General features: G+C 41.3%; 4 protein-coding genes across 13 annotated transcripts in view; 3 read left to right on the top strand and 1 right to left on the bottom strand.

Moving 5' to 3' along the window:
• LOC124716958 overlaps nt 1-5,212 on the top strand; it is a 17,684-nt gene extending 12,472 nt beyond the window's left edge. Inside the window, exons 3-4 of the mRNA XM_047243555.1 lie at nt 2,710-2,774; nt 3,960-5,212. Coding sequence (XP_047099511.1) covers nt 2,710-2,774; nt 3,960-4,927 — 1,033 coding nt within the window. The 3' untranslated portion in view covers nt 4,928-5,212. The remainder of the gene's footprint in view (nt 1-2,709; nt 2,775-3,959) is intronic.
• Nucleotides 5,213-49,953: 44,741 nt separating this feature from the next.
• Nucleotides 49,954-102,770, top strand: LOC124717292. Of its 3 annotated transcripts, none has more exons than XM_047244107.1 (4): nt 49,954-50,062; nt 80,353-80,401; nt 91,574-91,638; nt 101,631-102,770. In XM_047244107.1, the coding sequence occupies exons 2-4, from the start codon at nt 80,376-80,378 to the stop codon at nt 102,659-102,661; spliced, it is 1,122 nt and encodes a 373-aa protein (XP_047100063.1). In that variant the 5' UTR covers nt 49,954-50,062; nt 80,353-80,375; the 3' UTR covers nt 102,662-102,770. The 3 variants fall into 3 exon arrangements, with proteins under 3 accessions (XP_047100063.1, XP_047100061.1, XP_047100062.1); XM_047244105.1 differs by having other exon boundaries at nt 49,968-50,055; XM_047244106.1 differs by having other exon boundaries at nt 49,983-50,140.
• On the top strand, nt 50,405-56,139 carry LOC124717291 (MFS-type transporter clz9-like). The gene is made up of 2 exons (XM_047244104.1): nt 50,405-50,499; nt 53,524-56,139. The coding sequence occupies exon 2, from the start codon at nt 53,529-53,531 to the stop codon at nt 55,191-55,193; it is 1,665 nt and encodes a 554-aa protein (XP_047100060.1). The 5' UTR covers nt 50,405-50,499; nt 53,524-53,528; the 3' UTR covers nt 55,194-56,139.
• A 41,947-nt stretch (nt 102,771-144,717) lies between the features above and the next one.
• On the bottom strand, nt 144,718-274,144 carry LOC124716946 (repetitive proline-rich cell wall protein 2-like). Of its 8 annotated transcripts, none has more exons than XR_007005680.1 (8): nt 274,000-274,144; nt 271,370-271,412; nt 246,528-248,368; nt 208,280-208,369; nt 206,320-206,420; nt 173,916-176,669; nt 145,404-145,514; nt 144,718-145,313 (listed from the first exon to the last, which is right to left on the bottom strand). XR_007005680.1 is itself a non-coding variant. In XM_047243533.1 (5 exons), coding segments are annotated over exons 2-5 (1,953 nt in total). In that variant the 5' UTR covers nt 271,390-271,412; nt 274,000-274,144; the 3' UTR covers nt 206,055-207,457. The 8 variants fall into 8 exon arrangements, 3 of the variants coding, with proteins under 3 accessions (XP_047099489.1, XP_047099487.1, XP_047099488.1); XR_007005683.1 differs by having other exon boundaries at nt 145,410-145,514; XR_007005681.1 differs by having other exon boundaries at nt 173,916-174,029.
• Nucleotides 274,145-288,358: the final 14,214 nt, after the last annotated feature.

The raw sequence follows: 288,358 nt of genomic DNA, 5'->3' as shown, positions 1-288,358 counted from the left end.
GTAAAAATGTTGTGCGAAGGAAACATAAAAAAAAAAACCACATAATGTGGAATCATTGCTATGATTAGCCTACAAAATTAACAAATTGGGAACTTTTAAAGTGCACATTAATAACACACACATATTGTTGCTAACTATTGCAGTGCAGCAGACTCGTGTCACATTGAGTACAGATGTCAGTGACAGAACAATATGTCAAGCAGTATAATGTTCGACTTTCTCATTCTTCTTACTTCTCAGAAGTTGTGACTATAAAATTTCTATACAGTACAATGAACTAAGTTATTCTATAAGTCTGTAAAGTCAGCGACAGTTCTTCTTCCATTAACGTGAAGTTGGAACTTGGGCTTCCATTTGCCAAGCTTCTGCACTTTTCAGATTTAAACACCAGATAATTTTGTTTTTGTGGTCTTCTTTTCAGAAAAGACTCCTTCTCATCTGGAATCACTTTAAAGTTGTGAAGAAATTTGTATGTATATTAATTCTTGAATGAATGACTCTGTGCAACTTGTAACTGAATCGAAGGAAACTTTTGTAGAGAAAAGTTATAATTATGAGACAGAATTGTTTGACAGTACTGTCTCTCTCACCCTGATGTTTGAGTGATATGGCCTTCTTGTTTAACCTTTCCCAATGAATACCTCCATCCTCTCTGGGGATGGAACCATTAGTTATGAAAGCTAAGAAGTGTCTCCTTTCATGTGTGTATGTCAGCAATACTACACATTTGGCCCCCTGAAGGCAAATGGCTAAGTCAAATGAAAATAGCAGCAGTATGCATATAAAGGTAAAGCTGACTCAGCAATCAAACAACACTTCAGTACAAAAGTTGCAATTTTGTCCTGACTTTCGTGCTGTTCAGTGTTGTCATTGACATCTTGTTGCACCTGTCCAGTCTGCTCCATCATGAGCAAATCTGTTTGTCTTTGCATAAGTGTGTTGAGTTTCTTTGCTGTTTGTGTTATGTTTTAATGATCTTGCAGGCAGTAGCAAAGTAACCTCAGAATTTTTGTAAATGATACAGTTATTTGAAATGAAGTATTGTCTGAAAACAAGTGCAGAAATATTCAGTCGTGTCTTGAAGAGATTCCAAAGTTGTGCAAAGATTGACGACTTGCTTTAAATGTTCAGGAAATGGTCAATTCATGCAAGTACCTGTGTGTAACAATATGTAAGGATATAAAACAGCACCATTGAATGTGTGGGACTCTTAGCGAGTGTGACTTATAGGGGATATTGAATGTACACAAAGGAGGGCAGCACGAAAGCCCACAGGTTTGTTTCACCTGTGGAGAGTGCCACAGTGAGGCTGATAAAACTGAACTGGTACTTGAAGATAGATGAGAAATATCATGAGAAAGTCGACTTAACAAAGTTTCAAGCTGATGTTTGTAGCAATATACTGCAGAGTGGCACACAGAAAACCGGCCCGAACCGGAATGTCGACGTGCGTGCGTAGCATTACTAGCTTGTCAGTTCCTTTGCCCCCTTTTAACAGCAGTAGTGTGTGAGCAGTTCATACGAAAAGTAGTCGTAATAAACCGTGTACTTCATTGTCATGCCTTACTCCATTGAAGAACGTGTGTTCGTTGTTGAAGAATATGTGTGGTCTGAATCCATTAAAGATGTTCATGGCACTTTTCCTGCAAGTAATATTCTTGCAAAATCAACGATTCAGGATCTAGTGAGAAAGTGGCGTTAGACAGGCAGTGTTGTTAATTCAAAGAGACATAGTGTAATATAGCAAGACAGTCACACAAATGTTAGCATCCTATAACTGGCACATACAACCGGCATAGAAGTGGCACTTTTCAGGTGCTAGTTATGATGGGTATGGAATGTAGTCCATGTTCCTAAACAAGTGTTTTACTTTGAGTTAATTGTGAGTAGATGCTGGTCTAGGAGATCAGAGGAAATGAGTTAAGGATGCAATTAAGGCTAACATGAAGATGTTGTCAAAGTAATATTAACAACTCAATCCTTGACCCTTCATCCTGGAGATCATTAGCCCACAGCGGGACACATTTTTTGAAAACAGCCAACAGATAATGACTGATAAGAAGCAGTGTAGGAAAGAAAGGAAATGCTGACATGAAATGGAAGGATAGAAGTTGCTCCACCTGTGACTGTTTTATCAGCGTGGCAAGCGGTGTTCCTCTTGCATCAGGTTGTGCAGTCACCACCGCATAGCAAGACAACCTGCTTGACAATGAGTGTTTGATGGGTTGGTGATTTTACAAAAAATGATTCCATTCGTAAATATAACACAAGTAAAAACTAGCTGCAATATCCCTTACTAAGCCTGCCTTCACCACAGGAGGGAGAAAATAGTGGAGCACAATATTTGTACATCTCACCAGTGAATTAAAAGTGCATATACACAATAAAAATAAATGGAAATAGCGTTTCTCGTGACTGGGGAGAATTGATATTCAGTTGGATAGATTGCTACCACATAGAGAAGGCACTGAGTGGCCGACGGGAACATTGAAAGAAGGCCATTAGAGAGTGTAAGCTTTCATCTTGGATCTTCCATTGTTTAATGAGTGGGAAATCAATTGTTCTGTATGTTGATGAATGTAGTTGTCCCGCACATTTGATTTCTGGGTTATAATTTTCATTTGTAACCACCGGTGTTACAAGACCTAATTGTTTTGTGACTCATTTGTGGTCAGTACTTAAACGTGAATTCTTTTTTTTTTTCTACAGAGGACCAGCAGGAAGAGGCAGAGGGGCATATCGACCCTTAGGCTTAAAACCCCGAGGTGCAGGAGGTAAGAGGAGTTGTATTGTAACACATTTCAGAAAAACGTTCAAAAACTGTAATGTTCTCAAAATACTACTAATAAATTTGTAACATTTGTTGCCTGTTCATACTGAAAAGTTTTTGAACTATTTCAACACTAAATGTTGATACAACTACTTTCAGATGTGAAGGACTTCAAGAAATTTTTACAGTTTTGCTTGTAGTGTGTGCATCCTTTGTTATATATGTCACAGTGATTTTTTGGTCTACTGTGTGAAGTTCTGCAAGCAAAGTATCTTGCACAGACAGGAGTTCCTCAATATTTACAGTAATGCATGTTCCTTCCTTATCATTTGCTATAACTTACTCCTGCAAGTGACCCCATATAGTATTGCCTGGTCAAGTCAAATTTCTTCTGAAATGGCAGAATCCGTTGTGGGAAGATCTGTTTAATAATTGAAGTGGCTGTGACATAGGCTTGAAAATGCAGGCCATTCCCATTTCACAAGAAGGATCACCAGGCAGGTGCACATAATTTTGGAAAGTTATTGCTGCTATTGATCTATTGTGGAATTATGAAATATGTTTAATACACGAATTATGGTCTTTTTGAATAATGACAATGTCTATTAAAATCAACACAGCATCTGCATACAGAGGCCACATGCAACTCAGGAAGTCCACAGCACCATAGACAAAGGCATCGATGTTGCTGCTGTATTTTTTACTTTTGTATTGTTGTGTAACAAACAAAATCTGAACTTACAGAGTATCGAACCAGATTTGTGACTGACTTCAGGACTTCGTAGCATACATAACTCAGCAAAATCAACAGCTCTAAATGTAATTTCAGGAGCACGCCAAGGGAGTATTGTAGTTACTGTTACTAACTCTATAAATGGTCCTGTGTATAATGTTGGAAGATCTGTGAGGCTGTCTGCAGATGCTGCTGTTGTCTAGTAGGAAGCTTGGAACACCAGAAAGAAGCCTTAATATTGGTATAAATTGTATTGAAAGGTAGGCTAAGGTTTGGGCTTTTGTGTAATAAGAATTTTGTAAATGCACTTTTTTTTTTTTTAATGAGGACAAGACTTACTTACAAAACACACCTCATAGTTAATGATATGGCTGGGACTATGATTAGCTTTGTCAAGTAATAGAATTTTTTTTATCTGATTATAATCATATGTTTCTTTTGCTTTTCCAATTCTAGGTATTGGGCCCTGGCCTACCAAAGGAAGACGATTTGTTGATGTGCCTTACAATATTAATAAGAAGAACAAACTGAAAGAACAAAAGCAGGTACAGACAGCTGTAAATCCACGGGCTGTTGCAGAAGATTTTGTGGGGTACAGACAGAGGATGTTGATAACACTAGATCCCGATCGAAAATTAGAGGAAAAGGAAATAGCCCAAATCAAAGAAGCACTCCTAGATGCTCTTGAACCTCTAGAGGATGGGTATTTTCCACAGTTTTACGGGACTTCCGTGGCGAAGGGTGCGCTCGTTATGTCTTGTGCCAACGAGCAGACAAAACTCTGGCTAGAGAGAATTGTGCCAGACTTGAAGCCGTGGAAGGGTGCAAAGCTCCTAGTAAAGCCTAAAGGGGAGGTCGCACAAGGAACTAAGGTGCTACTCAAGACGCCAAAGTTGTTTGCCAAGACAGAGCCAAAAAAAATCTTGCAGATGCTTGGCACTCAAAACAAAACCCTCGATACAAGCCTTTGGAAGAATGTCAGTGTGACTTCTGAAGCTACAGGCCAGACTCTAGTCTTCATGGTTGATGACCAGTCTCTCGAAGCCATCCGGGCCTTGGACAATAAAGTTTACCTCGGATTAGGCAATGTGGATTTAGTTATCGTAAATGAGGAGGATGGCAAGCAGACCTCTGCAGATACAGATGAGAAAAATGAGGAAGAGAGTGACAAGCAGACCTCTGGAGATACAGACATGAAAAACAAGGAAGGAGATGCCATGCAGATGTCTGTAGATGCAGACATGAAAAATGAGGAGGAAGTGGCCAAGCAGACACCTTCAGATACAGACATGAAAAATCAGGAGGAAGCTGCCAAGCAGACGTCTGTAGACACAGACATGAAAAATCAAGAGGAAGCTGACAAAGAGACATGTGTAGATACAGACATGAAAAACAAGGCGGAAGCTGACAAGCAGACCACCTAGATACATATGTGACTCTCACAGAACTGAAGTGCATTGAAGTTCATATTGAAGAAGGAGGCCCAAATATTTAGACTAGTGTTGTTCAAATTGAGCAGATTCGTTTTCCTTCTGTAGTGCAATGAGGAGGACAATGTCTGTGCTTAAAATTTCTGTGGCTAGGGCTGGACCTGCTTCCAGCTACAGTACAATCTTGTTAATTTGGACTATGTGGGATCAAAAGTAAGCCTAAAAATACAGGAGAATGTGGTAAAATGAATAATAAAGTTGTAGCCTTCGAGCCAGAAACTCGCTTGATACTGCCCTTTTGTTAGTCTGCCCTGTGCAAATGTCTTTGTAACTACCTGCTTACCATGATCGAGCCTCAGTCTTCCTGCACAACTTCTAACTCTCACACTCCCCTCCAGCATCAAGTTGATGAGTCCTTGATGAATCAGGTTTTGTCTTGTCAATTGATCCCTTCCTTTACTCAAGTTGAGCCATACATTTCCATTTGATACAATACATCCTCAATTATCCATCCTGCCCATTAGATGTTCAACATCCTTCTGTAACATGTGAAAAGTTTTTTTTTTCCCCTACCATTTAATGTCCATGTTTCACATTCATATAAGGTTACTCTCTATACTCCAAACCCTTAAATTTATATTAAATGTTAATATATTTCTCTTTCACAGGAAGCTTTTCTTGATTTGCCAGTCAATTATCAGTTCTTTTATCACCCAAATAGCAAAACTTAGCCAATTTTAACATCTCACTTCCTAGCCCAATTCCCCCAACATCACTCAATTTAAATAGAATATACTCCCTGACCCATATTTTTCTTTTATTTATGTTCATCTTATAACCTGTTTCAAATTAATCATTCACTCCTTTCAAGTAATCTTCCAAGGCTTATGATGAGAAAACATGTGGTTAATTTTGATTTAAAATTATGTAACAAACAAAATTTACAGCTTGTCGAAAAACAAAAACTATTGTCTTTGCGGTACTTTTTCGAAAGACTTGTGGAGCTGCAGTGGAGTGCCGAGGTATGCTGCCTCCTTTGCTCCATATGCAGCTTCTTTGTACTTGTATTTTTCCAGTGGACAGGCACCGACTGATGTTTTCAATACCTACATCAGAGCATCCATTTAATTGTTCATACATTATAAAAAATCGCCTTCAACCTTCTCAGACAAATTCACTGAAAGTTGTAAACACGCCACTGCATTTAAAAGTTGTTTAATCTAAGAAATGAAAGTAAAATGTTCATCAGAAATTAATTGGGATAAATGAAGGCTGGACAAAGGAGGATGTAACATGAGATACTTTAATGTAGTCTTTATATGATAGGTCTTCACAATTTTGAACATTTCTTCCTTATTATAGACTTTTTAAAGTAGTCGTATTTCCTGACAAATAAAGTGAAGTGTTAGTTGTTCTTTGTTTATTATTTGGAAATGCATGATTACTAGTGAACGATGCCTTTTTGTAAGCTATGCACTACTAACATATGTGCTGTTTTCTTTTTGCGATTACTAATGACCTAGTGATATAAAGTGTGACACAAGAGCGAGCATATCAAAAAAAAAAAAAAAAAAAAAAAAAAAAAAAAGGGGATCTAAGATTAATCCTTGTTTGGGAAGATGTCAGCTCTGTGAAAAGAATTTCATGGCATATGAAAATTTGTGCCAGACTGAGACATGAACCAAAATTTCCCTATTTTCACAAGCAGCTGCTTTAACCAATAAGCTGTGTGAGTATGCACCCACTTTCACAGCATTGATGATGATTTTTTTCCTATTTGGGTTCAGCATGTCTGACTGGTTGTCACAGACCTCATTTCATGGCATTGCTTCTTCATTGATTTCGTCCTTATTGCTCCATTTCAGTGAATGTAATTCAATTGATATCCACATGAAACTTAACACACGATAAAGCACGTAGTAGTAAGCCAAATTTCTATGGAGTAAATACAGTTTTAAAGGATTTGCTTTTACTAAATAAACTTTAACATGAAGTTTTAATTGAAAATCCCAAACACTTTATTTTTATTCATAATATTTGTGCCCATTAGTACGCCTTACAAGTTGATCCACAGCAAGGCTGATACCAACATTGTTGAGCTTTTACCCAGTTGTACTTTTTTGTAACTGCTGTCCATAACATATCTGATTGGTGAGGATTCTTGTAAGATATTGACAGTGGAAACTAGTACTGCATCCAGTTCTTGCCGTATTCTGAGAAGGTGAAAAATAAGATTAAAGATCTCAAAACATTTTCTGTTCAGCAATTACTTGCCTGGATAGTTCACCCAAGCCACATTGCTAGAGGTTTTCACTATTCAGCTGCAGCCCCTGTTGAGGTGCTTCCCCCCTCCCCCCTCAGCACATTGAGGCTTTCAACTTTCAAACCTGTAAATATAGTAGAATATTGCAATTTAACAGTGATCATTTTGAGAGTATATCATAGCACCATTAGAATTACTGCATTTAAGTGATGTCAAAGTACTTTTATTTAAAACTGATAGGCAGAAAATAAAGAACACAGATAAATAGCCATGACTGAAGAACACATTTTAGTATTTGTGGCAACAAAAGACATTATAGAGTAAAATATTGGGAAATTCATGTAAGAGTCCCTAGCTACTTACTTACAAACACCTATGTGGAATTTTCTTACTGCTCACTTTTGCTGAATAAATACTTTATTTACTTTAGATGCATTACCCCAGAAGATTATTCCTTAATACAACAGGGAGCCACAAATACGCAAAATAAGCTGGTACCATTCAATAAAGACAACAAGACATACTTCTAAGATCCAAAGATGTTAAACTGGGCTTCTTGGTTATCTTATTCGCATGTTGAATCCATTTCAACTTGTTATCCAACTGGATCCCAAAGAATTTCACATACAGCACTTTACTGTGAATGCCTATCTGTGGTGCCAGAAGATGACTCACTTGTTTTAAATTGTGTAATCTAGATCTTTGTGTTGTCAGTAAGATTTAAACTTTTTTGCAGTGAATCACTTGTAGGCCTGTTTTGCTATCTACATCTACAGATGGCAAATGTCAGTTCTCTAAATTTTCTCAATATTGTCTAGCAGAGTGAATGTCATCTTGTCTTCGGAGACTCAGTTCACAGAGCATTTCCGTAATAAGTGTTGATCAACCTTATTGGTAACAAATAGAGCAGCATACTTATAAATTGCTCCCTTGCCTTCCTTTAATCTGACCTGGCAGCATCTCAAACACTCAAGCAGTACTCAAGAATGGGTCACACAAGTGTTATGTGTGTGGTCTTCTTCATAGATGCACTACACTTCCCTAATATTCTCCTAATAAACCAAAGTTGACCATTCACCCTCCTTACAATAGGCCTTTCACGCTCATTCCATTTCATATATTTTGCAGCTTTATTCCTAGATATTTAATCTAGGTATTTGAAAATTCTGCGACTGTTTTTCCTACTCATCTGTATTAACTTACGTTTTTCTATTTTAAGAGCAATATGCAATTCATCACACCAAAAGATATTTTGTCCAAGTCATCCTCTGTCACTCAACAACAACACTTTCATAAGCTACAATGCCATCAGCATAGTGTCTCAGATTGCTGCTCACCCTATCCCATAGATCATTTACATATATAGAGAAAAAGAGTCGTCCCATCACCGTTTGGGCGGCACTTCTGATGACACCTTTGTCTCTGGTGAACATTCACAATACTGGACAATGTATTGAGTTCTTCTACTTAAAAAGTCTTCAAGGTACTAAAGGTCTTCAAACCACTCTTATTTCTGAGCACCTAAACGTATGCTTGGAATTTCATTAACAGTCTGCAGTGTGGCAGTGTGCAAATACAGGTCATTCCGGCTGTTTTGGAGATGGAACTCGAGACATGTAAGGTGGATGCTATTAATGGCATAACGGTTTAGTCTGATAAGTAGAATTATGTGATTCTACAGTGAACGGCATTGAGGAGGCCACAGAATAAAGCAACTGGATACTTTTTCCTGCTGTGTAGCCTATAGCTTTCATCTCAGTATCTTTGAGGACCAGACATTAAATGGTTTAGCTTACCAGTGGCTAACATTGTGAAAAGTCGCTCTCCATTGGTGTTGGCAGAATGCAGGGTGAATCTGAGTGTGCTAGCCACTCGAGCTGACGTAAAGTCAGAAAAACACTAACCAACCAGCAGCCGAATATCCTGAGATGAGCACCAACAGGCAACACGTCAATGATGTTTTTATAGAAAACATAAATGGATGTCCTTCAAGACCCAGAGCAGTGTCTCACATTAGAAAGACCTAGGAACCTCTCACATTAGAAAGACCTAGGAACCACAATGGGAATCACCGTACACATAATGTCTTACCAGGAGCATTTATATTCAAGCAATGCTGTGCTCCCTGCCGCCGTTGGATAAGCAGCTGCAGCAGCAAGTCGTATATCCCTAGCTTACTTATTTGTTACATAGTTTAATTCTTAATTTCTTTGCGTGTTTTTGGGTACTTGCATTGTTTAATTCATAAATTTCGCGCGTATTATAGTATTTGAGAGTTGTAGCATCGCGCTTTAGTGTTTACTTCGTAGATTCTTACTTAAATTGCGTGTGAGTTTCGTATAGGAGGAGTAATTTCGAGTCTTAGTTACTGTAATCGTAAATTCAGGCAGATTGTAGCGCAGTCGTTAGGCATTTGTACAGGTTAGTTAATACATTCTTTGCGTGTTCCCTTTATCTAGGCACTGACTCGTGTTTCAGTAACTGTTGTTCAACATCGATTAGAATGGACAGGGACTGTGATTGCTGTGTTCGGATGAGGGCTGAGTTGGCATCCCTTCGCTCATAGCTGCAAGCGGCACTGACTTCGGTCGCGCAGCTTGAGGCTGTTGCCAATGGGCACCACTGTGGGGAGCCGGACTTGGGTATCACCGGGATGTCAACCTCGTCCCGTCTGTCCCCAGATCGGTCTGCCGCTGTGGTTGCTCAGGTTGCTGCCCGCAGTGAGGCTGAGCCCTCGCCTTTGGTTGATTGGGAGGTCGTTCCAAGGCGTGGCAGGCAGCGAAAGACGTCCCCGGAGGCTGATCAGAAAGCCTCCCCGGTGCGTCTGACAAACAGGTTTGAGGCACTGTCTCTGACTGAGCCAGATGCAGCTGCCTGCCCTGTTTCAGAGGATGATTCTCAGTCTTCAAGGTCCGGGCAATCACAGAGGGTGGGCTAATTGGTAGTTGGGAGCTCCAATGTTAGGCGCGTAATGGGGCCCCTTAGGGATATGGCGGCTAAGGAAGGGAAGAAATCCAGTGTGCACTCAGTGTGCATTCCGGGTGGAGTCATTCCTGATGTGGAAAGGGTCCTTCTGGATGCCATGAAGAGCATAGGGTGCAGCCAGCTGCAGGTGGTGGCACATGTCGGCACTAATGACATGTGTCGCTTTGGATCTGAGGAAATTCTCTCTGGATTCCAGCGGCTATCTGATTTGGTGAAGGCTGCCGGTCTTGCTTACAAGATGAAGGTAGAGCTCACCATCTGCAGCATCATCGACAGAACTGACTGCGGACCTTTGGTGCAGAGCCGGGTGGAGGGTCTGAATCAGAGGCTCAGACGGTTTTGCGACCGTGTTGGATGCAGATTCCTTGACTTGCACCATAGGGTGGTGGGGTTTCGGGTTCCGCTGAATAGGTCAGGAGTTCACTACACTCAGCTGGCGGCTACACGGGTAGCAGAGGCTGTGTGGCGTGGACGGGGCGGATTTTTAGGTTAGAAGGCCTCGGGAAAGTACGGGGTGGGCTGCAATCTCAAAGGGTGCGTGGCAAATACAGGACGTGCTTGGATCAAGGAACAGTCGGAATTGTAGTTGTAAATTGTTGTAGTTGTGCTGGGAAAGTCCCTGAGCTTCAAGCGCTAATAGGAAGCACAGAAGTTGAAATTGTTATAGGTACAGAAAGCTGGCTAAAGCCTGAAATAAGTTCTGCAGAAATTTTTACGAAGTCTCAGACGGTGTTCAGGAAAGGTAGATTAGGCAGAATTGGTGGTGGAGTGTTTGTGTCTGTCAGTAGTGGTTTATCTTCTAGTGAAGTCGAAGTAGATACTCCGTGCGAATTGGTATAGGTGGAGGCTATACTTAACAGCCGAACTAAGTTAATAATTGGCTCCTTCTACCGACCCCCAGACTCCGATGATATAGTTGCGGAACAGTTCAGAGAAAATTTGAGTCTTGTAACAAATAAATACCCTACTCATATGGTTATAGTTGGTGGGGACTTCAACCTTCCCTCGATATGTTGACAAAAATACTTGTTCAAAACCAGTGGTAGGCAGAAAACATCTTCCGAGATTGTCCTAAATGCTTCCTCCAAAAATTATTTCGAGCAGTTAGTCCACGAACCCATGCGAATTGTAAATGGTTGTGAAAACACACTTGACCTATTAGCCACAAACAATCCAGAGCTGATAGAGAGCATCACGACTGGTACAGGGATTAGTGATCACAAGGTCGTTGTAGCTAGGCTCAATACCGTTTCTTCCAAATCCACCAGAAACAAACGCAAAATAATTTTGTTTAAAAAAGCGGATAAAGTGTCATTAGAAGCCTTCCTAAGAGACAATCTCCATTCCTTCCGAACTGACTATGCAAATGTAGACGAGATGTGGCTCAAATTCAAAGATATAGTAGCAACAGCAATTGAGAGATTCATACCTCATAAACTGGTAAGAGATGGAACCGATCCCCCATGGTACACAAAACAGGTCCGAACTTTGTTGCAGAGGCAACGGAAAAAGCATGCGAAGTTCAGAAGAACGCGAAATCCCGAAGATTGGCTAAAATTTACAGACGCGTGAAATTTGGCACGGACTTCAATGCGAGATGCCTTTAATAGGATCCACAACGAAACATTGTCTCGAAATTTGTTAGAAAATCCGAAGAAATTCTGGTCGTATGTAAAGTACACAAGCGGCAAGACGCAGTCAATACCTTCGCTGCGCAGTGCCGATGGTACCGTTACCGATGACTGTGCCGCAAAAGCGGAATTATCGAACGCAGTTTTCTGAAATTCCTTCACCAGGGAAGATGAATGGAATATTCCAGAATTTGAAACACAAACAGCTGCTAGCATGAGTTTCTTAGAATTAGATACCTTAGGGGTTGCGAAGCAACTCAAATCGCTTGATACGGGCAAGTCTTCAGGTCCAGATTGTATACCGATTAGGTTCCTTTCAGATTACGCTGATACAGTAGCTCCCTACTTAGCACTCGTATACAACCGCTCGCTCACCGATAGATCTGTACCCACAGATTGGAAAATTGCGCAGGTCGCACCAGTGTTTAAGAAGGGTAGTAGGAGTAATCCATCGAACTACAGACCTATATCATTGACGTCGGTTTGCAGTAGGGTTTTGGAGCATATACTGTATTCAAATATTATGAATCACCTCGAAGGGAACGATCTATTGATACGTAATCAGCATGGTTTCAGAAAACATCGTTCTTGTGCAACGCAGCTAGCTCTTTATTCGCACGAAGTAATGGCCGCTATCGACAGGGGATCTCAAGTTGATTCCGTATTTCTAGATTTCCGGAAAGCTTTTGACACCGTTCCTCACAAGCGACTTCTAATCAAGCTGCGGGCCTATGGGGTATCGTCTCAGTTGTGCGACTGGATTCGTGATTTCCTGTCAGGAAGGTCGCAGTTCGTAGTAATAGACGGCAAATGGCAAATCATCGAGTAAAACTGAAGTGATATCAGGTGTTCCCCAGGGAAGCGTCCTGGGACCTCTGCTGCTTCTGATCTATATAAATGAACTGGGTGACAATCTGATCAGTTCTCTTAGGTTGTTCGCAGATGATGCTGTAATTTACCGTCTAGTAAGGTCATCCGAAGACCAGTATCAGTTGCAAAGCGATTTAGAAAAGATTGCTGTATGGTGTGGCAGGTGGCAGTTGATGCTAAATAACGAAAAGTGTGAGGTGATCCACATGAGTTCCAAAAGAAATCCGTTGGAATTCGATTACTCGATAAATAATAAAATTCTCAAGGCTGTCAATTCAACTAAGTACCTGGGTGTTAAAATTACAAACAACTTCAGTTGGAAAGACCACATAGATAATATTGTGGGGAAGGCGAGCCAAAGGTTGCGTTTCATTGGCAGGACACTTACAAGATGCAACAAGTCCACTAAAGAGACAGCTTACACTACACTCGTTCGACCTCTGTTAAAATATTGATGCGCGGTGTGGGATCCTTACCAGGTGTGATTGACGGAGGACATCGAAAGGGTGCAAAAAAGGGCAGCTCGTTTTGTATTATCACGTAGTAGGGGAGAGAGTGTGGCAGATATGATATGCGAATTGGGATGAAAGTCATTACAGCAAAGACATTTTTCGTCGCTGCGAGATCTATTTACGAAATTTCAGTCACCAACTTTCTCTTCCGAATGCGAAAATATTTTGTTGAGCCCAACCTACATAGGTAGGAATGATCATCAAAATAAAATAAGAGAAATCAGAGCTTGAACAGAAAGGTTTAGGTGTTCGTTTTTCCCGTGCGCTGTTCGGGAGTGGAATGGTAGAGAGATAGTATGATTGTGGTTCGACGAACCCTCTGCCAAGCACTTAAATGTGAATTGCAGAGTAGTCATGTAGATGTAGATGTAGATGATGCTACCAGGTAAAATGTGATTCATCTTTAACCTTCCTTTGTGAGCACCCAGCTGATTGATGACGCAGATGGATCTGTCACCATGAAATATTTTTGGCTATGTTTGCATAAGTTCCAGGAACCTCACAGTGCATTTTTTTGCTCCTAGACTTCTTTGGTGCACTGTTGGGCAGGTTCACAAACTCAACGTTTACTGACCACCAGGATGACCAGAAGTTGTTATATCTCTCCCAGTTCCTATTGACCTCCCTCTTGTGATAAGAGACATCCCGATTCAGATTTTATGGATCTGTCTCAGTTGTTGTATTTTGCCATCACCATATTTGTATGCTGACAGAATCATGCAATAGACAGTTGAGTATAGCATCACACCTCACTTCTGTAGACCCCCCTCCACATTTGCAGATGAACTTATAGTCTCTGTCATGTTAAGTCTGCTGAATGGAAATTTTCATTATTGTTGCTGCTATTGTGTGCAGGAGACACACATTCTCACCAACAAATGTTTGGTGCATCCTGTGGGCCACATCAGTTGACTCTTAGCTGTTGTGTGTCTCCTATTACAGTATGTGCAAGGAGAGTGAACTTCATTCTGATGCACCTGAGACAGTTTAAAGTCAGAAGATGCAATGAAGGAGTTGACAGCTACTCTCTTGTGCAGTAGCTGCTCAAAATAAAACCATTACAAGGCCCCATGCTCTCCCCCGCCAAGCTGAACCACCTGTGCTTGAACACGTCAAGTCAAATTGCATGAATCTTTCCAGCTCATTCATTGCTTCCTCACACTTTCTCTCTTTTATAATGTTACCTCGAACTTCTTGATGACACACTCATCATAAGCATTAGTACAAATACAATGCAGTATGGGCCTTACTTATAACTTTTTCAGTGTAATTAATAGTGACAGCGAAGACAGACAGACCTACTGTTCATTATGGAGCAGCTTTTCTGTGGGCAGAAGTTTCATGTCATTTTAGGTGAAATCTCCAACTTCCTCCAATTGAACTAGATGTGCACAAAGGTGAAATAGGTGAGTAGAGATGATTATCGTTGTTTTACATTAGAAGTTTTTGCATACAAAGATGTTCAGAAATTTTTCATGATTTGTGGTTCAGAAGGATTACAAATGCTGACGCAAAGTGCTTAAAAACATTGCTATTATTTGTGTACAGTGTCCAAATTCATAGTTCGGAATTTTGTGTAAAACTGACTAGATGTTAATCAATAATGGAAATGCCTAGGTGGAGCAATGCTCAACAACTGTGTGGTCAAGCTGTTTCTTGATGACAGTTTGTTGACGGGCATTTATGCGGACAGACAGTTTGTTGGTTGTCGTGCCACATAGAATGCAGTACAATGGTTGCAGCTTAGCTTGTAGATCGCATGACTGCTTTAACAGGTAGCCTTGCCTTCGATTGTATAGGTGATGCTTGTGGCTGGACTGGAGTAGGTGGTGGTGGTGGTGGTGGTGGTGGTGGTGGTGGGAGAATGTATGGGAGAGGCTTTGCATCTAGGGCTGTTGCATGGATATGAGCCCTGAGGCAAAGGGTTGGGAGCAGGGTGGAATAGTGATGGACAAGGATATTGTGTAGTTTCAACAGGTGGCGGAATACCACTGTGGGAGGTGGGCAGGATATTCCTCTTTTCAGGGCACAACAAGAGGTAGTCAAAACCCTGATGGAGTACCTGATTCAGTTGTTTTGGTCATAGATGGTACTGAGCCATGAGGGGATTGCTCCTTTGTGGTGACAGTGGAACTTTGGGAGGTGTGAATGACAGGGGAAATAAGGCACGGGAGATCTGTTTCTGTACAATGTTGGGAAGGTAATTTCTGTCTGCAAAGGCCTTGGTGAGATCCTTGCTATATTTGGGGCGGGACTGCTATTTGCTACAGTTGCAACAGCCAGGCGTGCTAGGTTGTACGAAAGTGACTTCATGGTATGGAATAGGTGGCAGTTTTATGTTGTTTTTATGTATTTTACAAGTTTTTTCGTAGGTGTTCTTACATATTTTTATGCTTTTTATCCATCATACCATGGATCACTGCTTCTTCCATCTGCACGAAGACACAGGAAAGTTACCTTATACGTAGCCAGAACCCAGTCCTGCATACTGTTCCTGTGCTGTTGCCTGCCTCATGGAAGCCCACGAAATGGCTTACCATCAAATTACCCATCCCCAGCTGCAACCCCTCTTTCCACAATGACCTCCATCTGTTTGGTTTCTACCAGTCCTTAGTCCTCACCAACCTAGTCCTCCAAAACCATGTAAATCAGGCCCAAACCTCCTTGCAATAATTCCTCTCTATCCATAAAATTCTTCTGCCGTGCAATGCCTACATCCAACACTGAAACTCTTGCCCTCTAGGAACTAGAGCAGCATGCACAACCACTATCCACCACCTCTACAACAGACTTTAAACCTCCCTCACATCCCATCATAGCCGACAAACCCTGCCTTGCAGACGTGTAACATTTACCACATCCTCAGAAGCTCCCTCCCCACACCATAGAGAATCCAGAACTTAAACAGACCCAAACAACAGTCATGAACCTTTCCTCCAAAAGCCTTAGTGCGACAGAAGTACCAATCCTTTCCAAAGATCTTACCTTTTGCCCCACTCCCAAATTCAATCAAGTGGGACTTGTTACAGACTTTTACCCCTTCTCCCAAACCTTATATTGGAAAAATTTTTTATGCCACTAACCTTACCAATCAGACTCAAAACAAACCAATGTTGAACTCTGTCTGAGTCATTTCACTCCTCCATCCAACTGCAATCCACCCCACCTGCTACAAAATCACCCCTGTTAACATTCCAGAATTTCTCAATTTGTCTCAATATCATTTCCCCAATTCCCGCAACATTGAAGAACAGAAAGAACCACAATCCACCATCCCTAAAAACTGATCCTGACCTTATAATCCTACTTGCTGACTAAGGTTCAACCACTGTGGTTTTGAACTGCAGGGATTACCTGGCAGAACGACTCTCCCAGCCGTCAGATTCGTTCACCTACAAACCCCGCCACAGTGACCCTGTTCCAGAAATCCAACAGGGTCTTGAGTCTATCCTCAAATTCTTAGGCCCCTCCCAGAACCTCTCCTATGAGCCTGCCTCTCTCTCTCTCTCTCTCTCTCTCTCTCTCTCTCTCTCTCTCTCTCCACCTCTCCCTCCCTCCCTCCCTCCCTCCCTCCCTCCTACCCCAACCACCACACCCCATACTCCTACCTTGTACATACTTCCTAAATTCCATAAGCGCAACAACCCAGGACACCCCTGTGTGGCTGGTTATTGTGCCCTCACTGAGAGAATCTCTGCTCTCATAGACCAACACCTTTTCCCTATCACCATAACCTAACCTCCTATGTAAAAGATACCAACCATTTCCTCCACTGACTCTCCACAGTTCTTGTTCCTTTAGACACTGTGCTATGCTCATCATAATTGATGGCCCCTCCCTATACACTAACATCCCTAATGCCCATGGTCTTGCCAGTATTGAGTTCTACCTTTCCCAATGCTCAACGGATTCCAAACCTACACTCTCCTTCCTGGTTACCATGACCAACTACACCTTCACCCAAAATTACTTCACCTTTGAAGGCATCTCCTACAAACAACTCCATGGTATGGCAATGGACACCCACATTGCACCATCCTATGCCAACTTATTCATGGGCCACCTTGAGACATCCTTCCGGACCACTCAGAATTGCAAAACTCCTCACCTGGTTCAGATTCACTGATGAAATCTTCATGATGTGGATCAAGAGTGAAGACATCTTATCCTCATTCCTCCAGAATCTCAACACCTTCTCTCTATTCACTTCAACTGGTTTCCCTCAACCCAAGAAGCCACCTTCCTTGATGCTGACCTCCACCTCAAAGACGGCTTCATCGGTATGTCCGTCAATGTCAAACCAGCCAACCACCAACAATATCTCCACTTCAACAGATGCCATCCATTCCACCAGCCTAGTCACCTGTAGCCTTGCATATTGCGTAGTGACGAGCAGTCCTCCTCCAAATATAGCAAGGATCTCACTGAGGTCTTCACAGACTGATATTAGTCTCCCAACCTTGTACATAAACATATCTCCCATGCCTTATCTCTCCAGTCACCTACCACCTCCCCAAGTTCCACTGTCTGGCCACAAAGGAGCATTCTCCTGATGTCTCAGTACCACCCAGGAATGGAACAACTGAATCACATTCTCCACCTCTCATGTGCCCAAATGATGAATGTCCCACCCACAATCCTTCCACCCCTCCCATAGTGGTACTCCACCACCCACCAAAACTACACAATATACTCGTCCATCCGTACTCCACCCCTGCTCTCAACCCCTTGCCTCATGGTTTGTATCCCTGTAATAGACCTATATGAAAAACATGGGTCATACATCCTCCCACCACCTGCCCCAAACTGGTCACAAGGGCTGCCTGTAAAAGCAGTCATGTGATCTACACGCTAAGCTGCTATCACTGTGCTGTATTCTACATGGGCATGACAACGAAAAAGCTGTCTGTCCTCATAAATGGCCACCAACAAATTGTGGCGAAGAGACAGCTGGATCACCCAGTTGCAGAGAATGCTGCCTTCACTTCAATGACTCCTTCACTGCGTATACCATCTGGATTCTTCCTATGAACACCAGCTTACCTGGATTGTGCAGGTGAGAACTCTCCCTGCAATATATCCTACATTCCCATAACCACCCTGGTCTCCACCTTTGCTAGTTCCTGTCCTTCACTCATCTATCCCCTTCCCTGCTCCCACTCCAGCACTACACAGCCATCTGTTCCAACACACACCTGTAGTCATTTTACCCTTCCTCTAGTACTCTCCTTTTCTGCCTCCCCCCCCCCCCCCCCCCAAACATCGTCTTACTCCTGACTGCACCTAGCTGCTGTACCCTGTCGCCACCACATCCCTGTAATGCACCCAGTCATATATGAATGTGTGTGTGTGTGTGTGTGTGTGTGGGGGGGGGGGGGGGGGCTCTACTTTAGAAGTGTGCCTGTCTGCGACTCAACACATCCCCTATATAATGAGTAGCAATCTATACTTTCCATAATACTGCCATTATTCTAGCCTGGATTTAACTGTTTTAAGATATGTAGATTGTGGACAGTGCTATCTGAGGACTTTTAGTGGACATTATCTTTTTGCCTCTTTTGTCCTGTGCTGCCTCCACAGTTTTAGCTCTCAAATGTACCCATCCGTCTTCCATTACACTCTTTTCCCCCATTTCCATCATTGCCCAGTGCTCCATGTGAAACTTATTCAAGACCCCTCTGATCCTAGGAAGATTTTGTAGTTTAATATCGTGCAAACTCCAGCTGGTAGATCACTCTTCCATTCCTTTCACCCATTCCATGCATTACTGTTTGTCCTTTTCTACTACTCCCATCACAATTAAATTTTTCTCCTCTCAGTATAATGAATACATTTTTTAAAATACCTCACCACGTGTGCCGTGTCACATACCACTCCACAGGAGCAATATGTATCCCTATGTCTTGTTGCCGATGAATGAAAACCATGAAATGTTATTGTATAGGAAAGCACAAATATTGTGCAGATTTTATTTTCAGTGGAGATTCACTGTGAGGATCGACGAGTATCTTTGAGATGGGACAGTGATCACGCCAACTTTGTGAGAGGCCCTACTTTGCAGAAGTACCAAAGTCTGCATAATTTTGACAATAGATATGTTGATTTAAGAAATGTCACTTGTTCTATGTGAAGATTTCGAATTGGACATATGATTTGACAGAAGTCTGATGTTATCCAGTTAATGATGGTTACAGGCTGCCTGAAACCATTTGGATCAATCTGCAACAGGTGATATTTGGGTCCACAACTTGTTATATTGAGATAGGGAACCAGTGGTCAGAAATGCATATTTGTTTTATGGACACAGCTCTAGTTATTGTTCAAGGGGGCGACCACCAGTCTCAGTGCATGTATTGCAACAACACCTGCAGTTCTGCCGCACACTCTTAAAGATCCCTGCTGTCTGTTGTACCAGTTGACAGGCAGATTGGACCCTACCGAGAAGGTCTTCATCCTTTTCTACGGAGGTTTCATACAACAAGTCTTGACATAACCCCAGAGGAAAAAGACCAGAGGTGAGAGATTGGCAATCACACTGGCCATGGGATAGGACCTCCCATACCAATCCAACAATGATAAGTGTTGTTCAGGTGCTCTTGGACATCATTAACATTGCAGTGGGTTGGTGCACTGTCATGCTGAAACCCCATCGTTTCATGGTCAACAAGGGATACAGTCTCCAAGAACTGTGGCAGCACATCTTGCAGAAATACCAGGTAACATGGACCAGTCAAATGGGCAGGCAGCAAACCTGGTCCTGTTTGCTGACCCTGGACAAAGCCCACCTATAAATTGACAGAGAATTGTTGCTGGTGGCCACCGATAAGGGTGACACAGGGAGTTTCCTCACTCCAGACATCACTGCTGTGGCTATTGAAAACACCATCATGAATGAATGAGGCCTCATGCGTGAACAATACAAACTGTATGTAGCTCAGCACTGCAGTGGATAACCCACTGGCAGAAGTGAATGCGGCGAGGCTCAAAATCCTTTGGTCCCAGTGCTTGCACATGTTTTTTGTGATAGATGTAATACCTATCTCACCATTACTCTCCACACTGTATCCTTCGGGGTGTGTGTTTCAGAGGCAAGTTGACAGGTGCTTACGGCTGAGTGGTCAGCCACACAATCCAATGCCACCACCTCAAAGTGTGGTGTTGGGACATATCTTTGGCAGGAACCTTGGTCGGTTCTCTGTGACGTGAGTGATCACGTCTCTCGTAAGTTGGTAGCCACAGAGATAAACTTCCTCCAATTAGGATGACGCCCGTTAGGAAAGCATTATCTGTACATTCATGCTGCTTTACAGGCACTACATCCTGACACACCACACGTTAAATGAATGCCTGCCAACTCTCGTGATCTACATCTACATCGATGCTCCACAAGCCACCGTACTGTGCATGGCAGAAGCTACCCTGTACTACTACAGTGAATAATATTCCGTCTTTGACTGCACGTCATTCTCTGTACGCAGTAACACATCTTTTCATAGACACAGGACAACCTGTCTGATGCAACTGACAGTTGACACTAGGGATAGTGATGTGCATGCGGCACAGGTTAATGAGCCGGTGCAATGCGTGTTGTCGTCACATGACACACACACTGTGATCTACATTGTGTGCAGTTTACCTGGTCAGGAGTGTACGCTGTTTATGAACTGCTGCCTGTTCCAGTGTACAGCAGACTCCTGGGATATTTACGGGAGTGTGGCAGAACTGCAGGCACCATTGCAACACATTCATTGAGACTGGTGGTTATCACTTTAAACAATTACTATGAGCCAATTTCTTGTGAAGCAGAGTACGCTGTGCATGTCCATAATGCGACAAATGTGCATTTCCGACCATTGATCCCCTGTCTCAATTTGAGCCAAAAGGTTTGGACACCCTGTATGTTTATGGACAATATATGGGTTATAACTATAAGTAGTCTTTGTATATTATTTGAAAATAGTTACAGTAGTAGTACTGAAGTCATTTTCAGCAATTACTGTGCAGCCAGTGATGAAGTCTGCCATAGCCTTTTGAGAGGCCACAGTTTAATTACAGCAGGCTTATATACGTTATTCCATTTTCTGATGTCAGAACAATTTTATATGTGCATCAGTGATTAAACTATTTGGTTATGTCATCGTAAGTATTAGAGTTATGTATTTAGTCAGTTTTCTTTGTAGTAGTCTTACCTAATTACTTCCTAACTTACTACCTCATATTTTATCTTCATGGACATTGAGTGTAAAAAGCATTCGGACATCCAGATTTTATGGCTTTGAAACTTGTGTAGGAATCAATTTGTTGCGCTAACAATAATGTCCACAAACTGTGGACACTGTAGTCTTCATTTTACTCAAGTTGTTGTGGTCTTGAGTCCTGAGACTGGTTTGATGCAGTTCTCCATGCTACTCTATCCTGTGCAAGCTTCTTCATCTCCCAGTACCTACTGCAGCGTACACCCTTCTGAATCTGCTTAGTGTATTCATTTCTTGGTCTCCCTCTACGATTTTTACCCTCCACACTGCCCTCCGGTACTAAATTGGTGATCCCTTGATACCTCAGAACATGTCCTACCAACCGATCCCTTCTTCTGGTCAAGTTGTGCCACAAATTCCTCTTCTCCCTTCTTCCCAATTCTATTCAATACCCCCTCATTAGTTATGTGATCCACCCATCTAATCTTCAGTATTCTTCTGTAGCACCACATTTTGAAAGCTTCTATTCTCCTCTTGTCTAAACTATTTATTGTCCATGTCTCACTTCCATACATGGCTACACTCCATACAAATACTTTCAGAAACGACTTCCTGAAACCCAAATCTATACTCGATGTTAACAAATTTCTCTTCTTCAGAAACGATTTCCTTGCCATTCCAGTCTACATTTTATATCCTCTCTACTTCGACCATCATCAGTTATTTTGCTTCCGAAATAGCAAAACTCCTTTACTACTTTAAGTGTCTCATTTCCTAATCTAATTCCCTCAGCATCACCCGACTTAATTCGACTACATTCCATTATCCTTGTTTTGCATTTGTTGATGTTCATCTTATACCCTCCTTTCAAGACACTGTCCATTCCGTTCAACTGCTCTTCCAAGTCTTTTGCTGTCTCTGACAGAATTACAATGTCATTGGCGAACCTCAAAGTTTTTATTTCTTCTCCATGGATTTTAATACCTACTCCGAACTTTTCTTTTGTTTCCTTTACTGCTTGCTCAATATACAGATTGAATAGCATTGGGGAGAGGGTACAACCCTGTCTCACTCCCTTCCCAACCACTGCTTCCCTTTCATGTCCCTCTAATCTTATAACTGCCATCTGCTTTCTGTACAAATTGTAAATAGCCTTTCGCTCCCTGTATTTTACCCCTGCCACCTTCAGAATTTGAAAGAGAGTATTCCAGTCAACAAAGCTTTCTCTAACTCTACAAATGCTAGAAACGTAGGTTTGCCTTTTCTTAATCTTTCTTCTAAGATAAGTCGTAGGGTCAGTATTGCCTCACGTGTTCCAACATTTCTACGGAATCCAAACTTGATCTTCCCCGAGGTCGACTTCTACCAGTTTTTCCATTCTTCTGTAAAGAATTTGCGTTATTATTTTGCAGCTGTGACTTATTAAACTGATAGTTCAGTAATTTTCACATCTGTCAACACCTGCTTCCTTTGGGGTTGGAATTATTATTTTCTTCTTGAAGTCTGAGGGAATTTCGCCTGTCTCATACATCTTGCTCACTAGATAGTAGAGTTTTGTCAGAACTGGCTCTCCCAAGGCTATCAGTAGTTCTAATGGAATGTTGTCTACTCCCGGGGCCTTGTTTCCACTTAGGTCTTTCAGTGCTCTGTCAAACTCTTCACGCAGTATCATATCTCCCATTTCATCTTCAGCTACCTCCTCTTCCATTTCCATAATATTGTCCTCAAGAACATCGCCCTTGTATAGACCCTCTATATACTCCTTCCACCTTTCTGTTTTCCCCTCTTTGCTTAGAATTGGGTTTCCATCTGAGTTCTTGATATTCATGCAAGTGGTTCTCTTTTCTCCAAAGGTTTCTTTAATTTTTCTGTACGCAGTATCTATCTTACCCCTAGTGATATACGCCTCCACATCCTTACATTTGTCCTCTAGCGATCCCTGCTTAGCCATTTTTGAGACGTTTGTATTATTTTTTGCCTGCTTCATTTACTGCATTTTTATATTTTCTCCTTTCATCAATTAAATTCAGTATCTCTTCTGTTACCCAAGGATTTCTACTAGCCCTCATCTTTTTACCTACTTGATCCTCTGCTGCCTTCACTATTTCATTCCTCAAATCTACCCACTCTTCGTCTACTGTATTTCTTTCCCCCATTCCTGTCAATTGTTCCCTTATGCTCTCCCTGAAACTCTGTACAACCTCTGGTTCTTTCAGTTTATCCAGGTCCCATCTCCTTAACTTCCCACCTTTTTTGCAGTTTCTTCGGTTTTAATCTACAGTTCATAACCAATAGATTGTGGTCAGAGTCCACATCTGCCCCCGGAAATGTCTTACAATTTAAAATCTGGTTCCTAAATCGCTGTCTTACTATTATATAATCTATCTGAAACCTTCTAGTATCTCCAGGGTTCTTCCAGGTATACAACCTTCTTTCATGATTCTTGAACCAAGTGTTAGCTATGATTAAGTTATGCTCTGTGCAAAATTCGACTAGCCGGCTTCCTCTTGCGTTTCTTAGCCCCAGTCCATATTCACCTTCTACGTTTCCTTCTCTTCCTTTTCCTACTGTCGAATTCCAGTCACCCATGACTATTAAATTTTCGTCTCCCTTCACTACCTGAATAATTTCTTTTATCTCATCATACATTTCATCAATTTCTTCATCATCTGCAGAGCTAGTTGGCATATAAACTTGTACTACTGTAGTAGGCATGGGCTTTGTGTCTATCTTGGCCACAATAATGCGTTCACTATGCTGTTTGTGGTAGCTTACCCGCACTGCTATGAGGCACACGAAATAAGATAAAACTTTATGCAGTTGTCCATTTATATATACAGTAAGTACTTTGAAACATATGGTTTTGTTTCACTAATTCAAGTGATTAAATCATGCAGTAACTTAGATTGAATTTTACATGGGAATGCAGGCTTTCTCAGCAAATTTTGATGATAAAGTCTTCCCGAGTTATTATCTGACTCAAGTTGGTGTTCAGTGGCAATGTTTCATCAAGTTTCCTTCTTGTTATCTTCAGCCGAAGTGTTGGATTTGTGTCCAGTTTGTATCTTTATAGATGCTGGACTGCAGGCTCATCTGCAATAGCTGGGCCAATTGTCCTCTGGAAGGGGTGTCACCAATGGTGGTTTGGGAGGAATTGTAGGAGGAGGGAGGGGTGGGGAGCTAACTCCTGTCATGTTGAAGGGTCTGGGTGTTGCATCCCGGGGATTCGTGTGTATTACATTTGCTGCCTTTGCTGCTTTCACATCAGAGTACTCTTAAAGTATTATTGCTAGTGCTATGTCGCATGCAGAGCTCAGTGGAAACCTGTATCCCACTTGACAATATCATAATGTACCCCAGTCTCCATTGTCTGTCTGATGATCGAGTCCCAGAACCCATTTGTCCAGCACATCTGTCTGCTCAAAACCAAACATACGACCTTCGTTAAGGCTGTGCTCTGCCACTGCAGATTTGTCTGTCTGGCCAGGGTGAATGTCTCTTGTGTACTGAGTGATACTGCAAAATGTGTCTGGCCAATATATTGCTTGCCACACTCACAACTGATGCTGTAGTCCTAGTTTGTCTTTCATTGAGCCAAGCTCCCAGGCATATTTTTGATCTTGACCAATGAGTGGAAAATGCTTTTAATGTAGTTGTTCTCTACTAATCTGGCGACCTCAGCCATGGGAAACCCAGCATATAGAAGGAATGCCAGACACTTTGTCTTCTTCCAGATTGTTGTCTTTCTTCTTCTTGCTCAGCTGGAGAGTGCATCTCATGTGTGTCTCCAAGCATCTGTTCTTGAGAAAGGTTGCCCTCAGATACTGCAACTCCGGGGGTAGACTCCATGTCACGTGTGTATCGTGCTCTGTGCACCAGGGTAATGAGCACAGATTATTGAGCTGGATGGTGGCAGCTACTGGTGTTTAGACATAGGTCCATGTGTGCCTTTTTGTCTATAGACAGATGTCTCAGTGTGCCATTAGTTCCTTCTGTATGCTAGGCCACCCATGGCTAAGATTGCCAGGGTACTGGAGAAGAGCAACATTAAAACCATTTTCTGCTCATTGGCCAAAATCAAAAATTTGCTTGGCTCAATAAAACACAAACTAGAGCTACAGAGATCCAGAGTCTACATCACTAGTTGCAAGTGTGCCTGGTGATATATCAGCCAGGCACAACAGTGTAATTCACAGTGCTCCTCAGAACGTGTGAGAAGCGTTTGCCTTGGCCAGAGGGACAAATCTGCAGTGGCAGAGCACAGCCTCAACGAAGGTCATATGTTTGATTTGGGACAGAAGTGTCGTGCCAGGTGAACGGGTTCTGTGACTCGATAATCGAAGAGGAGTGGAGATAGGAGTCAATGATTTGTCAACTGGGGTAGAGGTTCCCAGCTGAGTTCTGCATAGGATGTAGCACTAGCAATGTGTTAAAGCCACATATCAAATTACTGCCAAGTAATGTGAATATCGTGTTACCGTGCTCCTTGGGAGTAATTGTTACACTTAACAGTAAGTCAACTTTCATAGCAATTCGAGATTGAAGCACTGTTCAACATTCAGTTGCTTTCTGAATTTGTTAGGCGAGGATAAATTCCCATCCCTATACAATATGAATAGTTTAATAACACTGCACAACACAATTTTTTCCCTCTGCATGAAAATAGGTGATAATGACCGTTTTTCGAGTACAGAATTCAAATGTAATTAGAGTTTTCCTCCATCGTGTACAGTTTCTTCTGGTTATCAACTTTTTCTCTGTTACGGAAATATGCTTGAAGTTTCAATTTACATACAACAGGAAAACATTCTTCTCTGTGTTGTGATCTAGTTTTAACAATTGTAAGCAGAATTCACAACCCTGCCTTCTGCGATGAGTATTCATGCAATTTTGAAGCAAGAGTATGGGTGCAACACAGTAAGGGCAATTATTACTGTATTGTGTGTTAAGCTTATGTGAAGTAGAGTATATTCTGTTAGAAACTTCTGTACAGAATGTTGAGGCAATGTTAAAACAACCTCAGTAATCATGCCACTGATTGCTATTTTTGTTTGTCCAAAGTGAAAGAGTATGCTGCCCCTCAGCTAAGCAGCCAATTCCTCATGCTGCTTCTCCACCTCCTAAACCCCCAAGCGATTGGACCATTGATGAACAACGTATAGAGATAGTATCTGACAGCAGTGGCAATGAAACAGCAGCATCAACCAGCACAGCATGTGTTGGTCCAGATCAAGAGTATCTACCACCACAATCACCACTTTATCACATTGCGCAGCAAGAACTTAACCACGTCTGTAGAGCTTTTAATCCCTCACAGGCAAAATCTCAGTTACTGGGTTCACAATTACGAGGATGGAATTTGCTCACTCAGGACGGTATAATGACTCGATGTAGGAGGCTCCAAAGTGAATTGGAAACCTTTCTATCTTCCTTTAACTAGTTTGTGTACTGTAGTCACATCAATGGTTTGAGGTTTAGAGGCAGTCCTCCTTCATAATTGTTATAAATATCCCTCATTTCGCGTGAGATACTTTATTAACAAGAAGATAGTTAAGAAATTAAATTATGATATGTGTGACAGGAAATTGTGTGTAGATCCAAAAGTAATGTGGCTACTGACCGATTTGCAATCAAGTTACTCAAAGTACTGCTGCTTTCTGTGTGAATGGGACAATCGCTACGAGAAGGAACATTATGTACGTTAAGAGTGGCCTAAATGAAACACCTACATTCCAAGCAAATGAGTTGCAAGTAAACTCTGAAGATGTATATCACCCACTCCCACATATTAAAATGGGCTTAATGACAATATTTGTAAAAGTGCTGGACAGAAAAGGTTAAATTACAATGAAATGAACACCCTTAGCTGCTTACAGGCAATGACATACGTCAACGGGGACACGTGAAAATGTGTGCCCCGACCGGGACTCGAACCCGGGATGTCCTGCTTACATGGCAGACGCTCTATCCATCTGAACCACCGAGGACACAGAGGATAGCGCGACTGCAGGGATTTATCTCTGGCACGCCTCCCGCGAAACCCACATTCTCAACGTATTGTCCCGCACTACATTCGTAGTGCCCGCGCCCATTATACTCATTACTCGCGGTGCGTTGCCGATTCGGACATGTCTGAAAGAACAGATACCATCTTAGTATATATATAGTTAAGGCTCACCGGCCACTTGACCATCTTCTTCTTCTGTGCGAATGCACAAACAGTGCCCGAACTCTGACGGGAATGCAACGCACCGCGAGTAATGAATATAATGGGCAGGGGCACTACGAATGTAGTGCAGGACAATACATTGAGAATGAGGTTTCACAGGAGGTATGCCAGAGATAAATCCCTGCAGTCGCGCTATCCTCTGTGTCCTCGGTGGCTCAGATGGATAGAGCGTCTGCCATGTAAGCAGGACATCCCAGGTTCGAGTCCCCGTCGGGGCACATATTTTCATCTGTCCCCATTGACGTATGTCATCACCTGTAAGCAGCTAAAGGTGTTCATTTCATTGTAATTTCATTCTAACGAGCTATATGGTCACCGATGGTATCTGTTCTTTCGGACATGTCCAAAAGAACAGATACCATCTTAGTATATATATAGAAAAGGTTAAACTTTTACACACGTGAAGTCAAAGATTTGCAATATCAGCAGTGCAAAGAATGAAGAGTGAGTATTTATTGGTCCCCAAATATGACAGCTCATGCAAGATACAGATTTCACCAACTCATTAAGTGAGACATGTTGTGTAACATAGGATTCTACGATGTAACCTGTTCCATCTTTAATCTCTTAGGCCAACAGAAGATGTTTGTGGTAACTGAAAATGTAATTTATATAGTATTAAGAGTGGGACATCGCACTGTGAGCACTTTGGTTTAACACATACACAGATAGGATGTGAAAGCCGCCAGCTCCAGAATTCACCTAGGTGTGACAGTGCTCACACGTCCCCACCTACTGTGGAGGTTTGCATATGCTTTGGCATCATGGCTTGGCACTCTCAAAGAGGAGTAGGCAAGGAGATGCTGGCAAGAATGTAAACAACGGAACAGTCGAAGGTCAGACTGGAGAACTGTCACTTCTGATTTAGCAATCAATGTACAAGCATTACAGACACATGTGACTTAGAGCTATAATTACCAAAGATAAGTTCACTGCAAATAGTGTTTACGGTTGTAAAGCATTAAGACTTCATTTTAAATACAGAAGAGTTCTTGCAGAAGTGCATTCATCATTTAGTATGTTGCATAAACTGAAGCTTTCTTTTAGCACCCGCACATTGCAGCAAGCTGGAGAAGTCCAACAGCATGCCTCTATGACATTGCATAGCAGGACATGAAAGTAATCAACTTCAAAACGGTAATTATTTAAGAAGTAAAGCAAACACAACGGTAATTATTTAAGAAGTAAAGCAAACACAACGGTAATTATTTAAGAAGTAAAGTAAACACACACACATCAGGATGACAGGTCCCACCCTGTTACACTCCATTTTGCGACCACGACTGGATGCCAATTAGAGGTACTATAAGAAGAGAGCATTCATGATATATGAAATATGAGGAGAAGATAGGATATAAGCGGGCCTAAATTTAAATCAAATTATCAAGAAGAAGTAAGTTTATTTTGCAAAGGACAAATTGCTACTCACCGTAAACATGACATATTGAGTTGTAAACGGGGCCAACTAAAAGAGTGCTCCATGCTAAGCTTTCGGCCAAACCCTTCTGCAGAAAAGAATATGGTATCTCGGGCCACTCTGAGCAGGCTGCAACTGTTGTGCTGAACGAATGCAGCAATCTCGAGTGGGGCAGGGAAGGGGAAAGGATAGTAGGGTGTGCGTGGGGAGAGAGAAGAGTGCTGTCTGGGTGAGTGGTACTGGGCTACAAGGTGGCAGGGCAAAGTTGCCAGCTAATATGCTTACAACACTTTCTCCACTCTCTAAGTTATATGAACCACAATTTACGATAACCTACTGTCCCCACACTCTCCACCCACTAGTTCCTTCCCTCTCTGTTGTATCGCCTCCTCTCAGTTCATGACCCATGCCAACTCACCCACCAGTTTTCTCCCAAGGATGCTCCTCTCTTTTTTTCTACTCCCCGTTCCCCTGCCTCCTCCTCCACAACCTCCAGACATTACTGCACCTGAGAGCTTTGTCCTGCCACGTTCCAGTCTCTGCACGCTCTGCCAGACAGCCCTCTACTCCACCCCACCCGTACCCTGCTACCCGTCCCCATTCCCTGCCCTACTCAAGATTGCTGCATTCGTTCAACGCAACAGTTGCAGTCTGTCCAGAGTGGCCAAAGAGAGCAGTCGTGTGTGTGTGTGTGTGAAGTGTGCCTGGTTGTGTGAGTGGGTGTGTTTTCCTTTCCTTCCTGAAGCAGGGTTTGGTCAAAAACTCAGTATGTAACAGTCTTTTTGTTGTGCGCATCTGCAACTCGACGTCTCAATCTACGGTGAGTAACAATCTATCGTTTTCACAATTTCTGGTATTCCAATCTGGACTTTCCATCATTTTAAGTATATTTTGTTTTAAAACAGAAGAAGCACTGACTGCTATCAAGAATTGATTAAAGAATAGTTGTTGACAGTATCAACGAGGTCAACAGCAATATATATTCACATACTTAAGTAACCTTTGGCACGTATGTGAAGAAGACTCTCATAGGTGACACAAAAGAAATTTACACTGTGACTTCAAGATTACAGTAGCAACAGCGATCGCGGAGAGCATACCTGTGGCAGCCGACCAGCACGACAGCACAGCTTCACTTCACAGTGCAGTGGTCGATCAGCTGGCTATACAGCAGCTTACGGTAACATCGTGCAGTACATGTGAGACACTTTGGCTAGCAGTGCACCTGATAAAGTGAGCTGTAAACAGCATCAAACTGATTTTTTTTTAATAGTTCAGTTATGAAGATTTTTAGGTATACATTTCTCTACTTTTGTGAGTTGGTGTCAAAATAGAGAAATAGTATTTCAATGCTATGAAGGGAATATATTGCTGTCATTACTATATGCCAGTTGCTACACACAAAATGGAAGAGTTAAGGGCTCTCATGAAAGTCTGAGCGGAGAAATTAAAAAATTATCAAATAGTATTACAGCCACTAAACAAGAGTTGTTAAATTATATTAAAACCTTTAAAGCAGAGTTGTCTAATAGTGTTACAGATTTAAAAACGCAAGGGAAGGAGGTAGCTATTAAAATAGATTTCTATGATAGGCAAATTTAATATTATTGTTTCTAAGAAGTTACAAACTGAACTAAATAAACAGGGTAACCCCTTAAGAAATGTAGTGAAAGAACAGTTTACAGAGGTACACAGTGAAGCTAAGTAGTTAATTAGTCAAATTCAGACATATGAGGCGGAGTACAGGCATTTGAACAAAGTAAATAATTTAATGAAATAATTGGTGCTTCAAACATTTCATTTAGTTTGGAGGGAAGTTGACATGAGTTAGGTGAACAGGAAGTAAAGGAAAAAATTGAATGTACCAGGGCTATATAGCAAACAAAAAAGAATTTCGGTGTCCTAGTGAGTGTACTAAAGTATACAACGAGTGTAAGCCCGATTATGAAAAATATTTGAATGGTAATGAATATTCGGAAAAGAAATTAAGCTCTGAATGCTGTGTGTGTGTGTGTGTGTGTGTGTGTGTGTGTGTGTGTCAGGAAAGTTTGATTACTAATGGAGGTGTTTATTGGGTTTAAGCAATCACTTGAGCTTTGAGCATAATGCATGAGCACTAGGAAGTCTCTGGAGTATATTGATTACGTAGCATTATCATAATGTAAACATAAAAGAAACACACACTTTTTTTTTTTACCCTTCGTTTCTGGCAGATCACAGAATGGATCAAGAAATGTTTGTATAATATTGACGAGTTAATGAAATTGAAACCCTCTGGAGAACCTACCACCTTTGCAGATTAATCGATTGGCAGCTGCCAGGTTCCAAGGCAGCTGCTTCAAACTTTCATTTTTCCTTGAGCAGTTTTTTTCTTCTCTTTCTCTCCTGTGGTCATTAACTTGAATATATGTTTCAGTATCCTACCTTTGTTATCAACAGAATCCATTACTACTTTAGTAAATGATGTAAAGTCATTTATGATTTATTGTATATGTGGACATATTACACACACCACAAAAATAGGGAAGGGGTACAGTGTAAGCAATCATCCCAAGAAATGAATATTAACTATGAATTCATGAAAACAGTAATTAGTGAATGGTGCTTATGGGAAGGTAATGTATAACATTGTATGAAACATAAGTAGAAGTTATAAAAGGTGAAAACAGGAAACATATGTTGGAGTAACGTCGGTATGCTACTGTGAAACCTTGTCACGGGGAGATGTAAAGATAAGCATCAGAGGCTGTGTGTGCTGTTAAATATTTAAGATGGGATGTGGCTGAATTTGTTGCAGGTATTTACAGAGGTGAACATTAGGCAAGTGGTCTATGCCCAGCCCAGGTGAATCCGTAGAAGGAATGATGTGAACCACTTTTCTTAATGTAGAAGGGTGAATAGAGGGACACTTGCATTGTAGAGCTGAAAAGGTATTTACGCAGAATCTGCCCATAGAACAAAGTGTAAGCACAGCTCTTACAGAGATAGGAAGCTGCACAGTGACTGCAGAGTCACGCTATTGGAATGTCCTCCAAAATAGTTAGAAGCAAATAGACTTACCTGGGCATTGATGGCTCTTTGCATCCATGTTATGTTCTTGTAATCTATAAGTTCAAAGTAAAGAGAATGCAGTCACATTGGCGTAACCATAATATAGTCATTCCTCTATTTCTAGTACTCTTCATTACTAAAAGGAAACAATATCCAGAGGAATCCCATACAGAGGGACCAATAAAATACAAAATGAAAAAGTGTATTTATTATAATTTAAAATGAAACAAACAAAGGATTGGTTGAACATTTACGGAAACATTAGAAGAAAGTACATTCAATGTAACCCTATACTTTGCCTGACCAGACTGAATTATTACTTGATGGCGATTCATTTTCAGAGATACGACTGGCTTCTATTTACATGGGAATTTAAAGATGGAAATAATAAGAAACATATTATTTAAAGAATAATTTTTGTTATGCGATATTATGACTAATTAAGTCCCATAACATCTTTCGTCGAAGAGGTAGGATCTGTGACGTCAACATGGGATTGGGCGGAATAATGGTTTCCACCTTTATCTATCCTCTTAGACCAATGAAAGATGTTGGTGGTAACCGAAAACATAATTTATGTAGTTTTAAGTGTGGAACATCCCACTGTACACCCTTTGGTTTGGCATATAAACAGGTAGGACATGACAGACGCCAGCTCTGGACCCTGGCAAGGCACAACGGCAACTGCACATCTCCACATGCTGTGGAGGCTCAATTATGCTTTGGGGTTGCCTTAGAAGTTTCAAAGAAAAGGAGGCATTGGCAAGAATGTAACCGGCAGAACAGTTGATGAGACATGAGAACCATCATTCCTGGTTTAGAAATCTGTGTAGATGCATTACACGCACGTGTTGTGACTTACCGAGAGCTATATACTTTGAAAGACCTGTTCACTGCAAATTAAGACTTGGTTGTAAATAAAGACAAGCTCACACAGAAGCATATTTGTTATTTAATAGCTTAAATAGATCAAAGCTGTATTTTAGCTCCTGCTCATCACAACAAGGTGAAGAAGTCCAACAGCATGATACCGTGGCACTGCATGGCAGAACTGTGAAAGTAATAAACTTGGAGAATGCCGACCATAAATTATTTAAGAAGTAAACTGTGCAAACATGAGCGTGCACGCGCGCGCGCGCCCACACACACACACACACACACACACACACACACACACACACACACACACACACACACACACACGCTTACACTTCAGGGAATGGAGGAAATGGGCAGGAACTGTGCATAGGTGGTGCTCAGTGGGAATGTGGAAAGGTTGTGAGGTGTCCCAAGATAGTAAGCAGGAGATCCAAGGTTCAGATCCCGGTCCAGTACACATTTTCACTCATCGCCACTGATTCCACATAATGTCCCACTGCAACTGACAGCGGTGATCCCCTTCAATTTACACAACAGTTGTAGATCCTGCATGGTGTCTGTTCTTTCGGACATGTCCAAAAGAACAGACACCACACGTTCATATAAAAGATATGAACAGCAAAAACAGGAATGAAGGAGACATATTTCGTATACACAAGGGGGAGGGGGGAAGGGGTTGCAAGTCATTTAATTACACCCTGCCCTGATTCACAAACATTACATACAATAGATGAAAATAAAAAAAAAAAATCTAAAAAGTTGTCCTCCACTCAGCGGTGTGGAGGTGGTATTCCCTTGCCTTCCTCCTGCCTATACATGGACTCCGAAACTTAGTGCAAATTGACTTTCTTCACATTAACCAAACATTGTCCAAGCCAAAGGAAGAGAGATGTGATTGAAAACATCACTTTCATTTACAAGCAATTTGTGTTGTAAATGTAAGGTTCTCTACAGTTTTTGTGTGTACCATTGAAAAATGAGGTGACAAGTATACAGCTTCAGTTGTGAGCTGTTTTTATTTGCTTACTGAGAGAAGTTCTTCACTGATTAAAATAACACTCCTAAAAGAATGTTCATTGTGTGTATGGTCTCCCAACCTGATTGCCAGTAGAGTTCTTCATGACTCGCCATTGCACGCTTCCTGAAGATTGGCTGGTACTCCTACTTATAACTTTAGCTCTGTCCTTGTTATGAATGTCAACATTTGGTATTTCATGTTCCACAACAAATTACTGAAATCCCAGTTAACTTCTTTCTGAATTACTTGCATTACCTTCCATTCTTCCCCACTTATCTTTGATGGATAAGTCCATCCTCTGGACAGAGATGTGCTGCTACAATTTTTTGTTAGTGCCTCACTAATAATGGCAACTTGCAGAGATAAAATAATTTGCATTCAGCCTAGATAATGGCTTCATCAAAAACCTTTGTTCATATTTAAATGGAGGAAAACAATTTCTTTTAATTTAATAATTTTAAATAGTCTGTCAATAATTGCCACAAGATGGACTGGGTGCAAGCAGATGATGTCTGGACAAGAAATTACGTGGTCGCACTTCATTACCTCCCCCCCCCCCCCCCCCCCCCCCCTCTCTCTCTCTCTCTCTCTCTCTCTCTCTCTCTCTCTCTCTCTCTCTCTCTCTCGCGCGCGCTCTCTCTCTGGTATATACACAGAAATGCCACTACAAGGCCCAGGACTTTTGTTGCACGTCCTCTGAGCCTCTATTTATTCATTCTTGGCTGTTATTACTGTGTTGTCCCAATTAATTCAAAAACTATTTTATAATGACACGCTGCTGATCAAACACATTCTGGCCCCCTGCTTAATAGTGTGTCAGTAGACCTTTGAAATACAGTTCTGTGTGACACAAATTTGACAAGTCCTCGGTAGGTTTCTGGAGGTATCTGTCACAACGTGTCTGTGCACAGGTCATGCTGTTCCCATAAAGTACAGGTTGGTGGTTTGTGGTCACTGAGATGCCACTTGATAGCATTCCAGATGTGTTATGTCACGTTCAGATCAAATAAATTTGATGGCCAAAACAACAGGATGCTGCTCAGACCTCTGTAGCACAATTCTGGCCTCACAGCAAGTACAGTTATCCTGATGGAAGATGCCATATCACCCAGTCCACAGGTTTGTGCTGTAGTACCTTCAGTTAACAAGCCCAGGTGAACATCTCTCAGAGCACAATACGGTCACAACTGGACTGTATCCATCACGCATGGCTCATTTTGTGCAGCCCACTGCAATTGTAATCGTCCACAAGGGAATGCGTAGGATTTGTCTGCTGCAGTGATGTGTTCCGTGATGTGCTTCGAAACACTCATGTGTGCACCCGCATTGCCATCTGGTGTCAGATCCAATGTACAGGATGCTAACGACGGTAGCACGTGACAAGCTAACCCATTTCACCACTTATGAGGTGCTCGTTTCCAGGTGCTGTAACAATCTGCCCTATGTTGCTGTCGATTATGTCAGTGGTGTACCCCATTTGTGGCCCATATCGTCTCACGAATGATTCTCCAGTCGTCTCTGCTTGACTCATATAGGTTCCCGTAGTGCAGCAGCATGTGCCCGCAACACCAGCGGGAGACATTTGATCTTGAAGTGGGAGTGTCATAACATTTTGACTGTCAGTGTAAGTGCACTTTATTAGCAAAATTCCATCTGGTAGCTAAATAACATTTGCCAGGAAATACTGGACAAATAACGCAAGATGTAGAGAATGAATAAAATATTTACACACAGTTAACAGCATATAATGGCACAAACACTGGCATATAAATATTTTTTATGAAATATATTCCAAGGGAGAACATAATGTGAGAGCACTGGAATGTGTTACACATATTGGGAAAATGAGTTTGCGCATAATATAAAAGAAGCACGATCTACATAATATGGCTTAAAGACTCACTGTTAAAGACATGTGGGAATTCTTTCCTCCTCCTCTGCCATTATCAGAAATTACGAGCATACAAAGAGTTTAATTTATAACCCACACTGGAATCGTTCTGATGTATCTAGCGTACACCACATGTAGCCCATTCAACACAAACTTCTGTATACCTTGACGTTAACTGACACACACACAAAATAACAACTGCAATGATTATTTACAGGCACTTGACTAAAATAACAGTCAATGTGTACACAACACTATGACATAGCCTTCTCTTAGAATTTAGTTAGTTTTCTGAACACTATTTTGAGTTGATGAATGCTGATTCTGGAATTTTACTCCTCTCCAAGCTTCGTAAAAATTTTTGAGGGCTCCCTTCAAATTATAGTCAGTGTCCTCCAGGCACCTGAGCAAACAAGTAGTATTACTTTCTGAAGTCTTGGAAATCCAAACAAGATGAGTGACATCAAAATCACTGGAGGGTAAAAGTAGAATCAAAATTAAACTTTTACATACCTCTACGCGAGTACTTTGCTATTCACAATAAAGTGCCTGGCAGAGGGTTCTCTGAACCACCTTCAAACTGTCTCTCTACTGTGCCACTCTCGAAAGCGCAGGAAAAATGAGCACTTAAATTTTTCTGTGCGAGCCCTGATTTCTCTTATTTTATTGTGATGATCATTTCTCCCTATGTAGGAGGGTGCCAACAGAATGTTTTCGCAATTGGAAGAGAAAACTGGTGATTGAAATTTCATGAAAAGGTCCCATCGCAACGAAACACGGCTGTGTTTTAATGATTGCCACTCCAATTCTTGTATCACGGCTGTGCACTATCTCCCCTATTTCGCGATAGTACAAAATGAGCCGCCCTTCTTTGAACATTTTTGATGTCATCCGCCGGTCCCACCTTATGCGAATCCCACACCGCACAGCAATACTCCAGAAGAGGGCGGACAAGCATAGTCTAAGCTGTCTCTTTAGAAGATCTGTTGTACCTTCTAAGAGTTCTGCCAATGAATCGCAGTCTTTGGTTTGTCTGGCGACTACAAATTGTGGAGCCGATGAGGTGAACTCGGCTAACTTTGGTTCGACAGACTTCGGGTCTGCAGACGACGAGCTCTCGCCAAAACGTTTTGACTATTTCATCAGTGAAGTGAAGACATGCATTTATTATCTGACCACAAACTCTAAATAGCCGACAGATATCTAAGACCGCTTAACTGTGAAAGTACAAAAATGTAAGCCCACGTCTCCCATGACACACAGCGTAGGGGTAGCGTCTGTGACTTGTGCACCTGAAAGTGACGCTCTGGTTCGAGACCGATCATTTTCAAAACTTTTTTTTAACTCTTTACGTTATACTCCTTATCATATGTTCTATCTACAAAGTTATATCCATAGTTTTTACATTGCATGTCAAAGTATATTTGTCAGGTGTGCCCAAAGTACATTTGATGTGCCTCATTTGCTGTACATGAAGTCATGCATCATTCGTGGCATGTCAGATGTATCTTTAATCTATTTATTTCTTACTTTTAGATAATAAATCATTTCACAAAACATTTGAGTGATTTCATATTTTTTTTTTATTTTTTTCAAGTTTTAATCAGATAGTATGATCTTATTCACACCTCAATTGCCATCCTAGCGTCTGCTTTTCTCGAAATGTCCTAAATTTAAAACCTGATTCGAAGGAAGCCTTTTCGACATTGCTATTTCATAAGCCTGAGGTGAAGTATTTATTAATATGTTGCACTGAACTGAAGAGTCAGAAACAGCTGATAGGCTTTATGAAATAAGGTAATTAGCGTAATGAGCCTATTATTAGAGTAAGATCTATACATTACCTGTTGGTACTCGAAATATTTTAAAAATTGTGCTATCAGTAGTAGTGACATAGGAAATTTACTCGCTAAGGATATTTCAGGTTAAGAAATTGCTAGTTAAGTGCAAACTGTTGTTTACAGGAATTTACAAGTACTTTAGTGTAACAGTGCGAGTTCACAACATTAATTGCCTGTGCGCTCTGATTGACATTTGCGTTTTTTTATGATAAAGAAAAAGCAAATGAAAATCATTGTTCTTAATGATAAAGGCTTTAAAAAAGTAAAGGAAACCATCAAAGCACAATTTTTATGTGTTTAGAACCATGGTGAAGTAGAATATAGTATCTTTCTTTGATAAGATTTGTTATCTTAATTGCTTCAGATATGCAATTTAAATTGCACATAAGACATTCTGTATCAGATTGTTCAAATGTCTATTAAAATTTCATCAGTTACCATTTAGATGAAATTTGGCTTGAACTGCATGACAAGAAGTTTGGTATATGGGTATATCATTGTCAACATGATTCTTTAATGGCAACATTTGATAAATCCACAATTATATTAAAGGAGAATGATCTTGAAATATATCAGAAGTGTGGCAATGCAGATAAAACAAATCTATACTCAGTAGCTTCTCAGCTGATTTTCATTCTTCCATACTTTGCGAACCAGTGAACTGTATGACAGAGGTTATGCCCTCTGTACTGATTATTAGATTATTTCCCCAGTCCATTTACGTATGAAGTGCCTCTTTAAAAACCCTCCAAGAGTGCTGTAAAAATTTGCAGATATGTATCAGTATATATAATAGAACAAAGAATTACTCACCTTTTGATATGTATTTCAGCAATCAGAAATGGAGAGGCTAAGGAGGTGATTGATCTTGCTCCTCATCTCCAAAATATGAGAAAAACTTCAGTATACCAGTCAATTAAAAAATATGTTTTATGTGTTTTTATAAAAAACATAAGAGAAGCCACTGACAGGCTAACATCTTATTTTGATGACAATGACTTAAACACTGGAAAATCTGTAGACACAATATACACACAACACAAACAAAAAATCTGATATCACCCAATCTAGAGCTATATTGACAGACAATTGCCAAAACAGCCTGTACCAAATTTCTTGGACTTCATCTACAATACAACTTGAAATGGAAAGCACGTATTGAGCAAATGTGCAAAAAATTAAGTACTTCTTGTTTTGTGTTACATACGTTAAAAAATTGTACCAGCCACAACACTCTTCAGTGTGTATATTATGCAGTTGTACACCCTCACCTCTGGTACGGGATTATGTTCTGGGGAAATTCTGGAGATGCCATCAAAACATTCAAAATGGCTCAAATGGTTCTGAGCACTATGGGACTTAACATCTGAGGTCATCAGCCCCCTAGAACTTAGAACTACTTAAACCTAACTAACCTAAGGACATCGCACACATCCGTGCCCGAGGCTGGGTTCGAACCTGCAACCGTAGCGCTTGCGCGGTTCCAGACTGAAGTGCCTAGAACCGCTTGGCCACACCGGCCGGCCATCAAAACATTCAAAATAAAAAAAATAAAAATTGTAAGTATAATGGAAGGAGTAGATAATTGCAAATCATGTAGACCATTGTTTCAAAAAAGGACGGCCTTGCCACTTCCTTGCATATATATACTTGAAAATATAATGTATTTAAAGCAAAACTTATATACAAAAAGACCACTCATCACTCAAAATCACACAATACACAGCTATGATACAGGACAAAAATTGGATGTACATGTTCAAAGCACCAACACAAAGTTATTTCAAAATGGTCTTATCCATCCTAGTATCAAACTATACAAAGCCTTACCAGATACCATTAAACACATACAAAACATTGGTCACTTCAAATCTAAATTGAAGTCGTACTTGGTTGATCACTGCTTTTACACAGTAAACGAATACCTACAAATATAAATTTTTCTATGTTAACCCAATGTAGTCTCATTCAGTAGTCTCTCTCTGTATATAGCGTAACAACATTTATTTAAGTACTCATCATTTATTAGTGTGTGTTATTATGTACAAAGGTATATTATATGTAAAACTGTTAATATTAACATAAAAATCCAAATATCTCTTGCACATTGTGCAGCTGTAGATGAAAACAGAACAATAAATCAATTCAAGAATAACAGGGTTCCAACCATTGACTCATGAACTGTGTATAGTCTTCATTCCAAGTCTCAACATCGAAGGCTCCTGCAAAGTGTATAACAGTCACTGCTCAATCCTTATCTTGATGTGTTGGTAATAGTCCAGTGACAATATTTCTTCTTTCCGAGATGTCAGGCTTCATGATTGGCACACACATTGTTTCCCGTTTCCTTTTGGTGGCCGCAAACCTTTTCTGAGGCAAATTGAGAAACTTTGTTTGATGAAAGGGAAGGTAATTTAGTTGATGTAGATTGCATAGCTTGAAGAGTGGGCATCAGAGAGGACGGACATTTGCTGATGACTTCACATGCCTCTTCAGATGTGGCTTCATTCAAACATAGATTAAACTGTTGCAAAAGCTTTTCTCGCTTGTGTTTCTGGCTTTTAAAGTGTCTCGATGTGACAGGGTTTTGCAGCTCCTTTACTATGATGTCCTGATTATTGCCACTACCTGGCTCACAGACAATCAAGTCAGTGTCTGAGGACTCAGGTTTGCTATCAACTTTTTCAGCTGTAAATGTGCAAACTAAATGAATATGTTTGCACATGTTGAACTTGATAGCTGTATCAACACAACTACAGATGTATTCATGAATCCAATCTTTACAGTCAGAGCAACATAGCTCACATTTGCATAGACTGCCTTGCAATTTTTTTTACAATGTATGTCTCCTCATTGTTTGCTGATACCACTTCCCACGCTCTATCTCCACAAATAACATTTTCAGGTTTCAACTGCTCTGATGATAGATGCTGTTGCCTTATGGTTGATAATTTGGTGGTCAGTTTTCCAGTTTTCCTTTATTCAAATGAATCAACCTATCACCTAACTTGTCTCGCAAGTAGTGCATAAGTGTGTGGATGGCCACATCCAGTCACTTGGGCTTCTTTCCCTTCAAATGTGTGTGTTTGATCACACCACGCATTCTTTCTCAGTGCGTGTTGGTGTTTGGGGTGTTGTGCTGTCGGTAACAATATGCCCAATTTGCAGATGTGGTCTTGTGGGTTTTTTCAAAATACATCCCAAATTCCGAAAGGCCTGGTTCTGTTTACATGTAGTGTATAGCCTCTTCCAAAATTCCCTGAAAACTTTCTCGGTTGTTGTGCTCCATTAATGTTCTACTTAGCTTATACACTTGCAATTGATTTTCTTGTCCCTTTACCCTACACAGATAGGGTCAACATGCCATGAACAGAACAATCTGTGCTTGGGTAGAGTCATTATTTTGCACCAGGCATTGAAAAATACATCTGCCATGTAAGACATCAACACATTTGTATGTACTGGGACTTGCAGTGTGTTTCTTATGACACTTAAAAAAACTTCCATAACTGGAAGATCTCCTCTATTAGAAAACATGAACGAACATGGAAATCCCTGCCATAATTTGTCTTACACCAGTAAAGTTGTCAATTCAAACCCATAGTCATTTAAACCATGGGTGCTGTCCATACAAACACAGTTACCTCCAAATTTCACCAACATATCTTTTTGAGCTTCGTTCATTATTATTAAAATGAAATCTTCATTTTGCAGATTGTATTCTTGTGATGCAACACCTTGTGGTTTGTAGTACTGGACAACAGATCCTGTTTCCTGCATCTCCCTCACCCACGATTCCACACTAGTACAATCGTTTTTATGTCTTATAGCTTCAGCCTTCAGGTTGTAACTTTGTGCTACATTGTGGTTATCTTTTCTTGACAGCAAGTTATGACGCTGCAAACCACTATCTTCAGTCGGATATCTAAGGGAGTCGAGAATGTGGTCAAATGGAATTTTCATAGCAATTTTCTTTGCTATTTCCTCTCTTTCAAATTTCGTAAGCCTCAACCGGCCCATCTCCTGCTGATGACCCACATGTGTGCTACAAAAGATAACTTTCATTTGGGCTGATTGATAAAGTGTCACATCCATTCTAGATGGGCAGTGACCACCAGTTTTATTACTGTCCATTAGTTTTAAGTGACACTCATTGCTTCCATGGGGTTTGTAATTTCCACCACGGTGGCACTTAAAATATAACTTACTGCTTCCATCCGCACTTTTATTACATTGTCCTCATCATGTACAAATTCACTCACAGTATATTTTCTAATTCACATTTCCATTCATAAAATTTACTTTGATCACAAAATTCATGATTTTCTTCGCGGATAACTAGACCATGGAGCAATAAATAATGTTGAAGCATTCTGTTTCTATTTGAGCTGCCAAAGTCACATAAAGCACACAGTACTATATTTTTGCATTCTGTTTTATGTACAGCATTCTCATGGCGCTTTAGAGAATCTGCTCTGGGAGTGGAATACTCGCACCAAACACACGTAAATTTTTTTACCAACAGCAACCAGGTGCTTGCAGCGGATGTGGTGATATAAGTTTCTGTTGTTGCTACATGTTGCAATGCACAAATTGCAATTGTATTGCTCCATATTTCTAATGAGAACCAGATCAAACAATAACAACATGGTAACAACAACAAAAACATCGAAGGAACGAACAGTACACACCGAGCGAGGTGGGGCAGTGGTTAGACACTGGACTCGCATTCGGGAGGACGACGGTTCAATCCCGCGTCCGGCCATCCTGATTTAAGTTTTCCGTGATTTCCCTAAATCGCTCCAGGCAAATGCCGGGATGGTTCCTTTCAAAGGGCACGGCCGACTTCCTTCCCCGTCCTTCCCTAATCCGATGAGACCGATGACCTCGCTGTCTGGTCTCCTTCCCCAAACCGAACAGTACACACAAGACTCAGCCGAAAGTAACAGCGACTGCCAAGCGTAAACTGTCAAGCTTTCACCACTGTGCTTTCACCGTCTGCCGCCATAAAGGCTATGGTAAATGCACCAGTGGAGGCGGTGGAGTAATAATCTTTGGCGCAATCTCTGGTGCTGTGACTCAGTGTAGCCACCTTTCAATGTGAAATATTTTTAAAACCATGCAAACTGTTTTATAGTGCATATTCCGTAGTAGTGATCTAGGCAATTTTCTTCTTAAAGGTGTTTCGAATTCAGAAATTGGTAATAAAATGCAAACTGTTTTGCTAGAGTTCAGGATTATTGAGAAAACTACGTTAGCACAATACAACAGGGAGAATTAAGAATAAAAACTGCTGTGCAATCTGATTGTCATTACTGTTTTTGCTGATAAAAAAAACCAAATGAAATTTGTCATTTGTTAATGACAATTAGTCAAAAAATAAAGCAAATTGTCAAAGCACGTTTTTAATGGTGAGAACCATAACCCTGCCATGAACCACAGACCTTGCTGCTGGTGGGCAGGCTTGCGTGCCTCAGCGATACAGATAGCCGTACCATAGGCGCAACCACAACGGAGGGGTATCTGTTGAGAGGCCAGACAAATGTGTGGTTCCTGAAGAGGGGCAGCAGCCTTTTCAGTAGTTGCAGGGGCAACAGTCTGGATGATTGTCTGATCTGGCCTTGTGACACTAATCAAAACGGCCTTGCTGTGCTGGTACTGCGAACGGCTGAAAGCAAGGGGAAACTATGGCCGTAATTTTTCCCGAGGGCATGTAGCTTTACTGTATGGATAAATGATAATGGCGTTCTCTTGGGTAAAATATTCCAGAGGTAAAATAGTCCCACATTCGGGCGGGGACTACTCAAGAGGACGTCGTTATCAGGAGAAGGAAAACTGGTGTTCTACGGATCGGAGCGTGGAATGTCAGATCCCTTAATCGGGCAGGTAGGTTAGAAAATTTAAAAAGGGAAATGGATAGGTTAAAGTTGGATATAGTGGGAATTAGTGAAGTTCGGTGCCAGGAGGAACAAGACTTCTGGTCAGGTGAATACAGGGTTATAAACACAAAATCAAATAGGGGTAATGCAGGAGTAGGTTTAATAATGAATAAAACAATAGGAATGTGGGTAAGCTGCGAAAAACAGCACAGCGAACGCATTGTTGTGGCCAAGATAGACATGAAGCCCACACCTACGACAGTAGTACAAGTCTATATGCCAACTAGCTCTGCAGATGATGAAGAAATTGAAGAAATGTATGATGAAATAAAAGAAATTATTCAGATAGTGAAGGGAGACAAAAATTTAATAGTCATGGGTGACTGGAATTCAGTAGTAGGAAAAGGGAGAGAAGGAAACATAGTAAGTGAATATGGATTGGGGGTAAGAAATGAAAGAGGAAGCCGCCTGGTAGAATTTTGCTCAGAGCATAACTTAATCATAGCTAACACTTGGTTCAAGAACCATCAAAGAAGGTTGTATACGTGGAAGAACCCTGGAGATACTAAAAGGTATCAGATAGATTATATAATGGTAAGACAGAGATTTAGGAACCAGGTTTTAAATTGTAGGACATTTCCAGGGGCAGATGTGGACTCTGACCACAATCTATTGGTTATGAACTGTAGATTAAAACTGAAGAAACTGCAAAAAGGTGGGAATTTAAGGAGATGGGACCTGGATACACTGACTAAACCAGAGGTTGCACAGAGTTTCAGGGAGAGCATAAGGGAACAATTGACAAGAACGGGGAAAGAAATACAGTAGAAGAAGAATGGGTAGCTTTGAGGGATGAGGTAGCGAAGGCAGCAGAGGATCAAGTAAGTAAAAAGACGAGGGCTAATAGAAATCCTTGGGTGACAGAAGAAATATTGAATTTAATTGACGAAAGGAGAAAATATAAAAATGCAGTAAATGAAGCAGGCAAAAAGGAATACAAACGTTTCAAAAATGAGATCAGCAGTAAGTGCAAAATGGCTAAGCAGGCATGGCTAGAGGACAAATGTAAGGATATAGAGGCTTATCTCACTAGAGGTAAGATAGATACTGCCTACAGGAAAATTAAAGAGACCTTTGGAGATAAGAGAACGACTAGTATGAATATCAAGAGCTCAGATGGAAACCCAGTTCTAAGCAAAGAAGGGAAAGCAGAAAGGTGGAAAGAGTATATAGAGGGTCTATACAAGGGCGATGTACTTGAGGACAATATTATGGAAATGGAAGAGGATGTAGATGAAGATGAAATGGGAGATATGATACTGCGTGAAGAGTTTGACAGAGCACTGAAAGACCTGAGTCTAAACAAGGCTCCGGGAGTAGACAACATTCCATTAGAACTACTGACAGCCTTGGGAGAGCCAGTCCTGACAAAACTCTACCATCTGGTAAACAAGATGTATGAGACAGGTGAAATACCCTCAGACTTCAAGAAGAATATAATAATTCCAATCCCAAAGAAAGCAGGCGTTGACAGATGTGAAAATTACCGAACTATCAGTTTAAAAAGTCACGGCTGCATAATACTAATGCGAATTCTTTACAGACAAATGGAAAAACTGGTAGAAGCTGACCTTGGGGAAGATCAGTTTGGATTCCGTAGAAATATGGGGTCACGTGAGGCAATACTGACCCTACGACTTATTTTCGAAGGTAGATTAAGAAAAGGCAAGCCTACGTTTCTAGCATTTGCACACTTAGAGAAAGCTTTTGAGAATGTTGACTGGAATACTCTCTCTCAAATTCTGAAGGTGGCTGGAGTAAAATACAGGGAGCGAAAGGCTATTAACAATTTGTACCGAAACCAGATCGCAGTTATAAGAGTTGAGGGACATGAAACAGAAGCAGTGGTTGGGAAGGAAGTGAGACAGGGTTGTAGCCTCTCCCCGATGTTATTCAATCTGTATAGAGAGCAAGCAGTAAAGGAAACAAAAGAAAAATTTGGAGTAGGTGTTAAAATCCATGGAGAAGAAATAAAAACTTTAAGGTTCGCCGATGACATTGTAATTCTGTCAGAGACAGCAAAGGACTTGGAAGAGCAGTTGAACGGAATGGACAGTGTCTTGAAAGGAGGATATAAGATGAACAGCAACAAAAGCAAAACAATTATAATGGAATGTAGTCGAATTAAGTCGGGTGATGCTGAGGGAATTAGATTAGGAAATGAGACACTTAAAGTAGTAAAGGAGTTTTGCTATTTGGGAAGCAAAATAACTGATGATGGTCGAAGTAGAGAGGATATAAAATGTAGACTGGCAATGGCAAGGAAATCGTTTCTGAAGAAGAGAAATTTGTTAACATCGAGGATAGATTTGGGTTTCAGGAAGCCGTTTCTGAAAGTATTTGTATGAAGTGTAGCCATGTATGGAAGTGAGACATGGACGATAAATAGTTTCGACAAGAGGAGAATAGAAGCTTTCGAAATGTGGTGCTACAGAAAATACTGAAGATTAGATGGGTGGATCACGTAACTAATGAGAAGGTATTGCATAGAATTGGGAAGAAGCGAGAAGAGGAATTTGTGGCACAACTTGACCAGAAGAAGGGTTCGGTTGGTAGGACATGTTCTGAGGCATCAAGGGATCACCAATGTAGTACCGGAGGGCAGTGTGGAGGGTAAAAATCGTTGAGGGAGACCAAGAGAGGAATACACTAGGCAGATTCAGAAGGATGTAGATTGCAGTAGGGACTGTGAGATGAAGAAGCTTGCTCAGGATAGAGTAGCGTGGAGAGCTGCATCAAACCAGTCTCAGGACTGAAGACCACAACAACAAACCATAACAAAGTAATGTCAGTGTGTTTGTTTGATACGATTGGTAAACTTATGAAGGCTACGTCATAGAAATGAGATATTTAAATTGTACATACATCAGACGACACAGTCTATATCGTATTTTTCAAATCAATAAATTTATTATTTCATCAGTTTCGATTTTAATGAAATTTGGTATAAATTTCACATATGTGGAGCCTGATATTTGGTATGAGAGTAGAAGAACGTTATGACAACATCATTCTTTCCATAAAATTCTGTGATGGCAACATCTGAGGCGCTCGCCATTAAAAGTTAGAAAGAATGATGTTGAAATGTAATCTGTAATAATGATCTGAGGGTTAAATAAGAAGATGCATTCCTTAGCTCTTTAGCTGAGTTTCTCTCTCGTAAAATAAAGAAAAAAGGTAACGATCATTTGTAAGTATTGTTGTTAACTTTCCCGCCACAGAGTGGATATCAGGACACATGTCACAAGGCCGTGTCGTATATGACACATAGCTAAAAAAAACTTTTTCCTCGTATAGATGAGCTTGTAGGTTCATATAAGTTACATGCGGTATATAACACAAACTAGTGGTGGGCAGGAAATCGCGTATCTGTTAGAAATCGCAGTGACTGATAAGTCACAGATATCACAGTAGCAACTTTACAGAATCTAACTGCGATTTCAGTCACAGTTAGCAGTCGCAAGTAGTATTTCACATTCAAAGACGTGAGCCATCTATTGGTCGAATTTAGCACTGCTTTCTGCGATTTCAGTGACAAGTCGCAACTAAGAGTCGCAAGTAGCAACTAAAAAGCGCGGTTAAAAGTGGCATCTGTTGGCCGAAGTTCGTACTACGTCCATCTCTGCGGTACGCAATGGAGTCTAACTGCGATTTCCGTGACAAGTCGCAACTAAGAGTCGCAATTAGCAACTAAAAAGCGCGGTTAACAGTAGCATCTGTTGGCCAAAGTTCGTACTACGTCCACCTCTGCGGTACGCTATGGAGTCTAACTGCGATTTCCGTGACAAGTCGCAACTAAGAGTCGCAAGTAGCAACTAGAAAGCGCGGTTAACAGTGCCATCTGTGGGTCAAAGTTCGTACTACGCCCATCTCTGCGGTACGCTATGGAGTATAACTGCGATTTCCGTGACAAGTCGCAACTACGAGTCGCAAGTAGCAACTAAAAAGCGCAGTTAGCACTGCCATCTGTTGAGCAAAGTTCATACTACGCTATTCGCTACCGAGTCCAACTGCGATTTCTGTGACAAATCGCAACTAAGAGTCGCAAGTAGCAACTAAAAAGCGCAGTTAACATACTTTGCCTAGTGTCATCTGTTGACCGACGTACGTACTTCGTTATGAGAGCCTTGTGTCTCACGAGATCGATGCGCTGTGTGTGCATATGAAGGGCTTATTTCAATAGTGGTACAAGTCCATTTTTGTTAATTTTGAGATATAGAGTCGTAAAGTTAAATGAGTGCTGAAAAATCTGCAGTTGAGACACCAGAAATATTCAAGCATATGGCTTCTTGCTAGAGATGAACCTTTATTTACGTTTGTTTGGATCACTAATTTCAGAAGCATTATAGACAGAAAAGTGTAGGTAATGGACTTGTACCACTATTGAAATAAGCCCTTCATATTATATGACGACATGCACATTCAGCATGGTTGGTCAAATACTGCTGTGACTCTGAATGTATTATATTAATAAGAAGCAACATTGCCTTTTTCTCCTGAAAATATCAAGTAACGTAACAAATGTGTTTGATTCTGCTTCCAATATGACAGTTTTGGTTAATACTCCACATGCCTACAGGACTTTGCAATGTTAACACAGCAGAACTCAGACATCTGTATAAGTGTAGAGAAATGAAAACAGTCATATGAATGCCTCACTTTTGTTCCGACACAGTTCAAGACTCGGGAGAAAAGTTTTACACCTGGTGTTCTACATGGCAACTTCACACACAAGAACTTTTTGCCGACACTACTACCACCTACATAAGTAAGCTTTTCCTGTGTGACTTTCAAGTAATGCACTTAAGCTATTCCTGATTTAACTGGAAGATCTGTACTTCCCACTTTCATATCAACAACCTCAAAATGCATATTGTAGACTTCGGGATATGTTACAGGTCAGTGTCACACCAAGATTGTGGAGTAAGGGGGTGGGGGCGGCATGTCACTCTCCAAGTGTTTACCAATAAATAAGTGGCGGAAAATTACGGGTATAGGACGGCTTAACATGTGGAAAATGAGATTTTTATTATTCACTCAATGTATTTAACATTTATTATTCCTTTAAAATCGCACAACAACTTCAATAAAACACTTTAATCAGTCACACACTTATTTCATAATTATTTCACTTTTAAACTGCAAGTCCTCTAAGAGCTGTCTTGAATCTTCACGAGTCTCTCTCAACAGCCTTGATGTGGATAGACATGTACAGCAACCAATAATCAGTCAGAACTGCGTCTGCAAAAACACAAGGATTATTAAACAATTTTTGCTGTCACTAATTACTAGCAATATAATTGACAGAGTAGATTGCTAATATTTGCTATATCACATTCGCAAGAACGATCTCACTGACGTAATTAAGTCAATCAAAACGCTTAGAAACTAACCTCTCGTCTGACGAAAACGGTCTAAAGACTGGCAATTTCTTCAGATCTGTTGACAATGATATTTTTAATTATCACTTTACTGAGTGATTGAAATGTAGTTCAGGTACCTATGAACATAACAATATGTTAGAATTCATTTTCTAAACACGAACTATTACGGTACTGTGCGGCTACTTACATATTAATTACACTATTAATATTTTCACAGTTGTTTCTTTAATACAAAATTAAAGCCACCGGAAGAATAAACGTAAAACATACTTACCAATGACAGGTTTGTTGAGATGCAATTTTCTGTGTGGACAGATGTAACTTTTTCATACGGTGGTACGTCGCAGAAATCGCAGGAGTCACAGAAATCGCAGAAGTAGCAGAAGTCACAGAAATCGCAGAAGTCGCAGAAATCGCGGAAGTAGCAGAGATAGCAGTGGCGGAGGGATACGCGACTTAGGTTCCTTAACTGCGACTCTTAACTGCGACAAATCACAGTTAAGAATAACAGATACTGAAAAGTAGCATTCACAGAAATCACTGATATCGGAAAATCGCAGTTTAGCCCCTCACTAACACAAACTAACGCTGTTTCCTCTACGAATGAATACACACAAGACGTGTCGGATCTCACACCGCCTTGTGATAGGATAGTTAATTTTATGGAAATTTTGATTATGAAGGTTGTAACCTGAGCAATTTGGCGATGTAAGCTTTATTACTGTCAGATGTTGCGGAGCACAAATTGCAACTATATTTTTACATTTTTCCAACGAGAGTTGTACTAACGTAAACTAAAGCATAATAAAAAAAAAGCGAAAGTGCAAAGAAGACTTCCGTAAGCTATCACTATCATGAAGAAGCGCTACGATTGGGAGACTCGAGAGTGTCCGATCAGCACCAAGATTTGCTGTCCCTAGACACAAGTGAGGAATGTCTGGTTACCGGCAAATGAACATCTTTGTTGGTATTGGTTTCAAATGATGTGTAGGGGCGGAAAACAAAAGTTATGGTTTAGTGAGTGGTAATAAATTCATAATATAGTCAATAAGCTAATCTGTAACTCACAAGTGCATGAATTAAGGCACTTGTGAAGAAAAACGTAAGCTCATTCATTTGAAAATAATGTTTATGGTGCTAGAGTTAAGTATTTTGTAATATAATGTAATGTAGAGAAGATTCTTCTTGAAGTCGTTTGCCGTATAATAAATGTAACAGATCAGCGAAGGCCATAAGCACATTAGAGTAGACAAACCCGTACGTAATAATAGAACAGCAGTAGAACAAATGAATGATAGCTCCTTTAGTGTGTTTTGTCAAAATTTTCGAAGACTGCTATTCACACTTCTAAAATTGCGCACGATCCTTTTCATTATACCTTTAAGTTACCCTACGTACTTATATTCACGCAAGTGGTTTTGTAATATTTACGTGTGTTACCACACCTGCCACAAACATCATGTAAGCAATGATAATATTGGAATATAGGCTGGATTAATATTTGTGGCAGACAAATTCGGGTGTGGCGCTCTCGACCCACTGCCTTACACAGACTACCTTTCCTCAAGCTGTAACCTCCGACTAGCTCACCCAACCTAATCCGTTGTTTGATGGAACCCAATTCAACATCCTGTTCCTGGTTTTCTTCAAGATTACTAAATAGTTGCCGGCCGGGTTGGCCGAGCGTTTCTAGGCGCTACAGTCTGGAACCGCGCGACCGCTACGGAGGCACGTTGCTAATAAAGTCTGTTTGGACTATATATGTATTGTATTGTGTTGCGGAAAAGTGCGATACTATACAGTGAAATCATCTGAAGTAAGGTTTGTAAAAAAAAGCTATATTCCAAGGAGACTGGTCTCTGGGATGTGGAAAGAAATTGGAGTGTACATGGAAATTTATGTGCAGTACAGGAAATTACATTACTGTATTCCAGTTGTAATTCTAATTGTACACTACTCTAAATCATTAAATTTAGAATTTCTGTGAAGATCCTCTGAAATCTGATTTGGGAGAAGTGAGTTTCATATTCTGGCTATCCTCACATGAGGTTCTATGATTTTTCCCTTGTTGCTAATATTTCTGCTGTGATGGTTCCATTGATAAGGCCATGGCCGATTTCCTGCACCATCCACACTTAATCCTGTGTGTATGTTACATATGTGTATTTTTTTAACTGCCAGAGGTTGAGGTTGTGTGGGTGTCATAATATTGTACCATTCCATCATGTTTTAATTCATTTCTGTACTGTTCTTAGAAGCCCAGCTCCACAATGATTTCCATCTTCATTTTATTACCAGCATACAATGGCCCCCCATGTACTGGACATCCTGTTACTAGGACATCTGCAATCTGCAAGGCTTATATCCCCTTTGTGTTTTTGTGATAAATTATGAAGCCTGCTACTTCACTGTTTGTGTAAGTTGTTCAAAAAGTTCCATTCAGTAGAATTCACAGCCATAATTATCAAGCAAACTGGAGACTATATAAGAAAATAATGCCAAATTGCAGATAGCCTGTGACTGAAAGAGGTGGTGCAGTGTTTGATACCGAGATTTCATTTAGGAGGATGGAAATTAAAATCTCTGCTTGGAGAAATCTGGATTGAGGTTCTCCACAGTTTTCCCTCAATCATGATAGGTTAAAGCTAGGATAGGTTAAAGCTAGGATGTTTCCACTAAATAGGATGTGACTAATTTCATTTCCCAGCCACTCCTAATCTACTTGTCTCAATTTATAATGAAACATGAAACCTTATTCGTCCTTCCTTATCAGCAAAGAGCGTCGGATAGTTTCAGTTTTGGTGCTCAAAATATAAGCCACATGCCTTGCCTCTCGTTAGTTACACAAAGCTATCCTCTCATTGACTATGCAGAACCCACACATTGCCAATGTATCTATCGTAGGGAAAAAGAGCTGACTGCCACTGCCCTGTTGTAGACTTTGTTCAAAAAGTCTTATGAAAAAATTCAAAGAAATTAATTTCAGAGGGAAAACTACATTGGAACTGCTTGAGGCTCGATAACGGTGAATCACTTAAGTAATTTTACGAGACATGAAGATTAAAATAATTTTGTAAATCAGATGATGGATATGAGAGATACGTTTATTGTGTTTTAACCTACAATAAACATTAAGGTATTTTTGTGACATGAGGAGAACATTTTTACTTAGCTACTGCGTGTAGTGAAAAACAGTATTAAATACAAGGAATACATATAATTTTGTGCCATGTCATGGTACATCACCAAAGTTTCAGCACCAATGTTTAGCTTCACTGAGAACTATTCACATTGCTCTCGGTGTAATCTAAGATATGACCATCAATTAATTCAGGTTCATCTGTCTGCTCTGTGGCTTCATACTGAGTCAGGAGTAAAAAAATATCCATGATGAACTGCAAGTCTGTACGTCTATGGATTAGGCTGTATAGAATAGGACAATGATTTTTTGGTGTTAAGGTTGTAATCGATGATTACTGTGTAGGATGACCACCATTCTTGAAATTAATTTCACGTAATTCTCCACAAACAGCGTGTTTCAGCAAAATTGTATGAGGATTTGAGGCAAAAAATTTGAACACTCTGGTTTCTGAAAAGTTAATAGGTTGTTCATCTGTTAACTATCTTTCTTTCTGTTGTGTTAGGAGCTAACTCTGCCTCCTTACTGGGAAAAAAGAAGAAATACTAATAGCATGAACCTACAAAACTTCACTGAACAGTACAGCAATTTAGCAGCAATGTAATGGCGAGCCTCAGTAAAACATATAGGGTGAAGGCTCTAGTTTTGGCCACTACCCCACTTACGGCCACCTTGATGTCAAAGGTTAATTTTTAAGCTTCTCTGGAATACCAGCCAGTTCTACTATAGATTATTATAAACTTTGTGAAAGGCTCTCTTCATTTGTCTACATAATAATTCTTTTGTCTGTTTTTGTTTGGAGACACCATTTTGTGAAATGATCAGTGTTGCAGAAGCTGGGTTTTGCAGAAGTTTTCTTTAAGCAACACATGATCTGTTTTTTTGTATTTTACATGTTTAAATAAAACATCAGAAGAAAGTTAATCTGTTCAGAGGTAAGATAAGACGTTATATTTTCATTTCTTTTAAGTTTTATATCGCTCAGCCTAAAAACATGTTATCAAAAGTATGTGGCCATTAACAGATCCATATTTAGCCCTGGTTCCGTGTTATGGCCACGCATGTGGCCATAAGTGGAGACATATATGTATCCTGTTTTGGCCACTTCTAAAAACTGATACAAAAACATCAATATTAGTGTTCTGTCCTACATTACACTAGGCTAATTTTATTTAAATAGGCTTATTAAAATATTTTTGGTATTTTTATATCAATATATACCTCATTGTTAGTATTGTCTTGGCATATCATACTAATTTACCTATGCTTGTAAGATACAAAATATGCAATAGGCACTATTCAAATATGCAACATTCTTTAACTAAATCTTTGTGCATTATTTATAGGAAAAATGAGTCAACCAAAGAATAAGAAGTTTCAGTATTCTCCCAGCAAAGTTAAAGATGCTCTAAAGGCTATTGATGAGGGAATGAAGGTTGCTACTGCAAGCAAGTTGTACAAAGTTCCAAGGACAACATTAAGAAACAAAATTTCTGGTGTATCTCCAAAAGAATCTACAGGGCACTGTGGTCCACGTTCTGTCTTAGGAGAACAAATTGAAAAAAAATTGGTGGACTGGGTTTTGGACTGTTCTAGCATGGGATTTCCAGTTACTAAAGAAAATCTCTGTGCATCTGTGCACAAACTTATTGAGAATGCAGATATGGAAAGTTGTAAGGCAACATTTACCAACAATCGACCTGGAAAAAAGTGGTATTATGGATTTCTTAAGAGGCACAAGGTTCTGTCACAAAAACATGCAGAATATGTCAATAGGTCTAGAGGTTCTGTTACAGAAGAGAAAATAAGAAACTGGTTTCATGAAGTATCCATCACTTTAAATGATATGGATGTGTTAAATGACCCAAACAGAATTTTTAATATGGATGAAACTTCTTTTTTTCTGGCTCCTAAAGGGGAATTAATCATAGGTCCTCGTGGCCATCATGTTTATGAAGAGTCATGTAACTCTGACAAAGATAACGTTACTACATTGTTTGCAGTGAATGCTGCTGGAAAATTTGCTCCTCCCTTAACACTGTTCAAATATGCAAGGATTCCAGCATCATTGGTGAAAGCAGCTCCTCCAAACTGGGGCATTGGAAAAACAGAAAATGGGTGGATGACAGGTGAAAGTTTTTTTGAGTATATAACAAATGTATTTGATCCGTTCTTGAAAGAAGCTGAAATTCCCCGGCCTGTAGTAATATTTTTAGATGGGCACTGCTCTCATTTGACACTTCATTTGAGCCGATATTGTAGGGAAAATCAGATCATTCTAGTTGCTCTCCATCTCAATTCTACACACATCTTGCAACCATTAGATGTAGCTGTCTTTGGACCTATGAAAAAAATGTGGAAGAAGATTGTTCAGAAATGGCGTTTTGAAAATAATGGCACTGAAATTTCAAAATCTGATGTACCTTCTGTTCTGTCACAAATTATTACAGAACCTAAAATGGTGGCAAATATTCGTGCTGGTTTCAGGGCCACTGGTCTGTTTCCATTTAATGTGAACAATGTAGATTACAGCAAGATAGTTGTTCGTAGTATACCAGCCTCAACCACAGTTCAGACAAATGAGGAACTTCAGAGACATTTCTCATACATAGAAAAGCAAATTGATCCTGTCCTTCTAGATGAGTTCAGAGCAACCAAGAGAAGCAATCATGAGTGGGAAGGAAATCAAGAAGCATTATTACTTTTCAAGTTCTGGAGAAAAATAGCTGATGAGGTTGAAATGCATGGTGCTAGTGGTAACACTGATGACATTCTGACAGATAGCATAGCGCCTCCCTCTGAAGATAATCAAGCAGAGAATGTTTCACAAAACGCAGACAGACTTAATCAAAATGTTGATAATATTGACATATTTTCAACACGCAATTCAGATATTCCTTCAACACCCACCAACAGTCTTATTCCTGCAGATATATCAACAACCCCTACAGTATTTCACATAATTCAGTTACTCCAATATCCAACCATAGTCCATCTTCAGTGTGTATCCAAGTAACACCACCAAAATCATTAGCAACAGTTTTTGAATGTGTCATCACTTGGCCAGAACCTAAACAACGAGGCACAAAGAGAAAGAAAGAACATACACCCACTGTTGTGACTAGTGACAAGTGGGTGGAATATCATGAACTGAAGGAAAAAGAGAAGCAGGAGAAGGAGCAGGAAAAAAGGAAGAGAAAAGCTATGAAGGAATTAAAGTCCAAAGAGCAGCACTTGGCATTCTCACACGTAAAAATGGGGAAAACAAGAAACAGACAAGAGTTAAGTGATAGGCCAACAAGTTCTTCCGAGGAACGAGAATGGACGGACAATGGAAGCAGTTTCGATGACTGTGTAGAAGGAGATGAAGATGAAATACCAGAAAATGTGAAACTATCTTCGAGTGAGAATTTGAAAGTAGGGGACTTTATTTTGGTAAAATTTAGTTTAGCAGGAAATAGAAGAACAAGACCTGCAATTTTTAAGTATGTATCTGTAATTTTGAAAGTGCTTTCTGACTCTGAGTATGAAATTCAGTGCTTAAAAAGTTCTAATGTTCAGAAAACTTGTTTCGAATACATTGCAAATGATGTTTCGACTATAACGGGTGAAGATATTATAGGGAAACTGCCAGATCCAGTCTTGATGCAAGAAGGACGTTCATTAAAAACAAAGTTCCCTGGTTCCATTGATACTCGTGAGAAATAAACTTGTGTGGAAATTGATTTAAGTAATTACTGGGACAATTCTTTGCCTAACGAATTTTTTTTTCTGTTCATTCAGTTTCTGTACCTTTTACCTATTTGATGTATGTTTGTTGTCTGTTGTCTTATATACTTGTATAAAGCAGAAATTACTTTCTGGCACATGGATTGACAATTATTTTAGCCATAGTTTTATTATAATATGAAGTGGCCATAAGTGGGGAAACAACTGGCCATAGGTGGGGTTAACATGGCCAAAACTGGGGAAATGCGCCATTTATTTTTCAATATTTTTTTCTGCTTTTGTTAAATAACTTAGAATATTTGTTTTTACATGGTTGTAATGTGTAGACTTTGAAGCAATAGATACAATTTTTTTAAGTAATTCGTATACTTTCTTCCTATACTAAAAATGTGGTGTATCTCGAATTGCCCTTAATGTGGCCATAACTGGGGCCTCGACCCTAGTAGACACCTAGTGATGCCATCACAAGAAAAACAATCATTTATGGTTAATGAACTCCAGATAAATATCTAAGAATTTGTCCCATAGTTTATTGTTCCATTAGATAATAGTATTATTTAATGTAAGGCACTGTCATGATAAGCCATAATAGTCTTAAATGCATTTTGTTGTTGCTTTACCTCTGATGATGATGCAATATCGCAAGTGAATTCACTCTCAAAATGATGGGTTCCCATATCAGCTTCACAATGCATATTTTCATATAAATGACTCCTGTGCAAGATGCCATTTTGCATACGAAAGCTCAAAAATGATGTGTTGTTTCTTAGTGCAATACAAAACAACAGTGTGTGTGTGTGTGTTGCGATCATGTAATTTCTTCAAATAATACTCCACCAGTGGCTTGCCATCCTCCATTAGATACGAAAAGTGTATAAATCTCAATATTTCTCAGTGTGTGGCTTACCATTGTGTAGCCATGAGTGCCTCATTTATCCATCGGCACCATAGATTCATGCCGAGATACACAAAGAAGACAAAATGATGCTAAATGCGACTCACACAATCAGAGATGTAGTCATTATTTCAATGCTCCATCTATAAATAGAACGAGAAGAAACTGTAGGCTAACACATTGTATGGCACAGTAAAAAGTCCATTTTACCACACGTGTAATGGCGATCAAGAATGAAACATTAACTGTTTACTCAAACAGCGGGATCTACATGGCTGAATGGGTATGTTTATTAACTCGAAAATCACACTTAAATGCCTGGCAGAGGGTTCATCGAACTACCTTCACAATAATTCTCTATTATTTCACTCTCAGCATGCAGAAAAAATGAACACCAATGTCTCTCTGTGCGAGTTCTGACTTGCCTTATTTTGTCGATTTCTGTTATTTCGTTATGATGATCATTTCTCCCTATGTAGGTCAGGATCAACAAAATATTTTCGCATTTGGAAGAGAAAGTTGGCAGTTGAAATTTTGTGAGAACACCTATCACAATGAGAATCACCTTTGTTTTAATGATGTTCATCCCAAATCCTGCATCATGTCCGTGACACTCTCTCCCCTATTTCTCGATAATACAAAATGTGCTGCTCTTCTTTGAACTTTCTTGATTTACTCCTTTAATTCTGTCTGGTAAAGATCCCACAATGTGCAACAGTACTCTGGAAGAGGATGGAAAAAGCATAGTGTAGGCAGTCTCTCTATTAGAGCTGTTGTGTTTTGCCAATAAATCACAGGCTTTTGTTCGCCTTTGCCACAACATTTTGCAAGTGTTCTTTTCAATTTAAATTGTTTCTAATTGTAATTCCTAGGTATGTAGTTTATGGCCTTTAGCTTTGACTGATTTATCATGTAGGTCCTAACTGAAATTTAACGGATTCCTTTTAGCACTTTTGTGGATGACATCACACTTTTCATTATTTAGAGTTAGTTGCACCTTACAAATATCTTTTCTAAATTGTTTTACAGTTTGATTTGATCTGATTACTTTACAAGATGATAAATGTGAACATCTGCAAATAACCAAAGACGGCTTCTCAGGTTGTCTCCTAAATCATTTATATAGATAAGGAACAGCAGAGGGCCTATAACACTACCTTGGGGAATTCCAGAGATCACTTCTGTTTTACTCAATGACTTTCTTTCAGTTACTATGAACTGTGGCCCATCTGACAGGAAATCGTGAATCCAGTTACATAATGAGACGATATTCCATAAGCACGCAATTTGGTTACAAGCTGCTTGTGAGGAAAAGTGTCAAAAGCCATCCATCTGGAAATCTAGAATCACTTATGGAAAAATTTAGGCAGGGAGTTTGAATTGTACATAGACCTGAAACTTCATTTATCAGCCATGCCAACCCACAAGATACACTGTAACAGTTGTTGTAGATATATTTTCTAACCAAGTAATATTGTGCATTGTATTTTGGGAACATTATAATACCAATCAGGATACATGTCATTGAGCTGACATTGTATCATATGAGGGGTGTTCAGAAATAAGAAGTGATTCTAGAACACCATGCAAATGCTAGATGGCAGTTGTGAACAGTGAGTACAGCGAAAGGACAGCACCAGTTTTTTATTAAGTAGAGAATGGATGAGATACGAGGTGAGTATCTTGGACAAAGAGGGCTGCATGGTTTTTCTGCAAGGAAGTAGTCAGAACAATAGATTCATGAATGTTTAACAGCAGTGTGTGGTCAAGAAGCTCCTGTTTATGGGGCAGATAATTACCATCAGCACTTGAATAATGAGCAAAGTTGACATTACTGGGGCTCATTCTTGTGTCACACCCACCATTATTCACTGGGTCTTGTTCCATCTGGGTGTGCTTGATTCGATAATACAAAGGATGTGCTGTGGGCTAATGAAGAAGTCTTACAGGCAACTGTCTTGAGTGGGTGCTTAGTACTCCCAAACATTGATTCCGTGACACAATAATGAAGTTTCCAGGAAGGTGGCAGTGGTGTACTGACATCAGTTGGGAGTATGTTGAGAGATCCTGTGTTCATTGACTCATGTTCATTAATAAATAATGCACAAATAATTACTATTGTAAACCATTTAGTAGTGCCCCTGTTAGATAAGGTTACTCGACAACATACTGATGATTAAGGTAGCAGAAAATTTTTATTTCACACAAGTTCATTTCAGGAATGGGGTAGCACATATCAGATGGAAGAGAGCCAGTCCACGACTGATTTCACCGGTGGCTTTCTTCCATCGTATACAGGAATTGAACAAAGTACAAGAAAGAATCACAAATTAGGAGTGTCATGATCACCCTGTGGAATTTTCCTGTGATGATTTATTGTAAAGCGTGAAGGAAATGATCCATGAAGATCGTCATATGACAATGATACTGTACCTGCCCTATATTTTTCATGTGGAACCACTTACTGCATCATTCATATGTGGTTGAATTTACAAAAATTTACAAATTTACTTTACAAAAAGTTTCCTGCTTTTCAATCATAGCCCACTCTGTTTCATTTGTGAACTATCTGTGTAGCACATCATGTTGCAGTGAAGGAAATGATTTTATAACACTGATCATTTTAGGGGACGAGTCACGGGTCCACCACTACCAACCTGATTTGTAACACTCCTCTGTGGAATGAAATAAGCCCTCCTTCCCAGCAAAGATAAAATTTGAGACAGTTTCATAGTCTCTTAGGCTGTGTAGTGTGTCATATTGTGAAAAATTCCAGCCTCACGAAGGGTCCCATAATGTCATAAATTCTTGTACCATTCCGTGGGAAGTGCAACAAGCTGTACGCCACAGACGACCTGGACTCCTGATAGCAGGCATTATTCTCGTGGATGACAAAGCCCATTCTCATACAGTGAGGCAGACACTGGTTTTGCTAACGTTCTGTTGGGAACTTTTGGAACAGCGCCAACTTAACCCCCGGAGTTTGGTTCTCTTATCTACTTGTTCCATAGATCATACTCCAATAAATGTTATGATTTTGAATATGTCAACAGAACAAACATAGACCTCATATAAAGAAAGAAAATGGCTACATGCTAGCTGTTTACAGATTTCTTATTTACAAACTAGCTTAGTGCCTGTTGCTTCGCTCATGTAGACTGTATGATCTGCAAAGATTTTTTTTGGTTTCCTTTAATAAAATTTTTATGTTGTTCACAAATTGCAACACCTTCTGAACTTTGCACGCTAATTAAGGCCATAGAAGACTGGTCTGTTCTAAATGTACTTCTAACCAAAAAACTATTCTGGTAGCTGAAGTCAAAGGTTTTTGTTAGTCATGTAATTTTTTTCTCTTCATGATATTTCCATAGAAACGTCCATCCCATAACTTATTACTACATATCTAACACAAATGAAATACCAATTTACACAGATTTAGCTACAAAAATTTTCTAATATAACAAAAATTTTTTAAAAAGTTTTCATCCCCTATTTCACCTCCTTAGGGGTTGAATTTCCAAAAGTGGTGGAACACACATTTTTTTAAATTTCTTACTGAGAAACCAAATACCAATTTTCGTGGTTGTAGCCCCAAAATTGACTTAATAGTGATATGTTTTCAAAAAGCTTTTCATCCACTACTTCACCCCCTTAGGAGTGGAATTTTGAACAACTCTTTCTTAAACAGTGCCTGCAATACAAGATCCGCACCCTCATTAAACTTAAGTTTCTATCCTTAGCAGTTTGCGATGGGCGATGATGAACCAGTGAACCAGTCTCGCTCTGTTTCACCCACATGGGGGTTGAAATTCCAAGAATCTGTGGAACACGTATTTTCTCATTTCCAACTGAGAAGCCAAATACCGATTTTCAGAGATTTAGCTTTAAAATACCTACGTAATGGAATATTTTCACAAAATATTTCATTCTCCGTTTCACCTCCTTGGGAGTAGAAGTTCCAAAAACAGTGGAATGGGTATTTTTTATTTCTAACAGAGAAGCCAAATTCAAATGTTCATAAATTCAATCTCAAAAATGCTTGTATAATGAAATATTTCCATAAAAGCTTTCATCATCTGTTTCACCACAATAGGGGTTGAATTTCCAAAAACAGTGAAATATGTATTTTTTTGTGTCTGACTGAGAAGCCAAATTCAAATTTTCATAGATTTAGCATTGCCCTCGCAGTGAAATATTTTTTAAAACATTTTATCCCCTATTTCAACCCCTCAGGGGTCAGAATTTCTGAAAACACTGAAATACTTTTTTTTTAAATTTGTAACAGAGATGTCATATACCAATTTTCATAGAAGCAGCTTTAAAAAATACATTAGTAGTTCATAAATAATGATTTGCATTTAAAAAAATCTATTATTATTATATTATAGGAGCAAAAAAGGAGAGGAGTGGGGAAAGACAGGCAGGTGCATTGGCAGAGGACTGCAAATAAACTGGGTGGGAGATGAGAATGGATTGGAGATGATATGACAGCAGGGGTGGAAACAGTTGGGTGCACGATGTGGGGACAATATGTTACCGTAGGTTGAGGCCAGGATAATTACAGAAATGGAGAATGTGTTGTGAGGATAACTCCCATCTGCACAGTTCAGAAAAACTGGTGGTGGCGGGAATGGTCCAGATGGCTTGGGTAGAAGCAGCCATTGAAATAAATTATGTCCAGCTGCATGTTGCACCACAGGGTTGTCTACTTTGTTCGTGGCCAAAGTTTGGTGGTGGCCACTCATCCTGGTGGACATCTGGTTGGTAGTCATACCAACATAAAAAGCTGCGCAAAAGCTGTGCAGTGATTGCAGCTGAGCTGGTAAATGACATGCCTGCTTCCACAGGTGTCCCAGCCCCTGATTGGGTAGAATAAACCTGTGACAGGGTGGAATAGGAAATGCTGAATGGTTAGATTGGGCAGGCTTTGCATCTGGGTCTTCCACAGGAATATGATTCTTGCGGCAAGGGGTTGGTATTGGGAGAGGCATAGGGATGACTAGGATGTTGTTGTGGTTGGGTGGCTGATTGCACACCACTGTAGGAGGGGTGGGAAGTCTCAGATAGAATGTCCCTCATTTCAGATCATGATGATAGATAATCAGAGCCCTGGTGAAGGATGTGGTTCTATTGTTCCAGTCCGGGGTGACAAGGGGACACTGCTTTGTGGCTTTTTCTTGGGGGTAACGGGAGGATTGGGGGTGTGAGGAGAAATGGCATGGGAGATCTGTTTGCAGGCTAGGTCTTGGGCATAGTGCCTCTCTGTAAAGGCCTTTTTGCCGAGGCCCACAGCATTCTGAGCAAGGGAGTTTTTGTCTCTGCAGATATGAAATCCCCAGGTGGCTAGGCTGTAGAAAAGGGATTTTTAGAAGTGAAAGAGATGATAGCTGTCAAAGTGCAGGTACTGGTGGTGTTTGGTGGGTTTAATGTGGTCAGAGGTGTGGATGGAGCTATCAGAGAGGAGGAGGTCAACATCTAGGATATGCTGGGTTTAGGAGGACCACGTGAAGCAGATGGGAGAGAAGATGTTGAATTGTGAATTAACGGAGATAGGGTGCCTTGGCCCTGAGTCCAGATCATGAAGACATCATCAATAAACCTGAACCAGACTAGGGGTTGGGTGTTTTGGGAGGCTAGGAAGGTCTCCTCTAGATAGCCCATAAAAAGGTGCAAAGGACGTTGGGGAAGATAGTGTTCAATAGCGATAAGCCCACGGGCATGAGGGATGTTAGTGTATAGGGAAGGAGCGTCAACAGTGATGAGTAGGGATCCAGGAGGTAAAGGAGTGGGGATGGTGGAGAAATGGCATACAAAGCGATTGGCGTCTGACATGGGAGTCTGGATTACGGGCAATTGGTTGGAGGTGTTAGACAACAAGCGCTGAAATTCTTCCAGTGGGGGCACAATAACCAGCCATAATGGGGCGTCCAGGATTGTTGATTTTGTGGATTTTGGGGAGCATGTAGAAGGTAGGTGTGCTGGGTGTCATAGGGATGAGGAGCGAATTGGATTCAGGGGAGATATTGTGGAAAGGGTCTAAGGCTTTAATTAGGGATTGGAGTTTGTATTGGACTTCTGGGTTGGGATCAATCACCCTGGCAGAGTTTATTGGTGTCGGAGTCAGGTAATTGGTGGAGGGCTTCTGCTGGGTAGTCTTTGTGATTCATAACAACAGTTGTGGAACCCTTGTCTGCAGGTATGATGATTAGGTCAGGATTTGTTCTGAGGTTGTGTATGGCTGTTCTTTCTTCTACTGAAAGGTTGATGTTCTGAGGAAGGGACCTGGGGAAGGATGGTGAGGCTAGGTTGAAAGTAATGAATTCCTAGAAGGTGACCAGTGGGTGGTTAGGTGGGGGGGGGGGGGGGGTCATGGTTGGATGGTGGTGTGAAATGGAAGAGGCAAGGTTCAATGTTGGAATTTGGATGTTGCAGGGATTAGAAGAAGGAGAGTAGGTCTTTGATAAGTCCAGCATGGTTAAATTTGGCTGTAGGGCTAAAGGTAAGGTCTTTGGACACGACTGAAACTTCTGTGGAGCTGAAGCTTGTGTGGAAAGGTTAGCGACAATGTTACAGGAATGTTTTGGTTTTGATAGAGAGTTGGTAGGGAGTTTAGGGGGATGGGGCAAGTTGAAAAGGTCAGCTAGGCAGGGTTTAGCTGCAATGAGGGGTGGACAAGGGGGAAGAGTGTGGGTATGATAGGGGTTGGACAGTGGTGCGTGGAGACAGCAGTGGGATGTCAGCAGGTAGGATAACTTATAGAGGTGGTGTCTTGTCTGGAATGCTCCTCCAAGTGCTGGAGAGCAAGAGATTCCATTTCAGAGATGTGATGTATGGAGTAGTGATTGTAGAGTAGTGGTATTCTGCAGAGGGAACAGAGGGGGTTCTGAGATGCCTGTGCCTTGGAGATGTGTTTTTGCAATACCAGGTTTTGAGGGATAGGGATTGGCAGAATCTGAAAAGGTGTATGTCATTGTGAAATTGGGAGGGGGGGGGGGGGGAGAAAAACAGGATGTGGGGCTGGCTTTTAGCCAGGAAAAGGGAAATTTTTCAGAATGGGTGTAGAAAGAGGGAGCAAGGGTCCAATGTGCCAGGAATGGCATAAAGGAAATGGGATGACGCAGAAATGTGGAAAATAGGTGTTGATTTGATGGTTGTGAGAGATGCATAAACATGCATATAAAATATGAAAAGACTTACAGAAACATGCACAAATACACAAAAATACACACAGATATGTAAAAACATGCACAGATACATAAAAAATATGTAAAAATACACACAAATACATTAAAAATGTACAGAAAGGTTGGTGAAAAGGAACAATGAAGTGTGTGTGTGTGTGTGTGTGTGTGTGTGTGTGTGTGTGTGTGTGTGTGTGTGTAGCACTCTGTATTTTCCTGCATTGTTAGAATTAAAATAATAATAGGAAGCATGCTGCATAAGGATTTGCTTTGTTTTTAAAAGTATTAGTAATGGACAGAAAAATGGTATGGTATCAGCTGGGGCATAATTAGTGGCAACCATCTGAAAATTAGTGTGGAAGTACTTGAGAAAACCAGTTGCTTGCAGTTATCAGAACATAACTGAGTGATCTCAGGGTGCTCATATTTGAATGGCATTCCTATTGTTGTATTCATTTTAATGTGTTAGATTTCCTTAGTATAAATAAGTAGACTTCAAGCATTTATGCAAGGAATAGGTGTTTGCTTATGTAATACCTGTGTGCACACTTGCATGCCCACACAAAATTTTGCATAGGTAAGGAAAGTGGAAATTATGCACAACATTAGACTCTATCCTCAGCACACACTTAATAGCCAGATTTAGTTGTGACATTGTGGTATTCTATCTAATTTTAGCTGTCTTGCTCCGGCCAAATTCAGTACCCAAGAACTCCTTGTGTATTTTTGTTGTGTTCCTCCTGCTGTACATGTATTGAATTTTGTTCATGATGTCATTCTACCTACAGTTAAAAATAAGAGAGATGGGGTGGGAGACATGCAAGTAGTAGTTAGGGATTTGGGGGGGGGGGGGGTGAGAGGAAAAATTCTTCGGCTCCCTTCTATGCTCTTGTGTTGAGGAGCGTGTACGCCTTATTGTGAGACACGCAGTGTATTATCGTGTTGCCGGGACAATTGATTACATGCACATGGTCATAGATCTGTATCAAAATTCCTTTTATTTCCTAAATGCTTGGCCATCTGAAGTTCCCACTTTGGGCATTTTCATGTCTCACCATGCCCTACATGTTCCATGAATTTGGACGAATTTGGCTATGACGAGTAGCTTCCTCTCCTTGTAAGATTACTTGCATTTTAGAATGGTTACTTTTCAAACCTAATGTTCTGTGCCCTTTCTGATAAAGGAAGTAGGTCAGTATTTATGTTCTGGATGGCTGTGTGTGGATTTATTGAGCTCATACTTAAGTATAACTGAGTGTTGTCACCTTATAAATGATATTTGCAATGGGGGATGATAGCCAACACATAATTAACATAAAATGAGGAAAGTAATGGGCCCTATACTACATTCCTCCATTGTGACCTCTTTGTTCCTATCATTACACACTGTTGACTTTTGAGTTTAGCGGGTAGAATACCGAAGTAGACAGTGTCGAAAGCTTTGCTGAAATCCAAAAAGTGCACAATAGTCACCTCTTGTTTGTCCATAGCTTGTTTCAGTTTGTCAATCACTTTCATTAGAGGAGCTTTGAAATTTTTCTGGAATAAACCATGGATCCGGTTGTTTCCCATTAAAGAGCATTATACAGCTGTAAGCGGTGTTCTGTTTGCAAGACGTATTACCACAACTGCGGTTGTCGGGAACACAGACTTGTTTGTAAAGCATCTAGTAATTACTACAGGGCAGGAAGGTAGTTTTAAATTATGAAGACAACAATAATATTCGTGAGTGAAGGGCAGAATAGTGACAGAGGGAAAACTGACCATATACGTTAATTTCTGGGGAAACATTAAGAGTGTGATGCATGTGTGGCACGCACGGGGCCCCAAGCTATTGCAGTCTCCTTCCTTTTTCCAGACTGCATTACCATCCCTGTTCCTCTCCTTCCCTGTCCTTGCTCCTTTATACCTGGCCCCTCCTTTCCCCCTTGGTGGACTTCTTTATATGCACCTGGCTATCCTCCCAACTTTGTTTTGGTATGTGCTATTGTTTAGTTTGCTGTTTCCATCTCCTTTTTGGCGTTTTTGGTCCCCTCGGGGTTTGAACTCCATTTCCGACGTTTTCCATTCAGTGTGAGCCATTTGGGGATTAACTCCCAACCTAGTTTCCATGGTGCAGGCTCCTCTCCCCCTCCCCTCCCTTTTCCCCTTGCATCGTGGCCCCCTTCCTGCTAGGTCACCAGCACGGTAGCCAGTCCGTGTGTGGGGGGGGGGGGGGGGGGGGCTGTTAACTACCCACTTGACTGAGCCCCCTGACAACACAGGGATCACACTGCTAGTACCTGAGCTGTTGACGCCTCTTTTATGCCAAGGAGTCGATGCTCGTCACTTGGGGGCATCAGAACTCCTGGCAATGGCCGCCACGCCAGACGGCCCTCGCTGTGGCTGGGTGGTGCCCACGGGGTGAGCTCCTGGTCGGAGTGGGTGGTACTAGGGCAGACGCCTTGCACATGAAGCGAGAAAAGCTTCAACATCCTGGCCATTCTGTGGCTGTCTCTTAAAGTGCTAGAAGACTTGACACTCCTCCTTCTGATCTTTCTGCCTTCCCCTCCCTGGCCCCCTGGGAGGAGGGTCAAGCTCGCCGGCTTGGGTGGAAACCTTTCCCTCGGTACCTGGTTTGTACCAGGACAGATGGCAACAGTTTTGCCATGACCAAGCCTTTTAAATGCTTACGTTTTGGACACGTCTTCCCGCTGCACCAATGATCCACTCTGCTGTTACTGTGGGTACCCCCTCTATGAGGGGAGTGCCTGTGCTCCCCCACCAGTGTGTGTAAATTGTAATGCGCAGCATCCTCTACGCTCGCCAGCATGCCGGGTGTAAGTGAAAGAACAACGGATTCAAGAGTACGAGACCTTGGATCGACATACCTACACCGAGGCATGTCAAAAGTATGACCGGCTCCATCCCGTGTCTATAACTTCTGCCTTTGCTTCAATTATGTCCATTCCCTCTCCTCTTCCCAGCCCCACCCCATTCGCCCCACACCTTTCACCTCACCCTCACTCTCACTCCCCCACTCCCCCACTCCCCCTCCCCATCAGCACTCATACCCAGCCCTTCGGGTGTTGCTCTCCCTCCCCTGCCAGAGAAGTGCTCCCCTTCTTTGGCAGCTGCCGGTACTGGAGCTCCCTCCCGGGACTCCTCTTCCCGGCATCCCCGTGAAAGCAATTTGCAGCTCCACATCAGCCGCGCGATCTGCAGCTGGTGGCCGCCGAGATTGCCAGGTGTAATTCCATGCCCGACTTTGTTGCAGTCTGCCGTTCTCTTCCATCACAAGACAAGAACCAGAAACACAAGAACAGGGTCAAAGCCCCTCCAGTACCTCCTGAGGTACCCCTTCTTTCCTCCTACTCTGCTGCTTGCATTGCTCTTCAGGAGACCCATTTTGTCAATTCTTACTCACCCTCCCTTTGTGGGTTCCATGCTTTCTGTTGGAACCGAATTGGCCTGTTGTGGGCTTCAGGTGGTGTTTGCACCTTCGTCCACAAGGATATTGTTAGTAAATGGGTTTCCCTCCTTACCTCTCCAGAAGCAATTGCTCTAGGGGTCCATCTGGCCACTCCAATCACAGTCTGTAATCTCTACCTCCCGCCTGACAGGCCACCCACATCCCTTGCCCTAACCACCCTTCTTCAACAACACCCTTCTCCCTTTCTGCTTCTAGGGGACTTTAATGCCCACAACCCTTTTTGAGGTAGGATGGTTGAAGCTGTTCTGGCAGGGCTTGACCTCTGTCTACTAAACACCAGCACTCCCACACACTTGAGTGTAGCACATGACCTCTCCATCTGCAGTCCCGGCCTTCTTCCTTCCATTCAGTGGGGTGTCCATGACAACTTACATGACAGCGATCATTGCCTGATTGTTTTGATCTTCCTTCAGTGTATCTCGCTCTGTCACCCTCCCAGGTGGGTCTTCTCTAAAACTGATTGGGGTGCCTTCTCCTCTGCTACCATCCCCCCTATTCTATCACATAGCGGTATTGATGAGTCTACTGCTGCCATCCTTTCCGCAGCTGTTTCAGCCATCTCTTCTTCCTTGGGTTCCCCCCCCCCCGTCAGAAGATGGTCCCTTGGTGGACTCCGGCAATTGCTATGACCATAAAAGACTGCCACCGTGCTCTTCAACACTTCAAGCGGCACCCTTCTACTGCCTCCTTCTGGTCTTTAAACGGTTCTACACCCGGACCAGTTACCTAATCAAATTTCGGCAACGGATTTGCACATAAGATATCAGCTGTTGTTGGCGCAAAACTCGCAGCACTGGAATCCCCACCTGGGATTTGCTGGGAACGATATGTGGCTGCCATAGGACTGCACACCCCTTCTTCACAAGTTTGTGCGAAACTCAGATGAATTTTTGGTCATTGTCCTCCCACCGGCGTTTCAGGAATTTCTGTGCCTGGTGTTGTCCTTACCCATCCGGACTTTGTCGCAGAGCATTTCGCTCAACACTTAGCCCAAGCCTCTGCATCGACTCAGTGTCCGTCCACGTTCCTCCACCTGAAAGAGTGCTCGGAACGACTGCCTTTTGTCTTCCGTTTCTCGCTGCTTGAAGCCTTATAATGCCCCATATAGCGAGTGGGAATTCTCCAGCAACCTCGCCCTTTGTCCCGACACAGGTCCTGGACCGGAGCAGATACATATCCAAATGCTCCAACACTTATCGTTGGCTGGCCACCGTTGTATATTAACCCTTTTCAACTGTCTGTGGAGCGAGGGGGTGTTTCCTACCCAGTGGCGGGAAAGCATTGTATTCCGGTGTTGAAGCCTGGGAAGCCACCTCTTCAGTTGGATAGCTACTGTCCAATTAGCCTTACCAACACCCTCTGCAAGCTCCTTGAACGACTGGTGAGTCAGCGGCTGTTTTGGATTCTTAAATACCGCAACCTTTTGTCATCGACTCGGTGTTTTTCGCTGTGGCCGCTCTATGGTGGATAATTTGGTCCACCTGGAGTGCTGGTTGCTTCTCATTGTTCTTACGTGTCTGTGCAATACCACCTGGTGTGCAGACCGCTCTATTCTACTGCGTTTGTACAAAGTGCTGGTCCAGTCTCGGTTAGACTATGGGAGTCCTGTCTGTGGTTCTGCATCACCTTCGACATTGCAGATACTAGACCCCATCCAGCATCGTGGGGTACGATTTGCGACTCGTGCCTTCCGAACTAGCCGCGTGATTAGCCTTCTCGCAGAGGTGGGGATTCCAGTGCTGCGAGTTTTGCGCCAACACCAGCTGATATCTTATGTGCTCCACATTCGCTGCACCTCAAAGCACCCTAATTATGGTCTCCTTGATCCAGACACGGAGATCAGCCTCCCGTGGCGGCAGCCACTATGTGGACTTACCATGGCTGCCCGCATTCAGTCACTCTTTTCTGAGCTCCAGCACTTCCCTTTACCGCCTCTTTTCTCTACTCTCGCACATACCCCTCTGTGGTGCGTCTCTTGGCCGCAGCTCTGTCTTTATCTCTCCATCAGTTCAAAAGATTCTGTCCCTCTGGAGGCCCTTCACCACCAATTCTACTGCCTCCTCAGTTCATTCCAGGGTTCAGAAGTGATTTATACTGATGGCTCCATGGTTGTTGATTACACTGGTTATGTTTACACCTATGTGAGACACACATAACTTCGTTCCTTGTCAGATGGCTGTAGTATTTTTACTACAGAATTGGTAGCGCTCTTACGCGCACTGGACCGCGTCCACTTCTGCTCAGGACAGTCCTTCACTATCTTTAGTGACTCCTTGAGCAATTTGCAAGCTATCAGCCAGTGCGTCCCTCTCTACCCATTCGGTCATAGCTATCCAGGACTTGATCAATGTGGATGCTCAGTGGTTTTCATTTGGACCCCAGGCCATGTTGGGATCCCTGGCAATGAACTTTCCGATTGACTGACTAAATTGGCTACTAACAGGCCATGTATTGCTATTGGCATTTCAGAAATAGACCTTCGCTCGGCATTACGTCGTCAGGTTTTGGGACTTTGGAATGCAGAACAAGCTTAGGGCTATAAATGATTCTACAGCTATGGTGCGGTCCTCCTTTATGGGCCTCTTGCAAGATCTCTGTCGTCCTTTGCCGGCTCTGCATAGGCCATACTTGGCTGACTCACGGTTATCTCCTCTGTCGTGAGGACCTCCCCCCCCCCCCCACCCCCCTCTGTTGTCGTGGATCAATGTTGACTGTGGTTCACCTCTTACTGGACTGTCCCAACTTAGCCGCCCAGCGACGGACTTTTAGCTTTCGTGACTCGCAACCCCTGGCATTAGCTGCCTCAGCAGCTGATCTAGTTTTACAATTTCTTCATGATGGCAGTTTTTATCGCTTTATTTAACCTTATCGGTGGGTGGAGGGGATGGCAGGCCATCTTGCTCTCCCCTTCACCCCAATTGGACTGGCCTCGACTGGGCTTGGTGGTTCACCCCCACCCTCTGCCTTCCCACTCCTTTCATTATGGTGTCTGTTTTATCTCGAGTGTCTATGTTTCCCTCCTCTCTTCTTCTGCCTTCTTCCTTCCTTCTCTGTCAATAGTTTGTAATTTTTATGGCCATTGTAGCTCCCTCTTATAGTGGGAGGTTTTATCGGTTTTAGTTATTCCCAGGTCGGAGGGACTGATGATTGCGTAGTTTGGTCCCTTCTCCAATCCAACCAGCCAACCAATGAGAGTGATGGAAGTGTTTCAGCTTCATCTTAAAGCAAGCAGCAGAACATTGTATTGTGTGCAAAGTGCAGGGTAGTCTGTTCCAGAGGCAGACAGGAGTGACAGAGTAGTAGTTTGCAAATTTTTTCCTTTTATGGATGGGCAGAGCTAGGGTAATAGGTAAGTGAGACTTTGTTTTTTGATTATGATGAGATGTACATAATCTCTGCTGCAATGTGTGGGCTGTATGTGCTCCGAGGAGCCAGTGAAGTAGGTACCGTGTGTGGTAATCACGTAAACTGTCTAGCCACAATCGACCTGACTAGCCATAGATGTTTGATGTACTGAGATGGTAGACGGATATTGCAGTCATAATACACACAAGCATCTGTAGTTGTAACTGTTTAGAGCTCTTACTACTCATGACACGTTGGATTACATTTCAGTAGAGCCACACAAAATTATCATTACTGTTACATGCAGTAGTGGGGGTCGGGTAGAACGAGTTATTGCATAAGTTTACATTTCACATCACATGCCTCTTTATATGCCCTAATCTCTATCTTGTATAAATGTGAGGTGAAAGTTGGATACAGTAGAATCAGTCTGTAATCTGTCACAAATACTGATTCTCAAAACTTCCTCAGCAGTATTTTGTCAAAAGAAAGACCTCTTCCCTCCAAAGATTTCCAACTTAGCTCATGGTGCATTTCTGTAACACACTCCTACTGATAGAACAATAAAAATCTAAGTACCTCAAAATTGTATTAACTTCTTCTTTAACGATATTGAATAGGGGTACCGAACACTCGAAGTACTCGAGAAAGAATCATCCGGTCATTATGTGCTGTCACATTTTACATGTGCTACAGTTTTCCCGAAATCAACTGATAAATTGTCAGCTGTTTGCATTTGTTACAACTGACTCTATTACGTATTAACTCCATTACTTGCTGCGTCAGAATGTTACACCTAGATGTTTAATTGAAGTAACTAACTCAAGTGAGATGCCGTTAAAAGTCGAACACCACAGGAAAGTTTCTCCTAGCCATCTCTGATGAATTGCATTTTACCAAATTTAAAGTGAGCCTCCATTCGTGGCATCAAATAGAAATTTTGTCCGAGCTATCCAAAATTGCCCTGCAGTCACTCGACAACACTTTCGCCGTACACAACAGCGTCGTCAGCAAACTGTGCCAGATTGCCGGCCACTGTATTCGAGAGAGCTGCAACAAACATAAAAAACAGGAGCAGTCCCATCACACCTCCCTGGGGCACTCCTAACGTTAGCTGTGTCTGTGACAAACAATTGCTAGCCGTGGCAACACACTGTGCCGCACTATACGGAGAGTCTATGATCGGACCACATATCTCAAAACCTATTCAATATACCTGGACATTTAATAGTCTTCTGTGTGGTGTATGATAAACACTTTCCTTTTACCTAGTATCACAGAATCTGCCTTTGTTTTGCGTCCATGGTTCCCAGTATATCTCGAGTGAAATGGGTTTGAAAACTTCTGCTTTGCCATGACTGTCTCCACTTTGCGCAATCCGGTGCAAAATGTACGCTGTACAGGGTTATGTGCCCTTTTAACCAGTGGTTAAAACATGCTGACACCATGCATATCACTCCTCGAACTTGTGTTTGCTTAAGTAATGTGATATTATGAACCACAAGTGGGCAGATGTGCAGTGAGGACAGTGTAAGAACCTACAGGATGTGAATTAGAGGCACGTGTGAATCAGTAGACACCGTGTATGATCCTAGTAACTTACTTTTTTCAACTCTCCACACGAGTCTATTATGTGCGAGTGTCTTTGTCTCCGAATAACTACCACAGCCTACATCCAATTGACGTGGTGTAATGTGCTTGTGTCTTGGTCTCCCTCCACAATTTTCGCCTACCACACTTCCCTCCATTACCAAATTCACTATTCCCTGATTCCCCAGCAGGTGTCTTATAAACCAGTCCCTTCTTTTTACAGTGTTTTACCATATATTTCTTTTCCCGCGTTTGATTCAATACTTCCTTATTAGTTATTTGTTCTACTCATCTAATCTTCAGCCTCACCACATTTCAAAATCTTCCATTCCATTCTCTTCTCGACCGAACTGCATATTATCTATGTTTCAATTCCGTTCGAGGCTACAATCCAGACAAATAGCTTTGAAAAAACTTCTGAACATTTCATATATATTACACATTAACACATTCTGCATTTTATAGTCTGCATTTTATAGTCTGCATTTTATAGTCTTCATTTTATATCCTTGTCCGCTTTAGCCAATTCCAGTTATTTTGATGCCCAAATAGAACAACTCATCTGTTACTTTTACTGGCTCATTTCCTGATCTACTCCTTCAGCATACATGATTTAACAAAACTAGATTGCATTGCCATTGTTTTATCTTTTCAGTGAAGCTGTGCTGTAAACGTCTTTCTCCCCAAATCAGTTCAGTACCTCCTTATTGTTTACATGATCTACCCATCTCATCTTCAGAATTCATCTGTAGTACCACATTGCAAAAGCTTCTATTCTCTTCTTGTCTGTACTTTTTATTGACCACATTTGACATCCTTATAAGGCTGTATTCCATACAGCCACTTCTAGGAAAGCCTTTTTTTTTTAAGTGTTGCCAGTATGCATTTTATACCATCCAAACGAAACCCCTTAATTTGACAAAGTTACAATCTTTTTACTTTTATTTACACTTGTTGAACCCTCTTTATCCATTCTGTTATTTACACTTGTTGAACCCTCTTTATCCATTCTGTTCAACTTCTCAGTCCTTGCCATCTCTGAGAGGATTACTGCAAAGTTTTATTTCTTGGCAGAATGAATTTTTCACTCTGTAGTGGAGTGTGCGCTGGTACGAAATTTCTCGGCAGATTAAACTTCTGTGCTGGACCAAGACTCGAACTCAAGACCTTTGCCTTTCACGGGCAAGTACACTACTGACTGAGTTACCCGAGCGTGACTCACAACCTGTCCTCACAGCTTTACTTCCACGAGTACTTCATCTCGTAAATTCCAAACTTCACAGAAGTTCTCTTGCAAAACTTGCAAGATTGGGACTCCAGGAAGAAAGGTTATTGTGGAGACACAGCTTGGCCACAGTCCAGGGATGTTTCCAGAATAAATTTTACACCTTGCAGCAGTGTGCGTGCCAATTTGAAACTTTCTGGCAGATTAAAACTGTACCAGATGGAGACTCGAACTTGGGACCTGTGCCTTTCGTGGGCAAGTGTTCTTCCGACTGAGCTACCCAGCCCTGCTCGAGAAGCTCAGTTGGTAGATTACTTGCCCACTTAAGCAGAGGCCTCGAGTTTGAGTCTCAGTCCAGCACACATTTTTAATGTGCCAGGAAGTTTCATTTTTATTTCTTGTCTCTGAACTTCAGTTCCCTTTCCAAATTTCTCTTCAGTTTCCTTATCGCTTGCTCAGTGTGCAGACTGAATAGCACTAGGGATAGGCTGCAACTCTGTTTTGCTAACTTCATCATCACTGATTCCCTTTCTTGTCCCGCAACTCTTTCAGCTGCATTCTGGTTTGTTACAAGTTCAAGTTGTAAGTTAATTTTATGCTCTTTGTGTTGTATCTCTGCTACCTTTTGAGTTTATCAATGTACAGTAGTAAATTGTGGACTGTGCGAAAACTGGGAAAGAAGAGAATTGAAGAATTTGGGACCTAGTACTATAAAAGGATGTTGAAAACTGGGTGGACTGAGTCATTCCATGTCAAATCAACACACCTATTTTACCTCACCCTCTTAGATTTTGCTGAAAGTTGGTATACTTACAGTGGGCACTGAGTGGGCACTGAGACTAAGAAAAATACCAAATTTCAATTTTTTATCTCAAACCATTCCTGAAATATGGCTATGTAAACTTTTCAAAAACCAGCCAAAAATGTGTGAACGGACTTTTTTTAAATTGTCCTAGGAGCTGCCCTAATTGAGCTAGAGAACTGGGAAAGGTGTCATTTTGCAGCATTTTGCATGCTCTTTCCAGGGATGTACAACAAAACATAGCTTCTAATTAATAACCTTTTCCAAAGTACTAATTAATATTTTGATTTAATTTTTTTACAAAAAGTACATAATTGAAAATTTGCAAAATATTTCCATAACTACTTCATACTGTTGTAAATCACATGGCAAAATATAAATGTGGGATGATGATGGGTTCATTGTTAAAAAAATTGTTCCAGACTCTTGTTTTTCACTAACAGCCCTAATTTGATCAAATTGACCTTTAACAAACAGGAATTTCTTTAAAATATACTGAAAGGTAAGTAAAAAAAGTATTAGAAATATCAAAACATCACCTTATTAAACCAAAACTAATCAGCATATTTTATAATTAAGTTGATTGCTTATTTTAATTTCATACTTCACTAACAGTATATTAACCGATATAACAAAAACAAGAAATTGAGCATTTAACTACAGACTGAAATAAAGTATGAATAAGTACAAGTATTTACATAATAGTTCTGGTCCATGATGTTTGAAATGGAACTATTAAACAAATTAAATATGTAATGCTTGTTTTTGAGTAACAGGTATCTTTACATAGCTAAATTTAACACAATAGGTACTAACAATAATTTTGAAACAACTTTCTATAAAATATACATTAACACTAACCTGAGACAAAAATTAAGTTTTGAGTTGAAAGCAGTTTCCCAATAAATTGTCTTGGAACTTCACTTATTACATTTTAATAAAGCTGACTGGGTTTGGTTCACATCACTTTCATTAAGAATGTATGTTCTCCCTGTCGGAGTAAATGGATTCACTTTTGTGAGAACATCCACAACTGACACCCACAGGACATCTGCACATGCAGGACAAGAGAATGACTTAGCTCGTCCACATGGATGAAGAAAAGTTATTTTCACTTCACTACGATCTTCGTTTTTTTCTAAAATGTACCCAAGCCACCAGTTTCTGCCATATACAGTGGTGACTGCCATATACAGTGGTGACATAGCCTGATACATCTTGTAACTTCAGTTTGTCTGGTGATGTAGTTACTTCCCTCTCCCAACTCTGCATATCACCTGAGAAGTATTTGACTATTAATTTTGATGTAGTGTTGGGAATGAAAGCGTGAAATTGCTGTGTTCCTTTGATTGTAAATGCCTCTTCAAGTCGGATTTTTAAGAATATTTCTGAAGCAGCGTAGTCTTCTTGAATGGAATATGCAAAATCAAAAATTGTGATATTATCTACTGCACATTCAAATAGATCTCATGCAGTTTGGATCTGATTTTGGTATGGCCTTTGCAAACTTGCACGAGCTGCCAGTCTCTTTACTGAACCCCCTACTCCATCACAAGGCCCTTTCCCATGTGCTGTGGCTGAAAAGTGTCACTCAGCTTTTATGTTGAAGTCTTCCTCATGAAGGCAAAGGTTCAGGAAGTTTTTCTTATTTTTATACTGAGTGGCAGAACCGTCAGAATAATAGCATCTTTTTTTTGGAATCTATTGAAATTTATTTGTTAGATATGAAATTAGCTTCTTTTGAAAGGTGTAAACTGCAGTTGTATTGTGCTCCAGGCAATCAGAAACAATGACAGAGCTCATATGCTCAATTTTGTCTTCCTGTTTGTAATATATAACAGAAGGATGAATGGTAATCTGTTGTCTTGTCCAGTGGAAACTCTGAGCTTCATCCTGTAGAACTATACTATAATTTTCTGAAAAATCAGATATGACAACAAATTCAGATTCCATAAGGTTTTCTCTTGTGGAGTTAAGGAATGTTCGTTGTTGCTTGGCAATGAAGTCATGCCGAATCAGTCGACATCTTACTACAAAATAAATCTATGAATTCTTCAGAAGTTTTCTGAACAATTTCCAGATTACATCGGTCAACTGACATCCAGTGTCAGAACTGAACTTGTTCAATTAAGTTTTCATGAAAAGAGTCTTTTAAAATTTTACATATGGCAGTTTCTCCTGGGCAGTATTCACGGTTTCCCATGTTGCAATCAACTGATGATGGGTTGTAAAGCAGTTTTGCAATGCACTGCTTATAATTGTTTAAGCTGCTGTTTGTTACTGTATTTAGTTTGGCATTTTCTATCATTAATTTTATGTTTTGGTGAGTTGTGCACACACAGGCAGTGTGTGTGCCACTCCGGCCAGCTAATACACAGTGTTTTGGTCTCAACTCAGCAAATTTAGAGAAACTTATTTTTATGTTAGGAAACTTGTCTTTAAAATGCTCGTAAGCTTCTTTAAGGTTACACAAAATAAGTCTTTTTAATATTTTTGTTTTGTTTCTGTAATAATCACACAATGTTTAATACCTGGCATTGCCCTGCTAACTTCATCATTTTCATAAAATGAATTTGCAGTTCTGACCGTTTTTGTTGGTAAACACTTCCATGGTTTTGGGTTTGGACCTTCCATGAATCCTTTCTTTTTCAAAATTTTTTTGGGCTGCCGAACAATGTAATTAGGAGCATTAAATTCCCTCATTATTTTCCTGACACTTCACTTTTCAGGTAAACTTGTAACAATAATTAGTTTTTTTTGCTCTACTTATAGAATTTTTAAAGTTTCTTTTAAGATTTTCAAGAACGGATTCATCAGTATCAGTATCTGACGAAGAAGTTTCAGGAGCAACAAAAAGTTTACGAGTCATTGATGAGATTTTCTTCACTTTTGATTTGGCGTAATGCCTAGATGTTAGTTTTCTCTTGTCAATTGGGGACTCACCTAGTTCTTGAAGTGTTGTGTTAAATGTTTTAACAGCTACTGAAGTTGGAGTGAAGTCAGGGTCTTGGTCTCGGGTGATTATCTCTGATCCAGAAGATTCTTCTTCAACACTTTCATCACTGATGGACTCTGGTGTATTTTTCAATTTGGTTACGTCTTTCCTACATTTATCACAAATCTTGGCACCACTTGGTATTCGAGAAAATAATTTGGGCATCCGTGTTGTGGCATTTCTCAGTTTTTTTCTGTCTCTAATAAAATGATTTGACTTCTTCAGTGGATTACAACACTGCACTCTTACAGCACTGCACTTTTTACTTGGTTCCATGTTTATACAAAAACCACTTATAAACTGCCCTTCAATGTATAGATTTACTTGAAAATGAACTATTAAATATAATAGATACAGACTGGTCAACACAGAGGTAACAATTGATTTGCACTAAAACCACAGTGCACAATAATGCTGTAGGCACACAAAGCCTTAGAAGGTAACAATGCAGACTACATCATCTCAACAATGGCTCCAGTCTCTGAATTATTGTACAGACATCAAGCCCTATGTATACGGTCCTCTACTGACGTACTACCTTAAAGGTCAGTTTGGTCAAACTAGGGCGGTTAGTGAAAAACAAGAGTACAGAATAATTTTTTTTTTAACAATGAACCCATCATCATCCCACATTTATATTTTGCCATGTGATTTACAACAGTATGAAGTAGTTATGGAAATATTTTGAAAATTTTCATCTCTGTACTTTTTGTAAAAAAATTAAATCAAAATATTAATTACCATTTTGAAAAAGGTTATTAATTAGAAGCTATGTTTTTTGTCTATCACCGGAAAGAGCATGAAAAATGCTGCAAAATGACACCTTTCCCAGTTCTCTAGCTCAATTAAGGCAGCTCCTAGGGCAATTTTGTAAAAAAGTCCGTTCACACATTTTTGGCCAGTTTTTGAAAAGTTTACATGACCATATTTCAGGAATGGTTTGAGGTAAAAAATTGAAATTTGGTATTTTTCTTAGTTTCAGCACCCACTATAAGTATACTAACTTTCAGCAAAATCTAAGAGGGTGAGGTAAAATTTTTATTTAAAGTGTGTTGATTTGACATGGAGTGACTCGACTGTGAAGATAAGGAACGATAAGGTTCTCCACATAATCTTCGAGGAAGGGTACACGAGGAAAACACTGACAGCAAGTAGGGAGCTGTAGAGGGTAGAAACTGTGGAGGTAAGACAGAGATTGGCATACATCAATAAATAACTGAAAATGGTGGGTGCAAGTGCTGCTTCGAGAAGAAGAGGTTGGCGCTGATGACTTATTACCTCCAATAACTTTGTAATTGGCAAATACCATTGGCAGGGTAAGGCAGTGTTGCTGGCTAGTACGTGGCATTCCACTTTTCTTGTGCAATCGATACGAATCACCCCAAGTTTGGCTCCCCCTCTACCCGTGTAATCTTGCACCACTCGGTGAGGCTGTACATGTACCTAGTCGACACGGCGAGCCCACGGAGCCTGAGAAACAGCTGTGACTGGCAGACGGTTAGTCTCTACCACTCGACCGACTGAAATGTCAGTTGCAAAGTTATTTTAATCGAACTTTAATAGCTGAGAGTAAAGATGATCCTAAAACTTGCAAATTTTGAAACATGCTGAAATGTACCACATGTAAATTTTAAAAAGTGGAACAAGGGCAATGGCTGCAACAGAAAAAAGGTAAAGAGTGAAATTTTCAGTCAGTAACAAAACAACAGAACATCTCGCAAACCTTATATATTTGGGTAGACATATGATGCATTTTGTAAACCAGACAGACACATAGAGGTGAATTTAACAAATTGTGATAACTTCATTGGAAAATTAAAAAGAAACTGTGATAGACATTCGATGTACGGTAAGAAATACCGAATGAAGTAAGGTAAGAAATACCTCAGATTTGGCAATATGATAGTGAAAACAGTTCTTGTATGTGGCACTGAATATTGGACTCTTCTCTAAAGCCAGAATAAACAGCACACAGATGAGATTTTGACACAATCTACGGGGCATTGTTCTGAGGGATAGATTCAGAACAATGGCATATAGAAAAAGTGATTGATGGCGTACAAACATACCAATCTAAATAGCATGACCACGTAAGTAGAAAGACAGAGAATAAGTTACCATTTAAAGTGCTCCAGTAAAAACACCAGGGAAGTAGGGTGGAATAATCGGTTTGTGAAGTTATAGAATGAGAGATTACTAATATGTGTGAATAATTTTAACGTATTCTATAGTTATATTTTTGCCCGTGCTGAAAACACTTATTTTTGGACAGTAGTTTGATATGTTCAAGCTTTCAGTAACTTTCAAGGAATTAACAAGAACTTCATTGTCCAAAATCCTCATATTCCCTCGAGGATCTTTGCTAGTTTAAAATATACAGAGGTTACATAGTGCCAAAAAATAGTTGTCTTGTCGATTAGCTTCAATGGCCAAAGCTGACGAGTTGTATCATATTCGTCACTACTTCCTGTAACTGTATTAAGCTCCTGCAAAAGATGAAGAATGTATGTACTCTGTGACAGATTACCATTGACTGCCAGTCCCTGAAATCTGGGTTGGTGATGGAATTGAATGTCAGTGTGGGGCGGATTGAACTACTGTGTTTTGTTGTTATTAAGAATTAGCTTATTAATAGTGGACTGGAAAAGTCTACTCTCCAGAATGTGATTTACTACATTATTCACTACGTGACCTTAGTCTGTTACCATTATTCTTGTACCATACAGCAACAAACGAAAAAACTTTAGACGTCGAGTACTGTTGAAGACAAATAATTAATGTGTGTGAGAGCTTGTAGTAGTACTAGTGTGGAACTATGTTACTGTGTCCTGGTCAGATGGCAGCTCGTTTGCTGTTATGTGAAACTGTAAAGCAACCTGTGGTTTGTATTATTACTGTGATATGTAATACTCAGTTTATAATTGCTCTTCACTTATTTCAGGTGCTGTGGTGATTTACACAGTCATGTTTAGAGACAGAAGATTGACGAAGTAAGTATTATGGGATTCTAGATGCTCCCTTTGCTGAAACAATGTAGGTAACTCTATACGTGCTGTGTTTACCACTAAGTGGAGAGCTTTTTTATTCACAGTGCCGTTATTGCCTCTTCATTGACAGAGAAAATGGTAGTGCAGTACTTCATACATTACAACAGTGGGACTGTGTTATTTGTCATCAATTTAGGAGCACAGTTTGTTTAAAGTAGAACATTGATGCACAGGAAAATTTAGTTCTCATTGTAACTGACTGACAGCAATTGATTAAGTTTCGGATGTGCACTATACGGCCGGAGTGACAGTCCTCAGTGTAACAGCAGGGTTATTTTAGTTTGGTGTATAAGTTTGTACCATTTTCTCATAAGTTTAACATACACAATAGATACACATAACAGATACTTAAGTCATCAATAATATATTCTCCTTCACTATTTATAACAGTCTGCCAACAATGGAGTAACTTTCCGATTCCTCGATTGTAGAAATCATGTGATTTTGAGATGAGGAACTCGTCGAGCCATGGTCAAAGAGCATTTTATCTGGTAAGGAAGTTATTTGAAGTTTGTTTGGTAGGGAGCAGAAAAGGTGAAAATCTGAGGGCACAAGATAACGTGAATTATGTGGGTATGGTATGACTTCCCAACACAACTCCCATAGTGTTTTTTGTCACCTCGCATAGTCTTCGTGGGTCACTGTTCTTGGATTGCATCTGCAAAACATCTCAGTTGTTGACAACAGGCCTCAGGGAAGCAGTTTGTGGTGTACTACGCCATCTCTGTTCCACCAGATGCATAACATTATCTTTTGTGGGCGCACACAGGTCTTTGTGTGGGGAGTTGCTGCTTTGCTCAGCCATTCCTTTCTTTTCCTTATGTTGGCATAAAGAGACCATTTGTCATCACAAGTAACAATATACAACAGGAATGTTCAGTGCTTTCATGAACCAACTAATGATGAGCAGGCAGAGACGCACATTTGGCCACCCACTGATTTTTGTGATTTTGGCTTAGAGCATGCGGTACCCGTACACCTGATTTCTGAACCTTCCGCATTGCATGCAGTTTATCACATTTGGCAGTTCTCAAGTACAATGACGTGGACCATTGTGGATTAATGCATTTAAACTAATGTCAAAGTAAGCCTCCTTAAAATGAGAGAACCATTTTCTTGCTGTGCTTGCCAGTAGCATTATACACAAAGTGCAAATGTTTTAGGCTACCTCCGCTGCTGTCACTTCTCTGTTGAACTCGCACAGAAGAATATGTTGGAAATCTGTCTCCAAATGACAAAGTGACAGTATGTAAACTCAAATGGCAACAGTGAACTACAGATAAAAAATGACAATTGATAAATAAACCCATAGCAACTGGAATATCAACATGCAAACCAAAAATGCTATGAACTTATGCACCAACAGTATAAATAAGAACCAAATATAGCACCATGACTGATGTATTTTGAAGGTAACTGAGTTGACAGAGTGTGTCGAGTTCAAATGGTGATACAATTGTAAGAGTACACAAATTTGAGAATTCTGTCAGGTTTTATGCATATTACATGTTCCTGAGTCCACTGTTAAGTGTTGTTTGTTTAGAGGAACTGTCATAAAGGCAGAAAATGTAATCATTGCCACTGTTGGCCTCAGAAATTAGCCAATCCAAAATGTTGAAGGTGGCACCCCTCCCCCTCACACACACACACACACACACACACACACACACACACACACACAGATATTGGTGTTTACTACTCGACTGCTGCAGATGTGCTTGCTTCTCAGACTCAGATGTCAGTAACAGAATGGTTTTTGAGAGGTGATAACATTCAACTTTCTCATTACCCAGGAGCCCCAGTCTAAACATTCCGATACAGTTTGACAAATGATTTTCTTCTATAAGTCATCAAAGTCAGTGGCAGTTCTTCTGTTAATCTTTCCTGTGATATTGAAAATTAGTTTCTTGATCACCGGCTTCCCCAAGCGTCCCTAAGTATTTTGTGCTCTGTTTGGAATGAAACAACCCTCACATTTTTGCATGTGCAATGTCTTGTTGCTCGGGCTGATTTGTAATGAAGATAGCATGCACAAATACATACTAAACAACTGAAGGCACCTGCCGGGTTCTCCTAATTACTATTATTTTTGTGACAAGCAGTATGGACAATATCTTTGAATGCGCCACTGGAATTATGTTACAATCAAACATTAGAGAGGCCGGTATGTTATAATTGATGTATTGCTCTATTGCTACCTGTGCATACAAAATGTTAGAAAACAATTTATTTATTTTAACATTTGAAATTTTTGTTTTTTATTAATATTTTATTTTCTTATGTAGGTAATGGTTTGAAAATGAATGCAAGCTTTTGAAACAAGTCACTGTTAAAAATTGTATGTACTGGGCCAGAAATCTAATTAAATAATACATGCCTTTGCTGTTGTAGTCTGCTTTACAGACAAGATTTCTTTTCTTCTGGGATTAACTATAAGGTTGCAAAGTAATTGGAACACCTCATATATGAAGACATTTGTTTGACTACCTTTCTGTTTTGACCTGCTTCAAGCTATTCCTTCCCCTCCTCCCCCATGGAAGGAATTATTAATTCTATATCAGCAGTACTAGACATTTTGCAAATGAGAATAGCAACAGTATGCAATGAAAGTTAACATTTTGATAAAGTAGATGCAATATGGTTCAGTCACCACAAACTATGTTGTCAATTACTTTCTGCCACACTGGCAGCTGTTGTATAGGTCAAAATATCCCTTTACTTTGCTTTTGTTATTGACTGGTTTTGACTGACAGCGTGAAAAAAATATGGGTTCAAGCAAGATGAGGGGGTTCTGGGAGGCAAAATTGTAAAACATTCTTGATGTAGGTTTAATTTCAGTGTACTACTTATTAATTTATCTTCAATTTATACTCTTGAAATAACTGTGAAGATTTATTATATAACAATGTACAGGTATCCAATCTTAATGGAGAGATCGTTCACACTAATAAAATGATCTTCTGGTATTTTACAGAAGTATTCACAAGTATATTGTTGAAGAACATCGTCACTGACAAAAATCCTATGGTCGCTCAATCCGAGGCTTCCCATAAGCGGTCTGTGCAGTGTCGGAAGCTGCGTACCATGCCTGCTGTGATGTAAGGGCATCTGCGGCAAACTCTAACCGCCACTTGCTGCCCAAAGAGTACCACAAACAAATATTAAAATGCAAAACAAATATTTTACCTACAATATAATACACTACATACAAAATATTATTTGAAAGTGGATTTTAATTACTGAAATGTTTAGAGGGCAAGTGCTAAAGAAAGGGAAGAGTTTCAAGTACCTGGAGAGCATAACAGAAGTTTGTGTTTAAAATAAAGAGATAAGTGAAATGGGAAGGTAAGCACTCGGATTCCTGCAGAGCGGAAAATGCAAATCTTATACCAACTATATTACACTCCAATACATAAGTATCTGAAACATGTGTAATGAAGAAAAGGCAGGGTAGGATTTGCTGGTACGGATAGAGTAAGGAATGAGGCGGTGAGAGAAATAATGAAGGAGAACCCTTAGCAAGAGACAATATAAAAGGTAAAATTAAGGTGGTACATCCATGTTAAGAGAGTAGAAGTTAACAGAATACAGGGACAGGCTCGTGAAATGACAATAGCAAGCCAGAGGCGGAAAGAAATGGAGAGGCAGATGGGTCATTGGGTGAAGGAATGTGTGAAGAAGAGATGAGAAGACTGGACAGTGTGGAGAGGGAAACATGGTGTGGGGATATGATATGATGGAGAGGCCTGTGTTCCAGATAGACCCAGCCAGGGGCTGTGGACTGTAGATTATGATGACGATTGAATGTTTTCGCTGTGAGGCCTTTTTCAACATATTTTTTGAAACGCTTAACATGTGTAACATAGTTAAATTACAAAATACAAAACATCCACTGATTGCTAATTCCAAAGAATAAACACACACTCCTGGAAATGGAAAAAAGAACACATTGACACCGGTGTGTCAGACCCACCATACTTGCTCCGGACACTGCGAGAGGGCTGTACAAGCAATGATCACACGCACGGCACAGCGGACACACCAGGAACCGCGGTGTTGGCCGTCGAATGGCGCTAGCTGCGCAGCATTTGTGCACCGCCGCCGTCAGTGTCAGCCAGTTTTCCGTGGCATACGGAGCTCCATCGCAGTCTTTAACACTGGTAGCATGCCGCGACAGCGTGGACGTGAACCGTATGTGCAGTTGACGGACTTTGAGCGAGGGCGTATAGTGGGCATGCGGGAGGCCGGGTGGACGTACCGCCGAATTGCTCAACACGTGGGGCGTGAGGTCTCCACAGTACATCGATGTTGTCGCCAGTGGTCGGCGGAAGGTGCACGTGCCCGTCGACCTGGGACCGGACCGCAGCGACGCACGGATGCACGCCAAGACCGTAGGATCCTACGCAGTGCCGTAGGGGACCGCATCGCCACTTCCCAGCAAATTAGGGACACTGTTGCTCCTGGGGTATCGGTGAGGACCATTCGCAACCGTCTCCATGAAGCTGGGCTACGGTCCCGCACACCGTTAGGCCGTCTTCCGCTCACGCCCCAACATCGTGCAGCCCGCCTCCAGTGGTGTCGCGACAGGCGTGAATGGAGGGACGAATGGAGACGTGTCGTCTTCAGCGATGAGAGTCGCTTCTGCCTTGGTGCCAATGATGGTCGTATGCGTGTTTGGCGCCGTGCAGGTGAGCGCCACAATCAGGACTGCATACGACCGAGGCACACAGGGCCAACACCCGGCATCATGGTGTGGGGAGCGATCTCCTACACTGGCCGTACACCACTGGTGATCGTCGAGGGGACACTGAATAGTGCACGGTACATCCAAACCGTCATCGAACCCATCGTTCTACCATTCCTAGACCGGCAAGGGAACTTGCTGTTCCAACAGGACAATGCACGTCCGCATGTATCCCGTGCCACCCAACGTGCTCTAGAAGGTGTAAGCCAACTACCCTGGCCAGCAAGATCTCCGGATCTGTCCCCCATTGAGCATGTTTGGGACTGGATGAAGCGTCGTCTCACGCGGTCTGCACGTCCAGCACGAACGCTGGTCCAACTGAGGCGCCAGGTGGAAATGGCATGGCAAGCCGTTCCACAGGACTACATCTAGCATCTCTACGATCGTCTCCATGGGAGAATAGCAGCCTGCATTGCTGCGAAAGGTGGATATACACTGTACTAGTGCCGACATTGTGGATGCTCTGTTGCCTGTGTCTATGTGCCTGTGGTTCTGTCAGTGTGATCATGTGATGTATCTGACCCCAGGAATGTGTCAATAAAGTTTCCCCTTCCTGGGACAATGAATTCACGGTGTTCTTATTTCAATTTCCAGGAGTGTATTTGGATTACAGTCCCAACACTCATCAAATCGCCTAATGGTAAAAATGATAGGGGTTGATTTATGTGCAGCAGAATTCAACACAATTAGCATTACAAATAGCGGGATATAGTTAAGGACAGCATCATGTAAAATAACTAGTGGTTCTTGAACTGCAGTGGCAATTATGTAGTGTACCACTTAGCAGTGAAAGAGTATTTCTGGATTGTATTCAGTGTCACCTTGTAACCTAGGTGTCATAGATCTCAGTGACACATTATGCTCTGTAAGATTCAAAATAATGTTACAGTAATCCAGAAAGTGATACTGCCCAGTGTATGAGTGTGAACGAGGGAAAGAGGATTTCGTTATTCTGTAGGATGCGTTTGCAGGGAAGACGTGCCAGTATCTTGTCTTAACATAGGAGTAACTGACAGTAACATAATTATGATGATGTGTTACGATGATTATTAAATGGTAACACTTTTTTGTGTGACAGGTTTGCTGTTATGACAGTCCACAGTCCAAAGACTGTTTTGTTGCAGCTCTGCACTGCAGTGCACCCAGTGTACAATTACTCCAGCCTACACCTGTTTGAACCTTCTTACTGTAGTCGAGCCTTGGTCTCTCTCCACAATTTTTACCCATTGTAGTACCCTCCATTATCAGATTAACTGTTTGTTGGTGCCTCAGGATTGTCCTATCAGTCTCTCCCTTCTATCAGGCCAATCATTCAGTGATGCTCTCCTGTCCCTCCAGCATTCTTCTGTGGCACCACATTATCGTGTCTCTACTGAAACGTAATAAAGTTGTAACACTCCTTGCTGTTATGTAATCCACCTGACCATCACCACCGAGGAAACAATATTAATAGAACTTTCTGATATTTGTCACTAGACATTATAAAGCCAGTTGATACAGTCCCCATTAGCAGGTACAGTGTGTATTTTTGAGGTGGCACTAGTGATCGAGATGAAAACAGAGTACTTCTAACAGACATTCCATAGCTTGGCTGTGACACCAAGTTGTCAGCACTGTAATACATAAGTGAAGTTTGGAAGGTAGGAGACGAGGTACTGGCAGAATTAAAGCTTTGAGAATGGGGCATGAGTCGTTCTTGGGTAGCTCAGTTGGTAGAGCACTTGCCTGCAAAAGGCAAAGGTCCCGAGTTCGTGTCTCGGTCCGGCACACAGTGTTAATCTGCCAGGAAGTTTCATATCAGCGCACACTCCGCTGTTGAGTGAAAATTTCATTCTAAGTTGAATATCATTGTACAAGCACTACAAACCCTTCAATAATAAAATCATAATACACACATCAAAAAAAGTTTGGCATCACCTCGCTTCCCATAACTCCTGAAGATAGACATGGACTGTGGATACTGAATCACAGGCACAGTTCCTTTGATTATTCAGAGATGTCACTAAACCCACCCAAAGATGTAAACAACCATGCATGAGCAGTGCCTATTAGACGGACGGGATCTGACAGTCAATCAGTTCCCTCATTCCACCAGCAACGAGGTACACGGCTCGTGTTGTCTGTAGTTCAACCTTGCCTAGATGGTCAATACTGCGGTTTTGATGGTCAATACTGCGGTTTGATCGCGTCCGCATTGTTACTTTGTGTCAGAAAGGGCTCTCAACAAGGGAAGTGTCCAGGTGTCTCGAAGAACCAAAGTGATTTTGTTCTGACTTGGAGGAGATACAGAGAGACAGGAACTGTCGACAACATGCCTTGATCAGGCCGCCAAGGGCTACTTCTGCAGTGAATGACCACTATCTACGGATTATGGCTTGGAGGAATGCTGACAGCAATGCCACCATGTTGAATAATGCTTTTTGTTCAGTCACAGGACGTCGTGTTATGACTCAGACTGTGCACAAAAGGCTGCATGATGCGCAACTTCACTCACAATGTCCATGGCGAGGCCCATCTTTGCAACCACAACACCATACAACGTGGTATAGATGGGCCCAACAACATGCCAAATGGACCGCTCAGGATTGGCATCACGTTCTCTTCACCAGTGGGTATCCCATATGCTTTCAACCAGACAATTGTTGGAGATGTGTTTGGAGGCAACCCCGCCAGGCTGAACGCCTTACGTACACAGACCAGCGAATGCAACGAGGTGGAGGTTCCCTGTTGTTTTGGAGTGGCATTATGTGGGGCCAATGTATGCTGCTGGTGGGCATGGAAGGCACCGTAATGGCTGTACGATACGTGAATGCCATCCTCCGACCAATAGTGCAACCATATTGGCAGCATATTGGTGAGGCATTTGTCTTCATTCGCACCCCCATTGTGCACATTTTGTGAATGACTTCCTTCAGGATAATGACATCACTCGACTAGAGAGGCCAGCATGTTCTCCAGACACAAACCCTATAGAATATGCCTGAAATAGATTAAAACGGACTGTTTATGGACGATGTGACCCACCAACCATTCTGAGGGATCTACGCCGAATCGCCTTGAGGGGTGGGACAATCTGGACCAACAGTGTGCCTTGATGAACTTGTGTATAGTATGCTACGATGAATACAGGCATGTATCAATGCAAGAGGATGTGCTACTGCATATTAGAGGTAATGGTGCGTAGAGCATTGTGGACTACCACCTCTGAAGGTCTCGCTGTATTGTGGTACAATATGAAATGAAATAAGTGGGTGTGGTACAATATGCAATGTGTGGTTTTCATGAGCATTAAAAATGGCAGAAATGATGTTTATGTTGATCTCTATTCCAATTTCCTGTACAGGTTCTGGAACTCTCAGAACTGAGGTGATGCAAAACTTTAATGATTTGTGTATTAGCATAGCAGAGATTTCTAACAGTGCTCTTACATCCACTACAGCTTGTTTCATGTGCTTGACCACAAAGGTGACCTGTCGAACTTGTGAAATATTCCTTACAGCCAAAACTGTACCGAGTCTGTGTATAGTATGCCCCCCCCCCCCCCCCCCCAAAAAAAAAAGACAAATTTTAGGGACTAGTTCATCTCTTCTACTGCAAGCTCTTTGCTTTTCATATTATGGAAGGAGGTAGTATGGACAAAAACAAGGAAAAATATCTAGTAAGCATGGGCTCTAAAATGAATACCTCAAGAGCTATGAGCAATTGTTGAGTAGAAAAGATGTGTTTCACACTAGTGAAGGTAAAAGGTGCTCATAGCTCTTTTAGACTCCCATGTTTATCAGACATTTTTTCCTTGTTTGATTTGAAGCTTCCTCCCCTAAAATGTGAAAAGCAAAGGCTTTGCAGTGGAAGAGACCTGTTTCATGGTACCAAAGATGAACAAGTGCTCATACCTCTTAAGTTATGCATTTTAGAGCCCACGCTTACTTTTTTTTTTTAAATCAGTACTTATAAAACTCGACCAGACTTCTTCTACTTTGTTCAATAGATGTCACATCACTGCTCCCACTACAGTGTGATTGTAGCATCTGGTGTGGTCCAGAAAATAGTGTACTTGTAAGACCTCCACCAGAAGCTGAGCCTGTAGTATCTCAGACATTAGTTAATGGTACATAAAATCATGTCAATATAAAAAGAGACTGGACATATAATATATCTACATAAACTACAAATTTAAATCACAGTTGCAGTTCATCGTCCGCAATGGATATAATGAATGGAGCATTAAATCCTAATATTCCATCCTTTATTTCTGATATAGCTGATACACATTTCCGAAATTGAAATAACCACATATGCCCACAATGTGTCCAGGTTACAGATTATCCTGTTCACTTTCCCTGGGAAAAGCTTGTCAAGACACCTTGGCAGTATGTGCTGTACATCAGTCTTAGAGAAACCATATTCTCCAGCAACAAGTATGACAGCAGCACAGTGTTTTGTATGCATATTGACATGCGTGAACAGTGGAAAGGAAGCCTACTTTGTCATATTCCACCAGACTGTGCCATGGGGACTGTGAAGAGGACACACCTGGAGCACTAGGGGATTTGAGTCTCACCATTAGCAAACATTTCGCTTGCCTCCCCTAATATGTGGAAATGTACTTTGTCACCTATTATTAGGACCCTGTTTTCGGACAGTTCTTTCAGGGCAGTCAGAGATTGCATTGGATTTGGTTTTGTCACAGTCTCAGAGTTCTTTTGGCATAGCTGTTTTTCAGATCCTTCTGTAGGGTTCTGAGAACATAACACTGTAGTGGGTTACACAAATGGCAGTGACACATTTTCAAATGGAGTGCAGAGTGAATGTTATTGATGTATTCCTGTCTGTCTCAACATTAAGCAATCTTTGTACACTTGTTACAAGACCAGACCAGAGGCATTTTCTAGAAAGTTGCTAATTCACTGGAATACTGTATTGTGGCTAAGGACACTCCTGTAATATATACTATTAGAATGGTAATGGGACAATAGCTGTGTCCTACAGCAGAGCCACTACTAATAAATATTTCAGTTATGCCGGTGAGATGAATTTTTTTCCACTACTCTGTAGCTACTGAATCAGCTGCCCTTCTGTGAGTGAGTAGTATGCGCATTTGGTATAAAGAAGAAGCAACAACACAGACGACGCTGTGTCATCAGGCTTTAGTGCAGCAAACTGATAATTGTAAAGCCTGACTGTGGCATAGGTTGGGGAAGATTATGCAGCGAAATATTTATCCTCTTCATCAGTAAATTATTACACAAAAATAAATGGAAATCATTTTCTCGTGACAGCTTCTGTTCAGTAGAGAATTTCTGAAGTGTGTGTGTGTGTGTGTGTGTGTCTGTCTCTGTCTGTCTTTCGTTCCAAGAATGGTCACCATTTAGCCAGTACATTTGACATTGATATCTTGAGCAGAATGACCTCCTCTGTGACAACCAGCATGGATTCCGTAAACATCGATCATGTGAAACCCAACTCTTACTTTTCTCACGTGCCATACTGAAAGCTTTGGATCAGGGCAGTCAGTTAGATATTGGGGACCTGTACCAAAGAGGACTAACAGGGAATATTGAACGTATACAGAGAAGGGCAGCACAAATGGTCACAGGTTTGTTTGATCTGTGGGAGAGTGTCACAGAGACGCTGAAGAAACTTAACTAGCAGACTCTTGCACATAGATGTAAACTATCCCAAGAGTTTCGAGAACCGCCTTTAAATCGTGACTGTAGGCATGTACTGCGACCCCCTATGTATTGCTCACATAGGGATCGTGAGGGCAAGATTTGAATAATTACAACACACAAGGAAGCATTCGATCAATTATTCTTCCTGCACTCCATGTGTAAATGGAACAGGATGAAACCCTAATAATTGGTACAATGAAATGTACCCTCTGCCATGCACTTAGCAGTGGTTTGCAGAATATAGCTGTAGATAGACATAGATATTCACTGAGAAAATGTTTTCTTTCCACATCATAACAAGATGCTGCAGACTCAGATTGTGATTATTCAGTGCAGATTTAAGATGCAGTAGCGACCTTTTCTCCTTCTATTTTATGTTTTTTCATTTGAATAATGCTTTTACCGTTCTTAGGACTTGAAACTTGAATCTTTTTCTATGACACCCACCACACACAGGAGGATTTGAGTTACAGATAGAGACATTGAAAGAAGGCATTTAGATATTGTCAGCTTCCATCTCAGATTTTCCATTGTATGATATACCAATTCTGTATGTTGACGAATGTAGCTGTTCTTCACATTTCAATTTTGGGTTAGTATTGCCATTCTTAACCACATGTGTTACAAGAATTAATTGCACTGATACTCATTCTCACTCAGTACTTAAATGTGAATTCTCTATCTCTTTTTTTTCTGCAGTGGACCAGCAGGAAGAGGCAGAGGAGTGTTTCGACCTTCAGGCTTAAAACTCCGAGGCGCAAGAGGTAAGAAGAGTCTTCTTGTACCAGATTTCAGGAAAAATATTAAAAAACAGTAATATTTTCAAAACAGTATCTTTAAATTTGTATTATTTGTTGCCAGTTCATATTGAACATTTTTTGAAATATTTCAACATTAAATATAATATTACTTTTAGATATGAAGGGCTTCAAGAAATATTTATAGTGTTACTTATAGAGTTTATAACCTTTGTCATCAAAATTTTTTAGGCTACTGTGTGAAACTCAGCAAGCATATGGTCTTACACAGACAAGAGCTTCTCAATATACACATTAATTTCTTCCTTAGGATTTGCTATCATTACACAGAGTGACCTCCTCAAAGCATTGTCTGGTCAAGTTGAATTTCTTCCCAAATGGCAAAATCTATTCTGGGAAAATCTGTCTTAATAATTCACCAGTATCATCTTTGAGGTGGAGGTCAATATTGAGGACAGTGGCTTGTTGGATTGAGTATGAGTAGGTAAAGCAAATTGGGGAGAAGTTGTTGAGGTTGTGGAGGAATGTGGATAGGGTGTTTTCACCCTCGATATAGATCACGGAGGTGTCGTCATTGAATTTGGTGAGGTGTTTGGGAATCTGGGTGTTTAGGAAATATTTCTGTAGATGGCCCATGAATAGGTTAACATACTATAGTGCCATGTGGGTGCCCATAGCCATAACCCGATTCATTTGTAGGTAATGCCTTCAAAGGAGAACTAATTGTGGGTGATGATATAGTTGGTCATGGTGACTGGGAAGGAGGTTGTTGGTTTGGAGTCCATTCGGCATTGGGGAAGGTAGTGTTCAATAGCTATAAGGCCTTGGGCACTAGAGATGTTAATGTAAAGGGAGGTGGCATCAACAGTGATGAGCAAGGACATTGTATGGTAAAGGAACAGGTACTGTGGAGAATCAGTGGATGAAATGGTTGGTATCTTTTATATAGGAGGGTAGATTGCGGGTAATAGGGTGAAGGTCTAGAAGAGCAGAGATTCTCTCAGTGCAGGCACAGTAACCCACCACAGTGGGGCGTCCTGGGTGGTTGGGTTTATGGACTTTAGGGTGGATGCAGAAGGTAGGAGTGTTGGGGAGTCATAGGGGTGAGGAGAGAGATGGTTCTGGGGAGTGGTCCTGGGATGGACCTAAGCATTTGAGGAGAGACTGGAGATCCTGGTGGGTTTCTGGAACGCTGTGACCGTGCAGTGTTTGTAGGTGGATAAATCTGACAACTGGCGGAGTCATTCTGCCAGGTAATCCTTGGCAGTTCAAAACAACAGTGGTGAAGCTTTTGTAAGCAGGTAAGATTGTAAGGTCATGTTAAGTTTTTAGTTGGTGGTTTGTGGTTCTTCCTGCAGATGTAAGGTTAGTTTGCATGCTGAGGGATTTGGGGGATGATGGTGAGGCAAGGTTTGAGGTTAAGAAATGCTGGAAAGTTAAGAGGAGGTGGTTTGGGGGCAGTGGAGGTGGATCACGGTTGGATAGAGGGGTGAACTGAGTCAGGCAGGGTTCAACATTGGTCTTTAGTTCAGTTTGATTGGTAGAGTTGGTGGAGAATGTGTTTCCACTTTAGGGACTGGGAAAAGGAGAGAAGATCTGTAACAAGTCCTGCATGAGTGAATTTTGAAGTGGAACAAAATGTGTAGCCTTTGGAAAGGACTGATACTTCTGTGGGGCTAAGGCTTTGGAGGAAAGGTTCATGACTGTTTCAAATCTGTTTAGGTTCTGTGTTGTGTTTTGTGGTGGGAGGGAATTTTTGAGGGTAAGGTAAATATAGTAGGTCTGAGAGGCAGGGTTTATCAGCTACGAGGGGTGAGGGGGAGATTTGGAGGTTGTTGGAGAGGTGGTGGATAGTGGTAGTCCAAGGGTGGAGTAGGAAATGAGCGGGGTGGAGAGTTTTTTGAAGTGGCATTGTTCATCTTGCTTTAGTTCCTGGAGGAGGACGCCACCTGAAAAACTCTTTTATCCTGCTCATTTCCTACTCCAACCTTGGACTATCATTGTCCACCACCCTTGCAACAACCTCTAAACCTGCCCCACGTCCTCTCAAAGTTGACAAACACTGTCTCGCAGACCAACTACGTTTCCCCACCATCAAAAACACTCCCCCATCTCTACACAGAATCCAGAACCTAAACAGACTTGAAACATAGTCATGAAACTATCATTCAACAGCTTTAGCCCCGCAGAAGTATCAGTCCTTCCCAAAGGCCTCCTCTTTTGTCCCACTCAAGTTCAGTCATGCAGAACTTGTTAAAGACCTTCTCTCCTTCTCCTGGTCCGTACTGTGGAAACACTTTTTCACTACCAACCCTACCAACCAAACTGAACTAAAGACCAATGTTGAACCCTCCCTGAATCAGTTCACTCCTCCATCCAACTGTGATCCCCCGCCCACAGACTCCCCCCCTAACTTCCCAGAATTTCTTAATGTCGAACCTTGGCTCACCATCATTCCCCAAATCCCTCAACATGCAAACTAACTGTATATCCACAAGAAAAACCACAATCCACCACCCAAAAACTTTTTTCAAACCTTATAATCCTACCAGCTATCAAAGGCTCCACCATTGTTGTTTTGAACCGCAAGGATTACCTGGCAGAAGGACTCTGCCAGCTCTCAGATTCATCCACCTACAAACCCTGCCAGTGACCCCTTTCCAGAAATCCAGAAGGCCCATTCCAGAACCTCTGCCCGGAGTCTGTCTCTCTCCTCACCCCTACCACTCCTTGTACTCCTACCTCTTAAATGCTTCCTTAAGTCCATTAACCCAACCAACCAGGATTGCCCCTTTGCAGGCAGTTACTGTTCCCCACTGAGAGAATCTCTGCTCTGATAGATCAACACGTTCAGCCTATTACCTGCAACCTATCCTCCTATATAAAAGATACCAAGCATTTCATCCACCAACTCTCCACAGTTCCTGTTCCTTTACCACACAGTACACCTGCTTGTCACTATTAATGCCACCTCCTTTTACACTAACATCCCGAATGCCCATGGCCTTACTGCTATTGAACCACTACCTTTCCCAATACCTGACAGATTCCAAACCAACAACCTGGTTCCTAGTTGCCTCGACCAACTATATCATTACCCATAATTACGTTTCCTTTGAGAGCATTACCTACAAACAAATCTGGGGTATGGCTATGGGCACCTGCATGGCACCATCCTATGTCAACATGTTCATGGGCCATCTAGAGGAATCCTTCCTAAACACCCAGTATCCCGAACCCTACACCTGGCTCAAATTCATTGATGACATCTTCGTGAGCTGGACAAGGGTGAGGACACCCTATTCACATTCCTCCACAACCTCAACACCATCTCTCCCATTCACTTTACCTACTCATACTCAACCCAACAAGGCACCTTCCTCAGTGTTGACATCCACCTTAAAGACGGCTACATTAGTACCTCTGTCCATATCAAACTTACCGTCCACCACAATACCTCCACTTCGACAGTTGCCACCCATGCCATACCAAGAAGTCCGTTCCATACTGCATAGTAACCTGTGGCCATTGCATCTGTAGTGATGATTGGTCCCTCTCAAAATATACTGAGGATCTCACTGAGGCCTTTACAGATCGTAATTACCCTCCCAACCTTGTACAAAAACAAGTCTTCCGTGCCTTATCTTTCCAGTCATCCACCATCTGCCAAAGTCCCACCATCCAGCCACATAGGAGCATTCCCCTCGTGACTCACTACCAACCAGGACTGGAGCAACTGAATTACATTCTTCGCCAAGGTTTTGACTACCTCTCATTGTGCCCCAAAACGAGAAATGTACTACCCACTATTCTTTCCACCCCCCCCCCCCCCCCCCCCCCACCACAGTAGTATCCTGCTGCCCACCAAACCTACACAATATCCCCATCCATCTTTACACAACCCCTGCTCCCAACCTCTTCCCTTATGGCTCATATCCCTGTAATAGAACTTGATGCAAGACCTGTCCCATACATCCTCCCACCACCACCTATTCCACTCCAGTCACAAACATCACCTATCTCATCAAAGCCAGGGCTACGTGTGAACCCAGTCATGTGATCTACAAACTAAGCTGCAACCACTGAACTGTATTCTATGTGGGCATGACAATCCACAAGTCGTCTGTCCGCATGAATGGCCACTGGCAAACTGTGGCCAAGAAACAACTGGACCATCCGGTTGCTAAGTATATCGCCCAACACAGCATTCCTCATTTCAGTGACTGCTTCACAGTCTGTGCTGTCTGGATCCTTCCCACCAATACCAGCCTTTCTGAATTGTGCAGGTGGAAACTTTCAATGAAATATATCCCATGTTCCCATAACCCCCTCTGGCCTCACCCTTTGTTAGTCATTGTCCTTACCCATCTAGCCCCTTCCCTGTTCCCATTCCAGTACTACACAGCCCTCTATTCCACCAATGCACCAAGTCTTTTTACTTTTCTGCTACCCCCCTCTCTGCCCTGCCCTCCATCTAACCTCCTGACTTGTCACTGCACCTAGGTGCCCTTCTGTCCAGCTTGTTCCTGCACACTCCCACTAGCAGTACTTCACTGTCCCCCACTGCAAAGCTCTTGAATCAGCACATCTAAAACCCACCTGTTTCTTCAGATATGTGGATGATACCTTCGTTATCAGGCCACATGGAAGAGATAAATTGGCAGACTTCCTCACACATCTCAACTCCAGACACGAGAATATTAAGTTCACCATGGAGATCGAAATGGATGGGACGCTCCATTTCCTAGATGTTTTGATTAGAAGACGAGCTAAAGGCACTTTGGGCCACAGTGTGTATAGGAAGAAGACGCACACCGATTTGTGCCTACATGCGGATAGCTGCCACCACCCGGCACAAAAGAATGACGTGCTCAAAACTCTTGTACACGGAGCTCACGCCATCTCCAACACGGGCAGTCTCCAACAAGAATTGGACCATCTGAAGACCGTGTTTCGGAGGAACGGATACAAGGAAGGGCAAATTCGGAAGGCTCTACATCCCACACCTGCAGCGTCGGCAAAAACTGAGGGAGAACCTCAGGAGGCGGCGGCCTTGGCTATTATTCTGTTTTGTGGGGCCTTATCTGGAAAAATTGGATGCATTTTTCGTAAACACCAAGTGAAAAACCATCTTCCATCCTCCAAGCAAAACCAAGATCCTTCTTGGTGGTGTCAAGGACAGCCTTGGGCTACGTAAATCAGGGGTTGATCAGATACCTCGCCAATGCAGTAGTGTATACATAGGGCAGACCATTCGTACCATTGAGGGCCGATGCCGAGAACATCAACGGCACATTAGACTGCAACAGCCTAGTAAGTCGGCAATCGCTGAGCATTGCCTGTCGGAACTCCACAGCATGGATTATGACCAAACCAAAGTCCTGACACAGACTTACGAATACTGGGACTGGGTCATCAAAGAAGTCATAGAGCTCAGAGTAAGGGAGCCACAACTAAATCGTGACAGCGGTTACATACTTAGCAAGGTGTGGGAACCCGCGATCACCTGGATTAAAAAGGAAAAGGATATTCCCCAGAGTGTACCGGCTTCGGGGGAGGAGGGCAGAATAATGAGAGCAGTGCCGACAGACCCTCCTGAACGAGAAGACCTAGGACGCAGCGCCCAGATTGCGGGAGAACGGACGCTGTACCTGGGGTGCGGACCGCACCGACTGATAGGAAATGCCTGAGGAAGGAGCAGGAGGGGGATTGTCCTATATATACATGGCGCCGGCCCACCGTCGGTACATCAGCACACCTGATGATGGCAACATGGTTGAGTGCCGAAATATTGTGTCCTATGCACACTCATACCAGGCTGTTCACCCGAGATTTATTTCGTTGCCTTCTTTTTTTTTTGTCACCGTTTATAGCCTTTTGACTTACAAGGGCAGTAATCACAACTAAACTGAATATATTAATTTTACTTATATGAATTGAACTTTTTAAATATATTTAAAATTTATAATTAATAGTTTAACATTGGGACAAATAAAGTAAAATGATAAAAAAAATTATGGCAGCAGTGGGCTGCAAACCCGAGCTGATGAATTGGCAGTTAGTGCACTTCACCACTTGGCCAAGGAGCCGTTATGTAAGCTGCTCCTCAAAAAATCCTCATACTGTATGCCTGCACAGTATCTTATGTGCACTTTCAATAATAATAATAATAATAATAATACTGAACCTGGTGCTGTGGAAAAGTAGCACTCATAGTGCCGGAAGGGATGATGTCACGTCAGAGCATTCACAGGCAGCTGTGTCCCTACTCAGAATTGATCATAGCACTTGACACTGGTTTCTAGTTGTCATAGAGAGAGCACAGCAAAACTTGTTTTCGTTCATTTTATTTGCATACCAACATGCATTTGAAGAGAGATGGTGTAATTTTAATGTGATTTCCAGCTCGCATTCAGAGAGAAATGGCATAATTTTAGTGCAATACTTATAGTTTGCTACAGCATGTTAGCATGCCATAACTGGCCACCACTGGTGAAATTTATGAAAGGAATATCTGAGCCCTTTGAAATAAAGACAAGTGTACAGCAAAGTGATCATCTGTTCCCAATTCTTTTTCATTGTGGTGTAGGAAAAGTAGTGAGAATTTGAAATGAAAAACTGAATGGGTATAAGATTTCACCAATAAAATTGGACAGAGGAAACATAGACGTTTGATTTGACTGTCTCACATTTGCAGAAGACATTGCTACAGTTTCTGAAAATGTGTCATCTGCTGTGATACAAATAATCTTTTAGAAGAAATAACCTGTAGGTTTGGCTTAAGATTTTCTGTGGAAAAAACATTTAAGAAACATTAAAAATGAACAGAAATTTCTGAAAACAGTTATTGGCCAAATATGGAAGGCTAAAAAATTTAAATATCTTTGGGAGATAATCCAAGAAAATGATTTGAATAAGGCTGCTACAGAGGAAAGAATACATAAAATGTGAAGCGCATGTGGTATAATTTTTACAGTAAAAAATGCATGTCTAAAAATGCAAAAATGAGGCATTACAGTGCAGTAGTGAAACCATAATTTTTGTATGCAAGTGGATGTCTAGCTTTTAAGTGTAATTTAGATAAATTAGAAATACGGGAAAGGCAAATCGCTAGGAAATTATTAGGTCCACAAAGAACTATGGAAGATTGGAAATAATGAAGTAAGATGAAATTCATCAAACATAGAAAACTAATCAGAAATAATGAGAAAAAAGAAGACTGGTATTTTTTGGGCACTATAACAAATGAAAAAAATAGATTAACCAAAAAGAGCTTCAAATATTCAAGTCAACAACAGACTGGATCCACAAAGTAAAAAGAGTTTAGGCAAAGAGTATTGAATACGGAAGGATTTCAAGGCAGGAGAATGGAAAAAATTGGTCTGTAGTAGTCAGAAGATGGGAAGAAAAAACATAGGGAAAAAATGAAGGGACTGGAAGAAAGGAAAAGAACAATGAATAAGAAATAGAAATTGGCACATTGTTTGTAGTTAGCCCATCTGAGAAGGAGAAAAAAAATTTGAGAAGCAGAAAAACAGTTTGGGAGCACCTCAGGGGAGTACCATAGAACTTTTACAGTTTGTGTTTACAGTGTGTATAAATTACCCCATGAATAATTTCAGATGATCATTAAGGCTGTACGTGAATGATGGTGCTGTGTGTAGGAGGCTTTCAACTCCAGAAGCTTTAATATTGGCGTAACATGTGTTGAAAAGCAGCCTAAGTTTAAGGCTTCCATGTAGCAATAATAATATGTTAAATGCACCTGTGTTTTTAATATAAAGATATTACTTACTTACTTTTTTCTTTTTTAAAAAAGTTCTGATAGAATGTAAATATGTCTGGATTAAAGGAGACCACTCACCAAAAAACAGAAGCGTTGAGTCATCGACAGAAACTCACATAAAGAAAACTTGATAGCTTTGGGAGACTTCTCTTTTGAACTAGAGTGCACACATTGTGTGTGTGCGTGCGCATGGGTGTGGGCGTGTGTGCGCTCGTGCACGTGTCCCTAGCTCAAAAGAGGATTTTCCAAAAGCTAGAAAGTTTTCTTTCTTTATGTGCATGCTAGTCAGCAAGCCAATGAGTGGGCGTGCCCACATGCACATGCCTATTCCCCTACATGGCACTGACTGGACACACAGTCACACAATGCTGCATTTTGATAAGTGGTGTGGGTTGTGTTGGAAGTGGGTAGGTAGTGTATGTGTGTGTGTGTGTGTGTTAGAGAGAGAGAGAGAGAGAGAGAGAGAGAGAGAGAGAGAGGGGGGGGGGGATGCAGAGGCCTCAGGTTGTGAAGCATCAATTGAAATTGAGAATGGTATGCTTAGCAGCATTTTGTGCCATCCTCGTGGACAGCTGGTCAGTAATCTTACCATCATAAAGAGCTGTGGAGTGTTTGCAGCTGAGGTGGTATATTACATGGCTGCTTTCACAGGTGAGGTAAGATAATCCTGTGACAAGACTGGAATAAAGAGTGCTGGGTGCGTGGATTGGACAGATCTTGCATGTTGGTCTTCCACAGGGATGCGATCCATGGGGCAAGGGGTTGGGACCGAGTGAGGTGGCGCAGCAGTTAGCACACTAGACTCGCATTCAGGAGGATGATGGTTCAAACCCACATCCAGCCATCTTGATTAAGGTTATCCATGATTTCACTAAATCACTTGAGGCTAAGGCCAGGATGCTCCTTTCAAAGGCACGGCCACCTTCCTTTTTTAATCCATTGGGCGTGATGACCTTGCTGTTTGGTCCCGTGCCCCAAACAAACCAACCAGCCAAGGAGTTGGGAGTGGAGTGGACTAGGATGTTATGTAGGTTGGGTGGGTGGGTGATGCAACACCACTTGAGGAAGGGTGGGGAGGATCTTGCAAAGGATGTCCCTCATTGCAGGGCATGATAAGAACTCGTAATCCCTGTTGAAGGATATGTTCAGATGTTCCATTCCAGGATGATATCTTCACCATCTTGACTGAAGGCCAAGACACCATATTCTCATTCCTTCACAACCTCGATTCCTTGTGTCCCTCCCACTTCACTTGGCCCTCCTTTAACCCTAGGTGTCAAATTGCTTGACATTGACCTTCATCTCTCTGACGGCTCCATCCACACATCTGTCCACATTAAATAAACTAAACATCAACAGTACCTACATGTTGTTAGTTGCCCTGCCTTCTACCCCAAAAAGTTGACCACCAGGAGGCAGGACATGCAGTTAAACGTAATATGCTCAATTTCAATGACTACTTCACAGCCTGAGGCCATCTGGATCCTTCCCTTCACCACCAGCTTCTCCGAACTACGCAGATGCGAGTTAACCTTCCAATACATCCCTCACTCCCATAATTGCCCTGGTCTTAAACTCTGGTAACCCACTGTCCCCCAACAGTCACTGCTTCCAACATCCTGTCACTCACTTCCAAATTCACATTCTGACACCACTGCTTCCGACCAGTTGGGACAGTGGTGCATCTAGTGCTTATTCCATGCTCCTGCCACTCCCGTCCCTCCGTCATTCCTACCCAGCAAATCGGCTGTCTCCTAGCTAGCAGCTAGCCACTCACCCCTCACTGCTAACCCCTTACCCTGCCATCCAACTCTTTCTCTTCCTTTATACAACCCACCCGACACAAAACTCACGACAGACTAGTCCACCTGCCAAAATGGAGCACAGTGTGTCCAGCCAGTGGCATGTAGGGGCATAGGCGTGCGTGCGTGTGTGTGTGTGTGTGTGTGTGTGTGTGTGTGTGTGTGTGTGTGTGTGTGTGTACGCTAACTCAAAAAAATAGTACTCAAAATGGTAGCCAGTTTTCTTTCCTGGTGTGTGTGCCTATCGGCAACTCAACACTTCTGCTGTTTGGTAAGTGGTCTCCTTTACTCCAAAAGTATTTACTTACTTAAAGAACACACCTTGTACTTCCAGATGTGGCTGTTCTCTTGTTCTTTCAAATCTGCTTTGTAAATAATCTGAATATAATCTCTTGTTCTTTCAAATCTAGGTGGCGGACACTTGTCTTCAGGAAGAGTAGTGAAGAAGGCCCAAGCAACGAGAGCTGTATCACCTCGGAAGAAATTAGAGTCTCTCAAACTGAAACTAGCTGCTAAAGGAATACAATACGATGCAAGTTCTATTCAGAGACAAAGACAAAAGCAGCTACGGAAAGATGAGAATTCGTCAGCCGATGCAGAAGATGGGACATTGTACAAACAGAAGATGTCAGTAATGCCAGATCCTGAGCGTAAGTGTACTGAAAATGAAATAGAGAAAATCCAAGATGTACTTATAGATGCCCTCGAACCTCTAGAGGATGGCTGTTTTCCACAGTTTTATGGTACGTACACAGTGAAGGGCATGCTCGTCATGTCGTGTGCCAACGAACAGACAAAACGGTGGCTAGAGAGAATTGTACCCCAGTTGGAGCCGTGGGAGAGCGGAAAGCTCTGCGTAAAGCCTAAAGGAGAGGTCTCACAGGGGACGAAGGTGCTACTCAAGACACCAAAATTGTTTGCCAAGACTGATCCCAAAAAGATCTTGCAGATGCTCAGCACTCAAAACAAGACCCTCGAGACCAACATGTGGAAGAACGTCAGTGCGAAATCGGAAGATTCAGGCCAGACTCTGGTCTACGTAATCGACAACCAGAGTCTCGAAGCAATCAGGGCCTTGAACAATAAAGTGTACCTTGGATTAGGCAATGTCGAGTTAGTTATCTTAAATGATGAGGAGGATAGCAAGCAGGCCTCTGCAGATACAGAAATCGAAAATGAGGAAGATGACAAGCAGACCTCTGCCGATACAGAGATGAAAGATCAGGAGGATGACGAGCAGCCCTCCGTAGACACAGAAATGATTAATGAGGAGGAGAATGACGAGCAGACCACAGCAGATACAGAAATGAAAAATGTGGAGGAGAATGACGAACAGACCACTGCAGATACAGAAATGAAAAACCAGGAGGAGGATGACAAGCAGACGTCTGTAGGTACAGAAATAAGAAATGTGGACAGTGCTGACAAGCAGACCTCGTAGATACAGGTGTTGCTCACACAGAAAGAAGTGAAGTTCATACATAAGGAAGAGATGCAGAGAGAGAGAGAGCGAGCGAGTGTGTGTGTGTGTGTGTGTGTGTGTGTGTGTGTGTGTGGGGGGGGGGGGGGGGGGGGCACAGGAGAATGTGGTAATATGAATCATAATGTTGTGGTCCTCAGGTCGAAAACTTTGACACTGCTCTCACTGTTAATCTAAACCTGTGCATGTTTTTTTTTTTTTTTTTGGCTGGACTGCAACCTACATGCATTTGAGCCTACATATTGATGTCAAAACTGTCTCTCTCTATACAGTTTTTCTCTCTCACACTGTTATTGATTACCAATTTGACATTTCTGATGCCTCAGGATGTGTCCTGTCAGCTGATCCCTTCCTTTAGTCAAGTTGTGCCATAAGTTTTTGTTGTACCTGTTTCATTTGATTACTACTTCATTAATTATATGATTGACTATCTCATCATTAGTTATTCAATCTGCCCATCAGTCTTGAACATTCTTCTGTAACATTTTTTGTAACATGTTTCACTTTTGTACAAGGCTATTCTTCACACTGCACACCATTAAATGTATATTAAATGTTTCTCGGGGAATGTTTTCTTGCTATGTCAGTCAATTGTCAGTTATTTCATAAGCCAGACAGCAAAACTTGCCAGCTTTTTTACCATTTCATTTCTGAATCTAACTCTCCCTGCATCATCTAATTTAAATAGAATGCATTCCCTTATTCTTTTTCTTTTATTTGTGTTCATCTTACAATATCTATCAAAGATAGTATCCATTAATTTCAATTCCAAGGCTTACCATGGGAAAACATATGCTTCTTTCTGATTTAAAATTATTTAGGTAACAAAATTTACAGTTTGTTGAAAAGCAAATACTACTCTCTTAGTGGTACTTTTGATTGACTTGTTGAGCTGCAGTGGAGTTGAGCTGCAGTGGTACGCACAATGTGCGCTACCTCCCTTACCCCCTGCTGCAGCTTCTTTATCTGTCGTGGTACCACAGGTACCAACCGACATTTCCCATATCTACATCAGAGCATCTGTATTTGTCCACAGATTTATAGAAAATCACTTCAACCTCCTCAGACAAATTTACTGAAAATTGTATGCTCACCACTGTATTTAAAGATTGTTTAATGTAGGAAATGAGAGTAAAATTTTCAACAAGAGCTAATAGGGATAAATGAGAGCTATAGAAACAAGGTTGTACCACAGCAGCAACATGAGGTATTTTAATGTAGCCTTTGCAAGACATATATGCACAGTTCTCAACATTTCTTCCTTATTAAAGACTTTTTAAAGTTGCTGTATGTTATGCCTTTCCTAAAAAAATAAAGTGAAATGTAAGCTGTTCTTTGTTAATTTATTAATTGTGAATGCACAATTACTAGGGAAGGAATGCCTTTTGCTAAGTTAGGCACTACTAACATATATGCTGTTTGCTCCTTGTGGTATCCAGTGAGCTAGTGATATAAAGTATAATGCAACAGTGAGCACATCAACATCATGACACACACACACACACACACGGAAAAAAAAGTTTGGGATTCATTTATGTTTGGGGAAATATCTAGTCTTATTTATTTATTTACATGTCAAAAAGTTCCATAGGACCAAGTTGAGGAGCATATCTCCAAGGTCATGGAACGTGTCAGTTCATGAAATTACATCATAAAAGTAATAACAGATTAAAATAAAATGTTTATGAATCCCAAAAAAGTCAATCCATAAGTTTAATTAAATGCAATCAACAATACAACAAGAATCAGCTTAATTTTTCAAGGAACTTCTCAACAGAATAGGAGTGACCTACGAGGAAATTCTTCAGTTTCGATTTGAATGCGCATGTATTACAGCTAAGATTTTTGAATTCGGGTGGGAGCTTATTGAAAATGTATGCAGCAGTGTACTGCACACCTTTCTGCGCAAGAGTTAAGGAAATTCGATCCAAATGCAGATTTGATTCTGCCTAGTATTAACTGAGTGAAAGTTGCTCATTCTTGGGAATAGGCTAATATTGTTAACAAGAAATAACAGTAAGGAATGTATATATATTGAGAGGTCAGTTTTGATGAGAGGCCAATGTCAAAATACCAATACTCGTGAACAGGGGTCAACAAGAGGTTCGTGAACTTACACCACTTATTGCTCGAACTGCCCATTTCCGAGCCAAAAATATCTTTTTAGAATGGGAAGAGTTACCTCAAAATATAATACCGTATGACATAAGCAAATGAAAATAAGCAAAGTAGACCAATTTTCGTGTCAAAGGATTACTCATTTCAGATACTTTTCGAATAGTAAAAATGGCAGCATTAAGTCTTTGAACAAGATCCTGAATGTGGGCTTTCCATGGCAGTTTACTATCTATCTGAACACCTATAAATAAAATAGAAAGAAACATTCCACATGGGAAAAATATATTAAAAACAAAGATTCCATGACTTACCAAATGGGAAAGCGCTGGTAGATAGGCACAGTAAAAAAACACACAAACACACACACAAAATTTCAAGCTTTCGCAACCCACGGCTGCTTCGTCAGGAAAGAGGGAAGGAGAGAGAAAGATGAAAGGATGTGGGTTTTAAGGGAGAGGGTAAGGAGTCATTCCAATCCCAGGAGCGGAAAGACTTACCTTAGGGGGAAAAAAGGACAGGTACACACACACACACACACACACACACACACACACACACACACACACATCCATCCACACATATACAGACACTTGTATATGTGTGTATATATATCTCTAAAATCAAAGATGATGTGACTTACCAAATGAAAGCACTGGCAGGTCGATAGACACACAAACACAAACAAACATACACACAAAATTCAAACTTTCGCAACCAACGGTTGCTTCATCAGGAAAGAGGGAAGGAGAGGGAAAGACGAAAGGATGTGGGTTTTAAGGGAGAGGGTAAGGAGTCATTCCAAGCTCGGGAGCGGAAAGACTTACCTTAGGGGGAAAAAAGGACAGGTATACACTCGCACACACACCCCTATCCAACTGCACATACAGACACAAGCAGACATTTGTATATATCTGTATATGTGTGGATTGATATGTGTGTGTGTGCGCGCGCGCGCGAGTGTATACCTGTCCTTTTTTCCCCCTAAGGTAAGTCTTTCCACTCCCGGGATTGGAATGGCTCCTTACCCTCTCCCTTAAAACCCACATCCCTTCATCTTTCCCTCTCCTTTCCTCTTTCCTGACGAAGCATCCGTGGCTTGCGAAAGCTTGAAATTTTGTGTGTGAGTTTGTGTGTTTTTTATTGTGCCTATCTACCAGCGCTTTCCCGTTTGGTAAGTCATGGAATCTTTGTTTTTAATATATTTGAACACCTATAAATTTGAACTGTTCAGTTTCACTAATCATATGCCCATTCTTTGAAATTAAAACATCAGGTTTTGTTGAATTGTGTGTTAGAAACTGTAAAAACTGAGTCTTACTGTGATTTACTGTTCATTTTCTACAAGACATGAACTTAGGTCATGAACTGCACTATTTGAAACAGAGCCAATGTTGTACACAACATCCTTTACTATCGAGCTAGTGCCATCAGCAAACATAAATATTTTAGAATCACTCATAATACTAGAGGACATATCATTTATATAAATAAGGAACATGAATAATGACCTCTTGCTGTCGGTTGTTAAAATAAGAGGTGAACCAACTGTGAGCTACTCCCCTTATTCCATAATGGTCCAACTTCTGGAGCAATAATTTTTGATCAACACAATCAAACGCCTTAGTTAAATCAAAAAATATGCCTAGTGTTCGTAATCTTTTGTTTAACTCCTCCAGTACCTCATAGAGAAGAGAGAATGTAACATTTTCAGTTGCTAAATGACTTCTAAAGCCAAACTGTACATTTGATTGCAAATTGTGCAATATAAAATGATCAATTGTCCTTACATACACGACCTTTTCAATAACATTTGCACACACTGATGGCGTAGAAATGGGTCTAAAATTGTCTACATTATCCCTTTCTCCTTTTTTATAAAGCGGCTTTACTATTAAGTCTTTAATTGTTTAAGAAACAGACCATTCCTAAAGGTAAAATTACAAATATGGCTAAATGCAGGGATAACATGTGCAGCACTGTTTTTTTAATATTCTGCTAATATTGTGTGAAAAGAGAATGTCGTGGTTAAAAGAAAGTTAGTGCCATACTCAGGCATGAACTTAAATATCCTGTTTTTTATAAGGAGCTGCCTTAAACACGTGTATATACACTTTTATTGTGATCAATGTTTCCACCTATTGCATGTTCAGCTTTTCTGACTGGTTTCGACTGACATCATTTCGTGTCACTACTTCTTCATTGATTTCATCCTCATTAATCTTTTCTAATGATTTTAGTGAATCTGATTCAGTTGATGTTCATAGCGAATTAATGCAAGATTTAACATCTTGAAGTGAAGCAAACTACAATGCAGTAAATAATTTTAAAGGATTCTCTTTGACTGCATAAATTTTATCGTAAAGTTTTAATTGCAAAACCTACTCTCTTTAATTATTTAATGATAATCTTGCCCATTAACATACCGTGCAAGTTGATTCACAGTGTAACTGATACCAAAATTGTTGTGCTTTCACCCAGTTGTCCTATCCCCGTTTTTGTAATTCTTTTTCACAGTGGATTAAAATTATTTTCAAAACATATTTTCCATTCTAAAATTACTTGCCTGAGTAGTTTTCCAGAGTTGCATTGTCAGAGGTTTTTGTTTATCAGGTGCATAGCTCCTGTTCCATTGATGCTTTCAATTTTAAATATCATGCATTTAGATAAAGTAAAACTTTTCAGTTCCATAGTGCTCATTTTCAGGTTATATCGTGGCTTTATTTGTCCCATGTTACGCGAAACTTTTCCAATGTCACTTCTTCAGTGGTTCACAGGTGTCGCATTGGACAGTGTTGGAAAAGCTGCAGTGTTTCAATGAGAGAGCTGCTCATCACCTTCAGGTGCTTACTGACACGTTGCTCGCCAATATATGTGCTGGTTGGCTAGAAAAGTCAAACGATGTGTGGCTATAACTTTAGTGTAGATGATTCGTAGAGGACTTCGACATCCAGAGCCCCAAATCGATGAAATGGGCCACAGTCTTTGCATGTCTGCAAATTGTGACCCAGTGCGTGCAGGGGCTGTGTGTTGGTGCACAATTTAAGTGTCTCGACTTTGACTCCCCAACTAAGTTGATTTGTCGGATTTGTTCATTTGCAGTTGATAAAATCCCGTGTGTCTATTAATCAGGTCATTAGTTACACATATTTCAACTTCATTACTGATGGAGTCTCAGTACGTGAAGGCAGCCGAAAGGCTCTTTGTGTCTCCATAGTTCATGCTATGTCCTGTGTCAAGACTGTGTTCAGCAACTGCAGACTTTCCTGGCTGACCTAATCTGGTGTGATGTCTATGTTAATCACATCTATCTTTACAGGTCTGACACATTTGGCCCAGTGTATGATTTCCCACACTGGCATGGGATTTTAATATTTCTGGACTCCTCAGACCTAGTTTGTCTTTAATAGAATCCAGCACAGCAGGGCAGAAGACAAATTTTATATGATTTTCTTAACTAGCCTGCTAATCTCAAATGACATGCCACCAACACAAGATGGGGAAACCGTTCTTGTGAAGTTCTTGATTTCTTCTGGCTGTTCTTGAAGTTTAGTGCGTGATGGTTGAAATACATTTTGAATCTGCTTATCAGAACATTCATTCTGTACAAACCCAGAACGAAGGTGGCTAAGCTCTACATCTACATCTACATCTATACTCCGCGAGCCACCTTACGGTGTGTGGCGAAGGGTACTTATTGTACCACTATTTGATCCCCCCTTCCCTGTTCCATTCACGAATTGTGCGTGGGAAGAACGACTGCTTGTAAGTCTCCGTATTTGCTCTAATTTCTCGGATCTTTTCGTTGTGATCATTACGCGAGATATATGTGGGCGGTAGTAATATGTTGCCCATCTCTTCCCGGAATGTGCTCTCTCGTAATTTCGATAATAAACCTCTCCGTATTGCGTAACGCCTTTCTTGAAGTGTCCGCCACTGGAGCTTGTTCAGCATCTCCGTAACGCTCTCGCGCTGACTAAATGTCCCCATGACGAATCGCGCTGCTTTTCGCTGGATCATTTCTATCTCTTCTATTAATCCAACCTGGTAAGGGTCCCATACTGATGAGCAATACTCAAGAATCGGACGAACAAGCGTTTTGTAAGCTACTTCTTTCGTCGATGAGTCACATTTTCTTAGAATTCTTCCTATGAATCTCAACCTGGCGCCTGCTTTTCCCACTATTTGTTTTATGTGATCATTCCACTTCAGATCGCTCCGGATAGTAACTCCTAAGTATTTTACGGTCGTTACCGCTTCCAATGATTTACCACCTATGGCATAATTGTACTGGAATGGATTTCTGCCCCTATGTATGCGCATTATATTACATTTATCTACGTTTAGGGAAAGCTGCCAACTGTCGTACCATGCATTAATCCTCTGCAGGTCTTCCTGGAGTACGTACGAGTCTTCTGATGTTGCTACTTTCTTGTAGACAACCGTGTCATCTGCAAATAGCCTCACGGAGCTACCGATGTTGTCAACTAAGTCATTTATGTATATTGTAAACAAGCTCTGCTGATAAGCTCTCACAATCCGAGAAAATTCTAGCCTATGAACAAAGTTCCATAATACAACACTGTGTTGAGATGGGCAGTTGCAGCTTGTAGATATACACTCCTGGAAATTGAAATAAGAACACCGTGAATTCATTGTCCCAGGAAGGGGAAACTTTATTGGCACATTCCTGGGGTCAGATACATCACATGATCACACTGACAGAACCACAGGCACATAGACACAGGCAACAGAGCATACACAATGTCGGCACTAGTACAGTGTATATCCACCTTTCACAGCAATGCAGGCTGCTATTCTCCCATGGAGACGATTGTAGAGATGCTGGATGTAGTCCTGTGGAACGGCTTGCCATGCCATTTCCACCTGGCGCCTCAGTTGGACCACCGTTCGTGCTGGACGTGCAGACCGCGTGAGACGACGCTTCATCCAGTCCCAAACATGCTCAATGGGGGACAGATCCGGAGATCTTGCTGGCCAGGGTAGTTGACTTACACCTTCTAGAGCACGTTGGGTGGCACGGGATACATGCGGACGTGCATTGTCCTGTTGGAACAGCAAGTTCCCTTGCCGGTCTAGGAATGGTAGAACGATGGGTTCAATGACAGTTTGGATGTACCGTGCACTATTCAGTGTCCCCTCGACGATCACCAGTGGTGTACGGCCAGTGTAGGAGATCGCTCCCCACACCATGATGCCGGGTGTTGGCCCTGTGTGCCTCGGTCGTATGCAGTCCTGATTGTGGCGCTCACCTGCACGGCGCCAAACACGCATACGACCATCATTGGCACCAAGGCAGAAGCGACTCTCATCGCTGAAGATGACACGTCTCCATTCGTCCCTCCATTCACGCCTGTCGCGACACCACTGGAGGCGGGCTGCACGATGTTGGGGCGTGAGCGGAAGACGGCCTAACGGTGTGCGGGACCGTAGCCCAGCTTCATGGAGACGGTTGCGAATGGTCCTCGCCGATACCCCAGGAGCAACAGTGTCCCTAATTTGCTGGGAAGTGGCGGTGCAGTCCCCTACGGCACTGCGTAGGATCCTACGGTCTTGGCGTGCATCCGTGCGTCGCTGCAGTCCGGTCCCAGGTCGACGGGCACGTGCACCTTCCGCCGACCACTGGCGACAACATCGATGTACTGTGGAGACCTCACGCCCCACGTGTTGAGCAATTCGGCGGTACGTCCACCCGGCTTCCCGCATGCCCACTATACGCCCTCGCTCAAAGTCCGTCAACTGCACATACGGTTCACGTCCACGCTGTCGCGGCATGCTACCAGTGTTAAAGACTGCGATGGAGCTCCGTATGCCACGGCAAACTGGCTGACACTGACGGCGGCGGTGCACAAATGCTGCGCAGCTAGCGCCATTCGACGGCCAACACCGCGGTTCCTGGTGTGTCCGCTGTGCCGTGCGTGTGATCATTGCTTGTACAGCCCTCTCGCAGTGTCCGGAGCAAGTATGGTGGGTCTGACACACCGGTGTCAATGTGTTCTTTTTTCCATTTCCAGGAGTGTATTTCAGTGTGACTTGGTTTACAGAACACACTGTGATCCAGGGAACTATCTTCTTTTCTATGGATCAATACATCTAAAAATGGGAGGTCTCCACTTTCTCTACTTTCATGGTGAAGCAACTGCACGGATGGAGGGAGTTATGGTGTTCCAGAACTGAAGTAAGATTAGCTGTCCTAAATTCCATAGCACAAGGGTGTCCTCCATGTATCTCCAGAACATTTAGGGAGACAATGGATTACCTATAGCAACACTGTCAGTTTTCTCAAGATATTGTTTGTTAAAGTAAGTCGAGGTAATCGCGTGTTTGAAGAAATGTAAGATGTCCTCCTCCAGCTTAGCTCCTATGAGTTGTAGTGAATCCACAGGAGATGTGTGAACAGAGAGACTACATTGAAACTCACTAAAATGTCAGTTGGTTCAAGACTCAAATTCTTCAGTCACTGTATAAAGTATTCTGAATTTCAAGTATGGTGTTCACATTTTCCTACCAAAGGGCTCAGAAGAGAAGCCAAATGTTTCGCTAGGTGATATGTTGGGACTCCCCTATTACAGTGGGGCGAATTGGAACCTGTACCTTATATATCGTAGGCAGATCGTAAAGTCATGGTGGAACTGACTCTTGTACTCCTAAGCTCCTTTTAAGGTGTACAGCAATTATAAAAATTACTGAATTAAAGTGATGATTGAAGCAACAAATTTTAGTACTTGCAGCAACTGACAATTTTCTTACTCCTCATATCTGATGAATTAATACTTTATTTACTATAGATGCATAGATGGACAGCAAAGGTCAGTGGCATGGAAAGAGTGTGTACCTTGAAATGGCATTGCATTGATCATATCGCTTAAATAAAAGATGCCTGGTGGTGAAAACAAGTACTAGATTGGAGTCCAATTTACCACAAAAGACCAAGGGAAAGACCACTGCTCAGATGGAAGAGATAATTAAGAAAGGCAGCTGGATTGAATTGGCAACAGGAAGCTCAAGATCAACAGAAATGGAAGAACCTATAAGGGGTCCTCACTGACAGAGAGAGGCCACATCACCAAGTGATTGAATTGGATGATTATGATGATGTGCATTGCCCCATTGTACAACAGGGATCCAAAATATGGAAATTAAACCAGTACTCTTGTCTGTAGATGAAGACAACCAAAAATACTTCTAAGATCCAAACATACTAAATTGTGCAGAGTTAATTTATCCATGTGTTGGCTCGATTTTCACTTATCTATCTGTACTCCAAAGAATTTTTCACACAGAGAATCACTCATTGTCAAACCATGAATGCCAGTTTCTGATGTTAGTTGGTGAGTTTTGCTTGTTTGAAATGGCATAATATAGATATCTGTATGATTAAGATTTAGATTGTTCACTGTGAACCATTGTAGGTCTGTTTACCTATCTAAATCTACATACATATTCTGCAGGCTACCTTACAAACATGACAGAGAGTTGCCTGTGTGACAGAGGGTTCCCAGTACCACTGCTAATCATTCCTCTCACATTCCACTCACAATTGGAGCAAGGGGAAAGATACTGCCTATATTCTTTCATATTAACTCTTGTTTCTTTTGTTCCCTGTTCTTAAGTGAGATGTAAGTTTGTAGCAGTAGAGGTATTGTGCAGACTGTGGCAAATGCCAGTTCTCTAAACTATCCTAATACTGTTTCATGAACAGAATGTCTTCTTCCCTCCAGGGGTTGCCCCCCTCCCCCTCCCTTTTCTATTTTTTTGAAATCCCAATCATTCAAGTAGTACTAAAACAAGGGTTGCACAAGTGTTTTGTATGTGATCCCCTTCGTAGATCTTCTACACTTTCCTAGAATTCTGCCAATAAACTGAGGTTGACCATTTGCCATTTCTAACATTGACCATACATGCTCATTCTGTTTTGCATTTATGCCTAGATTCTTAATCGATGTACTGCGAAGCAGCACAAAACTGACACTGTATTTGAACAATACAGGATTGTTTTTCATTCTCATCTGTATTAACCTACACTTCTACACTTATAAAGCAAAGCTGCCATCCATCACACCAAATAGAATTTTTTTCGAAGCCATCCTGTATCATCGTACGGTCACTAGAAGACGACACCTCCCATTTACGTACTAGAGCGTCATCGGCAAACAGTCACAGATTGCTGCTCGGCCTAGCCATCAGATCGTTTATGTATATAGAGAACATGCGGTCCTGTCACACTTGCCTGGGGCACTGCTTCATTAACAGTCTGCAGTGTGGCACCGTGTCAAATTCTTTCTGGAAATATAGAAATATGCAATCTGTCCACCTGCCCTACTTCAGTGGTTCACAGGACATTGTGCAAGAAAAGGGCAAGCCAAGCTTCACATAAGCTACCACCTGAGTTCTCTCTCTTTTCACTGGACTCCACATAAGGTTCCCCATTAAGTGATTAGATTTGTGCCTGTGGCACAGTTTTTCAGTGAGATCCTTTGCATTCTGCTTTGAATGGAAGATTCCACCTATGTAAGAGGGATGCTGTTCATGCCATAACAATTGGGTCTCCAAAGTAGAATTACATAATTCGCACAGTAAAAGGCATTGGCAAGGTTGTAGAATACGCTGACAAAATAAATCATCTTAGCATGTTGCCTCTACACTCATCTCGGAAACTTCGGCAGACAGTCGCCAACTAGTTTTTCTGATGCTAGGCCGTCACAAGTGGCTGGAATTGTCACAGAGTCAGTCTCCATTGTCGCTGGTAAAATGTTGCATGAATTTTTGTCAGTTCTAAGCATTTGCGCTGAAGGAATGTCGGAAAATACCGTTAATAACTAAGGGACAAAGACCCCGAGCCAAGCACCAATGGGCAACATGTCAGTGACCCTTTGATGGAAGATGTAAAGAATATCCATTTTAAGATCCGGAGCACTGCCTTCTACCTTAAAAAGGCCAAGAGACCACATTGTAAATCAGTGGGTTGGAGTAAATACTGTTTGGTCAGACTGGATACTTATAATAATCACCAGAGCAGATAATGTTTTACCTGAAGCATTCAGATGCAATCCATGGCATGTATCATGTGATCAGGTCAAGTGCAATGCATCAGTTACATCATTTTGTCAGCACCTATCTCATTGATGAACCAGGCGGGTCTATTACTATGACATTATTTTTCGTTATTCTTTGCAAAGTTGCCAGAAACCCCTCAGAAGTGTAGTCAGGATTGGAAAGTGCTTTGGGCTTGTAATTAATATGCAGAACTCAAGTTTAGGAAAAGAAGCTGCATCAATTTATTTGCTAATGGGGTTACGTGATGAGGATTGCCAAGGAGATGAGAGAAGATAAATCCATTAAGCCAGACCCATCTCAGAGGAGAAGGAAAAATGCCAAGGTAAAGTACCTGACCCACTTAGTGTCTGCTATAGTGGCAGCTCAAAATAGGAGAGAGAGAGGTTTTTTGGGCGTGACTCTGAGATCTCTGTCTCGCAAGTCAGGTGATCCTGCTGTGTGATTTGATTGGCGGGAGGGCTTTGATGGTGTCACTTCAGCCTACTCCATCATGAACTGGACGATTGTTATCATATTGACTGAAAGGCGGTGGATGAAATGGGTGGCTTCTTTGTAAAAATTCAAGTAATAAAGGTTACTTGTGTTGAGAGCCTGGGAGCACCTCGCAGTGCTGCTTTTAGGTACTAGGTTACTTTGGTACAGTTGAGCAGCTACACAAACTTGGCATTTACAGACCACTAGAATGATGAAAATTAATAACCTTCCTCACAGTTCACATTGGCCTACCTTTTGTGATAAGACAGAATAGTTCAAAATTGCTTGGATCTGCCACAGTTGTTTTCTGTCAACACCATATGCTGACAGTCGTGCACTACATTAGTTAATGTGGCATCTCAGCTCTGTAGATCAGTCCTAATTTGCAGAAGAGTTCAAAGGCTCTGTCATGTAAAGCCTACTGGCAAGACTCTAAGTGGAAATTTCCAGTTTTGGTGCTGTTACTGTAGTCTTTCTACAGAAGATGCAGTCTCAGCCCGACAGTTTGGTGTGCTGTATGGGCCACCTTAGCTGCCTATCATGTACAGTATGGCACGACTGTCTCCTAACACAGTATGTGTAGGCAGAATGCTTCATTCTAATGCACCTAAACTGTGTTCAATGTTATGAAAGCCAGAAGAGGCACTACTTCTCTCTCATGCACTGGCTATTCAACATTATTGCATACACTAGACTGCACTATGCTGACTCAATTGAGTAAATCCTTTGGGGATGTAGTTAGGACTGAAGACCAGTGTGGGATTGTAACTAAAACTGTATCAGTTTATTTTCTTGTGGGGGTGGGGAGATTACAGGGTGAGAATCACTAATGGAACGAGAGAAGGTACCTCCAGTAGCCCCAGATCCATCTAGGAGGAGAAGGGAATTGCAGAGGTGAGAAAGCTAAGCCATTTAACCATCTGCTCTGGGGGCAGCTCAGAACAGGAGGAAGCGACATTTTTAGGATGTGGCTCCGTGAGCCCTCAGTCTCATAAAAATTGGGTGATCCCACAGCGTGATTTGATTGGCAGGACAACTTTGTTGACGACACATTTGACCTATTCTGGTGTGAACCAGCTGATTGTTGTTTGAAGTGAAACAATAGTGGATTTTTGCGGTAAAATTGCTCCAGCCAAAGTTATTTGCGATGTGTCACCCTGATGTTATTCATAATAAATCTTACTGTCTTTACTCTTGACTGTCATCTTTTCGTAGTTTCTCATTGCAATGGACCTGCTATGCAGTGCTGCTGTTTCTGATCGTGGGATTCCATTTCTGTTTGCAGAAGGTCGAGGACTGAAAGAGAGCACACAACTACTCCAACTCACTATGAAATGACATATCCACTTATAACAAAATATTCTGCTTCTTCCATAAAACACATACAGTTGTGGGTATACATATACCTGTACCCTCGCATAGTCAGACTTACAACAAAAGTTTTCGTTCAGTCATGTTATGACAGAATAGTTAAAAGATTACAGATTATCTCTCCTTTTTCTGGACGTGGCCATTGTCGCCTGCGCTCCGTTCCTCCTAAAGTTCCAAGGCAGTGCCAAGCCGCAACTTCAAAGCACGAACAGGCCTCCACAGCAGGTGAAGATGCGTGATCGCCGCCATGCCTTGCTGATGTTTGGAGTTCACTCCTCTTTTACCCAACTCTGGTAGATACACAACAAAGGGTGCACACAGTCGGCTGTCCCACACTTACTCACACCTTAGAATACCTTTTTAACACCAATGAACATCTTTCATCAGCCTAAGAAGTAATAGTGGAACATGTTATTCTGAAGAATCTCATGTTATGCTACAGATTCCACCACTTAAATGAAAGATGAACATTAACATTTTTTTCTACTCTAAAAGTTTCAACAAAGATTATTTTCACTGAACTTAGTCTCATCAGAACAAGCATGTTTCTCAGCTTAGTCATTTATTTTTACTCTATAACTGTTCAGTTTATCATGGTTAAGTCTTATAGCTTGCCTTTCCATTTTTATATAAGTATTTTCCAGTGTTCAAGGTTTATTGGGAAAGAAGTATCACACCCCTTTTGTCTTTTCTCTCTTTCTTAATATAATCTGTTTCAAATAACAGTAAATATTTATTTCAATGTGATGGTGTTTCCTTTATCATTCCTTTGGCATTTTTTTCAATAACTATTTATTCTGCTCATACCTTATTATCATGAAACAAACCTTGTAAATACAAAATTGTACTAAATTTCATTTGTTATCTTTATGTGACAAAATTAAAACACCATATGAGATCTGTGTTGTGAAAGGTAAATGTAATGCTACAGATTGTGCAAAAATTATATCTAAATGTTATTCACTTTTTAAAATAATAATAAGTTAATTTTCTTATAAATATGTCTGTAGTCATTTGTAGAGTCATATGGAACCGTATATTTTAATCTGGTGTAAGAGTTTTTAACATTTTTGCACACATTGTTTGCAAGCAAAACAGCCAATAGCTTATCAGGTCAGGTCGCTTCACCATTACGTACATACAAAGTCAAACATTTGTATTATTCTTCTATGTAGTCTGATTTCATACTTTTTGCCACTTTGTGCATGAAAATCAATTTGATATATTTTTCTGGTCAATGCTTTCAAACAATGATGATGTAAAACACACACTAGGGCCTGATATACATCAGGAGGACATCAAAACCACGATGGTAGAAGTAAGCTACTGAAGCTGATGAAAGTGAAGTAAGTAATACTAAATTTTGTGATGTGTGTTTAACTAGTACCCAAATTGCGCCACCACTTTTGTGATGTATCTTTTCTGAGGCAAAATTTTCTTAACTGCATTATATATATTTTGGTAACAAATATTTTTTCCTAAATTTGATTGTGCCAGTAAGCAGGGATATGTTAAAACATGCATGCAAAGTACTTATTATAATCAATCAGGTGCTAAGATTTTAACAGTCTACCATAAGGAGCTACATGCCGATACTTCATTCTATACTACTTTTCATGACTTCAAATCTCAGATGTGTAGTAAGTCAACATGTATGGAAACACCATTTAAAACATCAATTACTTCTCAGGTAAGTTTATTTACTTTTGACTGTTTTAGAGTGTACTTCATTAGCGTGACTCATTGTCACATAATAGCTTACTATCCTTGTAGTAGCCACATTTACACCTCATTCTTTGGGCAGACACTGTGTACATATACTGTCCTCTTTGCAATGTGAGTGTCCCTTCCTTTATACCTCCATACAAAAATGGTACATATCATTCCTCCTATGGTTCCACCAGACCATGGGTAAGACCGTCCTTCCTACGGGTCCTTCTACCCCCCATATTTCCATGCATAAAATGGGTCCACTACACCTTAAAAATTATAAGCACAGCCACTGACCTTTCTTGTTATCCATTTCTACATAAAAGTTTCTCTGTAGGCTGTTTAACTTTCATGCGGCTGTTTCAAACACAGATTTTCTATTACCTTACTTTCTAGTGATCTCACTAGGCTTTTCGCAAAGCCATTCCTCCTGTATGTGTTTTACTAATATTTTGTACTGAGTCTTCTCTCTTACGCAATTTATCTTGACTACAGTCTCCTCTCGTTCCTCTGCTTCAGCATTTGAGGTTCCTCTTTTTCTTCTTCCTCCTTGTGCCCTCCTGAAAGCCGGCCTACGTGTCTGATGCGTAAGAGGTGATTGGGTAACGCGTAATTGACAGGTAGGGTTCACACATACCCCTTGGTACAGGCCAGGCCCAGGTGTTCAGGAGGTGAGACCTGAGGTGTGAACAATCACCTAAGGCAGGTGCACCCCCTTGTTAAGTGGGCCCCCAGTTGGAAGGAGCACGCCATTGGAGACGCTGGCAATAGTGGGAGATTTTCTCACAATGAGCCAATCATCTTCATAATCAACAACTACGGAACATTAATGTAATGAGGCTAATGATTCAAAGGCACCATGGTTCCTCATGGTCTCACTTACTGAAGACGGTCAGTCCTTTGCCTCGGTAAATCTGTTATTAGCTGGAAAGGTGTTGATGCAGTTGCCAGCCCTGTGAAATCCTGCTCTTGTTTATAGAATAGCACTTTGCTTTCGGAGACTACTTCTGATTTTCAAGCACAACAAATGCTCGCACTTCTCCATGGCTAACCTGTTCGTGTTGATGCCCATAGAACTTCGAATTCTTCCCGTGGTGTTATTTACACTAGGCTGCTCAAAGGTCTAACAGAGGCCGAAATCCAATCTTACCTCTCTGATCAGTGTGTCACTGCCATCCATTGGGTGATGAAAAAGGTAGATTCCTCCTTAGTAACCAACCACACTCTTTTTCTCACCTTTGATAGAGTGGTGCTTCCGTCCAACATCAAAGCAGACTATGAAATTATCACAGTCCAGTCGTACATTCTGAACCCGATGCACTGCTACCAGTGTCATCGTTTCAACCACTCTAGAACGTCTAGTCGACACCCAGCCACAAGTGTAACCTGTGATAGCAATGCGCACAAGGGCGATTGTCCGTCTCCTCCTCCCTGCTGTATCAACTGCAATGGCAGTCATGCCGAATCTTCACAGGTTTGTCCCATGTATCTTGATGAGTGGGCTGTCCAAGAGATTTGGGTAAAGGAAAAAGTGCCTTACCCACTCACTCACAAGTTATTGGCTAGTAGTCACAAACCCTGCGTTCTCCCGTCTGGCACTTGTTCTGTTCTTGCTACCTCTCGCTCCATGAAGGACATGCCCACTCAGACATGCGACCTCAAATTCAGCTCTGAGGTTGTGAAATCGTCCAGTGTCAAGGTAGCATCACTAACACCCCCCCCCCCCCCCCCCTGTCCAGCTGTGCAACAAGCCATCAGATTCTTGCCTCAAGGGGCAAAGCCACCAGCTACACAACAGGTAGGTCGGAAAAGACAGAAGGAGTACTACCGTGAAGACTTCCTACATCCCTCCAGCCAAACAACACCTGAATCTTCCTCTGCTAACCAGAAAGGCTCAAAGAAGCCCACCAAAGGCAAACTGTCTTCTCCTTCACCGACTCAAAGATCCTTTTCGACAGTGTTGCCACGTGATACCTTAGCCTGGCTGGTATCCGTGTCACTGGTGCCCACCACTAACTGTTTTTCTGAGTAGGACTCCACAGACCAACAGCACAAGCAAGCCGAGGCTTCTGTGGACCCCATGGAGCAGGCTCCTCCTGCTTCTGTGCCTTGCAGCAGTGACTCTTCACAGGCTGTCACTCAGCAGCTGTTGAGGTGACACCCCTACATCTCTTCCTCGTCATGACTCTCCTCCGGTAGAACATTTGTGACCTGTGGTCCCACAAAGAGGATTTACAGCTGCTTTTAGTATCGCAGCATCGCCTTGTACTCTGCCTTCGCGAAACAAAATTGCGTCCTCAGGACTGCTTTGAGCTTCCACATTTCTTCCCGATTTGTTTTGACCTTCCCCCTAAGGTCAGCATTCCATCTCAGGGGGGCACCGTGCTGCTCATAGGGGATGACATTCATAGTCAACCCATCTCCCTGACTACCCATCTTCAAGCTGTTGCAGTTCGTCTTTTCCTTCCCCACCTGCCTTTTTCCCTATTATGACCCTCCATCATTCGATGTCACCAGGGCAGACTTCCTTCAGCTTATTGGCCAGCTACCTACCCCATTTCTGCTACTCGGATACTTTTAACACACAGCATCCCCTTTGGGGTTCTCCCAGGACCTCTCAGAGAGGTGCCCTCTTGGCTGATCTTCATCAACTCCACCTCTTCTGCCTTAACACTGGAGCACCCACTTTCCTTTCAGACTCCTCACACACCTATTCCCATTTGGACCTATCCTTCTGCACTAACCAGCTTGCCGATCATCTTGAGTGGTTCATTCTTTCTGATGCCTTGTTGAGCGACCATTTGTCATGTGCTGACTCCTACCTCACCTGCATGCACACCCAAATGGCAGCTTTACTCCACCTTGGCGACCTTCGAAGAACAAGATTTCCCCAGTTGTGATAACCAGGTGGAATATCTCACTAACATTATCCTTACTGCTGCAGAATGTTCCATTCCTCTCACTTGCTCTTTACCACAATGTGTCCCAGTCCCTTGGTGGACTGAGGAGAGCCGCGACACAATTTGGTCAAGGAGACGTGCACTCCACATTTTTAACCATCATCCTATGATGGCAACCGACATTCATTATAAACTGGTGCGTGCAAAGTGACGTCGTGTTCTTTGGGATAGCAAAAAAGCTAGCTGGATTTAATTCACTAGTTCTTTTAACAGTTCCACCCCTTCCTCTGTCGTGTGGGCTGACTTCCGACGGCTCTCTGGGACCAAGATCCATTCGCCAATTTCCAGCCTGACAGTAGCAGATGATGTTATCGTGGATCGTATTGCTATCTCCAACACCTTGGGCCACCATTTTGCAGACGTTTCGAACACTTCCCACTATCATGCTGCCTTCCTCGATCAGAAATGAGCAGAGGCAGCTCAGGCGATACCCTTCTCTTCTTAGAACCGTGAGTGCTACAATGCTGGCATTTTCTATGAGAATTGCCCCAATTTAATCCTCATACCACTGAAGGAATGAATGAAATAAGTATTAGTGCCAGTGGTGTTGAGAAACAGCTGAAATCGGTACAACTGAACAAAGCTCTAGGGTCCAATGGGATCCCTATCGGGTGCTATACTGAATTTGTGGGTGAGTTAGCCCCTCTTGTAACTATAATTTATCATAGATCCCTCAAACAAAAAAACTTGCCCAGTTCTTGGAATGGGGGAGTGGGGGGCAGCACGGGTCACACCTGTCTACAAGGAGGATAATAGTACAAGTGATCCACAAAACTACCATCCAATATCCTTAACACTGAGTTGTTGTAGAATTAGAATATATACTGAGCTCGATCATAATGAGGTATTTGGAACGGAATGACCTGCTCAACGCCAACTAGCATGCATTCTAAAAACATCGATTATGTGAAACCCAACTTATACTTTTATCACATTACATACTGAAAGCTTTGGATGAAGGCAGGCAGGCAAAAACACTGCTTCTTGATTACTAAATAGCTTATTCTCAGAAGTACTATCATACGGGGCATCAAATGAAATTTGACACTGGATTGAGGAATTTTTGGTAGGAAGAATACAGCATATTATCTTGGTTGGACAGTCATTGTCAGATGTAAAAGTAACTTCGGGTCTGTTTACATGGGGTGGACTGGGTCCTCTGATCCAACTGAACTGATCATTGACAGCAAATGATTATCTTCTGCAATGTGGTGACCAAATGATGCTGTAATTTTTACAGATGACAATACAACATGTCACATTCTAGAAAATTTGAGCGAATTATCTGGCCACACAGATCACCCGACATGAATCCCATCGAAAATTGACAGGTCAATCAAGCGGTCATTTCGTGCACAAAATCCCACACAGCTAATGCTTTCCCAATTATGGGCGACTAGAGAGGCAGCATGGCTCAGTATTTCTACAGGAGACTTCCAACGACTTGTTGAGTCCATGCCACATCCAGTTGCAGCACTACTCCAGGCAGAATGAGGTGTGTGATGTTGAAAGGCCTCCTCATCAGACTCTTGTCAGTGTTTCAAAGACAAAATGGCATGCAGTGTCTAACATCCTTATTGTGACTGGGTAACCACTGGGATGCACCATTTAGTTACTATCCTGACAATAAGGCAGATCAAAATCATGGAATGGAATTTTGACACAACAATTTGTTTTAAATTTGATAAGGGAGAAATGATTCATTTACTTCAAGTTTGTTATCACCACTGTTTATGTCCTCTAAGTACTATTATAACTATTTAATTGAACAAAGAAAAGTTGCAAAAATGAAAATATAGTATATTAACAATGCAGTGATGTGTATTATAAACAAATAATAAATAATTTACAACAAACACCAGATGGTGATTCGTTTGACCCAATTTTACTGATCATGAAAGCAAGGTAATTAAGTTCAGTTAGGAAGATTGTAAAAATAACTCGTGTCAATTAAAACATCATATTAAAAAATAAACACGATGATAAAAAACTACTGTTTGAAACAGTCCCAAAAGTAAACGGTTCATAAGACACATAGAAAATAATAGTTTTAATTAAAGTAAACCATTCTAGGTGGGATTACAAAATTACAGTTCATGACAACTGGAAAAATAAAAATCGTCATTAATTTTTGTGCTTCATCTTGTTACAATCCACGGCAACTAGGCCAAGACACGTGATTAGCTGTATGCATTTCTCTATACAAACTGCTGGCTGAACAGCAGTATATAGTCACACTCAGTACAAAAAAGACCAAGCAGGGCAGAATCACTGTGGAAACAAGTAAGATATGATGCTGGTGGAATGGTGTAATATGGGTTTCAGCTCGGTCTAGTGTGACTTGTTGCTGTTCCTGTGCAGCCAACTGATTGGAGGACCTGAGCAATTTGGTGTTGTTAGTATCTGGAAAGAAAGAGAGAGGGGGGGGGGGGGGGGGGAGAGAAAACTCAAATTCTGAAATAAATAACAGGAATGGTTCAATACTGGCTTTCAAAGTTTCGTTTAGTTGTGTAAAATACTGAATCTCAGTTCCCAGGCTATTGGAATGGGATACTTTGAAAAGAAGTTCACTATTATTTGACACTACCCTGTACATGTCTGTGGAGTGTAATTCCAATCATCACAGGTCACAAACCAGAATGTGGGGTATGGCACAGTGTATAAGGTTGGATTAAGGCTGGGTCACATCAATTGTTTAGTTTATGCTAATAAAATAGAAATTTCTCAAAGAGAGGTGTTGGCGTATAAAGTTAAATCGGTGCAAATATAGTATGAGCTATACCGGCAAGTCTGTAACTCTCCAGCAGACAAAGCTGAATACCTCCATTAATTGCTGGTAATTAAGTAGTCCTTGTTTTGCCAAGCTATATACTTGAGAGCAAATTTCCAGGGAATGGGGAAGGTGTAAAGTATATAGCCTTGTAATTTACAATTCAGTCAGCAGATGGGTATCAGCAAGTGAAGAATAACTTTGGAGCAATCTTGAGTCAACTTCACAGTAATGCAGTTATAATACAGTGGTGTGATGATAGAAGTGGGGTGGTGGTTGTTGTTGTGGTCTTCAGTCCTGAGGCTGGTTTGATGCAGCTCTCCATGCTACTCTACCCTGTGCAAGCTTCTTCATCTCCCAGTACTTACTGCAACCTACATTCCTCTGAATTTGCTTAGTGTATTCATCTCTTGGTCTCTCTCTACAATTTTTACCCTCTATGCTGCCCTCCAGTGCTAAATTTGTGATCCCCTGATGCCTCAGAACATGTCCTACCAACCTGTCCCTTCTTTTAGTCAAGTTGTGCCACAAACTCCTCCCTAATCCTATTCAATACCTCCTCATTAGTTATGTGATCTACCCATCTAATCTTCAGCATTCTTCTGTAGCACCACATTTCGAAAGCTTCTATTCTCTTCTTGTCCAAACTATTTATAGTCCATGTTTCACTTCCATACATGGCTACACTCCATACAAATACTTTCAGAAACGGCTTCCTGTCACTTAAATTTATACTCGATGTTAACAAATTTCTCTTCTTCAGAAACGCTTTCCTTACCATTGCCAGTCTACATTTTATATCCTCTCTACTTCGACCATCGTCAGTTATTTTGCTCCCCAAATAGCAAAACTCCATTACTACTTTAAGTGTCTCATTTCCTAATCTAATTCTCTCAGCATCACCCTACTTAATTCGACTACATTCCATTATCCTCATTTTGCTTTTGTTGATGTTCATCTTATATCCTCCTTTCAAGACACGGCCCATTCCGTTCAACTGCTCTTCAAAGTCCTTTGCTGTCTCTGACAGAATTACAATGTCATCAGCGAACCTCAAAGTTTTTATTTCTTCTCCATGGATTTTAATTCCTACTCCGAATTTTTCTTTTGTTTCCTTTACTGCTTGCTCAATATACAGATTGAATAACATCGGGAAGAGGCTACAACCCTGTCTCACTCCCTTCAAAACCACTGCTTCCCTTTCATGTCCCTCGTCTCTTATAACTGCCATCTGGTTTCTGTACAAATTGTAAATAGCCTTTCGCTCCCTGTATTTTACCCCTGCCACCTTTAGAATTTGAAAGAGAGTATTCCAGTCAGCATTGTCAAAAGCTTTCTCTAAGTCTACAAATGCTAGAAACGTAAGTTTGCCTTTCCTTAATCTTTCTTCTAAGATAAGTCGTAAGGTCAGTATTGCCTGCTGTGTTCCAACGTTTCTACGGAATCCAAACTGATCTTCGCTGAGCTCGGCTTCCACCAGTTTTTCCATTCGTCTGTAAAGAATCCGCGTTAGTATTTTGCAGCTGTGTGTTCGGTAATTTTCACATCTGTCAACACCTGCTTTCTTTGGGATTGGAATTATTATATTCTTCTTGAAGTCTGAGGGTATTTCGCCTGTCTCATACATCTTGCTCATGAGATGGTAGAGTTTTGTCAGGACTGGCTCTCCCAAGTCCGTCAGTAGTTCCAATGGAATATTGTCTACTCCGGGGGCCTTGTTTCGACTCAGGTCTTTCAGTGCTCTGTCAAACCCTTCACGCAGTATCGTATCTCCCATTTCAGCTTCACCTATGTCCTCTTCCATTTCCATAATATTGTCCTCAAGTACATCACCCTTGTATAGACCCTGTATATACTCCTTCCACCATTCTGCTTTTCCTTCTTTGCTTAGAACTGGATTTCCATCTGAGCTCTTGATATTCATGCAAGTGGTTCTCTTTTCTCCAAAGGTCTCTTTAATTTTCCTGTGGGCAGTATCTATCTTGCCCCTAGTGAGATAAGCCCCTACATCCTTACATTTGTCCTCTACCCATCCCTGCTTAGCCATTTTGCACTTCCTGTCGATCTCATTTCTGAGACGTTTATATTCCTTTTTGCCTGCTTCATTTACTGCATTTTTATATTTTCTCCTTTCATCAATTAAATTCAATATTCCTTCTGTTACCCAAGGATTTCTACTAGCCCCCGTCTTTTTACCTACTTGATCCTCTGCTGCCTTCACTACTTCATCCCTCAAAGCTACCCATTCTTCTTCTACTGTATTTCTTTCACCCATTCCTGTCAATTGTTCCCTTATGCTCTCCCTGAAACTCTGTACAACCTCTGGTTCTTTCAGTTTATCCAGGTCCCATCTCCTTAAATTCCCACCTTTTTGCAGTTTCTTCAGTTTTAATCTACAGTTCATAACCAATAGATTGTGGTCAGAGTCCACATCTGCCCCTGGAAATGTCTTACAATTTAAAACCTGGTTCCTAAATCTCTGTCTTACCATTATATAATCTATCTGATACCTTTTAGTATCTCCACGGTTCTTCCATGTATACAACCTTCTTTCATGATTCTTGAACCAAATGTTAGCTATGATTAAGTTATGCTCTGTGCAAAATTCTACCAGGCGGCTTCCTCTTTCATTTCTTACCCCCCAATCCATATTCGCCTATCATTGGAAGAGGGGAGCATGGTTTTGTTGAGATATTCATAAGGATATGGAGCAAGAATTTTGGAGGAATTAAAATCTGACCGACACTAATATATCCCCTTGGACATGAACGAAGTTTGTGTTGTAAAATAAGGTTTGTAGTATGTGGAAAATAGTTCATATCTTGATTTATGATATCGTGGAGTTCGTAATGAGATAGCAACCAGGTGGTGACCATCGAATTTGTTGCATATGAGGATAAACAGTCTTCATTGTGATCCAAGGTGAAACGAAGTCAACAGGACACTGAACTGTTTCCTCATGTGTGAGTAAATATGCTGAATTGTGTCGCCGATGTTGGAGGCCGGTTGATGCTGGGTTGAGTTTATTCAATGCTATTGGACAACAGATGGTTCGGTCCACTGGAGAGCAGGATCTTCTTTCTGCTGATTTCTTCAAAACAATACTGCAGCTTTTTCCACAATGGCAGCTTGTGAATTGTGCTTTTATAATGCAAGTTTTCAGGTTTCAGACACTTTGAACAAGTCTTCGTACCAGACAATGGTGAAACAGGTGTAGCAACAATGTCTCAACTTAGCAAAATAATGCAAGCAAATGACAGAACCATTCAATAGGCGAATAAAAAAATATAGAGGAATAAGCAGAAGAGTGAAGCAAGGCTGAAAAGGGTGTATTGATTAATTTTGGAATAATGGGGCGCGTCTAACTTACAATGTAAGAGCAGTAACACAGGGGCCTGCTGGTTATACAGAACAGAGTTTAAACCACAGAGAGCTACATTGCAACATAAAGAGGGGACCAATGGTGATAAGGCATCAGCTTTGTGACTGAGGTGGTGTGATGGATGCCAGATGTTGACAATGGAGAGGCTGTTGCTCGTATTGACCAGATCAGTGGGGAATAAGTTCTCTGTAACATCAAACACACTTGCTTAAAATCATTAAGGTACAGAGGTAACTTTATAACAATGGCATACATGCAACACTTAAGCAAATTTTCTAGCTAATTGGGCGCCTGATGCAGTGAAAACACACAAAAGAATCAACAATCTGGGTAATCAGTAGAGTGACATAGAAAATACTTACATCATATCCTGCCTAAGATATGGTTTGTTCTTAATCCCTTGACCATAAATTGCACAGAGTGGCAGAACATAAATTGTAGTGCCAGAAACTTGTCGGTTGCTGTGTAACAGTTTTGCTGCACATTGTCTTTTGTACTGAAGGATACTTCCTGAGCTTACCGGTAGCTGTAGCCACTGCGAGGGGATGATATATTGCTACCCTTATACTTGGTTAAGCAATCAAAACGAACAATATTTCAATCTGGGAGCTGTAATTTGACAGTGACAGGTGACCTGAAATGTACAATCTGAAACCATCTGTCCCAGGGGCGTGTAAACTCTGTTAAGTAAGAGCATGGTCAGCATTACACACAGATGGTAAAAGATATTGCCTTAGTTCTTTCACACCCTAATGGAGGGAATCTTTGTCCTTCATGCACTATCCATGAAACATTAGTTTACTTTGAATTTTTGACTGAGATACACAAGAAGACATTAGTGCAGCTAATATATCGGATTTTGAGGCTGTTTTTTTTTCTATAGCTACCACAAAGGTCAGAAAATGAGCCATGCTGCTGCATCTGAATATGTGGGGAAATCAAAGTAGTTTGTACAAAAGTGGGTAACATGCTATAAATTGGTTTAAAATGTGCATGACTTTAAAGAGTATGGCTGAATTGGTAAAGTGACTCCAAAAGTGGAAAAAATAATTATTAACCTTTCTTCAGGAAACCCATCCTTAACACTGTGTCAAGCACAAGCAAAATTCACTTTGAAACAGCTGTCAAGGCAAATTTGAAGCATTTTGAGGTCTCTTCCACATAAATATGCAGAAAACTTGGTTTCAATCATGTCTCAGAGATACCAAGCAATAATCGATGTTGTGGATGTATTATTAGTTGAAATTGCATTTTTATTTTGTTCACATATGATGTATGCCTATGTTTTAGTTAGTTGTCACATACATTTGTCTACTGATCTTAATTAACAGACTGTAAATTTCTGAGTTCTGCACACATTCAAGACAGTTTATCGTCATATAGTGTAATCTTGTATTTGATATAGCAGCATTCCACCATTCTTTCAAATACAGAGTTGCTGTCTCCACATTGGAGCTGCACTGTTCTGCAGAACTCTCTTCCATATAAACTTTAATCTTTTAGCCAAGTGCTTCAGTTTGCTGGAATTTATTTTAGGTGGTAACATCTCGATATCAAAAGGGGAAGGCATTTTGCAACCATAAATGACGTCATAGGGTGTCAATCCTGTTGTTTCATTATCTTGGCACTGTATGATGGAATTATGACAACAGATGATCCCCCTCTGAGTGTGAACTATTCATGTAACATGACCACATTTTAACTACGGTTTTATGGAAGCAGTCAATCCTGCCATTACTGTTAGGGTGAAATTGCATAGTTCTCTACTTCTTTATGGGTGATCGTTGATGTACTGGTAATGGTTTCGACATCGTCCACCAACATATAGCATAGTGGCATAGCTACCAGACGGCCATTTGTTTCTACCTTTTAATAGGGAAGACTCACAGCCAGATGGCTCAGTGTGATGCAAACGTGTGAAGCAAGCAGGCAGCCATGCCAGAGAGACACACTCGTGCTTCCTACAGCCAACTGAGTGAGTTTGAAAGGGGTCAAATTGTGGCCTTCTGAGTGGCGAGATGGTTCTTTCAGAGAACTGGCACACAAGCTGCGTCAGTTATGCAATGATGCTGGTATCAGTGGTCATGTGAACATTCTCGCACCTGTAGACAATGTTCTGGACATCCATGCAGCACAGTCATGTGCCAGGATAGTGATTGTAAGGGTGGCAAGGGCAGATCGTACCTTTGCACAGATAAAAGGCCATGTGAGCACAGACAAGTCAACACACACTGTTACGAACCAGTTGTTAGATATGGGACTAGCACACCCCTAGCCCACCTTCCACTCACACCATAGCACAGACATGCACGACTCGACTGGATCACTTGGAAGTGAAATAGTGCACTGTGGTCTTCAGCAATGAAAGCAGATTCTTCCTGCACACAAGTGATAGTCATTTGGATGTACGGCATTGACTGGTGAGCGCTGTCTCGTAGAGACGACATTGACTGGCGAGTGCTGTCTCGTAGAGACGACATTGACTGGCGAGTGCTGTCTCGTAGAGACGACATTGACTGGTGAGTGCTGTCTTGTACAGTGGATTCATCCGAGACACACTGGCTACATTCCAGGCATTATGGTCTGGGGTGTGATAAGCTACAACTACCATTCACCTTTGCTGTTTCTGGAGGGGACACTAAATAGTGCTCGGTATGTGCAGAATGTTATTATACCTGTTCTTGCAACTGGAAGGCGATTTGTTTTTCCAACAGGATAATGCTCACTCACACTCTGCCTGTGAAACTCGACCTACTCTGCAAGACATGCAGTAACTTCCTTGGCCAACACAATCTCCGGCATGTCTCCAATCCAGCACTTGTGAGATATGATGGGGCGAGAAGTAATTCGTGTGACTTGTCAACCAACAGCTCTTACAGAACTACGTGAGCAGGTGTGGCATAACGTATCGCAGGACAATATTCGCCATCTGTACAATCGATTGGTTGCCAGAGTCAACGCATGTATTGCTGCCTGTGGAGGCTACACCATGTGCTAATATGGGTTCAGCATGGGTCGATATCTGATACCTCAGAACCGCTTATGCTATTGACCTGTAAATGTACATTCATGTATTCCATACACACTGTTGCAACAATAAATCTTGAGTGAACTGGAAACCTCCAAAAGTTTTTTCCCTCAGCAATGTAGTTGGAATACCTGTACCACAAGATTGGACATAGTTTGTCCTTAGATCTCTTATAATGGCCTGTGGAGCCCCAAATTGTAGTACTAAACGAGTGACAAAAACTTTCGCAAGTGTCTCTGCAGTAATGTATTCAGTCGATATTATAAGAACATAGTGAGAGAACTGGACAATAACAGATAAAACGTATGTTATTTTGCGCCATTATGAGAAACTGTTTCATGATATCAAGTGCTACAATTTCAAAAGGTCCTGCTGTCTCAGGTAGAGCTTGCAGAGGTACATTTGGTCTTACAGAGTTTTGAATGTAATCTACTTATTTTCATTGCGGCCATTGTTAATGGGCTGCCATGCACAATTTCCTTTTTTAATTGTGACACATGTGTATGCTATCGTCACAACGTTGCAGTATGTACTTGAGGATTACCTTTGGAACTACTATCCATCTTCCAAGAAGCATTTTTTATAGAAAATCATCTCGTGTAATAAAATATGGCGATGTAGCTAATTTCTTGTTCTTGGAATCAGATTCTTATGCCGTTTTTAATTCCTTAATAAGCACATCGTGTCCTTGTGGAACCTTAATTTTCCTACTCGAGGGATCTTCACTGTGGTTTAACGTGCCAGGCTTGCGTTTGACTACGTAATGTTCACCGAGTTTTAAAGCTGATCTACCAGATCTGCTGCTGTGGAATCTTTTAAACTCAATAGCCATTGTAAAGCCACATGATGTGTAATTATTGTGAATTGTCATCTGTATGTATTCAATTCCAAAAACAAGTGCCTTAAGTTCCTTTCTATGCTCTGTAGTTTTGCCAGCTCGATTCAACAGATGCAAAGCATGCATCGACCAATTTTTTTTTCTATCATCATCATCATCATCATCATCATCATCTTGTATTTGACTCAAATGTAGCTGAGAGTGACATTGCTAGCATCACACGACTAGTTAAAACACTAGTGCAGTAGTGTGACAAATTATTTTTAGTTTAAAGATATGGCAAAAGATTGACTTTCGCCAATGCTGTCTGCTTTTTTGTGTGCTGGATATATTCCCACTATGGTCCTAAATTTCTTATCTTTACCAATTTGTGCACTGAAGCCCCCAACAACAGTTTGATGTTGCAGGCTGGAATTTTATTCCTCATTTCCAGAATTTATCTGCTTGTTACAGTTGTGGATGCATGTGTGTGTTTTGTTTTTTGATCAAAAGTAGGGAACTTCTTTCATAGGAATGTGTGAAATTAGTACTGACTTGATGAAATTTTTCTTGTGTTGCCTTTAAATATTGTCATATTTCTGGTACCTTCTGTTATAGTTTATGTAGTGCTGTTCAAATTTCCTTACTTCAGTTTTTGTTTTATTACTGTTTATTAAAACATTCAGTGCTACTACAGTAATGATGACACACTATCTCTGCAAGAAACATACGGGGTGTTCAAAAAGTCTCTCCGCAGTGCCGCATGATAGCTACGCATGCCGTATGCCACAGTGAATATACCGAAATGAAACTCAGTGAAATACAAGTTATTAATTTATTGAATATTTATTTTTACTTACAGATTTTCACATTAAATGTTGAAAGTGTCCCCCCTGTTGTTGAATACACAATTCAATTCGTCTAATCATGTTTCCAAACACAAGTTGGTTCATTTCTTCTGTAACAGAAGCAGTGAAAGTGGATATTGCAGTTTTCAATTCATCGATGGATTTTGGACAGTTTTTATAGGCAGTTGCTTTTGCTACACCCCAGAAGAAAGTTTGGTGGTGTTAGGTCAGGCGATCGTGGAGGCCTAAGTCCCTGTGAAATTATGCGGTCACCAAAAACATCGGCAAGCAGTGACATTGAAACGCGAGCTATATGCTCGGTTACACCATCTTGTTGAAAATAAGTGTCCACTATTGCACTTAACCCAGTTTTTCCTATGAATGGGTACAGAATATCACAGCAGTATCGTGCTTTTATTGTTTTGTTGAAAAAACCAGACAGGCGAACAATCATACGGCACTCCTTAGCGACTTTTTGAACACCCCGTATTACTTCAGGGAAAAGGAAGGGTAGACAGTAGTATTAAGGTAACCAGCAGAGAAATGAATTGTATCTTATCAGGTTGTATACGTGGACAAGAAAAAAAATTCTCAGATTTTTCCCGGATCTCCCGGTTAAAAAATCACTTTTTCCATGATAAGCGACAGTGTGCTTTCCCTCGAAGCTATAAAAACATCAGTCCTCTGAATGGAAGACGTTTTACAGAAATCCATTTTGTTTTCATATGACATGTGAACTGTAAATGAAGAGGAAATAGGACATCAGGAAACAGCAAAATCACTAATCGTAAACACAGGTCGCTATCCCCCTCCCAATTAAAACCCAGACAGCTTTGCGCATGCCGTGAATCTGCCAGCTTGGGCTCGCCAGAAAAATTTTTGTGTGTACCATGCATTAATGCTTCTTGTTACCGTTGCAGCCACACTTCAAGTAGCCAGAAGCGGGAGAGGGCATTGCCCATAAGCAACTCAACTGTGCATGAGCCTGCTGTCAACTGCTCAAGACGAACTTAAGTTGGAAGCAGTTTGCTGTTGTGAAGTATTCCATAGTCTTCGTCCCAAAACCTTTGACACATTTTGGTGTTTATTATTTCTTGCCAGTCAAAATTACAAAAATTTAAATCAAGACTAAAACAATGAAAAATTCACAGTTTTCTCCCAGATAAAAAAAATTCACGGGTTTTTCCCGAAGCATATACACCTTGCTTATGTAACTCTCATTTGTGTCTCCAAATACTATGGAAGGTGGTGTTTAAATCCCACACAGTGAACACACAGATTACGCTGTCAGCCCTGATTTGTAAAGCAACTATGGGTGCCTTCACTCTCACGTAACTATTTATCAGTGCTTGACAACATGTGAAAACTACTTAGCTGTTCTGTACCTCCTTATGTCCATTGAGATAAGGAAGTGGTGTTAATGATTCCAGATAGGACTATCATGATGCACAGATTCCATTTCTAGGACCAACCATACAGACAGAAATGTGTGTCATATTGCTAAAATACTAGGGATGAGAAGTGATAGTACATGTCTCTAGAACCTTGAGGATTTCCCAGTGCACATCTTGTAAAGCATGCCTTGTGAGAAACTCGGGAATGGAAGTGTGCTTTTAATATCACATGTTCGAGCTCAATAACATTCACTAGACTTCGATGTCTCGCAGAAGGCAATTGTGAACTGAGGCCTTCTATTCACAGCGAATAGTGTAGGTACAGTCTGGCAATTCTGCAATAGAAACAACACATGGGGAGAATATGGTCATTTGTTTGGCACCAGTCAGAAATAACTGCACTAAATGCAATTCTAATACACATATTGTGGCAATGAAGATGAAATAATTGGCCTGGAAATAAACTGGATGTTTCTGAAAATAAAATACAGTGTCATATTTGTCCCTGGTATACTATTTCTGAAAGATTAAATACAATTGGCATGATTCCCCTTTTGGAGAGACATGAAATGTTTCAAGGCACTTGAGAATTAGCTTGTATGTTCGGCGTCGCAGGTTATTAGTGCAGATACGACAAATGACGATAAAGTTGTTGTAGTCTACAGTTCAAAAATTAATTTGATGCAGTCTCCCAGCTGGTCTATCCCATGAACGTCTTTGGTTCTGGATAATTACTGCAACCTGCATACATATTTTTAAATCTTCTCTCACAGACTCGATTCAGTACCTCTTTCTTCATTGGTTTTCTGATCTACCCATCTAATCTTCAGCATTCTTCTGTAACACCACATTTCAATAGTTCTTACTCTTCTCTTCTCGTTGCTCATCTAACAGTCAATCTCCTGCAAAACTCTGGTTGGAACCTCACCTCCGTTCAGTCTGGACATGGTACTGGGACTACTACCTGTTATCCACGTTGAAGGAATGTTTGTCTGCACAGTGGTTCTTCACTGCCGACAACAAGGTTCAATACTTTCTGAAAGCCATGGCAGCAAGCTGGTGTGACATGGAATTTGTAAAACTGCCTCAGCATCTCCAAAAAGCATCGACCAAAATGGCCATTATGTAGAAAAATAAAGCGTGCTTCCGCCTTTAAAATTATGTAATTATTTTTATAGAAAATAAATCGTTGGTTGTATAAGTGAAAATGCTGGAGACCTTACTTTTGGGATTTTCCTCATAATTGTGATGATTGACTACTATTAAAAGTGGAAACAAATATTATGTTGGTCAAGGTGTGATGACAGGAAAATAGCTTCACCTGCTGTGTGCGGGGCCTTTTATATTTTGACGTCGCAACTTGATCGTTGAGGAGTAACCAAGCTCTCCAAGAATGAAAATAAAACATAAGTTGATTTGTGATAAATAAAATACCTGGTAATCCAGATTCCAATAGGTTTACAATATAAGTTACTCCTCTCTTCCCTTTGGTAAAGGACCATAGTAGCCAGCTGCTGTGAGATCACGTAATGCTATAGGTATTACAGAATATAGCTTATATGGTACTCAACTACTATTTTCTTTTATCTTTTGTCACAAGTCACAGGTGTTGAAAGTGTTCTTAACTGTTTGACTTAAGTTTTTATAATAAAATTTAATCATATGTGTAATATATTTATTAACTTTAAAGTTCCCATATCCTTCAAGTAAGAATCAAACGAGGTACTCTTCTGCATTCTAAGGAAACTATGTAGTTTCCAAAATGCTGAATCTCTGTTGACGCTCCAAAACAAAGATTCTTGATACACTACTCATTTCTTTTACAGTTAGTATACCTCGTTTGCTAGCCACAAATATCTCACAAATATCTTTTTTATTTTTCATGCAGAGTAACGTACTTCATTCTTAGTGTAACCAACTGATTGGATATTTATGGCAGATATCACTCCCGGGCCTCCTGGTTAAGTCGTTCACAGCAGGGGTAATTTGGATAGAGCATTGGATACCACATTCTGTGACACCTTTACATAATTTCTTTGTATTTTGAATTCCTGCAGAAGAGCACCGAGCACAGAAGGAGACACATAAGCAGATTTACCAAAGTCCGTATTAGCAAGTTCTGCCATATGGTAGGTACGATAGGCAATAATGTCTCTATCAACAAAACTTTCAAGTCCAGGAACACTAGGTACACCTGTACCTCCACGTACAATGGTTACAGTGAGCCAACCATTACCATGATCGAAAGTATCGTTAATGTCAATACTAAAATTAAGTCTGCAACCACAGAAAACACAAGGTCCATCAACAAGTGCAGTAGCAGCAACACTCTTAAATGGTATGCGGTTCTTCTTGTCTCCAGCTGTTGTGGCGAACTCAATGTTCTCGATGGTTTTATAAACTGTCTGTTTAGAACCATTAACCGGACACGGGTACATCACGAACCTGGGGGCTCAGGGAGGCAACAGTTTTGTTCTATTAATAGACTTATCGCCTGACCTTGCCGACCTCGCGCAGCTGCGGCTGGCTTATGCAATCATGGCGGCGCGCCAGCGGACGCGCACACCCTACAACAACCCGGTGTGCGCGTACGGGATAACGTTCCACTGGCACTGTGAAAATTTTCTAAGTCCAAGCTACTGCATATACTATATAAGCGAGCGAGAGCCGCGCAGAGGCTCATTCGCACTGCTGCTGCTGCACAGGCAACTGCATTGAACGCCGCCACGATGCCTTACAGGAGAATTCGTCGCCGTTCTAAACTTCGTCGCCGTTCTAAACAGACAGTGTATAAAACCATCGAGAACATCGAGTTCGCCACAACAGCTGGAGACAAGAAGAACCAACCACATACCAGTTAAGAGTGTTGCTGCTACTGCACTTGTCGACGGACCTTGTGTTCTCTGTGGTTGCAGACTTAATTTTAGTATTGACATTAACGATACTTTCGATCATGGTAATGGTTGGCTCACTGTAGCCATTGTACGTGGAGGTACAGATGTACCTAGCGTTCCTGGACTTGAAAGTTTTGTTGATAGAGACATTATTGCCTATCGTACCTACCATATGGAAAGACAACACTCGGTGAGCAGTGTAAACCACAATCTTCGACCCCGAATGAGCATCTGAAACTTAGGCAAACTCAATACTGAGGCTAATAATCCTTTTCAGTGATGGTGTCCACTCAGTTCATGCTTATTCGGGCTCCCGCGTGCAAAAGCTATAGTTGCATGTTCACCTTCTTCAGGATTTCATACCTCTTGAAACAATGAAACTAACGTATAAATGATAAATTGCCTCTCAGGTTTTGTCTCATGATCTTGGGCTGACATTTGCCTAACAGTTTTTCAGACGTTTCAATCCTCCACTGCCAGTGGGGAACGGGAGTAGATATTGTGGATGGAGATTATACGTATGTGTTGCACCAATGTCTGATGGTTTTCTCTGATCTCTGCTCTGATTTCTCAGTCCCTGCAATTGTCACTCATTGCAGCAAGTCCTTTTACTTCGAGTTTCTCTTATTTTTCATTGAAACTATTGCCAGTTTTGTGAAGTACTACAGCTTTCCTGAACAATGGGCAAAGATGCTCTTCTTCACAGTGTGAACCCACGTGTTGGGGAATTTTATTGTGTGTCCGGTGTCACACAGCAGGCGCCCCACCACAGCCAACTTCTGAACCAGCCCACCATCAATAAAAAAGTGTGAACCTCTGTTCTCTGGTGGTATTTCACCTTCTCATACATCTTGCACACCAGATGGAATAGTTTAGTCACGGCTGACTCTCTCAAGACCGGCATAGTTCTGGCAGAATGTCGACTACTCTAGAGGTCTTTTAACTTAGGTCTTTCAGTGCTCTGTCAACAGGGGGTGGCTACTTAAACTTGGAGCGGGCGAGTGAGGGGGGGGGGGGAGAGGGGGGGGGGAGAGGGGGGGGGGGGGGAATTCCCTGAGAATTCCAGGTGTGAGGAGGAAGATGGTGTCAAGAAGCCCCTCATAAATTAAGGGTGAGTGGGGGCCAGCATACCACAGTAATGACTTCTCTTTCCTCTCAGATGAGCAATATACCAGCCATAAGCAGTATTTCAACCACAAATTTTAGTGCTGGTTAGTGAGCCCTCAGCACGTACCGAGCCCTGGTCGGTACGTACCGAGTGCTGGTTAGTGAGCCCTCAGCACGTACCGAGCCCTGGTCGGTGAGGCCTCCAGGCACACCAAAGGTGAAGGACCACAGGTCATAAGCCCAGTGTGTTTTGGATGAATGCACCTATGAGACAGAGCTCACTAGGTCTACGCCGTACACACAAAAGACCGTCACTCGCATGCGGGCAGAATCTGCTTTCATCACCAAAGACAGTGGTGTGCCATTCCACCTTCCAAAAGATCCTCTTATGGCACCAGTTGAGCCACGTATGTCGATGCTGTGGCACAAGTGGAAGACGGGCTAGAGGTGTGCGTGCCCGTAATCCCATTGCTAATAACTGGTTCGCAACAGTCTGTGTCAGTATGTCTGAGCTCAAAAGCCGCTGTATCTTTGCTGTGTATGAACTGCCACTGCTGCCCTTACAATACAATGATTTTGGCAGGTGTGTGCTACGTGGATGTCCAGAACCTCATCTACATGTGTAAGAATGTTCGTGTGACCACTGATACCAGTATCGTTATAGACATAGCACATCCAACTTATGTGACAATTCTCTGAAAAGGCCATTCCATTACTCGGTAGGCCACAATTTGACCCCTTTCAACCTAACTCAGTTGGCTGTAGGATGCACAAGTGCGTCTCTGTGCCACAGTTGCCTACTTGCTTCACACATCTGCATCACACTGAGCCTTCTGGCTGTCAGCATTCTGTATTAAAAGGTAGACACAGATGACACTCTGGCAGCTTTGCCACTACACTACCTGTTGGCGGATGACACTGAAGCCATTTTCAGTACACTTACCATTCCGCAGGTGGCATATGCCATTAGATCAAAATCAGCATCGTCTTTCCAGATGTATTACTTATGAAAACAGTATAGCTTGAAACAAAGCTTTAAAGTGAGATATGTCAGCCACACATTTTCCAGAGGCTGAAGTCGTATCTGACATTAAAGTTTTTAGTATGTGTTTTAAATGTTTGTCAGCTAAACAAGAGCGAAATCTGCTTTCATTTAAGTTCAGAACGGAGACTGTTTGTTCACGTATGTAAATGCTGCCAAAACATGCTGAATGTTTTTATTGCTGTATCTCTCAGGCTATTGCATTTATTTTTGTCCAAGCTTTTATAGAAATCAAGAAGACCACATTCTCTATGCTTGTTTTTATAGATTGGAGAACACTGATTTCCTGTGAACTCAAAAATGTTCAAATGTGTGTGAAATCTTATGGGACTTAACTGCTAAGGTCATCATTCCCTAAGCTTACACACTACTTAACCTAAATTATCCTAAGGACAAACACCCATGCCCGAGGGAGGACTCGAACCTCCGCCGGGACTAGCTGCACAGTCCATGACTACAGCGCCTTAGACCACTCGGCTAATCCCACGCGGCCCTGTGAACTCCAGCTGTAAGTCCACAGTTAGCTTTCCTGGGATGACAGAAAAAGGATCTTCTGCAACTTCGAATGATTGGCTCCTCTTTTGACAATGCGAACCTCTTGTCAAATTCTTTAAGTAATTTATCAATGTTTATCTGAAGGAATTGTTTTGCAATTAGGAAAATTGATCATGTTTCCTTTCAACAGTTGGCTTTTGGAGAGCAGGATTCATTTTGAAGGCACATACTGCTGCCAGTGACTTACCTGTAATTTCGAGTTTAGCTCGTTTCAGTGAGCCATTGTATCAGAGAAAAACATAAGTCATTGATCCAATCTTCATTTTTCAATCGAGGAAAGTCCTTTGGATCGTTTTTCATATCATTGGTTTATCCCATCTAAGCGCAAAAAAGAGCTGCAATACTTTCTCACGACTTAGCCAACAAACATCTATCTGATACAATAAATCCGCGAATTTTGTGCCCACTGTTTCTTCAAGAAATACATGAAATGTTAAGTGTTTAAGCCCTCTTGATTGGATGTAGTTTAGAACAGAAACCACAGCTGCCATGATACAATTGTATCCAAGAACTTTTTTGCATAACACTTGATGATGAACAATACAGTGTAATTTGCTTATTGTTTTTCCAGCAATGATACCACACCAATCTTCTTTCCATACGTAGAGCAGGTGTGCCATCAGTGCAAATGGCCACAATATTTTCAAAAGTCAAACCCAGTTTCATCATGATGCCTTCTTTCACTACTGTTAGACACGTCTCCACCGGTTGTTCGGCCTTTCCTGGAATACAATCCTGCTGGTTCTTCTATGATACTGAAATTGTTATCAACACCATGAATTAAAACTAAAAGCTGTGCAGTATCATTTACCAGTACTTGACTTCTTCAGTTTTATTTCTTCACTGGCTGTGAAGGTTGGCAGAGATATCGTGCACTCTTCTTTGAAGTGTCATCCTGAACAAGATTATGCTTTCAAAAATTTGATTTTCTTCTGGACATAGTTCTCACACAGTGATCATCGTGCACTTTTTAAGAAACCTTTCTGTGTAAGGTTATCCCGCAGCAGCAATTTCTTTAGAAATTAAGCAGCTTACTTTTGTAGCCACTTCACTCTCTGTCTCTGCTTTCTTGAAAAATTGCTGTTGACTGGACACAGATTTTAGGAAATTTCACGCCTTGAAGTTCCTCTCGTTATCATACAGGTTCGTCTATCAGCACGTTTCAATTCAAAATGATGTCGGGTATTATATTCTTTCACAACTGAGATTGATTCACAACATGTCAAATGAAGTACTGTACTTTATCACTGTATGGTATAAAAAAGTACTTATTTGTCCACCACATGTTAAATACCCTGCATTCAGACACATTTTTTTGCTTGACATTATTGGCACCCACTCTTTCTGGCCACCTTCAGGTGAACATAATTAAAACTCGTACTTTACTGTGGACACACATGTAGAAGCAGAGGGCTCGTAATTGACACAAGCTATATGTAAAATTGTGGAACACCCCGTGATATTTTTTTCCAGTCAGAAAAATATGTGCCAAATGAAGAGATGCTAACTCTTCGCTTTCTGTTTGATAAGCAGGACTTAAGCCACTGTAGGGCACTGCCACTAATGCCATACTTTTCAAGTTTGTAAACAAGCAATGCATGGTGTATAGAATCAAATGCCTTTGTGAGGTAGCAGAAAATTCCTACCACCTTATTTCTCTTGTCTAATGATGTACTTATTTCCTCAGTGAAACTGTTCACCGCATCCAAGGTTTTTCCCCCTGCTGAAAACCAAATCAATTGTTTAGAATAACAGAATATTTTGCAATGAAGTTTTGGATTTTTGCAACAGCAAGTTTTTTCAAATATTTTAGATATGACTGGGAGAATCGAGCTAAGATGATAATTTCCCATGATCTCTCTTGATCTCTTCTTGAAGAGTAGTCTGACTTCAGCATATTTCACTACCTCTGGGAAACAGCCCAGCCCAGCTGAGCTGATGGGTTTGCAATTTCATTGTCTACCACTTTAATAGCTTTGGTGGGTATTCCATCCCAACCTGCAGGTTTTTTGTTTCTTAAGCTTAGAATAGCGTTTTCTACATCCTCCACCGAAAATTTTAAGAATTTTGTAAAGTTTTCAGAGTTTTCAACCAGGCCAAAGGGATTTACTTTGTTGTGATAATCTGTTACACCTACATCAGGCATTGCTACATTTATAAAGAATTCATTAAAGTACTCTGGAATCTGAGTTAGACTTACAATAGTATTTCCTTCAATGTCAATATTTGAAATTTCTTGGTAACAGGCTTTAACACATAACTCATATTTTATGACTGGCCACACAGCCTTTGTCTTATTTTTATGATTTAAAAGCAGCCTGCTATTTGCCAGTTGTTTTGCTGCCTTGACAACTCTTTTAAATATGGTTTTATAGTGTCTTAACATATTCAATGAAATTAATATCTTTATTATATTTTAGTTCTCTGTGCTGTTGCCTTTTCTTTACACTGGAAATTTTTATACCCTGAGTAACCCACTTTAATTTATTTGTTATTTTGTTGCTGCAGAGTCTAGGTGGAAATGTTTCATTAAAGGCACCAAGAAAACTATTTCAGAATTTATCAAAGTTTTTATCACTTGAGTTACAATGCTCAAAAGACCACATTTTCTCGTTTGGATTCTCACAAAATGTTAGCAAGTTTTCTTTGCTAAAGTTCCTGATCACATGGGTTCTCATTAGGTGAAACGTTCCTGTCTGACTGTGGCAGCCCAATGAACAATGCACAATGATCTGAAATACCTAGATCTACACAAAATTTATACACATTTTCATACACATAATGAGTTAGAAGTCAATACAGGTTGCTGATTGCCCATTGTCTCTGATAGATTCAAAGAAATTCAATTTGAAACCATTTTTCTTTACTAATTCAGTTAATCTTGAAGCATAGCTACTATACATGTGATCCTATTACAATTTTTTCGTCTCTCTCTCTCTCTCTCTCTCTCTCTCTCTCTCTCTCTGCAAAGGTCTTCTAGTGTAATTTGAAGCTTCGATAAGAATAGTTCTGTTGTTGACGTCCCTGGAATTCTGTATACTGAGATTATTATAACATTTGCTAGTGAGTCCACTATTTCTATACAACAGCTGTCAAACACACATTCTTCATTTAAATAATTAAAACAGTTTCTGGTCTCATACTTTATATCACTATGTGGAAGTGTACATGAGTCTCCATGTGACTTGTTCCTTCTACGAAAGCTACTTGCTAATCTGAAGTTCCCTATTTTGCTTAAAATTTTAACTGTGTCCTCAGTAAACCAGGCTCATTTAAACAAACAACTCTAATATTTGCACATTCTGTCAGAATGTTTTTATTGAATGAATTTATTTTATTGAATGAATTTAAACAAACATTCTGATAAAATGTGCAAATATTAGAGTTGTTTGTTTAAATGAGCACTGGTTTACTGAGGACGCAATTAAAATTTTAAACAAAATAGGTAACTTCAGATTAGCAAGTATCTTTTGCAGGAGAAGCAAGTTACATAGGGACTCATGTATTCTGACAGAATGATTTCCATTTCGTCTATTTTGGAGCTTTTATTGTTTGAAGCATCAGTTTCATTTATATACAAGGGGATAAAATATCTACTTTGACTATTTGTTATGGGCTTTAGCACATCTCTTGCCAGATAATGGTTTGGTTTTGTCTTACTTAATGCTACACAAATGTTTTCACCACACCACTACTTTTCAGTTCCATTATTTTTTATTACCTGGCAAGTACCTATGAACATCTTACTGAATACTTTTGAGCCCAATCTATTCAGATGTAGACCATCTTTGGCAAGACACTTTGCACTTAGAAATTTGTTGGGATCAATGAAAATGACTTCCAGTTTATTGCAATGTTCTTTAATATTGCCATTTATTCTCTGCACATAGCTATCACTCACCAATCTCCTGTACACAATGCCACTTATTATTATTCTGGAATTTGAGTAGAGCCTTCTGGCCATTCAGATGAGGTTCCTTGTGTGATTTACAATTTCTTCCCCACTGTTGTTTCGAAGCAAATTTGTTCCCATATGGATAAAAACATCTTTTGGATTTCTGTTACGCTTATCTGCTGTGTTCCCTCTTGAGTTTAAGACATTGTGTAGGTGTGTACGCAATTGAAGCATCCTGATTCCTGGTCGGACATCAATTTCGGATTGACTATGTTTTTCAATAATAATAAAGAATTCACTTTCTGCCTCATTACAGTACTTCTTTCTCTCTTTTTTGTACATTACATCCGAATAATGAGGACCGAGACTTCAGAACCAGATTTAAACAACAAGACATTTCAAGGAGCAGAAGTGGACTATCACCACAATTTACTGGTTATGAGCTGCAGATTAAAACTGAAGAAATGGCAAAAAGGTAGGAAACTAATGAGATGGAAACTGGATAAATTTCAGGAACAAGATGATGTTGAGAATTTCAGAGGAAGCATTAGGCAACAGTGGACTGAAGTGGGGGAAGAAATAAAATAGAAAACAAATAGGTAGCTGTGAGAACTCCAATAGAGTAGGCAGCAGAGGATGACATAGGCAGAAAGACGAGGCACAATAACAATGCGTGGATAACATAGGAGATATTGCATTTGATTGACAAATGAAGAAAACATGAAAATGCAGCACATAGAATGGGCCACAGGAAATAATGATGCCTAAAAAATTATACTAAGAGAACTGAAAAATGGCACACAGGAATGGCTTAAGGATAAATGCAAGATGTAGAAGCATGAATAAATAAGGAAGAAATATATGCCACTAACAGGAAAATTAAAGAGACATTTCAAGAAATAAGAAGCAGCTCTATAAATATCAAGAGCTCAGGTAGCAAGCCAGTGCTTAGCAAAGAAGGAAAAGCTGGAAGAAGTATATGGAAGGGTAAAAAAAAAGGGATGAACTTTAGGCAATATTATACAAAGGGAAGAGGACATCAATGAAGATGATACAGGAGATATGATACGGCAAGCAGAATTTGACACAGCACTAAAAGAAGTATGAGGTGTGTACAAAAAGTAGCAAGGAATTTTTTAATTTTGCAGGTTTTATACATCTGATTTTTCCATTTCTTTTTTTAAATCTTGAGGGTCTACACATTCCACACGCATGTTTGCATTTTCAGCTGTTTTGAGTATTTAGTTTATTGTTGACAGTCGAAAAGGTTACACATGTTTTCGAGTGTTTGGCAAACTTTTTACTTTCGAAAAATACGGATCAAACAATTTGTATTAAATTTTGTTTGAAAAATTGAATAAAATACAGGATTACATGTGAAACGTCAACTGTAGCTTTTGGCAAGTCTAGTGGGAGTGAGACAAGTGTTTGCAAGTGGTATAAATGTTTCAAAGAGGTCGGAGAAGATCTAGGAAACTGCTGAATCACCATCAGAAACGGTGCTGATGATGCTGGCATATCCTTGGGCTCATGCCAAGCAATTTTATCAGATGTTTTGGGCATGAAACATGTAGCAGCAAAATCTGATCCAAAATTGTTAAATCATGATAAAAAATGATGTCACACAGACATCACTCAAGAACTACTAGAAGTTAACAATTATCCAGAACTCCTAAAGAAGGTTATAACAGCTGACAGAACATGGGTATGTTGGTATGACATCAAAACCGAGGCCCAATCGTCCCGATGGAAACTGCCTGAAGAGCCAAGACTGAAAAAAAAAAATTCGATAAGTTTGATCCCATGTGAAGGTTCTTCTCATGGTTTTCTTCAATTACAATGGGATAGGACTTCACGCGTCCCTGTCTTAAGGTCATACACTCAATAAGAAATACTACCTAGAAAAGAATGGGACCAGAATTGTGGCAACACCACTCACCAAAATTGCATCACAATAATGCTCCCGCTCATGCCTCAATGCTTGTTCATGATTTTTGGCAAAAAACAGAAGCGTTATATTGCCTCAGCGACCGTATTTGCTGGACATGGCCCCCAGTGACTTCTTTCTATTCCTGAGACTGAACCATGAAAGGACATTGTTTTGTCACCACTGGCAAGGTAAAAACAGGCTTGCTGAAGGTGGAATTCCTATGCCGCGTCTGACGCATAGTTGGCGATTCCTACAGAGTGGCGGTCGCACAGTGTTTAGTTGGTCTGCTGTGTCTGTGCCGAAAGGATGAGTGAGTGCGATTTGTTGTTTTATCTAATGTTAGAAGACGTTGGAGATGAAATTCAGCTTCAGCTATGTGAGGGAAATGCTGAAACACATCCAATTTACCTCACAAGAACAGAGGAAGGCTGTTTCGAACAACTCATCAATCAGCACTTGTTAAAAAATGACCAGAAATTTAGAGAGTATTTCAGGTTGAACATAGCGCAGTTTAACTATGTTCTCAATATTGTCAAAGAAGATATCGGGAAGGATTCGTCTCCCAGATATCCGTACCCTACAACACCAGATAAAAAAACTAGCTTTAACATTGAGGTATGTACAATAAAATTTGTTAATGTGTTACTGCTTTATTAATAATGCACACAGTGTAAAAAATGAAAATTGCACAATACAAAAATATGAAATTAACACTTACTGCAACATTAAATGCATTAATAAGCTGGCGTTTCGGTCTCTGTGGTGGTCTGAATGATGCGATGTCCTCCACGTCTTCAGAAAAAAAAAATTTCTTTTTCTGACAAAGTTGGCAATGTGTTGGAGTTGTTGAGTATGAAAAACTACTTGGAGATGAAAGGCACATGGAAGAGTAGTATTCAAATTAACTGTGATTCTCCAAATCAATAAGCATCTGCAAGGATCTCAATTTGACTTCATTGATCAAATTGTGATTCAATTTTTTTACGCTGCAGGCAGCCTTTTCATTATGGTTTCTCTCTTGGCCTGCTTAGAATTCATCAACTCCATGATTTTTTTTTTTCATTTTGTTGTGACCTTTCCCTGGGTGGTCTGAATGATGCGATGTCTTCCACGTCTTCAGAAAAAAATTTCTTTTTCTGACAAAGTTGGCAATGTCTGGCACACCTCTCTGTTACTCAGTTCACCATCATATTGTGGGCTTTGCACTTCATCTGCCTCAACGTTGGATGTACTTCTGTGAAATCTATTACAAAAATACAGGTAATTCAGTGTCAATAATAAAATTAAACAGAATAAAAAATAATGTAAACAGGCAAATTGTATGGCAACTTACACTCACTTGTGATCCATTGTTTAAAAATGTTAACATATCAGCCAGTGACCAATTATTTCCTTTACTGGAAGCAGAACTTCCAGTACTTTTCCTTTTCTCTGCTGTCTTCAACTATAAAACACAATACCGTCAAATAATTAAGTACCTTAATATTCGTTAGACGTAAAAATAATAATAATTTTTAAAGTTACATCTATCTTATTTTTATTTTGTTTTTAGGTTTATGGCAAGGGGGAAACATTCAGATCACTGGCATCTGCATTCAGAATATCTCCTTACATCAGTAAAATCATACAAGTTGTGCTATCAGTTCTACATAAGATGTTACTGCCAATCCTTTTGCCACCGATGTCATCTGACCAGTTGAAATCAAAATATAAGGAATTTGAAGAAAAATGGCAATTTCCTAACTGTGCAAATTTTTTCCCCTGCACTGTCAAGCTCATTGTATTACAACTACAAACATTTTTTTTCTACCATCCTTCTTGCTGTGGTTGATGCGAACTAAAAGTTCATTTTCATTTATGTCGGGTCATATGGGAAAGAAGGTTACAGTATAATTTTTGATAAAAGTAATATTGGGAAACTGTTTTCAAGTGGTAAGATGTTTCTTCCACCTACTAAGCTGCCGGATTCGGGCATAGTAGCGCCACGTTTTTGTAGGCGACGAGGCATTTTGATTACATCCAAACATGATAAAACCTTTCTCTTATTGAGCTGCTAGTACTGACCAAAAGAAAGCTATTTTTAACTACTATCTTTCACGAGCTCATAGAGTTTCTGAAAATGCCTTCGCTCTGTTAAGTCAAGTATTTCACATATTTTATTCGCCGATCAGTCTGAAGCCAGAAACGACTGATAATTTGATGACTGTTGCTTATTGTTTACACAATTTACTTAGACATGCATTCTTAGAGAAAGTTAATGAGCGTTATTTTGAATTAAACAGAAGTGAAACGCTGCCTACTGAAAATCTTGGACCATTAGCAAGGAGTGGCGGTTATGCACATGCTGATGGATTTTCTGTGCAAGATTCATTTACAGAATACTTCAACAGCCGTGCGGATGCAAGGATAACGCTGTGGAAAAGTGATCACGTTATCAGAACTCAGTAAGCTTTGAGCTCCCTAATCTTTAAAAATTTGTATGCACATTAAAATAAATTGAATTTTTATAATATACATCAGGGTTGGGTTGTTTGGGGAAGGAGACCAGACAGCGAGGTCATCGGTCTCATCGGATTAGGGAAGGATGGGGAAGGAAGTCGGCCGTGCCCTTTGAAAAGAACCATCCTGGCATTTGCCTGGAGCGATTTAGGAAATCACGGAAAACCTAAATCACGATGGCCGGATGCGGGATCAAACCGTCGTCCTCCCGAATGCGAGTCCAGTGTCTAACCACTGCGCCACCTCGCTCGGTTATACATCAGGTTTTGGTATTCACTTTGTGTACACTTCATTATTATTATAATAATAACTGAATATTATGTGGGACAATGCTACTTATTCTTGTTTATTACAATATGAATTATTTGCCTGACAACTAAGTACTAAACATTATGAATAAACAGAAAATATATAGTACTTTTCGAACTTGTTCTTTCCACGAATTTCGCTATCTCTCTCCAAGCATTATCCTTCACAGTTTGGTACTTGTATACTAGTAACGATACATCATAGATACAAGGAAATTTAGAAACCATTTCTACCAGTTTCTCATCTTCCACCACCGTGAACAGTACTTTTACCTCTGACATGCTGTCATGTTTTCCTTTGCAGCTGCATCTCGACTGCTCTCAACCGGCTGAGCCGCAGCCGTATCATCAGCTGCACAGTCCCGTTTAACACCATCTGTAGCAGTACAGTGCGACAGAGGCATAACGGTGGCTGCATGCGTCAGACGCTGCATAGGAATCCCACCTTGAAGGGGCTGAACATCACAATGAAACGCGACTTCCAGAAATGCTCCAACACTGGAAAAAGTGCTGGCACAAGTGAATTATATCTGAGGGGGACGGACTACTTTGAAGGAGACAAAGTTGTTGGTGATGAAAAATTGAGACTCTTCATGAAACACAGAAATTTCGTTACTTTTTGATCACACCTCATATGTAGAAACAAGGTCCATGGAGCAGACGACATTGCCTCAGAATTGTTGAGATCCTTCGGGAAGCCACGTTTCAGGAAATTATTCCATCATGTGTGCAAGATATATGAGACAGGGGAAGTACCATAAGGCTTCAGGAAGAATGTAATAATTCCAGTTCCAAAGACGACAGGTGTGAGTACCAGTGGACTAGGAGTTAAATAAATCATAGCAGCAACATACTGACAAGAATTATTTACAGAAGAATGAAAAACTAGAAGAAGCCACCATCAGGGAAGATCAGTTTGGATTACAGGGACATACAGGAACATGTGAGGCAATAATCCCTCTACAACTTATTCTTGAAGATAGGTTGAGGAAAGGCAAACCTGCATTTGTAGATTTAGAGAAAGTTTTGACAAAGTGCACTGGGCTAAACTCTGAAACTCTGTTGGCAGGAAGGATAAAATGCGGAGAGCGAAAAGTTGTTTACAACTTGCAGAGATACCACACTGCAGTTATAATAATGAAAGGACTTGCAACAAAAGCAGTGGTTGAGAAGGGAGTGAGACAGGGTTTTAGCCTATCCATGATGTTAATCACTCTGCACACTGAACAAACTGCAACAGAAACCATAGAGAAATTTGGAAAATGAATTAAAGTTCAAGGAGAAGAAATAAAACTTGTAAGGCCTGCTGATGATATAATTCCATCACAGGTGGAAATGGACTTGAAAGAGATGTTGAATGCAACAGATAGTGTCTCGATAAGAGATTACAAGACAAACATCAGCAAAAATAAAACAGAGGTAATGGAAAGTAGCGGAATTAAATCAGGTGATGCTGAGGGAACTAGATTAGGAAATGAAACACTAAAAGCAGTAGATCTGGAGAACAGAAATTTGTTAACATAAAACATAAAAGTACGTGTTAAGATTTATTTTCTGAAGGTATTTATCTAAAATGCAGGGGAAATGTAGACTTATACGGATGTGAAACATGACAATAAATCACTCAGATGAGAAGAGAATACACATTTTTGAAATGTGATGCTACATAAGAATGTTGAGAATTAGATGGGCGGATCAAATAACAAACAGGGTGGTACTGAATCAAACTGGGAAAATAGAAATTTATGGCACAACCTGATCAAAAGAAGGGATCGGTTGACAGGACACATCCTGAGGCACAAAGGAATTGTCAGTTCGGCAATGGAAGAAAGTGTGAGGGGAGACTGAGATCCGAACATGAGAAGCAGGCTCAAATGGATGTTGAGGTGTAATATGTCATTTACAGAATGAGATGTTTGACATCCTTGATATCCACTAGCCGACAAAAGATGTTCGTGAGTTAAGGTAGTTACTAAGTAGAAAGCACTCCACTTTGGGAGGTTTTTGACTGATTGTGCAGATCGAAGTTGCATCAATCCTGTGTTAACGAGGGCGACTGACTGGTGCTTCTACCTGGCGGGTGGAGTCGTTCGTTCCACGGGGTTGCAAATGAAGGGAATGGACCGCATTGGACTTCCATGACATCAAAGAAATCATCGCAAATGATTACTGATGTTAAGATTTTATTGTAAAAATAAGTAGACACTCTTATGAGGTGCATTCATTCAAACATCTTGGCAGAATTTTACACCTATGTCATCAATCAGTTAGAAGTTAGCATTGTATGTTACAGGAAATACACTGAGTTCAACTTCCCTCAGTGTATTATTCCACCGGATAGAAAGAAAAAATCTTTTTATCTGTCACTGACACAGCGGATCAAAGTCCACAGGGGAGAAACTGGTTCACGGTCTGAGAGAAAGACATAGCAGGGACAGTGTACCATCGATATTATACAGTGACCAACAGAGAACATAAGAGAATTGGAAAATCCTGTAAAATACATAAGCTGCAGATCAACTACTGGACTGTTTCAACAGTTCACAATAGCAAAATAAGCCACATAACATTCCAACGTACACTGGTCGTTAGGCAGAGACGATGAGTCTCACACAGTATAGACTAGTTCGGATAGCTGCATCAAGTAACCCAGTCTCTAGACTGAAGGTATGACAACATCACTGCCTTAACTTGTTGCCAAAAATAAAAATAAAATGGAAACACGGAGCCACTTCCATATTTGTACATTTAAGGGTTTTCCCAGATCAAGTGAGGTTAAATGAAAGCAATACTATGCAACTGTTCTGTGAGGGCTGCTCTGTTCCTGTATGTGCTCCTACAAAACTGTCAATATTGAACTAATTTTGGACAGACTGTAATAAGGCACTCTGTGTAAAAATAAAAATTCTCTTGAGACAGAATAGTTGGATAGTCATTACCCTCAGGATATGACATTCTACCTCCCCATGAACCATGGACCTTGCCGTTGGTGGGGAGGCTTGCGTGCCTCAGCGATACAGATAGCCGTACCGTAGGTGCAACCACAACGGAGGGGTATCTGTTGAGAGGCCAGACAAACGTGTGGTTCCTGAAGAGGGGCAGCAGCCTTTTCAGTAGTTGCAAGGGCAACAGTCTGGATGATTGACTGATCTGGCCTTGTAACAATAACCAAAATGGCCTTGCTGTGCTGGTACTGCGAACGGCTGAAAGCAAGGGGAAACCACAGCTGTAATTTTTCCCGAGGGCATGCAGCTTTACTGTATGATTACATGATGATGGCGTCCTCTTGGGTAAAATATTCCGGAGGTAAAATAGTCCCCCATTCGGATCTCCGGGCGGGGACTACTCAAGAGGATGTCGTTATCAGGAGAAAGAAAACTGGCGTTCTACGGATCGGAGCGTGGAATGTCAGATCCCTTAATCGGGCAGGTAGGTTAGAAAATTTAAAAAGGGAAATGGATAGGTTGAAGTTAGATATAGTGGGAATTAGTGAAGTTCGGTGGCAGGAGGAACAAGACTTCTGGTCAGGTGACTACAGGGTTATAAACACAAAATCAAATAGGGGTAATGCAGGAGTAGGTTTAATAATGAATAGGAAAATAGGAATGCGGGTAAGCTACTACAAACAGCATAGTGAACGCATTATTGTGGCCAAGATAGATATGACGCCCACACCTACTACAGTAGTACAAGTTTATATGCCAACTAGCTCTGCAGATGACGAAGAAATTGAAGAAATGTATGATGAAATAAAAGAAATTATTCAGATAGTGAAGGGAGACGAAAACTTAATAGTCATGGGTGACTGGAATTCGAGTGTAGGAAAAGGGAGAGAAGGAAACATAGTAGGTGAATATGGATTGGGGGACAGAAATGAAAGAGGAAGCCGCCTTGTAGAATTTTGCACAGAGCACAACATAATCATAACTAACACTTGGTTTAAGAATCATGAAAGAAGGTTGTATACATGGAAGAACCCTGGAGATACTAAAAGGTATCAGATAGATTATATAATGGTAAGACAGAGATTTAGGAACCAGGTTTTAAATTATAAGACATTTCCAGGGGCAGATGTGGACTCTGACCACAATCTATTGGTTATGACCTGTAGATTAAAACTGAAGAAACTGCAAAAAGGTGGGAATTTAAGGAGATGGGACCTGGATAAACTAAAAGAACCAGAGGTTGTACAGAGATTCAGGGAGAGCATAAGGGAGCAATTGACAGGAATGGGGGAAATAAATACAGTAGAAGAAGAATGGGTAGCTTTGAGGGATGAAGTAGTGAAGGCAGCAGAGGATCAAGTAAGTAAAAAGACGAGGGCTAGTAGAAATCCTTGGGTAACAGAAGAAATATTGAATTTAATTGATGAAAGGAGAAAATATAAAAATGCAGTAAATGAAGCAGGCAAAAAGGAATACAAACGTCTCAAAAATGAGATCGACAGGAAGTGCAAAATGGCTAAGCAGGGATGGCTAGAGGACAAATGTAAGGATGTAGAGGCCTATCTCACTAGGGGTAAGATAGATACCGCCTACAGGAAAATTAAAGAGACCTTTGGAGATAAGAGAACGACTTGTATGAATATCAAGAGCTCAGATGGAAACCCAGTTCTAAGCAAAGAAGGGAAAGCAGAAAGGTGGAAGGAGTATATAGAGGGTCTATACAAGGGCGATGTACTTGAGGACAATATTATGGAAATGGAAGAGGATGTAGATGAAGATGAAATGGGAGATATGATACTGCATGAAGAGTTTGACAGAGCACTGAAAGACCTGAGTCGAAACAAGGCCCCCGGAGTAGACAATATTCCATTGGAACTACTGACGGCCGTGGGAGAGCCAGTCATGACAAAACTCTACCATCTGGTGAGCAAGATGTATGAAACAGGCGAAATACCCTCAGACTTCAAGAAGAATATAATAATTCCAATCCCAAAGAAAGCAGGTGTTGACAGATGTGAAAATTACCGAACTATCAGCTTAATAAGTCACAGCTGCAAAATACTAACACGAATTCTTTACAGACGAATGGAAAAACTAGTAGAAGCCAACCTCGGGGAAGATCAGTTTGGATTCCATAGAAACACTGGAACACGTGAGGCAATACTGACCTTACGACTTATCTTAGAAGAAAGATTAAGGAAAGGCAAACCTACGTTTCTAGCATTTGTAGATTTAGAGAAAGCTTTTGACAATGTTGACTGGAATACTCTCTTTCAAATTCTAAAGGTGGCAGGGGTAAAATACAGGGAGCGAAAGGCTATTTACAATTTGTACAGAAACCAGATGGCAGTTATAAGAGTCGAGGGACATGAAAGGGAAGCAGTGGTTGGGAAGGGAGTAAGACAGGGTTGTAGCCTCTCCCCGATGTTGTTCAATCTGTATATTGAGCAAGCAGTAAAGGAAACAAAAGAAAAATTCGGAGTAGGTATTAAAATTCATGGAGAAGAAATAAAAACTTTGAGGTTCGCTGATGACATTGTAATTCTGTCAGAGACAGCAAAGGACTTGGAAGAGCAGTTGAATGGAATGGACAGTGTCTTGAAAGGAGGATATAAGATGAACATCAACAAAAGCAAAACAAGGATAATGGAATGTAGTCGAATTAAGTCGGGTGATGCTGAGGGAATTAGATTAGGAAATGAGGCACTTAAAGTAGTAAAGGAGTTTTGCTATTTGGGAAGCAAAATAACTGATGATGGTCGAAGTAGAGAGGATATAAAATGTAGGCTGGCAATGGCAAGGAAAGCGTTTCTGAAGAAGAGAAATTTGTTAACATCCAGTATTGATTTAAGTGTCAGGAAGTCATTTCTGAAAGCATTTGTATGGAGTGTCGCCATGTATGGAAGTGAAACATGGACAATAAATAGTTTGGACAAGAAGAGAATAGAAGCTTTTGAAATGTAGTGCTACAGAAGAATGCTGAAGATTAGATGGGTAGATCACATAACTAATGAGGAAGTATTGAATAGGATTGGGGAGAAGAGAAGTTTGTGGCACAACTTGACCAGAAGAAGGGATCGGTTGGTAGGACATGTTCTGAGGCATCAAGGGATCACCAATTTAGTATTGGAGGGCAGCGTGGAGGGTAAAAATTGTAGAGGGAGACCAAGAGATGAATACACTAAGCAGATTCAGAAGGATGTAGGTTGCAGTAGGTACTGGGAGATGAAAAAGCTTGCACAGGATAGAGTAGCATGGAGAGCTGCATCAAACCAGTCTCAGGACTGAAGACCACAACAACATGACATTCTAATTGCTGCTGACAGACATATACACTCATGCTTTAAAATAAATAAAACCACAACCAACCTTGAATGACTAGAAGTAGAACATTCATATTCACAGGACATGTACATTAGTATGTTCTGCAGTACTGATTAGCATTTGAACAACATCGGCTCGTGGGTTCGAGGTCAACATCAATATAGCAGAGCAACACCATCTATTGGTGAAACGTGCCTGCGACTCTCGATGTCGATATAAACTGAAGGTAATGGATCAATGTGACTTGAGCAGACGTACAGGATGCCTCACAGACATATGTACGAACTGTACCATCAAATCAGTGAGTTTCAAAGAGGGTGTATCATTGGAATGAGAGAATGTGATTCATCCATGATGAGATGTATCAGGTTGCACCAACCACACCATCCCTCGAGAAAATTGACACTTCCTCTGAATGGCATCGCAGGACAGACCTGCGTTCTCCTCGGCTCTATGGAACAGTGTAACGTGTCGTACACATCCTTATACGCATCAATGCCATCACGCATGGATAAGTTATCAGGGACCATGGTGGACTACGTGCCCACTAGGCAACAGGACACATTCTGAACTGAGGTGGCGGGAGTGCTAATCATTTCTGCAGAACACTGTGAATATCAACATCCTATCTCTTGTTGTTCAAGATGTTCTATTTTTTCTGAACAGGAGTGTGTAAACAGTGAGACCTTGAACCTCCCACTCTCTCTGACAACTTCCCCAGCATGTTTGTCTCCCCATGTCCTTATCCTGCTGTCTGACTGACCTGCCCTCATATCTAAGTCTCTTTTCTCCTGCTGGAATAAACTAACAGTTCTGAAAGCCAAGAATTTTTGTTTCTCTACTTATACGCGTGTCTAAGAATTTAGAATATCCATTCAGAAGCTAGCCATTCCATCCCCTTTTAATGAATAGATTACTTCGTTACCTTGTTTCTGAAGATCCGGGGATATTCGATTTCCTGCCAAATGTCCACCATGAGCCTGTTATACTTTTTTTTTTTTTTTTTTTTACATAAAAGTATAAAACTCCATTCTCAATCACAGGTAGGGATTCATACTCTACAAGTAATTTACTTTTAATCTAGTACTGTGGTTGCGAAGTGCCACTGCATCCTAAATCCACTATAAATAGCTTCGAGAGATGTGTATTGGCACTTACGTGTAAGAACCTTAACATCCCTGAAGAGGCTTCTGCAAGATGTTCGGCTGTCAACATTACGTGGTATTATTACTGTACTCTTCTGTAAAATAAATACTTCTTTGGCCTGTGCTATATAGCCCTAGGGCTCTATTTATTGGGAGTATGCAAAATGAGCAACCAATTGTAATACCAGTAGGAAATGGCTTGTTGAATACTGCATGGATAACCATTGGTTTTGCAGTATCTGATTAAATGTATGGAATATTATTTTCTTACAGACAGGCTTTCGAGTGAAACTTCCTGCCATTTCAAAACTTTGTGCTGGACCAGGACTCTAACTTGGACTTGTGCATTTCACAGGCAGGTGTCCTACTGACTGAGCTGTCTGATCATGGCTCACAACCTACCCTCACAGCTTACTTGTGCCAGTACATCTCCTACCTTCCAGATTCTTTCTGGGTACTTACTAGCGTTTACAAGTCTCTACTAGACTGTAACTATATTTTTAAAAATATTATTCAAATTAAAATTTTGCTTTGCTCATAATCAAAGAGTTAATTTTTTTTCAGAGTATTAATCACCTATTAATAGTAATACCTGAGACTGTCAGGAATGAAGAAAAGCAATCTTACAGATACTCCAAAATTTTAAAAAAATGTATTACAAAATTATAAAAACTGTCTATATTCATATAACATACTGTTGTGACTCGCAGTTACGCGCGTCCTCTACATGCGGCGCTGTCTGCCAGCCATGCAGCAGCAGCGCCACCTAAGCGGCCAGCCAGCCAGCGGCCGCTAAACTTGGACTCAGTTACGATTTGACTGTTAATGTGTATACACGTCTCACTCTGTTTACTTAATCTATGACTTTCATGTATTGTATCTTCCTTGAAATATATCTGTTCAACTAGAAGTTATTACAATTGGCAACGAGGTAGTGATTTTTCTTTTCCATCGTTGACCCATGTGTTTCCATGGCTACTTTAGAGCAACTATTGCAAGGTCTCATAGAACAGCAAACGCTTCTCACAAATGCGATTCGTGATTTTGTCGCAGCATCAAATGTGGGGCGTCTCTCGTCATTGTCTCTACCTACTTTTCTTCCTTACGACGAGACGGCGGAAGACTGGTCTGATTACGAAAAACGTCTTCGACAGCACTTCTTGGCATTTCATGTCGTGGACGAACAAACGTGTAAGTCTCTGTTCCTTTCATGGATTTCACCTCAAATGTATCGGTTGTTGTCGCAACTGGCTCCTTTGAAAGATCCTGCGTCTTTGTCCTTTGCTGAAATGTGCTCACTTCTGTCCGTCTATTTTCAAAAGCAAACGCATATGGTAGTAGCCTCTCGTGTTGCCTTTTATCATTGTCAAAAACAACCGAATCAATCCTATCGCGCTTGGGCTGCTGAACTTCACGGCCTCAGTAGAAAGTGTCAATTTGTTACTGAAGTTCACAAAGAATCCTACGCCGATTCCATGGTACAGGATGCTATTATCCGATCGGCGCTTGTCAAAGAAGTTAGGCAACATGCCCTTCAGTTGGCAAATCCAACTTTAGATGACGTCCTATCCATTGCTCAGTCTTTTGAAATTTCTCGCGCCGCTGGTGCGCAAATAGAGGCATGGGGCGACGTCGGGGATATACAACCTATGTGCGATGTTGACGAAGCATGTGGCGTGTCCCCGCTGGCTGACGTGGCTGCAGTACGCTCCCAAGCACAGCATTGGCCTCACCGTAAACAAACCTCTAAGAAACTGCAGCAAAACCCACGGCAACTTCCTTCATGTCCGCAGTGTTTTGCGAAACATTCACGAGAAGATTGTCCACAACGTTGGGCCGTGTGTCAGAAATGCAAAAAAAAAAAAAGGGTCATGTGTCATCCGTTTGCAAATCCGACCGCATACATGATGTTCATGAACATGATGTTGATTCTGATTCTGTGTTGTCTGTCAATTGCACTTCTTCCCTTTCAGGGAAGTTATTCCTCACTGTCCAAATCCTTGGTCGAGATGTTCGCATTCAGGTGGATACCGGTTCTGCTGCCACTATAATTAATTCTCAGACGTATCTTCAGTTGGGTTCTCCATTCCTGTCACCTGTCACTCGGCAATTACGGACGTACAATAAACAGAAGATTTCTCTCTTGGGACAATTTGATGCTGAGGTATCTTACAAATCTGTCGTTCGCACTGTTCCCATATTTGTGGCCGACCTTAGTAACGCAGAGAATCTTTTTGGTTTCGATGCCTTTCACGTTTTTGGGTTCTCCATAGATGACTCTGTCAATGTTGTCTCTGATGCTATTCCTTATGCTCAATTGGATTCCTTATCGACGACATTTTCGTCCCTTTTCTCTCCTGGGTTAGGCCGTGCAAACGACTTTGAAGCTCATATCACACTCAAACCCACTGCTTGGCCTAAGTTTCTTCGGGCCTGGCCCATTCCTGTGGTCCTTCGTGATCAGGACAAACGGGAGCTGGATCGTCTCACTGGTTCAGGGGTCTTGCTTCCTGTCACTTCCAGTGAGTGGTCCTCTCCTGTCATTGTCATTGCTAAGGCAAATGGTGATATTCGTCTCTTTGGTGATTTCCAAGCCACTGTAAATGCTCAATGCCTTATCGACACTTACCCTATGCCTCAACCTGAAGAATTGCTCACTAAACTTGCTGGAGGCCAGTATTTTTCTAAACTTGACCTGTCAGAAGCTTATCATCAACTTCCTCTCAACGCTGCTTCCCAGCAGTGTCTGGTCCTTAACACACCTTTCGGCCTCCATCAATACCAACGTTTGCCATTCGGGGTTGCTAGCGTGCCTGCTCTCTTTGAGCGATTCTTGGAACAATTATTGCTCCCTGTCCCTGGGTGTATAAATTACCAGGACGACATTGTTGTCACTGGCTCCAACACTGATGAACATCTTCAAAATCTCCGCACACTTTTTCATGTCTTACAGACTGCCGGTCTTAAGTGTAATCTTCAGAAATCAAAATTTTTTCAGGCATCTATCACGTACTTGGGGTTTCATCTCTCGGGATGGTATTTGTCTGCTCCAGCATGCGATCCATGCCCTTCCTTGCCCTACATCTGTTAAGGAACTGCAGGCCTTCTTGGAGAAAATAGCATACTATCACAAGTTTTTACTGTCTGCTGCTTCGGTGGCTCAGCCGTTGCACCGCCTGTTGCATAAAAACGTGCCTTTTCACTGGTCCGTATCATACGATGCGGCTTTCCGGAAATTGAAGACTATGCTGAAATAGGCCCCGTGCCTGGCTACTTATCGACCTGGCCAACATCTTGGTCTTGCCACGGACGCCTCTCAATACGGGGTCGGTGCAGTCCTTGCGCACCGTTTTTCTGACGGTTCTGAACAACCCATTGCTTATGCCTCCAAAACGCTCACAGATGCCCAACAAAAGTATTCTCAATTTGAAAAAGAAGCTTTGGCCATTATTTATGCTCTTCATAAGTTTGGTGTTTTTCTCTATGGATCCAAATTTCATCTTGCTACGGATCACAAACCACTTGTTTCATCCATCAACATCACTTCCCGACAAGGCTGCACACCGCCTCCAGCGTTGGGCTCTTTACTTGTCTTGTTTCAATTATGAGATTCATTTCCGGCCGACGGCTCTACATGCGAATGCTGATGCACTGTCTCGTCTTCCCATGGGTCCTGATCTGGCATTCGATAGGGACGAACTTTTGTGTTTCCACCTGGATGTTGTGAGCAGAGGGTTGTGGACGGGTTCCCCATCACCGGGGACGGGCTGGCGGCTGCTACGGGTTCTGACCCTACCCTCTCCCGGGTTTTACGCTGTATTCAGAAGGGTTGGCCAGATCGTCCATCTGCTAAGACTTCTGATCCGTTGCGAAACTACTATGCTTTGCGTTACCGCCTCACGGCTAGGGATGGTGTTATCCTCCTTTCCACCGAAAATGCTTTGCCGTGTGTTGTGGTACCTGCGTCTCTGCGTGCTTCAGTTCTGCGCCTCCTTCACCAAGGGCACTGGGGTGTCTCTCGCACAAAATCTCTGACGCGCTGTCATGTGTACTGACCCGGCATCGACTCTGAAATCACATACACTGTCGCTGCCTACGGCCCTTGTGCATCACAGGCCGCCGCCCCGAAGTCATCATTGTCACCATGGCCTTTGCCTGAGAAGCCCTGGGAGTGTATTCATGCTGACTTTGCAGGACCTTTTTCAGGTACTTATTGGCTTCTCGTTATTGATGCCTACTCTAACTTTCCTTTCATTGTGTTGCACGTCGCCTACCACCGCGGCCACCACCAATGCTCTAGCCCGCATTTTCTCTCTGGAAGGCCTTCCCTCTACTCTTGTTACTGATAATGGTCCGCAATTTGCCTCTTCCGATTTTGTGGATTTTTGTGCCCATCACGGCATCATGCATGTCAAGTCCCCTCCGTTCCATCCACAGGCTGAACGACTGGTCCGCACATTTAAGGCTCAGATGAGGAAACTCCTGACTTCTTCTGCTGATGATACGCTTCTCCAATTTCTGGCTTCTTACCATTTCACCTCCATGGGCAACCACAGCCCGGCTGAGCTCCTACATGGCCGACAGACCCGCATGCTACTTCATTTTCTGTGGCCTTCCACCTCACGGCCGCGGGTGCCTTCGGTTGGCCGGTTCAGACATGGGTGTTGCAGTGCGTCATTCGGACCAGCTTCGGCCTTGTGTGCTGGAAACACCTGTTTCGGATGCCGCTACACCACCTTCGGCTCTACCTGACGCTCAGGATACTGGAATCTCTCATCTCTCATTACTCACAACGCAGTCCTCTAACCATCATATCAGTGCCAGCACAAGGACTGACGCCACCAGGAGACGTGCCCATGCAGGAACCAGATGACCATCATCTGTCGGAGCAACTCCACTCGCCTCCTCCTCCTATGGACGCTGATACATCCGCCCATGTCTCCTGTTATAACAACCGGACTTACCGCAATGGGCAGATTGGTGCACGGGGCCCCAGCAGATTTGACCCCCACGTCTCCTGTCATCTCGGCCCGTTATCATCGGGGACACTTCCGTCCGTACGGGAAGTCGCCTCCTCGAGACTTTACGGACAGTCAAACAACATCTATGGAAGTTAGCAATCTACAGGTCACCTCCATTGAGACCTGTGCAAAAAAGTGTTGTGACTCGCCGATCCTTCAAAGTGCCGCCGCGCAGTTACGCACATCCTCTACATGCGGCGCTGTCTGCCAGCCATGCAGCAACAGTGCCACCTAAGCGGCCAGCGGCTGCTAGACTTGGACTCAGTTACGATTTGACTGTTAAAGTGTATACATGTCTCACTCTGTTTACTTGATCTGTGACTTTCATGCTTTGCGTCTTCCTTGAAATATATTTGTTCAACTTGAAGTTATTACACATACAATCTTAAAATATAAGATTAAAGATCTTACTATTAAGGTGATAGTTTTCTGGTTATGTCCATTGTGTACACTAAATAAAACCAATCTTATCACACTGTACACCTTTTGTCTTTATTTTTTTAAAGGCATATTCAGTGTCCTGAAATATATCCATATTCACGAGTATAGCAATTTGTTTTACATACTAGACACTCTACTTCCAGATCAGACGCAGTGCTGGCACTCTATGATTTTGTATAATACAGTAATGCTGCTCTAAATATGAGCTCATTTTCTGTCTTTAAAGCTGCTGTTCCGCTTCCAGTCTTTCGAGCTTTCACTGGCACAGCACTGAGAGTATGAACACACATTTTTTTTCATATTGTTCCAGACTACTGTACAAATTCCAATCATTATTACATTATATAATATCAGAAACTGCTACAAATGTTTCTAATCTGAAAGTACAATGCCTAGAATGCAAAGCAAAGTGGTACACATACAGATGCACATATCACAAATTATTTTATGTTCTGGACAACCACAGCTGTTGAAATGCATGATGTTAGTGGAGTTCTTCCTAACAACTGGTAAAATAGTTGTCTGTTAACACAACCGGTTTAATGGCCTAAACGCACATCATCAGGTGCAACATACATGGTAGAAAGCAAAGTCCAATGTCACCGCATTTTATGGATATAAAACTTAATAAAGGAATGTGCAAAATACACTCACAAAAATAAGAGGTGATAGGCATACCCATCACTACTAGTCAAAATTTACTATTCAGTGAATATCGTCAATACTACAGTAAGCAAAATATAAACAAGACGTCCTCCATTCTTTAAAATTTGCCTGCTCTCTAACAAGAAAAAAGGAAAAATATTTTATATTGAGCAGATGGTTCCGGATTGGCAATAAAAAGTTGTCTCTGATAACATAATTAGTCGTGGCACTACGCAAATTGCTATGTGGGAAGTAAATGGAAATGTTGTGTGGCTAGGGCCTCCCGTCGGGTAGACCATTCGCCTGGTGCAGGTCTTTCGATTTGACGCCACTTCGGCGACCTGCGCGTCGATGGGGATGAAATGATGATGATTAGGACAACACAACACCCAGTCCCTGAGCGGAGAAAATTTCCGACCCAGCCGGGAATCGAACCCGGGCCCTTAGGATTGACAGTCTGTCACGCTGACCACTCAGCTACCGGGGCGGACATGTGGGAAGTATCACGTGGCAGTGTGTTACTAATGTGACGGCAGAGCAGCTCAGTGCAGGACAGGGCAAAAGCAGCCTGTAACAACAACAAAGAGAGACCAACTGGCTGGCAGAAAGGAAGCTATTCATGTGGGCAGCATGATTTCATATACTCATGACTAGGATTGCTGGGCCCTGGTCCCATCTTTAGAAGTGAGAATACTAACACCTAATCGCATAAACAATTAAAATCGTGCAGAATGCTATGGTACTTTCATTACAATTGGTTATTCAATGTAAATTGTGTGTTTTTGTTTTTATATCTAAAATTTTCTTCTTCCTGTAACATATTCAGAATATGTCTTTTTCTTTTTTATGAAGTATTTATAAATTTTCTGAAATTCTTTTGATGCTGTGCCCCTCTTTGCAAATATGCATTGTTAATGCAGATTGTGAGTTATTTAAAATAAGGTGTTTCTGACATCTTATTTGAAATGACCTACCACTTTGGTTTATATATTTCTTAGGACAATCACTGAATGTAATGCAGTATACACCCACTTAATTATTTACCACAGTATTTTCCTTATAATGCTTGGACCAGCCGAGCAGACAAAGGAACCTTGGCTTTTTCTAGAATAGCTTAGATGGGTGCAACATCCAAAAAAATTGGCAGACGTACAAGATCTAAAAACATTATTCTAGCGTATTTTACTTTTTTGGATCCAGGCAGAAAACTCAGGCACAAGGAAAAAGCTGTGGTAAATAAATGTAATGATGCAAGTGTGTATTGCATTACATGCAATGATTACCCTAAGAAATATATAGGGCAAACCAGTAGGTTATTTTAAATACGATACAGCGCACTTTCGCAAAGAGGGGCACAGCATCACAAGCCCTTCAGAAAATTTAAAAATACTACATAAAACAGAAAAAAGCTGTATTTTAAATATATTAGAGGAAGCAGAAATTATTAGACATAAAAACGAAAACACACAGTTCATACTGAATAACCAACTGGAATTGAAGCACCATAGTATTCTGACGAATTTTGATTGATTGCACAATAGGTAATAGTACATAATAAAATTCTGTGTTATTCTCACTTGTAAAGTTAGTGACCCAGCGATCACAGTCATGAGTATATGACGTCACACAGTCCACATGGGTAGCTTTCGTTCCGCCAGCCACCTAGTCCCTCTTTGTCATTTATGCAGGCCGCTTTTGTGTTGCCCTGCATTGAGCTGCACTGCCTTCACACTGCCACCCAATGCTTTCCACATCGTAATTTCCATAGTGTTGCAGTTGATCATATTAGCAGTGATATTTTTTTTATCACCAATCCAGCCCCATTTTAAAAACTTTTAGCAACCACTCATTATAAAGTATTTTTCTTTTTTCTTCTAGATGCAGGCAAATTTTAAAGAATGGAGAATGCCAACATTATATTTTACTTGTAATAGTATTGACGATATTCACTGAACAGTAAATTTTGACTAGGAGCAATGGGGCTGGGTATGCCTATCATGTTTTAACTTTGTGAATGTATTTTAGAATTCCTTTATTAATTTTAACATCCACAAAATGTGGTGACACTGTACTTTGGTTTTTACCATATATGCTGCACCTGATGATGTGGTTTTTGGCCATGAAACCGATTGTGCTTTAGCAAACAACAATTTTACCAAGACATGCATATATTTCAAACCAATGATGAAGCCTTCAAAAAATAAAGGAAAAAGGCTTCTGGTACAATAAAATTGGTATTATTCAATTGCCTGTAGATGAACGTAATGTGGTAATTATCAACACAGTATTACAAGTAATTTAGCATGACAATTCAACAGAAGTTACAGATGTTCATCATTTACATTTATGGAACGCTTTTATTGATTCTGATACAAGATCAGACTGGCAATGTCTAAACACCTGCAACTTCAAAATGCTTAGTCTTCCAAAAGACGCAAGTACCAGCGTCAGTACAGAAGCTACAACCTGGTAGTTGTTTGATGTTGTAGTGCTCCATAACTCTCAGCTTTTTCAGAAAATGCACTTGAAAATCAACATCAGATAAATATCAGCTATCAACTACTGACACCGGCCTTCCATAACTCTACATTGCCTGATGTTTCAGTTCATTTTTACTACTTTTCCTCCCCTATTTTTTGTTATGTGTAGAGATTTGGCTTTCAGCTCTCTAGTTCCCTTATCTGTTACGGAAACCTCAGCACAATTCAACAGAGGATTTATGAAAAGAATTTTTTTCTGTGTTCAGATGGCAAGAAGTGGCAGTCGCCCTCTACACACTAACCTCTGCAACTGAAGCGACACACAGTAATTTTTGCTCTTCCAGGCTCTTCTGATGATTTGTTTTCATCCTATTCATCTACTGAAAAGAATAATGTACTACATGATAGTTCAGTCCTTGTTTAACCGACTAGAAATAAAACAGTCAACTGAACTCCCCTTCCTCAATAAGCACTAAGACTGCTGCAACACTGACACGCTGTCAGTAACGAACCTTCAAACTTCTTACGAACTCATCTTATTCATTGTTTAAGTCACCTGAAATCTCTTCCACATTAATTAAGCTGGCAATTTAGCTGTAGCTGAGGGCAAGCATCTGCATGCTGCAGTGGCTGAGTGGCTCGTATGTGTGCAGAATGAGTGCAGTAGCACTGCATGGTGGGTAGCCTACACTACATGCATCTAAATGCAGGCAAGCTAACAGGCAGACAGCAGCCCCGTGAGATGGTGACGGAACGACCCACTTCAAACTGGCCACTGCAGTCTGTGGTCGCTCTAACTTCAGCAAAGTTCAGATAACATTTGGCCAGTAAATTATAGAGCTTTGTTGCTAAGTGAGTCAAGGGGGTTTTCTGGTCTAGAAGTTTCAAAAAATTGATTATTTTTATTGCATATTTTGATATTATGGAGAATATGTGGGCAAAATCGCTTTGCCTGTAAACTGTTTCATACAGCCAAAACACACGATCATTGGACTGGCAGTTCTGTGGTAGAAGGTTGCCCATATCGCTTTCTAGCAGTATGGGCAACATTCTACCACAAGACTTCAATAGACGATGAACCTCGGCATGAGAATTGCTGTGAGAGCTTGTATGATTGGAAGAAGATTGGAAAAGATGGGACATTGAAGACTTACATGCACAAATCACCACTAGATGAAAATGTTCAGGAGGCAATCAGATCTGTATACAAAGACCTATCAAATGACAATTTGCTGGATAGATGTGTTGGAGCAAACACTCAAAACTCTAAGTTGATAAATTCATTGATTTGGACATTTTCTCCAAAATGCATATATTCTGGTAAAGATGTAGTCGAAACTGCAAACAATTTGGCTACAGTTATCTTTGACAACAGCTTCATGGGAACTGCACAGACAATGAATGTCCTGGGTATTCAACTTGGCAACACGGAATTCAAATTTTGCAGAAGGCACAATGTGGACTGCCTTGGATGCTCAGAGCACTGCACATCTATGGCCCGTAAAGAAGCCTGATCTGCAGCCTGTGAGAAAGCAGTGCATGCAAACTAGATTTACGAGCTCAAGGAAGGTGTAGTGTATGCTCCACGCATCGCAGGCTGATGGTAAGCTATAAAAAACTGACAAATATCATATCCAAAACCTTAAACGCAATTTTCCAAAAGTATTTTTTTTTTAATTGCGGCAAAACTACTCAACCAATTTTGATGTTGCACAACTATTTTTGTAGAGGATTGAACTGGCTATGGTTGGAACCTCTAAAACTAAAACAATTTTCATCTTTTTATGTGTTTGAATATCCGAAAAACTAGATTTTTTTTACTTTTCTTTCAAAAAAAGACATTTTTTCACTTTCATGAGATTCTGACCATAGTTTCTGAGGTTCTGACCATAGCTACGCTCATATATTTTAATAATTTTTTGATCTGATCTTTTCTGGCCACCCAATTATCTGAACCAGGTCCATCCACCTACCAGTTCACAGTGTGCATTGCAATCTTCAGCACCATTTTGTTTAATAATCCCTTAATATTTTTGGCCAAAAAAATTTTTTAATGCAGCTAGAAGATAGGTGAATAAAATGAACTGCTTGACTTATCTTTTGATACCACCTTTAAAAAAAAAGTTGAAAATGAGGTAGAAAATCGGACCTCTAGACTTGAAAAACCTCTTAAGATGAATTATTGTTACAGAAATAACAATGCAGGAGAGACGTGATGGACAAGATATGGATTTCTTAGATCTGTGAGTTCGGTATCACAGTCAGTCCAACAATCACAAGTGAGTAGTGTGTGTGTGTGTGTGTGTGTGTGTGTGTGTGTGTGTGTGTGTGAGTGAGTCAGAGAGAGAGAGAGAGAGAACGAACACGCATACAACCAAGGGAGTTATCTTTTAGTCACCAAGAATATTGTTTATATAAGAGAGATCCAAGAACTTTTTCTGACTGTCTAGCCTTCTTGAAACAGTTTCTTTCAGAGCTTCTGATAGGTTGAAATCTTTATGAAACAGTTTGACTGTCATTTCAATCTATAGGGGTTAAAAAGGTACAATTCTGTCAATCAGGCAGAATTATCACAAAACATTTCATTGAATATACTACTTATGAATCCAAAAAATTCAATGGTATTACTACACTTGAGAATATACAAAATTTAGCTTCACAGCTGGTTTTTACTTTCCAGAACAAAATTCTACCATACAAACAAAGTGATAGAGGGGCCTGGGTGGGCTGCCCTTCCAGCTTAACCCTCCCCTACCTGTGCCCTTCTGTCCTGCCAGGGAAAGGAACAGCTATTTTACTTTTGAATGTGTCTATCATCAGTGCTGCAATTATCCCTCCTGTAGCTAAGTACTGGTTGGCAATTCCATCTCTGTAATGTTGCAGTTATGACATGACAACTCCCCATAACACTTAGTATTTGGCAGAGGGTTCACAGAATCAGTTTTGGACTATTTCTCGTCTATTCCATTCTCCAATATCAGAGGGAAAGATGAACACCTAAATCTTTCTGTGCACACTCTGATTTCTCTTATTTTATTATGATGCTTTCTATCTATGTTGGTTGAGTCAATAAAACACTTCTGCTTCAGAGGAGAAAGTTGGTGACTAATTATGTGAAAAGATCTCCCTGCAACAAAAAGGCCTTTGTTTTATCAGCTGCAACCACAAATTACATATCGTATTAGTGGCAGTTTCTCCCCTATTCCGTGATAATACAAAACAAGCTTCCCTCTTTTGAAGTTTTTTGATGTCTTCCGTTGATCCTACCTTGCAAAGACCCTTTATTGCTCCGTAATTCTCCGGAAGAAGACCGACAAGTGTCGTTCAGGCGGTGTCGCCGTAGATTTGTTGCATCTTCTAAGGGTTCACGAAATAAAATACAGTCCTCAGTTTGCTTTCCCCATAACTGTTCCAATTTAAGCTTTTTGTAATTATAATTTCTAGGTATTTAGTCAAATTGATGACCTTTAAATTTGTGTTATTGATCAAGTAACCACAATTTAATGGAACTGTTTCAGTATTTGTGTGGAGAACCTATCATTTACAGCCAACTGCCAGTTTTCACATCATAAAAATATCATGTCTAAATCATCTTGCAATTTGTTTTGATCTGATGACATTACTACACGGGAAACATCAGTGCAAACAGTCTAAGAAGACTGCTCATATTGTTTCCTAAATAATTTATGTAGATTCAGAGCAGCATGGGACTTTTAACACTTCCTTGGGAAACCCCTGATACCACTTCTATTTGACTCAACGAGTTCCTGTCAATTACTAAAAACTGTGACATTTCTGACAGGAAACAATGAATCTAGTCACACAACTGAGACGATTTGCTTAGAAGCCGCTTGTAAGGAACATTGTCAAATGCCTACTAGAAATCTAGAAATATGGAATTAACTTGAGATCCCCTGCTGATTGCACCCATTACTTCAAATGAATAAAGAGTCAGCTGTGTTTCATAAGAACAATGTTTTATTAGTCCACAATTGTTACGTATCAACCGATCATTTTCTTCAAGGCAAACGCTTGGAATATAGTCCTCTGGTGAAGGTGTGAAATGCAGTTGGCAATGCAAGACAGGCAGTGGCCGAGAGAAATGCAAGTGCCGCACGAGTGTGAGTCAGTCACACTTAGTCGAAACATTTATAGTCACACTTAGTCGAAACATTTATAGCGTGATTCAGTGTTAGCAGAAAGTGTCATTTATACTATTACACACAGACTTGAGCCCCATTATCGTGCAACGGCTTTACAAGTATGAGGACTTTGATCGATGTTCCCACTGTTAATACATTAAAATTGATTTTGTAGTGTGCAATAAATGGTTGTTTTATCCCGAGAACTTGTGTTACTTGTAACCGTTTCACCTGTGTAGTATTATAGACTGGGGAAGATAGGTAACAAGACTGGCGGACTTTGTACTAGTTTTCGTGCGTGCTGATGTCTAGGCTGCAGGATTCTCACATTCGCGGACTCTATCTGTGCTTGGAGACATAACTACACATCTTAGCAAAATAATAATGGCAAAATCATTTGAATGAAATGTGTGATAAAAATTTGAGGAAAATATCCTTTCTAAGATCAAATCATTAGATGTATCCCTCTCATTTGACATCCACTACTTTGTAAAGACCAACTCGAGTTTTCTCCACGCATTACGATCTTCAGCCATATGCATCCCCATTGTTCCTGTACATTTTCTAATGTCGTCTACATATATTCCATAAGGTAATTGTTACCTCTCTCTTGGAATCCAGGAAAAACCTTCACTGTTCCAACTACCATCCTCTCAATTGTCCACATATCCTGTGCCACCTCCGTTTCTTTCTGCTTGTGTCTCACAGCTGTTAAGCTGGAACTGAAAGTGAACATCTGATATTCATTTTGAAAACTCTTTATAACGTACCAGAAACTTTCCATCTGTCTTTCCCTTTTACTATCGAGATACCCGAGGCCAGACCAGTTTCCTAGAAGCCTACGAGCAGAGACAGCTGAAGCCTCACAGTTTATAGTAGCGTTTTTGTGGTTTGATCATTTATGATGCTTACCTTCTGATTAACTGACTCTTTCTCGGACTTGGTGTTTGAGTTAAGTAAAATTATCATGCCATTCAGATTACGTGTGCTGCTAACCATTTCTGCTTTCTGTCTAAGCACCCATCTAGTCCTTGGCACCCATATCTGCCACAACCCCTATCTCTAACAAAGCATCAACAAATTTTATACAAGCACTAAACTGCTCTCTCTCATAGGATGTCCCATTTATAAGTTCCACACTGTAGTCATGTTAAAAGTACCTTCTCATCTTCACATTGTAGGTGTAACAAATTGACAAAGTCACTTGTTCCCTCAAACTGCTAAGTAATGGAGAGAAGACGTGATTTTTAGTAAACAAGTTTGGTTTTCTTTCATTTATGGCAGCTTCTCCTTTGAAATCTGACTGAATACATTCAAATTTGGTTTTAGGGATTTGAATTTCTGGACAGACTCTCTGTGGCAGCCTGATGTTTCACACACTTTAAGCTTTTCTACCCTTCCCTCCAGTCCAAAAAACCAGCTTCCTCAGATTTTCTATTTTGTGAGAAAACTGAAAAGATTTCCTTCACATTTCTGTTCGCAAATTTAACAAAAATAACATCTTTTAGTTTATCGTTACCAAGTTACACAATCTGCTGACTCCAAGGGGGCTGATAAATGCGATGATTTTTCCTGGAACTGTGTTTTTGTTACTTTTGTCAATACCTTTGTCTTCTTTTTCCAAAAAAGCACCACTAACACTGCAGTTGGTGTTACACATCAACACATTTCTTCCTAATTAAAAACTCATCCACTTTAAACTCTCCAGTAAGGGACAAGAGACTGACAAATAATTCAACTGAGCCTGTGGTGGAACATGTCGTTCATCGACAATAACAAGTTTCACTTCTTCCTTGCAAGCAGATGAAAGATGTTTGTGTAAAAACGTTATTTAGGTAATTAGTATGTAGAGAATTTCCCATTGTGCATGCTACAGATTGACGTACACACAGATCTGGGGAAGTGCGTACAAGCACAGAATGTCTCTAAGGCATGGAAGCAATTGAACACCTCCACCTGCTGTAAAGGCGTTGCTTAAGCTTTGCCGTCACGGCTTGGCAATGTCTCGGAAATAGAGGAACAGATGGACAGGCAGTAACATCAACATCTGATAAACAGCTGAAGAGATATAATGTGAACAGCATTCTGTTCTAACATTCTATTTGGATATCATCGAGGTGACAGATCATCTGTGGAAGTAACGAACCATATTGACTTAGTCCACCTACAGAAAATGGATGTTAAATTCCAAGCTGCAGTAAAACTAAGTGACCACACACACTGTCCACTGTGTACTGTATTGGTGCAGTGCCGTAATAGTGCACACACGTTACACGATAAGAGGTTTAGACACACTAATTGCACACTTTTGCTCGGCCCCTCTCTGATCTGTGGAACTTGGCCAACTTTGGGCCACTCCAGAATACTTACAGTTGCCACCAACATTAGCTACATCAATATTATTTACAAAAGTGAGTGAAGAGGCTTTACGAGTAACTTATTCTTCTACTGACTCGCCATCAACTTTTAAGTCACTTCTGTGACTCGTGAACCTTTCTTTTATAAGCTATGAGATGGCTGCCCTGTGGGGGGAGGTGAGGCTCGTCCGAGCAGTCAATGCACTACAAGACGACTGGAAGATTCTGCCCCGGTGGGCCTCCGTAAAAGAGTGCGATTAGTACAGATTCAGGGGCAACCAAGACAGCTCATCACATGGAGCAGTAGCATAGATCAACTTGCAATAGCTCATCAAACTGGCATTTTTCCTGTACCAAATCATTACATACTGTCATGTAACAATGTACATGCAATATTAACAGATTTCCCAGTAAAGGGGGACAAAAAAGGAAAGAAACGCATGCCTGTGGGCAAAGGGAGGGTGGGTGGGGACGAGGTGCCTATTTCTGAGTACTGGAGCAAGGGGTTGAGAGCACAAGTACCTTCCCCCCACCCCCACCTTCCAAGTCAGTGGAAAAGAGGCTGTCCCGCACTTGTTTCCAATGCAGTTCTTCAGTCACATAGTTTGACAACAGGAGGACATCGTGGAAAAAATGATCATCTGAGGCAAAGTCGAAGGGAAAACATTGTAAGGAAGACCACTGAGATGACGGACGGACCAGGTAAAGGAGAAGATGCACCAAACAAGGGACCAGCTACTCTGAGATGCAAAACACTGGGAAAAATGGAGACAGACTGTCACGAGGATTGTGTGATGGGTCACCAACTTTCAACTATGAAAGACGGAATGTCAATTATGTGACTGTAGCCTCTACGATGACACGAGCAGCAATATCACAAAACCATAAACTGCTGTCTAAATACGCCACGGTCTGGCTGCTGTCCAATTCAGGTCTGTGCTGGTAGACTTTTTCCTTCTTACAAGCAAATAACACAATCTTCTCAGAAACAACTGACATTCAAATATGATTTCTGAATGTGAAATCCACTGAGTAATAATTCTTCACATACAGAATGTAGAAGACATAGCTCTTATCTACTTTCTGCAAAATACTAATCACCTGTATATCTACGTGAAAAATGGGCATTTGTGGCATGTCGCCTTCAAAATATCTCTGCGATTCGTCAGTACAAGTGAACTGAAGGTTCACACAGAAGTGCGGAGGAACCATTTGCCGATGTGTTTCTCAATGTTACCTATTACACTCTGCACACTTTTCAAGGGATAGGGTGCTCTCTTCTTTTAGCATAGGCCATTTCTCAAAGGTTTGTAATTCTTAGGAGTATCGTATTGTGATTATTGTGAAGTGCTGTGTCGAAATGTTAAATTATTTCACAGAGCGATCGTACGCCCCTTTTACCTGTGAAAGATGCACAACATTCCATTACTTTGTCACTGCTAAAATGATGTCTGCCCTGCCTGGTGTCAAGTACAAAGGTATGCTGCCACAATGGCTAATACCACAATTACAGAAATAGAGTGGAGAATTCATTTCACAACAAGACGGTGCCCCACCACACTTTCTTTCAGATGTTCTTGATTACCTCAATGCCAGACTGCCTCAGTATTGGATCCGACTCACTTTTTATTGTCATTCAGTTCTTCTTATGGGGTTGTGTCAATGACTGTGTGTTCCTTCCTCCACTACCACTTAATTTTTGGAGAGCTTCGACAAAACATAATTAATACAGTCACTAACTTTCAGTAGGTCATCGGAGAGTGTTTACGCAGACAAGGAAAAAAACATTCGCGGATTTCCCAGTTAAAAATACACTTTTCCCTGGGTGAAAATACACATTTTCCCAAGTGAAAAATCATATTTTCCTGAGTAAAAATACACTTTTTCCCAGATGAAAATACACTTTCTCCATGGTAAGTGACTGTACACTTTCCCTCCTAATTGTAAAACTTACCAATCCTTTGAATGATAAATGTTTTATATACTGGCATAGAACTTCCCAGCACTTTAAGAAACGAAACCCAGAAACGGAAAAAAAACGTGTTTCAGAAAGAACTTTGATGAGCAGGAACTTGTATGCTGCTTATTTTCATATTACAAAAGTAAAAACACGAATTTCACCAAACACAGCATGTTATTCCAAAGCTTTGAAACCAAGACTGCAATGCACTTTTGTCAGCCAATCATAGCTCATATCACATAATCTCGACAGCAAATGACAGCAGATATTCAGAGCATAAGACTCATGATGTAGACAGCTGACAGCGACATCACTGTTAAGTAGCACAAACACTCAAATAGGAAAAGTTAATAGTTTAAATTAATATAGATGTTGTATAGCTACTAGAAAAGTATAGCTTTCATATATAATACTGGTCTTTTTTGTGTGTGTTGCCCTTTAAGATACATCAAACAGAAATGTGCCACTAAAATTGTAAATAGTGATATAAATAGGACGAGGAATTCTGCCTTATGCAAAACACCTTTACAGTTTTGTTTTATCCATATTTCAGCACTTTTTCATGCTATCTTCAGTGGGCTATTTTATATTCTTAGTTTAAAATTGTTATTACATATTAACATTTAGAGAAACTTTTGATACAAAATATTTACAATTGTGAATGAATAATTGTTGTAAAATATTAAACATTATTTGCAGTGATTGTGTGCCCAGACTAGCTACCAACATAAATACCCAATAGCTTCATGTAAGGTATGTAAACTACTAATGCATACGTCCACTCTTTTGCCAATCAAGCTATAACTAGAACTTTAGACACGATGTAATAAACAACATACAATACATGAGGTTGTTAATACATATATCAACTGTTAACTGTAAACAAATAATGTATAATATTTTACAACAATTATTCATTCACAATTGTAAATATTTTGCACCAAAAGTTTCTGTAAATGTTAATATGTAACAACAATTTCACAGTAAGAAAATAAAATAACCCACTGAAGATTGCACAAAAAGTGCTGAAACATGTCTGGGTAAAACAAAACTGAAGAGATGTCTTGCATAAGGTGGAATTCCTCGACCTATTTTCATAGCCAGCATGGACATAAGAAGAATTGCAGCACCACAAGATGATTAATGATATAAATGTTTGGTCTCCTTGCCCAAAATTTTTCAAAGTGGCTGGTCCTCAAATTGTTAAGTTTCAAATTAGAGTCAAATGTTCCGCGATTTAAGAAATTCGGCACACGTAATCCATCTCCCATAAAAGGAAATTTGCTTTGAAAGTAACAGTTCTCAAACCACCACTCGCAATACCTTTCCCGTGACCTGTTAAAAATGTAAACAGCTGTGACATCACGTTCATACAAAGCAGTTTGTTGTTATGAAATATTGCACAGTCTTCATCCTAAAGCCTTTGGCATGTTTTGTTGTTAGCAGACACTTGTGTGTGCACTCTGTTTTTTGTTGTGAGGCATTTTCTTTGCAGTTTAAGTTTTATTTTGGTGTTTTTCTCACAATTATGTTTTGTTGCTGCAGCATTATTCTGCAGTTGTGAGCTAAACTGAAAATTCTTTGTTAGAGTATTGGTTCTTGCCAGTCAAAATTACAAATATTTAATTGAAAATTAAAACAATGAAAAATTCCTAGAATCCCAAAATTCCCAGGTTTTTCCCCAGATGGAAAAATTACTGCATTTATCCTCGATTTCCCGGCTGTCGCAGGACGCATACACCACAGTTATGCTGTACAAGCCAAGTTACTTTAACTTAACCAAGTTACTGAAACATAACCTATCACACAGTATGCTGCGAGACTTCACAAGGTCAATCAATGTTCCCTACCAATGGACAGGTAGATTGTGATAATCTCTGTTCTATCAGAATGGATAATCCTCACACCTGTTAATGACAGTCTCTTGCATACTATTTGCTCTAGGCCCCAAAACAAAAGCCTATGAGACTGAAGTCACCTCAAAATGTGGGGCTTTCGAATACCTATTCCACCAATGTTTTGTATCAATGTGCAGGTTAAGTCTAAAAGACTCTGAAGCACTACAAAGTAATTAAACAGAAAACAAAACATGCCTGATACTGGGCACACTACACTTGGAACTAACACTGCATGGTGACTGTAAAGGTGGCACATAAATCAAGTATCAATAATTTATGTTACAATAAAAAGCTGTACCGAAGACCCAGATTCACAGAGAATGGCTTCTCAAAGTTTACAATTAACAGTTCCTTCTGGCAGTTGATAAATTTCCAAAACAATAATTTTCACATAGTAACTAAGGAACTAAAACAACTAATTAACAAAAACTGATACTAAAACAGCCCAAAATAAACAAATGAGTTGTTTACCCTTCACAATCGACTAATGCCTAGCCCTAGTACAAGGTATTACTTCAGTAATGTTGCCAACCCTCTTACCTCACCATGGAAATTTTGGTCCAAAGTTGGTTATATAAGCAAAACCACACAATAAGTATAGCTAAAAAGTAACTTTGCCTGTTTTAAGGCCAGTCATTAAATTTACAAATAGGTGACAAAATTACTCAGCAGAAACTAACCTCTACAAAACTGTTGGAGATGTACGGCACTTTAAGATCTTGCTTGCTGAGTGTTTTCAGTTCCACAGCACACATGTTCACAAAGAACATTATGTGGTTATTTTCCACACTAAACTGTAAGAGAAGTTCAGAGTATAAACATGAGTGTAGTTGCAAACAGAACAGTACAAAACTGTTCCGCAAAATTTACAAAGAATCTTTTAGCAAGCAGTGGCAGACAGACACACACATATGAAACAAATCAGAGGCATATATTTGACAACACTTACTACAATGGCTGCCTTTTATGTATTTATAAAAAACAGTTGAAAAAGAACATTTTTTTGTACAAATCATTCTATTGTTGCTCAAAATACGTGTCTATAAAATTTATGCAGCTTTGCATTTGTTCGATCCAATTATGGAAACTTTTTTCCTCTCTGATGTTGATATCTTTGATAATGTGGTTTGGGAGGATTCAATAGCTTTCTGAGTAGATGGAAATCACTGTCCACGTAATTTTTTACTTACATAAAACAAACAAAAATAACTTTTTAGGTCATAATACAACTAAAGAGATGTAAATCTGATGTTTTTCTCTGTCAAATAATCAACTATTTGACATTTTGAGTCAGATGGCATTTCCGTGATAAAGAATGATGCAACATTTTAGGTGGTTTTCCCTATTTTAACTGACGACAAACAATATTGTTGTATACCATTCAGTGTTAACTTTTGTCCTCTAAAGAAATGTCAACGTAGCCCAGTATGACTAGAGAAATGAGTCGTCTCTCTCTCGGAAGTGCTTCACCAAGAAACTACTTTTGTTACTTTTATTAGGACAAACTTGACTGCTGCATACTTTCCAGCTCATACAAATATGACGGCTGACTAAAAAGTTCTCAGCCTCACCCAGAGATCACAGCACTACTTGCGTGATATTTTCCCCCTTATGTTGGTACACATGTTACAGACGCCATGTAACATTGCAAGTTGACTGTAGGCGGTCGTTTGAAGTAGTTGTGGTGTGTGTGGTGTTGAAAATGGAAAAAATTGAAAATTGTACAGTGATTAACTTATTCATAAAAGAAGGAGTAACACTGACCAAAATTCATTTGTGGCTTGTAAATATGCATAACGGCTCTGTACCTTCAATTTCCACTGTGAAGAAATGGGCTGCAGAGTTTAAACACGGCCTTGAAAGTGTCCAAGATAATTCACAAGGAAGACGTCCAAAAACTGCAAATGCACCAGAAATCAATGACAAAGTCCATGGTATGATTTTGGAAGACCGGCGTATAAAGGCGATTGAAATTGCTAATGCTCTAGGGATATCAAAGGAATGTGATGGTCACATCTTCCACTAGGAACTGAATATGAGAAACCTTTGTGCAAGATGGGTGCCACATTTGCTCACTGAGGATCAAAATTGCATTCACATTACACTTTCTGAAAAGTGCATGGTGCATTTTAAGAAAAACAGAAGTGACTTTTTGTGTTAACAGTCAAGACAGTGGATGAAAAATGGCTTTACCACTACACACCCACATCCAAACAGCAGACTATACAGTGAATGCAAGCTACAAAGATGGCAAGGACACAGCCATCGGAGGGAAAGGTCATAGTGTTGGTGTTCTGGAATGCAAAAGGAATTTTATTGATTGTCTGTCTTGAAAAATGTAAAACCATAACTGGAGAATACTGCACTCAACTTCTCACAATATTGGATGCAAGCAGTTGTGAAAACAAACAGCCTAAAGAAGAAAAAAAAATCATCTTCCATCAGGACAACGCACCTGCCCATGAAAGGGTCTTGCCAATGGGGAAATTGCAGGATTTGTTCTATCAAGTGCTGGAACATCCACCATATTCCCCAGATTTGGCTACCTCAAACTTCCATCTGTTCTCAAAACTGAAGACATTCCTCACTGGTCAGGTCTTTCTATCCAATGGAGAAGCCACTGTGGCTTTACATGGATACTTTGCAGCACTCTGGAAGAACACTACAGAGAGGGGATAGCAGCAAACTAACAATGCTGGATGAAATATACTCTTTGATAGCATAAACTGTCATATTCACTATCAGGCTCAGAGCTTTTCAGACGGCCCTTGTATAAGTGAGATGAGCCTCCTGCTACATGGTTGCTTATGAATTTTTCCTTTCCCAAGTCAAAATTTTTTAGCAATTTATTTCGCTAACTGACGCGAGTCTCATTTTTAAGCTTCGATCGTACTGCGCAACACCCACAGGGAACAGATATTTTTTCTGAAAGCAATCGATTACAAAAAGTTGAACAAAGCAATTTGAGGTATCACTGTAGAGTTAGGCTTTTATGCAAGTCTTTAAAGAAAATTCAGCAAAAACTTTTACACTTTTTGTCTACACAATTTTGTTAAACACTCACTGTAAACAAAGTAATCAGGCAAATTCAAAGTTTCCATTGTTTCAACATTAAAAACGAGAAGTTTTAAACCATAGTCATGTCACATCTCAACAGCACTACATAGTGGTGATTTGCAAAACCTTAAAAAGGAGACGAATTTGTTCTGCAAATGGTAAAGGAATGAGTCAGTGACAGACACTTTGCCAGAGTTCACTTCTGTGTTAACTTCCCCATACTCTCGAATTTACCTCTGCAGTACTCTAAAACTTCCTTCCCAGACCTGCGGTGAGCTGAAACTGGATTTGTGGTACACATCATGTGGGTACATGACTTCTCACCCCTAGATGAGTTCAATCCACCTGCTTATTGTTGTTTCCATTTCTTAACTGGACTGAAATACAAGCAATAATCAGTTCACACAGACAATGTATGTGAATGGTACAGTAATAGATGAAAAATACACAGCTAATATTAAAACTCAATCTATTATTATTTCTGAAAATACTATGTACATCTACATTTATACTCAGAAAGCTATCTTGCACTGTGTGGCAGAGAGTTCACAGTGCACAGAAAGAACTGCTGTCAGCCAGAATGAAATTTCACTCTGCAGAGCGGAGTGTGTGCCGATTTGAAACTTCCTCGCAGATTAAAACTGACTACTGGACCAGAACTTGCATCTGTGGCCTTTACTTTTCACAGGAAAGTCCTCTACCATTTGAGGTATCCACCAGCAAGTTTCGACGGTGCACACTCTGCTGCAGAGGAATTTTTTTTTAAACAATCCCCTAGAATGTGGCTGAGCCATTTCTCCACAACATTCTTTCTTCCGGCAGTGCTCATCTTGCAAGGTATGGAGTGTAACTTCTGTGAAGTATGGAAGGTGCGAGAAGCAGTAGTGGTGGAAGTAAAGCTATAAGGTCAGGTTGTGACTCAGGCTTGGATAGCTCTGTCGGTAGTTTTGAGCGCGCGTGCGCACACACACACACACACACACACACACACACACATACACACACACACACAAAAACCACGCTGTGCTAAAAAATTCATGAAAATATACATGAATCAGTAATTGAAAAATTTAAACTAAAACCACATTGCACAATAGTAGTGACAACGTATTAGGTACCAAATGATTGAAATGGAGTCACACCATACTCAACAAGCTTGTGACAACGCATTGCTACATGACTTTAACATGTACACAGCCAGATTCTAATTAAGGCTTTTGAAATGTACAAGTACCACAGGCATTGCACACAACCGTTCCAATGGAATCAAAGTTGGCAAAAATTCTGTCATATTGAGCATGTGAAACATATTACAAATATAAGAGTCTTAGGATCAGGTTTGCTAATATCATCCAGAACATCATATTCAATAAACTATGCATTGCAAAGAAAGTCACACCCAGGTACATACAAGCCAGGTTTCACAGCAGGTTAAGGACTGAAAAAGTGCTAAAGTGTACACGAAAATGTGAGGTTGTGATTATGAGAAGTGAAATAAGGGACTTGTTCATCAAAAGAGAAAGAAAATTGTTATGAGTTGTATAGATAACATTTTGAGATAGCAGAGCTTTTAGCTTCTTTAATGTTAGCAGAGCTTTTAACTTTTTTAATGTTTCATTTTTAATCTTCATCTTTTTTTTTTTTTTAAGGGACAATCTTAACAAAGTAGCTAGTGAAACAACACTAAAACATGATCGTAAAATTTGAAAGTTGATGGGGCACTCTGTGGGTTTTAATACAGGTAGTGAACAGAAATTTAGTTTTTATCAGAAAGTGTAAATCTGACAAACATTAGCTTCAGTGAACAGGGAAAAATGATTTTAAGCAAAGTTTTGAAATATAATTAGAGTACTAAAATTAATGGTACAGTCATAAAAGCTACTATTGTGAATGTGAAGTATGCAATTGACACTCAAAAGTCTTAAAAGATTGAACAAAGTAGGACTGTAGTAGCATTGTTAATAGTGAATGTATTAGACCCTCTAATTAATAATTGTAATGAAAAGGCGATAGTCGACAGGTTCGATAACAATGATGAAGAGACCATCATTATGAAAGCTGTCAAAAAAAAACTCAGCGATTATAGAGGAAAAATCTGAACATATAACTAACTTTTGATGAACATAAGACTATAAGAATTGGTAGGGACATAACCTCCGTAGCACAGAAAAAACTAAGTGAAAAGCTAAATTTATATAAAGAGAACTATTTCCACCTAGACAAACACTTCCAGTTTGGAAGTTAGGAGGCAAGGTACTGGCAGAAGTAAAGTTGTGAGGACGTGGCGTGAGTCGTGCTTGGATAGCTCAGTTGGTAGAGCACTTGCCCGCGAAAGCAAAGGTCCCGAGTTCGAGTCACGGTCCGGCACACAGTTTTAATCTGCCAGGAAGTTTTATATCAGCACACACTCTGCTGCACAGTGAAAATCTCATTCTGGATAAATAAATTTGTTCGCCATATCACAGAAAAATTAGTTCAAGAGTAGCATCAATTTTTAGGAAATCTAAAATATGGTTTCATTCTCAACTATAAATAACCCTGGGCATTTTTTAACTAACAGTATTGACAGAAGAAGTTTTTATCGCAAATCAGGCGTGAATAAAATTAAATGTACAGACACTTATTCCTGTTATGGGGGTCAGAAAGGAAGACGACTTGAAATTAGGCTTGATGAATACATGGCCTTGGATAGGTGAGATATAGTTGAAAAATTTAGCTTCGCTGCCCACATGGTGTTCCGTCCTTGCTGTAACAAAGCTGAAATGTGCAGATTTATACACCTCCTGGAACACACTGAGATTTTTTTGCCATGGGAAGTCATCTCAACAAGCAGGTGGTGAAGAGAAGCAACGATTTTTGGGAGCTTTTTGATGGCCACCTACTTGTAGGCAGAAGGCATTATGACCTGTAACATAGCAGGTGGATCCTTTCCACCAGGTATGTTTCTCCCCCGCCCTCCCCCCTATTGTTTTGCAAATATCTTCAATATTATAATTTATATGACATGTGCACAGTACCAACAATCTTGAATATTAACTCAGGGCTCAGCCAACTTAACTTTAGTATCTGTTAGTTTTTGTTATTTAGAATCCATAAGTGTAATTAGTTTACCTAATAAACATGCTAATTATGAAACATCAGTAAATTCAAATTTCTTTATCACTTTTCACTTTTAAACATACACCTGATTACTGACTTCCTGGTAAAGTAGATGAAAAAGATATATAAATAAGCAAAGTAGTCTCACAACCAATGGTGAAAACATGTTAGCAACTCTTGTACTCATTTAGTTTCAGAGTGATTAGATTCCTTACCAAAAACATTGTTAGTGAAATAAAATTGCATATATAGGTAAAGTAGTCAGTGTAATTTAACAGAAATTATCATTACATCTGGAAGTTCACATTCAAATGAATCTTCTTCCACTCTTCAGTTACACGGAAATGTAAATCTTTAATTGTAATGTATGAGAATCCAGTAAACAACAATAGATAAGGGCAGGTCTAATTACTGTAAATCTACATTAGAAGCTTGTAGGAAGCCATTTTAGATCAATCTGTGATGAGTTTGAAAGGAGTAGGACCTATGGCCCTCCGATAAGGTGAAATGTACCACATTTGAAGTTTCATCTGCAAATCACAAGTTGGAAAATGCATTGGGATTTATCTAAATTTCGTTTCCGAGAGTTCGTTCCACAATTCAATGACTGTTTTTAATGCTCAACTATGAACTTGTAATTATTTTTGTGAACTGTGTTAATCTTCTAATAATAGATAACGCTAATTCATACAATAGGATAAGAATATCAACAGTATTACTTCCCAGAGTTACTTGCTGTGAACATCATTTTCATATTGATATGATAGTTAGACTTCAAGGACAGTGATTTTAGAACTTTATTCAATGACTGTGTTCACTGTGTACGTTTACTGCATGTGAACTTTTGCGAACAGTTCCATTGGTAATAGGTTGCTGCACTATAACATCGTACTATTGGACATCAGTTGAATGCAGTATGTTGCTATCCAGTTACCTGTACTGTTAATTATAATACACGAAACTCAATCTGGACATAAACAGCAGTTCATTCAACATCTCAGTACAAATAAAATGTTTGAACTGAAAATCTGGTGCAGTCTAAATTATTGACAATAGCTTACTTTCAACCACCAACTTTTCTGCCAGATTCGATTGAGGGGCAGCTACTGATGGCATACTTGTACAGGTAATGCCTCTGCTACAGTCTCAGGGTGGGTGTAGCATGCCTAACAATTCTCCTTTTTCTACAACGCCTAGGAATTCACCAAGTAAGAACAAAATTTATTACTACTTGAGGGTGTTGTCTATTTTATAATTTTTTCCTGTTATTTTGTGTGTTATGTTTTTAATGCCAATTTCATCCAATACATTTTGAGTTAACCTCTTACTAGTTCACTAGGCACTATGTGTAAATCCAGGATTGACACAAGTTTCCACAAGCAAAATTTACTGATTTCCAGACAAGTTTTAACATTTTTTCCTGAAAATTTTGAGAGCTCAAGGTTGAGTAAAGATGTAGGTTGACAAAAAAATGTAAGGAGTTCTGTATTTTTAAATGTGAGCAAACATCTTAACAACTAACATCAACATCTTTTGTAATGCACTGTTTTTAGATGGAGAAAGCAAGCCAAATAGTATGTGTGTTTCATTAACACCACTGATGTTATTTTATTTTAATATAACGAAACACATTTGATGACAAAAATATGCATTTCCTTGGAGTCACAAGTCGGATTTAAAATATCTTCACTGATATCAGAAATAACCTCAGAAAAAAGTAGGTCTCCTGAAAGAACTGTATGAGGTGGGGAAGAGTTGTGTAAACCAACACTACAGGTGACAACCAATAAAATATTGATTCTGCTACATTCATTATTGTCAGTTATTACCCACTGTGTTATGTCTATTATTAGAGGAATTGTGTGTCTGCCTGCTTAGCTGAGTGGTAACGTGCTTGCCTACCACGCAGCCGGCCCGAGTTCGATTCCCAGCCAGGTTGGAGATTTTCTCTGCTCGTGGACTGGGTGTTGTGCTGCCATCATCATTTCATGATCACTGACATGCAAGTTGCCTAATATGGCATCACCTGAACGAAGGCTTGAAACCTGACAGCTGAACTTCCCCGGAAGGGGCCTCCTGACCATCAATGCCACACAATCATCTCATTTTACAGGTATTGTGTGATTTTTCTTTCGAAAAATATACGAGTACGTAGTGTACAAACCCCCAGCGACTGGTACAATTTTCTTCTTCTTATAGTCCATACTATATAATTATGAACTACTTTCAAAGTGCAAAAATGTACTAGAATATATAAAATGTCTCATCGCCCCCCCCCCCCCCCCCCTTTCTCCTTCAAATTTCTCTGACAAGTTTGAAAGTCCCCAATTTTCAGAACTTGTGGCAACCCTGAAATATTTTCTTTTCTAAAATTAAGGCACTGCAGTTCAAATGACATTATTACATTAATTAATGTAGGTACATTATTTTAATAGATGGCACTGTAATGATAATCAGGGAGTGTACTGGTTACTCTAAGCTTTAATCAAGGTATAACATTCATGAAAAAAGTTTTACAGTATTTTCAATCATTTTCCGCATTTATTCAGTGAATTAATATTTTTCCTCTAATTCAATGTTATCTGTAACATTTTAACATGTAGTTTGGTTTATATAAAAAATACCAAAAAATTTTAATTGTAATATAGGTTACTTGGTTTTCAGTTTTTAAATTTTAATATCGATTTTATATACAAATTGAATTGGTAATTCTGTGTCGATATTAGTGGTATATAGGCCACTGCTCCCCCTGAATGACATAAGCTGTGGCTGCTTGTACTGCTCTGTAAACAACAGTTTCATTTAGTATCTGGCTATGTACACGTTAAAACCATATGATGCCGTATGTTGTCACATGCTTGTTGTGTCTACAGATCTTGGTTTAAATGGTATGTTACCAAATATGTTGTCACAGTACTTTACAATGAGGTTTCATTTTACATTTTTCGATCACTGATTCCTGTATGTTTTCTTCTATTTTTTTTTTTTTTTTTTTTTAGCACTGACAGTACCTATTCGATAGCTGAAACCTAGATCTGCAATAAAATACACATTGGATTTGTGACCGATTGTTGGATTCCCTTTCCTCGTTTGAAATGTACCACAGTTGCTGCACACAACTGTTCTAATGGAATCAAACTTGGACAACACGAGTAATTTCATGATATATGTGTCAGCAGCACAAAATTATATCCTGTCTTCCTCTTTGTTTGAGACACAACCAAACTCAATCTCCAGTGTCACAAATTACTGCCAGTAACACTGCTGTCTATTCCACCTGAGTGATGACGGGTAAATATCAAAATTTTCAATATTTTAAAATATTTGTTACATTTATGTTTCAACATATTTTCCTTTGTTTTACATGGAGTTGATAAGAATTGTGACAAGGCACAGCATCACATTCATTTGAGTTGGACCCTTGCCAGGCCAAAATCCAGCATCCACAAAAAATTGGGGCCACTTCTTGAGATACCCAGTGTTTCTACTTCGACTGACACAAGAGTAATATTGTGTTTATTAAATAACAAGATTTTCACCAGGAAACTGTCTGTGTTATGATATTCAGTTCATGTGACTACTGATTTTAACCTGCAGCCAATGGTTCCGCAGTGGTATTGGAAAACCATTAAAACATGCCTGCTGGCCAAAATGGATAGTGGAATAAATTTAATATTGTACTATAGACAGTCAGGCAGCAAACATTTAGTTGTTTCATTTATCCCATGTTCTGTATTGTAAAAAGGAAACGGGAAAAAAAATAATTATTCACTGTTAACAAGCTTTGTAATGTGATGTAAGAAAATGTTAGTCCTTATCTGTCGGACAAAAAAACACAAAATCACTCACCGTATTGCAGAAAATGGTGAAGTAAGCAATTGTTTGTAATATAAATTTATAAACTATGATTAAATTTGAGGAAAAATATTTTAGCACTGAGTGGTCTTATATTCCCAATAAAATTATTCATTTCACAAAATGAAAAATGTATGAAAATTGAAATGAAGGAAAATGAGAGAGTTGAATTTTTACCATGATGCAGGGAATATGTTATAAGCAATTTACCGTAGAATTAATGGCAACTGTTTCGACTCATAAAAATTAGAAAATATTTTTTTTTACTTCAAGGGATTAGATGTTCTCGGACATAGTTGTTCTTTCATACCAAATAACATGAATGAACCTGCTATTCTAAAAAGTAAAAAGAGCAAAAGAAACTATAACACATTCAAGACAATTTGTTTTAGAGACAAATTCCTTATGTTTTTGATGTCCTGCAGCTTGTACACTCATGTTCAGAAAAAAACGGAACATCTTGAATGACTAGAGATAGGACATTTATATTCACAGGACATGCACGTTAGTATGTTCTGCAGAAATGATTAGCATTCTAGTCTACTTGGTTCAGTTGCCTGTTGCCTAGAAGGCACAGCATCTGCCGTGGGCCCTCATCACTTGTTCCACACATGATGGCATCAATGCACATAAGGCGCAAATGGCATCCTATGGTGTAGCCATCCACACTGCATTCCCTGGCTACAAGTGTGGTGGGCACTGGGTCACAGCGTTGCACCTGTCGTTTTGCCATATCCCTCAAATTTTCAATTGCCGACAAGTCTGGTGGGCCAGGGCAAAAGGCTCAAGTCCTGTGACATCAAGCAAGCACGTGTTCGTGCAGCAACATGTGGTCATACATTGTCTTACTGAAAAATTGTGTCTGGGGCGTCATGCAGGAAGGGTACGGTTGCAGGTCGCAAGGGGTTACACTGGTCACAATGCCATGGACACGCACCAACTGTGATATCCAGTTGTGCCCAACAGCACCCCACCTCATAAGGCCTCGAGTTGGCGCCGCATGTCCTTTGCGAATGCAGTCTCTGTGATGCCACTCCCCATCTGTGGTGAACCAAATTGCAGCCATCATTTTCAAACAAACTGAATGTGTATTTGTCCAAAAATACTATCTGATACAATTCCTGACCGCAGGGACGCCATTCCATTCACCACTGCCACCTAGAATGTTTCTGCACATTCATCAAAGGTGGGCAAAGAATTGGATGACGTGCACGTAACCCATGCTGCAACAGACAGCGGCGGACTGTCATACCGATAGTGTACAATGTGTTACACTGATCCACTGTTGTGCCAGAGCCAAGGAAGACACGGATCTGTCCTACAATGCCATTTGGTTGAAGCGTCGATCTTGACTGGTGGTGGTCTGGGTGGTGGGACCTGACCCATCTCATCGTGTTCTATGGCCTTCCGTGAACCATTCTGAGCACACCCATTGCACTGCCAAAATGTTTCGTCCCACACAAGCAGCATCACATTATCTCATGCCGATAATGCACCCTCTTTCAATCTCACTGAATTGACGATACGTTTGTGCATACTTTTGCGAGACATCCTGGACGTCTGTTCGAGTCACATCGATCCAATCATCAGCTTCGCTTTATGGCAACAATGGGAGCCACAGGCACATTTTACTAGTATGTGGTGTTGTGCCATGATATCGATGTTGACCTGGAACCCATGGGCCGGCATGGTTCAAATGCTATCGTTTCTGCAGAACATACTAATGTACAAGTCCTGTGAATATTAACATCCTATCTCTAGTCATTCTGTTTTTTCTGAACATGAGTGTACCAATGAAGTCCAATGCACACACATTCACTGAAACTTCAGAAAACATTCTTCTTCTTCCTCTTCTTCCCAACACCTCCCTGTTGGGGCAGGATAGGCTTTTTGAGATGAAGCATGCCATTTGTTCTGATCTAATGCTTTCTGTGGATTTAGGCATCTTAATCTAATATCCAAATTTACAGTGCCAGCCACCATAATTTAGGATTCCATGCTGTCTCTGGCCTTCAACAGTGAGCCGATGGGCTGAGATGATGACTGAGCTGGGTGGTTCATGTGCAGTGTGCCCATACAAACTCAATCTTCATTCCTGCATCTTCACACTGATTGGGGCCACTCCAGCTAGATGTCAAATCACCATATTGTTTATACAGTTGGGCACAGAAATGCCTAATGACCTTTTCGGCATCCGCATTTCCACAACGTGTAATAAGTGCTCAGCACTTTTAAGTGTGGGCAAACACTTGATACCACATAATACAACTGGCCTCACCATCGAGTGGTATATCATTGATTTTAGGTGGGTACATATCTTATCATAAACACCACCAGTGATGTCTCCGAATCACTTCCAGGTCACTACGGTTCTTGCTCACCAGTCCTCCTCCACATCGTCTTAACACTGTTGTCGAGAATATTGGCATCAAAACATCTACCTCAGTGAGAGGAGCTCAATTAATTTTTACAGTTCCCAGAGATGGAGTCATTCCAAGGTACTCAGTCTTGTTGCTGTTCAAATAGAGGTCCAATCTTTACAGATGATCCTGCCCCATTTGGACTCTAGTTTTGAGATCTTTCCTGGTATCAACTGCAAGCATCAAATTGTCAGCACATAGCTCTATGCGTGGTACACAATTCTGTAGGCTTCACATGACGATATCCATTACGATAACAAAAAGCAACAGAGACAGAGAAGTTGTCACTCAGTCCTGCAAACCACCACACCTGCCTGGTGCTATTATACAGCAATTTTATCAAGCTTATGATCACGAAGAGTATACCGAATCACCTGAAATTGTACTCAATCGAATGCCTTCTCAATATTGAGAAAAGCAAGATGTAATGACCTCCTTTTTTGCACAAAATTTCTCTATCAGCTGGCGCACAGCTAATATTGCGTCTATCATGCCATATCCCTTCACACAGCAACATTGATTTATTGAGAGCTGGTGTATGTATCAGAGCCTGTTGTCAAGGATACTTACAAACATCTCCATAGCAGGTGTCACTCATAATTTAAGGTTCTGAGGCAGAGCCACCCTAAAATATATATTAAAATAAATTTCTGAATAACGTAATACAGAATTTAAATTATCAGAATGCAGTTCTCATATTTCCCACGCAGATTTAAATAGAGCTGGTCAATGTTTTTGGAACTGTTGATATGTGATATCATGCGATGTTTTTCAAATAGGTAGTGGCTAGTCTTATGGCTGCACCTAGAAATGTCACTTAGCTCTGCGTAGCAGAGGTCCGTGTGGCTTCCTCGGAGTACAGCTCTAATTGGTATCCCGAAGGCTCTAGTGTTTCAGTCTACGGGTGACTTACCAACCTGCACAAAATTTTCACATTCCAACCCAGCACGTTGAGTTGAGTGAACATTAATCCAGTAGTGAAAACTCCACTATTTTGTGATCATGCCATTTGTTCGTGTGCTGCTGCTCAAAAGTCGCCGTGAGATGAACAGTAGCAAGTGGAGTGTATCGAGTTGGCAGAATCTATTAGCCGCCTTCCACTGCCTGTTATTAGTTTTGAATTTTATGTTATTATTTGGTGAAGTGCAACCAGTGGTATTTTACTGCCTAGTGGGCGCTAACGCCCCACTTACCTGCCCTGGAGATTAGCGTAATTTTTGTGGCAGTGTACTTTTCCTCGTCTTGCCAATGCTGTCCAGCATGACATGTAGTTCGACAGCCTCCTTGATTGCAGTGTGGATTGTGGTTTCTTTTGTCTACCTTGGTTATAGCAGTTCCTTCTGCCTTTCGATATCATAAACACTGGATTCTGAAGACGCAGTGCTGTGCGTTACTTCGCCCTCGCTTGAATTATTCCATTGTTGTACTGGTTATCACACGTTAGGTGGAGTTGGTAAGAGGATTGATCGGCGTTTAAACTGTTCCTATATTGAGTTGCCATCCTGTTAGGTGAGCGTAACTCTTGGCTGCCTGTCTCACCGCTTACGCAGCTGTAGAGACTTGTCTCAGGTCGATCCCTGGAGCACTGTCTGTGGACCACTCCCTTTTTTATTTGGTCTGATTGTGTCAATTGTTTAAAAATAATATTTGTTTAAATTATTCCTATTGCTTGTGGCCTTCAGCCGACAAATAATTTGAATTCTTTCTTAATAAAGCCTTCAGCCGTCAGTGTAGCTTGTGTTTCAGTCACTTTTTTTAAAATGACTGTTTTTAAGAAATTATTTCCTTAAATAAAGTGTGTGTGTTTACTTTGCAACCAACAGTAACTGATTAGGCCCCGTCCATACCATAACCTGCCTTCCCTAAGTCCCACATTTCAGTGGCAGCAGAGCATGGTTACTATTGTAATAATGCCATTATAGTTACCGTTGGTTCAAATTTTAACTGTATCAGTTTTACACGATTTTTGTCTTTGCTATTTGGTTGTTTCAGGTGAGCAATTCTAATGGTGCTCAGGCAGTGCCCCGGTATCGGCCTGTTGAGGAAGGACCACCTCATTTATGAGCTGGCGATAAGTTGCCAACCTATTGACGGTAGTGTCTCAGACTTAGCCGCCCGTTTGCGTGCTACCATTCTTCAGCTGGTTGACGTCACGCCAGATGTTGTGGGTGAGACAGAAACAGCCATTGAGTTTTTGTGTAAGGCTGTTAGGGGCCTTGAGGACACCATTAGCTTGTTGGAAGACACTCAACCTAGTGGCACTCAGTCAGAGAGAGGGTGGGCACAGTTAGTACATTTATCCAACCAGATAGTGGATTTAAGGACATTAAAGTTAGAGGATCGTTATAAGGAATCAACTGCTCAATTGGGGTCCTTGATTAATGAATTGCAGTTTAAGATTACATGTTTAGAGCTTGATGGGAAGAGAACTGGGGAGCAGGACTTGCTGTCTTTAGGGGGGTGCGTGAGCCAGCCTGGGAATGATGCACTTATGTCTACCGAGAGATTAGATGCAGTGTTTGCTAAATTGCCTAATCCTCTGGTGCATCTCTTTTGGGACATCACAGAAGTAGTGATAGACCAACTCGAGCAAATTGAAAGGTTATTATGGTTGTTCGTTCGCCTTGAGCAACACCCTGATGCCTTTAGTGTTTTGCATCAAGTAGTTTTGTTGCTATTGTATCAGTTAGCTAGAGGGGAATTGAGGACCCTCATTCCAGAGCATGACAGAGGGGTTTTCCTTGTGGTGGTTGAGGGAGCTTGTAATTAACGAAAGATTGGCCATGAGATTTCGCAAACAGCTCAAGTGTCGCTATATTTGGCAGTTACAGTAAGATAAAGAGGAGTTACAGCAATATGTGGACAGAGTCAAGACGGCCTTCTTGGCCTTGTTAGTCGACTTGCCAGAACACAAGTTAGTTTCTATTGTTCTGGGGGGAATGCAAGCAGCAGATAAGTCGCACTTTGTTTTTTGTGGTCGTCCCTCCAACTGGGAAGAACTTTGTGCTGCAGCTGTAGCGATATCTGCGTTACCGCTCGCGGACAATCCATACCATGAAGTTAAGATTCACCCAATGGGCATTATCAAGGACAACTCCAGGTTATTTACATCAGCTGAGTTTGCTAAAAGGGAACCACGGCGTTGCTTCAGGTGCGGTCAGACAGGTCATTTAGTTCGTTCTTGCGTTCAAGCACATGCACCCAGATAATAAATGACACTGGGCTGGGCAGTGACCTCAGGATCGAGCCTTTAAACCTTGGGGTGCCCATGTCGTTGCTCGATCATCACCTCCCCTGCTTTATATTTGTTCTCCAGTAGGTGGTGAACCTATTTGTGCCCTTTTGGATTCTGGTAGCTCCTTTTCGTTGTTGAGCTTGGAATGGTTTCTTGAATTTGGTCATCTTACGAGACTTAAGTCGGTCCCTTCTTCGGTGCAGAGATGTCGGGTTGCCAATGGCCAGGTGTTGCCTCTGCATGGTTGGGTCTGAGGGAGTATCTCGTTTGGGGATTTCTCCTGGCCCTTTGGCCTTGGTTAAGAAGCTGCCGGCTGATTTGATTTTGGAATGTGATTTTATCAGTAAAACTGGTATTGTCTTGGATTATTCTGGAAACACCTTCTTCTTTAAGTTCGCTTCTGCTCAGAAGTTTGGGTTCTGTGAATGTGCCCAGCATAAGGTGCATCGAAATGCCGGCATGCTGGCTGTTGATGGAAAGGTTAATGAGTCTGATCTTCTCATCTGTCTCACAGCAGGCCTTTGAACTTGGAGATTTGTTACAGAGGTTCCCCGAGCTTCTCTGCGATCGACTGGGGGTTACTAATTTTCCTGAATACCATATTCATCTGTCTGACCATATTCCCGTCATGCAGAGCCCATATCGTCACTCACTGCCTAAGACAAAGATACTAAGAGGAAAGATCTCTAAGATGCTCGAGCAAGGTGTTATTATGCCTTCTACATATGCTTATGCTTCCCCCATATTCCCTGCTCCTAAGGATCTGGGGCAAGATTTTCGGCCTGTTGTTGACTACTGGCGCCTGAACACCATAGTTGTCTTCGACTCTGTTCCTTTACCTGATCTTCATAACTCTTTTACTTGGTTTGCCAGCACTAATTGGTTCACTGTGCTCGATCTGAATCGAGCCTATTTTATCAGATTTCCTTAGCCGAAGAATGTAAATACGCTACAGCATTTTGTACTGATTGGAATCTGAGTTTAACATGGTTCCCTTTGGTTTGGCTACTGGCGCAGCCATTCTCACTCGTTTGCTGGATAATATTCTTGGAGACTTGAAATTAGTCTGTGTTTATAATTACTTGGACAACTGGGTGATCCATAGCTGTTCATTTCAGGAGCATTTGGAACATATCCAGCAAGTCATTGCTAATCTGCAAGGGGCCGGTTTGACTGTTAAACCCAGTAAGTTGACATTAGCCAGGCAGCAGATATCCTTAGTATGAGGCAAGAACGTTCCCACTGACCAGGAGCTGACTAAGGATTTGAGAGCTCTTCCGCTGCCTGCTGATAAACATGGGATTGTTAGGTACGTAGGTGTGGCAAATTATTTTAGACATTTTGTCCCTAATTTTGCTCAGTTGGCAGCTCCTTTAAATGAACTGCATCAAAAAGGGGTGTGTGTTTTGAATGGGGGCCTGCCCAAGAGGCCACATTTGAGCACATTAAGACAGCTATAGCCAACCCTCCCATTCTAGGGTGCCCGATTTTAATAAAAAATTTATTGTACAAACTGATGCGTCTAGGGCGGGTATTTCGGCCATCCTCTACAGGAGTCTGAGGGTCAAAGGCAGCCATTAGCGTACGCGACTCGCCGGTTGACCAGTACCAAACTTAAATATTCTGTTTACGAATGTGAGGCATTGGCTGTCTTGTTCACGATGGAGAAGTATCGCTATTTCAGCTAGAAACTGACAATCAAGCATTGAGCTGTGTGCTAGCAAGGCCACATAAAACTGGCTGTATCGCCAGGTGGGCAGTACGCATTTCAGCATTTCAATTCGAGGTGAAGAATAATTAGAGGCACCGAGAATGCGTTCGCAGATGTCCTTAACCGTGTATTTACTGAACAACCATCTAATGAGGACACCCAAGAAGCTGCAGCATGCAATCTTAGTTGCATCATGTTAGGCAATATTCCTCATTTGTTTAGTGACATTGCCAACCACCAGGATCAGGACCCCACTTGGGGGCCGGTTAAGAAACGGCTTTCAGTGGGTGAGCATTTGGATGAACTCATTGTCAGGAAGAGTATTTTGTGTAAAAGAGTGGGACGTGCCAAGGAGGTAATCAATGAGTCTTTAGGAGTAAACCAGGACACCAGGTGTGTGTCTGTGATTTTCCCGGGAGGGAGGTGCGTATTAGAAACCTTGGTAAGTTCACCCCGTTTCCTGGGTCCCTGTACTATTATGCGTATCTTAGGCCCAGTTAATCTTCTGGTTAAAGACAATCACACCGGTAAGCAATACCGGGTCCATCTTAATCAAATCAAGTTTGGTTAGGCCACTTGCACTTGCTGGGTTACCCCCGGACTGGTGTTTCAGGGGAGGGGGTTGATCTGTGTGCGGCTCGCGTTGGTACCGTTGGTAGGTTGGCATCGTGTAATAGGGATCGTGGCGTCTTGTTTTCTTCTTCTGTTTACTGGCACCACTCCGTATGCTAGTGTTGTCTGTCCGTGAGGGGCAGCAGCAGTGTTTATTGATATCTATTACCAGTGCTATCTTTGGAAGGACATGAAGTGTTTTCCGGGTCATGTGCATTGGTAGTTCAGTTGGGACGGAGGAGCAGAGAGGTTAGGCAGCTTGAGGACATGCTGGGACCGCTGGTGGCAAGCTGGCATTGCAGGATCGAGGGGCTGTAGTTATGAGGGCCACAACCCCATTGTCCACCGGACCCAGCATTGAGTTGAGTGAACATTAATCCAGTAGTGAAACCTCCACTATTTTGTGATCACGCCATTTGTTCGTGTGTTGCTGCTCAAGGGTCGCCGTGAGATGAACAGCAGCAAGTAGAGCGTGTTGAGTTGGTGGAATCTATTAGCTGTCTTCCACCGCCTGTTATTAGTTTTGAATTTTGTGTTATTATTTAGTGAAGTGCAACCAGTGGTATTTTCCTGCCTAGTGGCCGCTAACGCCCCAGTTACCTGCCCTGGAGGTTAGTGTACTTTTGTGGCAGTGTACTTTTCCTCACCTTGCCGATGCTGTCCAGCATGAAGTGTAGTTCGACAGCCTCCTTGATTGCAGTGTGGATTGTGGTTTGTTTTGTCTACCTTGGGTGTAGTGGCTCCTTCTGCCTTCCGATGTTTTAAACAGTGGATTCTGAAGACGCAGTGCTGTGTGTCACTTCGTCCTCGCTTGAATTATTCCATCATTGTACTGGTTATCACACATTAGGTTGAGTTAGTAAGAGAATTGATTGGCGTTTAAACTGTCCCTAGTTTGAGTTGCCATCCTGTTAGCTGAGCGTAACTCTTGGCTGCCTGTCTCGCTGCTTATGCAGCTGTAGGGACTTTTCTCAGATCGATCCTTGGATCACTCTCTGTGGATCACTCCCCTTTTTATTTGGTCTGATTGTGTCAATTGTTTAAAAATAATATTTGTTTAAATTATTCCTATTGCTTGTGGCCTTCAGCCGACAAATAATTTGAATTCTTGCATAATAAAGCCTTCAGCCGTCAGCGTAGTTTGTGTTACAGTCATTTTTTAATGATTGTTTTAAAAATTATTTTGGTATCTTTGACGTATAATTGTCTTCCTCATGTGAAATTCAGGCCTTCAGTCGTTAATTGTTCTGAAGTATTGCTTTTGGCCTTCAGCCGACAAATAATTTTGAATTCTTTCTTTATAAGGCCTTCAGCCATCAGTGTAGCTTGTGTTACAGTCAATCTTTTTCAAATGATTGTTTTAAAAAACTTATTTCCTAAAATAAAGTGTGTTTACTGTGCAACCAACAGTAACTAATTAGGCCCCGCCCACACCTTTTCCTGCTTTCCCTAAGTCCCACATTTCAATAGTGTAGGCTGTTTAATGAAGAAAGGACAAATGTTCATGATGAAGTACAATCTGGATGGCCTACAGCCATGAATGAAGGCTCGACACAAAAAGTTGATGAGGCAATTCGCTAAAATAGACCCTTTTATACTGACGAACAGCATCAGATATTTCCACAAGTTTCACGATCAGTAGCTTATCACACTGTTATCAACAAAATTCACTACCAAAAAGTTGTGCAAGATGAAAAAATGTTAACAGAAGAACCTAAAACAAAGTGAATGGCACATTCTTTGTCCATTTTGGAGTGCTATTACACGGAAGGTGATGAGTTCTTGAGTCACACTGTAACCAGTGATGAAACATGGATTGCGCACTACACTCCAGAGAATAACCATCAATACAGTGAGTGGCATCATTCAAACTCCCCAATGAAACCATGAAAATTCAAACGAGAATCTTCAACATGGAAAATCATCGCCATGGTGTTTTGGGACCAGAAAGGCATCCCTCTGTTAGACTTTTTGCCAAGGGAAATGACTATAAATACTAATACGAACTTTGAAACATTATTAAAGCTTAGGCGCACGCTGTTCAAAATCACCAGCAGGGACTGCTCTCTAGCTGTGTCATTCTGCTTCATGACAATGCTCGGCCTCATGTTGCGGCAAGAATAAAGACATGACTGCACAAGTTTCATTGGGAATTACTGGTTCATCTGCCATACCACCCTGACTTAGCACCATCAGATTTTCATCTGTTTCCAAAATCCAAAACTGAAGGAATTTCTTGATGGAAAGCACTTGGAAAATTATTACACAATGAAAAAAATTGTTGCTAACTGGTTTGACGGTCAGGCAGCAGCATTCTTTGATGCTTGGATCCAAAAGCTGGTGCAAATGGCTTGACAAATGTTTAAATGTTCTTTGATGACTAAATTGAAAAAAGGAAAATGTGCTCACTGTAGTTTGTGATACAATCTTCTTTCACAAATAAAGTTTCTCTTACTCTATTGCAAATAGGTTCTCACTTTAAAAATGACCCTCACACAATTTACCGTAGATTGCACAAGATTTGTTTTGAGAACAAAATGTTGACAGAAACACAAAATGAAATGTTTCTCTATATGTATAATCCTTGAAAAGTGCTTTTGGTTCCAATGGATTTCTGATTTGTGTACACGGGTAGAGTCTGTACTACCACTCTTCTTCTTAAAATTGCTCAGCTGGAGATGTGAAATTATCAAATACACAATTATATGACAGTTGTAGCAAATTAATAACGAGACTGGAACACCTGATACAGAAAAAGAATTGAATAGACATATTTGAATATCTAGGAGATTATGTCTGTGAGTTTTAAAGTGGACTGACTGGACAAATCTAGACATGGAAAGGCAGATGCCAGACAGAGATTTATTGAAAGAATCTTAAGGAAGTAAGAAAGTGTAATTCGTGCACAAAACATTATTCAAGTGCTCTAATTACTGCTTAGCATTACTTTTGTGTAAAGCTCAAGAATTAGCATGTGTCTGTATGACACAAATAATACTGATTAAATTTAAATAAAAGATGTGTGACTGGTAGTTTAAGGAACAATTTACAGTTCTTGAACCCAACAGAACATTATTTTAATAGTTATACTAAATCTAAATCCATTGTGTGACCAGATTCAGACTGAAAGAAGAACAAGAAGTAAATGTAATGCAACTGGCAATTAGTGGTGGTTGGTGGTTGTTGGGATGTTTAAGGGGGACTAAACAGCTAAGGTCATCAGTCCCCCATTCCAAAAACAAGCGAGACAAAGTCGCAGAGCAGATAAAACCCCAAGGGGAAGGAGACTGCCCCCCCCCCCCTGCGGTCGGCGACTCCCGTAGTCATGGAGGTAAATGAGATGCAGAAGTCGTCGGCATACAAAGAAGGAGACACCGACGACCCCACTGCTGCAGCCAGACCATTAATGGCCACCAGAAATAAGGAGACGCTCAACACTGAGCCCTGCGGGACCCCATTTTCCTGTATATAAGATGAACTAGAGGTGGCACCGACTTGCACCCGGAAAGAGCGGCACAATAAAAAGGTTTGAAGAAAAGCCGGGAGCCGACCACGAAGACCCCACTCATGCAACGTGGCGAGGATGTGATGCCGCCATGTGGTGTCATACGCCTTCCACAGATCGAAAAATACAGCAACGAGATGCTGACGTCGGGCAAAGGCCGTACGGACTGCAGATTCCAGCCGCACCAAATTGTCCGTGGCAGACCGGCCCCGACGAAAGCCACCCTGGGATGGAGAGAGGAGACTGCGCGACTCAAGGACCCAACACAAACGCCGCCCCACCATACGTTCGAGCAATTTGCACAAAACGTTGGTGAGGGTAATGGGACGATAGCTGCCCACCGCCTGTGGGTCCGCACCGGGCTTCAAGATGGGGACAATAACACCCTCTCGCCATTGCGACGGGAACACGCCTTCGCTCCAAATGCGATTAAATATCGCGAGAATGTGTCTCTGGCAGTCCCTGGAGAGATGCTTCAGCATCTGCGCGTGGATGCAGTCTGGGCCTGGTGCTGTATCAGGGCAATCGGCGAGGGCAGCGAGGAATTCCCTCTCGCTGAAAGGAGCATTGTATGTTTCAGAACGACGCGTGTGGAATGAGAACGGCGTCTGCTCGGCTCGCTCCTTTAGAGAGCGAAAGGCGGGGGGATAGGATGTAGTCACAGAGCTCTGAGTAAAGTGCGCGGCAAGCCGTTCAGCAATGGCGGCAGCGTCCGTGCAGACAGCGCCGTCCAAGGAGAGTCCAGGGACACCCATAGGGGTCTGGTATCCGTAAATCCGCCGGATCCGGGACCCCACGAGCGAGGGGGAGACATGGGAGCCCAAGGATGAGACATATCTATCCCAGCACTCCTGCTTACGCCGTGCAATAAGACGACGGGCGAAGGCACGGAGCCTCTTAAAGGTGATGAGGGTCTCAAGAGACGGGTGCCGCCTATGACGCTGGAGAGCCCGCCGACGGTCGCGAATAGCCTCAGCAACCTCCGGCGACCACCAGGGTACAGCCCTCCTCCGAGGGTGGCCAGAAGAACGGGGGATGGCAGCCTCGGCCGCTGAAATGATGGACGTGGTTAAAACACGCACCACCTCGTCAATGTCACCCTGTGGGGGAGACTCAATGGTTGCAGCGGAAGTAAAAGCCGGCCAGTCAGCCCTGTGGAGAGCCCAGCAGGGCAAGCGCCCAGAAGAATGACACTGGGGCAGTGACAAATAGATGGGAAAATGGTCACTACCACACAGGTCAGGATGCACTCTCCAGTGGAGGGATGGGACAAGTCCAGGGCTGCAAATAGAGAGATCGATGGCCGAGAACGAGCCATGGGCCACACTGAAATGCGTGGGAGCACCGGTGTTCAAGAGGCTAAGGTCGAGCTGAGCCAACACATGCTTCACGGCCCGACCGCGGTCATCGGAGACAGGCCCACCCCATAGAGGGTTGTGGGCATTGAAATCGCCCAGCAGCAAAAAAGGTGGCGGCAGTTGGGCTATCAGAGCAGCCAGGACATGCTGCGCGACAGCACCATCAGGTGGAAGGTAAATACTGCAGACGGTAATAGCCTGTGGCGTCCACACCCGAACAGCGACAGCCTCTAAAGCTGTTTGTAGAGGTACAAACTCACTGTGAAGAGAGTTAAGGACATATATGCAGACGCCACCAGACACCCTTTCATAAGCTGCCCGGTTCTTAAAATAACCCCGATAGCCACGGAGGGCGGGGGTTCGCATTGCTGGAAACCAAGTTTCCTGCAGAGCAATGCAAAGGAAAGGATGACGGCTGATAAGTTGGCGGAGCTCAGCTAGATGGTGGAAGAAACCGCTGCAGTTCCACTGGAGGATGGTATTAGCCATGGATGGGAAAGGCGTGAAGGGATTGGGGAGGCAGATTACGCCTCCGGGGCCCCTGCTGCTACTGAGTCACCACCTGGACAACAGCTATCTATTGCATCCGAGGGACTGGCGAGATCCATGTCCTCAGTGGACGCCAGAATCTCCACCTCATCCTCAGACGCAGAGCTTGTAGGAAGCGGTGGAATGGGTGCCACCGCAATGTCGGTAGCCTTGGGGAGTCTCTTCTTCTTCTGCTTCTCGCACTGCGCCTTGGGTGGTTCAGGCTGGGAGGGCGTCACTGGGTCAGTCTCAGGGACAGACGATGACCGTGTGTCTCGACGACCAGGGACTGGCGGTTGTTTGAGCCACTTGTGGCTGTCGGCTTTGGAACCGGTCGGAACGTGCGAAGGGAGGTCCCCAAGGGACCCCTTTCTTACGAGAGTAGCCGAAGAAGTCTTACGCTTCTCCAGCTGGGAAGGGGGGACTGATGTCCCCGATGGTTGGGGGGGGTGTTGCTCCTGAAGTAGATGGAGCAGGAGCAACAGGAGGTTTAGTGCCCCCCACCATCAAGGGGGCAGGTGTGGGACTTCGACTCTGAGAGCTGACTGGAGTGGATGGAATTGTAGGAGGAGTGACAGTTGCGGCATAAGAAGCTGTCATGCGCACTGGATGAAGCCGATCATATTTCCGCTTCGCCTCAGTGTACATCAGGCGGTTGAGAGTCTTGATTTCCATGATCTTCCACTCCTTCTGCAGAATCGGACAGTCTGGCGAGCAAGGCGGATGGTGCGCACCACAGTTCACACAGATTGGAGGCGGCACACAGGGATGATCAGGATGGGAAGGTCGACCGCAATCGCGACAGACGAGGTCGGAAGCACAGCGTGAAGACATGTGGCCGAACTTCCAACACTTGAAGCACCGCATCGGGGGAGGGATATACGGCTTGACATCACAACGGTACACCATCACCTTGACCTTCTCAGGTAACGTGTCACCCTCGAAGGCCAAGATGAAGGCACCGGTGGCAACTTGACGATCCCTCGGACCCCGGTGGACGCGCCGGACGAAATGGACACCTCGGCGCTCCAAGTTGGTGCGCAGCTCGTCATCGGACTGTAAAAGGAGATCGCGGTGAAAAATAATTCCCTGGACCATATTTAAGCTGTTATGTGGGGTGATAGTAACAGACACATCCCCCAACTTCGTACAAGCCAGCAAGGCTCGTGACTGGGCAGAGGATGCCGTTTTTATCAACACCGATCCAGACCGCATCTTGGACAAGCCCTCCACCTCCCCGAACTTGTCCTCTAAATGTTCGACAAAGAACTGAGGCTTCACAGACACAAACGAATCCCCGTCAGCTCTGGTACAGACGAGATACCGGGGCGAGTATCTTTCGCTCTCATTCACAGCCTTTCGTTCCTCCCATGGTGTGGCCAGGGAGGGGAACGATTTAGGGTCATACAAATTAGCCTTAAAGTGAGCTTTGGAACGCTTAGAGACTGCTGACGGCTGGCCGCCAGCGAGAGATGATGTACCACGCTTCATTGCGGGTCATCCGCCCTGATGCCACCTACTCCGACCAAGGGCCCTCCCCACGGGCGCCACCCAGCCACAGCAAAGGCCACCTGGCAGGATGGCCATTGCCGGGAGTCCCGATGCCCCAGGGCGATGGGCATCTACTCCTTGGCATACGTGGGGAGTTAACGGCGCAGGCATCAGTAGAGCGATCCCTGTGTTGTCAGGGGGCTACAACCAAGAGGGTACATGGCGGCCCCACCACAACGGACTGGCTACCGTGCTGGATCTTAGGTGCAAAAATGGCCAAGGTCGTCGTCGCAGTTAAAAGAAACACTGCAGAGTGCAGCGTGGTAATCGCCCAAGAGATCGAAAACGAGCGGGACACCATTGCAACGACGAGAAAGACGGCTAAAGGTCTAATTGCACGACGGATACAATGCACCATGTAAGGCGCCCTTCCCCCAGTGGCTTGCTCTTCGGAATAATTTAGAAAGATGGAGGTCAAACCCGAGAGGGGACCATCACATAAGGCCGAAACATTTGAGACTCCTTTTAGTCGCCTCTTACGACAGGCAGGAATACCGCGGGCCTATTCTAACACCCGAACCCACAGGGGGTTGGCAATTAGTCTCCGTAATAGACAGCTTCTCACAACTAATAACACAGGAATGAAAGAAAATATCTTCTACAGGCCTTAAACAGGTGTAACAAGATTACAGAAGCTCATTGTTTTGCAAGAGATCAGTGAAAGTCCAGTCCTGTCATATGTACCATAATGTAATGCTGGCTGCTAATGGAGTAAACTAGATGACACTATAGTTTGCAGTTTTAAATAAAAATGTTTATTAAAAAAAAGAAAAAAAATCCCTTGAGATAGCAATGTAATTACTAGCCAGTGTTCTCAATACTTGACTCAACACCACTAAATAAAGAACATAATTCATTTCCTATACCTATTACTCCATTCTGTCAAGACACCTGACAAAAACGTTAAAGTTCACAACATAAAATCTTTCGCGAAAGCATCTGAGTTCAACATCGACATCTCTCGCAAAACTTAGGACTTTCGACTGCGTTGCTGGCCAGCACCCAGAAATGAAACACATGTTCTCTGTACTGTCTCTCCACACAGAACCCTCATCTGACATCTCCCAGCACAATGTGTGGTTTTTTGTCCCCAAATGATAGGTCTCATCCACAAGTGAAGTATCTTACATGATATAAAAATTTAAAATTAATGACCCTATCAGCCAATTTACGTAAATTATGCAAAGCGTGCTAAAATGCATGTTAATTTAATGTTTTATGACGCAAAATAAATTATTATTTATATAATGAAAAATTAAGTGTGTGCAACATTGCTGAGCTAGTCTTTTTATAAATAGTAAAATAAACCACAAGAAACCACCAGACATTTATGCAGGACTTCTGCTCAGACCTTACTTTTGTGTACTGGATTTAAGATAAAAGCAATAAGGTTTCTAATTCAGCATGCCAAGGAGTATTTTCATGTTATCCCGTGCATTCGAGTGAAATTTACATCCTGCTGTTGATAACTCGGAAACTTAAGTTTAGTTAAGTTCCCAGTACATGCTTGTGTGGATTTTCCTTGTTACATTGACTGCAAACAGAAGTTTATGGACCATACCTGTGCCACTGAGCATTTTATGCCCTAGCTCAGTACAGTAGCAGAGTTTGACTGCCAGACATTTCTGCTTCTGTTCATACACCTGCAGGGAACTTTGCGTGACTCTTTCCTGCTCGGAAACTACTTTACTCAACACACTGAGCTGCTCATAACTGGACTGGGAGCTCGCAGCTAAGTGACACTGAGATAAAATCTGTGTATGATTGCCACTGCAGGAATTTCACAGCACACTCAAAGCCAGTGAAGGTGTTCACTCCAGTTACATTCTTAGATGCCAATATTTCTGTCAGAGGGCTGCAACATCATCCAGTAGTTAGATTTCTTACGTCGGGAAACTTCTCCTTACTTACAACAATTCATGGTGCAATTCTGCCCACACACATTCATGTATATGGTGAGCTTTTGCCTACATGTCTACATCTACTCTGTACAGTGTGTGGTTAGGAGTTTGTTGTGTACCTGCATCATTTTTAACACTTACCATTCTGTGGGAATGAATGTCAGAGAAATTAGTACATTTTGTGACCCATTTTAAAATGTGAGCTTTTGGAATTTTGTAAGTACAGCTGCCCATAATGCACAATGTCTTTCTATTACTGCTTCACACTGCAGTTTGTTGAACATTTCTGTATCTTATGCTGACCGAACAAACTTGTAATGAACTTTGCGGGTCAACTTTTTATGTCTTCTCTCATCTGTCAATCTAACTCAGGACAGCCTCCAGGCTGACGAACGGTACTCGAGAATTGGTCGCACGTGGACACGTGCTAATTATTCTACTATGCCTACTGCTATGCCAATTTTGCTTAGGGAACAAGATTTTGGTGACATCAGGACTTTAAGGGAAAACTGTATCCCCCAACATTGTCCCCTTCCAAATAAGAAGGAAATAGAGAAAGACAAAAAGGTGCTATCCATTCTGCTAAACGAAAAGAACGTGGTCTGTTGTTGTGTAAATAGCAGGACAATTTCACTGTTTCTACAGAATCAAATACAACTGTTCTGAACCCAATAATTAATGTTAAAAGAAACTCTTAGTGGTCAAGGAAACACATTGAAGTTCCTGGATCCTCCATCCACACAGAATACAAGTCCACTAGCTCCAGTTTCATGGAATGAAGCACCTGATTATGAAAATAAAGGAACTCAGAAGAAGGGGATGTAAGAAATCAGCAAGTACCAAGTGCAAGAAGTATAATGTGAGACTATACCTGTATATTGAGTGTTTTGCTTCTGATCACCACAAATAATTAGTTGTTTTTGTTTTTGATTTGTACTGTGCACTCATGTTTAATTTGTTTCTTTCAGTACAAGAATGTGTAATCATTTCATATGAATGTACATTTTGTTCTCAATTGTGCTTAGCATTACGTACATGGTATAATATATTTTATTAAAACAAGAATGGTAAAAAATTAACTTTCTTCACTTTAAATGCTTCTTTTTCAATATAACAAACAAGGTAAAAGTAGTAAACATAAAAAAAATTTAACAAAAATTAATTTGGCGCTAACTGATTAACACTGTAGCTGTATTGTCTCCACCCACTTACACTCATTTAATACTGCAGTTACCAAGTTCTTCAAATAAACTCTATGAACCCTAATTTCAAGAAGGAAAATGTTTTGCACCAGTTTCTGGCCCATGTGTAGTTATTTATAATTTTATATATCTAAAAACAAAGATGATGTGACTTACCAAACGAAAGTGCTGGCAGGTCGATAGACACACAAACAAACACAAACATACACACAAAATTCAAGCTTTCGCAACCAACGGTTGCTTCATCAGGAAAGAGGGAAGGAGAGGAAAGACGAAAGGATGTGGGTTTTAAGGGAGAGGGTAAGGAGTCATTCCAATCCCGGGAGCGGAAAGACTTACCTTACCAAACTTTTGTTTGGTAAATCACATCATCTTTGTTTTTAGATATATTTTTCCCACGTGGAATGTTTCCCTCTATTATATTCATATTTATAATTTTATTTGTTTAACAGATGGTACTCATAATGTCACAAGACCACTGAGCAATACAGGTGCACGGTGAAATGTTAAGAGATGCATTCAGAGGTCAGAGTATTATGTCATATGTTTTGATGAGTTCATTTCATGCTTTAAGTGTGATTCTGCAAGGTCTACAAATAGGCATCTATAGCTGCATTCCACTGGCTCTCAACATTTTCAACCATAAATATCTTTAGATGCAGGAGTAGGTGGAAAACAGAGGAGCAAAATCTGGTAAATGACACAAGCCTGTTTCTAATGCCATTCAGTTTTCCACTGTAGAACACCTCTGAGGGTAACAAGATTGTCCCGATGAAAGATTGTCTTCTCCTTTTGAGATCCAACTCTCTTCTCACATACTTTTTTTTCCCATCTAGTCAGTCTACGATAATTTCACAGCATTCAACAGATGCTATTTTACTCTTTGTGGGGCAATTGAGGACAGAAATCCCTTTTGCATCCCAGTAAATGCTAGCTGTAAATTTTCCAAGCAAATGAATGTGGCATCACATTTTGTGGTGCAGAGTGGACCTCAACCCCCTTTTTTTATGGCTGTTTTCTTCTAGGTTGAAACTGTGGACTCTTGTCTCATCCACAGTAACTAAACAGCACCAAAAAAACTTACATTTTTTTTAAAACACTTCAGATATTGCCCTGATACTTTATTCTGATTTTTGATGTTGTTCAGCAATCCGCAATCTTCATTGAATATGCTTAAGGTGATGAATACGTTGGACATTCATAATCATCCATTGTAGAATACAGTACTCAGCTTTTTTTATGTTTTCATCTGTAATTGTAGTTTTGGGACATCATCCAATACAATATCTTCAAAAGATTCATGGACACATCTGCATTCCTTTCTTCACTATTGAAAATAATGAGGAATGAGGCAAAACTACTTCATCTTTGGACGAATTTCCAGCGGCAATAAACCATCCAACAAAAAAGTTATCTACATTAATCTTTTGAATGAAATAGCACAAAATGACTACCTACAAAAGCTGCCTACTCTGCAGATCAAATTTACACTGAACAACAGGACTTCCCAACTTTACCTGAAGTAACATTTGCAGTACTCAAAAGCCTCATCTCAATAATGTGATTTTTGAATAATAAAATGGTATCCTACTGGCTGGGTTTTGTTCTAGGGCATCAGATGCTTGTAATATTCAGTGGATACATTATTGCCTCACAATATACATATGAAAACATACCCAAAAGCAGGCGAGGTTGTAACACATCACAACTCCCCTGGCTGTGACGTAGCTCTTTCTGTTTAGTTTTGGGGTATGACATAAAATTATCATCTTTATTTTTCTCATCAAGTATTCTTTATCATCAATTAGGTGCTCACTTAAGGAATTTTATCTCTGTTGCCATTTCATTTCCAGTTATTCTAAATTAAATGAGAAAAAGAGAGAGGCAGATGTATTTTGTCTCCTCCCAGTGGATGTCAAACAGAGGGGCCGCAAACAGCGTGTGCTAAAATTTTTGTACCAGTTTTGACAAAATGAAAACCAATGAGCGTTAACCCTTCTTGGTGTGGACAACATTATCACCCTGTTCAGCTATTTTATATTTGTGTTACATGACAAACACTAACAGAGAGCATATGAGACAAGGCACAGGAAAGATTTCTTCAGCCAGTTGTACTAAAAATGATACGAGATGGTATAAGCAATAAACAACAGTACCCATCAGTACATTACCACTAAGTCCCTGATTCTTTTACTAATCAAACTCCCACGTATAACACAGCTTCAAACTTATGATTATTTTACAAATGAGTTAATTTTTAAATATCTTACATTAAGCACCTAAGCAAGAAAAAGTATGGAATTACGTTTAACCCACTGTCCCCACACCCTGTATCAAATAATTTCCCCTCCTTCTGTTCTGACACCCCCTACCAAACTATGCCCCCACATCACCGGTGCACCTCACCGGCTCCGGCACCCACGCATCATGTGCCTATAGTTGATCCCTGACTGCAGCGGGCAGGGCGCACTAGCTTTGTGGGCCTAAGTGAACCAATTACGTAATGCAATTTTGTAAATGTCTCTACAGCAATGCTTCATTGTTGTCAGAACTTTGTACACAGCTACCATTTGTGCCCGTTGCCATTAGTGTTTCGCTGACGAGTGCCAGCAACGGCGTTGTGAGCTGTCAGAGATCTTCTTATGCTGTCTCAACTATAGCCTGCACACCTAGCACTCCTCTCCCCCACATTCATAGTTGGCAAACCTGCTGCCTCCCTCTGAGCCACTAGCTATTCTTCCCCAGCCCCTCTTCCTGCCAGCCCCTCTTCCTGTCTTCGCCTACCCCCCCCCCCCCCCCCCCACAAATGACATAACCCAACCTCACCATAGTCCACCTACTGAAATGCAATGCCGGCATTGTATGTCCCATATTTTTCACATTAATCGAAGTGTTGTCTCCAGACTGTGGAGGAAGTTTCAGGAAACACATTCAATAGCGGATCAGCATCACGAAGGCTGTCCACACAAAACTACAGCAGCTCAGGACCAGTACATAATGAAATGTGCACAGACACACCCTACAAAGACAGCGACTACACTGCGCCACAAGTTTCGAGAAGCCACAGTGGTTACCGCAAGTACCCAAACTGTGTGCAGCAGACTTCCCTGTAGGGGGCTGTATGGTCAAGGATCTTTCAAGACTCCACCACTCCGTCCACATCACAGGAGTATTCGTGTAAGAGGGCTTAGGGCACATGAATGTTGGACACGAGACCATTGGACCAAAATGCTGTTCACAGACGATGTGCAAATGGACTTGCACCTTGACGATAACTCTGCTTGCATACGGAGGTGAACAGGGGAACATAATTATACCTCAGCAATTGTGGAACGTCACCAACAATCTGGTGGCTCAGTCGCGTTGAAAACAACATTTTCCGATCCATAATCAGTGGTTTTGCAGAGACTGTAGGGGAAGGGTTTACTCTACAAGATGATAACGCCCGATCTCATCGTGCTCGCAGTTTGTGTCGGTTTCGGAGAGGACGTGGGATCCGAAGAATGGATTTGCCAGCACGCTCACAGGATACGAATTGCATAGAGCATGCAGAGAGCTTGCTCAAAACAGCAATTTCTAGTCATCAACATCCTCCATTAACGATTGAAGCTCTCAGAAATGCTGCCACTGAGTGGGAAAATATGTCTCAAAGGCCTGCAAGGAGTTGGTACTGAGCATGTCCCATTGCATTTGAGAGTGCCTGAAAGTTTGTGGAGGACTTGCACATTACTACACAGTGCACTGTTTTTTGATGCTGTGGGACATCGCAATTTTTTGTTTTTTCAAATAATGTTGATGGCTCTGAGCACTATGGGACTCAACTGCTGTGGTCATAAGTCCCCTAGAACTTAGAACTACTTAAACCTAACTAACCTAAGGACATCACACACATCCATGCCCGAGGCAGGATTCGAACCTGCGACCGTAGCGGTCGCGCGGTTCCAGACTGAAGCGCCTAGAACCGCTAGACCACCGCGGCCGGCCTCAAATAATGTTCCTTTTTCACTTCATAACTGATTCAAAACGAACATATAGTGTAGTTTTTCTTTGTGCAATATTCTGTATTAACAAAAAATACAGTATAAGACATCTATGTTATTTCAAGATACGAGAACCAATTACGTGCTTAACTTTTTTTGATTGATTTATTAAGGTTAAAGTTTGTTGGAAGTCATTAAGTTCTCTCATTATTAATCACTGGATAAGTATAGTATGGGTAATTTGGAATCTGTTTTAAACAACAGCTAGTTTTTCATGCATCTAAATGCTTATGGCGTCATACCTCATGAATTACGTCATACAATGATATAATTTTACAGGTACATTCGGTGATATATGTGGATACTGAACTCAAAATGTGTTGCAAAGAAGGTTAGTAGTAAAGCAGTAATAAATTAATTAAGTTTAATGCTGTTAAGAGGCAGTTTCACTGCAGGAACTGCAAAAATGTAGTAAATAAAAATCTTTTTTGCTTTCATTGTTTTGTGGAGGGTATCAAACCAGTCTCAGGACTGAAGACAACAACAACAACAACAACAACATCAGTGAGGAAAAGGTTCATGTAGATTTGAAATTATGAGTAAAGTTTGTTGTAAGTCACTAAGTGTTCTCATCTCAAATACTGGATGAACAGAGTATGGGTAATTTGCGTGCAGTGAGTTATGCTGCCTCCACACACACACACACACACACACACACACACACACACACACACACACACACACACAGAGTATGGGTAATTTGCGTGCAGTGAGTTATGCTGCCTCAACACACACACACACACACACACACACACACACACACACACACACACACACACACACAGAGTTTATAACTGTAATACTAGTCTTACAATGTTAAATCTTCAACGTAAGACTATGTCTCATAATGAGTACATTACATAGCAATTTAAGTTTTTACATTTGTCCAAAAAATACTGAAAAACACATTTTTGTTGTTCCTGTAAGCTGTTTAATACGCAACCTGCAATTGTGACATGCAGCATTGGCTGGGTTAGCCGTTTAGTAATTAGTAACAGAGATGCTCACACCTTTCGATGTTCCTCTCACATTCTACTAAATGGGGCTCTTTTTCTGAATCTGTAGATTCACTTCTCATAAGGAGAAGTTTCAGCAGGAAGAAATCCCAAGTCTGTAAAGGAAAACCACTGTAATCACGATGCTGTGGTAGAGGAACATGTCACTATGTTAAGTGAACAATAAACAAACACTACGAGTGATACATATGTGTCTGCGTAATAGCATTTCAGATTACAAGCAATGAGAACATATGAAGGAAGGTGATGGTCATTATGAGTTATTTTTGTGACCATCCCAAAATTTGCCTGTAATGCGTCAGCAAGAACACTGAATATCTTATATATAATAGTTAGATAATGTAGAAATTCCTATATATTTGAAAATAGAGGATAAATATTGTCATAATGTTATTAAGTTTGCAAAGCAAATGCTTTCATATTTTGAACATTTGTTAAAAGACTACTGTAGGCTCAAGTTGTAAATCCTTCTTAAAGCTTGCAGCCATTATTGTTACACATTGTAAAATTGCCGAACATGACACCCTCGTAAATGTTTATAGCTTCCCATATGATTGTAAGAACACCGTGATTTTAGCATTGTAACCATTATTATTCAAACACTATACAATGCCTAATTTCAAATCCGGGTGACTTAACTGAACTTGACTGCATCAAATGTTAGTTCCCCCATCAAAGGAACTCACAATCACAGCTACCCGGCAATTGTTTGACACTCCACTGCTGACAAAAGTTCTGGCAGTGAAGTGGTGAGTTTGTGCTAGTTAGAGGAGTAAGACAGGTCTACTCGCAGACTCAGAAGAATGGCGTAAAGGAGCCATCGTGTTTGGATGTGTCGTGACCACACTGCAAATCCAGTCGCTCAGTCTGTTGGCGTACCAATAGGAACTGTATGAAGGAACAGTGAACCTCTCACAGCCCTGTAATGTGGCTCATGAGCAGTGTCATGCCTCACCAGTGACAACTGGTTTCAAACCGGACAAGACCTGCTATCAGCAAATGCGGGCTCTTCTCGACCAGTTTCGTGTGGATGAGAGAACTGCACGCAGTGGAGTTCTGGAGGTGGGTACTTCACACGAGGCCATTCCTCAGAGCGGCACATAAAGCTGTGCATCTTCAGTGTACCGAACAACTCTGAAACAAGACAGAATCTTACTGGAGACACGTAGTATAGTCCGACGAGTCACAATTTTGATTCTTTGCAAAAAATACGAGGTGTTGAGTGTTCTGAAGGTCCTTACAGACATTTGACCCAGCAGTTTCTCAGGACAGGCATGATTCTGTGATGTTTCGGAGGTGCTTTTTGTGCCAAAGCCTGGGCTCACTCGCCTGTATCACAGCAAATGAGAGCCAGGTCGTCCATTTTGACATTCTTGATGACTAAATGTTCCCCTTTCTCCTACATCTCCATAATGAATATGCTGTAATAACTCCTATCTTCTAAGATTACAACAGCCGAGTTCCCTGGGCTGCACAAGCATTCCTAGTTTGACAAACTTGGGCACCTCAGTACACCTCAACAGACTCATTATATATGCCAATCTTGACCCCTTACAATATGTCTAGGATTATCTGGAACAGAAGGTGAAACATAGCAATCAATATCCCTGCAATTTGGTATCTGTAGAGGATCTAATCATTATTCAGTAGTTTCAGCTGGATGTACTACCTGAAGAAACTTGTGGATTCTCTTCAATCCCATTATTGACGACAGAGGATCAGTATTAAACAGCATTAATATAATATCTCCTAAGACTGACAAATTTTCTATCTGGTGCGCTTATATGGAACATATGTACCACTAAGAACTAAACTATCACATAGTCATTGTGAGAAATATTAGCTACAGAAAGCAGAAAAGTATTCTAAATAGTTTGATCCATAGACTAACTATAATTTCAGCTTAAGAAAAATGTGTCAATGTACTAATGTGAAATAAATTAGATCTACTTACAAAATGGGGAATAAGTTTCAGCGGCAATATTTGTTTGTTGATGGCCATGATGACAAATTTTCTGCTGCTTTCTAGAACTTGGGTTTTGATCTGGAAATAAAATATATAAAGCTTCAAGTAACAACAACAACAACAACAACAACATATGAAATAGGAAAGTGAAAATATCTCCTTTTGGATGTTTCTACCACATGAAACGCAATAGGCTAAGAGGACAACTATTTCTGGAATGAGATATCAAGAATAGCCTGGATAACATAAATAAGAAAAGAACAGTAAAGTAAAGCCATTAAAATGCTAGAAATAACAGACAGCAACACTTTTACAACTCACGTACTTTATTTTCAAGGGGATTGAGGCAGGAAAAAAGAAGAACCACAAAGACAGAAAAACGAAAAAGGTAATATGGTGACAAGATGAATGAGCAATGAATGAAAAAGAAAGAACAAGGACTGTACAGAAATTGAATTTTGCTATGTCATTAATACAAAGAAGAAGAAGATGATGATGATAATAACAATAATAAAACAACAATAAGGGAGCATGATGATGGAAGAGGTCACATCATCCACTAAGTGAAAAACTTTCCACTACAGACATTAGTCCTCGTTGCCAACATTGGACGATTGAAACTGGAAAAACATTGTGTGGAGTGACAAATCACAGTACACAATTTGGTGATCCGATGGCAGAATGTCGGTATGGCGAATGCCCAGTGAATGTCATCAGCCAGTGTGTGTAGTGCCAACAGTAAAATTCGGAGGCAGTGGTATGGTCATGTTTTTCCTGGAGGGGCCTTGCACCCCTTGTTGTTTTGCATGGCAATGTCACAGCACAGGCCTACATTGATGTTTTAAGCACCTTCTTGTTTCCCACTGTTGAAAAGCAATTCAGGGATGGCGACTGTATGTTTCAACAAGATCGACCACCTGTTCATAACGCACAGCCAGTGGAGAAGTGGTTACACGACAATAACATCCCTGTAATGGACTGGCCTACACAGAGTCCTGACCTGAATCCTACAGAACACCTTTGGGATGTTTCGGAACGCTGACTTCGTGCCAGGCCTCACCGACTGACATCGATACCTCTCCTCAGTGCACCATTCCGTGAAGAATGGGCTGCCATTCCCCAACAAACCTGCCAGCACCTGACTGAATGTATGCCAGCGAGAGTGGAAGCTGTCATCAAGGCTAAGGGGATGGGCCAACACAATATTGAATTCCAGCATTAAGTCATTTTCAGCCAGGTGCCCGGATACTTTTGATCACATAGTATAGAAGTAATTTTGAAAGCAACAATACTGCACCCAAATACTGGAGTAAAACATGACCAGTGTAAATGCATCTTTAAGAAAAGCAGGTGTAACGTATAATAATGCTTTGCACCACTTTACATCCCCCCACCCATTTGGGTAAAACTGCCAAGCCCATTCTTGCAGGAAACAGGTGTCTACACACAAAATCTACATTGCAAGCTAAGAAACCAGTGGCAGCATTATTCCAAAAACGCACCCGGAAGCTTCCCCACTGCTATATACCCATTTATGATGTGAGGACACTGTAAAGTTGGTCACGTCAGTTTTCAATGCTTTCACGCATAATCAATTATGTGCAAACAAAATATTCAATTACGTGTCTAAGAACTCATTTGTTTTAAGTTTAATAATTCAAGCTCATGTTGGCTCATGATATAATTATTCAATAGTCATTACGAAAGTGGAATAACGCTGAATGAAGCACGGACCCCCCCATCTCATTGCTACGCTACACACTCCCATACAATATACTGGGCAGCAAACTTTGGTTCATAATTGAGGCTTGACTGCACACACTGGTGTCACCTACATAAAGCGTCCTGCAATAGGGTCTTATCTGCTAATGCAGCAAGCAACTCTCCATTAATTAACAAAATTAATCAAGAATATGCATAACCTTTTAGCTCACAACAAGAGTCTGCATAAGTTGTGCAGACCGCCTAAAGTCACTACCCCCCATCCTGCAACTTCATGTTGCACCAAACCGAAGGCAAGCCTGCACACATAAATGAAAGCACGTAGGGTGATATGTGAATGTTGCAAATAGAAGTCGAAGCATTCAGGCACAGGTGTGCTTTCAAGGGGGAAAGAAGTCTGCAGATGTGCCCTCTATAGCTCCTGTGACTCAATGACGAAGGGATTTTGAGCAGAATGAAGGTAAAATATGGCAACTTGTATGAGTAATTTAATTAAACAATATGAACTGGAGCTATGTCTTTCTGACATCACAAGTAAACATCAGCAAAACAGAAACAAAGATGATACAACATTTAACGAAACATGCTGTACATTAAAAGACTGGAGGCCGCCGACAATGTGAACAAAACTAAAAAGAAAAGAATGACACTGCATCCACAGTACTGCCAAAAAAAGACAAAATCACTAGCACCTCAAAAAAAAGGCACTGGCAGTGAGAACGTTTATGTACCGAAAGTATAGTTTCTTCACTGATTTCAATCCACCAGTGGCACGGAATCTTAGAATAGTGGATAATTTCTTGGAAGAAGTAATTGCTTTCCTCATCACAGTGTCCTGCTATAGTAATTTCTATTACACAAGGTCCAGCTAGAGCCGGTAATTATCCTTGTTCACCCTCAATTAAGTCTGAAATGAGTATTTATCGAATAAAACAAATCTTTTCTGAAGTAATATCCAGGTTCCCCTTCCCTCCCATCATCAATGGGACAAAGGGAGGGGACCACAGGCAAAGAGGGGTGGAAGGGGAGGGGGGCCGAGGCATAGGGGGGTGGAAGGGGAGGGGGGCCGAGGCAAAGGGGGGTGGAACGGGAGGGGGGCCGAGGCAAAGGGGGGTGGAAGGGGAGGGGGGCCGAGGCAAAGGGGGGTTGAAGGGGAGGGGGGCCGAGGCAAAGGGGGGTGGAAGGGGAGGGGGCCGAGGCAAAGGGGGGTGGAAGGGGAGGGGGCCGAGGCAAAGGGGGGTGGAAGGGGAGGGAAGCCGAGGCAAAGGGGGGTGGAAGGGGAGGGTGTCCGAGGCAAAGGGGGGGGAAGGGGAGGGTGTCCGAGGCAAAGGGGGGGGAAGGGGAGGGTGTCCGAGGCAAAGGGGGGGGAAGGGGAGGGTGTCCGAGGCAAAGGGGGGGGAAGGGGAGGGTGTCCGAGGCAAAGGGGGGGGAAGGGGAGGGGGTCCGAGGCAAAGGGTGGTGGAAGGCGAGGGGGTCCGAGGCAAAGGGTGGTGGAAGGCGAGGGGGGCCGAGGCAAAGGGGGGTGGAAGGCGAGGGGGGCCGAGGCAAAGGGGGGTGGAAGGCGAGGGGGGCCGAGGCAAAGGGGGGTGGAAGGCGAGGGGGGCCGAGGCAAAGGGAGGTGGAAGGCGAGGGGGGCCGAGGCAAAGGGAGGTGGAAGGCGAGGGGGGCCGAGGCAAAGGGAGGTGGAAGGCGAGGGGGGCCGAGGCAAAGGGAGGTGGAAGGCGAGGGGGGCCGAGGCAAAGGGAGGTGGAAGGCGAGGGGGGCCGAGGCAAAGGGAGGTGGAAGGCGAGGGGGGCCGAGGCAAAGGGAGGTGGAAGGCGAGGGGGGCCGAGGCAAAGGGAGGTGGAAGGCGAGGGGGGCCGAGGCAAAGGGAGGTGGAAGGCGAGGGGGGCCGAGGCAAAGGGAGGTGGAAGGCGAGGGGGGCCGAGGCAAAGGGAGGTGGAAGGCGAGGGGGGCCGAGGCAAAGGGAGGTGGAAGGCGAGGGGGGCCGAGGCAAAGGGAGGTGGAAGGCGAGGGGGGCCGAGGCAAAGGGAGGTGGAAGGCGAGGGGGGCCGAGGCAAAGGGAGGTGGAAGGCGAGGGGGGCCGGGGCAAAGGGAGGTGGAAGGCGAGGGGGGCCGGGGCAAAGGGAGGTGGAAGGCGGGGGTGCCGGGGCAAAGGGAGGTGGAAGGCGGGGGGGCCGGGGCAAAGGGAGGTGGAAGGCGGGGGGGCCGGGGCAAAGGGAGGTGGAAGGCGGGGGGGCCGGGGCAAAGGGAGGTGGAAGGCGAGGGGGGCCGGGGCAAAGGGAGGTGGAAGGCGAGGGGGGCCGGGGCGAAGGGAGGTGGAAGGCGAGGGGGGCCGGGGCGAAGGGAGGTGGAAGGCGAGGGGGGCCGGGGCAAAGGGAGGTGGAAGGCGAGGGGGGCCGGGGCAAAGGGAGGTGGAAGGCGAGGGGGGCCGGGGCAAAGGGAGGTGGAAGGCGAGGGGGGCCGGGGCAAAGGGAGGTTGAAGGGGAGGGGGACCGGGGCAAAGGGAGGTTGAAGGGGAGGGGGGCCGGGGCAAAGGGAGGTGGAACGGGAGGGGGGCCGGGGCAAAGGGAGGTGGAACGGGAGGGGGGCAGGGGCAAAGGGAGGTGGAACGGGAGGGGGGCCGGGGCAAAAGGGAGGTGGAACGGGAGGGGGGCCGGGGCCAAAGGGAGGTGGAACGGGTGGGGGGCCGGGCAAAAGGGAGGTGGAACTGGAGGGGGGCCGGGGCAAAAGGGAGGTGGAACGGGAGGGGGGCCGGGGCAAAAGGGAGGTGGAACGGGAGGGGGGCCGGGGCAAAAGGGAGGTGGAACGGGAGGGGGGCCGGGGCAAAGGGAGGTGGAACGGGAGGGGGGCCGGGGCAAAGGGAGGTGGAAGGGGAGGGGGGCCGAGGCAAAGGGAGGTGGAAGGGGAGGGGGGCCGAGGCAAAGGGAGGTGGAAGGGGAGGGGGGCCGAGGCAAAGGGAGGTGGAAGGGGAGGGGGGCCGAGGCAAAGGGAGGTGGAAGGGGAGGGGGGCCGAGGCAAAGGTAGGTGGAAGGGGAGGGGGGCCGAGGCAAAGGGAGGTGGAAGGGGAGGGGGGCCGAGGCAAAGGTAGGTGGAAGGGGAGGGGGGCCGAGGCAAAGGGAGGTGGAAGGGGAGGGGGGCCGAGGCAAAGGGAGGTGGAAGGGGAGGGGGGCCGAGGCAAAGGGAGGTGGAAGGGGAGGGGGGCCGAGGCAAAGGGAGGTGGAAGGGGAGGTGGGCCGAGGCAAAGGGAGGTGGAAGGCGAGGGGGGCCGAGGCAAAGGGAGGTGGAAGGCGAGGGGGGCCGAGGCAAAGGGAGGTGGAAGGCGAGGGGGGCCGAGGCAAAGGGAGGTGGAAGGCGAGGGGGGCCGAGGCAAAGGGAGGTGGAAGGCGAGGGGGGCCGAGGCAAAGGGAGGTGGAAGGCGAGGGGGGCCGAGGCAAAGGGAGGTGGAAGGCGAGGGGGGCCGAGGCAAAGGGAGGTGGAAGGCGAGGGGGGCCGAGGCAAAGGGAGGTGGAAGGCGAGGGGGGCCAGGGCAAAGGGAGGTGGAAGGCGAGGGGGGCCGGGGCAAAGGGAGGTGGAAGGCGAGGGGTGCCGGGGCAAAGGAAGGTGGAAGGCGGGGGGGCCGGGGCAAAGGGAGGTGGAAGGCGGGGGGGCCGGGGCAAAGGGAGGTGGAAGGCGGGGGGGCCGGGGCAAAGGGAGGTGGAAGGCGAGGGGGGCCGGGGCGAAGGGAGGTGGAAGGCGAGGGGGGCCGGGGCAAAGGGAGGTGGAAGGCGAGGGGGGCCGGGGCAAAGGGAGGTTGAAGGGGAGGGGGACCGGGGCAAAGGGAGGTTGAAGGGGAGGGGGGCCGGGGCAAAGGGAGGTGGAACGGGAGGGGGGCCGGGGCAAAGGGAGGTGGAACGGGAGGGGGGCCGGGGCAAAGGGAGGTGGAACGGGAGGGGGGCCGGGGCAAAAGGGAGGTGGAACGGGAGGGGGGCCGGGGCAAAAGGGAGGTGGAACGGGAGGGGGGCCGGGGCAAAAGGGAGGTGGAACGGGTGGGGGGCCGGGGCAAAAGGGAGGTGGAACTGGAGGGGGGCCGGGGCAAAAGGGAGGTGGAACGGGAGGGGGGCCGGGGCAAAAGGGGGGGTGGAACGGGAGGGGGGCCGGGGCAAAAGGGAGGTGGAACGGGAGGGGGGCCGGGGCAAAAGGGAGGTGGAACGGGAGGGGGGCCGGGGCAAAGGGAGGTGGAACGGGAGGGGGGCCGGGGCAAAGGGAGGTGGAACGGGAGGGGGGCCGGGGCAAAGGGAGGTGGAAGGGGAGGGGGGCCGAGGCAAACGGAGGTGGAAGGGGAGGGGGGCCGAGGCAAAGGGAGGTGGAAGGGGAGGGGGGCCGAGGCAAAGGGAGGTGGAAGGGGATGGGGGCCGAGGCAAAGGGAGGTGGAAGGGGAGGGGGGCCGAGGCAAAGGGAGGTGGAAGGGGAGGGGGGCCGAGGCAAAGGGAGGTGGAAGGGGAGGGGGGCCGAGGCAAAGGGAGGTGGAAGGGGAGGGGGCCGAGGCAAAGGGAGGTGGAAGGGGAGGGGGCCGAGGCAAAGGGAGGTGGAAGCGGAGGGGGGCCGAGGCAAAGGGAGGTGGAAGGGGAGGGGGGCCGAGGCAAAGGGAGGTGGAAGGGGAGGGGGGCCGAGGCAAAGGGAGGTGGAAGGGGAGGGGGGCCGAGGCAAAGGTAGGTGGAAGGGGAGGGGGGCCGAGGCAAAGGGAGGTGGAAGGGGAGGGGGGCCGAGGCAAAGGGAGGTGGAAGGGGAGGGGGGCCGAGGCAAAGGGAGGTGGAAGGGGAGGGGGGCCGAGGCAAAGGGAGGTGGAAGGGGAGGGGGGCCGAGGCAAAGGGAGGTGGAAGGGGAGGGGGGCCGAGGCAAAGGTAGGTGGAAGGGGAGGGGGGCCGAGGCAAAGGTAGGTGGAAGGGGAGGGGGGCCGAGGCAAAGGGAGGTGGAAGGGGAGGGGGGCCGAGGCAAAGGGAGGTGGAAGGGGAGGGGGGCCGAGGCAAAGGGAGGTGGAAGGGGAGGGGGGCCGAGGCAAAGGGAGGTGGAAGGGGAGGGGGGCCGAGGCAAAGGGAGGTGGAAGGGGAGGGGGGCCGAGGCAAAGGGAGGTGGAAGGGGAGGGGGGCCGAGGCAAAGGGAGGTGGAAGGGGAGGGGGGCCGAGGCAAAGGGAGGTGGAAGGGGAGGGGGGCCGAGGCAAAGGGAGGTGGGAGGGGAGGGGGGCCGAGGCAAAGGGAGGTGGAAGGGGAGGGGGGCCGAGGCAAAGGGAGGTGGAAGGGGAGGGGGGCCGAGGCAAAGGGAGGTGGAAGGGGAGGGGGGCCGAGGCAAAGGGAGGTGGAAGGGGAGGGGGGCCGTGGCAAAGGGAGGTGGAAGGGGAGGGGCGCCGAGGCAAATGGAGGTGGAAGGGGAGGGGGGCCGAGGCAAAGGGAGGTGGAAGGGGAGGGGGGCCGAGGCAAAGGGAGGTGGAAGGGGAGGGGGGCCGAGGCAAAGGGAGGTGGAAGGGGAGGGGGGCCGAGGCAAAGGGAGGTGGAAGGGGAGGGGGGCCGAGGCAAATGGAGGTGGAAGGGGAGGGAGGCCGAGGCAAATGGAGGTGGAAGGGGAGGGGGGCCGAGGCAAATGGAGGTGGAAGGGGAGGGGGGCCGAGGCAAATGGAGGTGGAAGGGGAGGGGGGCCGAGGCAAATGGAGGTGGAAGGGGAGGGGGGCCGTGGCAAATGGAGGTGGAAGGGGAGGGGGGCCGAGGCAAATGGAGGTGGAAGGGGAGGGGGGCCGAGGCAAATGGAGGTGGAAGGGGAGGGGGGCCGAGGCAAAGGGAGGTGGATGGGGAGGGGGGCCGAGGCAAAGGGAGGTGGAAGGTGAGGGGGGCCGAGGCAAAGGGAGGTGGAAGGGGTGGGGGGCCGAGGCAAAGGGAGGTGGAAGGGGTGGGGGGCCGAGGCAAAGGGAGGTGGAAGGGGTGGGGGGCCGAGGCAAAGGGAGGTGGAAGGGGAGGGGGGCCGTGGCAAATGGATGTGGAAGGGGAGGGGGGCCGAGGCAAATGGAGGTGGAAGGGGAGGGGGGCCGAGGCAAATGGAGGTGGAAGGGGAGGGGGGCCGAGGCAAATGGAGGTGGAAGGGGAGGGGGGCCGAGGCAAATGGAGGTGGGAGGGGAGGGGGGCCGAGGCAAATGGAGGTGGAAGGGGAGGGGGGCCGAGGCAAATGGAGGTGGAAGGGGAGGGGGGCCGAGGCAAATGGAGGTGGAAGGGGAGGGGGGCCGAGGCAAATGGTGGTGGAAGGGGTGGGGGGCCGAGGCAAATGGAGGTGGAAGGGGTGGGGGGCCGAGGCAAATGGAGGTGGAAGGGGTGGGGGGCCGAGGCAAATGGAGGTGGAAGGGGTGGGGGGCCGAGGCAAATGGAGGTGGAAGGGGTGGGGGGCCGAGGCAAATGGAGGTGGAAGGGGTGGGGGGCCGAGGCAAATGGAGGTGGAAGGGGTGGGGGGCCGAGGCAAATGGAGGTGGAAGGGGTTGGGGGCCGAGGCAAATGGAGGTGGAAGGGGAGGGGGCCGAGGCAAATGGAGGTGGAAGGGGAGGGGAGCCGAGGCAAATGGAGGTGGAAGGGGAGGGGAGCCGAGGCAAATGGAGGTGGAAGGGGAGGGGAGCCGAGGCAAATGGAGGTGGAAGGGGAGGGGGGCCAAGGCAAATAGAGGTGGAAGGGGAGGGGGGCCGAGGCAAATAGAGGTGGAAGGGGAGGGGGGCCGAGGCAAAAAGAGGTGGAAAGGGAGGGGAGGGGGACCGAGGCAAAGAGAGGTGGAAAGGGAGGGAAGGGGAGCCGAGGCAAAGAGAGGTGGGAGGGGGGCCGAGGCAAAGAGAGGTGGGAGGTGGGCCGAGGCAAAGAGAGGTGGGAGGGGGGCCGAGGCAAAGAGAGGTGGGAGGGGGGCCGAGGCAAAGAGAGGTGGGAGGGGGGCCGTGGCAAAGAGAGGTGGGGGGGGCCGAGGCAAAGAGAGGTGGAAAGGGAGGGGAGGGGAGCTGAGGCAAAGAGAGGTGGGCGGGAGGCCGAGGCAAAGAGAGGTGGAAAGGGAGGGGAGGGGAGCCGAGGCAAAGAGAGGTGGAAAGGGATGGGAGGGGGGCCGAGGCAAAGAGAGGTGGTAAGGGAGGGGAGGGGGGCCGAGGCAAAGAGAGGTGGAAGGGGAGGGGGCCGAGGCAAAGAGAGGTGGAAAGGGAGGGGAGGGGAGCCGAGGCAAAGAGAGGTGGAAAGGGAGGGGAGGGGAGCCGAGGCAAAGAGAGGTGGAAAGGGAGGGGAGGGGAGCCGAGGCAAAGAGAGGTGGAAAGGGAGGGGAGGGGAGGGGAGTTGAGGCAAAAAGAGGTGGAAAGGGAGGGGAGCCGAAAGCAATGGGAAGTGGAAGGGCTCTGAGGCAAATGAAGGTGGAAGAGGAGGGGATCTGAGGGAAAGGGAGGCAAATGGTGGTGCGGGAGATAAGGGGCTATAGGCAGTGTGGGGGATAATGGGCAAAAGTTGGGGAAAAGGGCAGCACGGGAGGTAAAGGTAAAGGGTGGCACAGGGGATAAGGGCCAAAGGGTGGGTCAAAGGGTGGCACAGGAGATAAGGGGCAATAGGAGGTGCAGGGGATAAGGAGCAAAGGGCAGTGCAGGGGATAAGGGCCACAGACGTCGTTGGGGATAAGGGGCAAATGGCGGGGCGGTGAATAAGATGCGTATGGCGGGGCACAGGCACAAATAGTGCCACGAAAGGAGGGGAGGAGACACAAAGTATGGCGTGAGGGGAAGACGCACAAAGGGTAGTGCGAAGGGAGAAGGAGCAAAGAGAGGTGCGAGGGGAGCAAAGGGTGGCACGAGGGGAGGAAGTGCATTGTCGGAGTAGTGGGCAACAAGACGGGAAGTGACAGACAAGGAATTATGTAAGGAGGGGAGGAGGAGCAAAGGGTGTCGTGATAGCAGAGGAGGAGGCGCAAAGGACGTCTTGAAAGGAGGGGAGGAGGTTGAAATAATAGAGGCAAAATGGTGGCACAGAGGGAGGGAACGAGACACAAATGGCAGCACAGAGGGAGGGGAGGAGGAGCTTAGGGCAGCACAGAGGGAGGGGAGGAGGCACTAAGGGGGATGCAAAAACAGGGCAGGGGGCACAAAGGGAGAGGAGCTAGCACAGAGGTGGAGCGGACGTGGCATAGAGGTGGAGAAGAGGTGGCACGGAGGGAGGGGAGGTAGCACAGAGGGGGAAGAAGGGGCATAGAGGGTGGAGAGAGGTGCCACAGAGGGCAACAGGTGGCACACAGGGAGGGGATGTGGTTTAGATGGGGTGTAGAGGGGGTGTGGTGGCAGAGGGGGATGGTGGTGCAGAAGGTTGGAGGTAGTGGAGAGGACATGAGGTGGGAGTTGGTACAGAAGGGGGAGATGGTGAAGAGGAGTGTGGCGCAGAAGGTGGTTGTGGCGCAGAGGGGGATGGTGGTGCAGGGAGGGTGGTGACACAGAGGGGACAAGTTTCACAGATGAGGGGGAGAAATGGAGGTGGTGCAGAGGGGGAAAAGTGTTGCAGTGGGAGGGGTGGTGGTGGTGCAGACATAGGGAAGGTGGCAAAGAAGGAGAGACGGTCGAGCAAAGGGATGGGAGGTAGTGCAGAGTGAAGGAAGTTGGTGCAAAGGCTGATGAGAAGGGAGGGGAGGGGAGCAGAGGCAAATGTTGGTGTGAAGTGAGGGGAGGAATGGCATGGGGAGGTCCAAAAAGAGAGGAAAAGGGTTGAGCGTAGAACAAAAGCACGGAAAAGCAGCCGCAGGGTTTGGTGTGGAGGGGGGGGGGGGGGGGGATCGGAGCGTACAGGTGTGGTTGTGGAGCGGCTGGGGGAGGGGGCCACAGGAGGGGTCCCGGGAGGGGCACAGAGGCCACAGGAGGGGCACATAGGCCACGAGAGGGAGGGGCGGAGAGGCAAAGGGATGGGGAGCAAAAGGGGAGGGAACAGGCAACACGAGGGGAGGGAACGGGCGACACGATGGGAGGGAATGGGAGACACGAGGGGGGGGATCGACACGAGGAGAGAACGGGGGGCGACACAAGGGGAGGGAACAGGGGGGCGACACAAGGGGAGGGAACAGGGGGGCGACACAAGGGGAGGGAACAGGGGGGCGACACAAGGGGAGGGAACAGGGGGGCGACACAAGGGGAGGGAACAGGGGGGCGACACAAGGGGAGGGAATGGGGGGTTGACACAAGGGGAGGTAACGGCCTCACGAGGGGATGGATGGAACGAACAGGACAGGAAAGGAAGTGGATGGGATAAGGGAAGGTAAGGGATGGAATGAAATGAGGAAATGGGGTTTCCAGAAAAAAGGGGGCTGGGAGGAGGTGATAGGGTTGTTGCAATGAACATGATGTTAGCAACTTCCACATTCAACTTTCTAATGGCATATGGTAATTTAATGAGATACGAAATTAATGCTATTTGTGTGTGAACTAAGCGATCGAACAAAGTACGGGCTTTGTAAAATCAAGTAATAGGGTAACCTTCTGTACTATATCAATATAATACTTCCACACGCTTCCAGCTGTTTCCTGACATAGCAACTTATCCTGATGGCATATTAATAGCAGCAAAAAGTTCTAACACTCTATAAAATATGTTTTTGGTGTAGTTATGGTAAAATTGGAGTGAAATTCCACACTTCTAAAAATGTCATTCATTGTTTTTCTTCAGAAAACAACTACCATAGAGATTGTGTTCTTCGCAACAGTATTGCTTTCAATCATATGGTCTGGCATACCAATACGTAAACATGTACACTTGGTGACTCAGGAGCTCAGTTATTGTCTTACTTTGCTGGTGACTGAAATGCTCACAGATAAAATATTGAAAGAGGAATTATTGTTCTCCTGGATACACCCCAAAACTACCATTTTTTTTAAGTGCAATATTCTATAGCTTACAGAGAAACAACTGAAATGGGGTATACACAAGCCTTGTTCTGCTACAGAACTGTATGTACTCGTAATTAGCTGCTAGTAAAAATGTTAAGTGTTATCAATTTATATAAGACCTATGCCATCAAACAAGTGAACATATGGAAGACTTACATTTATTGACAAAAAAAATACTAGTCTAACAAGGAGACTGCAGAGCGAGCAAATTAACAGTGTCAATTAAATAAAAAAGTTACTCTTTTTCTACATTTCCGGTATACTTGAGAATGAAAGGGTGTTTCGCTAACTGTGGTACAGAGCAAGTGGCATAAGGCTTTCATTCAGTTCATGGTCAACTTTGAGCCACTGGGTTTGAATCACACTTCTTGAAATATATTTTACTCTTTGACAGAGTGAAAAAGCGTTCACAAAACTTAACTGCTATTTTAGATACAATAGATTTCATTGTGACATTGTGAACAAAGTATAATAAGTCATGAAGCATACACACCAACTAACTTCAATCCTTGGTGCGAAATGTTTTCTTCTCTCCTCCCCCCTCCCACATTTTTCTTCTAGGGAAAGGGGGGGGGGGGGGCAAAGAGGCGGGATGGCAGTGTTGGAAGAATGGAAAGGAAAAAAAGAACTGCTACAGAATTATTCGTGCTCATTCTCTCTCTCTCTCTCTCTCTTGTGTGTAGGTTTGTTTTACTGGAAGACTGATGTATTTCCTTCCTGTCATGATACGCCTTCACAGTGCATCAGCCAGTGTCCATCATCAATACTGGGAAAGTGCAGAAATCTTCTTCAGCAAGCAAACAGGATGAAAACTATTTTCTTGCACATTCATTTTCCCCCACTCATCATTCAATGGAAAGCTAACTTTGTTTACACTTATGAGAGACATTTCAGGGTAGCTATTTCGATGTGTACCTTCCACATGATAAGCTGTGAAGTATTGGGCCTGGCAACTCGTTATGTACAAGACCATGGTAAAAAAAAATTATAGCAAGAAGCAAAATTTTAACCTAACATATTCTGCCCAAGGGCCCATTTCCTCCTGAAGTTTATCTGTAATAATCAAAATCACTAATCCCTCAACTTTTTGGAAATTATCACATTACTTTAACTATGATATAGATGTCATTAATTTCTTATCATTTGCCCTACCCCAAAAAAAAATCTTTGTAAGGGCACATTACCCTAATTACACTGTAAAGGTTATTAATTTTCAAAAGGTCACATGACAATGTAAAGCATACCACCACCATTACCATTATAACATGGGTAAGATAGCATGAATTTTCTGTGTGGAGGTGTACTGAAAGACCTTACTGCAAATAGGAAAAGATGGTACAGCACCTATATAGCAAATAAGAGCACATAAATGTCTCCACGAGATCATTCATTTAATATTAGTCCAGTAACAAGATACTTTTAGCTTGCAATAAACAGGGAAAAAGATTTTATTTTTTTATCTTGTGTGTATGGTTGAGAGTGTGTTGAATCCAAGTTTTCAAACCTCCAAAACCCTTGGGACAACTTTTTGTGGCCAAAAAACCAAGAAATTGTGACTTTTTTCAAGTTTTCACCTATTACTCAGAAACTATGCATCCTACTGAAATTGTTACTGTTACGAAAATGATAGAGCATTAAATTTTGCATCAGATGAGCTACTTAAATGTCAAACTCAGTACAGTCATTTGGCCATAATCAGTTGGCAGCTAGTTCATTTGTACCAACTTGACTAAAAAGTCGGCTCCAGCGCATGTAACTCGAAAACGGCTGTTCCAAATGAAAAATGTCAAGTTAACAAAGATGTATAGTATGAAATTGCGTGTTAAAAAATCGTCCCGTTTTCACTTTTATGCTCTATTAAGCATTCATACATTTGAAAGACAAAGTAATTCCATTTTGTTGTCAAAGTTACTCAATGAAGTGAAATTTCTGGTGGGAAGACAGCTCTCTAATTAGCACATGTGTGTTCCCTATATATATCTTTCTAATTTTCTTCATTCAAGTGTATTTTTATTCATTTTTATCCATGCATTAAATTGTAAGAGTGGGTTGTTAAAATGAAAAACAAGTACATAGTAATGGTCAATAAGTATTTATGTATGGGAAATATAAAAATTTGTACAAATGAACAAATAAAAGGGTATGCCAACACAGGAAAAACAATTTAAATGCCAGAGGCTAACATTTTACCAAATTTCAAATTCATCAAGGTTGTTCAGGTGACTGTGGCAAGTCCCAGTCCAGCATCTGATCTTCAGGATCCATTGCAACACCTTCGCTAACTTCCTTGTCCAGCAAAATATCTTCTATCTCTTCGTCAGCACTGTTGAGCCCAATTTCTGGGCCATACTTGCAAGATAAGACACAACAGTGATTGCATGTCGAGGAGAAGTTCAGTCCACATTTGCAACATCCACATACTGCTGTGCATCCTGTTTTGCATGCACAGGAAACCATCTTCAGTAGCATGTGTGGTGCTGCATCTTTCACGTTGCCACGGGAAACAAGCCTGATAAGTTTTTCCTCCAGCCCCAGTTGTCTTCCCCACCCAAGATTTTACGTAATGGTGGGATCGCAGTGAGCACCACCTTGCTGTGCCCAATGTTGGCGGCAGTCTTTCATGTTTGAAAGATTTTCTCAGAGCGGACTTTATAAAAAGCTCATACCTGAGCTCATCCAAAGTTGCGCAGATGGAATTCGCGTACAGTGCTAACATCAGCTTTTCTCCTGCCTGTGCTATTAAGCCGTGAGAGACTGAAGGTTTAAGAAATTCAGCACCCTGCACATTGAGGTGTGGCTGTTGCTCCATAAGGTTTAGTAATTTCTCCGTTCATTGGTCAGAAAAGAGAGGATGTGGTATCATCCTGCAAAGGCAAATGCAGGATTGAAATTGAAAGAATTACTGGAGTACCATACTCATGCTGATTTCCCTCTTCTCAGTTTATGGAATTACATGTTGTTGCAGTTGTTTCCTCGAATCCTTAGGAGAACAAGCACGCCAATGTCCTCACTTATGATTGCTGCACTGTCAGGCTCAGCAACTTGGGAAATAGCTGTTTCCAAAACTAAGGAAACCACATTTTCTACTGCCTGTCGGATGTGAGTACCTCCATCCTCAAATTTCCTCATGAATACACAAATCAAGTGGTTCTCATTGCTGCTATTTACGAGAAATGTCTCCTGTGTGTCGGCAGCATTTGTATCTTTATAAAAAATTATACCTGATGAAGAACCTGGTGTCTTTAAAAAAGGAGATCTCTCACAAGACCTGGGTAGACAAAAATTCAGAAGCTGAACGTCTTCTTTCCTGATCAATGTTCTTGTCAGACTGTGCAGCTGTGCAGGGAGAGACTGCCATGGTTTCTCCCATGGAATGGATAGTATTCACCCGGTCAACCATGCAGATGTTAAAATTGGCTGGATGAAACTTTCACTGATTATGTTAGAATACTCAGGTTGTGCAATCTAGGAAGAAATCATGTCCATTGCGTCATCTAACTATGTGGATCTATGACTTCCTTGTTTTCTTCCAGACCTGATTGGTCAATAAAAATCCCTATGACAAAAAATATGATATTGAGCATTTTTAGTACAAAGGTTCTGATCACGGATACGTTCCAACAATTCGTGAGCCCAGTCATCATTTCACCCTTCAGCAGTTCCAATGACAGTATCTGTTAATTCAAGTTTCATCACTTTATGAACAATATTTTGATTTGCATTGGGAAGTTTGCTAAATTTCTCCCAATTTGCTCACCACAATAAAAGCAGTGTTTATTAACATAAAATATCTTCCTGTATGATCGAAGATTCAACACTGACTGTGAAGAGCCTTTGGCCAAAGACGATCTAATCAGTTTTGGGTTACTGTACTACTTCTGACAAGCACTGTGCACTTCAATTACAGCCAGACTGGTTAATGCCTTATGATGTGCTGCGACTTTCTATCCTTACTGGATTGTAGTAGTGTTTCCTGTTCTTTCTGTTTCACTTTAACCACATCACTAGCTGCCAAATTTCCATCACATATGAAACACACCACAACATGTCAATCGAGGGAGATCTATGTACCTGAAGGTGGGACAGATTTATGTCTTCCCATCGGAAATTTCATTTAACAGAATAACTTTGACTTACAAAAAAACAACAAAATCGAACTACTTTGACTTTCAAGTGCATTAACGCTTAATAGTGCCTAAAACTGAAAAACAAGTTTCTTTTGTAGCACAAAATTCCATGCACTACGTCTTTGATAATTTGTCATTTTTCATTTGTAATAGTAATTTTTGAGTTACAGGGGTTGGAGTCGACTTTTTTAGCTAAGCTAGTAAAAACGAACTAACTTTGACAACTGATTACGGCCAAATGGTTGCACCGATTTTGATGTTTAAGTAGGTCATTCGATGCAAAAATTTAATGCTCTTTCATTTTGGTAAGGGCAACGTTTCAGTAGGATGCACAGTTTCTGAGTAGAGGGCAAAAACCTGAAAAAAGTGCCAAAATATGTTGGTTTTTTGGCCGCAAAAATGTTGTCCCGAGGGTTCTGGAGGTCGAAAATTTGGATTCAACAAACTCTCAACTATATACACAAGATAAAAAAATAAATCCTTCTACCTCATTTTTTGCAAACAACGGGCTTTCTTTGTGATGCCATTACTGGACAATATGGGGGTATGAGGGGATACATACCACTCCGAAGGAGTGACCTGTGTCTCTGGATCTTCTTATCACTGAATGATACTTAGAACTAAAAAGTTAAGCTATTAAAAGTGAAGCTACAGGTACTTGTGTGCGTGTGCGTGTGTGTGTGTGTGTGTGTGTGTGTGTGTGTGTGTGTGTGTGTGTGTAAGCACGCGTGTTTTGTTTTGGGGGCTGGGAGGGATGGGGGGGGGGGGGGGGGGGGGAGGTAGATATTTTTATTTGCACATGCCGAGCTACGGTAATGGACGATATAAGTATTCAAAACAGTTTGGCAATCGCAGCAATTTCACCAGAGGGAATACCTGTTTGGATGAGAAAATTGAACTTCATCAAATTGCCAGCCCATTTTGAAGATGTATCGAGTTCCTTTGAATGAATATACAAGCAATGGACATTAGGTTAGGAGAAACAAATGAAATGTTCTTTGAGATTTATTTGACAGCTGATTAGAAATACTGGTGGGAGGTACTGATGTGGTGCAATTGAAGACAATATACAAGTTATTAGTTCAACTTGGACTTCATACTTCATTTGGTTGAAACTTAAAATGTGGTGTAACTTTCCTTAATTACAAGCAAGATTTGGCAAAGAAGAAGTCTGGTTAGCCTTATAAGATATCACAGTCAAGAATAAAGCTAAAGAGGATCCAATCAATATTGCACATTACAGAGCAGCATGAATACTGTAAGAAGGTTCAAACAAGTCTTCGGAATGAATAACAAATGGTGCACCTCTGTATTACATAATTTACAAGTTCAGATGTTGACGATGAAGTGTTCATGTTGCAACTGTGACAAAAATAAAGAGGACTCAAGAAAAGACTTGTGGTGCCCTGAATAGGCTGCTATAAATAATGCAAACTGCGTGTACACTCCACCATAACTTCAACACTATCTTTAATGTGGACACGACCACCTGGCAGCTGTACACAGAGGAACAGCCACTGCTAAATTGTGGTAGAGAGCCGAGTTGGTGCCACAATTGCAGAGCATATTGCAGGGCTCATCATGCACAACTTCAATGGTCTTTTCAAACCCCATCCCCAGACAGTAAACATGATAATTGTTCTCACAACACATCTTCCAAACCTGTCGTCCTCCTGGCCACAATCTCCTCCAGCCCCTACCATGCACCCTGTAGAGATGCATTCCAGTCATATGTCAGAGCAAAAATGCTCATGACAGAGTAGTTGATAAGTGGTGAGCACCCCAATGTTGGGAGGTGTTTTAAATTGCCGATGCTGATGCCAGAGCTAATGATCCGGAACTGTACAGAAGTGGGTAGCACTCAGAGAGGTGGAGATGCGAGTTCCATGGAGTGGGCGCTGTGGAAGAAAGAGCACCATGAAATCTAAGAATGCAAAATGTCAAAGATAATAAATGTATAGTAATTGTTAACTATCATGTTCAGTATCAGATCTGTTATGCATGTAGTACATAGAGGCAGTAAACAATTTGGTAGCTGTCCTCATTTATCATGTACAGAGTTGTAGTTTTGAAGATTATATAAAAAGGTGAATTGCATCTCACTTCTTATTTATGTGTTGGAGTGAATGAAAATGAGAAATTAATTTTCAGCAAGTTTATCTTCAGCCTGTAATGACGTGAAGTCTGAGCCAAGTTGGAGGAAGAAGGCACACAGATTCAGAGCACAGACTAGCTGGACCCTAATTAATAATACTTACGGGTGGCCAAATATTCAGTAAACAACTTTCATTGTAAATAAAATGAGTATTCAGGTAGCAACTTATTTAGGTGTTTAGTGCTTGAGGTGAAGTACAACAAACTATATAACAAACTACAACACAGTTCAAACCAACTTGAACACTTCACGTGGCGATCTTGCAGCTACAAGGCAGATAAAGTATAACAAAAAACTCAAATCTCAAAAAAATTTCGTAAGGAAGCACCAAGGAGAAAACGTGTTGCCAAGGGCAACGACAATACAACAAGATGTTCTATACCAGAGGTTCCCAAACTTTTGTTTGTCACGCCCCCCTTCTGACGAAAAGAAAACTTCCGTGTCCCCCCTAACAAAATAGAGAGATTTTTATTAATTATCAAGAAACTATTGAAAAATTTGTGATGGTGACGTCATGTAACATGGTGGGCTGTTAATGTATCGAGTCGCAGTTATTACGTCATCAGTCTAGTCTAGTGATTATAATCCACTCCTAAAGTAAAGAAAGTCCTTGGTAAACAAGGAAAAATATTCGTGACCTTTGCAGATTAGTGGATGCAGGCCATTATTTTAAGTTGAGTGTAGCTTATTACTTTCACTCATTATCAAAAATAGTCACTCAGTCATGGTGTTAACGAACATCACTGATTTGTACGCCTATAGCGCTCCCCATTGTCATTGCGCATGGGTTGGCATTTATGTCAACGACGACAGTTACCGAACGGTGACAAAGGCCCAGTTCCCAGAACCAGACCAAAAAAAAATAAGTTTTACGAAATAATTTTGCAGACTACACAGAACTTTAAAAAATATGAATAAAACAACTTCCTTACCTTGATTACATTCCCATGCTGCACACAATTTCTTCACCATTATACGATTTTAGCACTACTCTTCGCCTGCCATATCTAGGATAAACTTTCGCTGTCTTCATCCAGAAGAAATACTATTAGTAGTTCGAATAACATACCACACGTAATATCAGAATCCATAAGGATCACATGCAGTATTTATATTTAAATCAGATTCACTATGTTTATTTTATATTGTTTCTTCGAAATAGTTTTCTATAATTTTACAGTATTACCTACATGTAAGGATAGTTAGGAGGAAAATAACAAGTTCTCTTATAATGTGACGTATTTATCATAAAAATATTATTTCCACACACATATGGCAAGAAACAAACAAATAAATCAATGTGAAGGATGAGTTTGCATATTTTTTACAAGATTTTGAATTCATGGCAGAATAGTAGAAACTGCACAATGTAAATCATTGGCAATACTGAGTTTGCTTCTAAGCTTATTTTATAATGCCACTACCGCTGAAAATGCTGTTTCGCACAAATAAGTGCTTGAAAATGGTAAATACAGTTTCAGTGCTTGTTCTACTGTGCTGGGATACACCGTGAGATATTTCACCCAAAATAAAGGCTTATCCATCTTCTCAAAGTCATACTTCGCTGCAAAATCATTTTTAATTCCTAAGACTTCCTCTTGTAGTCCATCTGACAACACATCCACATCAACGTGAAATGGGTCCGTCGCTAACCTATAATAAATTTTATCATCACACCTGTTAGGGAAGTATCGTTCGAATTCATCAATGAGGTGCTGCAAATGGTTCGATATTTTACTCTTAGTATCAGTATCCTTAAAATTGCTTTGAAATCGGGCTTCTTCCAGGATTCCAAATAAATCTGGGAAAGCAGGAATAACTGCAGGCTAAAATTTTACGTTTCCATAGTTGTAACTTATCAGTAAACGCTTTGATGGCATCCCGATGAAAAACTATGTTTTACTCTCCACCTTGTAATTTCAAATTCAATATGTTTAAAGATTCGAAAATATCTGACAGATAAGTCAATGCAACATGAACACCAGGCTTTCTAAATTTCACATACAATTCAGTTTGTTTGTTATTTTCCAAAAACTGCATCACTTCGTCTCGAAGTTCAAATAATTTTCCTAGCATATTTCCTTCTGAGAGCCAGCGTACTTCTTTATGAAATAAAAGTGTTTTATACTCTGCTCCCAAGTCTTCACAAACAGCCGTAAATAACCTGGAATTTAACGCACTCTTTTTAATATGATTCACGATTTTGATGCACAATTTCAAGACATCATTGAGTTCCTTTGGAAGTGTCTTAGCTGCCAATGCTTGACGGTGTATTACACAGTGGATAGCAGTAACACTGGGGTTTTTTTCTCTGACCATATGCACAAATCCTTAGCGACATCCAAGCATTGATGGGGCACCATGTGTGCATACGCCTACCAGTTTCTGCCATTATAACTGATTTTTACAAAAGAATTCAGAGACGGCTGCCATTATATGAATTTCTTTTGAAGTTGTGTTTGCAGAAAACAGCAGCTCTTCTTTAATTGCTTCATTTTCTATATAGCGAACGAAAGCTAGCAGTTGGCAACATTTCGCAACATCGGTACTCTCGTCTAACTGTATTGCGAAAAACTGCAATTGTTTGACGGCCGTAACTGATTGATTTTGTATGTCTTCAGCCATATCATCAATCCGACGTTTCACAGTATTGCCAGAAAGCGGTATTTGTGAAAGTTTTTGTTTACTTTCTGACCCAAGAACAATATCAGCAGCTTTCAACAAACAGAGTTTGACTAGTGTCTCTCTGATAATATGACTTTTCTTGCTCCATGAAATAAGGAGCGATAACTCATACGAGGCTTCCAGTACCTTTTCTGATGTCTGAGCGAAGGATCCAGCAGTGTCCAACTTCATTCGTCTCAAATTATCACATTTTGCAGCGAAAAATTCCTTCGGCTTCTCTTTCAATGCACCATGCTTTGCCCACAAATGGCGTTCCAGACAAGAAGGTCTCATGGAATCATTGCTCAATACCTCATAGCAAATAACACATTGCGGCTGGTCAACACCATTTTTTTGTATTTGATATAATCATCATTGTATTTACGTTTTTTCACGACACTCATGGTGAAGTGAAAAGAAAACAAGAAGTTAACAGTATAATTTCGCACTAACACTGATTTTACTGAGGCACAACTGTGAAAGATTCAACGCGATTTCAGCAAAATCCAATACATCAGATATGTCAACAACTGCAAGCAACCGACTGAAATAAAGAAAAGCTACTGTCGTCCGTCGGCACCTCAGATGATTGCCTGTGAGGAGTGGGGCAAAGAACGGGGAAGCCCAGCCGCAGCGCAGGTAGTCAGTGCACTGTCTGTCTGCAACCTGGTGGCCGAGCAGGGCTCTTGCTGGGAGAAACGGGCTTTTCCCGGATTACGACGGAAACAGCCCACAGGCACCTTCAGAATTTGCTACCTGTTCTGCGGTGCTGTTCTGAGCAGTGCAGCCTGGGGTTTTATGCGAAAATCATTTTTGTACCCTTATCTTTCGTTACTTATAAATGAAACGTTATAAGTTTTGAGATAACATCAATGAATTGGTTGTCAAATTTCCCAGTAATTAAGTAAGGTCATGGATACACCTCACACATCGCTGGAAACTGTGCACCGTGCCAAGCAGTTATCTCTGTACTCGTACCAAAAGAAGCCATTGTCGCAGCAAAGAACTTACACTAATTTCAAACGAAATTATGCCGTATTTCAAAAAGGCAGAAGAAAAATAACTGTTTTGTCAGATAAATTATCCGAATGAAAGAGCTGTAGTACTGACTGTTCGGAAAAAAAAAAAAAAAAAAATAGCCTCACTAATGGACTTCATTGTCTACCTAGCTGGATTATGTTTCACTGTTAGGAGTCACGACAGTGTTTCCAGAACAGCATGAAGTACTCTGCTCAGAACAAACACTTGTACTTGTTCCGCATTCACGTCGTGCACATTTTTCTGGTGACAAAGGGCATAACCCTGGCGTCCAAATTACGAACCCGCCAGTTCATTTGAAGTGTATACAGTCTATTAAAATCACTGTAATCGCATAACATGGGAATCCGCGGGTTGACAGGGTAATAAAACAACATTTTTGCAGTTACGCAGTATAAGTAATTATTATTCTGATGAACATAGGCTACTACGGCTAAAGTTATAACATGATTACATTCAGTTCATGTGTACAAATTTACGGAACAGTTTAATACCTGACATTTCTGTTTTCCAATTGTCAGAAGTAAGTTGCTTACAAATCTGATATATTAGAATTAACGCATATTGTCTTCATAACTGTGAGAGTTCCTGTGTGTGACATTCTAAACGTGTTCTTCAAAAGCTGTAAGTTCTAGGATAGGTTATTGAGATAGGATTGCGGGAAGTGGGACGCCAAACGATTGCATTTAGCACCATAATCTATCATTAATACCTGCACATTCGTTTTTATTAAAATATCGATATTAAAAAGAAATATTAGGTTTTTATCGCTAACTCCACCCGCGCCCCCTTGCAACATCATCACGCCCCCCCCCCTCCCCCCCCACCCCCCCCCCACCCCACCCCCGGGGGGCGGGCCCCCAGTTTGGGAACCTCTGTTGTATACAGTACCGACATCAAACTGAATCAGACACAAATAATACAATTGGGTGAAAATGCAAGAAGAACTCTGTTGGGGGAGAAACGAAACAGTATTCACCCAAGGACAGTGCGTGCTCTACAAGCAGTCATCAAAAGACAGCAGCGCACTCATAGCCGTTGACACATTGCAGCCTACATGCAGTTCATTAGCAGCATGCAGCCATCCACAGATTGCAGACCACACGCAGCACATCGGCAACACACAGCCCTGAGCAACTAGCTGCCGACGTGCAGTATGTCGCCAGCATGCACTATAAAATTAACGGTGAGCTGTGCTTGCAAACAATTTAAGAAGTTGTATGTGTTGTGAGTGATACAATAAGACAGTGTCAAATAGAATTAATTTTAAAATTAAAACCCTCAATATAGACAGTAAGCATACTGATATGAGAAATAAAATATTTGTTTATGCCTGTCATTACAAGAAAGATGACCACGACATGAGAAATGAATTTAGATATAATTTTGGGAATATCTGATGAATTTACTAAGCAGATACAAAATCAGTTTAGACGTTAATAATAAAGTACAGTCATCTAAGGAAAAGGTACTTACCGATAATAATGACAGATTTGCTTGATTTGATGAGAAACTTGAGTATTTGGAGGAGTGTTTAGCGAATACACCAGATCATAAATGTTTTTAAAAACAAAATTCATACTGAAATTTTTCAACAATGTGACCTTGTACATAACGAAATTCAAGAACATATTAGCGAAATTCATACTGATGTAGATAGTTTGCAAGAATTTGCAGTAAAAGAGTGTAAACTTGTAAAAGATCACATCTCAGATGTGCAAAATCATACTGAACTTTAAGAGCAAAGGAGGGAGAACAGAGATTCCATTTCTTCAAATGATATCTTTATGGGTTTGGAGGAGAAAGTACAGGCCTTAGTACATCAAACATTTCAAGAGAGTGCACGAAATTTGAACAGCATACAGCTTTACACGGATGAAGTAACTCATCCAAAGAATAAATTTAAACGATTGTGGGATGAGTTAGTTAAAACGTGACAATAAATCACAGAAAGTCAGTGCAGAGGAAAATCATTAGATACAAATAGTTTTTTAGAAGAACTACAATTAGGCAGTAGCATGAATCTATAGAAGCATTTCCCTAAGTTTAAATCAGACTGAGATGTACACCCAACATACTTCTTATGAGTTTTCTGACATCTTTACCTCACAAATGTGAGGATTCTCGGGAAATAAATTTTGCATTAAGTTATCTAGTAGGCGATGCTGCCCAGTGAAGGAATGCTCACTCAAAATAATTTACTTTATGGAAGGAGTTTCAAGATAAATTTAAACGTAAATACTGGTCACAAACAATACGGGAAAAATTAACTTTAGAATCACTCGATCCAACGCACTACAATACTTCGTGGGGAAGTTTTAAATAGTATACAGAGTGGCATTTAACACAATCTAAATATTTACACCCCACTGGACTTGTCAGACTGGACTGTCCAAAAGAATGAGTTATTTTGAAGAGTCAAGAAAGTTATACTAAAATGGAGATTGGTATACCACAAACAGTGAAGTTCAAGTTAATTTTATTCACAGAGGGTATGGACATTCTGGAGTACGCAGATGTATAAAACACACGATTAAAATTTACTACTTTAAAAACTTAGGTCAAAAAGTATTATCAATAATAAGATCTTATGAAGTAGATCAAAGGATGAAAGACAATAATCAAGTAGTGTTGTATAAGCTGTACCTGATAATATCCAAGGGATTGCGTGGCCTTACAGCAGCGGACTTCTTTTGTCAACTACCCACCAAGAGGGGAGGAGTGAATATCATATTTGTATGGTAGAGTGTTGGTCAAAGTACTTTATGCTCTATCCAACCATACAAGTTAATACTGAAACAGTAATTAGGTGTTTAAAGGAACATTTCAATGATGTAGGAAAACCTCGTAGGGTATTGACAGACAATGGACCACAGTTTACCAGCCAAGCCTTTAAAGAATTTTTACGGTGGGAAAAATGTTAAGCACAATGATATTTGAAAATAACATCCGCAAAGCAGCCCTTGTGAACGAATAATGAAGGAAATTGCTCAACTTCATAGAACCAGTCGATCAAAGCAATGTACAGATTGCGCACAATTGATTCCAGTTTCAAATGATTAAATGATTATTAACGAACTGCAACACCTAACTATAGGCCTATCACCTATATAAATAACGGAGAAACGGTTTATTGGAGAACCTTTGTTGAAATTATTTAGTTGGCCAAAACACAAAACCTTGCCAAAAAGAAGAAATACAACAGCAAGGAACAAAAAGCCTAACACACAGTGTAGATCTACGAGTCCAACGGTACAATGAGAAAGCGCAAGTACCACAGTTTAATATTGGAGGCCTAATGTTAACTACTGATCATCATGTGAGCTCAAATATTAAGGATGAGACCAGTGAATTTTTTCGTAAGTATGCTGGACCCTACAGAGTTGAGCGAGTTTCTCACCCACAGGCATTATTTCTAGTAGAGTCAACTATGGGAAAAGAAAAAGGACTATACAATGTACAGACAGTAAAGAAATTTAAACAACAGAGCATCTGACTAGAAGCCCAGTCAAGCATTGGTTTTTACTCTGAACAATATGAATTAGGTAATTTTTTAACTTTTATATTTAATGATTGTGGATGGGTGTGTGTGTTCATTTTATAGGGGAGGTGTGGGATTTGCAAGCATTACAAGCCACACACACATGCAAACAGGGTACAACCATGCACACAATCTCAAGCAGATGTGGGAAACATTATAGGAACAAAGAGGAATAAAGGGACCAGGTGTCAGAACAATCCAAAGATAAGAGCGACAAGCTAACATGTAGAAGGGAAAGGGCTTTGGAAGAGAGTAGTGATAGGAAGAACAGCCAGGTAGGAGAACTGTACAGGGAAAATCAGGAGTCTGTAGGGTTTCCTGGTGGGGGATGTAGAGATAGGAAAAAGAAAAACAGAAGGGAGAAGTACTGGAGTACACAAAATAATAGTAAAGAAGCTACATGATGCACTTAATGGGAGTTTATGGGTAAGGAACTTATACCAGCTTTGGCTCGACCCAGGGAAGGGATGACCTCAACCACTTTGTAGGAGTTTATGGGTGAGCTGCCCCAGAGAAGGGAACTTATAACAGGTTCAGGTGGACCTGAGAAAGGAAGGACCCCGACAACTTTATGGGAAATGAGGTACATCGCATTAGCGAGGGTACAAAGTTATAGGAAAGAGTACCTAATCCCTGGAAGGGTAGAGACCCTGGATAAGGGAGCTTTTCCTCCTGACTGATTAAATAAAATTATTGAAGTCAAGTAATTTACCTGTTTCTGAGGACACAATGTAATCCCAGAGTGCTCTGACATTTGATCCTAGAAGTACAGATATTTACCTTCCCCGAGAGAGAAATAGATTTTTGTGATAAGGTATAATGAAATACGCGTCAATCGAAAAACAAAACACTAAGAAAGCAGCTACATGGGTAGCACAGTACTTGCGGTGTGCCCATGGTTTTTTTTTTTTAGATTAGGTTCCTCCCCATGGGAAACAAACCGTTGGCCTGAAAAATTACCAGTTCATGTAACTGATGTGGGTGTGCCAACTGTAAAAATTGTTATTTCGCCGAAACAGGTCATTCCAAAGGATTTAAATAAGCTTAATCTCGTGTTAGTAAATTGTCGAAGTGTCTGTAGCAGGATCCCCAAGTTACTCTCCGAAACAAACAGTAGCAATGCCAATATTGTATTAGGTACTGAAAGCTGGTTGAAACCAAACATAAAAAGCAGTGAAATTTTGAACTCAGATTGGACAATGTTTAGGAAGGATAGGACTGATGCTATGGGAGGTGGCATGTTCATTGCAGTTAAAAGCTGTTTAAACACAGTTGAGATCGACAACGGGTCGGACTGTGAAATAGTCTGGATAAAGTTGTCAATCAGACAAGGATTGACCATTGTATTAGGATGTTTTTATGGACCACCAGAGTCCGCAACAAACATCGCAGAACGTTTCAGGGAAAGTCTTGAGTACATCGGAAATAAATATCCAAATTATCCATTAGTTATAGGTGGAGACTTTAATCTGATATCCATTGACTGGGAAAATTATACGTTTATCATAGGAGGCAGAAGCAAAGATTCGTGTGAAGTTATTCTAGGAGCGCTCTCAACATACAACCTTGAGTTATTGGTTAGAAAACCAACTCAAGATGGGAACGTATTAGCAACCATAATGTTGTTGTGGCTTCTATGTCAGTTGAGCTCCAAGCATTCATTACGGGACGCAAGATACTGAGCATCTTTGGTCGGAATTTAAGGGTATTGTCCACCATGTGCTAGAGAAGTATGTGCCCAGCAAAAATATAGGGGAGAGAAAGTATCCACCTTGGTACAACAAACATATTAGGAAAATGCTGAGAAAGCAGAGAATTATGCACAGTCATTTTAAACGTAGTCACTGCCCCGCTGACAAACAGAAATTACACGAAATGAAAGCAGCTGTCAGAAGGACAATGAGAGATTTTTTTTGATGAATTTGAAAGCAATATTTTATCTGCAGATTCTAAAAATAACCCCAAAAAGTTTTGGTCGCACGTAAAATCTATGAACGCTACAAACAATTCAATACCTTCTCTTGCTGACAGTATGGGTAATGTAACCGATGATGATAAACACAAGGCCGAAATTCTAAACCTAGCTTTCAAAAACTTGTTTACAGTAGAGGACTGCAGCACCATTCCCCCTTTCAATTATCGAACAAACGCAAGGATGGCTGATATAGTGTTTAGTGTATCTGGGATTGTAAAACAGTTAAGATCCTTAGACGCCAGGAAGGCATCTGGCCCAGACGGTATCCCCATAAGACTATATGTTGACTATGCTAGAAGTATAGCACCATTCTTATCCATCATCTATCAGAGATCATTGGAACAGTGGGACGTTCCATGTGACTGGAAGAAGGCCCTGGTCATAGTAATCTATAACAAGGGTAGATAATTGGATGCTCAAAATTACCGGCCAATTTCACTGACATCAATTTGTAGTAGAATCATGGAACATATTTTGTGTTCAGACATAATGACCTTTCTTGACTCTGAGAAGCCCATCTGCAGAAACCAGCACAGTTTTAGGAAACAGCGGTCATGCGAGGCACAGCTGGCCCTCTTTGTGCATGATGTAGAACAAGTTCTAGATACCGGCTCCCAGGTTGATGCCATATTTCTAGACTTTCGAAAGGTGTTTGACTCAGTTCCGCACTGTCGCTTGCTCCAAAAAGTGCGCACTTACGGTCTATCCTATGACATATGCAGTTGGACAGAAAGTTTTCTAACAGAACAGATAACAGTATGTCGTCCTGAACCGGGTGACTTCAACAGAAACAAGAGTAACTTCAGGTGCGCCCCAGGGCAGTGTAATAGGTCCGCTGCTTTTTACAATTTACATAAACGATCTGGTTGATGGTACTGACAGTGGCATTAGACTGTTTGCTGATGATGCTGTAGTCTACAGAAAGTAGTATCACATGAAAGTTGTGAACAAATCAATGAGGATTTGCAGAAAATTAATGTGTGGTGTAATGACAGGCAGTTATCTCTCAATATTAGTAAGTGTAGCCAACTGCGTATAACAAGGCGAAAATCCCCATTAATGTACAAATACAAAATAAATGTCAAGTCTTTGAAAGCGGTAGTATCCGTCAAGTATCTGGGTGTGACTATTCGAAATGATCTCAAATGGAATGATCAGACTACACAAGTAATGGGTAAGGCAAATTCTAGATTGTTGTTTATTGGTAGAATCCTGAAGTGATGAAATCCTTCAACAAAGGAAATAGCTTACAATACGTTAGTTCATCCAGTCTTACAGTATTGTTCGTCTATATGGGACCCTAACCAGTTGGGTGTGATTCAAGAGATTTTTTTCAAAGTCCAGAGAAGAGCGGCAAGATTCGTGATTGGTACATTTAGCCATCGTGAGAGTGTTACAAATCTAATAGAAAGTTTGAAGTGGGACACTCTTGCAGATAGATGGCGCGCTAAACGGAGGGGCTGCTCACTAAATTCTGAAATCTGATCGTCACTGAGGATGTAGAGCATATATTATTACCACCAACTTTCAAATCGCGAAACGATCACCATTCAAAGAGTGCGATCCGCAAGTGGGACAGAAGGGGGGGGGGGGGGGGGGATATGACTTTGGCGTGAATTGTGCCCTCTGCCACACACCGCTTGGTGGCTAGTGGAGTATATATGTAGATGTAGATGTAGAAATACTTACTGCAATGGTAAACTTCAAGAAAAACTGAAAGTAATATGAAGCTAATGTATGTATTTATGTAACACTTGTAAAATAATTAAAGTTGAATGTGTGGTCATGACATCTTTTCTCTTAGTGGAGGGATATGCAGTGATACATCCCATACCTTGAATGAGAGGTATCACATCCTTAACTATGTACGTCAAAGAAAAGATGTATGTGACAGCGTAGTGGATAAATGGTAAACACCCCACTGCTGGAAGGTGTTTTAAATCATAGGTGCTGTTTCCAGAGCTAACGATTCAGTGACTGTACAGAAGTGGGTAGCAGTCAGACCTGCTGAGGTGGAGACACGAGTTCCTTGGAGCGGGCGGTGTGGAAGAAAGAGCTCCATGAAATCTAAGAATGCAAAATGTCAAAGATAATAAGCATGTTGTAATTGTTAATTATCAAGTTGAATATCAGATATTTTATGTACATAATACACAGAGGGATATTTTATGTACATAATACACAGAGGTAGCATACGAGACAGTAGCTGTACTCATTTATCATGTATTGAGTTGTAATTTTGAAGATAATATAAGAAGGTGAATTGCATCTCACTCCTTATTTATGTGGTGGAGTGAATGAAAATGAAAAGTCAATTTTCAGCACCTTTATCTGCAGCCTGTAAGGAGGTGACGTCTGAGCCAACCTGGATGAAGAAGGCACACAGATTCAGGGCACAGACTAGCTGGACCCTGAATAATAATACTTAAGAGTGATCCAATATTCAGCAAACAACATTCATTGTATGTTCGGGTGGTAACTTGTTTAGGTGTGGTCAAGTATAACAAACCAACGCGCAACCCAAGCCACTATGAAACACTTCAGCACCTGCCCACCCAACCCCCATTTCACTCTTTCTGCACTCACATGCTCCTGTTCACACTCTCTTTCTCTGTTCGACTTCCCCATCCCATTTCACTCCTCCATGAAGACATGTGAGACATGTGCCAGAGTGGCCATGCACTCTCTCTCTCTCTCTCTCTCTCTCTCTCTCTCTCTTCCTCCCCCCCTCCCCCACCCCATATTCCATCCAATTGTCAGCCGTCCTTCCCTCAGATCTTCCCTCCACATTCTTTCACTCACTCCACCCTGTGTAACTTCTCACTCCAGTCAACTACAGTGCAGTAATAATCATCAATTGATGGTTCAATGACTACCAACGGATTCACAAATAGATTTACCTTTGTTTTTATTCACATGTAAATGACTCATATGCCATAATACAATCACATAACATTGATTCCACAAGTCAGTGGATAATCTGCACTGCTTTACTCTATTACTTTTAGTATTAGAATAATGAGAGCTGATCAGCTCAATATTAATCTAACTTCAAGAAATGCTAACCAGGATATAGACACTCCCGTATCCATGTTAAAAACAAACTAATGCTGATGACAAAAGAAAAGATCAGCGATGTACACTCATTAACAATAGAGGTTACCCTGGATTAACACATATGAAAGACAGATTTGTAAAAATAACATAAAAAAATAATTTAAACTCTGCTGTCTGGGCAGTTGACGTCACAGTACCCAAGGTAACATGATGTTCCCACTTGCTGGAGTTGACAGCAAACGAATGGAAGCACAGCAAAAATGCACACCACTCACTCTCCAAATCATCTTCAGTGGAAGATTTGTGCAAGTACAAAGTACACTGTCGAACTGAAGGTAGATATGTTACTCATCTATGGAGAACGTACGTTAGCAGACTAGTTATTTCAATAATGTTTTCTCATTCACAATATCCTCAAATAAAAAATGCATCTTCATCATCATTTTCCTTTTATTGGGGTCAAAAGTAGGCATAATACTACTCGGACAGAGCAACTGTACACAAAGTGTCACTTCAAGAAATGGCAAGTGTCAAACGAAACCAATGCAATCGTCATACTCACACAAGCCTTCCACTGAAGATGGTTGACTGACCAGTGTGCATTTTCCTTCTGTTTCTTTTTATTCGCTGTCAAGTTCAGCAAATGAAGAAGTTCAGGGCTACCACAAGTTCCCCCAAGTGAATTGCCCTGATATTTCCCTGATATCCAGATAAGTTTTAGCATTTTTCCCTGAAAATTTTGAGCTCTAAAGGATGAGAAAAGACATAGGTTGACAAAAAATCGTAGGGACTTCTGTATTTCTAAACATGTAAGCAAAAATCTTAAGTACTAACATCAACATCTTTTGTAATGAACACTATTTAGATGGAGAAAGTAAACCAAACGGTATGTGTGTTTCATTGAGAATACTGATGTTATTTTATTTCAATAAAACAAAACACATTTGGTGACAAAAATTATAATTTCCTTGGAGCTGAAAGACAGGCACAGAGGTCACAACTGTCACGTTGTAGAGCATGCTCTCCAACAGGATATGGGTGTTGCCAGTATACACCCTCTGCCTATGCCCATTCATCCTAATTGATAATTTGATGGTAGTCATGCTGATGTTAAAAGGTGGAACAATGTTGTTTTCTGGAGTAATCAACAGTACTTTACAGACAATGGTTAATAAGAGGTAATGAGTGGGCAATCCATAGAATCCGGAAAAAAACAACTACAGTGCACACCACCGGTGACTCAGTATTATCCAGTCTGGAATGTTTTAATCAGCTACTTCGACAGGCCGTTACTTCCTAAAATCAATCCCTGAAATGAGATCCATTCTGTCTGAAATTTTGACCGCCACACCTAGAATAACTTTTCATCACCCTCCCAATCTCCACAATATTCTTGTTAGACCCTAGGCTTCTTTGGCTCCCATCTCCCTACCTTATGTATCCTACCCCTGTGATCATCCCACTGCAGGCCTTGCCCTACGCACCCTCCTACCACCGTCTGTGGCAGCCCTGTAACTGGCAAAATATAAACTATCAAAGAGAGAACCACCTGTGAAACGACACGTGTCATATACTAGCTGTTATGTAAACACTGTTTGGGCTTTTACATCGGCATGACTACCACCAAATTATCAAATAGGATGGGGGCATAGGCAGAGGGTGTATAATGGCACCACACAAAATCCTGTTGGAAAGCGTGCTCTACAACGTGACAATCCTGAACTTGGTACCTGTTTCACCACACGTACCATCTGGATTCTTCCCCCAGACAGCAGTTTCTCAGAACTCCACAGGTGGGGACTAATGCTACAACATATCCATGGTTCTCACCACCCATCTGGCCTTAATTTACATTAATTTCTTGCATTTCTTCACAGCAACTACTCTTTCCTTCATTCCATTTTAGTGTTCTACATCCTTCATTGTCTTACCCGTCTATTTTTCATAGCTCCCTCCCACCTCTTGATACGTACAATGCACTTAGCTTTTCACTCTTATTAACTCGTGCATGATGTTTAAGCAGTAATATTTGTCTTGCATATTACCCTGTCTTCCACCTTTAATTGCTCAGGCTTTCAAATCTTGTCCAATGCAGTCCCCAACAATCAGTCTTTCCTTCTCATTCTGCGTGGTAAGTCACCCCTGACCCTCGGTAGTGAAATCTACCACTTTTTTACATCTCTTTAGTCCTAGTCTTTTTCCTTCATGCCTCTTCCTTCCCCTTCAACCCTTCTGCCTGAAGAAGGAGCCACTGGTTCCGAAAGCTTGCCTAATTACAACCTTCTCTTATGTGTGTGTTGTGCTGGCACTTGGTGAGTAGATTTTTTATCTATTTAATTAAATTATTTTGTCAAGAAAGGCATTTGCTCAAAGACCATCCTGTACTTAAACAACATTGCTCAATATATTTTCTGTTTTCCTTCCCGATAAAAAGTTATTTAGGGCGCTCAAAATAAACGGAACACCCCCAATGATGTTTGCTAATAATCAATACCAATACTTATTATATAAATGGATGGTTGCACGAAAATAAGTTCTCTGGTACTGCACGCTGCAGTTTTTGAATCCACGCCAAACGGCACGGACGTCGAAGACCCCTAGATGGTTGGTTGGTTGTTTCGGGGAAGGAGACCAGACAGCGAGGTCATCGGTCTCATCGGATTAGGGAAGGACGGGGAAGGAAGTCGGCCGTGCCCTTTGAAAGGAACCATCCCGGCATTTGCCTGGAGCGATTTAGGGAAATCACAGAAAACCTAAATCAGGATGGCCGGACGCGGGATTGAACCGTCGTCCTCCCGAATGCGAGTCCAGTGTCTAACCACTGCGCCACCTCGCTCGGTGAAGACCCCTAGAGGTCTCTGCACCGTCGCACTGTAAGCTGTGAAAGCGCATGCCTCCTGGCCCATATTTAATGTGAGAGTGCAACGGTGGAACACATGGTCCCAGTGGCCAATAGCGGCGTCCTCGATCATGTCTTTAAGTACATGCCTCTTGCTCTGCCAGTCAGTCTAACCTTGTCGTGCATCTATCAATAGCTCACTTCAGATAGCATATTTACGTTCTTGTTCCATGTACGAGTGGATGTGGTTGATTAGTTAGGTTCTTGTGACTCTGTTGTTTCTATCTTGTTGTTCTTCGTAAGGTCCTTTGTTGTTGGTGTCTGTCCTCTCCCATACACTGAGGACTGTACATACAAAATTATATCGTTATACCGCACATAGCTCAGAAGAGATGACATCAGAAACATTAAACACAAGATCAGTTTCTGCATAGTAGGGGCACGGACATACAGCTATAAATAAATACCTGGGCAATATCGAGTTTCTCCACTAAAATATGTGTAAGAGGCAAGTGTGTGTGTACATGAAGAGAGAACTTTCCTCCACCCACAACCTCTCACTCGCAGTGGTGATGGTAGATAGCCCCCTGTCTCCTGGTGTTAGTAAGGGAGTTTGGTCACACTGGGTGATTGCTTGTGTGTGGCAAAAATATTTTTTCTCACACATTGTATTTATGAATTGCATCTAAAAAATTGTTTTCGAATTTTCTAGCACATTACAAAATTTACTCTCACAGAAAATTCTAAAACATTTAAAAAAATTTAGATTTCTAATATTGAAGATGTGTAAGGTTAAATTCTCATGAAATTTCTTCAATATCTGAAACCAAATATATCTGATGCTGTAGAATATCAAAATTGAATATATCAAATTTTGATTGTCAATATAAGTTGCAGTTCAGCTTGTTTTTGTCAGTCAAATTTTGACAACATTCAAGAGAGGATCAAAGAGAAAAATACCAGAAAGTAAAAAGTGAATGCTCCAATGGTAAAGTAAGTTTAAAAAAAGTGAATATTCAAATGGTAAACTGAATACAAAGAAAGAGAAAAAGAAATGAGAGAGACACAGAGAGAGAGAGAGAGAGAGAGAGAGAGAGAGAGAGAGAGAGAGAGAGAGAGAGAGAGAGTTTTTAGAAAAATTCTAAAAAGGAGTGCAATAAATAAGGGAACAAAAAGTAAACATCAACAGAGGGACAAGAATTAGAATAAATTCAGTTTGAAACAATGAAACGCGAAATAAACAAAATAGAGAACTAATGGACACACTACGTGAACATCTAGGAGTTACAGTACGTAGAAACTGCAATTTAGAACTTGAGGCATTCTATTATGATTCCATGAAAAAATACAATGAACATCCAAATATCATTATTGGAAAGATGGACAAGACATGCAAGTACTACTGTGCAAAAAAATTTATGCGTATGCAGTATGAGTGGTACAGACAAATTACCAACACCACAAGTGCCACCATCAGAACTATTTGTTTATATGATCAGAACACTTCCAGAATCAAAATATTTTCTATCACATATACATCAATATAATTATTCCCTTCAGATGGAATTGTTCAGGGCTACATAAATATACAATGGAGAAAATTGCATACTAGTTTTAAAGTCCAAGAGTAAATTTATCACCGAATATGCTCTATAATGACCATACCAAATGAAACACTGAAATTCGTACAAATACATTTTGTTGGTGATCAAAAACTCAACATAGATAAGTGTTGTACTCACATTCAGAGTCTCCAATGAGAAACTGTTCTGGAGTTACAATGCATATTCCATAACCACAAACAACTATTAAGATCATCACTTGGGCCAACAAAAGACCAACTGATGAGCATGAACTAAGGATTATTGTGCTTCAGGTCAATGAAGTTGCAGCAGTAGCAGCAGCAGCAGCAGGAGTAGTAGTAGTAGTAGTAGTAGATAACAAATATAGCCATCATGATAACATTATTCGACGCCGAAGCAATGAACTGCAACATATTGCTGGAACACGTTGCACTACGGTATCTGTTGATATTTTGGGAAGGTGAACACTATCTGATCTGTTTACTTAAATAGTTATATTTTATTGCATTGTTGATTAATTAATTTAGTATACCATATTGTAAATTTAATGGAATGATAGGGGCAACAGTCCTCATGCCATCAACTGTGTGATATATACTGACCTGCGCAACACAGGTATTGCAGTTAGTATTAATATAATCATTTAATTATGTGATAGTGGTAACACACAAAGTTGGATGCAAAGCACATTGCCAACGGTTGTCACACAATATCTAAATTTATATGCTGATTACCAAGGTCACATAATTAAGACAATTACATGAATACTACCAGGAAAAGTTGGAAATAAGGAAGAAATCTGGATTTGTTGTGGTTCACAGATACAAGATGGAAAGGAGGGGCAGGGAGGGAATTGAAGTAAGGCTATCAATTAAACTGGGAAGTAAATGACGATGGAAGGAGAAATGGAATGGGAGTAGTAGTGAGTGATGGGTTAAAAGAAGTGGAAGGGAAAGCAGAAACAGATGTGAGGAAACAGTGTGATAGTTATTGGGGATTTAAATGCAAAAGTTGAAAGAGAAAGACAAGGACATGAAAGTGTGCTCAGATCATAGAATTGTGGCAGTCAAGCAAAAACAGGACTTCTAGCTTGTATCAAAGCAGTAGCCCCTGAGGTGAAATGGACTCACTGTAGTATCCATCATGAAGCCTTAGTAGCCAAAAGATTGCCTGAACCTTTGCAAAAAATACTTAACAAAGAAGTTCAAATCATCAACTACATTAAAACTTGACATCTGCAATACAGATTATTGTCTTTGTTGTGTAAAGAGATCGGCAGTGAGCGTGAGCAACTTCTTATTCATACGGAAGTAAGATGGCTTTCTTGAGGTAGGATCTAGTCAAGATTTTCTGAACTTAGAGACAAGGTTAGTGTCTTCCTTCTTGACACAAAGTACGCGGATCTTCTCACTAACTTCTCTTGGCTTTGCTCAGTTGCGTACTTAACTGATGTGTTTGAACAATTGAATGTGTTAAACTTGAGTTTACAAGGAAAAAATGTAGACATGTTCAAAGTTGAGGATAAAATTAGTGCTATGGTCAATAAGTGTCAGATCTGGGCATCAAGGATAGAAAATGAGTCACTAACTAACTTTTCTACTTTAAAACAATTCTTGGAGTCATAAGGGGAGAGTTTGCCTGACCAGATCAAGATCAATGTAGCCGAGTATCTATGCAGCCTAGCCACAACTTTTAGAGAGTATTTCCCTGAACCTGACCCTGACGACAGAGGGATTCGAAATCCCTTCAGCTGTGAAGAAATAGACAAAATCCAAGGCCTCACTGAAGAAGAGCAAGATCAACTTGTGGATCTGTCCAGCTGTGGTACGATGATAAACATTTTCATCGGTGATAAAATTACAGACTTCTGGGCATCAGCACGCAAGGACTACAAGAAACTTGGAGATCAGGCAAGGAAAAGGTCCTTCCATTTGCAACCACATATTGGTGTGAGCAAGCATTTTCTTCCATGTGTTTCATGAAAAACAAATATAGGAATCGGCTCGACATGCAGTCGGATTTCAGAGTGAAAGTTTCAAGTTTGGAACCTAATATTTTAGAAATAATGGACAGAGTGAAAGTTTCAAGTTTGGAACCTAATATTTCAGAAATAATGGACTCAAAGGTCAGACTGAACTCATCTCATTAAGAACTGAAAATTAAAACTAACTGTATACTGATGGAGTACTCTGTTGTAACTGTATTTTTTCAAATAAATAATACCTTGAATGAAATTAGTGTTTTCTTATTTTTCACACATTTCTACTCAAAGCAACCTCAAGTGTAGTACACTTGAAACACCAATACACTCAGTTTTAATTTTTTCTGTCATTTTCAGTTCATACTCAATTTTTATTTTTTTAAGGAGTTTGTTATACTAAACACCCAGATCTGAAGCCAAAGATTTTGAGCAATAATCAAAAATTTAACAATAACAATGATGGCTAAATTGAAAAAGTTTAAGCTCAATATTTTTTCAATAATAAATACGTCAATGTTTTTTCTAAGTACCAAAACTAGAAAACATATAAAAGACTCTTAATTTGGCTTTTTTAGGTACTCGATACCGTGATATGACACGGTACCAATCATGCTCGATGATGGGGTCCTCGAGAAAATTTTGTTGGGAACCTCTGGTTTAGAGCACCAGATAGTCATCTGAATGACTGGGGTAGCAAAAGATGTAAGAGACCTATGAGGGATCCAAAATAGACCAGAAGCTTACACAATAAAAATCTATAAATGACCTAGCAGATAATGTCAAAAGTTCGGTTAGAATTTTTGTTGATGATGCTGTCGTATACAGAGAAATAGCAAAGCTAGAAAATTGTAGCAAAATTCGGGAGGGCAGTAGTGATCGACGCTCAGTGTGGTGATCGGCAGTTGGTCCTTTATTGTACAATCGTACAACTGCAGAGCAATCACTGGAAGCAGTCACATCTGTAAAATATCTAGGAGAATGTGTACGGAGTGAGAAGTGGAACTAATCGCAATTAAGCAGATGTGGGACAGAATTGTTGGAAGAACCTCAAAGAAAGTGTAGCCCTCCCACAAAGGTGGCAGCTTTCAGAACCCTAGTTCTGCCAATACTGGAATACTACTCATTAGTTTGAGATCTGTACCAGATAAAACTGACAGATGAAACTGAGAAGATCCAAAGAACAGCAGCACATTTCGTTACGGATTCATTTAGTAAGCACGATAGGATCACAGACACTCACAGCCAGCTCCAATGGCAGACAACGAAGGGAGGCATTCTACATCAAAGTGTGGTTCACTTTTAAAACTCTGGGAGCTTATGTCCCTAGAAAGGTCAACTGTATGTCACTTCTTCCTACATGTATCTCAAAAAAAGACCACAACAATAAAATTAGAGAGATTGGAGCTCACACAGAGGCTTATCCGCAAACCATCCATGACTGGAATACAAAAAGGGGAAAGTAACAGTGGTGCACAAAGTACCCCCTGCCACACATTGTAAGGTGGTTTTGTTGGGTAGAGATGTAGAAGTCGATTTTCTGTTACCAGAAATAGCAAACTCCACTAGTCTAAAAAGAAATAAATAAGAAGCAACAAAGCAACAACTGTGATAAGAGCTATTGTATCTAACAACACTCTCCTCATGAAGAATTCACTTACCAGCCTCTGTGACTGTGCTCGTCACTTTCGGCGTAGCTACAGATGCCACAGGGCCCTGTGTCATGGACGGATGTTGACTCTGCTGCACCAGCAGCTGCGTCCGCAGCAGAGACGGCCGCGCCTTAAATATCTGCTGCAGAGCCGGCCGCGCATCAGGCGTTCGCAAGAGAGGTGAATGAACCTCAGGTGTTTGCAGCAGACGTGACCTCGCATCAGGCGTCTGCAGCAGAGGCGGCCGCGCATCAGGCGTCTCCAGCAGATGCGGCCGCGCATCAGGCGTCTCCAGCAGATGCGGCCGCGCATCAGGCGCCTGCAGCAGATGCGGCCGCGCATCAGGCGCCTGCAGCAGATGCGGCCGCGCATCAGGCGCCTGCAGCAGATGCGGCCGCGCATCAGGCGCCTCCAGCAGATGCGGCCGCGCATCCGGCGCCTCCAGCAGATGCGGCCGCGCATCCGGCGCCTCCAGCAGATGCGGCCGCGCATCCGGCGCCTCCAGCAGATGCGGCCGCGCATCCGGCGCCTCCAGCAGAGGCGGCCGCGCATCCGGCGCCTCCAGCAGAGGCGGCCGCGCATCCGGCGCCTCCAGCAGAGGCGGCCGCGCATCCGGCGTCTCCAGCAGAGGCGGCCGCGCATCCGGCGTCTCCAGCAGAGGCGGCCGCGCATCCGGCGTCTCCAGCAGAGGCGGCCGCGCATCCGGCGTCTCCAGCAGAGGCGGCCGCGCATCCGGCGTCTCCAGCAGAGGCGGCCGCGCATCCGGCGTCTCCAGCAGAGGCGGCCGCGCATCCGGCGTCTCCAGCAGAGGCGGCCGCGCATCCGGCGTCTCCAGCAGAGGCGGCCGCGCATCCGGCGCCTGCAGCAGAGGCGGCCGCAAATCAGGCTTCTGCAGCAGAGGCAGCCGTGCCTCAGGTGGCTGCAGCAGAGGTTCCCGCACCTCAGGCGTCTCCAGCAGAGGCGGCCACGCATCAGGCGCCTGCAGCAGAGGCTCCCGCACATCAGGTGTCTGCAGCAGAGGCTCCCGCACCTCAGGTGTCTGCAGCAGAGGCTGCCGCACCTCAGGTGTCTGCAGCAGAGGCTGCCGCACCTCAGGTGTCTGCAGCAGAGGCTGCCGCACCTCAGGTGTCTGCAGCAGAGGCTGCCGCACCTCAGGTGTCTGCAGCAGAGGCTGCCGCACCTCAGGTGTCTGCAGCAGAGGCTGCCGCACCTCAGGTGTCTGCAGCAGAGGCTCCCGCACCTCAGGTGCCTGCAGCAGAGGCTCCCGCACATCAGGTGCCTGCAGCAGAGGCTCCCGCACATCAGGTGTCTGCAGCAGAGGCTCCCGCACATCAGGCGTCTGCAGCAGAGGTTCCCGCACATCAGGCGTTTGGAGAAGAGGCGGACGCACTTCAGGTGTTTGCAGCAGAGGTGACCGCACCTGAAGTGTTTGCAGCAGAGGTGCCTGTGCCTCAGGCGTCTGCAGCAGAGGCAGCCGCACATCAGGTGTTTGCAACACAAGGGGCTGCACCTCAAGCGTATGCAGCAGAGGCCGCCGTGCATCAGGTGTTTGCAACAGAGGCGGCCGCATCTCAGGCATCTGCAGCAGAGGCCGCCGCGGCTTAGGTTTCTGCAGTAGAGGCGCCTCGGCCTCAGACGTCTGCAGCGGAATCGTCCGCGCCTCAGGTGTACGCAGCAGCAGACGTGGATGCACCTCAGAAGTATGCAGCAGCAGACGCGGACGCACCTCACGCATCTGTGGCTGCTGCTGCTGCACCACACGTCGTTTTGCTGGGGCCGGAGAACCGTATTGTACCTGCCCTCTGTCTATAATCGGCTCAGGGATGAGGTGGACGTGGGTCAGCAGCCGGCTAAAAACAACAAACGAGACATTAAATCAACAAACAAGGCTTAAAATACCAGAAAAACAGAATGTACAATCAATTTACTATAGGAGTATATTCGGGGCACTGAGTGGCCAGTTGAGATGCCAGAGAGATTCTAAACATTACAGTTCTTCAATAATATTCAATTTATTCTGTCACGTACATGATATGATCAAACAGAAAAGAGAAATTTTTCCTTAAAGAACCTTATTTGTTCATCAACATCGACTATGTTCCATCGTAACTAATCCATCTCTGATATAATGTACTTGTGCCAGCACTTTTTCCAATCTAGAAACAATTTCTGGAACTCACTTTCTGTTATGGTGTTCAGCTCCTACAATGATTCTGTTTTTACCTCATCAACAGTTGCACAATGACGTCCTTTCACAGTTCTCCTCACCCACCGGGAAAAGAAAGAAGTCCCAGGGGACCATGTTACGTGATTACAGTGGCTGAGGCAATGTTACGGTTTTATTTTTTGCCATAAAATGAGGAACAAGCATCGAGGTGTGAGCGGGAAGATTATCGAGAAGCAACATCCACAAGTGGTGTTGCCACAATTCTGGTTGTTTTCTTCAGATTGTTACACACAAATGGCACATAACTTCCAGGTAGTAATTCTTATCGATCATACTACTGTAAGGCAGGAATTCATGATGCACTAACCCATTGTAATCAATGAAAACAGTGAGAACAACCTTCATAATTGATCGAATTTTTTTAGGCCTTGGCTCTTCAGGCAGTTTCCACTGGACGATTGGATCTCAGTTTCAGCATGTATACCCACATTTCGTCACCTGTTATAACATTCTTTAGAAGTTCTGAATCATTGGCAACTTCATTCGGCAATTCGTGAGAGATGTTTATGCGACGTCATTTCTGGTCGAAATCCAACAATTTCGGAACAAACTTTGCCACTACAAGTTTCATGCCCAAAACAGCTAAAAAAATTGCTTGGCACGAGCTAAAGGATACGCTGACATCATCAGCAACCTCTCCAATGATGATTCGGCAATTTTCTAGAACCATTTTCTTTACTTCTACCACCACGTCATCAGCAATTGACGTGCTAGGGTGTCCAGGGCGGTCATCATTTCCGACATCTTCTCGACACTCTTTGAAATGTTTACACCACTCTTAAAATATCGTCTTACTTGTAGTACATTTGCGAAAAGCCACAGTCAACATTTCTAATGTGCTGCTGCACTTTTCTTCCATTTTTGAAGCAGAGTTTAGTGAAATTTCTTTTATCTATCTTTTTCAAAAGAAAAAATTCACAAAGCCCTTGCAAACACGTATAACCTTATCAACTCTAAACAGTAAACTAAATATTCAAAATAACTGAAAGTGCAAACATGTGTTGGGAACATGTGTACCAACAGAAAAATAATAATAATAATAATAATAATAAATTGAAAATCCAATATATGAAGCCCATAAAATTAAGAAAGTTGCATTACTTTTTGATCACAACTCGTATGTGTCACATCCCTATCACAGGGGTATTTCCGCACAGGTTGAAATACGTATCAGTGAGAACCATTTACAAGAAAGATAATACGACAGATTATTAACAACTACCACGCACTCTTCTTACCTCCTCCTTGAAGGTAGTCAGTACGTGTGAACTGTAACACACTCCTCTCTAAACAATAAACTCAATCAGCCTCAATTTCAATTTCAAAAGGGTGTCTCCAAAGAACATGCTATTTTGCATTTCAGAAATAAGATTCTACAAAATTTAAATGACAAAATATTGTCAACTGGTATTTTCTGTGACTCATTAAAAGCATTCAAATGTGCATTTCACAATATTCTCCTAGAGATCTTACTGGTAACTTGTTTTCATTGTCTCTAACTAAAATGATGCAGTGGGTTGCATTGAGGAGCTCAGAGAGTGTATAGAATGAAACCCAATCTTCAGAATGGGGAATAATCATTGCAAGTGTAGCACAGTGATTGACACTCAGTCTGCTCTTATCCTGGTAATGTATAAAGGACCTTCTCTCTCTTATTCATGGCGCTGGAATAGCTCCTTTTGCTGACAATGGAAATCAGTATAATAAATAAGCCTAAATGATTAACTTTGACAAGGAAAGAAATGCTAGCAAAGTCCACCGAACATAGCCACACAGGACTGAGGAACATTTGATAGTTTGTATGCCTTGTTGCATGGTTTGGTTACAAAAATAAACGAGAGGACACAAAAGAAGGAATTGGTGCAGAGTCAATATACCTTTCCATTCTTAACAGTACACTTAAACTTAAAGATATCTCAGTTACTACTGAGGATGAAAATATAATAGGTGTGTTTCCTGAGACACTTCAAACATATTTTCTCTCTTTCAAAAAATATTTACAGTACTGTTTCTGTCATGTTGACAGAATAGATACACGCAGAGGGTGTTCACTGGAGTGTTTCATGAGATGAGACCTGAGACATCTGACACTGACCAAAATAGTATTCTGGTGCTCTTTACGAATCAAGTGTTGGGGTAAGTTTATGTGACTGACAGCACTGCCTCATATTAAATTGTAGTCATATTAAATTGTAGTACACAGTCACATGATATGGAAGGAAGAGTCAATATTTTGAGCAGTGAGTGGGTCAGATGTATGCTGCACTGACCATACACCAGAGATGCTCCATCACTGTTGTAAAGTCCAGTTATTCTTTGTGTATCATTATAGCCCACAATACACATTGCTGAACTGAATATCATAGCAGGCTAATAGAGGAGAACTCCATTTATTAGGAACATAAAGTTAGGAATTAGTAAAGAATGCAATACAGCACCAGCAATACAATGACATCATAAATCTAATGGAAATAAAAGAAACAACCAAAAATGTATAATGTCACTAACAACACAGTCATCATCACAGCAAAAACCAACAATTCAGCACAACCTTAACAAGAATAAAAGTTTACATGCAAAGAAAAAATAGTGAAATTTAGAAAACTGAAAAACGTAACTTAAGATACATAAACTAAGACAAAAACAAGCAAATGAAAAAAAAACAAAAAACTAGCATAATTGACCATGTAATTTCAACAATGTAGGAAAAGACAGATTGCTACTTACCATAAAGAAGACATGTCAAGTTGCAGACAAATAAGACACTTACATATAGCTTTCAACCACAGCCTTCGTCAGTGAAACACACACACACACACACACACACACACACACACACACACACACACACAAAAGCAAGCAAGTAAGCAAGCAAGCACACACCTCTCACACACACAACCACCAGCTCCCAAGACGGTGGTGTGTGTGTGTGTGTGTGTGTGTGTGTGTGTGTGTGTGTGTGTGTGTTTTTCACTGATGAAGGCTGTGGCTGAAAGCTATATGTGTATTTTAATTGTGACTGTCTGCAACTTGACATGTCTTCTTTAAGGTAAGTAGCAATCTGTCTTTTCGTGCATTGTTGATATTGCTACCTGAAGTTTCAATTGTTTGACAATGTAATTTCATATGGATAACACTAGACTTACTGAGATGTGAAATATTTTTAGACCCAAAGTGAAAATTTAGGGAGTTGCTATTTTTCTTCACTCCAAAATGGTATAGCTTTACGGCATTATATACTTCTTGCCTTCTAAAATGTTTATAAAGTCTTTGTACTTCATTGCTTTGATGAATTTATTACTTTTGCTATGAAACAGCATTACTAACACAGCTTGACCAATTCAATTGTTTGTCAAGTGTTCTTTGATGCATTATAAATAGTTTCTTACATGTATTTCTTTCACTAAAAATGTAATCTATGTGTTACAGAAGTCAAGCAAGTTTAAACAACTCAAAAGCATTTATCAGTATTTCATATATATGTATTAACATTCAGGGGCTATTCTATTGCACATATAAATTTTTGAGATTGTTGACTGAAAAGTGACCTTTCCCCTGCAAAACTTGATTCTGCAAATGTCTTATAACGAGAAATATGCTGTTCAGAGAGAGAGAGAGAGAGAGAGAGAGAGAGAGAGAGAGAGACAGCAAAAGGGTGCAAATACCCAAATAGTGTGAAAGTCAGATATTAAATAATGAGGAAGACTATCATTTTGTTCCACAAGGAAAATGTGGACAAAAGATTAAATTGAGTTGAAAAATTGAATGAAGACCCATCCAAACTCTCAAAGACATAAGGGAGGCACCATCAACATTTCAGGACCAGCATGTAAAAGTATAAAGTACCCATCTGTGCCTCCAATGTTCACAGAAAACTCACTACACCCCTGCCACCTGTAAATAACCCTTTCAGCAATTTTTATACAGAGATTCAGCAAATCGTACACTTTTGTAATTAGGTTTAATAATACTGCTTAACCAAACCAGATTGATATAATATACTGTGAACAACAAATTAAATGTATTATTGCAGTATATAAATTACAAGTTGTATAAACTTGTCTAAAACAGTTGAAAGTAAAACAAAATATACATTTAATCATTTCTGAGAGCAACTGCACATTGGTTTTAGTATGATGCATAATAACAAGTGGAGTTGGGAAAATACACCTTTCATGGAATCGTGTTTTTATTATAATTTTACTTTGCAATTCCTTGCTTTGGGTGAAGCAAACTTTTCAATTATGTCATCAAAGCCAAATTTAGCAGTCGTTTCACATTCTATTGATAGTAAGTAGTTTTTGTCATTTTTGATTTGCTGAAACCGCAATCACAAGATATTCCGGTCACTAATATTGTCATAAATATCATCAAAGCTCTATTTTGCGAAACCAGTCCTTCCAACCAACAAAGGTTGATCGTAACTTCTAGTAAGTGTTTTTATTAGTGGTTTAGTAGTCAGTATGTAGCTGCATATTGTGCGGGAAATTTTCTGTTTTCTTGTGCACCTGATGTGAGTGAGGCTGACTTCCCTTTGTGACACTTGCTGTTTAGGAAATTATTCCCTGTTGCTGGCGTTCTGCCTAGGAGACTCACGGTGGACCTGAGAGACTTGGAGCTCGTAACAATTCCACTAATGTCACGGGAGACAAGGAAATCCAGTTTGGCTAAGAGACAGCGAGCTGATAAGATAGATGAAACTCTATCAAGAGCAATTATAATATCTGATTCCGAGATGCACATAATATGGAATGAAAAATTATAACAGAGGTACACTATATGCGTGTACAAGAAGAAGACGTGTTGAGTTCATTGAGCAGTATTTGGAAATTTGAGCCTACTTTTCAGCTGTTACGAGCAGAGTAGCTTCAAGAACGCAGTCTGACGCCTGAGGATCTGTTCATAGCCAGCCAAGCGGCAGTTACAAAGCAAACTATGGCAACTGCAAGACATTACTTAATTGCCAACCTCCTTACAACATCGTAATGTAACATCACCTATCGCATATTCCATTCCAACACACGAGCACACATGCACACAACTGTATCCGTATATGTGCCATCACAACATAAGGATAGAAAAGTGTGTGTGTGTGTGTGTGTGTGTGTGTGTGTGTGTGTGTGTGTGTGTGTGTGGACTCTGGCACATCAAGGATTTATTTTGAAAGCTATCAAGTTTTCTTTCTCTTGTGGTGCCTGTCAATGACTAAATTATTGACCCTTAACATGTGTCTTATGGAGATGTTTACACAATTATAGCACTGTGATGCCGTATTGAAAATTTTTGTCCAGTTTCAATAGAAAGCATGTGAAAGAGAACTGAATTGTTAATAAAGGTGAATGGCATGCACACAAAATATTGATGAATTTAACTGTTAAGTAAGTGTATGTAATACAAAAATGTTCTCTTTTCAAAAATTCTGCTTGAGCATAATAATTTTCATGTTTCTGCATGTATGGTCAATAAGTATCAGGATCCAAGACAATACGAGTCATCAACAGTTCGCCATCTCCACTAGACGTAGTAAAAAATGTGTAAGAAGTGATAAATGGGACATGAACCCGTCACTGCCATGGCATATGTGTTTGTTTATTGCATGGGTTTTTGACACACTGGAAAAAAAATACAGTGTGTGTAGAACATATTATTTACAATATAAAATCTTATAAACAAACATCTAGGGCATTTACGTAATCTATTGACTTTGGAGTCACCACTAGGAAATCTTCTAGTCCACCATCCTCCACTCTTGCGGTGTATTATTCTGTAATGTGCCTGATGGTCTTTGGTTCTCTGCAATCACAAAGCGGGGATGGCTGCTTACCCCATTTGCATAAAAACTGTACACATCTGCCGTGTTGGGTACTAATTCTGTTTAGCATTGCCCACGTTTTGTGTGGCAAGTCAAATACCTGTAATTTTTGGGTGATACACAGCATATTATTATTTTGTTGTCCAGTCCATTCTTCATTCAGTCTACCCATTAGTAATGTTGAACTCATCTTCCACAGCAACCCTTGCCATTATTGTCAGTGGTCATCTACAGCAGTGTCTGTTACAGTTTGCATCATCCACACCTTGATGGATTGATAGATTTTTTTATTATCCATTACCTCTTTGTACTTATTTGTTAGAGCATTCAAGTGACGTAACTGAGTTGGTGGAATGTGGCTTAGTGCTGGCAGCCAATCTGTAGGTGTTTATTTAAAAATGCCAGCAGTCATTCTCACGGTATTATTTAGCTGAACATCTATCTTTTGTGCATATGTGCTGCTTAGCCAAACTGGGGCACAATATGGGCACTTGAGAAGCCAAGTCCCACAGCAAAAGAATGAAGTGCAGATGCTGATGCTCCCCTTGTTGTACCACATAGCTTTTGAGTAACACTGTTTGTTGTTTTCAGTTTTTCAGCTGTTTTTATTAGATTCTCTCCGAAAGACAGACTTCTATCAAGAGTTACCCCCAGGTACTTTGGTATTTTATTACGAGTGAATGTAATGTTTTCAAATTGTATGTCAAGGTTTTGTTCTGGCAAGTTTCTTATTTATGCATAAACAGGAAGCCTCTATTTTGGTGGCATTTGGTTGCTGTCTCCCTTCGCAAAGATATTTTACCACTGCATCTAGGTCCTCCCTTAGGATTTCTTCTGACTGTTCAATTAAAGTTGAATGCACCCAGTCATCAGGTTAACCAAACTTCCTCAGTTTTGTTTTGGCAAGTCTGCAACGTACAAGTTGAAGAGAAGTCGAGCAATGACTGATCCCTGTGGTAGAATGTTTTTTTTTTTTAATTTTCTTGACAAGCTGGCATTGACTCTCATGAGTATTTGGAACAGTTGATCATTTAACACACTGTTGATTAGGCAAGTGGTTGGTCTGCAAGGAGTTATGTGAAGAATCTCACATATCACGCCTTCTCGCCACACTGCGTCAGACGCTGCTGATAAGCCAATGAATGCAGCTGCAGTTTTAAGCTTTCTTTGACATCCTGCCTCCATGTAGGTCATGAATGACAGAACTTGATATGTGCAGCTTCATTTTGGCTGGAAGCCTGCTTGTTTGACCTAGATTGCTTCAAGTAATCTTGTATTAATTCTATTATGGATAATTTGTTCCAGTAGCTTGTAGATCACAGATAGCAGAGTCTGTAGCTCAGGGCTATCAACTGGTTTCCCAGATTTTAATAAAGAGATTATCCTAGACCATTTTAATTATTGTGATATATTGCCGGTTTGAATATCTGCGAAGAAATGAGCCAGCCATACTACTGTGTATTTGCCGCAGTCACAGCAAGGAACCAGGGTGGCACTTGGAAAAGGTGAGAAAGATGACAAAATAGCATTTTTGATAATCTCCTACCAAAATGGCCAATTAAGACTATAATAAATCTCTTATTATGATCCTGGATGTGGTGTTGCCATCTTTCCCTTCACACAGATTTATTAACCTTTAACCATCGGTAATTTGATATTGATGATTCAATACTTGTAATAGTAGTTCACAAACCAAATCTACATTATGTTTTTACAACTAATGATTTTCTGCACTTCAATGCTGGAAAAAGATCAACAAATTATTTTTGGATTACTGTTTCTCAGGAATCAGAGAAAGAAATGATGTAATCATATTAGATTTTGTTTTTCCTGATTTTTCTGATTGGTTTCTACCTTCCTTTCATTTGCCCTTTCTTCTATTTTCACAAACTGTACACCCTCAAGTACATGCTGGGCCAATTTTGTCACCTTTAAATCATTTTCAGTGTTTTCTTTAGTATAGCTGAAACTTCCAAGAGCTCGTATCCAGCCTCTTTAGACAGTTCAAGTTATTTTTTCATTCTTTCAGAGCAGCTGCCTCACAGTCAATTGATTTTTCATGTTATTCACCTTTTTAATCTACACTTCTAGATTTTCCTTTCACATTCTTCCTAATAAGCAGTATAATAATTTGCATGTGCTTGATATACATACTTAATGAGCTGTCAGCCAATGGTCACAGAAAGAAAAATGGGGGAATTGTCCCAAAAATGCCTCACTGTCAAAATACTGCTTGCAAATCTTCTGATCATCACTGCCTTGTCTTATCTTAATGTGTGCTTCAAAATGGAATATCTTCTCTCTATGCCCACATCTCCATCGGACAGTGGAAGAGAGAACCCTTAACAAATTTGGAAGTTTGGTTACTTCCACTCTATGTATGATGAGTCTTTCTGAGACCTGCTGCTGCTAGTAATTGTCAATATCTATGTTGTCTAAAGACGGACCATCTTTTTCAAACTGTAGAACCTTCCATTCATCTAATAAGTAATCTTGCTGGACATCAAATGGCATTCTTTTTGCAATCTTTAACATATCACTGCAGCTTCTTCTCTTTATTCTTACTTTGGGGTCTAAAAACCTAAAATGTTTCATTGGTGCACTTGATAAATATGTTTTTCAATCACTTCTGCAAGCTGCAATTTAATGTTTTTGGGCATCTTTTAGAAACAACAACTTGTCCTGCTCTTCCAGTCTACTATGCTCTTCAGTCACTTGCCCACAAACAACTAGTTGTTCAAGAGCTAGCAGATTATTCACTCTAAAGAAATCATTACGAAGACCTTCAGAAATAGTCCCAATTTTTCTCAAAGCTGAAACCTTCAAAACACAAGCCAAAAAGATTTGAAGTACATTTTCTGTTTATGGATGAAGCTTGTGAATCATAAGCATTTGGCTTCGAAAATGTCGTATGAAGTTACTGCAAATCAAGTTCTGCTGTCATTGATGTTTTTTTTTTAAAAAGCGTTCACAATAGCATTTTACTAGCAAAATTGTTTTTTTTTTTTTTGAGTTACATGCTTAAGAATGTAATATTGAATACCATCCAAATGTTCCAAAATCCTACTGGCTGAAGGTCCTAAAGTAAGCCACCTAGTAGCTGCATGCCTCAAAAACTTGTGATGCGGAAAATTGAACTACCACATTTGTTCAGGTTCTTCCCACGGAATAGGCCAACTGCCAAAATAATATTAAATATTGACTAGAAATTTTGATGCTTCTTCAACTAACCACTCCAAAGCCTTTAGACACGTAAGGTGTGCTTGCTTGTGTGAATATGTGTGTGTTTTCTATCTGAAGAAGGCTTTGGCTAAAAGCTCAATGTGTAACAGTCTTTTTCTTGTGCCTGTGTGCAACTCAATGTGTCACCTTTATGGTGAGAGGCAAATTATCCTTTTCATAATACTGTTGATGAGAATAATGAGAAACAAAGATATTATTTTATTCTATAAATTACGTTCAGAAGATCTAAATTTATCAGACACAAATAAAAATTTTGCATCTTCATAACATATTCAAATGTTCAGAAGATCATAAAAAGTTCCAAAAACGATAAGGATGAATGATTACATGGTCCATTACTCTAAAAACACAGAGAATTCAGATCTGTCATCATCAGAAGGAAGATATAAAGAACAGTACAGATGGTTTCAGGCAATTGAAGAATAACTCCAATCGTTTGCTCAAAATCAGTCAATTTTACCTTCAGATATAAACCCAATAGACACCCAATGTATTTTCATAATTCAAAACAATCTCCAACGAGCCATTTTTAGATTCAAAGCATGAATAGTAGTTAAAGGATGTGTGATAATAAAGGGTTGAAACTATCACGAGAAATATATCCCAGTGATCCACAATAATTCATTAAGGTTTACCTGTTTGGTTTGGCTACAGTCTAGATCAGAGACAGTGGCAGTCATGGTGGTGCTTATCTACTGCTCTGACGTTAGTAACAAGTTGGTTCGCATAGCAAAAGGGATGATTCTTTGACATAACCAATGCGGGGCGGGAAGACAGGCAATGAATTTCTAGCACCAAAATTGAAATCATTGTTTTGTTTGCTGATTTTGATGTATTAGTGGGTTACAAGAGAAATATTTTGTGATTATAGGAGGGAGTACAATGAAGTGAGCTGATTAAAGTGGTTTACTTCTGCACAGCGACATTGTCCATTCATGCATGTCTCTTGGATTAGCTCCAGTTTGCATGAAAATGCTGTGAGATGTCAAGGCCATTTGGATGCACTTTTAATAACTTTACTTATGTCTTGACCATACTTTTAATTTTCCAATGACCTTACATATTTCAAATTTCTGTCATTTTCAAAGGCCAACACAAAACCGATGATAAGAGATAGTACAATGACTAGAATATGGCTTCCTAGCTTACTAGTGTTATGTCAGTCATATCTCAATCACGAGACAAGTGCGAACTGCTACCAAAGTAAAATTAAAGCCAAGTGGACTAAACCGCTAGGCTGCGCTAGGTACGTGGTACACGCACAGTTTGTTTTTGTTTACAACCACAATATTCACTGTTACAGCATATAAAACAATTTCATCAGTAAATTTGGAAATCACTTTACAATGTTTTACAAAAAGGTATTATTTTACAAAACAATGTGTAAAAATTTCTTTTTTTTTTCTTTTTTTAAAAAACACCTTACAGCACAACATAAATTACTGTCATCAGTAAAAGTTCATAAATATTTAATATAAGCTGAAATTAGAGAGATTATTAGTAGGTTGGAAGGCGATTGGTTAAGGTTGGCACACAGAATATAACATACTTAAGATCTTCTGTGGTTTTATGATCATAAAACTGTTTTCTGTGAATAACAAACATTGTAGAATGCCATGACATCATTTAGAGGAAATTTATGTCAGAACGCCAGTTATTGATTTTAACATTAGAACTGTTAAGGATAAATGTATCATGAGACTTAAGAAAGCAGTTATGGATTAAAACACAGTAGCAGTAATGGAAACATTATGCTAAATGAAACACTATTAAACTTCAACTTTACAAGAAGTACACCTAGGGTGCCACCATTCTGGAAACACTGGGCTGGAGAACTTCTCGATCATACAGAACGATGAACATGCTCATAGTTTACTACAAGTATCATAAGTAATACAACAAAGTTGTACCTATAACTTCCAAACATATCAAAAATTAAGTTTTAATACTGTGTTAACACAAAAATAAAACGTCCAACTCAACAGAAGTAACTAAGCCATTTTCTACTTTTCTAACAGCAGTTTCAAACAGGGACAAAATACGCAACAGAAAATGTAGATAGTATTCATGAAGTGAATGTTCAGTTTCTTAAGCATCGTGCTCCCCATTTGATGATGCAAACTGCCAAATTCATCTTGAACAATCTTCCTTGTTGTTGTTGTTGTTGTTGTGGTCTTCAGTCCTGAGACTGGTTTGATGCAGCTCTCCATGCTACTCTATCCTGTGCAAGCTTTTTCATCTCCCAGTACCTACTGCAACCTACATCCTTCTGAATCTGCTTAGTGTATTCATCTCTTGGTCTCCCTCTACAATTTTTACCCTCCACGCTGCCCTCCAATACTAAATTGGTGATCCCTTGATGCCTCAGAACATGTCCTACCAACCGATCCCTTCTTCTGGTCAAGTTGTGCCACAAACTTCTCTTCTCCCCAATCCTATTCAATACTTCCTCATTAGTTATGTGATCTACCCATCTAATCTTCAGCATTCTTCTGTAGCACCACATTTCGAAAGCTTCTATTCTCTTCTTGTCCAAACTATTTATCGTCTTCCTTGCCCTTTGAAATAAAATATGATTTGATGGCAGGCCAGCAGTAGACAATTTTGGCAACTGCAGGACATAGCGAGAGCCATCTTGTATGGATGTCTCGTAATATTTCCTTAAACTCTAGCTCCACAAGCTCTGAAAATTCTCTCAGTGACTGAATATTTGATGCAGAGGTACCAAATTCACTGACGATTTTGAGAACTAATGTCTCTACATCATAATGAAATGTTTCGAGACCAAGTTTTACAGTAGTACTTATGGCATAACTGTTGCAGTTAGCTCTCAAAACAGATGGATTTTTACAGTATATTAATAATTTTTACTTATGGACCGTCTGACAGCAACTGAATAAAGCACAACTTTAGTGCCATGCCTGACAGTCAGCAACAGAAACCAAAACATTGCATCGAAACAAGTGTTCAGTTCATAGTGCTGTGAAATGTGGGGAAAAAACCGCAAATCGGCATTTATAAGAAGAAGAACAACGCCAAAAATGCAACAGGAGCGTAATATGTAGGAAATCGCCCACGCAATCTACCACTGATGACGCCTTGCAGAAAATAAAGGTGAAACATGCATGGCACTAAAATTGTGTTTTATACAGTTGCTGTCAGACGGTCCCTAAGTAAAAATTATAAATATACCAAAATATTACACGCAACTGAGGAAGACAGGGCTACAAAAGTTGTAGATAGATTTTTATTTTTCAGTAAGACAAAAACCAAATGTTTTTGCTACAGTTCACTGGAGTACTATCAGCACTGAATGCACATACTTGATCCAGATGAGTTTCTCGTGAGTCTTCATAGAAATCTAGATATCTCCGACATATCCCTTGGTAAACAGCAAAATACTGAACTGTGTAAGGAAAAGTTTTCCTCAATTTGAAGCATCTGAGGGCACAGAGAAAGAAAAGGCTTTATAATGCTTGCCTATGGCACCACCTTGAATATATGGCCCCAGAACATTTTCCGAGACAGCCATTGCCTTATTTCCACCGCACCAAATTTTGAATACAATATTACTTTAAGTGTCAGGAAGTCGTTTCTGAAAGTATTTGTATGGAGTGTAGCCATGTATGGAAGTGAAACATGGACGATAACCAGTTTGGACAAGAAGAGAATAGAAGCTTTCGAAATGTGGTGCTACAGAAGAATGCTGAAGATAAGGTGGGTAGATCACGTAACTAATGAGGATGTATTGAATAGGATTGGGGAGAAGAGAAGTTTGTGGCACAACTTGACTAGAAGAAGGGATCTGTTGGTAGGACATGTTTTGAGGCATCAAGGGATCACAAATTTAGCATTGGAGGGCAGCGTGGAGGGTAAAAATCGCAGAGGGAGACCAAGGGATCAATACACTAAGCAGATTCAGAAGGATGTAGGTTGCAGTAGGTACTGGGAGATGAAGAAGCTTGCACAGGATAGAGTAGCATGGAGATCTGCATCAAACCAGTCTCAGGACTGAAGACCACAACAACAACATATTACTTTCTGGAAACAAGAAATGATCCAGTTTCGTTTGATAATCCAATGACTTGTAAGGACAAAACATCTTTTTTGAATGCAGATCCTTTCTAATTCTAAAATTCTCAAATTGGATGTGAAACACACAGGCAACTTAACTGGCCAATTATCCCTAATAAATACCAATGGGGTAGGTGCTTGTTGATAAAAAAAACTAACATAACATATGAATAGGGCAACGTTGTTATTAATTTTATGAACAAAGCAGTTAGATCATGTTTCTATCTAACTTTTCTTGTCAGTTATGGCCAAACTAAGCCATTTCAGATCAAAAGCTGCAGTCCAGCAAGGACTGTTGCTATCATTGCTATTAGCTGGTGACTGGCGAACAGTGTACGGATCACGTATCTCTCGCTGGAAAGCGAATATGGGAACTGGTAGTGGAGCTACCCACTTATGCTTTATCAAGAGGGTTGGGTTGTTTGGGGAAGGAGACCAGACAGCGAGGTCATCGGTCTCATCGGATCAGGGAAGCACGGGGAAGGAAGTCAGCCGTGCCCTTTGGAAGGAACCATCCTGACATTCACCTGGAGCGATTTAGGGAAATCACGGAAAACCTAAATCAGGATGGCCGGACACAGGATTGAACCATCGTCCTCCCGAATGCAAGTCCGGTGTCTAACCACTGCGCCACCTCGCTCGGTCTTTACCAAGAGGTATGAGATGCTGCTGAACCCAGAAAATCACAGAGGATGGGTGTGTTCATCATCAGGAGCTCCCACATTAGGCAGGTAATGGAACACCTCAGGGAAACGTGGGTGTGTTCATCATCAGGAGCTCCCACATTAGGCAGGTAATGGAGCACCTCAGGGAAACAAGAGGCTGGTTGGGAAAGAATGCCAGTGTGCACTAGGTTTGTCTGCTTGGAGGTATCATCCAAGACACTCTATAGGAGACTTTGCTGGTGACCACTGAATGCTGTGGGTGCAACTGGATGCTAAATGCAGCTCATGTCAGCACAAATGATGCCTGGCACCTGAACTCATTCTCAGACACTTGAGATAGCCGGCTGTATTGATGAAGGCAGCTAGCATCACACACTGGGTGCAAATGCAGTTCTCATTATCTGCAGCACAATACTCGGAATTGATCACAGTCTTCTACTTTGCAGCTGAGCAGAAGGTCTAAACCACACACTCAGATGATTCTGTGACAATCTAGAATGCAACTTTTGTCTGTCTCCGTAGCGTAGCTGTAGCGTTACTGCCTACCACGCAGGGTGCCCGGGTTCGATTCCCGGTAGGGGACTGGGTGTTGTGTTTCCTTCATCATCATTTTTATCATAATTGACTCGCAAGTCACTGATGTGGCGTCACCTAAAAAGGACTTGCAATATGGTGGCCGAACTCCCCTGAATGGGGTCTCCCGGCCAACAGTGCCATACGATCATTTTCATTTTTTCCATGCAACTTTTTTGACTTCCACTATCAGGTAGAGAATGGGAAAGCCCCTTTTAATATGTCAGTGGTGCACTGCACAACGGAAATGGCTACCTGGATAGCAGAATATAGGTGGCATACACACATGGATTTTTAAGTTAGAAGAAAACCTGCTCAGGGTCAATGACGAACTGCCTGCCGGAATCAAATATTTATCAGTTACATTATCTCAGGTAAGACCTTTTGTCCTTGCACATCAAAATGAGGAACTGTTAACATGATATTCTGCAGGAACGTCCATGCTAAGCTCCCAGAACCAAGGTAATAATTCCCACATAATATCAAGAAATGAAATCGACATGAAATCTGTATTGACGAGCAGCAAAATCCTGAATTCAGATGGGAATATATACTGCACGGACAGGTTATATACTGATAGTGGCAGCATATTAATTGCTGTCAAGAACTCTATAACATCTACTGAGGATATTACAGGAAAGTGAAAAAAATTGAGTGAAGTTAAGCATCAAAGGTGGGTCGAATATGGTCACTGAATGCTTTTACAGACCACCTCCATCAGGTGTAGTAGTGTCAGATCACTTCAGAGTGACTTGAAGAATACTATGATTAACTTTGCTGTTCATGCTGGCGTCATAGTGGGAGACTGCAATTTGCCATATACAGAGTGGGAATGTCATGTGATTAAAACTGGTGCCAAGCACAGGGATTTGAGTGACATTGTTTTGAATGTGTTGTCTAAAAATGACTTTTAAGCCAATGGAAAACAGACTCATGTGGGCAATGCCTCAGACATACTAAAAACTAATAGACTCCAACTTTCTGAATCAGTTAATGTAGATGACATTATGAGTGATAATATCAATTAAATTGATATTATAAAGGCTTTACGAAATCATCATCATCATTTAAGACTGATTATGCCTTTCAGCGTTCAGTCTGGAGCATAGCCCCCCTTATAAAATTCCTCCATGATCCCCTATTCAGTGCTAACATTGGTGCCTCTTCTGATGTTAAACCTATTGCTTCAAAATCATTCTTAACTGAATCCAGGTACCTTCTCCTTGGTCTGCCCCGACTCCTCCTACCCTCTACTGCTGAACCCATGAGTCTCTTGGGTAACCTTGCTTCTCCCATGCGTGTAACATGACCCCACCAACTAAGCCTGTTCGCCATGACTGCTACATCTATAGAGTTCATTCCCAGTTTTTCTTTGATTTCCTCATTGAGGACACCCTCCTGCCATTGTTCCCATCTACTAGTACCTGCAATCATCCTAGCTACTTCCATATCCGTAACCTCAACCTTATTGATAAGGTAACCTGAATCCACCCAGCTTTCGCTCCCATACAACAAAGTTGGTCGAAAGATTGAACGGTGCACAGATAACTTAGTCTTGGTACTGACTTCCTTCTTGCAGAAGAGAGTAGATCGTAGCTGAGCGCTCACTGCATTAGCCTTGCTACACCTCGCTTCCAGTTCTTCCATTATGTTGCCATCCTGTGAGAATATGCATCCTAAGTACTTGAAACCGTCCACCTGTTCTAACTTTGTTCCTCCTATTTGGCACTCAATCCGTTTATATTTCTTTCCCACTGACATTACTTTCGTTTTGGAGATGCTAATCTTCATACCATAGTCCATACATTTCTGATCTAGCTCTGAAATATTACTCTGCAAACTTTCAATCGAATCTGCCATCACAACTAAGTCATCCGCATATGCAAGACTGCTTATTTTGTGTTCACATACCTTAATCTCACCCAGCCAGTCTATTGTTTTCAACATATGATCCATAAATAATATGAACAACAGTGGAGACAGGTTGCAGCCTTGTCTTACCCCTGAAACTGCTCTGAACCATGAACTCAGTTTACCGTCAACTCTAACTGCTGCCTGACTATCCATGTAAAGACCTTTAACTGCTTGCAAAAGTTTGCCTCCTATTCCATAATCTCGTAGAACAGACAATAACTTCCTCCTAGGAACCCGGTCATATGCCTTTTCTAGATCTATAAAGCATAGATACAATTCCCTGTTCCACTCATAACACTTCTCCATTATTTGTCGTAAGCTAAAGATCTGGTCCTGACAACCTCTAAGAGGCCTAAACCCACACTGATTTTCATCCAATTGCTCCTCAACTAATACTCGCACTTTCCTTTCAACAATACCTGAGAAGATTTTACCCACAACGCTGATTAAAGATAGGAAAAAATTTTTCTTAAGAAGAATGACATGAGGCAAACTGCAGAGTATCTGAGTAGTCAACACCAAACATTCAGGTCTAGGCTTGAAGATGTGGAGCAAAAATGCGTCAAATTCAAAAGCATTGCACGACGAGCCTTAGACTTGTACGTGCTGCGGGAAGGTTATGAGGAATGGGAATGACCCATTGTGGTTCAATAGCTATGACGACAAACAGAGTTGAGTCCAAGATTTAAGAAAAGTCAAAACCTAATTGACAAAAACTAACTGAAGGGAAAAAAATGAGCATAAGGAGAGAAGTCAATCAATTTCAAAAGTTTGTAAAGTAACCTGATTAAAAATTTAAGAAATTTTGTTCCTACAAAAAGGCAACAAGCTGATCAAAATCATCTATTCAGTTGTTCAGTGAACATAGTGACACAAAAACAATGACAGAGAGAAAACTGAAATTAGGATCAAAAACGGTTTAATTGTGGGAGGTCATAATTCAATTTCTTCTTTGAACAACCGGATGAAAGTTGAAATCGTATAACTGAGCTAAGAGATTGCAGAACAGAAAATAAACTAAATATGTTCAACAGTGGAAAGGCTTGTGGATCATAGAAACAGAGGGTACCAAGCCACTGGAAAAAGTTGCTGGTCATTCCTGTTTTCATGGGGGTCATCCAACAAATGCACATAATTACAAACTGATACTGCTGAGATATCAGTATTTTGTAGAATTATGGGTCAATCCATATGAAGTGGTCCAGCGATGGTTGCTTGACCATTTTTAAATATTTTAATTTTTTTATATGTGATTGCCCTATGCTTGAGAAGTTCAAAACAGTTTTTTTAAAATAATTTATCTTGCACCTTTACTGGATGTCAGCCATTTTTATTTGTAGGTGCGCAACGATTTTTCAGTCTGGAGACATTAACGAAAATTTTAATCTCTCTACACTGGGTTAAGTTACAACATTACAATTGACATGATTGTTTTTAGAAAAGGGTCCTCTACAACATTGTCTATTACACATAATACCCTAAATTAAAAAAATAACCAGTCAAAATGACCTCCAAAGTTTGGCACCCAAATTTTCAAAACTCCACTTCTTAGGCCCAAAAATAACAAAAACAAGGAGTGATTTATGAGAATCTATTTTTTTCCTGTAGTTAGATATCATACACTACTAGCCTCATATACAGCAAGAACACTTACAAATGTTTCCTTAATTATTTATGAATTTTTGAAATTTGAAAATTTTCAGTTTTGTTAAGTTTGGGGTTCGTTATCTAAGGTGGGACTGAATATAAAAATTTGATTTTTGCACAGTTTGTGCACCTACATGATAGCAACGTACTGCAAAAATTTCAACATTGATATCTGACTGTGAACAAAGATATGAATTTTTGAAAATAAAGAAATAATTCACATTACTCTACTACTGATCTTATGGCTGTTGCCTATTTAAATGGTTTATTGTTTCATTGTAATAAAATTTAATTGTGACATATAATTAGTTTATTCTATCACCCAATATTCATTTAGTTTATTTATTTTTAATAATGCAATACTTAACAATCCGAGCTTTTGCTTTTGTTCTACGGTAAAAAAAAGGCCCATTTATGTTGAGGTCTATTGTCAATAAAGAAGTACATTATTGCTGAGTGTGGCATTGCAGAAGTACATTATTGCTGGGTGTGGCATTGTTGTAGTCAGTCTGTTCTGAAACCTGTGTTAGAGTGGATGTACATACTTCATCCAGAGTGTAGAATGTGTTATGTGCTTTGTCTGTGTGCAATTTGTAATTAATTTTGAGAGATTGACTGGAATGCAATAACATGGATGAACAGTGCTCGGTTGGACAGATAGCAAGTTATGTGTGTCACAAAACAGTTTACAGTTCAGTTTCAAAAAACTTGAAAAATGTCAATGACTTTGATGAAGTTATAAAAAAAATAGACAAACTTTGTTTAAATTTCTAGTAAGTTCTTCTGTAACATCATGTGTGAGTATCATGAGAAGAAATATATTCTGAAGTACAACTACATTTTTGGAAGAAAGTGCTGTGATCCACTTAAAGTTCATAAAAAGCCTATTACTAAAGGTTTGAGGGAAATAAAACTTGAACATTTGTCCTTATTATGTGAGAGTTAGCCCAGCTTCCCAAGTGAAACGTAATGTGATTCCTGCAAATTCCCTGTGCGCACATTATTACTCAAAAATATTTGTATTGAATCCAGAACCAGAATCATGTAATGTTGTTAATGACACTTATATTCCTAATGAGGAAGCGCTTGGCATATTGGATTTTGCTTGTTCTAAGTTAGATGTATCTCCTGCTTCCAAAATAATAAAATTAAGTAGCAGAAAAAGAAAAGCAGTTATTCAAAATAAGGTACAACAAATTTCAGACAAAATCAGAAAAGACTTGGAATCGTGCTTTGATAATACAGATACCAACATTATTTCTAAAGAAGAAGAAAACCTACCACCAGCATCATCTGACACCGAATATTTGAGCTTAATAGAGAAATTAAAAACTAAATTTTCAGTGACATCTAAAGAGGACAAAGTCAAAATTTAAATTTGCTCCCTGACTCATGGTCAAGAGAAAAAAATAGATAATGAATTCAACGTTTCTCATAATTTGGTTAAACTAACCCAAAAATTAGTGAAAGAGCAAGGCATTCTTCCAATTTCAGAAAAGAAGAAAGGAGTAGCTATAAGTGAAGAAACAATTCAAAAGATCCAGCAGTTTTTTGAAGATGATGAAAACAGTAGAATGTGCCCAGGTTGAAAGGATAGGAAAAAGCTGTTATAAATGGAGTTAAAGTAACAAAGCAGAAATTCTCATCCTGAACACACAATTGGAAGGTCAAAATTTTGCGACCTCCGCCCTACGTGGTGTATTTTGGCTGGATCCCCAGGGACACACTCTGTATGTGTTTGGTTATATCATCAAAATGTCAAACTGATGATTGCAGGTGCAAAACTCAGTGATCTTAACTACAGAGAGTTACTACATTTAATGGTCTGTGACGCTAACAGTTATGACTGCATGATGAGTTTCTGTAATAAATGGCCTGGTAAGGAAACTGTTATTGAATTGTTTCACGACTATGATGAGGAAATGCCAGACAGTATTACTTTCAAACAGTGGGTCACAATTGACAGGGCAGAAATGATAATAGTGGTTAAATCTCAGGAAGAGTGCTTGGAATCTTTAACTGATAACTTACAAAAACTCAAAAGTCACCACTATGTTTCTAAAATCCAAAGTAAGTTTTTGAAGGACAAAAAAGCACAACTTCATGCAACTGAATGCATAGTGCTAGCTGATTTTGCAGAAAATTTTACATTTGTGATTCAGGAAGCAATACAAGGGTCCCACTGGGTCGATGACTAGGCAACAGTGCATTCATTTATTACCTACTTTAAAAATGAGAAAGATGAGGTGTGTAGTTCTTCACTTTGCATTCTAAGTCACTACTTGGAGCACAATGCTTTGGCTGTACATGTTTTTCAAAAGTATGTAAAAAATTAGATAAAAGAAAATTTCCCAAGGTTGAGAAGCTGATATACTTTTCAAATGGAAGTGGTAGTCAGTATTGGAACAAAAAGAATTTTTCAAATTTGTGCAACCACAAAGTAGACTTTGGGTTGGAGGCAGAGTGGCAATTATTTGAATCTTGCCATGGTAAAAATGCATGTGATGGAGTAGGAGGTACAACAAAACGTGAAGTAAGTAAAGCCAGCCTACAAAGACCAACCACAGACCAAATTATCACAGTCCAGCACATGTATGTCTTCTGCAAGGATAATATTAAAGGCATTACCTATTTTCTGATCAGGAAAGAAGTGGTTCTGCATATGAAAACAACCTTCAAACCATATTTGAAAACTGAAGGGCCTATAGCAATAAAAGGAACAAGGCGTTTCCACAATTCCTTGGCATTGCAGAAAACTTAGTTCGATGCAATGTAACATAAGAAACTGAAATTTATGAGAATCATTGTGTCAGTAAAATTACATCTTTGTTGCTAACGTTGAATGAAATAGTGGCATGTGTGTATGATGGACAGTGGTGGCTTGCAGAGGTTGAAATAATAAGTTTGGAAAACAATGATGTTTTTGTACATTTATACCATCCTGCTGGCCCAAGAACATCACTCAAGAAATCTACTAGTGACAAAGTTTGGATACCAATGAAAAACGTTTTAAGGAAACTTTCAGTGCTTGACCTTACCACAGCAACTGGGAGGTCTCATTCTATATCACAAAAGCTGTCTGTAGAAATAAGTGTTCTTAACGTTCACCACAAGGTTTAGGAGCAGTTGCATCTTGAAGGATGTTAACTGAAAATCTTTATTTTAAGTATGTCAAAATAATATATGCGTTAATTTCAGTGATGTTTCTACTTTTTTAAATATAATTCAGTACCTTACTTCAATAATAATTGATTATATCCTGCCAATATCACACATGAATAGGCAACAGGCATAAGATCAGTTTTAGGGTAATGTAAATTATCTCCTCAATTTCAAAAATTCATATCTTTGTTCACAGTTAGATATCAATGTCAAAATTTTCAAAGTATGTTGTTATCACATAGGTGTACAAACTGTGCAAAAATCATATTTTTATATTCAGTCCCACCTGAGATAACTAGCCCCAAACTTTACAAAAAATGAAAATTTTCAAATTTCAAAAATTCATAAAAAATTAAGGGGATATTTGTAAGTGTTCTTTCTCTATACGAGGCTGGCAGTGTATGATATCTAATTATAAAAAAAAGCAGACTCTCACAAATCACACCTTGTTTGTTATTTTTTGGCCGAAAAAGTGGATTTTTGAAAATTTGGACACCAAACTTCGGAAGTCATTTTGACTGGTTATTTTTTAATTTAGGGTATTTTGTGCAATAGAGAATGTTGTAGAGGTCACTTTTTTAAAAACAATCATGTCAATTGCAATGTTGTAACTTAACCCAGTGCAGTGATATTCATATTTTTGCTGTCTCTAAACTGAATCATCATCATGTGCTTACAAACAAAAATGGCTGCCATTCAGTAAAGATGAAAGGTAAAATTTAAAAAAAAAACTACTATGAACTTCTCAGTTACACCGTAATCACATATAAAAAAATCAAAGTACTTAAAAATGGTCAAGCAAGCAACTTAATTTTTATTGGACAATTTCATTTGGACTGACCCTTATGCAACATGTTTTATGTTCTCACATTATATGATATTTGGACAGTGATAATTTCCTTTGTAAAAATCAACTTGGACACAGTGATACTGCACTCACCTCACACTCTTCACCTATGAAATTCAGTGCGCCAACTACAATTGTGCCCCCGATGAACCCACATTCCAGACTTCCAAAAGGCATTAAATACAGTTTTGTACTGTTGTATAATGAAATAAATACGAGCCTACTAAGTGTTGGGTCACATTTTGATTAGTTCCAGGGCCTTCAAGAACTCAGCAGATTGTCCTTGACCACATAAAACAAATTGTAGGAAAAGCAAATGTTAGGGTGAGATCAACTGGAGGAAACTTAAGGAAATGTTATACATCCACAAAAGAAGTGGCTTACAATACACATCTGGCAGATTCTTTAATATTGCAGCAAGGCTCGGAATGGCCCATCAATACAGCAATTAACATAAACCACACACAATTTTCTTGTGTGTCAGTACTGTTATCACTTCTTCCATTGACACTCATAAGTCAAATTACTTCTTTGTTAACACCACAATGCAAATGACAACTCTTAGAACTAGTGCCATATGTAATAGGCCTACTGCAAAATGATTGCTTCTGTTTTTATAAGAAATATAACTTTTACTGCAAATAAAATTGGTATTCCTTAAAGAATTATGTTGAAATCAATACTCACTGATTATATTTCCGATCCATGACCAAGAAATGTTGCTCACCACCTGAAGCAGAAAACAAAGTTCTTATCTGAATAATTTGTTGGAAATCAAAAGCCAGAATGAAAAATACAGTGCGTTAACCAATTTTCAACATACGCTGCTCTTGAACATTCCAACGTGAAAATCAGACAATGCAACCCAACAGATTACGAGAAGGTGTATACATGTCATAGAACTTAACTACGCGGTAATTTGTTAATACACATTACAAACAAACGTCAGTAATCAAAACAGTTCGAAGGATCGATTTCGTTGTCACGTATCCAGCATTATTTCGCTGATGATAGTATAGAAGTTGAAATCATGTAGAGAGTTTCAGGGAGAGCATTATGGAACGATTGACAAGAATGGGGGAAAGAAATACAGGTGAAGAAGAATGCGTAGCTTTGAGAGATGACATAGTGAAGACAGCAGAGGACCAAGTAGGTAAAAAGACGAGGGCTAATAGAAATCCTTGAGTAACAGAAGAGATACTGAATTTGATTGAGGAAAGGAGAAAATATAAAAATGCAGTAAACGAAGCAGGCAAAAAATAATACAAATGTCTCAAAAACGGCTAAGCAGGGATCGCTAGAGGACAAATGTAAGGAGGTAGAGGCGTATATCACTAGGGGTAAGATAGATACTGCATACAAGAAAATTAAAGAAACCTTTGGAGAAATGACAAACACTTGCATCAATATCAAGAACTCAGATGGAAACCCAGTTCTAAGCAAAGAGGGGAAAACAGAAAGGTGGAAGTAGTATATAGAGGGTCTATACAAGGGCGATGTTCTTGAGGACAATATTATGGAAATGGAAGAGGAGGTAGCTGAAGATGAAATGGGAGATATGATACTGCGTGAAGAGTTTGACAGAGCACTGAAAGACCTAAGTGGAAACAAGGCCCCGGGAGTAGACAACATTCCATTAGAACTACTGATAGCCTTGGGAGAGCCAGTTCTGACAAAACTCTACCATCTAGTGAGCAAGATGTATGAGACAGGCGAAATTCCCTCAGACTTCAAGAAGAATATAATAATTCAAATTCCAAAGAAAGCAGGTGTTGACAGATGTGAAAATTACTGAACTATCAGTTTAATAAGTCACAGCTGCAAAATACTAACGCGAATTCTTGACAGACGAATGGAAAAACTGGTAGAAGCCGACCTTGGGGAAGGTCAGTTTGGATTCTGTAGAAATGTTGGAACATATGAGGCAATACTGACCCTACAACATATCTTAGAAAATAGATTAAGGAAAGGCAAACCTACGTTTCTAGCATTTGTACACTTAGAGAAAGCTTCTGACAATGTTGACTAGAATACTCTCTTTCAAATTCTAAAGGTGGCAGCAGTAAAACACAGGGAGCGAAAGGCTATTCACAATTTGTACAGAAACCAGATGGCAGTTATAAGAGTCGAGGGGCATGAAAGGGAAGCAGTGGTTGGGAAGGGAGTGAGACAGGTTCGTACCTATCCCCAATGATATTCAATCTGAACATTGAGCAAGCAGTAAACGAAACAAAAGAAAAATTCAGAGTAGGAATTAAAATCCATGGAGAAGAAATAAAAACTAAAATGAGGATAATGGAATGTAGTCGAATTAAGTAGGGTGATGTTGAGGGAATTAGATTAGGAAATGAGACACACAAAGCAGTAAAGGAGTTTTGCTATTTGGGGAGCAAAATAACTGATGATGGTCAAAGTAGAGAGGATATAAAATGTAGACTGGCAATGGCAAGGAAAGCATTTCTGAAGAAGAGAAATTTGTTAACATTGAGTATAGATTTAAGTGTCAGGAAGTCGTTTCTGAAAGTATTTGTATGGAGTGTAGCCAAGTATGGAAGTGAAACATGGACGATAAATAGTTTAGACAGAAAGAGAATAGAATTTTTCGAAATGAGGTGCTACAGAAGAATGCTGAAGGTTAGATGGGTAGATCACGTAACTAATGAGGAGGTATTGAATAAAACTGGGGAGAAGAGGAATTTGTGGCATAACTTGACTAGAAGAAGGGATCGGTTGGTAGGACATATTCTGAGGCATCAAGGGATCACCAATTTAGTGGTGGAGGGCAGTGCGGAGGGTAAAAATCGTAGAGGGAGACCTAGAGATGAATACACTAAACAGATTCAGAAGGATGTAAGTTGTAGTACGTACTGGGACATGAAGAAGCTTGCACAGGATACAGTAGCATCGAGAGCTGCATCAAACCAGTCTCTGGGCTGAAGTCAACAACAACAACTGTTATACGTTTGACAACGTCGGTAATCATTTCTATCATGTTTCAATTTTGTTTACGAGATAATATACCATTAATTTGTATCGCACGTGCAAATGGAAATTTCAAAAATCTTTTCTAATTAACCAACGGCAATGACACTATTAGAAATGGCTATATTAGTCGATTGATCTATTTTAGTTACAAATTGGGCAACTTATCTTGTTTCCCCATATGTTTTCTCACACCCGGGAATTTATTATTTACACTGCCATTCAACGCCCGAGAGCGCTGTCGTATTAAATTCGAAATGAAAAAGTACCTACAAACTGATATTAACATTAAAAATTACATAACTTTCCCTAAATAAACACCCTGTGAGACTCACCGGAAATGGAAAGTAGGATGTATGGGGTTTCTTCCGGGCCACGATTTCAGTAATAGACTTATCCTGGCCTCCAATTAACTCTTACCAAAAACACACACACACACACCAACCATAAACACAATATTCAAAACAGAATCAACAAAGATTTTTGGTGTTAGCAGTGTCGCCAACGCAGTAAACGAAAACGCACAGAAGCCTTCTCTCATCTCTGAAAAGCACCAGAGAAAGCACTAGAACTAATCAAATCACGTTATCATTCGATACCTCTCCCGCCATGTGAAGAATGTTGATAAAATAAAAAAACTAGTTATGCAACGTGTAGTAAAGTAAACATGAAATGCGAAACGATTAAAATGGCCCTAGAGGTAATTTTACAACTGTCTAAGTTGTCGACAAAACAGAAAAACTAGCTATACAAAGTGTAGTAAAGTAAAATTAAAATGTGAAACAATTAAAATGGCCCTAGAGGTAATTTTACAACTGTCTCAGATGAGCTATCTACGTAAATTCAACCTCCTCTGCAATGACCAGCATGGTTTTGGCCTGGTAGAGGTACAGAATTTGCAACAGCACAATTTAAAAAAACAGTTTTAGGAGCACTAGATGAGAACAGCTATGTAAATGGCCTTTTCCCAGACCTGTCTAAGGCATTTGATACAGTTGACTACCAGAACCTGTCACACAAGTTAGAGGCACTAGGAGTAAGGGGAGCGGTTCTCAAATGGTTTCGTTCATATCTAGAAAACAGAGTACAGTCAGTAGAGATCACACATGTCTCCAGTGGATCAAAGTACATTGAGAAACATAGATCTAATCCACAATATTGGGGTCCCTCAAGGAGGTGTACTGGGCCCAGTATTGTTGCAACATAGTAATCACCAGGACGACACCAGCACAAATGCTGGAAAATTCTACTGAAGTGCTGAGGGATTTTCACAAATGGTCTCAAGAAAACAAAATAACTCTCAACATAAAGAAAACAAATACAATATGCTTTACAAGGAACAGAAAACAGAGTCCCTTAAATTTAAAACTAGATAACATCTCCATAGATGATGTACCTACAACTAAATTCTTAGGGTTGCACACTGACAGCCAAATGAAGTGGAATGAACATGCTATGAAACTCTCGAAAAAGATATCCACAACATGTTATGCACTTAGAATCCTTGTATCATAATGCAGTACTGAATGTTTGAGAATTGTATACTTTAGTTATGTTCATTCAGTAATCAGTTATGGTATTATTTTCTAGGGAAACAGTGCTCAGAATTTACAAACTGTATTTAAAATGCAAAAGAGGGCAGTAAGAAACATAACAGAAAGCAGTAAGCGGGCCCACTGCAGAGAACTTTTCAAAACGTTAGAAATTCCAACTGTTCCTTGTGAATTTATATGCCAAACCATAGTGTACATCAAGAAAAACATAGAAAATTATAGCACTAATAGCAGTTTTCATAACTATAGTACAAGTCACTGTCTTCACCTAGACAGGAAGAATAAACATAAGACTCAAAATAGCTTGTATGAAGGTGTAAAACTACATAATAAAGTGCCACAGAAAATAAAAGAAACGGATAACATGTACCGCTTTAGGAAACATCTTAAAATGTTATTGCAGGAACACTTCTTTTACACTATAAGTGAACTCCTTAGTTCAAAATGATTGTAAATAACTTTTGTTTCACAATATTTAACTATATGTAACGTTTTGATAAGCTTTGTAAATGTATAACTACATGTAACAGCAAACTGTATAAATATATCAATGTACACAAACTGACAACATTCATTCATTTTAAAATGTCCACGGATGGCTAAAAAAATAAATTAATAAATAAATAAACGTACTACCTTACATAGCAGGAACCAAGTTTTATAAGTTATGTGTGGTGATCAGATGTTGCAACGATGATTGTTGTGACATCACACAATGTTCGAAGTATTTATGTTCAGTGATAAGTTCAGAAATATGTGTTTACTTTTTGTAGTTGTTAGTGATTCCTTAGTCTCAAATAAAATATTTTGTATACTATCTGTATAAGTCGTTTTATAAGTGTACTGTCCCATACATTGCAAATACGCAACGTTGCTGGTGACCCCGACGAGTTCGGAACACATAAACACATAACGTGAACGGAAGCATACGCGACGAGCCGTTTCGAATGCCTGACGTACGTGAAACATCGGCGCCAATCGCGTCATGCTGCACGTGTCTTAGATTAGTTCTCTTTCGTAAATGGCGTCCCACACAACATCGTAGACACATCGGAGGACCAACCAGAGACTGAAAACAGTGCGGACAAAATGAGAGTGTGTAGGATAAATGTGCGCAATCGTCAGGACTGTACAAGCAGATGGCATGATTGCGCAAGAGTTCAAGCGTGTGTATGCTTGAACGTGAGCAGGGAGGCTTGTGACTCCTTATGTATGTCAGTGACAAAGTGACAACAATGACTTAAACCGTGAAGCTAGCTGCCCAAGTATTATAAGAATGTTTCGGTTTCTTGCAACACTGGTAGAACTCATCTCAAGCGACAATGACAAGCGTCCGTTTACAAGAGTACTTCGAAAGAAGTTCACACATGTTTATTATAAGAGAGTGAAGACAGATGCTGCAGGAGGGCCAGCAACGGAGTTGATACATCCGAAGCAACAACAAAGAAAGCATGGCGTAAGGTAACATCAGTCAATCCAAAAGAATGAAAATGCTTTTTTCGTAAGTTTCCCATTCTTTGGCAGACTCACTGCAGCTGGAAATGGTGGGAGATAAATGACTGGGTAGCGACAGGCAAAACAGGAGGTGGAAGGGGTGAGATGGCAGGCGACGCAGACTGAGATAGACACGAACTAGCGAAAATAGAGGCAATCGTTTCCAATACCTGGATTTGATTGGTTGCACTGTGGCAAACGCCTCCTGCTGTCGGCTGAGATGCTGCAACGCCGCAGTAAGAACCCTTTGCTGATCAACCAGCGCGTCAGTAGCACTGTTAGACATCGCAGACACATCGGAGGACCAACCGGAGACTGAAAACAGTGCGGAGAACAATCCCACACTTGTCGTTACTTGTGTTGTAATTTGGACAACAACACAACCAAGAATGTTTTATTAGACTATGGCATATACGCCAATCACCATAACATATACTGAAAACAATCTACATCTACATGTTTACTCTGCAATTCACACTTACGTGCCTGGCAGAGGGTTCATCAAATCATTTTCATACTACTTCTCTACCATTCCGCTCTCGAATGGGGGGCGGGAAAAAGGAACACCTAAATCTTTCCGTTTGAGCTCTGATTTCTCGTATTTTATGATGATGATCATTTCTCCCTATGTAGGTGGGTGTCAACAAAATATTTTCGCATTCGGAAGAGAAAGTTGGTGATTGAAATTTGGTAAATAGATCTCGCTGCAAAGAAAACCGCCTATGTTTCAGTCACCGCCACCCACACTCGCGTATCATATCGGTAACACTCTCACCTCTGTTGCGCGATAACACGATACGAGCTGCCCTTCTTTGCAATTTTTTGATGTCCTCCGTCAATCCTACGGGGTAAGGATCCCATACTTCGCAGCAATATTCCAGCAGAGGACAGACAAGTGTAATGTAGGCTGTCTCTTTAGTGGGTTTGACGCATCTTCTAAGTGTTCTGCCAACAAAGCACAGTTTTTGTTTCGCCTTCCCCACAATATTATCTATGTGGTCTTTCCAATTTAAGTTGTTCGTAATTGTAATTCCTAGGTATTTTGTCGAATTGCCAGCTGTTAGATTGGCGCGATTTATCGCATACCCAAAATTTATCGGATTTCTTTTAGTACCCATGTGAATGACCTGCACTTTCCATTGTTTAGTGCTAATTGCCACTTTTCGCACCACACAGAAATTCTCTCTAGATCATTTTGTAATTGGAATTGATTGTGTGATGATTTTACTAGACGGTAGATTACAGCGTCATCTGCAAACAAACCAAGGGGGCTGCTCAGATTATCACCTACATCATTTATATAAATGAGGAACAGCTGAGGGCCTATGAGACTACCTTGTGGAACGCCTGATATCAATTCTTCTCTACTCGATGATTTACTGGCTATCACTACGAACTGTGACCTCTATGAGAGGAAATCACGAATCCAGTCACACAACTGAGACAATACTCCATATGCACCCAATTTGATTAATAGTCACTTGTGAGGAACGGTATCAAAAGCCTTCTGGAAATCTAGGAATATGGAATCAATCTGAGATCCCTTGTCGACAGCACTCATCACTTTAGGGGAAGAAAGAGCTAGCTGTGTTGCACAAGAACAATATTTTCTGTATCCATGTTGGTTATGTATCAATAAGTCATTTTCTTCAAGGTGATTCATAATGTTCGAGTACATTATATAATCCAAAATCCTACTGCAAATTGAGGTCAGTGATATGGGTCTGTAATTCAATGGGTTACTCCTATTTCATTTCTTGAATATTGGTGTGATCTGTGCTACTTTCCAGTCTTTAGGAACAGACCTTTAGTCAAGTGAGCGATATCTACTTTTATGTCACTCATGCTAACAGCTGTTCTGGTTTCGAATTCTGGAATATTTACTTCATCTTCTTTCATGAAGGAGTTATTAAATACAGTTTTACATAACTCCACTTTAGTGGCACCATCATTGGTAACATTTACATTGCTATCGTGCAATGACGGTTTTGACTGTTTTTTGCCACTGGTGTACTTTACATACGACCATAATCTCTTTGGGTTTTCTATCATATTCTGAGACAATGTTTCATTGTGGAAATTATTAAAAGCATCTCGCATTGACGTCCGCTATAAATGTCGAGCTTCTGTGAAACTTAGGCAGGCTTGGGGATTTTGCGTTCTTCTGAATTTGGCATGCTTTTTTCGTTGCTTCTGCAACAGGATTGTGACGTGTTTTGTGTACCATGGTGGATCAGTCCTCTCTCTTATTAACTTATGTGGTATGAATCTATCTATTGCTGTCGATACTGTATATTTGAATTTGAGCCATATGTGGTCTACACTTACATAATTAGTTTGGAAGGAATGGAGACTGTCTCTTAAGACACCTTGCTGAGTTCCAAACTTGTTAACTTTTGTTTACAATATCCTATGGATAGAAGTGACAGTATCTCTGTCTCATCAGTTTTTCCAAGTTTTCCTGGATTGATATAACTGACGATTTTCCACATCACACTGTAGATTTATACCTTGCAAATACTATCATAATATAAGCCTGGTGATTAAGGAAACTTCTGTATAATAAAATCCCACCAGTTTAACTTATCTGAAATTCAAGAAATAGCTCTATTTCAGTAGAACTCCTTTAACATGTTGGCATGCAATTTTAGTATTTTATTCTCATTGAACAAATGAGTATGTTTGGGCTTTTTGTCCTTTTTGCTACACCACTATGTGTCTAGCTTATGGCTTCTGCCCTGTCTGATGCTTTCATCATAAATAGAACTTAAATCTTTCAGATTCTAGTTTCTAGGATGGTACTCTTTATTCTTCTTTTTACACTGTTTATTATAACGCCTGGCATACTGGTGCACATGTCACATTTTGTCCTTCAGTTTCAGTATTTAATCATCATAATTAGACATAACACCTACGCAATCTCTTTGCAACATACCCAATATGTTTCATACTCTCCAAAGAAACAACATGTGTTGTATAATTCGTGGTATTGTGGGTTGTGGTGTTCTATACAAATACCACAAATTGAAGCCATTCATCCCAGTTTGATTTAGCTCTATTGATATAGCATCTCAGGAAATCCGTTATAGTTCAGTGTTCCATTTGATTTAGGATGGTAACAGAAGGTCTGTACCATACCAATCCTTAATAATCTGCACACCCTCATATTTTCTTTAAATATTTGATCCAACTGTTTTATTGGTCAGTTATGGCTGCTTGCTTAATGCTATGATATTTTTCCTGAACATTTATTCTAATTCATTCTATTCATGGCGACTCTTGCTTAATACAGTTTGTACTATCATACGTTGATCCTACTATGTTGTCACAGGTGTTACCTCAGTTAGTTATGTTTTCTATTGTTTATTGGTCAGTAATAGTCACTTATTCAATGTTATATAATTTTTTCTTTTACTTTTGAATTTATCTGCTTTACTGGCCAGTCATGGCCATTGGGGGTAATGAAATTTGTAGGGTTACATGGAATTAATGCACTTAGATTCTTTTGAGAAAAGAGTAACTGCCCAGAATTCACTTGAGTTAAGAAATGTAATACAACCACAGATTTAATTAGAATCGTATTTTCTAACATCAGAACTCTAATTGTACTGTTCTCTGGAATTAAAAATGAATATCCTTGGTTTTATTGAAAAGAAATATTTTAATTGGCAATGTCTTTTCCTGTGTTGCTCAAGTAACAATGTATGTACCATTTGCTTTTGTGTTAAAATAAATTTTGAACACAGTGGCTTTCCACTCAGGAATCACTATGTGTAAGCAAACCAGCTCCAATGTTAAGTAGCATCCACTCTCCCCCATTACCCACCACTTTAACCTACCTGCTGGATGTGGTTCACTATAGGAGAGCACAAATATTGTATGGATCTGTAACTTTATTTGCATGCAATGTCGATCCAAGGAGCAATGAGTGTCTTTAAGGTGGAATGGCGATCACAGCCACTGAAAGACCTATGACTTATCCCAAGTGATCATGTTGTGTGAGAAATTTGGATAATCTTCACAGAGTTGCTTGCACTCTCCACACACTCCCACATCTGCTGCTTTTGCACATTGGTCAAAACTCTCAGCACAAGTTTTATGAAAACGTTCTACAAGGTCAGTCTTCTGATACAATCTAATGAAAACCATTTTCAGCAAGTCCAGTAATACTGACTTCAACCATATACTCATTCGTCGGTCTTTAATCAGTAAATGGTGCACACAATTCACATAGTCATCTGCTCGCATTGTTGACGGGCATCCTCCGCGATCTCGTCAGTGACCTCTTCCTGACCTTCTCTAAACATCTTGTGCCACCAATTCAACTGCGATCTGGAAAGGCAGTCGTCCCCAAGGGCTTCCTTAAGCATTCCAAATGCTTTCAGTGGGTCTTTTTTGAGCTTCACGCAAATTGTTATCACATAGCGTTGCTCTAAAGTTTCCTTCATTGTAAGTTCAACGTGACCACTACTCAGAGGTTCAGAGAAGAAGCTGCCCTTAACCTCTAAGAGAACGGAGACAAATGAGCAGCCTACTGGTGGAAAGCTAAGGGTCTTCCAACCCCACCCTCCCCAACCAGTCCAGCCGCTCTCGAATTATTGTCGATGCACAAAAAAATGCAACACATTACTTTCTGGAAACACCATATATTCTGTTTGATGTGATTCACATGTAAAATGAATATTACAGTGCCCACAGTTACTGTTGGGCTGCACAGCGCTGTTGTGGCACAGAACTTGGCTTCAGTGTAAGGAAATTAATGCCCATTGTCAAACGCAAGGTCCATGAGAAAGACAGGCCATGGCACATATATCTCCATGCTAGGCCTGAGTTCCTTGCTTGCTCAGCTCAGTAGACAAACTGAATTAATAAACCTGTTACATCTACATTTATATCTATACCCTGCAAACCACCGTGAGGTGCATGTACCAGTTATTAGGGTTTCTTCCTATTCTATTCACGTATGGAATTCGGGAGGAATGATTCTTTGAATGCCTCTATGCAAGCAGTAATTATTCCTCAAGATCCCTATGTGAATGATATGTAAGGGGTTGTGGTATATTCCTAGAGTAATGATTTAAAGGTGATTCTTGAAACTTTGTTAATAGACTTTCTTGGGATAGTTTGCCTGTCTTTAAAAGTCTTCCAATTTAATTCCTTCAGTATCTCAGTGACACTCTCCCATGGATTAAACAAACCTGTAATGATACATGGTACCCTTCTTTGCACACATTCAATACCCCCTGTTTGTCCAGTCTGTTACAGGTCCCACACACTTGAGTAATGTTCTAAAACCTGTCGCACGAGTGATTTGTCAGCAATATCATTTGTAAACTGACTGCACTTCTCTAGTATTCTAACAATAAACTGAAGTCTACCAGCTGCTTTACCCACAGCTGAACCTATGTGATCATTCCACTTCATATACCTACAAAGTGCTATGGTCAAGTATTTGTAAGAGCTGGCCAATTGCAACAGTGATTTATTGATAGTCATAGGATACTACGTTCTTTCGCTTTGTGAAGTGCACAATTTTACATTTCGAAACATTTAGAGAAAGTTGCCAATCTCTACAACACTTCGAAATCTTATCAAGATCTGACTCAATATAAATTGCAGTTTCTTTCAGGTAGCACTTCATTGTAGATAACAGTATCAACTGCAAAATGCCTGATTTTACTATTGATGACTCTCCATCCAAGATCACATGCTGTGTCCCCCCTACCAAAAAGTCCTCAATCTTTTCACAAATTTCACTTGATATCCGGTATAATCGTACTTTTGACAATAAGTGTTGGTGCAATACTGAGTCAAATGCTTTTCAGAAACCAAAAAACACTGCATCTACCTGACTGCCTTGATCCAAAGCTTTCAGTATGTCATATGAGAGAAGTGCGAGTTGGGTTTCACATGATCGATGTTTTCGAAATCCACGCTGGTTGGCATTGAGAAGGTCATTCTGTTCAAGATGTCTCATTATGTTTGAGCTCAGAATATGTTCTAAGTTTACATTAACTCGTAACTGGGTATTTTTACACAAACAATAATTGCATCATCAGCTGGTATCTGCTATAATTGAGTCTTACTGATTATTCAGTGATTGGAAGTTCATAGGCCTACTTCTAGTTTGCCATGGCTGTACTAAGTGCAATAAAACTAAAATCATGTCAAAATGATTATTTTTGCATGAGGCACTAAATCTTGTATGAAATTAGGAGTATTAAGCAATAGAGGATGAACACTGTAAACAAGCTGTTGTCATTTAAATCAAGCATTAATATTACATACATAATACTGCAAAATTTTAGTTCAATATGTAATTCTCATTTGTACATAAATATCCAAATATGTGTTAACAGGTTTAGAAACACATTTCGTTTGCTGAGCTGAGTGAGCGAGTGAGCTCGGGCTTACCTTTCTGTTGCACACCCTGTGGCCTGTCTTTCCTGTAGGCCTTAGTTGAACGACAGGGGTGTCCTGAAGGTCATGCCACAGATGCATTGGCTAGGGCTAATTCTCCTTCATCAAAAATAGGGTTGCCAAATCTAGCTGGGACCTCGTCGGAACAATCTGAGATTGAAATATAGAAATGAAGTAAAACATTTATTTAATATGATTACTTTTTATTTAGAACACAATTACATGGAACTTATTGGGCAGAAGTAGTTGGTACACCACACTTTTCGGAAGACTTCACCTTTTCCATCGATTTCTTTTCCTTTATGTAATTATAAAACTCCAAGCAAACCTCAACTTATAGTTCAACTGGCACCATAAGATTGATTCCACAGTCCCTGGCAGCAGTCAATTTTTTCATCAGTCAACTGGGCCGACATTAGTGAAAATGCTCTTTCCACAGTGATGATGTGTGTGGGAATAGAAAACAAATACATGCGTAATTTTAGCAATTGACATTTGTGTTCAGGATTTTCGTTTTCCTTAAGAAAGTAAATCTACCTTGCTTCCAGTGACTGTTTAGACTTGCATTCTTCCCAGTCACACTTCGTTTTTAAAAGCTCTTCAGATACATATATTCTTGAAAAAAATTGTCATCTGAAATATTCACACCACTTTTAGTCAGATATATAATTGCTTTTTCAATCATGCCCCACCTTCCATTCAAATACTTGATTTTTTAAAAGAAATAGCCCATTTCTCTAAGTAATCAAATGTTATGTTATAAAAAGCTATTGGCACTTCTTCAGATTTCGAAATCAGATTATTTATTGGTTATGGATTTCATTCCTTGATTTATTAAAATTCATCTTGTTTTTTATACCAATAAAATGCACAGTCTTCCTTCCATTCAGACATTTTTTTATTGTCGATGGATACATTTCTTATTTCAATTAATGAGACTTTATTCTGTCCATACTTTTTATATTTTTACAAACAGAACCAAGTCTGACTGCAGAAATATGAAATAAATTTCACTGAACGAGCTACTGAAAAAAATCTGAAATTATTATAGGAGTCATGTCTTTGGCATCAAGAAATTGTTTTAATGGAATCCAAAACTTAAGAATTCTCTCAAATGCAACTACAGCTGTCTTCAGAATGAGATTTTCACTCTGCAGCGGAGTGTGTGCTGATATGAAACTTCCTGGCAGATTAAAACTGTGTGCCGAACCGAGACTCGAACTCGGGACCTTTGCCTTTCGCGGTCAAGTGCCCTACCATCTGAGCTACCCAAGCACGACTCACGCCCCGTCCTCACAGCCTTACTTCTGCCAGTATCTCGTCTCCTACCTTCCAAAGTTTACAGAAGCTCTCCTACGAACCTAGCAGAACTAGCACTCCTGAAAGAAAGGATATTGCGGAGACATGGCTTAGCCACAGCCTGGGGGATGTTTCCAGAATGAAGTGTATTCGTTATGAGAGCTGCAAGTAGAGCAAGTCAAATCTTAATAGATAAATTACTTACGAATTGATGATAAGTATTGGCTCAGTAAAGTGGCTTCTCATATTACCAAACAGAACACTCTCTTGAGAGATGCTATACGCGCAGAAGACAGGCAAATTATGACACTGCGATTTCCTGATACAGAGGGAGCTACTCTAGTTTACAACACAGCACTCGGATATCACATTGCACATTAACTAAACTAATTCTAGAAACGTGTGAAGCGATTCATAAAGCACTGAAGGGGGAATATGAGAAGGTAAATAAATGTTCATTACATTGCAATAAGAACTATTTTTATTTTTGAATAATTTAATTAACGGAATTAGTGTTCCAACAACTAAAAAATCAATAAAAAGTACGAAACAGATGAAGCGCTTCTTAACTTCTGGCATCCAGAGTTCAAAAATAGACAAAGTAGAAAAAAAACCTAAAAAAGAATTTTTTTATTTTAGAGTATGACCACGTCCTCTATTCCAGTTTGCTGAAAAGCTGCCTGATTGTTTCCAGATGTAGAGGCCGATTGCTGTAGATGTAATAAATGAAATGATCGTATGAATGGTTGGCTGGGAGGCCCCATTCGGTTTCGGCCGCCAAGTGCAAGTCTTAACTCAGTCGGCGCCACATTGGGCGACTTGCGACCGATGATAAAGATGAAACGATGATGACGACAACACAACACCCAGTCCACGAGCGGAGAAAATCTCCAACCCAGCCGGGAATCGAATTCAGGTCTACTGCATGGGAGGCAAGCACATTACCACCCAGCTAAGCGGGCGGACGGCGGTAGCTGTGGTTGTGGACATGAAGACGCTGCAGCTTTTTCCACTTACCCATCAACACACAATTAACAGCATGCTCAGTACCCCTTGCTCACCTCCATCCTAGTCGAAGCAAGTTTCTTTTTTAATAAACACACCAACTTTGAAGCCATGTTTACAAACAACTAGGGGTGGCAAAAAATAACGTAACTGATAAAAATAACCGGTTACTGAGAAGTAACGGTTACTGCGATAACCGTTCCTCTGATACAGGCAGTTATTTCAATAACTGCCTAATGTCAACAGTGCCTCGCGCCATCTGTTGACCGAAGATCGTACTACGCTTTCCGTCAACTCATCGGAGATCTGGCTGGGAACTAGGGAGAGGGTAGACCATTTGGTAGGCGTTCTATAGGCCATGGGAATAACTGAGAGACTGCGCGCCATCTGTTGATAAGAACTGTGTACTATATCGTGCGTCTTTGTTACTTTTCGCACAAACAATTAAATAAAGTTAATGTCCGAGCAGTGGCTGATAGGAGCTGTAGTACAGGCATTAACAAGTACGGTCGTTCCCTTAAGCCACCGCCTCATATGTCAATTTAGCTTGGACGGGTAGTATAAATTATTGGCTCACAGTTCTCGCTCTCTGGCAGTTATCGGGCGACCACTCTCTGGCAGTTATCGGGCGACCATTACAGGTAACCTGGAAGTTGGTAACGGAATAACTGTGTGTCTGTGTTGCTGATACAGTGACTCCAGTCTTAGACCCCGGTGATATTTCAGAGACGATAGTTACTGGAGCGAACAAATATTTACGTACTTCTTCGGAAATAGCCGCTGGCCATCGCGAATGACAAATATCATGTCAGGAAGAATAACATCATACAGTTGAATATAATAATTATTATCCTCATCATTTGTCAGGAGATTGTCAAAATATGTGAATATATTACAGTAACTGCTAATATATACAGAATTGATACACTGTCAGAATAAAACACAGTTACGCACTTTTAATACATTTATCAGACACAGAATACCCGATCTTGACTGTTGCAACCAAGTGCTGTCAAAACTGAAATATAGCAGAATTTTTACCTAAGCTGGTCTATCAGTCTCTGTTACGATATTCATCTACAGAGTAGAAGGAGGGGTCAATGGAAGCGTATGATTCCATCCGTCTGCTTCGACGTAAAAAAGTGTTGTTGAGTTTGCAGTGCCGGAATTTGCTGGTGGTAATTAATTTTTTTTTTCTTCTAGCTGTGATGTTTTGTGTGTTTATGGAGTATTGAATGTGATTTAATTTATGTAGGGATGATTGATTTGTGGACTTTTGGGATTGTGGTTTTATTTTTCGCAGTTGTAGGTGTTGATTTTTTGGCATCAGTAGCTGTGGTGGACCTATATAGGTCACCGGAAATGACCAATTCCCATTTTCATAGTTGTACGTGTTGATGTTTTGCTATCGTCATCTGAGGTTTACCTATGTAGGTCAAGGGAAATGTCCGATTCCAATTTTCGTGCTTTTAGTTTGTGGGTATTGGTGTTTTGGTATGGTCACCTATGGTTGATTTATAGTGTTCAAGGGAAGTGTCCGATTCCTGCAGATTTTTGTTGGTGTAGCAGAATGCTGTATTTTTTTTCTTTTTGTTCTTCATTTTGTGTTTTGGGATCATGGTGTGTTTTTTTTTACTAGCTTGTCCTCACCCTAAAACCCCCAACTTCCCACAGTTGTCCCGTTGGTTTGATTGTATTTTTGGTGTTTGATGTTACTGTATCTTCATGTTTGTTGCCGTGTGTGTGTGTGTGTGTGTGTGTGTGTGTGTGTGTGTAGTGACGTCATGGACACACTTAAAATAGCCATTTCCGGCATATTGATGACGGGTGGAATCAGACACTTCTGTATCAAAAAGTCTTTCAAACACACTGTAAACCATGCTTTATCTGAAACCAAGTTTTTAATGGTTGCTGACTTGCTGGCAGTTTATTGAAAATGCATGTTTCTGAATATTGGATCCCTTTTGGACCAAGATGTAGATTGCTGTTCCTATTTCTAGTATGGTACTGATATTATGTATTGAGCTATTGGTTGGAAATACTTGTAACAAATTTCATTAAGGGATAAATGTACTAGGAAGCGGTGGTTAGAATACAAAGTTCCTTGAACAGGTTCCTACATGATGTTTTTGAATTTATACCACAAACGATTTTTATTACACGCTTTTACATGCAAAAAACTTTTGCTACGTTTGATGAGTTACCACAGAATATGCGCCCTTATGAAATAATAGAGTGAAAAAATGTGGTATGCCCTTCCCAACTGAATTTATTATCGAGTTGTAGTCCCATAAATGTAACACTGACAACCTTTTCGATCTGCATGTCTTCATATGTTATAAACATGCTGTAGCTGGAGAAATCGAGCAGTTTCCAAATCTCACATTAAACTTGGATTAGCGTACTCACACTTTCCCCAATAGGACAATCTTTTACAGCACAGGAGTAAACAAATCTGTCACATTACGTAGATTTTTTGTTGTATTACAAGGCTGTACACTTTATTCTATTATGTGAGCAGCACAAGAAATTAAGCTTCGAATTTAACCTACAGTACTCAGTTTACATATTACTTCATACTTAAAAACGCACGTTGTTAACATTTTACTTAAACAGTGCTGTGGCGAAGTTCCGCGTAATTTCTGATGCAGCTGCGAAGATAATATTTCTAATACCGACCGATAACCTACAATCATATAATATTAAACACTAATAATCGTTCTAACATCAACTAAAATGTACCCGGTGTTAATAAGCTAAGGTTATGATACGATTCATACGACATTCCTGCCATTTCACACTACTCGCAATTATACTGATAACTAAACTGATGTATTCCAACTATGTCGTTATTTAACTCTCGGAGTATTCGGTATTCGCTAGCGAAAAATAACTTGGCAGTTATTAATAACCGTTAACAATA

Source organism: Schistocerca piceifrons, chromosome 9 (assembly GCF_021461385.2).
Source record: "Schistocerca piceifrons isolate TAMUIC-IGC-003096 chromosome 9, iqSchPice1.1, whole genome shotgun sequence".
In the NCBI taxonomy this organism is placed as follows: domain Eukaryota; kingdom Metazoa; phylum Arthropoda; class Insecta; order Orthoptera; family Acrididae; genus Schistocerca; species Schistocerca piceifrons.
The sequence above is the reverse complement of the archived record's forward strand: the minus strand, read 5'-3'. Positions and strand labels throughout refer to the sequence as shown.

What these genes read in the sequence shown, in the direction of transcription:
- LOC124717292 (XM_047244105.1), top strand. Translation starts at nt 50,019, where the DNA reads ATGATGTGTAGGGGCGGAAAACAAAAGTTATGGTTTA. An exon ending in AGAGACAGAAGATTGACGAA is followed by an intron (nt 80,402 to 91,573) that starts GTAAGTATTATG and finishes TTTTTTCTGCAG; the next exon opens with TGGACCAGCAGGAAGAGGCA. An exon ending in AAAACTCCGAGGCGCAAGAG is followed by an intron (nt 91,639 to 101,630) that starts GTAAGAAGAGTC and finishes TTTCAAATCTAG; the next exon opens with GTGGCGGACACTTGTCTTCA.
- LOC124717291 (XM_047244104.1), top strand. Translation starts at nt 53,529, where the DNA reads ATGAGTCAACCAAAGAATAAGAAGTTTCAGTATTCTCCCAGCAAAGTT.
- LOC124716946 (XM_047243531.1), bottom strand. Translation starts at nt 271,389, where the DNA reads ATGGATCGGAAATATAATCA. An exon ending in GAGCACAGTCACAGAGGCTG is followed by an intron (nt 208,370 to 246,527) that starts GTAAGTGAATTC and finishes TTTTATTTCCAG; the next exon opens with ATCAAAACCCAAGTTCTAGA. An exon ending in TGAAACTTATTCCCCATTTT is followed by an intron (nt 206,421 to 208,279) that starts GTAAGTAGATCT and finishes TTTCCTTTACAG; the next exon opens with ACTTGGGATTTCTTCCTGCT.